The sequence below is a fragment of the Cydia splendana genome, chromosome 6, assembly GCF_910591565.1.
Source record: "Cydia splendana chromosome 6, ilCydSple1.2, whole genome shotgun sequence".
NCBI classification, from domain to species: domain Eukaryota; kingdom Metazoa; phylum Arthropoda; class Insecta; order Lepidoptera; family Tortricidae; genus Cydia; species Cydia splendana.
The window spans coordinates 23,478,335-23,714,321 of record NC_085965.1 but is presented as its reverse complement, the minus strand read 5'-3'; the positions used below and the strand labels follow the sequence as shown (position 1 = coordinate 23,714,321).

General features: G+C 38.3%; 8 protein-coding genes and 1 non-coding gene across 9 annotated transcripts; 4 read left to right on the top strand and 5 right to left on the bottom strand.

Annotated features, from left to right (window-relative positions):
- Positions 1-1,852: 1,852 nt before the first annotated feature.
- On the bottom strand, positions 1,853-62,268 carry LOC134791746 (uncharacterized). Its single transcript, XM_063762888.1, has 2 exons — positions 62,026-62,268; positions 1,853-3,351 (listed from the first exon to the last, which is right to left on the bottom strand). Exon 2 carries the CDS (start codon positions 3,348-3,350, stop codon positions 2,535-2,537), a length of 816 nt encoding a protein of 271 aa, XP_063618958.1. The 5' UTR covers position 3,351; positions 62,026-62,268; the 3' UTR covers positions 1,853-2,534.
- Positions 62,038-67,663, bottom strand: LOC134791632 (uncharacterized). Its single transcript, XM_063762681.1, has 4 exons — positions 67,542-67,663; positions 66,687-66,773; positions 63,897-65,854; positions 62,038-62,206 (listed from the first exon to the last, which is right to left on the bottom strand). The coding sequence occupies exons 1-4, from the start codon at positions 67,578-67,580 to the stop codon at positions 62,038-62,040; spliced, it is 2,253 nt and encodes a 750-aa protein (XP_063618751.1). The 5' UTR covers positions 67,581-67,663.
- A 2,713-nt stretch (positions 67,664-70,376) lies between these two features.
- On the bottom strand, positions 70,377-150,914 carry LOC134791673 (solute carrier family 23 member 2). The gene is made up of 13 exons (XM_063762759.1): positions 150,838-150,914; positions 142,645-142,767; positions 141,462-141,582; positions 126,586-126,819; positions 125,584-125,719; positions 76,675-76,795; positions 74,915-75,056; positions 73,760-73,873; positions 72,310-72,449; positions 72,083-72,230; positions 71,370-71,591; positions 70,775-70,892; positions 70,377-70,533 (listed from the first exon to the last, which is right to left on the bottom strand). Exons 1-13 carry the CDS (start codon positions 150,886-150,888, stop codon positions 70,446-70,448), a joined length of 1,758 nt encoding a protein of 585 aa, XP_063618829.1. The 5' UTR covers positions 150,889-150,914; the 3' UTR covers positions 70,377-70,445.
- Trnaa-cgc (transfer RNA alanine (anticodon CGC)) lies at positions 134,900-134,971 on the top strand. The gene has a single exon. It is a non-coding gene; the product is annotated as a tRNA-Ala (tRNA).
- Positions 150,915-158,961: 8,047 nt separating the features above from the next.
- On the bottom strand, positions 158,962-180,318 carry LOC134791720 (uncharacterized). Its single transcript, XM_063762839.1, has 7 exons — positions 180,129-180,318; positions 179,822-180,019; positions 178,474-178,580; positions 177,771-178,106; positions 177,006-177,274; positions 160,420-160,565; positions 158,962-159,643 (listed from the first exon to the last, which is right to left on the bottom strand). The coding sequence occupies exons 2-7, from the start codon at positions 179,949-179,951 to the stop codon at positions 159,444-159,446; spliced, it is 1,188 nt and encodes a 395-aa protein (XP_063618909.1). The 5' UTR covers positions 179,952-180,019; positions 180,129-180,318; the 3' UTR covers positions 158,962-159,443.
- A 4,443-nt stretch (positions 180,319-184,761) lies between these two features.
- Positions 184,762-186,316, top strand: LOC134791918 (uncharacterized). The gene has a single exon (XM_063763035.1). It carries the CDS (start codon positions 184,916-184,918, stop codon positions 186,164-186,166), a length of 1,251 nt encoding a protein of 416 aa, XP_063619105.1. The 5' UTR covers positions 184,762-184,915; the 3' UTR covers positions 186,167-186,316.
- A 3,720-nt stretch (positions 186,317-190,036) lies between these two features.
- On the top strand, positions 190,037-190,801 carry LOC134791631 (uncharacterized). Its single transcript, XM_063762680.1, has one exon. It carries the CDS (start codon positions 190,037-190,039, stop codon positions 190,799-190,801), a length of 765 nt encoding a protein of 254 aa, XP_063618750.1.
- A 17,996-nt stretch (positions 190,802-208,797) lies between these two features.
- On the bottom strand, positions 208,798-213,550 carry LOC134791705 (uncharacterized). The gene is made up of 4 exons (XM_063762811.1): positions 213,401-213,550; positions 210,730-210,824; positions 209,606-210,559; positions 208,798-209,031 (listed from the first exon to the last, which is right to left on the bottom strand). The coding sequence occupies exons 1-4, from the start codon at positions 213,537-213,539 to the stop codon at positions 208,804-208,806; spliced, it is 1,416 nt and encodes a 471-aa protein (XP_063618881.1). The 5' UTR covers positions 213,540-213,550; the 3' UTR covers positions 208,798-208,803.
- A 9,433-nt stretch (positions 213,551-222,983) lies between these two features.
- On the top strand, positions 222,984-228,748 carry LOC134791771 (autophagy protein 12-like). Its single transcript, XM_063762925.1, has 3 exons — positions 222,984-223,167; positions 223,842-223,978; positions 228,270-228,748. The coding sequence occupies exons 1-3, from the start codon at positions 223,056-223,058 to the stop codon at positions 228,390-228,392; spliced, it is 372 nt and encodes a 123-aa protein (XP_063618995.1). The 5' UTR covers positions 222,984-223,055; the 3' UTR covers positions 228,393-228,748.
- Positions 228,749-235,987: the final 7,239 nt, after the last annotated feature.

Here is a 235,987-nt window from a genome sequence, read left to right as displayed (position 1 = left end):
TACTATTGTTTGGACAGATTTTCAAGGACAAAGGTTACATAAAATAGGTATTGACAAAGTTTAAAAACAATATACTTAAAATAAATACTGAAAAACTAAAGTTTAATTAGGTACAAGGTTCAAGAAGGATAAGATCGGATAAACAAAGCAACTAGAATTTAAACACAGTGGAAAGAAAGAAACACACACATGGAAAGATTGGAAAGTGCTAAAGCTAGCAAGTTAGTTATACACCACGATATATAAATTCTACGCACCAGGAAAAAGGATTTAAGAAATACTAATAAGTGACGAAATATAGCTACATAATGTTACTATGTTCCTAAAATTAAGCGACAGGTCGTATTTTCATTATTTTGGCAAGACCCTCTAAATATTTAAAGATAAATCAATGTAACATAAATGGAAGGACCAATTTGAAATGAAGCTAAAAAGATAACGCGATAGGAAAATACCAAAAAATGCGCATTTATGTCAAGTCACTCAGAACCTCTAGTGTCAGTTTCATTCGATAGGGCGACGAGCGTTCGCGTTTGGGTTATGTCTATTTTTGTATGGGATTTTGAACAGCGCACAACTGACTCAAATGTCACTTAACGCAAACGCGGACGTCACGTCACCCTATCAAATTAAATTTACACTGGGGGTAATTCGATAGTGTGACGTGATACAATTGCGTCATAATTTGATATTTTTCTCTCACAGTACACTACAGCTATTAGTTATTTTTAGTAGTTAAATTGTGCTCATACATTACACACACCTGGTGAGACAGTTCGTTATAAGGCAATGCTATAGACAGCACTTACATTAGTTTAGAGCTAGGATCCAAAAAACTATACATGGTAAATGTGATAGTTTTTTTCAATTTGGTGTTATATTCACAACTAAGTAGGATGTGTTGGGATTTTGCCTTAAAAAATTATCACATCGACCTTTGCGAAGATTAAAAAGGACGTTGAAAATACTAGGAGAGGGAAAGTTATAAAACTAAGTATAATGTTTAAAGTTTGAGCATGGTGAAGCTAAGCTCGTGTCCTTAAGCTTATAATTAATATCAATGTTCATTATTATATCAATATATATTTGAACCCTCCGCGAAAGTAGATACAACTAGACTTCCGTCCTTTTTCGCAAAAGGCAAAGGTTTAAATATCGACGACTCGCCAGTTCGTCGCTCGCTTGCTCCTTGTCACAGCCACAACCAAATGAATTATTAAAATGCAGGATATTAACTAAATTAATTTACAAATTACAACCTTATAAATGCAGAGTGAATCACAGTAAATAAACTACAAGATCTGTTAAAACTGCTGTGAATTTTATCGCATATAGAAAAAATGCCCTAAATATTTTGGCACTTGATACGAAGACTGTATGAAATTCAAAAACGGGCTGTTATTATTTTAAACTACGTTCCAGTTAAAAGGTAAATTTTCTTTGCTTCTCAATAAAGATAATTAAAAAGGGTTAAAATTGTAATCACTAAACATGACCGCTAATCGTTTCAGTTAAAACTACTCAGATTAAGTGAAACTATACTTGACGCGGCGAATGATGATGCCTATCAATCTATCAAATAAGTTATGACAGTTCATTTTTTTATAGAGTAACTGTCAATGTCAAAGGTTTCATACCTTTTGTTGGTAATTTAACACATTTTTTATTATTTTGAAATGTAGAGTCAGACCAAGAAAAGTCTGCAGCGGATTTGATAGCCCACGCAGTGCAAGTATTATTTTAAACGTCAAACTTCTATGAAATTATGACGTATAAATAACACTGGCACTGCGAGGGCTATCAAATCCCTGCAGACTTTTTGTAGCTTAACTCTAACAAAAATACTGTAAAAACCTATTTCTTCAATTATTTTTTAAATTAGGTATATCGAAAAGCTATTTGGAGGAGCTGTCATATGGATCATCATTCGCCGCGTCAGGTATAGTTGACAGTAGAACTATACAATATCAAGAATACAAAGTATTTTGTGTAAACAGTGAAGTAATAGGCAAACAAACAGTAATTAATATCGTATAAAACCGTCAGGTATAAGTACAGTATATTAACAATCAGTCTCAAGCCAATACATACGGATCCCCATAGATAATTGATAAAATATACAATACGTTATCACCTCTTCGAATTGCAATTCGACTTAATGATCGTTTTTCCCGATAGCTTTCGACCGTTTTTTTTTTCAGTTTCCAACTGCAATTAAAGGAGGATAACGCGTTATGACTTAACACTAAAATCTACCGAGAGTTGGTCCGTCTGTTAAAATATAAAATAGAGAAGCTGTTGATCTAAGTAACGCCACTGATAGTCTGCCGCAAGCGCCGAAGCATACACCGCGGGGCGGGGCGCGGGCGCCGCGGAAGACCTCGATAGGAGCACTACCGGCGCCCCGCCTCAAAAGTCATCGGATTAAAGTAGGAATCGAGCGGCACTGAAACCCAGTTTAAGGACCAAAGTAAATTGTCAGGGTACAATCAAGTGGCACTAAGAATGCGAAGGAGCCCGGAAGGCGTGATCGTTCACATCCGCGACATGACCAAGTACCGGCCGTCGGACAGCAGCTCGCGCGTGTCGGAGGGCGAGCCGGGGCTGAGGCTCGGCGCCACCGACGGCGTCGAGTACGTGTCGCGGTTGAACTTGCCCAGTCGCTTCTCGCTCTCCGAGGCCAAGGAGCATTCCTCCTCTACTATCTGCTCGAGTGGAGACTCTCTGAGCGCGTCGCCGTTGAGGGCTAGTGCGTTGACGAAGCCGTGCGCTCGATCTGGCGGCGGCTCAGTGTAGGTCTCTGTAATGGTTTCAGGAAGGGCTTCAGCTGCGCGCGCTCGCCGTGCGTGCTTTGTCGTATGACCTCCCGTCTCCGTATCTCTCTCTAGCCGGTGACCTGACCGTGATCGCGTCAGCTGTCGCTGCACGTACTCCTCCAGCGCCTGCTCCTCGCTCTTAGTCAAGTATTTGTGCAGCACGATTAAGAATATTCCTATCCCAAGCGCGAACAATCCGGACCACACTAGCTCGTTAAACCAGTTGCCGGAGCCGATGGTGCTCCAGGACGTGACGTCATCGGGAAGTAAACCTGAGCCGATGAGGAAGAAGGCGAGGACGAGGAACACGACTCCGAGATGGAGCATGCCCACGGAGGAGACGACCTCATTCTCGCTGGTGCGGGTGTTCTTGAAGCGGCGCCGCTCGAGGCTGCCCGTGGAGCAGTGCGGCGAGGTGACGCCGGACTCAGTGGACTGCAGAGAGTAGCGGCGCTCCTTGGCGCGCTGCTGCTCGGCGCGGCGCTTGCGCTCGCGGCGGATGGCCAGCGCGGAGTGGAGGCCCACGGCGTGCATCCTGCAAGCACGGGCACGGGTGAGTGTGTGTGGCGGCCAGCGGCCGGCACCGCACCCGTGCCCGCGCCGCGCCGCCACGCACAAGATACGCCGGTTCGGCGGCACAAGCGGATAACACACGGCGCAAGGCGTCGAGCGGTTCCAAAATTTGTACTAATTTATTATATAAACCGCCTAATGGTACCGCATTCGGCGCTCCTCGAAGGCGGTTCTGTGTGTTATCCGCTTAACCCTTCTAAAATCTACAGTAGTGTGGCATAAAAATTGGAAACAAATATGTAATTTAATTATTGTATTTTTGGAGCTTAACATAACCCAAGAATATAAGATTTAGATTAAGTCACCACGCTACTGAGATTGGAAGCCTGCGATTACTAAAACTAGTTTTTGAACTTTTTTAACTGCAGACTAAAATTGCCAGCACTGGAGCGTATCTTCTGCTTTTGAAAAACATAAATTTAGTTATCTTACTGGTACTTTAAAATGCATTCCCAAAAATGTCTCGTCAAGCAAAGGCTTACGACAAGGTGCATAAATCAAGGGTGCGTGTCAGCCCGTGTCGAAGTGTAAACGGGGCGTTACGGGCGGAGTGGCCCCTGGCTATATTAAACGTAAAATCACATTGGATTGGACTTGAATAAAATATATGTAACTGACATTCCGTAGAAGATGGAAATGGGTAAGTTTTATGCCTTAATTTAGTCCTGAAGTATGAAAGAGTTATTTTACTAATTCTATATGGCCAAGTTTATTTTAACCAATTGGATAATTTAATATATGTATTTTTATACATTTATCCTCTAGCCTCCCAGACACCAAAATGTGCCAAGATAAATGCAATTTTGATATGTCAAAATAAAGAATCAAATTAGACTGGAACGGGAGACCTTTGATAGGTCTCTGGGAGGCTAGAAGTTTAACTCTTATTGTGGGTATTAAAAAAATTGGTAACCAGTTTGTCAACAATTTTTATTTATTTATTCAATGTATTTCATTTTCATAAAATATAAGTAAATATAAATAATGTATTAACATCGTTTCTGTGACTTTGGCAAATATTTAAAGCGTATTCACTCAATTTATTTTTCTTAATCTGCATTACATCTGTTTCCATTCAAGTTATAAATTAATTCAATGCACAATTTTATATTCAAAAATATTCCTAAATTTCCACGTTCCACTCTGATGAACCTGCGATATTTCATACGAATTCCATTACAATTCCTCCGGTGAGAAATGGCGGAACTTCCCAAAGTTAAAACCTGCTTCTAACTTGACATAAGAGATCTGCGCAAATTATGCGGAACGGGAGTTATGGCGCTTTGCCGTCTGGAGGTAGTAACAGATAATAATGTGCCTGACATTTGAAATTGACAGATCTACCGTTTAACTGAGCCGGTTTGTAAGAAGATATTCAGCAGGCGTAGTGTCTGCTTTATCCACGTGATGAAATAACTGTCACTTTTTAACACCGCGGGATAGAAAGTGACGGCCACCGTCTTATCACGCTGTCACGTAGACCAGAACGACCATCATATCCGTGCAGGTCAGCTATCGACTGACTGAAGCTTTTACAAGCTTTTATTTAACTCGCAATGTTTGTAATATGTATGTTTGTTCAGGTCAAATCTTGCAAGCTAAATTAGACCTACTTCCTATTATTTGATTGAGCTGAAACTTCACATACATACCTAGGTATGGTGGGTTGTTGGGTGACAGTGCTATATTAGGGTACAGTCAAGCTAATCTGATGATGGACAGTCACCTGTAATAATATGTTACACTTCGAACGCCGCAAAAATATGTGACACGCTCCTATGGCTGCTATTGTAGAGCACAAATAAGATCGTGTCAGATATTTTTGTGGCCTTTATTGTCTATTATGGCAGGTGACTGGACATAGAAGGCCATAGGAACTCTGTGATAAAACAACGCAAACTTGTGTTTGTGTTTTGTCAGAATTGTCTAGATGCGTATTAGTTGCCTGTTGAAAGAAAAGTACACCAGCGATAAAAATTTGTATCAAAGATGTAATTTTTGACATAAAGCTTATTTATTAGGTTAAGCAAGTAAAGGATCAAGTGTCAAGTTACACTACGGCTGGTCTGTCGATCTTAAAAAGCTTTCTGAACTGAGCCGCCGGAGCCAAAGGGCTCTCGACTCAAGCTCCAATGAAGAACCCTCACTTGAGATGTATCTAGAGTTCTAGAGGGCAAGATGAAGCTCATTTGATACTTTTTCGCATGGTTCATTAAATCTAAGTTCGGCAAATCGCGACTTAATTAATTTAATTATTGAAAGGAAGTCTGAAGTTTGAATCAGTTTCAGTTCTTTTTGAAGTGAAAACTTCTTTAGCGGCGCTGTGTACTTTTTGAGGTGGGGAAAAAATGTTAAACTCGAGACAGCGTAAGGCGTAACCCTCACTTTCTACCGCGTGGCAAAAATGTATGCCTGAGCCTGCTGTTTCTTTTATAGTTCGTTTTTTTTAGCATTAGAAATGAGGTAAACAATTGAAAAACACATTTTAAAAATAAGTTACGGCAAATATGTAACAATTATGAATCTAATACGATCATTTATATTCTTCTGCTTTCATAAGTAATAGTTTCTGATTTTTAAAAAGCGTTTTTCAATTAAAAGACATGTTAAGATCGCTTACCTTCTCTCAAGTTCTTTCTAATGCTAAAAAAAACGAACTATAGGTGGCGCAGGGCGCTTGCGTGACGTCACGTGTGACGGACAATGTCATTGTGTTTGATTTAAATGCCATCTAGTGAGTTTCCCTCAAACTGGTATTAATATAGCTGTAGTACTCACAGTGATGTGCTTAGGGGTAAAGTGTGTTAGTAATGCGACGAAATAACGTTAGATGGTGTTAACCTCAGTTATACATAGTGCTGCAGACATTTTGTACTAGATGGCGCTGTTATTAAAATTTTGAGTTACAATGTCGTTGAGTTTTCACTTCTGCCGGCACTCCCGGAGTGCAACCCGTTGTTTTTTTTAATACCTAGGTACTCGTAATGAAATGACATATTGGACAGGACAACCAGTGTCAAGGTTGGGATACATGGGATAGTATCAAATTTATATTAATGATTTCGCCAAATATCAAAAGTGTGCTCGTAGAGTATGACGTTGTACAGTCACCTGCAATAATATGTTACTCTTCGAAGGCCGCAAAAACATGTGACACGCTCTTATGGCTCTATAAATAAGATAGTGTCAGATATTTTTGCGGCATTTGTTGTGTCACATATATATAGCAGGTGACTGTAGGTACAGGTATTGCTTTTGGTAAAGTGATAGCAGAACTTTACAAATATTGATTAAACGCGTTTCAAAACTAATTCTTCATTAGTTGCAAATTTCACGTTAGTTCACTGCATAATCAACTATCAATATTACACTTTGAACAACACTAATGAGCAAAAATAAAATATTCTCGAGACGACTTCGCCATTCTGAAATTCAACCAAAACTTCTAAACCAATTTAAGTTTCGTTCCGAAGCGAACTTGTCATTTCATTAAGTCACCATCTTGTCATTACAAGATCATTATTCATTATAAATAAGGTCCCTAAACGCAAACTTATGCAAGCGAACTTAGTGCACGCTGCTCTAACCTTGAACGCTCAACGCCACGCCGCACGCCCCGCTGGTTGCTCGCTTTGAGGCCATACACTTAGGTACATATTGTACATAAGACGTATGTTTGATGGCTGTGAGCTTAGGCGGCGATGAATGGCGGATCATTTTCCTGCCAAGTCTAGACGCTTAAATAACACGGGTTCGGTATTTGCTATAAAGATTGGCTAGCAGCAAGAATTAAATTTGGTGAAATTTTAGTAAAGCTTCGATTATTAGAACCTAGATAAGATAGATTCTTCTTAAATGTTTTACCCCTTAAAGTTTAAAGAACTTTTTAAATAAAAAAACAACGGGTTGCACTCCAGGAGTGCCGACAGAAGTGAAAACTCAATGACTAGTCTGCAGCACTATGTATAATTGACCCATCCTCCTTTCTATTGAAAAACTTTAGTTCCGAAATTGCTGGTCAGTGAGCTTAAATTTGTAGCGTTAATTGTTTAAAATTCGAATAGAAATTGTAAAGTTACCTTGCAGACCTCGCATCCAAATATATTTGGTCATGATATTTTGAGTTTTATTCACCAGTACTAGAGTTCACTTTTATTAGTGATTTCATCAAGACGTAGCTTTATTGAATTATATTGGAGTGATATAAAGTTATGTAACTGTGAGATCCTCGTATTTCAGCCCGTACAAGATTAGAACGTTGAGCTTTATTGCTTAATATAAAAGTCCAGTTTTAAATAATTGACCTGATTATGATACGTTATGACTAAAGTTCTTTAGTGAATAACATTGTCCGTCACACATGACGTCAGCGTTACGCGTTACGCGTTACGCTGTCTCGAGTTTATCAAATTTTCCCCACCTCAAAAAGTGCTCAGCGCCGCTAAAGAAGTTTTCACTTCAATAAAAACCCGTAAAAATACAACAGCTCTATCTAGTTAGTGAGTTGAACATATCTAAGAATAGTAGTAGGTAAGTAAATAACGCATGTAGGTACTTTTCTCGAAATCGAAATGAAAAGTGTTTAACTCGAGTGAAAGGCGAGCGAAACATCTCGTCAGGCCCTGTAGACAACATGCCATCGCTAAAACGCTACGTAGCGAACGAACCGCAACTGTCACTGCCACACTAATATGGAAGATTGAGTGATAGAGAGATAAGACACAAAGCGATTGTCACCTTGGCTAGACCGCCAGGAATGAATGCCTTTCATCTCTCGATTAACAATCTACTATTAACCGTTTCCCTATACGTTTTCAAACAAAGGTATACATTCATTGCTATAAATAATAAATAAAATAAATAAAAATAAAATGCGTTTATTTTCAGACAACAAGGTCCATAGTTTTGTTAGTACGTACTTAAAATAACAAATATAAACTAAAATTACAACTGGTAATTATTTATTTTTAGATTAGTTTTATTTATTTTTAGATTTAGTTTTTAAGTTTTTAGGTTAGTTATTTTATTATGTTTAAATTACAACTTAAAATTAAAAACTAAAATTATTAATACTAAACTAATAGGCTATACCTACAGGTTGCTGCTATACATGTTTAATTCGTATGTAATTGATTTCCGTAACCCTAAAACAGACTAACCCGCCATTTGTATGCTTCTAATCTTTATTCGACTGAGCTAAAACCTTTTGCAAAAACGTCTGATCTTTTTATAAATCCGCTTGTCGTTTACGTCGTTCTGTCACCGAGAATACAATGCTGTGCAATTCATTCAAAAATACTGTTATAAATAGGAACAATATAACGGCCCGATTCGAATTTTGCGATATGTCAAATATTACGGCTAGATACGATATGGATTAGATAGGTATGTCAGTGTCAAAAGTCATGTTTTTGTACTTTTTGTATGAAGATACGCCACTTTTAACACTGACATATCTAATCCATATCGTATCTAGCCGTAATATTTGACGTATATCTTAAAGTTCGAATCGGGCGTGGACAGTTGAGACCTTTTGGGTTGCGGGCGGCTTTTGTTCAGTGAAAAATGCGGGCGGGAGTTTAATGCTCATTGTTTTCGAGTTCAAAGGGCGTTGTTTGATTTTTAGGGTTCCGTAACAAAAGGATAAAAACGGGACTCTATCACTAAGACTCCTCTGTCCGTATGTCTGTTTGTCTGTCTGTCACCAGGCTGTATCGCATGAACCGTGAGAGCTAGACAGTTGAAATGTTCACAGATGATTTATTTCTGTTGCCTCTTTGACAACAAATACTAAAAAGTACGGAACCCTCGAGTCCGATTCGCACTTGTCAGGTTTTTTGAAGGTTTTTCAGCGTTATCTGCGAAATATCTTTGCTGTAACAGATTTCGAAAGGAACTCGAAAAGAGAGATTTTTACCCAGTTACCAAAGTCTTTACGAAATTGTGGTCAGGTTTTTGGTGACACAAACGATTCTGATTTTACAATTTGTGATGGTCGTGATATTGTTTTGATACCTTGGCGATCGTTAACGCTGATTGGTGCATTAGGAATGCAATGAAACTTGGCGATTAGGTATCTCGCTTGCACTAAGTGGTCTCCGTGCTTAGAGCATTTATTAACTGGAGATGTCATCGCTGTAATTATCTTTACGAAACAGTCAGTCAGTCAGTGGCGGGGGAGGGGACGTCAAATGTATTGCTATTTCTACATGATTTGTACGTAACGTACAAATAGCCATACAAAAGTTTGCACAAGTGCAGTCCACACAAAAGTATGCACAAGTGCAAGTTTTTCGGCAGAGGGGTAAGCTCTTAAAGGCGACTCCGGTTATTAAAAGCTCTAAGTCTCCGTGAGATGCCTAGGTAGTGTCGTCCAGAGTGATTGTCTAAGTCGTGTCAATCAAAACTGTAACAAATTTCTAGATCAAAATCGGCCGCATAGTCAAATTAATTTCCTGTAAAGTTTATTGACTCTGTTCCGATTCCAGTAAGTAGGCCGATACAAGGAAGTTTAGATTGTAGAACGCTGGGGCTATCACAATGTATCACACTTATTAACAATCGCATACGGCTGAAAATTGAATCTTATTGCAAACATGTAAGGTCTATAACTGTAAATCTGCAGAGTAATAGGAGGAAACAATGTTACACTAGAAATGTTTTCGATTTGTACAGAATTACAGATACGCTTCAAAAGTATCTACCCTCTATCTACCACTCTCTAAGATCTTATAACTCTGTATAAATAGAATAGATATATTGTAGCAGATATAGTTGGTCACACCAATTTGTCAGTCAGTAAGAACCAGGAAAACTATACTCATCCTTTTCTTTTGGGTGCTAGTACTAGTGTAAGTAGGGTTGCCAGATCGAAAGGCGCTATTATCGGGAAAAAATATCACTTTTTCGGGATTTTGGGACTTAAGTCGGGAAAAAAAAAACATTCAAATTAAAGTAATTGTATTAAGAACAACGACATTTTACATTATTGGCACTACGTCAGCTGCTCTGTCCATAGACGTTTTTATATAAAAATAGTATAAATTGTTTGAGATCTTGAACAAACAAAAAACTCAACGCGGGTCGCTCGCTCGCTCGACGTTCGGAACTTGAAATTATTGTTTTATAACGTGACCCCGTTTTTCGGGACAATTTTCACTTTATCGGGAATCGGGAACACATGCTAAAAATCGGGAGAATCCCGCCAAATCCCGACCATCTGGCAACCCTAAGTGTAAGACAATGATAGTATGATTCTCTGTCTATGATTGAAATGAGACAGTCCTCTGGAAAACTATATTTTTGAACGCGAACTGTAAAAATATATTTCTATTTATTAGAGAAGTAATACTCTTTCCAGAAAAATTAAACAAACTAACTTGTTAACTGCACTTGCCATGTTAATAGCAGATGTCGCCAACCCGCGGTACTTGTTGCGTTTGGCAGAGGTTTCGAACATTTTACAAATACTGCTAGTGAAGACAGGTGTCGTCAACTGGCAATACTTGTTGCGTTTGGCTGTGGTTGCCAACATTTTATTAAATGTTTCTGGTAAGGGCAGGTGTCGGCAACCAGGTGGACGCGTTGGGCAAGTCCTGGCGAAGTGCCAACTGCAGTTGTGAGGGGTGTCAAGTAATACGATTTATGTGAAGAGTTTTTTTAATATAGCTGGCTGTCCAATTTTGGGATATATTATTTTGATCGGATTTCGATTAAAAGTATAATTTAGATATTTAATGATAAACCAATTGCCCAGGGTTGTACCTACAGATAAAACAAAAAATAGGCATATAGAAGCATATGTTTCTAAGAAAATATGTATATATGAGTCTCTTTTAATAGAACGAATATATAGTGGTGCTATTATAGTATTGTTTATCCATGAAAAGAAATATACTTACATATTACTTATAGAGAAAAAATACGATGCAATTTTTTTAGGAAAATGGTTTACAAACTGTGTAATCCCTATTGTCCTGAGTCGGCCAATTATCAGCAATCCAAATGGTTTAGTACCTGTAAAAACAGAAACAATGTAAGTATATAAGTAGTAATTAAATTAAAAAAAACCGGCCAAGTGCGAGTCGGACTCGCGTTCCAAGGGTTCCGTATATTACACAATTTTTAACAATCAGTGCCGGATTAAGATATTTTGATGCCCTAAGCATTTCTAGTGGCCCCCTCTCCCTAGGGTCATCAAGATTACATTGATTTTTTGGTAAATTGAGAGAAGTTCATTGCCGCATTACAGCTGAGAATGGAAATCAGTCACATCATTTTATCACGAAAATTGACAGTGCCGCAGCAGTAATGTTGCAACAGAGTACCTAATGCTGTTGCAGTCGCCACCCGAATGTCACCTTTATCATAGCTTAGAAAGTAATAGAAACGCGAGCGAAGCGAGCGCGGAAATTTTTCGATATATAAACGCAATATGATAGACAGTTGTACATTTTTACTTTTAGTATGGAAATCAGTCACATCATTTTATCACGAAAGTTGACAGTACTGCAGCAGTAACGTTGCAACAGAGTAATGTTGCTGAAGTCGCCACCCGAATGTCACCTTTATCACACCTTATAAAGTAATTGAAAACGCGAGCGAAGCGAGCGCGAAAATTTTTCGATATAAAAACGCAATTTTAGTTATAGTCCCAACCAGGCGCGAATCCAGGATTTCATACAGAGAAGGGATGGGACAGTTTTCTATCAGCCTAGCTTCGCATAGGGCTCGATATTTAAGGGTCTCAGCGAGGTTGTTTTCATGCATAAAATATGCAAGAAAGCAGAGAGCTTGGAATTGAATTGGCGAAGTGTGAGAAAGGCAGTAGGCCCAGCTGCGAAAGAGGAAAGCTTGGATTTGGATCCACGCCCAAGTGTAATTAAGGCAGAAGATCAACTTTGCCGTAAGGCAGAAGGTCTCGCATAAGACCTAACGCCGAACCGCAAAAGAGTGGGTTGAAATCGAATCTATGCATGTAATCACGACTCTTCTATTACTGCGACCGATTGTTTCCCAAAGAATTACGCGCCATTATTTTTGCAAATTAGCTTTTGGACAGCTAAAAAAATCGTGTGGTAAAAACGATGTGTCTGTCCCTAATTTTAAAATTTGTTCACCTTTTTCAACCTGGCATTTTGGTGCCCCCCCTGAACGTGGTGCCGTAAGCACGTGCTTGTTTTGCTTATTGGTTACAAAGTCTTTATTAATTCAACCATTAAAGTCGACGAGTACAAAAAACTTTGAGCTAGCTCTCAATTTAACATATTTTTTTAAACATTATTTTTAATTTGACCTTACAATTACTCGTAAGTAGGTAAGACCGTTAAATATTTAAAATGATTATCTTATCAGAAAATTATCACCAATTACTCTAAGAAAACTACTACTCTAAGTAATCCGGCACTGTTAACAATGTATTTTTTATGTGAAACGTGAGTGAAATCTCTTTAAAAAATCCGTAGGGGTCGGATCAAAAACTGTAATTAAGTGCGACTCACGCTTGACTGTACATTTCTAATAGGTTTTCCTGTCATCTATAGGTATAGACCTATTTTATGTATTTTTTTTTAAATTTAAGACTTAGTAGTTTCGGAGATAAGGGGGGGGAATGGTCATTTTTTGCCTATTTTCTAGAATAACTTCTAAACTGTTTATTCGAAAATTATAAAAAAAATATATTTGAGATCCTTACAATAAGCTCTTTCATTTGATATGTAACATGATATAGTTCGAAAAATTAAATTTTTTCATTTTTTCATTTACCCCCCTAAAGTTGCCCCCATGTTTAAAATTCATTTGTTTACGTTACATGTCCGTATTTGGGTCACAAACTTACATATGTGTACCAAATTTCACCTTGATTAGTCCAGTAGTTCCGGGAAAAATCGGCTGTGACAGACGGACAGACAGACAGACAGACAGACGCACGAGTGATCCTATAAGGGTTCCGTTTTTTCCTTTTGAGGTACGGAACCCTAAAAAGGCAGGAAATAATAACAATAAAATGTAAATAACGTTATTGGAAAAAACTGACACTGTATTTTATGGAATTCTTCTATTTTTCACCACTTACACTGTGGCAATTAGCTTAACTTGTAGGTAATAATAATTAACTATACTTGGTAAGAGGTCTTTAGACCCCCTACCGCAGTGAACGTGTTAAATGTCAAATTAAATTAATTAATATCTAAGTACTTACTAACTAGGTAATCTTGTAACTATATGAATATATGTCATTAAGATATTCCTGAATGGTGTAGTAGGCCTTAGATGCCAAAAAAATATATAATGCCCATAAATACCCGCCCGTCCGCCATTTGTACATTTTTGTATATACTTTGTGCAATAAAGTTTAAATAAAAAAATAAATAAAATACCCGAATAAGGTATAATAAACATACATAAGAAAGTGCCTTGTTCGAAATCCAGTTACGCATAGCAATTGACACAGATAGGTACTGTAACTCGGAGCATTACTGTAATGGAAGCCCTGTTTCCAGTCAACGCCCGCGTCCCAGTTCTTCCAGACCGTGGGCGCATTCGGATCTCAAACATCTGTTTTTGATTTGATATTGCTCGCAATAAGTCGCAGCGCGTACAGACCTATCGCTAAAAACTGCATGCTAGCGAGCTACGCGTGCTACGTGCGTATTAGCCGACGAGTTTTTGCCGCTTTATATTGAAAAGCGCTTACAACAAAATTACATAAATATGTAAATTTGAATTTGACGCCTCCATAATACTCTGACAGGTTTTAAGACGAAAGTTGAGGACCCGTAGGAAATCGCCTTTTCATACAAACGTAGTCTTCATTTTCCTCTCTATATATTAGCATTATTGAAAATATTTTGACACCATTTGTTTTAGGAGTTAGGTTAGGGGCATTTAATTGAGCCGAATTAAAACAAACCCAAACACAAAGTGGTTTAGTTACATGGTTGATTGGTACCGGTGACCGGTGAGTATTACCTTTCAGGTGCTTCATCAGACCTATATATTCTGACGGATTATAATTTAATGTTATCAAAAGCATTTGTCAATTAGCCATTTTTTAATTTAATACCTATAAAAAGTCAGGTCATTTCAAATATTTTTAATGCTATCCGGTAGTTGTTAAAACGAAATACACAGATCAAAGTTTCTCAGTCTCCGTTTACAGCACGCACACAGTACCTATATGTCGCATTTTACACGGCGCCTGCTGCACACAACGATAAAATACCTCGTCGTCGCCGTTAAAAACGTGCGGAGCCGATCACACACGTTCTGCCTCACAAGCTCTGCCGCGATACTGACATCGCGAGCGCGCGTATCGGTGAAATTAGAGTTGTTTTCAAGAAATTGCCAAAAAAATATAGTAGAATTTCATAAACACTAACATATACCAAAAGTATAAGCAAACATATTAAATATATTAAGAACGAGTCACTCACGTATGTCAAGTCGAAAATACATTTTATATAATACATATTTTAATATATTTAATATGTCTGTCTGTGTCTCACGGAAGTTTTGTTATTAAAGTACATACATATTATAAGCAAACGTTGCAGATTGCTTGAGTATAAAAATGACTTCGATATTTAGTAAATTTTCGTAGGAATTTATAGTCGTACGGTTTTAAAATGTCGGAATCCACTTGAGGGATTACCTGCCGATGAATGGCATCGTTTTCTTTTGTTGAACCAAGCCGCTAATTACGTGTGCAAAATAAAATGCCACAAGAACAAAAGATTCCATACAGTTAACAACTTTACCGCTTAAAGAATAGAGTTAGAATTACAATAGCAGGTACTCGATACCTAAAGATTCTTTTGGAATTTAGAGCCGTGGTCGCCCAGGTGTCTGTCTATGTTTCATGTTTAATTTCCAAAAGGTTCTATATCGAGTACTTGCTGTTGTAATTTAACTGTATCTTTCAACCGGTAAAGATGTTATCTGTTTAGAATCTTTTGTTGTTACTGCATTTCATCTTGCACAGGTAATTAGCGGTTTGGTTAAAAAAAAAAGATAACAATGCCATTCATCGTCAGGTTATTTCTCAAGTGGATACCGACATTTTAAAACCATCCGACTACACACATGTTTCGAAAAGAAAATTGAATTCGTTTTACTTTGATTTCGTCTTTTTCAAAGGCATATAGGAACAATATCAAACTATATTCCTAAAGTACAGGGTATTAGTAATACAACACATTCACCTTTAGCAGAGTAAACATCTCAACATTTACAAATAAGAGCTCACACGTCAGTGCTTCACGTGGTTTTTCGGAAACGGCCACCAGAAAAAAAACAGTACTAATTGAATAAGTCCTTTTTCTAATATTTAAAACGATATTCCTAAAGATAAGAAGACGATCTTACTGGAACAAGTACTCATTGTTTCTAATAATGAGCGTAAAGTCCTGAATTTCATCGAGGAATATTATCAATTTTGCAATAATTCGTCTTTTCTTGTGAGAGCGCTCTTAAATTATGTAAAAGTATTTTCCCCAATGTCTATATCCAGACAGGAAAATGGGGACTACATTTGTATGGAGAAGCGGCCGTCCCGTTTCCTCATAACAACAACATGTAAGACTGAAAGTGATTCATTGTTATGAGTCACTTTCAGGCTAACGGTAAAAGTGCAACCATGCTATGCGTTTGCGTACCGTACACGGGCTCGATTGGAATATCATTCGGTTTGGATACAGTGTCAAGTGTTTTGTTTGCGGCCGCTCTGTATAATACCCCTAGTGTACATTTGATTCGATAGCGTGACGTCACGTACGCGTGGGATTTTAAACAGCGCGCCAAGCGGGACATTTTGGAAACTCGAAAACCCATTGAGTTATTGTTACTATAGAGAAGCCCAAACAATGAAATTGTCACAATCGCAACCTGTATCGCGCGATCAAAACGTCGTAAGCAACGCTACGACGAAACATATTTCGTCGGCTAGAAGACTGGCGTCAACTAACAAACAAGTTGTGTTGCTGTTTGCGAGCGAGAAAATTCGAATATTGGCGAGAATTTTTAAATTTTAGCAGTGTTTTAAGCTGTTATTTTATATTTTAGCGCTTTGATTCACTTTAGCGGATCCGAGACCGGATCCGGTGAATTTTGCCGGATCCGGTATCTTGAAAAATGTGCCGGATCCGGCCGGATTACCGGATCCGCCGGACCGGATTGCAATCCCTAGTCGTAAGCGCCGTAAGGTTCATGATGGCGCTTACGCGTTTAGGTCGCGAGACTCACGCTCCGCTTCTATGGTTTGTCAAAACAACATCAACTCATGGCGCAAAATACTGGTTCTCTGTGCTGCCGGTTCTATACGTTAGTAATAATAATTCAATGCGTGAAACCGAGGTACATGATTATCAACTTACTTCCCTCTGCTATTATCGATTCCGCCCAGCAGTGGGTGCGTCGCGTAAATTACTCGATTGTCCGTAAACAAACAATGTATCTAGTCTGTCCATTTCCACCTATAAATACATGCAGCCCACACAGCTGATTTAATTTGAACCTTATTTCAACTACATAAGGTATATAACAAGTCAGTGTAGCTAGTAAATACCTCGGTTCGTATTTACCGCACGTACCACGTAGTTTTCATGCGGCATGTTGATTTTGCTTTGGTGATTTTATCTATAAACGAAGCTTTGTTTACGCTACCGATAAAGGAATTGTAATGTGTTTCGAGACAAACCTGAAAAACGATTTTTATTTTCATTACTTACACTGATTTAAAAGGTAGTAGGTACCTGCAGAATCAACGCCACGATCGTAAAATCAAAGACATATGTAACTTCGTATAAGACGAATAAAGTCTAAGGAAAAAACGTGCCTCGGAATTCAAGTAAAAGTCATTCTCGAATAGATGGCGCACACACCTTTAGCCTATCCTCGGCTAGATGGCGTGACGACACCGTTTCATATTTAACAATTTTAACACATAGATATCAGTGAATGACCATGCATCAAAATGATATAAAAATAATAAAATCATTTATCCATATATATACATTTTTTGATAACTTTATACGTTTTCATTTTGAGTTTTAGTCGTGTGTCGATAGATGGCAGTAAATTTACAGTGACTACAAAATTTACAATGACAGGACCCCTCTATACTATCTATTCTTTTTGGTAAAGTACTCTAAAAAGTCTTTTATCCCAGAACCCCTAGTGTAAATTTCATTCGATAACATGCATAGCGTTATCTTTAAATTCTATAATAATAGCACTTGCTTACTTAGCTTTAAATGCGAGTATCGTAACCGACAGTTAGAGCGAGCTAAGTTGGCAGCGAGTTTGATAGCCCAGACCGTGCAAGTGTTATTTTAAACGTTTAACTTCTATGAAACTATGAGGTTTAAATAACACTTGCACTGTCTGGGCTATCAAAATCGCTACCAACTTAGGTTGGTCCAACTCTAGGATCTTTTTCAAAAGCAGCGGCGACACAATAGATAGGTACACGAAGATAGTTAATTTAGATTATAAGTAAATATTAAGATTATACGTTTCAACGTAATTTTGAAATTTTATCTAAACGACATAATCCAAATGAACTTATTATGAAAGTGTCATAACATTTCCTTTGGCAAAGTTGAGACCATTATAAGGGTCGGGCGAGCGCCGGGGGGTTAACTAGCGATTTTCTTTTGAGCCCTTTCTTCCAGAAAGACTTTTTAGGGAAATGGGGCGCTTATTGCTTAACAGAGATTATTATTTGCGGGGAGTTACATTTTCTTTTGTCGATATTCAGGCGTTTTGCGTACAGGTGTGCTGATAATTTCCTAAAACTTCGGAATATCCTCAAAAAAAAAAACGGAAAAAATGGAAATTTCTATTTTTGAAAGGGAAAGTTTCAATCTTCATACAGAAAATATGAGAAGTAGTCGACATTTTCCTTTGTAGAAATTACTCTATTTTGCAAAATTTACAACGAAACATCTGATTTTGCATAGTTCGCGATATGACGATATTCGCGCGCAAAGCGAATATTAGAATTACATGACCGCGATGTCACGAAAAAATATTATGTATTATATATTATATGCCATATAAACAATTTCAACTCGCTTATTTCAGTTGAAAACGTGATTAAATGAATGTACAACATTAATTCACGGGATCGCTCATTAGGTGCTCATGTTACATAATTATAAACAGGGTGTAATATAATCGTGCACGATTTGCGCTGATGTACTAGTTAAGTGGTGGAATAATGTTGCGAGCCGTGTCGTGTGCTTATATCTTTATACTTAATGGAACATTCCAGCTTTTTATGTTTTGGGTATTACTTATAATACTAATTCATACAACTTTACGAGCCTGATTTAGTTAAATTATGTTTTATCCCTTTCTTACAAATACATAAGTCAAAATGACAGATAAAGACAAACGATTACCGTAAAACGGGGTGAACAGAAATCGCGGGGTGAATAGGAGAAATTTTGAACTTTTTCTTTCAAGTTGTTATATTTAAAAACGTACATCTCTAAAATTAGATTTTTTGGAATGCGTATAAAGTAGACTATTTATTCTCTACATTGATACCAAAATAACTTAATCAAACTGCCTAAAAGTTAGATTTGTTTGACTCTAAAGTCTAAAGTCTCGCCTGAACTTTGTTCTAGCGGTAAATGTTTTGACATTAACTAAGTAAAAGTTAGCTAACCTGGTAATATAGTATCTGTAGTACCTAAATAATAAATAATATCACTAATTTTCTCTATAATAACGCATTTTTTTTTGCAAAAAACCAATAACAAGCAAATTCACGTGATAAAGGGGTCAGTGGACACGCATATGGGGTGAACAGTTACGCCATAGGGGGTGATTAGATACAACAAAGGGGTGTAAAGACACGCCTTTGGGGGTTAAAAGACACGAAAAAATTATTTTGTGTTAAATAGCTGTTTAACAGATATATATGTCGTAGTCAGATCGTATAATCCGCCGTATTACATTACGGCTAGCCGTTATCAAAAACAGGGGCGTTTTGAAATGCGGCGGTTCGACGATTAGCCGGATTGTCATTGCGATATATCGTAATATTACTAAACAATTATGTTGTCTTTCATGTACCCAGGAAAACCCTGACTGTTTGAGTTCCGAGTTGTTTAATTGTATTAAAAAGGAATTTGATGCCTGTTTCATTCAGAAAAAGGTGCAAGGCAAGGCCAAGACTAAATTTAGCGACTGGGCTACACCGGATATTCACGAGAAAAGACGCCGGCTCTACGACTTATATGATTTAAAGGCAACTGATAAAAGACCGGAATTTCTGGAGTACGTCAAGAATTATTCTAAATCTTTTAAGATGTTGTGTGTCGCCGCTAAAGTCGATTATTTGTCGAAAAAGATCCTAAATTCCAGCGATAAAGTCAAAACTGTATGGCAAGTTATCAGCAATGAAACTGGAAAACGTAAACTGAAGGATCCGCACTACAACCTACGAATTGCTGACACTTTAGTAAGTTCTGACCGTGAAGTGGCAGATCATTTTGAGCGGTTTTTCTCGAATATCCCGGTAGAAACAACAAGATCCCTTAATTCATCGCCAGACGTCGCTGAAGAAATTTTGAAGACAAATGTGGCAGAATGTACAGAAATCTTCAAATTTTCGTATGTCTCTCCGAATATAGTTCTTAAGACTTTTAGGTCTTTAAATTTAAAGAAAACAGAAGATCTTTGGGGCCTGTCTGTCAAAGTATTAGATTCCATTATTGAGTCAATTACACCATACTTAGCTGAGATTTTCAACAGATGCATTGATGCTGGAATTTTTCCAGATATTATGAAACATAGCAAAATTATCCCTCTGTTTAAATCAGGAACAAGAACAGATCCCACGAACTTTAGACCGATTTAAATACTACCGGCATTAAGCAAAGTGTTCGAGAAACTTATTCTAATTCAACTATTGTCACATTTCAACAGAAACAAACTGCTTGATAGCAATCAATTTGGTTTCACCAAAGGTCGATCAACTACTGACGCCGGTGCGGTACTTCTAAAACACATCTTTGATGCCTGGGAAAAAGCTCAAGATGCTGTTGGAATTTTCTGTGATCTGTCAAAGGCATTTGATTGCGTTGATCACGAAAATTTAAAGAGAAAATTAAGCCGCTATGGGATAAAAGCTAGTGCCCTTGACCTGGTCTCATCGTACCTTTCGGATAGAACTCAGCGAGTAGTTATTAATGGAACTCAATCGGCGGGGTCCCCGGTAGCCCTCGGAGTGCCTCAAGGTTCAATTCTTGGTCCCTTCCTGTTTTTGGTATACATTAATGACTTACCAAAAGTTGTGCAAGATAGACATGATATAGTGTTATTTGCAGATGACACTTCCCTTATATTTAAAGTGGACAGAAAGGAAAATAGCTTCGAGAGCATTAATGACGCGCTATCAACCATAGTAAACTGGTTTACGGCAAACAATTTGCTTTTGAACGCCAAGAAAACCAAATGCATCAAGTTTACGCTACCTAACGTCAAGCAGGTAAATAACAGCAAGATTAAAATAAAAGGTGATACGCTGGAATTTGAGGATCGAACTGTTTTCCTGGGAGTCACTCTAGACTCCAAACTGCAATGGCATGCACATATAGGCACTCTAGCCGGAAAACTTAGTTCAGCAGCCTATGCAGTGAGGAGAATCAAACAGCTAACAAACGTAGAGACGGCCAGACTGGTATACTTTAGTTACTTCCATAGTGTTATGTCTTATGGAATTCTGTTGTGGGGAAAAGCGGCAGATATTCAGACAATATTTGTGCTGCAAAAACGAGCTGTACGTTCCATCTATGGACTGGGCGCTCGAGTATCCCTAAGAGAGAAATTCAAAGAAGTTAACATTCTTACCGTTGCATCTCAATACATACTAGAGAATATTATGTATGTTCGGAAAAACATCCACGAATTCAAGGTTAACAGTGATATCCATAACTATAACACTAGAAACAAACATAAGCTTGCTGTGCCCGCCCACCGCCTCCGTAAGGTTAGTACGTCTTTCGTCGGGAACTGTACACGTTTTTATAACAAAGTCCCCACTGATGTAGTGAATTTACCACTTCACAAATTTAAGTCGCACATTAAGCGCTCCTTGTTAAGTAAGGCGTACTACACTGTAAATGATTTTATAAACGATAGAGATGCCTTTAAGCAGGTAGCTTAATTTCATTAGTATAATAAGAGCTAAATAAATATTGTTTTTTTTTACATTGTGAATTAAATATGCTAGTGTCCAGTAGAATTGACACATGAGACAATGATGCTCTCGCTTGATTAAATTGTTTAATTTAATTTTAGTTTTGGACACTTGGAGACCTTATACATCTCTAAGTATTTATTTATATATTTTATTTTTATTTTTGATTGTACATACCTATATTTTTAATGTTTCTGACACTTAGAGACCTTTACATCTCTAAGTCAACTTAGGCTAGTAATTATGTGAAGCTATACTGTCTTTTTATGTAACATACGAGCACAAAATGCCGTGTCTTACTGTTACATGTTATTACTATTTTAATATTATTATAGGCCGGAAGCTTGAACATGTCATGCTCGCTTAAAAGTCTTTACTTACGGTGGCGTCGTTGATCGGGTCGCCACTTTCCCGAATGAAGGTTGAGGGAGGCGATGGCTGAGATACGCGTCATACTCGTGAACGGGTGCTGTTTGTGGAGACTGGTCTGTTTAAGCTAACACAAGCTATTATACTTAGTAACTTTATTTTTATTAATTAATTACAGTGAGACGCCTCATTCTGCTCTCGTATGTTTCTTTTCTCTTAATGAATGTATTAATTATACAGGATATTGACTCTTGGAGACCCTATACATCTCTAAGGATAACTTGATAAACTATATAATCTTATAGTTCTGACACCTAGAGACATTTACACCTCTAAATATTATAGATTTTTTTTTTGTGTTTTGTATCTGTATTTTTTATGTAATTCGACATTAAGAGACCATATACATCTCTTAGTAATTGTAATACGTTAGATTGAATTGTTAGTTTTATTTTATAAAATTGTTGATGTTATTATTTTTGCTTATATGTAAATTCAATGATGACGTGTAAAAGTGCCCTTGTGGCCTATTTGCTGAATAAATGTTGATGTTTGATGTTTGATGTTGATACGTTCTTCAATAAGGCGGCCAACGTTTAGCCGCATCGTACTACTATTTTAGATTGTAGAGTGACCAGTTCTTTCGGTCGCCTACGTAACTGGAGTTTGACAATGTTTGCAATTTAATTTATTTTTACCATGGACGGAGCGCCGCAAGCGGGGCTCCTATTTCTGGACGGTTTGCCCTTCGGGCATCTGAAGCTACCTAACGAACCTAACCTACTTACCTACCTACGCTTTTTTCCCCAAAGTGTAATGTTTTCACGGACGTCTCACTAAATCAATAGGTAGGTAGGTTAGGTTCGTTAGGTAGCTTCAGATGCCCGAAGGGCAAACCGCTCAGAAATAGGAGCCCCGCGAAGCGGGGCTCCGTCTAGTTAAGTTGCGATAGAAATGTTTTTTGAAAAGAAACAGTCCGACGAACTCCATAGATATGTATAATAAGTACATTGTGTCGCGATATACATATAATACTGTTTATCTTTATTAGCAGTGCCATTTAAATTAGTTTATTTGAACATGGCCTTAGGTATATGAACATGTAGCTTTTTGTAGTTAAAATTTCATAACTAGTTTAGATATAAGTTATTATTGTGAAATGAGAGGGAGGTGTTACGTAGGGTAGACTTACAAGTATGTCGGTAGTTGCACATTCTGAAAATAAACCAGTCTGCTATGGATCTCGATCTTTTATTCATCTAACATTGGCATTAGATTTGATGGACACCCCAGCGTTTGTCAGGCAGCGCCACGGGTGTTAAAAATGGGAACTAAAAACTGTCAAAGCGGCGGCTAATGACTCGCTGTATTACATTACGGCTAGCCGTGTTGAAGAACGTATGGCGCCGAATACATTCCGGCGGATTCTCATTCAGCCGCATTCAATCCGGCTAATCGTTAAACCGCCGCATTTCAAAACGCCCCTGTTTTTGAAAACGGCTAGCCGTAATGTAATACGGCGGATTATACGATCCGACTGCGACATATATACCATTTGCCAATAGAGTATCCACATAATAATGACCAAATTTGATGCCTATGACAGCTAAAACTTAATATTTCTATTCACCCCTTTCTTGTGTCTATCGACCCCGTTTTAAGGATATGGAGAAAACAGGTAGTTTTCTTTGATTTTCTCTGAATTGGGTAGGTAAAAATTTATTTCACAAATGCAAAATTGAAGAACTAACCAAGACTCAAAATATGATATCAAAATTATTACTTTTATCATTTGGATTATCGGCGAAAATTGTCCTTGAAGTTGAAAATCGTGTCTTTTCACCCCGTTTTACGGTATTAGCTAATTGAGGGTTGTAGCGCGTTTATGAATAGGGTGGTTATAATATATGTTATTTAGCTGACATGGTGATTAAATATCTAATACGTATACAAACGGTCACATTAATAGCATTATTAGTACCGGTTAAATTTACGATACACACGCGTTTCACCGGACCAGCTCGTTATAATTGTTTATGGTCTTCTAACGTCAAAATACATAAATTTATGGAATCACGCTACTAACAAAGAAAACGTCAAGGCCCCCGTAAATCTGATGGAAATTAGGATAAGCTGGAGATTTCCGATTGTTGGCGTTATTTGCAATACGTACGATTAAACTTATTTATATCAAGTAATCTGTGATAGATACTATTTTGTATTTAAGAAAAAACGAAAAAAATCACAGCTACAGATAAGAATAGAACTTGCGATCTTTTGGAACACCCCTGTCCGAGCTCTTAACCAACGAAGCTACCGACAGTACCGACACTTTGCCTACCAGAAGCGTGCGAAACTTTTAGATCATGAAAAATGGAATATTTCATGATTTAAAAGTTTACACGCCTTAACGCCACACCATCGCACTAACCCAAGGTTAACCGGTTAAACCTGGAGTTACCATGGTTACCAGTACAATTTGACACTGGGTTAACGATTTAGCCGGTTAACCCCGGGTGGGATGGTGCAAATGGCGCTTAGGGGGGCGCATTTTTCGTTACAGGTATTTTTGTAATGGGTACTTTTGACGAACATTAAGATCTCTTACCGCGGCCGCAGAATGGGAACATTGGAAGAAGACCCTCAACAAGTTCTCTCTTCCAATCAGGTCATGCTAAATAATATTAATCATTCACTATTTATTTATATTCCTAAATAGAAATAAATAAATCTATCTAAATCTTTATGCAGCGGAGTCTGCGTTTGGTAGTCTATGCCCCAGACTAATAACAGTAATAAGTAATAACCTATCATTTGAATTTTTGGCGCACGTGGTCAACCCCGTGCTGTGACTCGTGTAATCCAAGGGGTAAAATTGTTTGTAAAAGTTAGGATTTTGGGCTGTGTTCGTTGTCTTGTTTAATATTGTCAATGTTTTTCCATCTGTATTGGTTGGTCTTGTGTACTTAGTTTGCTCTTTGGCTAAACTTTGTTGCTTAGCTTTGCTTATTGTGTTGTATTCTGGTCATTGTGTGAAAAGTTGAAAACAATATGACAAACAGATTTGTTGCATGAATAGGTTGAAGCTAAGTTACAATTTCCTGTAGCATTGAGGGCATGGTTTTCATAAAACAGATATTTTGGGACACAGGTTTTCATAACGTTTTAAGATAGAAACTAGTTTGTCTAGCGAGGCTATTATTGTCTGTTTTAAGGTTTTAATTATAATCATATTATTTTTGTTACTATTTGATTGACATGACAGGGGAAGCCACTGAAAGGTTCGACAATTTTGACACAGTTCCGCCATTGTGTTTATGCTAATAAGGTGCAGTGTTATTTATGCATCAGAGTAATACCCGCTACCCGCTACCCCGCCAGGCCACTCTACCCTGCGTCAGAGCTTAACTGGCGCAGTGTAGGGTGTAACCGAGTTATCAACCGGTAATGAGACGCATTTGTCCTACGGGGCTCAAATAAGGCCGGGACGCAATGCGTGAGACGCACACTAACGGTCTACCGGAAAAACAACTGCTTCTTCCACAAAAATAAATATTACCACGACCTATAGTTTACGAGTATAAGGTGGTACTTTATATACAGACATGTATCTTTTTTTTAAGCTTTAAGCAGGCGTGGCTCACTCCGCGATTTCGTCGCGTCGCTACAAGTACTTGCGGCACACACCAATTTTGGTGTCTAGCCATAGTACCTAGTTGCCGCGCACTGCTATGGAACGGACGCCTGCTCGCGCTTGCGCCACCTTGCGGTCATATCTGTCGTAATAGACGCGTTTTGTTACAGAGTGAACCTTCTGTACCTAGTACTATTATTTATTCTGTGCTTTAAGTATGCATTGCAGTACGTCAAAGCATAAAATATTCAAAAACTTTTGTCACAATTTTGTAGCCTGTCTGTACAAAGTAAATCCCTGTAAAGTGTCGAACCCGAACCCTTGTCGTCAAATGCTAATACCCCATTCTATCAACCAGAATGGTCGTTTGAGGACCCTGTATAAAAGACCCTTTAAGATGCAGTAAATTGTTGCGTGAGGAGTCATCATATCGCGGCCTTTAAGGGACAGACGGCCTGATTCGAACTAAGATACGTCAAAAATTTGTTAAAAATACGATATGGATCGAATATGTCATAGTCAAAAGTGACGTTTTTGTTTGAAGAAACGTCACTTTTGACACTGACATATCCGATCTATGTCGTATCTTTAGCAAATTTTTGACGTATCTTAAAGCTCGAATCAGGCCGAGATGGCTTTGTTTATTACTTGGGAGATCGCATGACAAGAACATGTTATGTTTAAGTTGTGGATGTAAATGTCAAACAAAGGTTTTTTAACACTGGTGTATTTAGCTCAGGCGGTCTAGCATAAGTTGCGTTCTCGCGCGCGAGTCCATACTTGACGAGTCGCGCTTGATGTATGGAGTAGCGCGCGAGAACGCAACTCATGGTAAACCGCCACATGTAGCTACTGTGATTTTGGATTTAAGTTAATATAGAATATGGTTTTTGACGAAACCTGAGGTGGATCTGTATGATGACGAAGCCTGTGCTGTGGATCTGAAGGCTGCTGTTATTATTATGTTTAGGTAAATAAATTAGTTTCTCATTTTTAAAATGAATAAATATAGAATATACAGTGGAACCTGGATAAGTGCAATCTCAAGGGACCGGCCATTTTTTGTCAATTAACCAGGTTTTTCATTTAAGCAGGTCGTGTCAATTAAAGAGGTTCAAAAAATCGTTGTGTCAATTATAGAGGTTTCCATTAATAGAGGTTGCGTTCTGACAAATTTCTTTTATGGAGGTGCAAATAACCATTGAAAGTAGATTTACACGCTTACGTTCTGGGTTACTGGTCTATTATATAGCTTCTGTCTATACTTGCACTTATACACTACATTAATTACTACTTTATTTTCTTATTAATCATTTGGGTTTTAAAAAATCCCTTGAATTGTAGAAGAAAGTTTTATTAGAATGTAAAAAGCATACTTTGTTTCTGATTTAATCAAAACTATTTCACCTACTACAAGCTGTGATAGATACCCAATAAATAAATTGAATTCTGGATGAAGATATAAATAAAATGATCATTGCTATTAAAATATTGTTTCTGATGTCTACAACTACATTATTTCAATTACAGAGGTAATAAGTAAGACTCGTTTCAATAATAGAGGTAAAAAGAAGAGCAAAAATAACGGATTTTTTTAGCACAGTGTCAATTATAGAGGTCTTAGTTACGATGTGGTCAATTACAGAGGCAAAATTACGAAAAGCACTAAAATCTAAATTGCAATTATAGAGGTTCCAAAATTTCAATTATAGAGGCCTTTTGGTTTCAAGGGACCGGGACCGGACTTTGGGTTGCAATTATTGAGGTTTTCCATTTATCCAGGTGCCAATTAACCAGGTTTCACTGTATATACGTGTATGTGAGGTGTGCAATAAAGAGTATTGTATTGTATTGTATTGTATAAGTTAATATTCCGAAAAATGCCGCAAGCATCATGGGCACCTTCGCACCATATACGACAGGGAGCGGTTTGTTTTTATACATTTAGTACGAGTCTTCTCTGTCCGCACAGACTCTATAAACAACGTAACACGGACAACATTTGGCATTCCATTCTGCCACAAACATGATCTATGATCGTTTAAAAAGCTATAAAACATGCGGGCCATTAGGATTAAACCATTCACTCATTCGTTCATTCACTCTCATATTTGGGTCACCCAAATAAATATGTTTATCTCTCTATGTTTTGTTGTCGGAAACCCAAATGATGACGCGAAAATACTTTACGGCTTTAAATCGTTCGAATGTAGACCTCAAGTGGTTGTTGTAAGGTTCACGGATTGAGTTTAACGTACGGAAGCGAGTTACTGGCCAATTCGAGTTTTAGTTATTCGATCTGCTTCCGATATGATACTGATCGGTCAGTGTCAAAAGTGACGTTTCTTCAAACAAAAACGTCACTTTTGACACTGTCGGATCAGTATCATATCGGAAGCAGATCGAATAACTGAAACTCGAATTGGGCTATGAGTTTAATACCCGTACGGAAGCGGGTTAAATGCATGATACATTGATCTCGTGTGGACTGGAGTGTGGTGTGGGAATTAAGCATTTCGTTTAAGGCGCAATGAAAAATAACACCATTCGTTTCATGTTTTTGATACCGAGCGAGCAATTTGAACACATTTTGTAATTTTGGTTATAATTATTGGGTATCTTTCATTGGCAGTAAAGTCTGTACCTAAAGATTTTTCTGACAAAATTTAAATAACGATATCTAGTGTAAACTTAGTATGTGTCTCTTTATTTAGCCGATGCCGCCGTGCCGCGAGCACTTGAGCCTGAGAAGTGAGGAGTGGACCCCCGACGGGCCTGAAACATGTCGCCAATACCTACCAAAAATACAAGTGACTCTGTGCTCTAAATAATTTTAAATTACTTGTAAGTATATGAAGAAATTACGGAAATTACGATACATAGAGACCAGTTTTCATTACTCATGAGATGAACTTTGCCTGCTATAAATTTCACATCTAAATCCTATTTTAAACCCTTATCAGATCACGAAACACTTCCTATCTTTTTACTGATGGTGTCCAAAACGTATCTAAAAACGACGGTGATCAAATATTTTTGCAATCAGGCAGAATTTTCAGACTGAGACTCGATACAAATCAATAGTAACTTGATGCAATGCTCGCAGTGCGATGCTTGTGCGGTCCGGTGGACCATTAGGGTTGCCATTGCCAGTAACGAGGCGGCTAACGAAGCTTCACATAGGGTTGTCACCGTAGGGATGTTTTCCAACCTTTAACGCTTAAATATGCTCGGAGATTATAAAAGATCACGTGGTCTACAGGCACCTGCAATAATATGTTACACAACGAAGGCCGCAAAAATATCTGACACGGTCTTATTTGTAGAGCCATAAAAGCGTGTCACATATTATAGCGGCCTTTCGAAGAGTAACATATTTTTGCAGGCGACTGTACATGAAACATGGTTTAACTTTCTAGGGGCAAGAGAAACAGTATGAGGACCCCCTAAAACTGTTCCCGTTGCCCCATCTGCCCTTACCTAAAACAGCAACTTTAACTGTGCGACCAATCCCGAATTCACACCAACGCTGCGTTTCTGCCCGTTGATGCGTTGGCAACGCATCTCACAACGTGCAACGCTCACCACCTTTAGCAATATCGAATAAGAATAAGTGAGGAATTACGTAGAGTTCACACTATTTTCTTGCAATACTTCTACTATGGCATTTACTATGAAAACCAAATACCTAGTGCATAAGTGTAAAAAATACACTATACTATAACGAAATAAGTAAACAGCTTTACGAGAACTTATTTGTAAAAAAAAAACTTTAGATATAATATAAACTTAATAATAATACGTCATACCCGCCATTAAACTTATTATTATAAAGTAAGGAAACTCAAAACTAAACAGTGTATTGACTGAGCTCTCTAAGCTTCTATGTATGTACATACGTAAAACTAGTACACACACACAGGCCACTCTGCATGTGCGGCGCCACAAAGGGATAAAAGGCTTGTAAAAACTTTTGCTTTAGCTTTTTGGTGTGTTTTTTGTCCCAACGTGCTGCAATATGAACATTGCGAGTCGTGACCTATGCTATGCTATTGTTCTTAGTTGCGTATTTGTTGGTACAAGTATTAAAGTGTGCACATATTAGTAATTACTACAATTTAATTTTTACAATAGCTATAATAGCTTTATTTTAGTCTTTACATTAGAAATATGTACCTACCTATTTTATAATTAACTTTAAAAGAATTTTAGGGTAAAACATTAATTGTTACTTTTAAATCTTAAAATTTTGTAATATGTACAGTCTGGTCTACCAATTTTGTGAGTAGAAAAGGCCGTCTAACTTAAAAAATCGTTTTCGTATTCGTACCTACACGAAAGATTAAATCCATTCAAATTTGAAATTATTTCTCTCGCCTGTTTTTACTGACAAATGATTTGCCAGACTATTTAACTATGCGTTTAGGTCGTTAGGTATTATAAACCCTTACTTAGCCTTGTATCATATTTAAACTAGAGATGCACCGGATATCCGGTTACTATCCGGTATCCGGCCTATCCGGCCCTCTTTTTACTATCCGGCCGGATACCGGATAGTGACCTACTATCCGGCCGGATACCGGATAGTAATTTTGCTTGATTTTGGAGCCAACAAATTGGATTTAAGAACAGTGACGGTCATAATCGTACTCGTTTATTATTTTAAAACATTTTAAACATTCCGCACTCATTTTCGAACCTAGAAATGAGTCCACGCGAACTTTCACTACGAAACAGATCAAAGTCTGCACAATGCGCACCTGAGAAACCGAAATGTAGGTATAATTTCGCCGGCCGAATATTCGGCGGCCGGATACCGGATATCCGGCCGATGATCAGGCCGAATATCCGGTATCCGGTATCCGGCCAAACAACTATCCGTTGCATCTCTAATTTAAACAGCTTACCTACCTAAAGTATAGCGAAAAAATCAGCTACGAAAAGCATAGATAAAACAAGCCTCTTCATCCCCACAATTCTCAAACTTACGCCCAAAACGTAGAAAACATGCCTTGTGTCAACCCTAAGATTAAATTCATAGAGGCGTTAACCCGGTGGTGATGTACGAATAAAGAACCCGGATAAAGGACCCGGGTATAAGGTTGGGTATGATAATTCACTTGTCCAGCTATTTGTATAGGAACTAATGTAGTTTGCTAAAATATGTACCATCACGTTCCGCGATGGTTATGCCATTTAGGGGACTAGCCAAATTGGTGGTTCAATACTCGTACTTGCGCTATGGAATGTCCAATTTAGCAAGAACCCTAAATGGCTTAACATTTCCGTGGGGTGACTGTACATTACTTCTATTGTATTCGGTTACCGCGACAGAAAATAATTTAAATGTAATAATAAAATTACAGGTCTATTCGGATTTCGAGATAATCACAAGATCTTGAGACGATTTAGAGATCAACTAGATCTACATTAGATATCGACTAGATGCGACTTGGATATCTAAGTCATAACTTGTCGAAATCGTTCAAGAGGACCTCCAGAATCGCGGAAACGTCAATTTTGACATATCTATCTTACAAATTTAATATCTTTAAATTATCCGTATCGTAACTTGTTGAAGTCTAGTAGAAATCTAATTCATTTTCCGAATCGAGCCGTTAGTTTATTGTAAATTTGATACTATAACAACTGTGCCGAGGATGGCTGGTTGTTCATCGTCATCTTCCTCGCGTTGTCCCGGAATTTAGCCGAGGATGGCTGGTTGTAATGGTAAACAAAAATTTTGAGATACAGGTCAATTCAAACGTACCTACACTGATAACAGAATTACATCTAAATTATGTCATTCAAATATCGTGTATTTCGCTTGTACGTTGTTATATGTATGTATTATACGTACGTTATACGTCCAAACGCACGATAACTAAATGACATCATTCAGATATCATTCTCAAGTCACATGGACCGAAGTCAGATCTCGCGGGCTAGGCTGTATCGTCAAATCTAACAAAAGCCATCGATTTTCACATAAATTATGTAAAAGAATGTATAATGATTAAGTAGAAAATTATGCTGGCACTTGTAACATGAGAAAGTGTCGCTGCGTCCGGAACTGCGCGCATTTCCCCGTGCTATCGGCGTCCGGCACGTCCGGTCCGGGATCTGGTCCGTCCGTTACGGCGTCCGGTAAGTCAGTGCGGCGCCCGATGCCGTCCGGTTTACCAGTCGCGTGACGAGAGGGTGTAACTCAAACTTCAAGAGTTATCTGGTTTTTTATGTCACAGATCACAGAATAAATTTTACAGTACATGGTCCTATTTTCCCGCACTAGTGCGTAAAATAGCACTTTTCGTGCGTATGTCAAAAGTTTAAAGGGCCATATGTACTGTAAAAGTTATACGATACACGTGCGAATAGGTAATTCGCAACTCGTGTCGATTTAAAACACTCCCTTCGGTCGTGTTTTAATTTATCGCCACTCGTTTCGTATTTCCTCTTTTCCGCACTTGTATCGTAAATAACTATTTCATCACACTTGCTCGAAAAAGATCTTATTTCATGCAGGTGTACTGAAGGACAAAGGCCTATAATGTTCCCGCGGGAGCTATAGATTCTGAAAAAAAAGCTATAACTCACGAGTGAGTTATGGCTTTTTTTTTAATTATGTCATTAATTTATACGAAAAAAGTCGTTTTAAATGAGTTTTACATTGAAAATACTGACGTTTATAAATTATTTTTTATGTGTATATTTAAAAATATTTAATTTGATTAATTTAATAGCCGTTTATATAATTTTTTACACAATTTTCGATTATGGCTGAATCCGGGTGGGTCTGTGCCTTCGAACCCTAACCTGCCAAAACAAGCCAATATGGCGGACGAATGTTTGAAATGTCACCGTATTTAAGAATGATTTCGTTTAAAATTTAGTTTTTTCTTCGCAAGTGTGATGAAAAACATTGTATGTAACTCCGAGGGTAAGCATATTGTAAACTCGAGTCTTTAACTCCCTCCTGCCTGCGGCTGTCGGGAGTTATAGACCTCGTTTACAAAATCTCGCTTACCCCCCTCGTTGCACAATGTACTTTTAATAAGACTTTCCAGACTCACCAAAAGGTTTCATCCTTTTGGTGAGTCTGGAAAGTCTTATATTTTAGTAAACCCTTTATTTTTTTTGATCGATATGCAACTTGCAGTGGAACTGTAATTTGTCTGCCACAAAGTTATTGAAAACGAAAGAACCTGATTGACAGCCTAGTTGTACGGACAGACAATACATTTCTTTCAGAAATACGATGTTTCAGGCAGACACATATTTATTTAAATTCTCTTTTTGCGTCGGTGATCATAAAATGATTCTAAAGGCGTTGGTGCGGTATTTCATAAAATGAACAACGTCAATCATTTTAACAAGGAAATTGACAGTGTCCACGCCTAGGCCACGGCAATAATGTCGCAACAGTAATGCAACTACAGTTGCCATTCGAAAAGTGTAAATTGACACGAGGTGCTACACCGTGAGCCCAACCGTTGAACGACTGCCATTAGTATCCATTCGACAGGTGCACACATTTCGAGCTACTGGGCCGGCATATCCTCTAAAATCTATAAATATGACACAAAACACCGACTAACATTAGCATCCAATAAAGCTCTTATAACACCGATAAAGAGTTCATTATCGATTAACCCACAAGCTTAGTAAAGTTGGTGAATGGTGACCGAACACTGCGCGTCTTTCAACATCGCACGGATGAGTTACCGCCAATAGAGTATTTGAACAGCCGATTTATGCCAAAATATAACATAAGTACGTTAAAACTGTTAATGTGATTTTAATCTTATAGTTTAGGGATCAGAGTCGCTATTTGAATGAGTATTATAACACAAATATACAACGTTATTTCGGTATCCGCGAAAACAATAATGTTTACAGATTGAACTTTATAACCTGTCACTCAGCGATTGTGTAAATCTTGCGTGGGTTATATTTATATTTAAAATTAAAGTGTTGTCGGAAAATGGACTGTAAAGCGTTGTCTTAAGGTTACTAATAATCAAGATGTATTATCAGTTAGCAAGACTGGGCTCGGGAAGAGTAAGACAGCTTAAAGAAAACTTATAAGTGTGATGAAAACTGACTTTATTATGTGTGTGAAATGTTGCATTTGTTGATTGTATAATTTATGCCGTTGTAAATGCTTTACTATAGAAATAAACTTGACTAAGCACGATACTTGCACAACGTTTAATAACGTATTATGCGTATAATATTGTATTATGCGGGTAAGCGTATTAAACTTGATTGTAGCGGGTTCTATTGTCAATTATTTGTCATCCTGTCCTGGCCGGCTATATTAGGTAGGTCAGGTTAGCTAGGTTAGGTTAGGCTAGTTATATTAAGTACGGTATTCTGTGGTATGGCATGTGATGAATGATGAGGGTATCGGGCCGGTTATTTTAAAACTTGTTGCGAAATATATTACATAGTCAGCTAATCGCCGCACTATGTGTTCCGTCGACGGTGTACAGGTTTACTGTTAAGATATATCGGCAGTCATAAATCATGACAGTTTGGGTTCATGGCATTCGGCATTTACAAATTGATTACATTTTCACATCAGCCGCTAGAGTCAGACCAAGAATAGTCTGCAGCGGATTTGATAGCCCACGCAGTGCAAGTGTTATTTTAAACGTCATACTTCTATGAAATTATGATGTATAAATGACACTTGCACTGCGTGGGCTATCAAATCCGCTGTAGACTTTTTTTGGTCCGACTCTATGCGTTTTGTTTGTACTTTTAGGTAGTTACATATATTGAATCGTATGAAAACATTATTATCTTAAAAAATAAAACTGATTCATAGAACGAAATTGTTTCGATAGGTAATAAATTCACCTACCTAAGTATAGCTCGTTTTTATTTATTTTAATTATTAAAAATTATAATTTATTACGTCTCGCGATACGAGTGCATATCACCTGGCGAAGAATTGCAGAGAATCGTATGTAATTTAAGAAAATTAAAGGCACTTCTTCTATTTCTATTTTATCTATATTATATCTCGATTTCTTAAAAATTGCATGATATTTTTTTTAACCTTATTGCACAATACATGAAGAGTACAAATGGCGGATTTTCGGCGGATATTTCTAATTGTAGAGAAGGGAAGTATACATACCTAATAATAACACACGGATGGACGGCTGAGCTGGTATGAGAATGTCACCGGGAGGTAATGTATAATTCCGTCCCAGCCGAAGCCCTAAGCCTAAGCGATGGCTCAAATGTGGCAGGGCGTAAAGGCTTTAGGGACATTATTTAGACGGGTATGTATACTGAAAACTGGAGGTAAATAGATAATAAATTATAATATGTCGATTACCAGAATAATATCATATGATAACTATTTACACAGCTGATGTTAGAGCACGCGTTGATCTAGTTAAGATATTGCCTGTTTCGCCGTAGGTTATTGCTATATCAGTCACATCTGTACTTATAGATATATACTGGGTCAAGCAGATCTTGTCAGTAGAAAAAGGCGGTACATTTTAAAAATGTAGGCGCGAAAGGATATCGTCCCATAGAAAATTTGAATATCGCGCCTTTTTCTAATGACAAGATTTGCTTGACCATCTATAATTGTTAATTAGTTTAAATTTACCTGCCTCACCAGCCGCTTCCCGCAAAAAAACTACATTAGCATTTACAGTCACCTGCAATAATATGTTACTCTTCGAAGGCCGCAATAATATGTGACACGCTCTTATGGCTCTACAAATAACACCGAGTCAGATATTTTTGCGGTCTTCGTTGTATAATATATTATTGCAGGTGACTGTACCGACTTAGGTTATTCAGCATCAATAGTATGAAACTACTTAACTATAGTCAATAACTATCTAATTTCTATTCATCATTCACTAACAGCTTTTTAAAAAACACAGGCTTTTTAAAAATATGTTGACATAGCCTATTTTTAAAATTAGATTTCTTATTACCATACTTTTTTACAGCAGGGTGTAATTTACATAAAATACTTATTTGATCCATTTACCAGAGGCCTATTATGCTGGTAGGGGAGCCCAAGAGGGGATTTTTGTGTTTACTCGAGCGCGTCAGATTAAGATATGAATGATATCTTGCTACCCCGTGTAGTCTACCTTTACCCCTTTAGCCATCTATGTTGAGCCCTTGGTTGGTGGGGGGTTCAACAAATTGTTAAGCAGATTGTGGATTTGGTCATATTAGTCCAAATTAACGCTATAATTGTGCTAATACTAAATCTGATAATTATTTACACGCATTTCCTTAATCTGACGGTTACAATGTAAAAATTAGGCGTCAAACTTGTGTTCGTCAGATTAAGAAAATGCCTACAAATCAGTGTTATATTAAGTCATAGAAAAAATATTCCAATAGGTCTGTGTAACGCTCGAGTAAATCCCGATTTAGCATCGTGGGCTCCCCTACTATGCTTCTAGGGTGTTAATTTCACAGATAGAAGCGCTATAGTCCGAAGCGACAAACAAACAAAAACGACAGAGGCGACAAACCGTTTTGTTCGCGATAAAAGCCTCACAAGTGTTAATCGAGTAGTAATCGACTCCGTCACGTCTGCCCCGCTAATCGCACATCCTATAAACTACTCATATAAATACTTTTACTAGAAATATTCGGATATCGCTAGAACGGTCCGGGCCGAGGCATTCGACACTTCGTTTTTATGACAGGTGATCGATGATCACGTGATGCTTTCTATAGACAGTTAACTGAGTGATAATTAATTCAGTTTTCTCGCCCACAACTAAAATAAAAAAAAAACAACGGGTTGCACTCCGGGAGTGCCGACAGAAGTGAAAACTCAATGACTAGTCCAAAATGTCTGCAGCACTATACCCATCCTCCTTTCTATTGAAAAACTTTAGTTCCGAGATTGCTTGCAGTGAGCTTGTTTAAAATTCGAAATTCAAATTTGTAGCGTTAATTGTTTAAAATTCGAGTAGAAATTGTAAAGTTACCTTGCAGACATCGCATCTAAATATATTTGGTCATGATATTTTGAGTTTTATTCACCAGTACTAGAGTTCACTTTTATTAGCGATTTCTTCAAGATGTAGCTTTATTGAATTATATTTGAGTGTTATAAAGTTAGAATGTAACTGTGAGATCCTCGTATTTCAACCCGTACAAGATTAGAACCTTTTTCATGTAATGTCATTGAGTTTATCTTTATTGATTTAAATGCCATCTAAATGAGTGGCCATCTAAACGTTACTGTCACGTGATCGCGTTACGCTGTTTCAAGTTTTTTTTTTTTTCCCCACCTCAAAAAGTGCCCAGCTCCGCTAAAGAAGTTTTCACTTCAAAAACTTTTTGACGATTTTTGGTGTAATCCTTGCCACAACTAAAATAAAAAAAAAACAACGGGTTGCACTCCGGGAGTGCCGACAGAAGTGAAAACTCAATGACTAGTCCAAAATGTCTGCAGCACTATACCCATCCTCCTTTCTATTGAAAAACTTTAGTTCCGAGATTGCTTGCAGTGAGCTTGTTTAAAATTCGAAATTCAAATTTGTAGCGTTAATTGTTTAAAATTCGAGTAGAAATTGTAAAGTTACCTTGCAGACATCGCATCTAAATATATTTGGTCATGATATTTTGAGTTTTATTCACCAGTACTAGAGTTCACTTTTATTAGCGATTTCTTCAAGATGTAGCTTTATTGAATTATATTTGAGTGTTATAAAGTTAGAATGTAACTGTGAGATCCTCGTATTTCAACCCGTACAAGATTAGAACCTTTTTCATGTAATGTCATTGAGTTTATCTTTATTGATTTAAATGCCATCTAAATGAGTGGCCATCTAAACGTTACTGTCACGTGATCGCGTTACGCTGTTTCAAGTTTTTTTTTTTTTCCCCACCTCAAAAAGTGCCCAGCTCCGCTAAAGAAGTTTTCACTTCAAAAACTTTTTGACGATTTTTGGTGTAATCCTTGCTGTCACTAATATTTTAAGCTGTCTGATTTGGAGCGCCACGGAATTTTATTCTTAAGTACGTATAGGTATTAGGTATACTTTGTCGAGGTGAGTTTTTATATTCAAGAAATACTTGCACTTGCAACTAATACAGCGACGGATCCCGACCTTTTCCATAAAGATGGTTTATGTTCCTTATGGTGACAAACACTATTACTTTAACTTAAGGACAATTCATGCGTCCCATGTGCATCACAAAACATACCCTTGTCGCTCGAGTAACGTCTCTTAGTCATCATTATAAAGAGATGGCGTTTGCATAGTTAATATAACATAGATACGATTGTTTTACTAAAATGATAAATCGGAACAAATTGGGACAATTTTACTGTCATTTCTGTAAAACGGTTTACTTTAATGTACAGCCAAATAAAAGGTTGAGCTTTTTATTTCATTATTTTAGACTTATAATAACTTATAGTAAAAAGCATTTGAAACGACATTCAATAGGTAACTTTCATCGCATAATTTTCAATTCTGGATTTTGAATGTGCGGATTTAAATTTTATAATATTTATTTACCATAAAACCTTGTTTAATGTCAGAAACCACGAAATCGAATCAACTAGTGTTATTGGAGCGAGTTTTCAATGTGTGGGCGCAGAGCGCGCCAACGTTGAAACCATTCACAAAACATTTCTCTTGTAACTAGGTATTATGATTTATTTACTAGTATAATTTGATCTCCAGTTTAGTAACAGCTATACTGTTTAGTATCTCTATAAAAACCTATAGCTACATATGCTATCTCATTTTTGAAATGGCGCGTATACTAGCCGCCGACATTTAAAAAGATGAACAAACTGCCAAACTACCAGTGTCATCGTATATTCTTTTAAAGAAACAGCAGCATACTTATACAAAAGTGCAATTCTATTCTAATAAAACATTCTATCGCAGAATTAGAAACAAGGAACGATTAGCAGATTCCGGGGACCAGCAGCACAGAATAATTAACACCACAGCAGCAAAAAATAGTAGACCAATTAAACTATCTCAATCTGGATTAGCACAGCAATGTTCACATTTCTAAAATTACAGTGTGCTAGCTTTACGCCACCGATAAGATACCTCTATAATATAATAATTAGGAAGAGTAAACTGATAGAGTCTGTGTGGAAAGAGAAGACTCGTGGAATGTATGGGACCCAATACATTACACGACTCTTTTCGCACAGACTCTAGCAAAAATACACTCATTCGTATATACGTAAAAATTCAGAGGTAAATTGTACTGATCGTTTTGCACAAAGGACTGTAAAAACATACTGTGGGTAAGGACTTTATGAATAACATTGAACGTTTGGCATTTACCAACAATTAAACAATTCTGAACAAAGTAGTTTTCGTAAAGGTTGAGGGCGTTGAATGTTTATGTAGGTCGTAATTTTCATCGTCTTGCTCTAATAAATTATACATCTGATTTTTTGTTAAATAAATTTTACCTTTCATGCCATTGCTTGTGGGTTAATTCAAATTAATATATAGTAATAAAAAAAACAAAAGGGCATAGCTATGATTGATATAAACATCAAATTGTGTCAACAGTTTATATATAAACTATTTAGTAAATATATTTATGCGGCCGTGATTTTGAACGGATGCGTTCATAGAGGGTTTAAGATACCTATGTGTTTAAATAAATACTTATTTAACTTATTGTAACTACAACTATGTTTATATTATTTGCTGAAGATGCAGAGTAGCGCCAGTACCTAAATGATTACAACGTCTTTTTATAACTCATTAAATAAACAATACAAACTAACTCGTAAATTAAACTTGAAACAACCATTTTCATTTCGTCGTCGAACGGCGTACGCCTGGGTTACAACGGAAGAACAGCGCTGGCTTTGCCAGCTACATGCTGACTTGTGACCCTTTTATGGCATTTTTCACTGAATTTTATATGTACATTGTATATTTGTCAACATGTTTTTGTCATCTGTGTTTGTTTGTCATAAATAAATGTATTTCTATTCTATTCAACGAAACACTATCACCGGCTGTAAATATGTCCGCACACATGCTGCCTATTACGAATATTTACTACAAGCAATTTGTGAAATGGTTCGCCAAAACGTATTGTACTCCAATACCGTAATTGCAAAGATCGTGCTATAAAAGGGCGTATGAATCTAAGAAATACAAGAGGTTTGTGGCGTTCTGTCGTGGAGAGTACTTTTGTCAATTCTTCATCAGACTAATGGCACTCACTGCCCTATTTCCTAGCCCTTTAAGGTATGGCCACACTAGTGCACTTTAATTTTCGTCTTGCGTCACTATCGTCAACTCGCGTCAATTTTTGTCAACTTTCAACTTTTCTTGATAAAAGCATGTCGTATTGAATGCTATGGCATACTGTATGCTATGGTGTATTGTTGTTTGGTCATATAAAATTCTCAAATTCTCGCGGGTGTAGCCAAACAAAACTTCATGTCTAGGATAGGATTGCTATCGTTATCACCATACCTCATAAAACAAAGTCCCTCGCCGCGTCTGTCTGTTTGTGTGTATGTATGTTCGCGGTAAACTCAAAAACTGAACGGATTTTCATGCGGTTTTCACCAATCAATAGAGTGATTCTTGAGGAAGATTTAGGTGTACAATTTGTTAAGGTTTTGTGTAACCCGTGCGAAGTCGGAGTAGGTCACTAGTAACCGAATAGAACTTAACAAACATAAAAGTAACAGTTACATATGTTATGAGGATTATGCTACTTTTCTTCACCGAAGACATATTAATTAAGGCTGGAGAAATACCTACCTACATTATTTATGCAGGTGATAAAGTGTGTATGCGTATGCGTAAACCTAGCTCTCTCGGATAGGTGTAACGTCTTACAGACTTAAGGTAAACGTACTGGTGCTCGACGCGGTCCCAGTACATGTCATCTTGAAACTTAAGTCATTGTCAATAGAGGTGACATCAGCAAGGTGTCATCTATTGGGCATTAGCATGTCTAGCACTAGTACGTTTACATTAGATACGGTTTAGTAAATAGGTCAAGCGTTATTCGAGCCGAGTATGCCAAACTATTACCGATGTACTTATCAAGATCTACACTAACACTCTATTAGGACATAAGTAGAACAAAAGTGGTGTTCTAAAAACCTTAAAAATCTGGTTTAGCGTAATATTTTACATAATTACAGTTTGACAATTACGGGAAAACTAATATCATAAGAGCAGCTAAATACTTTTATTATCTACACAATCAAAAAGCCTCTATGGTGCGTTCAAAAACCGCAAAATACCCAAAACATTAAAGGGAACTGTTTTGCTACAACAAATTTCTTATCTGCGATAATGTTATTATTTATTGCATACATCAATAACAATTTTTTTTGACATACAAATTTCGTACAACTCTGCAAAACAAAGCAACGACTATTTGACGACCGGTCTGGCCTAGTGGGTAGTGACCCTGCCTATGAAGCCGATGGCCCCGGGTTCGAATCCCGGTAAGGGCATTTATTTGTGTGATGACGCAGATATTTGTACCTGAGCCATGGTTGTTTTCTATGTAAGTATATAAGTATTTATATATTATATATATCGTAGTCTAAGAACCCACAACACAAGTCTTCATGAGCTTACCGTGGGGCTTACTCAATTTGTGTAAAAATTATCAAACTACACAACGGAACTTAATCGCGTTTTAAGATTTACCTCCGACGTTTCGAGGACGGCGTTGTCCCCGTGGTCTCGAAGTTGTGTAGTTTGATAATGTTTAATAATCGTGAAAGTTTAAATCAGTGTTGTGTAAAAATGTCCTATAATATTTATTTATATAAAAAAAACAACGGGTTGCACTCCGGGAGTGCCGGCAGAAGTGAAAACTCAATGACATTGTAACAGTTTTTCGATCAGGTCACGTGTCCGTCTTACGTCTTACGAATCTTACGGTCACGTGACCTGTCGCGAGTTTAACATTTTTTCCCCATCACAAAAAGTGCACAGCGCCGCTAAAGAAGTTTTCACTTCAAAAAAAGAAAGAATTGAATAGGGTCTTTATTAACTATTACGTGCATGGGCGCGAGCGTGGCTTGCAAATTTAAATTTGGTTTTGAAATTCCGGCAACATGCAACACAGTAGAGCGCGGGGCATAGTCAAGATGACAATCGTTCGCAGAGAAACGAAACAATACGCTAATATCGGTCTCTATCGCACTAACATCATTGACATATAAGTATCTAAGGACGGGCCTTACGGGCACTAAGAATGATGTTAGTTCAGCGGTGTCACTCACGAATTACTTACTTAAGTATATAGCCAATCATGCATCTAACGCAACTAGTTGCGACCAATCGTGCACGTGATGCGAACTCATTCAACCAATCGCGTTGTGGCGTTAGACTGCACGATTGGCTCGAATTCGCGTATGTGACGCCGCTGAACAGGCCCCATTCTTTTTGCCCATTAGATATATGTCAATGACTAACATAAACGAGAGATACAGAGACAATAGCGTTTCGTTTAAGCTTGGGCCGAGTTTGGAAAGCTGGCGGTTGAAGATCTTCAAGTGCGTATGTATATAAAAACATAAATATATTATTATGGTCTCTGTATGACAACATCGCTGAACTTTATGCCAAAGCACAATAAGTCAAAACCAACGTTAGTCTAAGAGCCAGATTAATATCAAAAAACCTCATTTTTATAACTGAAGTTTAGCGATTATCAAGCTTACCGTGTTAACAGCAAACAATACAGTTATAGCTCACCCAAATACACGCCATCACTCGGTCAAGAAAAACATACATACATTTCAATACTCATACAATTATGCACCTTGTTCATTCCCAGTAAAGTTCACTTTTGAACTATTTTTAAAATGCACGTTTGACTGTCATCGGCGGTAGACCGGTAAACGGGTAAACAGTTCTTAAAATAGAAGTCCAGTCAAGTTTAGTAAGTTTATATTTGAGCGGTTTAACGTCACAATACGAAAGTCGGCGAACTTTTACAAACGTGTTTCATTAATTAAACGCTAGGTTACTTGAAAATAACGACTTAGCTTTGTTTGATCTCTTTATAAATATAAACATATTTAATAGATACCTCTTACAGTTTAATTATTGTGCCACAAAGGTCGGGATTTTTTGTGTATCAGACCTATTTGCTAGTTATTTTTGACGTAGGTACTTAAAAAATAAGAAAAATAAACAAAGTCTCTTTTTTTGTTATATACTCTGGCAAACACAACTTGTCAGTAAGAACCAGGTACTAGTGTAAGACAAAATCAGTATGATTCTCTCTGTCTATGTTTGAAATGAAACAGTCCTGGGACAAAGTATATGTAACTTCTTCCTCGCGTTATCCCGGCATTTTTGCCACGGCTCATGGGAGCCTGGGGTCCGCTTGACAACTAATCCCATGATTTGACGTAGGCACTAGTTTTTACGAAAGCGACTGCCATCTGACCTTCCAACCCAGAGGGTAAACTAGGCCTTATTTGGGATTAGTTCGGTTTCCTCACGATGTTTTCCTTCACCGAAAAGCGACTGGTAAATATGAAATGATATTTCGTACATAAGTTCCGAAAAACTCATTGGTACGAGCCGGGATTTGAACCCGCGACCTCCAGATTGCAAGTCGCACGCTCTGACCGCTAGGCCACCAGCGCTTCCAGCAGCGGACAAAGTATATGTAACTACTACATATTATCTTTTCAATTACCATTTAATGATCCATTGAACATAGTTTTCTTTGTGATTAATCATTACGCGATGGATTTATCTAAAATACCCAAATAGAAATATTATCTGACACATATGCTTTGTCAAAGTCAAATAACAGATGAGGATAGATATTCCTAACAACGGATCCCGGACCACAACTACTTGTCCGAGATAAGCGGCTTAGAGCTTGAGCCGGACGGTTCAGGGTACTCTAAGCCGGGTACAGTCAACAGAGCTAGTAAAGTCTGCAGAATGAATTATTGTACAATTCGTCACTGTACCGACTGATGTTCATATGTACAGTTACTGAAAAGTATGGAAATACAAGCAAGCTACCTTATAGGATAGTGTCACAGAATAACTAATAGTACTACCGTACAGAAAATTCACTCCTTCACAAAAGTCAGATTTAGGTATAAAATTATACCTATACTCGCCGCCTGCAAGCAAAATGAAACTTATAAACGCGCACGAACCGTGAACTTCTTTGCGCGCCGCAGTTTTATGACCGAGCTGTGAGTGTCAGCACACTCAGCACGGGGTTGTCACTTGAAGTTAGTGTAGTGTCAAGTAACAAACGCTAATTGAAATTGCAATAATGTATTGAAATATATCAGGGGTCTCCAAACCCCGACCCGCGGGCCAAATCCGGCCCGCGATGCGTTCCAATCCGGCCCGCCGACACCCAAAGCGAGTGCCCACTGTCCGGGCCGCGGGAGCCAAGCTCCAGGGGTTCAGCATTCATTGAGAGTGGAACTGTTCCTAACAGCAGCAACCAGACACCCTCCCCCGCCGCAAAAACCAACGGTGGCCCGCGCGAATGTTCCTGAGGCGCAATATGGCCCTCAGCTAAAAAAGTTTGGAGACCCCCTGAAATATATGATCACGTGACTTTTCGTTGCATCTGTCATCCCGATCATTTAACTATTATTACTACGTATAGAATCGCCGCAGAGAACCAGTATTTTGCGCCATGAGTTGTTGCCGGCTGACAACAAACTATGGAAGCGGAGCGTGAATCTCGCAACCTCAACGCGTAATCGCCATGAATTTCATGGCGCTTACGACGTTTTGGTCGCGTGGTTCACGCCCTGCTCCCCTCGCCTTATTTTACACCATGCATGAAATAAAGCACCAGATAATTATTAGAAAAACACAGATAGGACTTATTTTTAAACACAAGTTATATTTAATAAATCGGATAGAAATATAAAAAGTAGGTTAACCGTGACGTCACGATGTAATGTTCCAAATAAATTCCATATAAGCAAAACGTTTTGACAGTTCTAAAAAAGTAACGGATTAGACTATACTCTAAATCATAATTAGATTCCAAAAAAAGTAAGACAATGTTGCCACTTTTTACCAGCGCGTCTTGTATTTATGTAAAAATAAGTAAATAAAAGTACTTTTTTAAATCGTAGGCGTAAAATTACCAATAAATAAATTATCTTAGCGTATTTATTTATAAAAAGGAATTTACTATTTTACAAACAAATTATTGCAGTGGCAACATTTTTTGGAATCTAATTATGATTTAGAGTTTAGTAGGAAAATACCCTATTTCATTGCTTGGTATGGCTTCTCTATATGAAGTAATTAATAACTCAATTATCCCTATACATTTTATATTTCGGTCGGCGTTTGACGATGTACGATTGTCACCTTGTCTAGGCCCCCAACTGCACAAGTTATATTTAATAAATCGGATAGAAATATAAAAAGTAGGTTAACCGTGACGTCACGATGTAATGTTCCAAATAAATTCCATATAAGCAAAACGTTTTGACAGTTCTAAAAAAGTAACGGATTAGACTATACTCTAAATCATAATTAGATTCCAAAAAAAGTAAGACAATGTTGCCACTTTTTACCAGCGCGTCTTGTATTTATGTAAAAATAAGTAAATAAAAGTACTTTTTTAAATCGTAGGCGTAAAATTACCAATAAATAAATTATCTTAGCGTATTTATTTATAAAAAGGAATTTACTATTTTACAAACAAATTATTGCAGTGGCAACATTTTTTGGAATCTAATTATGATTTAGAGTTTAGTAGGAAAATACCCTATTTCATTGCTTGGTATGGCTTCTCTATATGAAGTAATTAATAACTCAATTATCCCTATACATTTTATATTTCGGTCGGCGTTTGACGATGTACGATTGTCACCTTGTCTAGGCCCCCAACTGCACTTTGTCAACTCGATTTGCTAAGTACTACGAAATTATGAGAATGAATTCAATGATGTCATAAGTTCATAATAAGTTGTTGATTTTAAAATTGTTGAAAGCACAGATATGTTTGGATTTTCTTCAGTACCGTAGACCGGGGTGACTTTGGAGAATTTGGGGTTACCCCGTTCTACCGTAGGTATGTCCACGAATTGTATGTAACCCTATTGTTTATCTGTATGTCGATACCGATTGATGTAGGTACGCCAGGATCGACAATAGTCGGTCACGGGCTAATTATAGGTGTCCCTCCCACGTGTACACGTCTCGCTGGTCGCGTCAGGCCTGCCTTTAGCCTAGGCACATAGGGCTCACGCACAGAATATCTAATATGAGGCTAACGTTTAACGCTACTTAACACGAAACGAACGATATCTTCACTAACGAAATTGATCCTTAATTGGTCTTAAATAAATTTAATTTATTATAGGTAGCGACTTTACTGCAGGAGCGTTGACGCGGGCGATGCCACTGCCATTACTGTCCCGATTAGAACGTTCCATTCGTCACTCATTTATAAAGAGATTGAATTAAATTTGGGGCAGTAACGCTGCAACAACCTGACACTGCTGCAGTCTCAACCTGCATTTACCAGTTAGCTTACTTTAATTATTTTCTAACTGTGAAGCTACTTACAATAAGGATGGCCATCTTGTAGATACTGCGATAACTGTGATGAAATTGAAGCTTACCTGTGAATAAACAGAAACAATATACTCGTAAGTATTCTTTCAAATGAAAATGGGAATAATAATTAAAAAGCGAAAGATCACAAATTATTACTTTGCTCAATGATCAAGAACATCAAACCCACTGCGTTTTCCGAACGCTTGACTAAAGAAAATAGATGACGAAAGTCAGTCACTGCCACACTATAGTCGGATACAGAAACTACGTGGATCACGCACAATAACTGTATTTTACAGTACATATATATGGTCCTATTTTCCCGCACTAGTGCGTACGTGCTATGTCAAAAGTTTAAAGGGCCATATGTACTTTAAAACGTTGTATGATACACGTGCGAATAGGTAATTCGCAACTCGTGTCGATTTAAAACACTCCCTTCAGTCGTGTTTTAATTTATCGCCACTCGTTTCGAATTTCCTCTTTTCCGCACTTGTATCGTAAATAACTATTTTATTGGAGTATGCAGTAAAGAGAATTTTATCTATCTATCGTCTGCTGCCGATTGTACTTCCACTGTTTTAGTTTCCTTGAAGTTTAACGTCTCCCTTTATTGTTGCAACTTTTTTTATGGCCCGTGGTTTAATATTTGTTTTACAGCGTCCACAAACCTGACCCCATCTGTGTACGTCTGTATTGTTTTACGACCCACTTTATGTTTATTTCCTGTATTTAAACATCACAAGAATCTGGTTCAGGAATACTTGGACAAAGCATTAAATATGAATGAGTTATTTTAGTTGGACTACCAGTTTGGCACTGACATACAACGCTATCGAGAACTTACTTTCCTTTCATCTCGCTCGTGCTCGCATATTAGTGCGAGCGACATGTGTAGAAAGTAAATTACGTAGACGTTAGCGAATGTCAGTTTTGACACTGTCAGTGACTCATGGTACGGGTACAGGACTGTAGTGTAGTGTAGGTACTTATACTTTCTCATGTTAGTGTGTTTTCATCCACGTGGCCGTCAAGTGTAGTCGTTATGTTGTTTACGTCGAGGACGGAGTTCCAGTGTTTGTTTGAGTTGCAGGTACATTTGAACGGTGTTTACCGTTCGACTTTGTGTTGCCAACGAGTGCTGAGGGCCTACCGCGAACCACCGTTGACATGTTGCCTCTCTATTCCACTTGTAAATTCGTACGTAAGTGTGACAGGGAGGCAACACGTTGAACGTGCTTCGCGGTAGGCCCTCTGCTAAATAAGACTTAAAAACATATTTAACCGTCACCGTCAAAATACTCCAATGTGGCTTTATAAGTGTCGTTGTCAACCTGAACCTAGTGTAAATTAAATTCGATATCGTGACGAGCGTTCGCGTTTGCGTTGTCTATTTGTGTATGGGATTTTATCCGCGCGCCAAGCGGGACGTTTTGGAAACTCAAAATCCCATACAAAATGACAGATAACGCAAATGTGTGCATCACGTCACGCTATCGACTGAAATGTACTCTAGAGCCTAATATGCGAGTACGAGCGAGATGCATAGAAAGTAAATTACGTAGACGTGAGCGTATATGTCAATGTAAAAACTGATGGTAGACGTATAGGGGTATGTACGGTTACCATCAGTTTGTCACTGACATAAACGCCGTCGAGAACGTAATTTACTTTCTATAATCGTAATTCGTAATTTTCTTTTCGTTTGCACTAATATGCGAGTGCGAGCGAGATGTATAGAAAGTAAATTACGTTCTCGACGGCGTTTATGTCAGTGACAAACTGATGGTAGCCGTACTGATGTGGGTCGACAAATATAACGGACGGCGGGCGATACGCACCGGAAATTGGCCTGCCGAATTATAGGTGTGAATGGTATGATACAACGTTTGCCGGTTAGGGTAGGGTGGAACGTGGCAGATTGCGACGGTTGTTCAGTTTGGTATTTGTTGTTTTGTTAGTACCTAACTTTGAACGGTAGATAGAAGTGTTTCGAAAACAGTCGAAGTCTTTGGGACACAATATGTGCTAACATATAAAAATAAATAACGTTTGCTCGTGATTTACCATAAGTACTAGAAATGTATATGACCCAAATAGGTTAAGTTATTGGCATAAAAAAGAGCGTAGCTCGCCATCAAACTTCATAGTTTGGCGAGTTTTATGTAATTTATAAAATGTATTTTACTTTAATATGAATTTAAAAAAATTGTCTTTTTGTAGCATATTGTAAGAAATTCTAGGTACTTAGGCACAACATTTTACAAGTGGTACATTAGTCCTCAAAAGTAAGGATCTCTTCTGTGGACGATACAATAAAAGTTTAACTCGCGTAAGTACATCATGTTTTCTCATTTGAGTCTCAAGTACCGTGAATTACCTACTTACTAAAAATATGTCTCGTCTGTAAGGGCGCAGCGTGAATTTACCATTTGATTGGCTTAAACTTTGCGATGTCTTCAGGAAAGACGCAAACAAGTTAAACATAGGGTACAGAGTAAGCTGCGAACTTGCATGGAGAAATTATAAATAAATTCTTTGATAAAAAGTCGCCATGCACTTTTGCGGTTGATGGTACAATAAAATGTGTACGACCCAACTTTTCTCGGAAAACACAGCCTCGTATATTGGTTGTTTCAATCGAACGGACACTTAGGTCGGTCGTAAAATGTGAAAATTACCTCTTTGCCGGAACGGCCGCCATTTTGGAGAAATACGCTCTCGGCCCTCTACCGGATTTTATTTAGAGATATTGCAAAAACTATTGTGGTGTGTTGTGTTCCACGTGAGCTGAATATGAAGTTACTTTAGACAGCAAACCCAAAATCTGCAACGATGTTTCATTGTAAACTTCACCGTAAAGTTATAAATATAACGACAATGAAATACCTACAAGTTTACAACTAGGTAGTAACAGACGGCCTTATCGCCAAAAAGAGATCCCTTCCAGACAACTTTTGGGTAGTAGGAAACTAAGCAATTACAACATTAAAAGGGCCTATATTCATATAATTCAACAAACTATTCGTGCGACTTGAATTTAGCTTGTGTTGTATCATTATATGGCTCTTCTACACGATGACCCAGCGCTGGACCAGCGAGGCGGCCATACGATGGTTGAGAACACACACTACGGAATGGGCCACGTGTAGTGTAGATGCGTACTCATCATCGCTGGCCCACAACCTTCGCCATCCCGCCGCGCCATAAGCCATCCGACACCACTACCCTCTTACACGCTGCCCCATCTTAGTGGGCCAGTATGGTGGCATTGATGGCCCATCGTCTAGAGGAGTCATTATTGTTTAAGGGCTATGTAGGCAGTTTTCACAAAGCGTGAACAAAGTTCGCCACATTGTATGTTGTTATTTTCTTGATTGCATTGCCTATAAAAGTTCAAAGATAGCAGATTTAATCTGTGATAACATTTAAAACAGCCGTAAACGCGACGTGACCTTTCTCGCATTGTCTTCGGTTTGTTATTTCGGATCAGCATTTGTTTGCTTACGCGCATTGGCACAGTCGATAATACTAAGCCAATGTTTAACAGCTAATCATGCTATCCCTCTCAGATTGTATGAATCGCATGACTCCTTCTCTTTAACGTCGATTAACGTAGCAATTTTTGTACATATTCCACCCACAATCTATTTTGAAGTAACTAAAGGTAATATTCCAATGGTGACTGTAGCTGTATTTTCCATGATAAAATAAATGAGCCGTTCGGCGCCACACTACTGTCACGATTAGAACGTTTAATCCGTCACTAATTTTATCTAGGATATTGACAGTTAGGTTATAACCTAGCCTAACTGTCAGCCTAGCCTATAGGCCCCGTGCATGAACTATAGGGGGCAGCATAGGAGCCGTCAGATTTTTGGCGCGAGGCGTAAATGTGTCGTTTATGCTTCCAATGTAGCCCAGAAGATGGCTGAACCTACTATATGTATGCACAAGGAAACGTACTGACGAGAACGGGAGATGGTAGCACTTGCTTTGGCAATGTACATGTGCACATATGTTTCCGATTCAGGCCACAAGATGGTAGACCATCCAACGCGCACGGTCCCTATAGCGGTCGTGTCCACGCCGCCGCAGGAATGCCGCATAGTAATGTTACTGTCTGCAGCACCGGCAGCAACTGTGCCATCCGAATGTCACCTTATTCTAAATTCACAAACACAACCACTGCTCCTGGGTTTCAAGAGGTTAAATTAGACCTTACACATTTGGAACAGAATTTAATGCATACAAGTACATTAAATGTACTTGCATTAAATTGATTGACTGAATGAATTGGGGTCACGACTCACGATAACATTAAATTTTAATGTTATCGTGAGTCGTGACCCCAATTCATTGAACTCTCTAAATCAAGTACTACGTCTTTCAGCCATCGTTTACCTTGTGAAACAGTTTCGTAAACAATGTTTTCACTTTGATCGTGTACGTTACGTTTTATTACGGTTTACGTATTGTAGCGGTTTGTGCGTTGTGAAAGACTTAACTTTATATAGCCTACGACGTTAAAACCTGCTTTTTAGGGTAAAAACGGGACCCTATTACTAAGACTCCAATGTCCGTCTGTCCGTCTGTCTGTCTATTTGTCTGTCACCAGGCTGTATCTCATGAATCGTGATAGCTAGACAGATGATGTATTTCTGTTGCCGCTATAACAACAAATACTAAAAAGCAAGGAACCGTCGGTGGGCGAGTCCGACTCGCACTTGTTAGTATATACTAAGCTATATTATTGCACAAGAGTAAAGATATCCCTTCATTTGAACCTACCAGATGGCATAAGCCCAGGGTATTCCTAAGTAGGTAGTTGTAATACTTGTAATGTATGAAATTATATGTCAGATGTAAAATGGTCTATAAGGCATGCGACGTAAGCGTTGTGAATTTCACGTCCGGTGTGGTTAGGCCTTTATTTTGTGATGATTGAGCTTTATGAATCAGGGTCAGAAATCCAACCATGGCAGACCAAGTAACGGATACCTATACAGTGCAAACTTTGATCGTTTTAGTTATTTTTCCGACGGGGTTACTGGTGCTGGTGACGTTCGAAATATGAAAATCTTTTATTGGTTTAGTATTGGTAAATTACTCTAGTATTGTAACTCGCAACGCAGCTCACTTGCACCAATACATACGAGTTAGTAATAAACTAAATGCATAGCAATAATGTTAAATTGACATCAATTTGTAAGTTTGCAGCATAATGCGAAACAATTACTGAAGTCAAATTCTCAACAAAAAACTGAGGTCATAGACGGCAAGTTGTTAATAATTCTTCATACCAATATTATATTTGTTTTGAAAATGATCTATTTATAATAGTATTGATTGAAATGTATACTTTTAGCTGTTTACTCAGAAACACACCTTTCAGCCAGTACCTGCCGATAGTTCAATAAAACTAATAAAAGTGCTAAAGTTGCCACAGAGTAATCAAAAACCTATCGGCAATTAAATTACAGCCGGTCGGCGAAGGTCGATGGACCGGAGTTAGCTATACTGTGGTATAGTGCTACATAGTGGCTATGTGAAAAACTCCGCTCTTTGACTTTTGGCTAGAGCTTTATAATGAAAGAAGCGATCGATAAGGGCAAACAGCAAGTGAATAATGGATAGGTAAATTGATCACGTTTAGTAAGTATTGTATTTATTACCAATAATTACTAATGTTTAGGTATACTGTTTAAAAGTTTAATCTAGTCTTCTAAAAGTTTAATGTCTAGCTCACTAATGTAACCTATATCTTACAAGTTTGATATATCAGTTAGTGTAAGTTCGTTGTTTAATAAACAATCATTTATTTTAAAATATAAACTACCTATTCGTAAATCTTAGATATGACTGGTACTCGTACTGTTACTAATCTGTTGCGGTTAGTACGTGAGATTTGATTTGATTTTCTTCCATAGATGTGGATTGCCAAAACATGGTGTTTACTTTTTTAGAAGCAGATTTCTAAAATGTATATGCTTCATCTCTCAGCCCAGTTTTATAGTTTCGCTTCCTAGTTCTTTTTGCAAAGGTTTAGCAGACAGACAGATTGATTTTCGCATTTATAGTAGGTATTATATTATTATGAATGTATTATATGTCCATGTCGTCCATGACGTTGTAATGTGATGTGATAGATGGTGTGTACTCGTACTGGGTATGATTACAAGTAGTTGCCTAAGTGTTTATTCATGTAGTACTTAGTGCAATAGCTGTATCTAGTTTATTATGTATGTATTTATTTATAACAGTAGTAACAATAGTGGTTTCCCAAACAACGGAGTGGTGGGACAATGATTAAAACTACCTACGGAATTGATATTATCTAATACCTTTAAAAGAGCAATTCTTGTTTATTTATATATTTTGGGGATCTCGGAAACGGCTCTAACGATGAAATTTGCTATATGGGGGTTTTCGGGGGCGGGCGATAAATCGATCTAGCTAGGTTTTATCTCTGGGAAAACGCGCATTTTTGAGTGTTTATATGTTGTCCGTGCAAAGCTCGGTCTTGCAGATATTAGAATATGATATCGAGGCATGAAATTATAAAACTGCTGGCATCAGTAATATAATATGACTTACAAAGTGTTCAATCCAGTGTCAAATTTCCGAATTCAAAATAAGTAAAAAATACATAAACAGCCTTAAGTAATATAATATAAAACCCGCAAGACTAATGAATAGCGTAGTTGTATTTATTAACACTGAATTCAAGTGCTTATATTTCAATACCTACGCTGTTGCTCCATTAAAGGAACCGTACTAGTTCTCGACATGCTAATGCCCAATAGATGACACCCTGCTGTCACATCTATGTTTACCTTAAATAATTATGGATCCTACAATACCTGTTCTCGTGTAATTAGTACTTAATTACTATTTCAAGCAAACTTTATTTCATAGATTGTCACAATATCTCAGTGAGTCCCGCATCGCAATTAAAAACGTCACGAAATTGGACACATGACCCAAACATGTCCAGCAAATAATCGCTAATCGCTTTGACATGTTTCCGCCCCCCTTGTTAAGTAATGAGCGTTTTTACGGCCCGGATAATCATTGCTGGATACCAATGTTTACTGCCCACTTGATTGACGAGTTTGATAGCTGTAGCACTCGTAAAAATATAATAAAAGCGCAAATATTGCGTGCAAATAAATTAAGTACGGAGAACTCATTTCAAGAGCCAGCTCTTGAAAATGAGCCAACAACACATCCTAAATAACTTTGTGTTAATATGGATACTAAAATTCGATGCTACATAGATTGACTTGTGCTATGGGTTAATATTGAGCGACAACTTAAAATATAAGTTTTTAGATTTAGTGTAAGTAGTTGTATTATTCATTTATTTTACTATAATATTAAGTGTTACAAATAAACTTTACATTCCTATATAAAACTACTTAAAATAAAATTAAAAACTAAAGTAGAATTAATTTTGTAAGTATTAAGGTTAAAGTTAATTTTAAGTTTTTAATCTATGTATTTTGTCTGACATGTGTTTGTATTTAATTTATTAGTAATTAGGTAGGTACCTACTATAAAATAAATCAACTAAAATACAGGACTAAATGATTTGTGGATGTATTTATGCAAAATTGTAGTATTTCATTATCCATCTGGCTGCTTAATTTCATTTGACAATTTACTATAAAACAATTTGCATCGAATTATTTTCAATTGATTTCATTTGCATGGAAAATTATGTTACTCATTCAGACTCATTTGATCGCTAACCACGATACGGTAATACATTTACAATGCACGTATTGACTACATGCAATATGCAGATTACATGTCTAGCCGGCAAACGTTTCATTACTGGCGCGCCAGAAAACCGATCATAAATGGTGGGTATGGAATATTTAAGTGTTTGGCTGCATAGTAAAGGATGACTCACCGACCGGGCCGGGGCCGGGCCGGCGCTGCGTTTTCTATGTAAAGCGCCACGTGATCACCGATCAGCCGTCATAGAAAATGACATATATGTCAGACGCCTCGGTCTAGCGTGAATCATCCTTAAATTGAAGGCATATTACGTTATAGAACCTAAAAATTTTAATACTAATATTCTGTCTATATTATTTTAGTATGAAGTATGAAAAAAAAATAGATATAAATGATACATTATCCGCCAAAATGCGCATTTGTTCGCAAAATGCGCATTTGTTCGCAAAATGCGCAGTTCGAAAAACAACGGATCTACTAAACTAAGGGCCTTTATACGTGCATTGGTTCATTATTACTTTACTACACTGAGGTTGCATTTAACTTATTGTCACAATAAGTTAAAAATAATGAACACGCATAACGACATTTCTCAAATATTATTAGGCCTACTAAAAAAATATATTAAGTACCTACTTCGAACTCTCATAGGGAAGAATATGATAAAACGATAAAAATGTATTGCGTCGTAGGTCCCTGCGTAGCGGCGTAGACCGTCTACGGCGACTACGGCGTAGCATCCCGGCGTCCGGCTGGCTCTGGCCTTGGACCTCTTGCGCCCTAATACAATGCATGTACAATAATGTACAGTCACGCTCCGTGATTGTTATACCCGGGTATAAAGTACCGTGAAACGGGGTGAGTAGGTTTCGCGGGGAGAAGTGGGTTATGAATGGGGAGAGAAGGTTTGAGAGGGGGGTGAGAGAGATTTTAAGGCTACTGCTACAAAAATAATGTATTCCAATTTAAAATGGAGCTATAGTAATACGCATAATAAAAAAAAATCGATCCAACAATCTTCCAAAATCACCTTTGTATGAAAACCCCTCTCACCCCAAATACGAGGCACTACGGGGTGAGGTGGGTTTTCCTCTTTATCGTCAATGTTATGAAATGGAACTACCCAAAATAAAATAAATACTAAAATACAAACGCCCGGAACACTTATTATATACACCATTCAGTTTTCATGTGTAAAAATAAAATGTTTTCGAGGTTTGAATTTCAGTTTTGACCCTACTCACCCCATTTTACGGTAAAATGTAATATTTTTCCAATGCCCTACGAATAATGCGTTTTTCACGACGACATAATTCACGGGTAATTAAGTAAACGCGTCCAGTTTATAGCGACGAGATAGCAACGGACAGACAGACAGTAATAGAATATAGATGACGCCATTAGAGTGGCCTGTTTATTACCTACGTATATTAGAGTACATTATTCTAATTGAAACTTTTATTAAGGATATTTTATGTGATGATTAAAATGGGAAAAACCCTCATGGTTTGAAATTGGCTTATTATTTAGATTGAAAAAAAATCTGAGTAGTAAAAGATACGGCACAATTATAACTAAACATAAAAGGCGCCTTTTTGAAACATGCTCAGTAAATATAAATATTCTTAATGCGCCAAAAACTACTGTTGCTAGAAAGCTGTGAAATCACACAACATTAAGTGATGACATTTAATAAATATATAATACCTATAGGTACATAGTGCCAGTCTAAATATTATATACAAATTATACAACCTAAGTTTCATAATAAAAAGAAGTCAACTCAGTTAATAAAAGTTCAAATGACACTCCAAGTAGTTGAAGTAGTACACTCGATACCCTAACATAAGTGTCCACTTTTCTATACAATTAGTATGGCGACGTGGGTACTTAAGTTGGGGCACCGACCGTACTATAAATAAGTTTTTGGCAAAAATTTCATTTTTGGTACAAGCTTTTATCGCTGACTGTACTTTTCTTCCCACAGACAACTAATGCTCATCGAGACAATTCTAAAAACCCCAAACACAATTAGGTTTCGTTGTTTTATCACAGAGTTCCTATGGCCACCTCCGGTCTCCATCATCAGATCAGCTCGATGACACCATAATATTGCATTGTCACCCGACTTACATATGTATGCAAAATTTCAGCTCAATCGGAAACCGGGAAGTGGATCAAATTTAACTTGCAAGATTTGATTACAGACAGACAGACAACGGTCAGGTGAAAGTAAATAAAAGCTTGTAAAAAACCCATTGACATCTAAATTATTTACAGATGTGGTGCATAGTTGTTTTCCATCGTATTTTCTCGGAAACGTTCGTATTTGTCATGCTACTTCAGTCAAGCTTTTTGTAACGAGACTGACTGAAATAGCAAGACTCGTTCGTACTCTTCCGTGAAAAAACGATGGAAAATAATTAAGCACTACATGTAAGTGGCTTAAGTCCCGCAATGTCCGACATGCTTAAAACGACAGTAGCCCCTCCAGTACTATCTCCAAACTCGATTACAACCGAAACCTCTGATAACTGATAAAAGCCTTTATCACCTCGATATCTAACATAATACGCATATTATAACCTTTAAGTCGATGCTACAAGAGCTGTATTCCCTTGTTTCGGATGCATATATAGAACATAAACATTTGACAAAAGTACAAATCGTTTGGTTTGACTCACTCGATAAGCTTCTGACATTTTAGTGCGGATTAAGTTGATGCGATGACAGTAAATGAGGGTATTTTTAAAGGATTATGGCATAAATATAGGTTAGATAACAGTTATGAATAAATACATAACATTAAATGGTAAAATAACTTGATGAAGTGATATTATAAGGTATTTTTTTTTCTGTTTGGTCCTATGGTTGACTGGTAGAGAATGCCACTAGGCATTAAGTCCGTCTTTTGTACTTTTTTAAAGTTTAAAATAAATAAATGAATGAATATTATAGGACTCTCATTAATCGACTAGTGCCAGAGATAACTCATTGAGCTTTGTGGTGTAGTAAGACGACGAATTATAATAAATGGACGGATAGACCTAACACAGGACCAAATATTTTAGATAAACACACAAATAAATGCCCGTGCATTGCATTTGCATTGCCCTGATTGGTTTATTTAATAGATGTCAAGACATTTTTATTAAGAGTAATTTCTTAATTATTTACAAACATGATCGTTTAATCTTGTACCTTGGTATGTATATTCGGTAATTAAATATATGTTATAGTTAAGGTGTGTTTTGTCCCTGAGGCAAATTCAAACCAACCTACATCAAAAACCGGACAAATGCGAGTCAGACTCGCGCACAGAGGGTTCCGTACTTTTTAGTATTTGTTGTTGTAGCGGCAACAGAAATACGTCATCTGTGAAAATTTCACCTGTCTACCTATCACGGTTCATAAAATACAGCCTGGTGACAGACAGACGTACACACAGACAGACCCTTTGGGTACGGAATCTTAAAAGCCATCAAAATGATATCTAATTGACGTCAGTAACCCTTGCGTCTCGCTCGCGCCAATACATGTACGGACATAACGTAGGTAGTAATAACTTGCTAAAAATAAAAACCCCCTAAGGAAGAGCCGGTAAACACCGTATTAATCGGTCCTTACCGGACGGTGTTTACCGGCTCTTTCTGCTGCCCTTGCAGCCGGTAAAAGCCGTAACCGATACCGTATCCAGTTCCGGTACTTGATGACCGGCTCCGTCAACTAACACGCAACAATACGGCAGCCGAGCAGAACAGCCGTAAGAGCCATTGGCAACCTACTCAAGTGTTTACCGTATTTTTGGGGAACAAATTCCAAATTCAAACTGATTTTCATATGATTAAAAAACTTTATAAAGCCCTTCTTGTATATGTAATTGTACCGTTTACAAAAGAATTTAGTCGTTTGGTACAAAATTACTTTTTTTTTCTTGCGAAAACTTACTGGTGCATTATTGAAACAGTGGAAAATAGGCAAAGTTACTGTCTTTTCCGTTGATAATTGCATTGTTATCGTTGTCGCATTGCTGTCGTGATTAGAACGTTCAATTATCGAAACCCATGTTATTAACGAAATATACAGTGACACCGCCCACGTGAATGCCACAGCAGCAACGTCGCAACAACAACGCTGGCGCTACTGCAGTCACAATCCGAATGCAACCTTAAGTATAATTGGAAACCTTATTATTGCAGAAAGCTGGAATGTTTAATGGCAGTAAATGATGTTATTACGGCTGTTACTATTAGGTTCGTTAAACTGTTTACAAACAGTTACCGTTTGCCAAAAGGAGAGTAATGTACTTTAGAAGTTTTAGAACAAGGACTTACTCATTGTCTTAAAATATGCAACGGTTGAAAAACAAACTTACAGTCGCCATCAGATATACCGAAGCAGGCGAGGTTACCAAAAATATCTCAACATGGACTTGAAAGACTTGCAGGCTAATTCGAACATGCGCCTGACCTCTAACCGATATTTGAATCATATCAGTTACCGGTCATTCACGCGGGCGTCTTATTAGTTATTCTGTGTCGCGGCCCGATTCGAACTTTAAGATACGTCAATTAATAGATCTAGATTAGATATGTCAGTGTCAAATGTGACGTTTCTTCAAAAAAAACGTCACTTTTGACACTGACACATCTAATCCATATCGTTTCTAGATCTATTAATGGACGTATCTTAAAGTTCGAATCGGGCAGTCACTCGCGCTAATACGGACAAGTCAGAGCGAACTTGGCCCTGTAGACAACATGCCACTCGCTAACGCTACGTAGCGAACGAAACGCAACTGTCACTGTCACACTAATATGAAATGAACGAGTGATAGAGAGACACAAAGCGATTCGATGGCGAAGCGCAAGCGATCGTCAGCTTGGCTAGGCCGCCTGGATGCGCGAAAGACAGCTAATACTGATATGATTCTTGCTAATGACATCTTGACAATAGATGCGTGTCTACTTACATATTTGTAAGCACATAGGCAGCTTCAATATGGCTGATGATTTATGTTCATGTGAGTTTTTGTAATTACAATAATATTATGAGGGCATTTAGCCAAGAACCCAATAGAAAAAGTTTTAATTGCCGCCAACAGTCTGGGTAAGTAGTTTGCTTACTTTCCTTTGATATTCAAACCATATCAAAGGAAAGTAGGTATAAACTAGTTATCCAGATGAACGCATTTTTAAGTAGTATCTATCTATGGCTGAGGTAAATGAAGCTATAATTTGTAGCACTTTCAAAATAACTGGCTAAGCAAAATTTAAAATAATATCTCGTAATATATCTCATATCAATCGGCAGCAGGTACAAACTAACTAAACATTGACTGTTTATTACTATGGATGATAATAATGATTATTATGGATGAAATGTGCTTAAATAATGTAAATAATTCAGTATATTTTATTGAATGTAGTTAGTGCATACAAACTTAATATACATAACTAGAAAAAAACATAATTAAATAACTAACCTACAAAACTTAAAAACTAAATCTAAAAATAAATAAAACTAAACTTAAAATAAAAAATTACAAAATATCCCCCTGCGGAATGGTGCCGTAGATGCTGGCAGCATTTCCTCGCTGTATCGCAATACTTATTCTTTGTGCGAGGAAGCTGCCAGATCTACGGTCACCAGTGGCGTCAGCTATCCTTTTTGATAGATAATGTAAATTACTTTTTATTTAGTGTATGTACCATACGAGTATAAATAAAAAGAATATCAAAAAGTTTAGTAAACATCAAAAAATCCGTAAACCATCCACAAGAAGCATAACGATGTTGTTAAAAACTGTTTCTTTCCCATTAATGGTTATAAATACAACAAGTAACGGGTAATTTACCATCCTTTCTTGCCTTCCCACCATAATGGGTCGGTAACGAGCATTGCAATTTATAAATTTGCTGAAACGTCGGCACTTTCGCCTTTACGAGTTTTGCCGCGGTATCGAAAAATATCCTAAATTCACTGCGGGCCCATTAGCATATTAGATTTTGTATCGTTTCTGAGATGGTATTCGAATATTGAAGTGAAAATATCATAACAATAAATAGTACAAAGATCACAAAGATTTACGCTTAAATTAATGAGCTGAAATAACTTATTTCGTATCTTTTATACCTACTGGGGTACTGGGGTGGGTTTTTTTTAATATGGGACAATTTTACAAAAATCGACCTAGCCCCACAGTAAGCTTAGGCTTAGGTAAGTTGAGGATACTAGACCCCTTTCTGTATGACTAGACAACGATATATATAATATATAGTAATAGATAAATAGTTAAATAGATATAATATATCCAGGAACAAATATGTGTGTTGAACACAGGATTTGAATCCGGGACCTCCTGCTTCGTAGGCAGGGTACTACCGACTGGGCTAGGAGGCTAGGAAATAGAAATCAAAATAAGGCGGCTACTTATAATATATAAACCGACCTATGTACAGTCAACACCAATAGTAGCGTATGAAACAACGCACCAGCCACTCTCAGACACATGACTCTTATTGATGATGATGATGATTAGAGAATGGTAGTTTGATGCTGACTGTACCTATACTCTGTATCTATAGGTATTTAAATAAAAGTAAACAAAATCTACCCTCAAATGGCTCCTTAAGCCAGTTGAGGGTAGATGAAAACATTACATGATCAAAATAATGTAGGTTGAAGTCAGGTCGATCAGTGACTGATCCAAGTAGGTATTTGGTCGGTTAACCAATAAAATAAATGTTATAACTACCCGAAAATGTACAAATTGTTTATTTACTTTTTTTTTATACCTAAAGATACAGACTATACAATCATACTAATCTAGTGTAATTCGCGTCATTATATTTACAGTTCTGTCAAGTATGGGGGCACCACACCTACTGTACCGAACCGACCATGGTATAATAATATACTCCGCCTGGTACTCTATTCCCGTCTTTTCTAGGTCACCTAACTGACACAAGCCTACGTCATCATGCGACAGCGCTATATGATAATATGCGATAGCGCTATATATAGCGGCCATGTTATTGTGACGTAGGCCTGTGTCACTCTGGGAATAGAAGACCATGTTTTATTAGACCATGGAACCGACGGTTGTTCGAGTAGTTACTATTTGGAATGAATCACGGTATGTATCTTGTTCGTTAGTAGATATTCTGGTATTCGTCGGGACAAATGCGCTGAGTCAAGAAGTATTTACTTTGTATTTGCTGTCAAATAAATCCGCGATGCTGATGCAATCTTAATCCATCTCGATTTTCCTCTATCCGCCCAGACATCAGAACTTGCCAAGAAAAATGCAATTTTGATTTGTCAAAATAAAGATTTAAAATAGAATGGAAAGGGAGACCTTTTTATAGGCCTCTGGGCGGCTTGAGGATTGGCCGCGTAAATATAAATTAAATATTCAATATGATAAAAGAAATAGTATTGATTGACACCTTACCTATTAGCCCTATATTGTCGTGTGTCGGTGGTATGTATTGGTTATGTATTATGATATTATATTAGTATGTATTAGGCACTATTATTTACCGGTATACATAAGTATATTATTTTTATTTTATTAACCCACTTTCAAAAAAGAGTAAATTTTTCATTAGTAAAACAGCACAATGCTTACAATGTACGCATGACTGTTTAAGTTATATTACCCTTTTGTTTTGAATGACAAAGAACTTCAATTTATTGTGAAATATTGTGTTAACTTAAGTTACTTTAAGATTTAAAAATGTTATTAACCTTACAGACATATACTACACGGTGTATAAAATTAACGCACTCGAAAATTTGTCTTAAAGAAGAATAGCCATTTTAAACCGTACGTGATCCGTATAAGAAAATAGCTCGGGGTTTTTATATCTGCAATCGATGTAACAGACGTACAAACTTCAAGTAGGTACATCAACTGCGTACTTATTGTTAAATTTATCCAGCATCCATTCTAAGCATTCAAATCGATCGTCTTCAAGGAAAAGAGCTCACTAAAACCCAAACCGAAACTACCCACATCAACAAAAGTTTGTTTACAAATCGCCTTCCAAACTCACCGATCGCCGTTTTGTTAAAATATCCAACATAATCGAACAAAACACAAAATATATTCACCTGATGTTGTGTTTAGAGCAGGGTGCCTGGCACCTGCATATCTAGACGCGCGTCGCCGGGCGCGGTGCGGTCGGGACTGCCTCGCCCCGGTCGATAGTGCCCGCACAACAGGTTGCGTGCGCCGCGACGTAAACACTGTGCCCGGGCAGACGCCTCGTGGCGCTGCTGCCCTGGTATGCACCTGGACAGGGTGGAGGAAACTCGCCTTATTTTCAGGGAGTTAGGAGGGTTTTGGCGGATTTTTAAGTGGCGGCGGGCAATTGGGAAGCGGAGTTTTGGCGGGCATATTGTCGAGACTCGAGACAACTTTTAAGTGTCCACTTGTGTTCAGCTTTGGCATATAATAATATTTGGCAGATAAAATTGGGATACTAATAAAATTTATTAGTATGTTGGTATGCACCTGGACAAGGTGTGGAAAATTCGTCTTATTTTCAGGAAATGATCAGTAGACAGTGATTTAGTGCGACATTACTCGTAACGTAACCAACCGAGCGCCCAGTTCTTTTAATCGATTTTGTTACATCTGTAATATTTATAATATCTACAGTTTAAAACATACAGGCGTATTCGAAGTTTGGTTGTCCGATCTCTTTCCGACATGATGCTGATTTGTCGGTGTCAAAAGTGACGTTTTTGGTTGAAAAAATGTCACTGTTGACACTAACAGGTCAGTATCACGCCTGATACCTAATTGGGTAAATAATCAAACAAGTATCTTAGCATTAGATCCGAACTAGGCGGAACTCATCGTAAATTAATCGAATATTACAGTTTTCAGCATTTCAATGTTCAAGTCGATCTGGCTCACGGTTATTGCATGACTGCCCAAAAAGGACGCGTTAGTCGAAACTCGAATCTAATTTTTGTATGCGAGTTTTTTCTACATCCTTTACATGTCTAGAAAACTCTAATATAAAGTGATGATTGTGCCTTTTTATTTTCTTTCCATTTTCCAATGTATATCTGCTGTTGCCTATCCTTATTTTGTAGGTACAGTTAAGTGATTTTACTTACTTTCTTAAAATATAATTAATCTCGCAGTACCATGTGTAGAAATTAAATAACCTTTTAAAGATGTTTGCACACTTTGCCACGTGATTAAAAAGCCTTGTGGTATTTTATTGCTGTAGTTAGTTATGTCTATTCCATAGGTACATTGTTGCTACCTAATTCTAGTTGTATTGTTAATTCTAATCCCTTTGTCACTTTGTTTTAAGTATACTGATTGGTGCAAACAATCATTTAGCTTATTCTTCTATTTTCTGATTTTTGTCAATAGGTCTAATTTACGTTCATTTGTGATTTTTTTATGCCGTACCTACGATTAAATAAATTCAACAACACAAGTATATCAATAGGTATTTAATTTATTCTTCTTCATTTGTAAAAAATAACACAATATTACACTTTACATCATTTTAGGTTAGGAGCTCACTTGAATCTATTTGATACCTAAATAATGTTTAGATACTAATACTTATACCGCTTTTATACCATTACATTATATACTTACATTATATAGCTGGTCAAGCAGATCTTGTCAGTAAAAAAAGGCGGCAAATTTGAAAAATGTAGGCGCGAAGGGATATCGTCACATAGAAACTTTGATTTCGCGCCTTTTTCTACTGACAAGATTTGCTTGACCATCTATAACTATTGTACTGATTGTAGCTGTTCTCCAAATAAATAATAAATAATTAATGTCAACAAATCAAAAACATAAAAATTTATGATCTTTATAATGTTGTTACTTTACATACAGATCCCTACAAAATGTCGTATACTGCGTCTTAACCTTTTTTGTAAGTCTTAACCTTAACACTTTGTAACCTTCTAGAGAAAGTATATTTATAACTAATATTTATTACTCTTCCTCCTCTGTAGTAGATTGTTCGGTCGTAGTAGATGAATCAGTGGTAGATTGTCCTTCCGTAGTAGAACCTTCATCCGTGGTAGAATCTTCGCTGGCAGTGGATTCCGTTGTAGAATCAGGGTCTATGGTTGAAGTTGGCTCTGTGGTAGAACTATCTTCTTCGGTAGTAGATGAATCTTCATTGGTAGTAGTAGATTCATCTGTGGCAGAATTAGTTTCAATAGTAGAAACTGGTTCTGTGGTAGAACTATTTTCTTCGGTAGTAGACGAACCTTCAGTGCTAGAAGTAGATTCATCTGTGGCAGAATCTGTTTCTATCGTAGAAGCTGGCTCTGTGGTAGAATTATTTTCTTCAGTAGTAGATGAACCTTCAGTGGTAGAAGAAGATTCATCTGTGGCAGAATCTGTTTCTATAATAGAAGTTGGCTCTGTGGTAGAACTATTTTCTTCGGTAGTAGACGAACCTTCAGTGCTAGCAGTTGATTCATCTTTGGCAGAATCAGTTTCTATCGTAGAAGCAGGCTCTGTGGTAGAACTATCTTCTTCGGTAGTAGATGAATCTTCAGTGGTAGAAGTAGATTCATCTGTGGCAGAATCAGTTTCTTTCGTAGTAGTTGGCTCTGTGGTAGAATTATCTTCTTCAGTAGTAGACGAACCTTCAGTTGTAGAAGAGGATTCGTCTGTAGTTGAATCAGGCTCTACGGTAGAACTTGAATCAGTCGTTAATGATTCTTCAGTGGTAGAAGTAGATTCGTCTGTGGCAGTATCTGGTTCTATGGTAGAACTAGGGTCAGTTGTAGAAGAGTCTTCAGTGGTAGAAGTACCTGCTTCTGTAGTAGAAGTGGATTCATCGGTAGCAGAATCTGGCTCTATGGTAGAACTTGAGACAGTTGTAGAAGATCCTTCAGTGGTAGAAGTAGATTCTTCAGAACTAGAAGCAGGTTCTGTTGTAGAATTTAATTCTGTTGTTGAAGGTTCTTCAGTGGTAGAAGTAGATTCATCTGTGCTAGAATCTGGCTCTATCGTAGAACTTGAGTCAGTTGTAGAAGATCCTTCAGTGGTAGATTCATCTGTGCTAGAATCTGGCTCTACGGTAGAACTTGAATCTGTTGTGGATGAACCTTCTGTGGTAGAAGACTCGTCTGTAGTAGAATTAGATTCGTCTGTGGTAGAAGTAGATTCATCAGTAGTAGAATCAGGCTCTATGGTAGAACTAGCATCAGTTGTAGAAGATCCTTCACTGGTAGATGTAGCTTCGTCTCTGCCAGACGAGTCTTCAGTGGTAGAAGTAGATTCATCTGTAGTAGAATCAGGCTCTATAGTGGAACTAGATTCTGTGGTAGACGAAACATCATCCGATGTTGATCCTTCAGTGGTACCTACGTCTTCTTCAGTGGTAGAAGATTCATCAGTAGTAGAAGTAGCTTCAGTAGTACTTGCAGGATCCAAGGTAGGATCGGCAGACGTGGTTTCAGTAGTAGATGTAGCATCAGTGGTATCTGCCTCTGTAGTACTTGCAGGGCCTAAAGTGGATGTAGGTTCATTTGTAGTTGAACCTTCAGTAGTACTTGCAGGGTCCAAGGTAGACGAAGGTTCATCGGTAGACGAGTCTTCAGTAGTGGGTATAGATGCATCAGTAGTACCTGCCGGATCTACGGTAGACGTAGGTTCATCTGTCGTATGTTCTTCAGTAGTACTTACAGGATCTATTGTAGACGGAGGCTCATTTGTCGTTGAACCTTCTGTGGTATTTGCAGGGTCTAAAGTGGCAGGAATCTCAGTACTATTAGTAGGTGGGCTTGTAGATGGTCGTTCAGTAGCACATTCTGTGCTAGGGTGCTTGACGCAGCGGCCTTTAGAGCAGTACCGGTGGCCAGGTAACCAGCAAGAGCTGAGGATGGCGCCGCGAGGCGTGCAGATCAGACGAGTGTGGCAATCCTGGCAGCGGACTCCCTGTGAAGGTCAATATCTTTTGTTTAATTAAGAAGTTAATAAGGATTTTGTGCAATAAGAAGTTGCACAAAATTGAACCCTATCACTTTAAAGTAATGTTCAAAATCATGTGTGTAAGTATAGGTAATCTTTGGAAGGGTTAGTTTACGTCATCACCATATAATTATTCGTCTAGTTATATCAGTTTTTGTAACAATATTTTGGAATTTTTAAGGAGTCCGGATTTTACTAAGGCGCGCTTGCGCGCAGGGTTAGCCAACTAACTCGGAGTTAACCGTTTATACCTAGAGGGTTAAACTGTACTGTATACACGGTTAACTCCGAGTTAGAGACCCTGGAACGCGAAAGTAGCCCTTAAAAGTTGTACTATACATTTGGATATTTTTAAAAATCGAACTATAACAATTTTATAAGCATTTGAGTGACTGGTCATACATATTTGCCTGGTGGGCCTAAATGGTTACTGACTGTGACCCACAGATAGTGCAGGCCGTGCTGTACGCACACCAAAGAGGAGATGGCGGGAAGACTGGACACATTCCACATGGAATTGTGGGACAATATTAACGACAGAGTCGAATGGATAAAACGGGGGTAGGCGACTGTCCAACATTAAAGGGTGCACACCGGCTGCGTGTGCGTGACGTGCACGTGTGCGTGCGGCGTTGTAGTATACAGAATAATACAGATCCTTATGAGAGACGGCACACCGCTTGCGTGACGTGTGCGTGTGCGGCTCCAACATTTTAACGCACGCGCAAGTGCACGTCACACACACGCAAGCACAGGCCTTAAAACAAGCTAACAAAAATATGATGCAATGAATAATTACCCTGAAGTCACATTCGATGCGGTGTTTGCAAAAAGGGCCTCTACAGTCCTTGCTGTCCTTGGCCAGAACCGCCGTCGCCAGCAGTAACTGAAATTAATCTGAACGATCAGCAACATGATAAAATAAAACTAGTTATCATATTAACCGTGATTCAATGTTTTTCTGTAGGTACCGTAAAACGGGGTGAGTAGGTTTCGCGGGGAGAGTTGGGTTATGAATGGGGAGAGGTTTGAGAGGGGGATGAGAAGGGATTTTAAGGCTACTGCTACAAAAATAATGTATTCCAATTTAAAATGGGGCTATAGTAATACGCATAATAAAAAAAAATCGATCCAACAATCTTCCAAAATCACCTTTGTATGAAAAACCCTCTCACCCCAAATACGAGGCACTACGGGGTGAGGTGGGTTTTCCTCTTTATCGTCAAAGTTATGAAATGGAACTACCCAAAATAAAATACAAACTAAAATACAAACGTCCGAACCACTTATTATATACACCATTCAGTTTTCACATGTAAAAATAAAATTTTATCGAGGTTTGAAAGTCAAATTTCACCCAACTCACCCCATTTTACGGTATCAATTTCATTTTCATAAAAGCTTTTCCTATTATAAATGATTTTTTTTACTAAAAGGTCCAATATTGTTTTTTTACTAAAATGTCTTGAATATTTTATAAGACCGTAACGGTTTAAAGAGCAGTAACGCAAAAATTAATTAAGTTTATAAAGTTTTTTTTAGTTTATGACTGTTGACAACATCTAACTCTGTACTTACTTTATTGTATTTTTATCAATCATGTCTTAAATCTTAACACGATTAATTTAATCGATTAATTAAAGATTTAACTCACCGCTGCAACTCCAAAAATAGCCAATTTTTCAGGAGCCATTGTTCCACATGTACCCACCACAACCCTGTATTCAAGTAACGAGACCCAATACCACAAACAATAACATTAAATACCTGTTATTTATCAGAAATACCCGTTCTCGAGATAACCGAACAGGTAATACCAGCTAACGCCATTCGCGTAACTTCTAAAGTGGTACTCCGAGACTAACCAATATAAGCGTCTTCTTCGTAACGTAATAGTTATTAAGGATAGAGAGGTCTCACTAGGCTGGTTGTGGTTAAGTGATGCGGTTGTATGGCGATGGAAACAGGAATCCTGAAGTGCTGAAAAATCTGTAACGGCTTGCGTTCGTGACGTGTTTCCTGGAATTATCGACACTTTAAAATAATCACTGATAAACGCTGAATCGGGTTTATTAATGGATTTCAGGTGCTTATTAATAGAGTCGAGTGCCTACGTGGGGAATTAGTAGGTAAAACTAGTGAAAGCGACATCATCCTTTGAGTGAAACCACATTTTCTTAAGAGCCCTCTTCCAGTCCTTATTTAGACGGTGCGAGAATTAACAACGATATTTGTTACTGATGAGGATGACAGCTAATTGGGCATATCTTTAACGAGTTCATTTGCAACAAAGTCGGTTACTAGTCAAAATTTGAAGACAAAACGTTTCAACTTTTAAATACCTTGACTATTGTTCCGTGACGGGTAAAGACATAATTATTATACTTTTGACTTACCTACATAACACACACATCGGCATCATGCAGCCACGCCTTCCGCCCGTAGTCCGAGTCCGTAAATGACCATAATAACTTATCAACTGCCTCAGTTAAACGTTAAACCTTTAGTAAAGTGATAAATACATTTGTACCATCGGCCACACTGTTAACTGACAGTTCGTAAACCTTATTACAAAAGGCGTAAGGCCCAGCGATGGACAGTTATGAATGTTGCTGTTTGTATAGTCGCAGCATGTTTATATCGCATCGCTACGTGACTTCATAAACAGCCAAATTCCATTTGGGAGTCCCAATTATGAATAATATGAAATGAATATGTTCAACATGTCAATGTCCCACCCTAATCGCAGTATTAAAATGCCTATGGGGAATATGTACCTAGTTGGATTGAAATTTATAATTAATTTGGTGGAAGTTAGATATTTCACTGTAAATTATACAAAAAAACGCGTTAAAGTTCTGTGGGGAAATATCCAAATGTAACTTTTTTGTAATAAACAGACATCGCGGCGTCGTCAATTTTATACGAAATTCTGTACAAATGTTGAAAAGAGATAAGTATAATTGCATACAGAATTTCAGCTGAAGTTTTTATTAATATACTCGTATATGTCTCTAAAAATTGTTTTAAACAATACCTATAAACTATACGATTTTTTAAATTATGTAAATAATAATATATTAGCATTATTTTTTATATAAAAAAAAATGAACGCATAATCTACGACATAAACAATGAAATACGACATAATTAGCTGGGAGCGACCAGCACTTGAGAGACTCACTCGATCGCTGACACATGGTTGATGAGGAGAATAGATCACCTCCGATAGATCCTACTAAATATATAATTACATTACCTGAATATACGCATGCCACGCAAGTGAATGAATTTGAAAAACATTTTTTAAAAATTTCAATATTCGTTTTTTGTTCCAAACCATGGAAAACACAACGGTATGGCTCAGTTGCGGCGTTTACTAATGTGGCAGAATCGATAGAAATTTGTTATTTTGTATAATACGGACATGAATGGCTCACTCACACATTTGAAATGAAATGAAATGAAATCACTTTATTGCCAAAACATGATAGGTTGATGGTAGAAAAAACAATAGGAATACAAACAATATATAAATTATATGTTATATTTGTAATTATATGTTATATGTTATTTCGTAATTACTTTAAATAAAATATAGAACTGCACCGCATTTTTGTATTATTTTATACTCATTTTGTATTAGAAACCAATTAGAAACAAGTGAAACAGAAACAGATTGGTCAAGAATTTAAATTACACATAAGTACTTGTAAAGCGCGAGTCGATGAGGCATGAGGCAATATGCGCCATCTAGTGGATAAAATATTTTATGCAATAACGACAATGTTGATTAATCGGGCAATACGCCAATGTAACGTCACCTCTAGGCACTCGAACTGTGATACAACAGGGTACTTGTGACGTTCCACGGGTGAAGGTACCTTATGGCGGTTGGCGCTTACACCATTATTAACGACTATACTAATGCGGTGCTATGCGACTTAAGCGCCGACCGCCATAAGGTACCTTTACCCGTGGAACGTCACAATTAAATTACGTAGTCTGAAAAGAACGGCGGTTTGGACATACATACTTAGACTACTTACATATACATATGTCTGTAAGTCAGTTTCAACTCTGTTTAACTTTTCATATATTAATACGTATTGTATTGTATACAACTCCAATTTTATTATTGTGAGTAAATTAAAATATAATTATGGAATCACTAGTCTTATATCGACCGGGATATGAACCGTGATTACCTTTTAAAAGTATTGTAATAAAATATACTGAACGAGCTTTAAGTATAAAAATAATTTATTCAGAACGTAATTACACTTAATATATTAAGTACCTAATATACTTAAATTTTAAAATACAAAAATAGTTCAATAATATATTTATAAAAGTAAAACCGTGAAATAGTTTTTTGTACAACTGCGCTTATTTTAGTTTCCATTTAATTGGACAGTGGAACCCTTAAAAACACACTGAGATTAATATCCAATCAATATCTAATTTTAACTCTGAACACTCCACTCTGTAGGTCTGTACCACTCTCGCCGCTTAGGTACGCCTTTTGGTCGGCGTTGTAATTTGTCTCTTTTCCCCATTAGCTGTCCTTTTTCCTCGTCAGGAGTGCTGTGAACTTGCCAGCTTCGTACGACGGCATGAACGGGAGATATGATGTCCATTTCCATCTGCAATTTAAAAAAAACATCCCTCATGTACTAAATTTGCTTTAAAACCAAACTTTAGGTGCATCTTACTACTAAAGGGGCCCACTGATTAACAGTCCGCCGGACGGTATCGGCCTGTCAGTTGTTCGGAACTGTCAACATTTTGTTCTAACTGACAGGCCGATACCGTCCGGCGGACTATTAATCAGTGGGCCCCTTTAGTACCTACTTCGAATCCATTAGGGATCTGGAAATACCTGACCTGCGTATGAGTGACATCCCGACGGGGAAATCGTAAGTGTCACCTCCTTGCGTCGCGCCGGCGGCTTCTAGCGCCATTTCTTTCGCCCACGCTGCTAAGCCGCGCTCCTCGTCCGTGCCTAGATGTATAAAAACATCACTTTGTTCAATGTTGTATTATAATATACTTTCAGGACATATGGTCCTATTTTCCCGCACTAGTGCGTAAAATAGCACTTTTCGTGCATATGTCTAAAGTTTAAAGGGCCATATGTACTGTAAAATGATGTACGATACACGTGCGAATAGGTAATTCGCAACTCTTACCGATTTAAAACACTCCCTTCGGTCGTGTTTTAATTTATCACAACTCGTTTCTAATTTCCTCTTTTCCGCGCTTGTATCGTAAATAACTATTTTGATTCATATGATATTCCAAGTAGTTCTTGGAGGACGATCATACATCATCAAAAGCCAGGCGAAAAGAAAAAAAAATCGGGATGATATTTGCTACAGAAACTCACTTGACTATTTCCATACATTATTTAAGTTTCGATTGGCATTTTCTATCAACGATTATCATCTTGGCTAGGATTTGTTTTGAGTAAACATTTCACCTGGTATCAAATTATCAAGTAAGCATCCCAAGACTCCTCCAACGAGAATGGACGTGGACAGCAGCACTTGCAGCACAGCATCCAGGGCCTCCACCCCAGTTTGTATCACCCCGCTGTGCGCAGCCATCCAGCGCGTCAGCACCAGTGGGAAGAACAGGCTGAAGCCGATGATGTACAGGTTCCGAGAGCTGTTCAGGTCCACGTATTGGAGGGCTGATAGACCTGGGGATATATAGTGCTATTGTGAGAAAATTTATCCAATGGAGGCAGATAAACCTTCGTGTATCGCATAAACAAGGTAACTTTAACCAATAAAACATGCTCTGGTCATGAGCCCCGCTCGTCCTCCATACCCGGGCACTCGTTATGCGGTGAACACCCCTCTCGCTTCCTCAGGAGAGCTTTATATCATCTTTGGAGAATATAACAAATTACGTATAAATAATTACCTAAAAAGACTTTTAGGTCGTTACTGACATAACAACGCAAAACAGTCTTCCCACAATGGTGCCACATGGGGATGGTGACATAATGATGAACACTGCTCCAAGCTTCCCAACCACTCTTTGCAGCACCATCAGACCTGGAATAGAACTCACCGAATGCCGAGATCATGCCAAAGATGACACAGAACTGTCCCCACCGTGACTGCCAGCCCGTGGGCTTTGGCAAGCTTGCCCTGCAGCATCAGCTAGGGCTGGAATAAAACTCACCGAATGCGGAGATCATGCCAAACATTACACAGAACAATCCCCCCACCACGGGCTGTGGTATGATGATGAACACCGCTCCGAGCTTCCCAACCACGCCTTGCAGCACCATCAGGCCTGCTGCCCACTGCACCACGCGCCGTGATCCAACCTGTTACAAATAACACATTTAATTCTGTGCTTGAGCTATCATTCAGTTACCATCCATAACCGTTTTGATACCTGAATACCTTAGTGACACCAATGGCCCCCACGTTCTCTCCAAAAGTATTGGTCCCATTGCCGGACCCCCAAAGCCCAGCGAGTACTGTACCCAGACCCTCGGTGCCTAGACCTCGGTTGATGGCGTGGAGAGGAGGTGGTGGAGCCGCTAAAAGTAAACACGTTTACATAAAAACAAATTAATTGTTTACTAGAGCAATACAATCATTATCATTATCATGATGAGAAGATAATAGTATTTTATACAATCGTGATATAATAGAGTACCGTGTTTAGGCAACGAAGCTTGCTGAGTTGCCTAAGTATGGTACGAGATTGAAAAGCTTGATTATATCACTATTGTATACCTATACAATACTTTTTCTATGAGTCTACAAAAATATTTTAAACTAGTAGAATCATACAAATAAACCAAACCAAAAGTATACAGCTAAGATACGCGAGCAGCCGCGATACCTTCATACTGGTACGCGCCCCGGCCGCCGCGTTGGTCAACGACACCTTCTCGTAACTCATGAGGCCCTAGCTGGTACTTGCTCCGCGCTAAATTCAATTTTTAGACAGTTGTTTTCTCGATTTTGGCCACTAGCCTATGGAGACTAACAAGCAACACTAAGTGGTTTTCGTAGTCTATGGATGTTGCTATATTAAGGGTGTCACATGCGCGTTTCTGACTTATGAACCAATTGTTTCTACTACACAACCTAAAATAAATAATTAATTTGAGCTATGGTTTTGTTTCGTCCTCTTGATCGCGGCGAGCTGTGATTGGTCAATTTCATTATAGTTGACTAAACTGTATCGAAATGAATATTATAGTTGAGTTGGGAGCCCATACATTAAAAATACCCAATTGCAGATTGGTACAAGAAATCTTAATTCAAGAATTACAGTCGACGAGTAGAACAACATAATTTTGATCAATGTAGCAAATTTATAGTGTAATTTTCATCTTGAAATAAAGAAATCTAATCTAATCTAAAAGTTTTAAGGGGCGTAGTGGTGGATCATTTGATGTCATTAAAAATGTCTACCGGTCAGCGGCCGGGCGTCTAACCAGTAGTCGGAAAAACGTGTCGTTTGGAGGAAAATCTTGGTGCATACATCGAACTATTATTACTACGTATAGAACCGGCATCGGCACCAGTATTTTGCGCCATGATTTGTTGTTGTTTTGACAACAAACCATAGAAGCGGAGCTTGAATCTAGCGACCTAAACGGGTAAGCGCCACGGATGTTACGGCGCTTACGACGTTTTGGACTTTTGGTAGCGTGGTACAGGTTGTGATTGCGACAATTTCATTGTTTGGTATGGCTTCTGTATAGTAATAATAACTTAATGGGTGCATACGATTGCGCCCTTAAAGAGGGAACGAGGAAGGCTTTTGAAGGAAGACAATCTTTATTTTCGCACGCACGGGAATTAACACAAAAATAAAAGCAATTTGGAAACTTACCACACATTCTGGCCGTGGTGGGGTAGTAGCTAATGGATTCGACTGTGCATGCTAGCACGCCGGCCAGCATGCCTAGCACGCCTGCTACGCTCACCGTCGGTGCTCCCCATTGGCCTGAGAACACTGACTTATTTAATTATTTACTTAGGTACCTAACGACGATTTATTGACAACTTTTACGCGGGCAAAGCATGAATCTAGTATAACTGGATCAGGCATGAGGGGTGGGGGAAATGACCGAACGGGATAGTCTTATGTATCTTTCAGTAGGAGTATGTAGCAGTAAAGCGCTGTTATTGTTTGTCCTTGTCACAGTCTCACATTTTTTTATTCCCCACCTTAGCGTGCGTGGTAGGTGCGTGCGTAAATTTAGTATGAATTATGGTGGGCAACAAATAAGCTCGACCAATCATAGTGTCGCATTGCGTATGTTCTGTCCCTCACGGACGCACGCGTATAGCACATATCTATAGGATCCTACCATATATAGGTACTATCCAGTTCAAATTGATTTGACAATGTCGTGGTGAAGCAGAATTTACGAAGTAGGTAGGTATGTAGCCTTAGTATTATCTTGGTACTTGGTGCTTGGTCAGTATCAAACTCGTGGTAGCCGTAATTTTATATAAGTGCCATGGAGGTTTTAGTTTTGAAAAATTTTAAACATTTTTTAATTACTGTAGCCGTACGTTTTCACGGCAAAAGGAGCAAATTAACGAGCAATGCTTACCCTAGCGTTAGTGTGGAAGAGGCTTGAAATGTACGAACTGCCGTGCAGTTAGGTACTACGCATATACCAGCTAAGGGCCACCCCACACTAGCGCCTCCCGACCGGGCCCGGGCCCTAAGGGCCTCCCGGGTGACCCACTGGCTGAGCTTCCGTCAGCGTCAAGATCAGGCACAGGAGCATGAGCTATCTTTATCTGCAGTCGGCAACGTACATAGAGGGAATGAGAGATATTCCACCACCTCCTCATAGTCTTCGCGGGAGACGTGTTGGGTACTTATTTGCTGTTTCGGTTCATTTCCCCATACTACTCTTCTTATCTCCCTACAAATAGTTCCTATAGCGTCCGTCTTCCCCCGTTCTGAACATGCCTCTACTATACTCTCTGTTTTCGTGTTTTCCAAGGGGAGAGCGTTTGAGTCGTTTACCTGGGTAAGGTACTCGGAACCAGGGCGCGTCTTCAATGATGACCAGCTTGAGATCCGTGCGCGCCGGGTGACCCGCCGGTAAGGCTTCAGTCAGTGTCAGAATCAGGCACACGAACCACATGATGGCTATCGTCAGGAGAACCTAGAAACACATGTAAATAAGAGGTAATGTAAAGAGCATATGAATACCACTGCAACCGGCGGTAACTTATCGCCTAGAAATATTCTTATTGGCACACTCAATTTTCTTGTTGAAAATAAAACTTAAGTAGTTAAACAATTACCATGTTATAAAACACAAGTTTCTACCGGCGTCTTCGTCTGCGTAGAATGATGCTTTCCGTGATAGAACTTATCTTATGTCCTTCCCCACGACTCAAACTATCTCCTTACTAAATATGATCTAAATCGGTTCAGTGGTATAACCATACAGACAGACCAACTGACAGACAGGGTTACTTTCGCATTTACAATATTAATTAGTAAGGATGGGTGAGGGCATTAATGTTGAATATAATATAATTGGTTACTTATTTGAAACTTATACATAGAGTCTGTTCGGAAAGAGATGAGTAGTGGAATGTATTGGGCCAAATACATTTCACGACTCTTCTCTTTCCGCACAGACTCTACTCGTACCAAAATACGAACGTCACAAAGCCGTCTAGCGTTGCTGTTTCATCTTACATACCATCGCCATCGCCCACTCTTAACTGTCCATCCATGGACCTTATTCCTTTTGTAATAAGGTCCACGATGGACAGGAGTGTTACTGTTTGTACTATAATGGACTTATCCACTAACAGCGAACGTGCTCAGCGAACCGCGACTCGGATTCTGTGAACATTCCCTCGTGTACCAAGCGCTTCGGAACCAACATATGTGTGACCCTGACATGAATAGCAACTAAGAGGAACGGTATATCACATTATACTGGTTTTCGATTTGGTAAGATATGTGTGAAACTAGATTCTGCTATAGAGTGCAAAGCCTGGTAAAGTGATATTTAAATGACTATCGTTTGTATGTCATATGCAGCTAATAAGCGCAGTTGATGAATTTGGAGTTTGTAATATCATGCGGCTTTCTGTGCTCACTATAAGTACTAAATAAATATGGAATGTATTTTCTGAAGCTTGACCTAACCGACTAATGGATGGCTCACACTAAACCGGGCCGGGCCCGGGCCGAGGCGTCCGACATGTTATTTTCTATGACGGCTGATCGGTGATCACGTGGTGCTTTCCATAGAAAACGAAGCGCCAGAAACTCCGGCCCGGCCTAGCGTGAGTCATCCTTATTTAACTGGACCGAGCAGCTGGTAGCTTGAATATAACGTAATAAAAACAGGTACATTTAAGTACCTTAGTACCTATTTCTGTCATCTATAGCTATAGAATAGAATGGAATGGAACGGAACGGAACGGAACGGAACGGAACGGAACGGAACGGAACGGAACGGAACGGAACGGAACGGAACGGAACGGAACGGAATGGAACGGAACGGAATATAATAGTATTTATTCGTAAGCACAAACAATCGAGACAATACATCATAAAAAAATAAACACAAAATAAGATTAAAGTGCCACGAAATGCCCGTTTATAATGACTTACCGGGAACAGCTTGAAGAGCGGGAACCACTGGACCGAGCAGCCGGTAGACCGTTTCCATGACAGCGTGGGGACCCTCACGCCGCCCATACATTGCGAGAATACCGTCAGCAACGTGAACGTTCTGGAACAACATTATAGCTTACCGGGAACAGCTTGAAGAGCGGGAACCACTGGACCGAGCAGCCGGTAGACCGTTTCCAGGACAGCGTGGGGACACTCACGCCGCCCATACACTGCGAGAATACCGTCAGCAACGTGAACGTTCTGGAACAACAATTTTTAGACAACTAGTAGGTAACCACGCATCAAAAGTCAAATACCTATAAGTAAGAAATATAGTCTGCCAAACCACTATATCAACAGAAAAAGACGCTTTTTTTTCGAATTTGTAAAAGCGCCTATACTTTTTTATAGACAAAATTCTTAGTCATATTTAATTTGGATATCTACCATTTAATTTTTTGGGCGCAATCAAGTTCACGACTATTAGAATAGGGTTATTACCAGATTTCAGGAATTTACCTGACGTGTCAGGAATTTTAGCCGTTTGTCAGGAATGCGGCCGGAATACGAAAATGTCAGGAATTTTAGTGAATTAGCAGACTTTTCTAATTATGTACCTAAAAGGTACAGTATTTCAATGACGATGACGTTCCTTTATCAAACATTGATTTTGTAAGGGTGGTATTCCATTTGTCAAATATCTTGGTCTAATTTCATTGCGTCTCACTCTCTCATGAAGCAAAATGTGAGACAAAATACACATTGGACAAAGAAATTGGACAGGTGGAATACCACCCTAAGACAGTGCGAATTCTGTACGTAGTGTATAATCTGTGGAAGTGCTGCATGAAACCCGACCGCCAAAGAAAGGCGTAGAATGAGAATGCTTCTATGATCGACCTTGATGTGAAGTAGACCGAAAATTCCGCAGCAAACCATACGCCTGCAATCACTGCAGCGTCTTGTTTATTTTTTTCGTACTAGCGTCAAATATAGGTACCTATAGTCAGCATCAAAAGAAGTATATCAGCATATTGTAAAAAGTAACAGTGGACCGATGCCTTTGATGTATGCGTAAATGCCGACACCGCACAAGAACACAGTAGGGTTGTCACTGACTTTTACACACCAACACAAACATACCAACCATTTCAAATAAGACACGCTAGCCCTGTAAGTAGTACCGAGATACTAACAATGGCGATGTATGCAGCTCGGGTGCGCGCAACCCATCTCTCGCCCCTCACAATCCGTACGATTGCCCTGTCTAGACGGATGTGTTGAATGACTGTATTGTTTTACAGACTTGGTATCAGATTACGCGTCTAACGGCTCGATTCGGAAAATGAATTAGATTTCTACTAGACTTCAACAAGTTACGATACGGATAATTTAAAGATATTTGTAAGATAGATATGTCAAATTTGACGTATCCGCGATTCTGGAGGTCCTCTTGAACGATTTCGACAAGTTATGACTTAAATATCCAAGTCACATCTAGTCGATATCTAATGTAGATCTAGTTGATCTCTAAATCGTCTCAAGATCTTGTGATTATCTCGAAATCCGAATAGGCCTGTAAGTACCTACTAGTGTAAAGCAAATCTATATGTAGAAGAATTACACGGTGGAAGATACGTTTAAACGCGAATTGTACGCATATGTCTATTTGATGATGTGTTCGTGAATCACAGATAGGTACTTTTGGGGTGTTGTTTTGTTTTACAATATAAAAAAATCGGTACCTACCTAACTTTCGTTTTGTCGAATAGTAGAGAGGAAATAAAGGAGATAAGAGGACACTTTAATTAAATTGACAACTCATTGAATCATCGAAAGGTCTGTATTTACGACAATGATATTTTCACATTGAAAAGGGAAAATTTTACAAAATTACACTCCAAACTACACAGTCCTATACACAACGTAAATCCCTTTGTATTCGCCTCAGAACCCTCTCCTAATAGTCCTAATCTCTAATGGAACAAAACATTATGAAAGGATTATGCTCCCCTATTCACCAGTTTGATCCTAGTTAGTATGTTAGGCAATATACCTACTGCAAATAAAATGTAACATATTTTGTTGACTATAAAATATTTTAAAATCAACAAAAACAGATTAAAAGGATGTCACAGAATGCGTTCTCATTTTATTTTAGTATACCTACAGGTGCGTTGGGATAAGATTGAAAGGGTTTTTCATGAGGGGTAATAAAGATGAAACGTCTTCGGTGCCACGTTTGCGACGTGGCACCGACGTCTTGTTAGATTAAATTTAGTTTTTATTTAGTTTTATTTCTAGATTTAGTTAATTTATGTTCTTCATTGAACCATTCATTTACTTATAATGTTGGATAGGTACGTATAGCTCATAAAGTAATCAGAGGTCATAAAGTACTGGTTTGCCGTAGGTTGTTTTGTGAACTGTCTCCAATTAGTTTACAACGAAACTTTACGCTGTAACTGCAATTTAAGTAATGAAATTACAGGATGAATTTTCACACGAAGCAAGGTTTTTGCGCCGTTCTATTTAGTACTTTTTAAAGCTTGATGCTTTTATGGAAATGTGTAAGGTGTGTACCTAATATTTCGAGCTTAAATTAAATTATAGTTAAGTTTTATATTGTTAATATAAAGTTGTTACTTATACAGCATATGTATTCATAATAGTTTTTTTTAAATTTACTTTTAATGACCAGTTTATTTATTATGTTTGTTATATAAATTGTAATTTGTATATTGTTAATGTGAAGTTGTTATGTACTAATAAATAATTTCCTAGATTAATTAGTGCCTTATGCTGGATAAATTTCCGTGGTTTTGTCAACACGGGCTTTTTTCATACTGTCTCCTATATAATAGTTACGAATATGTACTTACATTTCTGCACTAGGTACAAAATCGTTCGCGTAGTCAGGTGAAATGTAGTTTTCGATATAAGTGCGAGAAGTATGTCATTTTGCACGAGTACCGAGGTCAAGACTCGGGACGAGTGAAGTGAAATTGACACTTCCGCACGTGTGTCGAACAACGTCTTTTAAATACAATTGCGAAAAAACTACAATGAAATAAAAAACAGAGTAGTTAAAAGAGACAGTTTTATTTATTTTTTAGTCTAATTACGAAAATAATACCATTGTAATATCAGGCACCACAAAGTTGGTGCCTGATATTTTTCAGATAATTCAAGAAAGTACGCCAACAATACGTTTTCCGAGAATGATACGATTTGCTTTTCTCGTTTCCAGTTGACGAAATTTTCATAGGCAGCAATGTATAATGCTTTCGATTTTTCCGGTAATATACTGTCACTTGCAACGGATGCCTTTGCTTTGATACCTGGTGGCGTTAAATTAACTCCAAAGTCGTCGGAATTACTCATTTTTACTTCGAGCAATACCGGCTTCCGACACATCGGAAGGGAGGGGCCCAAGCGATATCTCACCGTACAAATCTTTCTGCCATTTTTCGCGGGGGGAAAGGTGCACACAGTCGCACTTCTCACACACTTACATACAAAATCCAATCTGTAATGACGACACAAATACATAGAAAACGACACACGTCAAAGACAAATCTTGCAAACCTCGATCTCTTTTTGTGTACGGACGAGTGACAAGTGTCACAACACGCACACTAACACATTTTCGTTGAAGTATGTTATTGTATTCTGAGAGATGAGAAGTCGGATTTGTCGCTCGACCGATCCGCAATTTGTACTGAGCGAGCAAAATCGATAAATCCAACAATTACATGAGACTAAAATATAATAATTGTGTTTGAATGTAATTAAACGTATGATATGTAAAAAAAAATATTACATGTGAAATATAACACTTTCATTTTGTAAATTTGATGTCCCCCGACCTCTTTTTATAACAAAAAACCGAGCAAACAGGCATTTTTGTGCAGCAGTGTTCACGCGCGCGTCTGGACTCGGTCTAGTGAAAAATCCAAGTGCAACTAGTTTTATTACCCGCGCTAGATTAGATTGACGCGCTAATCTTGTACCTCGGCAGAGGGGAAATAGTGCGAATGCCGCCTCCCTTCCGTGTTGCTCGAAGCATTTTTATTTAATAACTTATGATACGTTCGTGGCAATTACAAACATAAATCACTTAAATGTTGAATAGATAAGGCGGGAAGGGAATAAAAAAGTTTTACTTTTAGTTGCCATTTTTTTTTTCAATGTGGATTCTGTTGTCAGCATTATGCCAATTGAAGAGAAATTGTATTATTATTTCAGAACATAAGTATAATTATGTAAAAAACATGAATCTTTTTTTATTTCTTTATATTGATATATATCTAATTAATTACTTTTATATTCTTAAGTGCAGTGTACGAAAGACAGCTTCATTTAACCGCGCGTTGTTCAAGTAATACTATTGGGTCTCGAATAATACTCCTTTATACCCAATCGCGCGTTGTTCAGGTGGGTCATTTATAAGCGGGTCTCGCATAGTACTCATTTATTTAAAAAGTATCAATCAGATTACTTTTTAGCACTAGTGTAAAAAAATCAAACTTTACGCACGATTTGCATCTACATAAACTAAACTTTTTGAGCAATAATAGTATTAAAAAAGAATTTTATAAAGCCGTTTAAGGAGGGCATTATTTTTCCGAAGATGGCCCCTGTCGTGCAAAACAGATGAAATATTGCTTTGTCCTTCTTTCACGACAGTTATTATCTTCTAAAACCAGTTCTTTCAGCGTAAATAACCTCCTTCGCCGCAGTCGGATAAGATGGATCGGGAAATTACAGAACGCCAAACAATCGAGGCATTTTGTCAAGCAATTACAGACTTTCTACGCTTGACTTAAGGACCATAACAGGTGTCTTATAGTCGTGTTTTGTAAAAGACATCGGACGGTCATCCGTCATAAAGCTTTTCCAAAGTAAAATAACGTAAGTCACGCAATTTTCTTATTAAATATAGTCTTTTGTCAAAGAGCATCAATCATATATGAAAGCGGTCAGAGATGCAGGCAGTCCGGTGGTCAACTTTCTTAATATTGTGGTATTGGAATAACGTATTATTATGTTCCGTTGACGTGTATTTTACGAGTATGTATCACTAAATACGCCTTCTATTTCAACACTTTAAACTCTCGCGTTTTGTACACATACATATTTTAATGTCATTAATTAACGGTCTAACGCGATTAAATTTCATTAGAGTGTAGAAATGTCAAAGGAGAGATAAAATACTTCCCCCTTACTCTTCCCTTTATTTATATAATATTTCGTACGAACAGCATTATGTAGGATACGGTTATTCAGTTAGGGGAAGCGTGCGCAAGAATTTTAAGAAGATTAAGTATCATACAGCCCAAGTAACAATTTGTGGTACTATAGTGGTCAATAGAACGTTTCCTAAATACCACCTAAGGTCCTATAAAAGACCTAAGAAGGTTGTATAAAGCCGAAATGGCGTATCTTTAGTGCCATTCAGTGATATAGTAGACCTGTAGCAGTGTCAGCCGTGACGTTTTAGGTCTATAAAAGTGATGTAATGCATGACTCTTGTGCTAATTTGTTGTAAGAAACGCCATTATAGTGTTAATTTATACTATAGTAGCATTTGAGATTCCATTATAGTGCTTGTTTTATACTATAGTAGTATTTGAAATTCTATTATAGTGCTTTTTTATACTATTGTAGAATTCATAGTTCCTTTACTACTTGTTGTGTGTTTACTTCACAAAAACGGTACTAAGTAAAATGGTGATAAATAAAGACGTTATATTAATATGCGCCATTTAGATGTCGAATAATTCGGTCTTTAGTGCAAAAAGTATATGGGACGGAAGTTTTACCGTTAGAATAGTATTAGGTTAATGAGGAATTTTAAATGCCCCCTCGATTTATTTATGTTTTTAATAAAATAATTTAATAAAATATTATGATATTCACCATAGTTACTACTATACAGCCAAGAAGTAAATCCGACGCTTTTATAGGCTAACTATAGAACTTAGGACGAAATATTCACCGCCATCATGATTAAAATTAGGGTTCCAAAAGAATTTTGCTGTGACCCAGTTGCACCTACAAACTCTTTAGAAAGATATAGGATTTTTTTTTAATTTAGATGTAGTCATTACTGTTGTTTCCTTTTTCAATGAGATTGGTAAAAAAAATGTGCTAATAATGGATGTCGATAAATATCTAAACCGTCACGATTTTATGCTTGTATTAAATCATTGATGATAAATCTCACCTACAATCACTAATATCACTGGGGTCTTTTTTATCAATTCATTAAAATATAAAAATATTTTGTACGGAACCACATTATGTGGCTTAGGCCTGAACTTATATAAGCAAGATATAAGTAGCCATTACAGATCAAATTGATCATTTACAAGTAGTCGTTTTCTACCTTTATGTATCTAACTCGGTTTATAAAAGACATAAAAACTCAGCTATAACGCTGTTGTCTTTTAAAAGAAAAAACAAAACCACTATACAACAGTTTTGTGATATAAAAGAGTCATTGTGACGTTTACAGCGATGAGATATAATAGGGATTTTAAAACTACTAAAGCGCTTTTTAACGCTATAAATATGTCCCAAAAACGCTACTATAGAGCAAAACAGTTCTATAATAGTGTTCATATGACTACTAAAGTATTATGTACTATAGCAGTGATCTCTAAAGCCACTATATCCTATAATCGTTGTATAGTTGGGTTTTTGTCACTGTTTAAACACAAAACTATAGCGGCTTGCAGGGAACCTTAATAGCGCAAACTACTAAAGTATTATGTACTATAGCAGTGATCTCTAAAGCCACTATATCCTAAAATCGTTGTATAGTTGGGTTTTTCTCACTGTTAAAACACAAAACTATAGCGGCTTGCAGGGAACCTTAATAGCGCAAACTACTAAAGTATTATGTACTATAGCAGACATCTCTAAAGCCACTATATCCTAAAATCGTTGTATAGTTGGGTTTTTGTCACTATTAAAACACAAAACTATAGCGGCTTGGCAGGGAACCTTAATAGCGCAAATTAGTTGCATAAAAGTGATTCCAAATACTATTATACAGTAATATTGCTCTATAGTGATTATATTTGAACCTGTTATAGTACACGCCTGTAACGGCTCTATAAAATGATGATGTAAACCTTTACATCAATTGCTTATAGAATATATTAGCTGTATAAGCCTATAGAGCAAAAACGTGTTGCCAAGCGCTTTTATACGACAGGTGGTCATCTCTGAAACCTTAATACGACGTCTATATGTCACCGTTAAATTGTAAAAAGCGTTAGTTTATAATCTAACTAGGGAGATTGTAAACTGTCGAAATATTGTGTACCATAACATACTGCTTACAATTTAACGCTTTATTTTTCGGTAGATTATAATCTATCGAAGTGAAACCGTCATATTGTGAACTGGCGTACGAAGGAACGCGCCTCGAACGCTGATTGGTTGAACGTCGTGAGCCGCGCGCCGCCATATTTTAGTGTTAATAAATACATAGATCTGTTGTCGAATGTAAACAGTGTTTTGATTACTTTAAATTGATTTCGTGTTGGAAATTACTAAATACCAACTTTAAAATTAGTTACATGATATGTTGCAGAACTAAAATTAATCTCTGATTAACCAAAGAAGTGCAGTTTAAATGATAATAAAGAGGGGAAATATTGCTGCGTTTCTGATTTTTTATTTTACGTATTGTTACGTTTATGAGTCCATATAGTCTTGTTGTAGCGGTGGTGGCCAAGTGGAAATGACGTCCGACTTACAATCTGGAGGTCGGGGGTTCAAATCCTGGCTCGTACGAATGAGTTTTTCAGAACTTATGTACGAGTACTAAATATCATTTGATATTTACCACTAGCTTTTCGGTGAAGGAAAACATCGCGAGGAAATGGTAGGTATATGTTAAGTCACCAATCCGCATTGGGCTAGCGTGGGGACTATAGCCATAAGAGGAGGCCTGTGCCCCGCAGTGGGACGTTTATTTATCATCCTTCGTAGGCTAGGTGATTTATAATATGAATATAAGTAAAAGTAAAATATAAAAACACTTACAAAACAATAAAAAATACATATAATCACATTATAAAAACCTAACCTAGGATGCCGCCAGCAGCGGGGCAAGGTCCAAACTGCCGGTGGTCAGGGCTGCAGAGAGAGGAACCGGCGGACTATCCGCGCCGTGTCCAAGATCACCGCCTTCTGAATCTGACCCTTGATCCAACCACCTAGTGAGGGTCTCTCAAGATTTTCGTCGAGACTCTTCGCTATTAGACCGTTCACTGAAATTATTATTTGTAGCTCGGTTTTAATACTCTCGGGTCTTTCGAGCTCGGTCATTTATAAGGTGTGCGTGGGGATATAGATCTAACACGTAGAGGCCATTTGGAGAGGTTTGATGTCATGTAGAACGCCTGCTGAAACCCATTCACGGGTACATCAATAGATACCCTTGAACCGGTTTCAGCAGGCATTTGAAGCTATTGTAGAGAATATGGACATAGTACTGGTCTATGGTTTAAGGTTGGGTGGAAAAAAGACTGGGCTATTGCAAAGGAGGCCGGACACCTGCCATAACATTGCTCGCACAAGTTATCGAGGCAGGGGATGACTCGCCACTCGTTAGATGGAAACCTGATGCGCCGTCGTAAAGACGGCCAGGCGCAACACCGGCGTGAGTGGCTCAGGGGTGCCGTGAGGTGTGCTGCGCTTTTCCGAAGTTACTCGGGGCGTTATGCCCTTTAGCACTTCCACCCCTGGAGCATATAGCTCTGACGACTCCCCTCTGGACGGCTAATGAAGGCAAGCCAGAGCTGAGAGTCCTGGTCCTGGGTCCCCTTGAGGTCCACTCCGACCGACGAAGACACGCCGGAGACGGAGACCCTGACCGACTCTCTTATTATTATTGTATATTTTTTTCCTTTCACGAGAAATTGACGTTTCTGATTTTATTATTTTGTTACTATTTTTTCTTACATAGTGTCAGAATTATTGATTCTCTACTTAATAATAAATACATACTTGATAACACAATATTTGAAGCGTATTTGATTTATATGACTGATACCCGTGTTTGATTCTTAACTCTATGGACACAGAACAGCCTACCGCAAGACCGACCAATCAGCGCACGAGGTGCGTTTCGTCGTGTGTCGGTTCACAATTTTACGGTTTCTCATCGATAGATTATAATCTACCGAAAAACAATCCGTAAAATTGTAATCACTAAGTTACGGTACACAATCTTTCGACAGTTTACAATCTCGCTAGGTAGATTATAATCTAACGACTTTTACAATTTTACGGTGACATATACAAGCTTTTAGCGATAAAAACTAAAATTATAGGACTAAAATGTTACTTGGGAGGTAAATTATGACCGAAATCTGATATTAGGTAAATTAGCGTAGCGTCGGCATTTTCCCGTTCCACTTATTCTGGTACTAAAGACGTTATTATGCTTTTAAACTATTTAAACATTCATAATATATTAATGTTATACAACAGTTATAGGTACCTTCCTTTCAACATTTAGAGAAAAGGTAAACAATCTTGACGTCACGTCTTTTTATTGAAAATACTTTTGAAATAGTACATTGTGTATTAAGGGCGGGAAATAAGAAATTACGAACGAGTGTCAATTTTAAGCCCGACGCGAAGCGAGGGCTTAAAATGTTCACGAGTTCGGAATTTCTTTACCGCCCGTGGCACACACAATGTTTTTCATCACACTTGTAAGGAAAAAAAGGAGAATTAATAAAAACAAACTTCTGTATAAAACACTTTTCCGCCCTAGGGCGAAAATTTCAATTTCCCGCCCGCAAGCCCTACGTGTAAATAAGTGTTTTTCATCACACTTGCTCGGAAAAGATTTTTTCCGCCCTAGGGCGAAAAATTCAATTTCCCGCCCGCAAGCCCTACGTGTAAATACATCTTTTCCGAGCAAGTGTGATGAAAAAATAATTACAGCATATATGTAACAATTAATGCAATGCAAGGACATATATTTACATTATTTTGGTTTCATAAGTAATAAATAGTTACCATTTTTAAAGCGTTTTTCAATAAAAAGATACGTAAGATTGTTTACACTTTTTCTAACGCTAAAAAAACGAGGTATAATGACACAAAAGAAAATATTAAAGACGTATTTCCCATTTATCTGCTTGGAAAGCTAGGAAAGTTTGCAAATCTACGATTCGTACGGCAGTCAGAGATTAAAATCAATCCAAATTACTCATAGATCCGAGGAGGAGTGGGGCGGAGCAATTATGAGCGTTTAATTAACGAGTGCGAGCTAGATGTCTGTGGAGATTGGTGGCCGCCGAGCCGAGTTTCAAATGCCACTTGAGTTAAAACGAACGACGCAACTGGATCTCGTAGTTGGATTTTTATGTGAAAAACTACTTAAAAGAGAAAACTTTTGGGGCATGATAACCGCCCACACATCGAAACTTGCCACGACAAATGCAATTTTGATTTGGAGACCCTTTTATAGGCCTCTGAGCGGCTCGAGGTTATGATATAAAACTGACACTTCGTTTTTACACGTAGGTAGAGTTAGGTAGGTACCACTTTTATGTAGGTATGCCCCAGGGGGCCATGCCTTCCGAATCATGTTTTTACTGTTTTTACATAGAAAAAGCGGCCAAGTGCGAGTCGGACTCGCCCATGAAGGGTTCCGTAGCAGCAAGTAACATAATAAAATTGCGGTTTACGATTTGTGACGTATTAAAAAAAACTACTTACTAGATCTCGTTCAAACCAATTTTCGGTGGAAGTTTGCATGGCAATGTACATCACATATTTTGTTTAGTTTTATCATTATCTTATCTTAGAAGTTACAGGGGGGGGCACACGTTTTACCACTTTGGAAGTGTCTCTCGCGCAAACTATTCAGTTTAGAAAAAAATTATATTAGAAACCTCAATATCATTTTTGAAGACTTATCCATAGAAACCCCACACGTATGGGTTTGATTTTTGAGTTTCAGTTCTAAGTACCTACTTAGAACCCATACCTATACAAATTTTGGGGAACCCCCAAAATTTATTGTTTTTTTTTTCTATTTTTGTGTGAAAATCTTAATGCGGTTCACAGAATACATCTACTTACCAAGTTTCAACAGTATAGTTCTTATAGTTTCGGAAAAAAGTGGCTGTGACATACGGACTGACGGACAGACAGACAGACATGACGAATCCATAAGGGTTCCGTTTGTTGCCATTTGGCTACGGAACCCTAAAAATGCGTTTTGTTTCTACGGCGCAGCAGCAATATTGCAGCGCGACATTACTGCCAACTGCATTGCTGCCGCAAATGTCAATAATCCGGGCAGCCACATCGATTTTGACATTTGCGGTAGTAATGCAGTCGGCATTAATGTTGCGCTGCAATACTGCTGCAGTAATGCTGGTATAGTCTGAATCTAAACGGCACCTTTAGCATGTTTCATGCTGCTTTTCAATTCCTTGTAAATGGTGACGTTATATTCTTTCTATGAATTTTGTTTTTAGAAATGGACAATGTCACCGTTTCTTATATGACTCACGCTGAATCAAGTTATTTTATAAGTATTATACTTAACTACTGTAACTTATCTGACTCACAGAATGACCTTTTACTAGTAAAGTGCGGCGTTGGTCACTTTCCAATGAGAATGAATTCTTTTGATTAGTACATATAGATATGCATTTTTAACCCCCGAGTCCCCGACGCAAAAAGAGGCTACATATGTTTGTAGCCAATGTCTGAGGTATATCTGTTTGTGTCCATTTATTTAGTGCGATATGCGTATCAACCTTCACAGTACCTACCTAAGTAAAATATGACAAAATCATTTTTTTTTTTTTTTATTATTTAAATACATTTACACGGCATTACAGCATATGCCAATACACCGCATAATTAAACTAATTACGTATTACAAACACAATAAATATATATAAAGTAAAATACAGGTAAACATTAAAAGTCAAATGCAAGTGCTGGAAAGCCTTTCATCCATCATCTCACAAAACCTCAGACACTCCCGGCACACATTCGCCCATCTCCACGCAAACAAGTCACACTCTGGTGCTGATGTCAGGAGTGCGTTGAGCAGCGATAACGCGCGGAGGAGTGGCGAGTTTCTGTGCGATACTGTGCGCGCCGCCGGCACGGCCAACAGTGGACGCGTTCGCGGCCTCAAACAGACTCGAGGAATATCCGGGACGTACAACCTCACGACTCGAGCTATCAGTTCCGGGCAGTCCGAGTCACCGCGCAGTATACGACAAACAGTAGTCAGTAAGATGTTGTTACGCCTTACCTCTAGAGAATTATATCCAAGGCAGCCTAGTATGAATTTTGTTGGGTACAAAAAAGGGTAGTACCCATATCTTTTTTTGTACACAAATCTCAGAAAGGCCTTTTGGATTTTCTCTAGAAGTAGGGCGTAAGAAGACTCGTACGGGTTCCAAATAATAGATGAGGCCTCAAGCTTGCTCCTCACTAAGGCGTTGAAAACCATCGCAATGGCCCCAGTGTCACGGAAATCCTTGACATTGCGGATCACGAAGCCTAGTTTACGAAAACATCCTTTGGCGAGGGTCTGCATATGCTCATGAAAAGTGAGGCGCTCATCAAAAACCACCCCAAGATCTTTGACAGAGAAAACTCTATCAATAGTCTCGGTCCCCAGTGTGTACTGAACATGTAGAGGAGTGGAGGAACGACTGAAAGTACATACACAACACTTCGCTGTGTTAAAAAGAAGCTTGTTTGCAATACTCCAGTTGACCACCGAAGTAATATCGTCTTGCAAAGAGGCACAGTCTCCGCTACTCTTAACATCATATATAAGTTTCAAGTCGTCGGCATATAGTAAACATTTTGCAGACTTGACGACCGATTCCAAGTCGTTAATCATTATCCCAAATAAGAAAGGACCCAATATCGAGCCCTGACTTACGCCAGATCTGGTATGGTACGGAGCTGAAATAAAACACCCATGTCGAACGTACTGCCTTCGATCGCGTAGATAACTGGCAAAAAAAACTAATAATTTTGGCGAGAAGCCTAGAGCATTCAGCTTGCTCATCAACACGTCGTTGTCTACGCGATCGAAAGCCTTTTTAAAATCGAAATACACGACATCGACCTGATTACCCCTGTCGAGATACTCAGAGATAGTGTCTGTTAATATTAGGAGGTTGGTGTTAACAGAGCGATTTGCTCTGAAACCATGCTGGGAGTTGGACAAAAAGGGTTTTAACTGAACTGCTAATATTTTATGGACGATAGACTCAAATAACTTCGCCAATGTTGACAGTACAGCTATAGGTCTGTAACTGTCAACACTGTCAGTGTCACTAGTCTTCGGGATAGGCGTAACCCTTGTTGTCTTCCACAGCTTCGGATATGTTCCAGTCGAGAGTGCTAAATTATACATAAAATGAATAGGAACTTTTAGCTGGTCTATGCATCCTTTGAGTATATACGCTGGAATATTGTCAGGTCCAATAGAACTACTAGCTTTCAGTCTCTTTATACCAGCAATAACCTCCTGAATAGATATGTTTGTAATATTAATACATTGCGCCGAACCGATCTGGTTGCAATTTTGAAGCGAGTCTACATCTAGTCGAGGGCAATCACACAAAAATACGCTAGAAAAAAACTTAGAGAAAGCTTCAGCTGCTTCGACTCCAGTAAATCGCTGCCCTTCCAATACGACTTCATTAGCAAATCCACCCCTGGACTTAAGAGTATTAACATGCTGCCAGAACGAGCGAGGGTCACTTTTCACCTTACTCTGAACTTGATCGACGTAGCTATCATACGCCGAGGCAATTCTTTGTTTAATATTTTTCCTAAGCTGGGCAAACTTGTTGTATGCATCTAAATTGTTGGTAGCCTTCCAGGTCCGGTGAACACTAGCTTTCCGCGCTATGTCAGCAATTAGGTCAGCTGTGTACCATACTGGATAGCGTCTACCAGTCTTGTTTGCGCGAACCTTTCTAGGTATACAGATGTCAAAAAAACTATAAATTACCCTATAAAAGACGTCTACTGCAGTATCAACATCTTTAGCCTCAAGAACTTCTTGCCAATTCTCTGCAGACACTAATTTATACAACGATTCATAGTTTCCTTTTTTAAAATCCCAGTCTTGCCGGGAATCTAAATTACTAGCACTAATACGCTCCGAAGTCGGTCGCAGCGTAACTTCACTTAAAGGGACCAATATCTCTAACGGCGGGTGATATGCATCCCGTTTAGGTACCAATCCACCGCCTGCGATTTCAGAGACACTTACATTACGGATACGCTCTGACACCAGCACAACGTCTAATTTACCGCCATACGCATTCGTCACTTCGTTCATCTCATACAAGCCACACAAAATCATCCTATATAGCGTCCTATTTCTCATGTCTGACGTATCCGCTTGGCTTCCCCCGTGTACCGTGTACCCAACGCGTAAACATTGTGTTTCTCTAGGGGTCATCCATTAATTACATCACATGTTTAGGGGGAGGGAGCGGGTCAAGAAAATGTGACATGTTGTGACAAGGAGGAGGAGGAGTCACAAACTTCATCAGTATAACCGAAAATGTATTTAAATTATTTTATACGCTAATATACATTTAAATAACAAGTTTTTGAAACGATAATCGTTTTTATTCGTTTAGTTTTATTTCTTAATCAGTTTTCGGTTATAAAATTACTAATATTTCTTTTGTCAAAAATATTTTGATATAATATTAAATGAATAATTGCCGATTTCGTTGAAGAAATGCGACGTCACACCAGGGGGGAGGGGTTTGCCAAATGTGACCAAGTGTGACAAGGAGGAGGGGAGGGGTAAAAAAACCTCGAAATTCGTGTGACGTAATTAATGGATGACCCCCTACGGCTGCGTGACACGCGATACTCGCAGCTCCGAGATAATGTACTCCGAGAACTGGGACAAGCATACACCGGTAACACTCCGTCCAGATATGCTAACGTTGCACCGACGAATAGGACAAAGTGAGGGAGTGTCATTGCAAACGTCTTAAATAGGGAGTATTACTGCAATGTTCTGCCGCCAGAGTGTAGCACTAGCGCCTCTAGTAAACCATAGAGTAACTTAATACATACTGTGCCTTAACCTCGTGAGGCCCAATGTATATTACAATGTACACTCCGTTGCAATGCAATGTAATTAGGACCTTACATGAACCAAATAAAGTAGGATATCTTTGGTTTAATTGTTTATAAAACAATAGTAGTTTGTGTTACAAGGGATCAAAACGATATATTTCCGTCAAGGGCGTACATTGAATCCTGAATGAAGCGATGGATTCTACAATAGAATCCCGAACGTAGTGAGGGATTATAAAGTAGAATCCTGAGCGTAATGAGGGATTCAAGTGTTAACGCCCAAGACGAAATAATTTTGATACCGTGTGACACATACTGCTTTTCACATCAACTATGAGGAAATTGTTATGTTCCGAAATATGTATTATTTGACCAAAACAAAATAGTATGCAAGAAAGAAAAAATCGTGTCCTAGAACAGAAAAGTACAACTTTGATCCCTCCTAGCAGGGAAGAAAAGTGCCACATTGATCCCTCCTAGCGGGGAAGAAAAAGCCCTATTTCGAATAGGTGATGTGAAAACGAAATTCTCCCGCTATACTACATATACAACAAGGTTCAAACTAAAAATTATATTTTTTTGTATGTTGAGCCTGGCCTTACGAGGTTAAACTGTTTTTTGACAAGTTTTCACAGACAACAAAATATGACATTGGTGCATCAAGGCGGTTTGTTAACAAGGGCCTACCGGGAAACGCGAAAATCGAAATTTAGTTATCTGCCTCTTTATCGCTCGAATATGCAAGAGTGATAGAGAGGTTAGATATCAAAATTTCGATTTTTCTCGTTTCGCGGTAGACCCCCAGATTGTGATGGATTGTGGTAGTTAGTAACGCCCCCTACGCAGTTTCGTGTAATATTCCCTATTCATAAAAAAATCACATTTGTGTCGTTTTCAAGCAAGAGGTACCACGTTGTCGCTTACCATTAGGACGAAATTTGCTTGTATCTTTATACCAATAACTTGTTAAAGCGTCCTTATGGCAAGCGACAAAGAGGTACCTTTTGCTTGAAAATGACACATTTACACCGTAATGTATATATATGTAGGTGAAGTGTTCACGGAGAGCATTGTTTTAAAGGCCTGTTCCAACCTTTGGCATGGATCGAAGTAAAGCGCGGAGTGCTACAATTTTAAATAACTACTCCCAAAAGAAATCCTCGAATCCGAGCGGAAACGGGCGGTTTTACTGCCGTGCCGTGGATCGCTCCGGTTCCGGACTGTCGGGGAACAATATCGATTCTTTATAGAAGACAAGTTTTCGAAGAGAGATACATCATGAATTTCCACCTATAGCCTCCTGAGGCCCCCGGTAAAAAAATGTACATAACTTTTAGTGAATAACAAAAAGTTCCAAATTCAAAAACAAAACTACTGCTTCTGCGTCTCAGGAGGGTTATTTTGTGGACTCAAGAAAAGACGCACTTTCAACCCTTCTGGAGTTGCAGGTGCACATAGGCTATGGTAATTGGTTACCATCAGGCGTTCTGCTCGTTTGGCTTTATGAAGGTTTTGCTATTTAAGTTTTATTGTATTACAATGAATCTTTCATTTAGTATAAGTACGAAATACATTTATTCATTAAGTAAAGGAAATCCAGCAAATAAAGTACTAAATTACATTCTCAGTTGGATTTAAGCCAAAGTATTTCCATGAAATGGAATATTAACTGACTACTGGCATTTATATAATAAAAGTACAATATCTAACAAAGCATGCTCACCATTTTAAGACAATTAGAACTTTATCGCTTTGTGTCAAGATCGAAAATCGTATGGTCAATTGTAAAATAAACTTGTATTGCTATAACTCACATGTATACTTGCTATATTCTCATCGCCTACGAAGCGCGGGGAAATCCAAATTTTCATACCGACCAATATATCTTTGAGCTCTGAATCTATGCGAGATCTATATAAGAGAATGCTTATATTGGTGGTCTGAAAGTTCATCGCTAGGACTCTGTAAGCATTTCTAATGACATAGATGCAGCTGAGATCAATATAGCAGACTTGTTGCACGGGAGAGGTCGCCAACCGTTGCTAGGCAACGCGCTCCTACTACCTGCCTCTGGGGCCCTGGTACCTTGCGGTTTCACTCCCTTGGAAATGGGGGAAAAATTCGCATTTTTAGGAACACCCTGGATTTGACGCTTGGAATGTATGGTGCCCTGGTGGTTTGCGGTTAGGAAAGTTCACTGCTGCGGTCAGTTCAGTATGGTTGCCCGGTAATTTAATTAGACGAGATCAAGAAATTAATCATTTTAGTACGAAAAGTGGGCTAAGAAGAACATAGTTTATTTTGTTTCTTAGTAGCTGAAAAATATCAAAACCATACTCAAATCCCTTTTTAGGGTTCCGTACCTCAAAAGGAAAAACGGAACCCTTATAGGATCACTCGTGCGTAGGGAATGCAATCTCGCACCAAGATTGGCGATTCGAGACCTCGCACGAAAAATCTGAATCGAGATAGGGTGATTCGAGATCTCGACCGTTACACTTTCGAGATCGAGATTAATCTCGACGAGATCGAGATTTGACAAAGTAACTAAAAATGTGTTATTTTGAGCAAAATCTCTAAGAATTTCGTATATACTACTTATTTAGAGTAGGTACGTCATGTTTATGTATTTTGAAGAGCAACAACAACAACAAAACTACTTAAAAAAAATGTATGCTCTAATTTGCATGTAATTATGAAAAAGTGGTAATAATTATTTTTAATTTTACAAAACTGTAAGCCGAGGCAGTAACATATGCTCAGTTGATATTTAAGACAAGCACTCAGCAACTTATAATAAAATGTAGGGTAAGCGAGCAAAAACGGTGACTGAATATATGTATATAGACATCGCTCTCCATACAAAAATGCCTTCCAAAAATGATCCCAGCCACACTGACACTGACAGCTATTCCTTCTCTATGAATATGTCCCACCAGCTTTTAATTATATCCAATAAACAATTTCCCGCTGTTAAAAAAAAGTTATGATTGGTCAATATAAGTTTTGATTGGCTATAATAACATTCTATGCGTCAAACCATGGTCAAACCTCTAGCGCGATTTGCGAGGCGTTACAATATTTTGGCGTTGTCAAACCTTATAAGGATGATACGAACCATGAGGGAACCAATTCATATAATTATTATTTTGACGCGTATTTATTGTTAAGATTACGCATGTCTATACTTTATAGAGTCTATGTGGTACAGTGTTGCCAGGGCTCTGGAGTCCTAAGTTACGGTTCGTTTCCCTAAAAGTCACGTTTTTGCTGCTTAAGTCACATTTTAATATTATTGTATTGTATGGGTAATAGGTATAGCTGGTCAAGCAAATCTTGTCAGTAGAAAAAGGCGCGAAATTCAAATTTTTCGCCAATCTGATCAAATTGCCCGATCGAATCGACGTGCGGACGCAAACGCCAATTTGGCTCGCCGAATTAAACCGCCGATTATGACCGATATTACCGATAAAATGGAGTGTGGATGCAAGAATTCCAATTTGTGACGCCAGTATTTTAGTTTTGAAGCAAATTTCCAATTTAGGGGGCTCTAATATCACCATAAATCTAAAATTGGTGATAAAATTGGAAATTGCCACCAATTTCATTTCTGATCAAATCGTTCGATTTGATCACTTCTGTCCATACAGTCCTGTAAGTTCCTTTTATTATTTCTTGTTTTTTTTTTCTCCCTGAAAATAATCAATTCTTGTGGATAAAATGCAGCTTTCTTATCAGTTTTCGAACAATAACGAGAGCCTTTAAGCAGTATCCAGACGGGATGACCAAATCGACTGATTTGATCAGAAATGAAATTGGCGTCAATCTCCAATTTAAGGCGTATCCAGATTAGTCAACTTTTCGCCAATCTGATTAAATTGCCCGATCGAATCGGGAGGTGTGGACACAAAAATACTAATCTTCGAAGCTAGTATCTATGGAATGCTAGGATCTGTACGTGCGTTTGTTTATGGTACTAAAATTGGTGATTAAATTGTGTACGTGTGAACGCTAGATGAGATTGGCGCCAATTATTTTCCTGATCAATTCGACCGATTTGATCAGGCCTGGATACCACCACGGAGAAGAAGTAGAGGCAGGGCTCCAACCCGGTGGTCTGATGCCATACGCGACGCTACGGGCGTCAACATCCAGGGGGCAATACAGCTGGCCCAAGACAGGGGGGTTTGGAGAGCGGTGGTGAAAAACTGCACTCCTGATGGTCACGACCCTCAGCCTTGAGGAACCGACAAAGAAGAAGAAAGGATACCACTTAAATCACCAATTTTAGATTTGTGATATTAGAGCCCTCTAAATTGAACAAATGCCCCAGAACGAAAATACTGGCGTCACAAATTGGTATTCTTGCGTCCGCAACTCCGCACCTCATTGTATCGGCCATTATCGGCGGTTGAATTCGGCGAGCCAAATTGGCGTTTACATCCGCACGTCCTGATTCGATCGGGCAATTTAATCAGATTGGCGAAAAATGTACTAGTCTGGATACGCCTTTACCAACTGGTGTAGTGAAAATGAAATAGCCAAACGCAGATTGTTTTTGCAGTCACAGACAAAGAAATATTGAATTGAACTTTTGGTTGACGATATATTCCAGACATTTACGTTGATACGAAATCTTAATAAAAAACAATTATTAATCAAAGTTAACCTATCTATCGAATCGTAAACAAATGCGGAAAAAACACTGTTATCTTCACAGGCATATTAATAAAAGCGCGAAGCGTGAAATCGCCGGACCTAGTGAAAGCCCACCCTGTGAGCCTTGTTCTGGGGATTATTATGCTGCTTTCAAATATAAAGACGATGTTCTTCTTGACAGGTTTATAATTAATATTCGTTTTACAAAGCAAGTTTCTCATTTAGCCGCCATACTTCACAAGTTGCCAGGCAAAAGCTAAGAGTCACAGATAACATATATCAGCCCTACGCACTGTCATTAGAACTAATATTACAATCATCGTACGTTGGTACACTGTATTAGCCATATTGTTTTATTAAGCCGTTACGTTGTTAAGCTTGGAATAATACTATATAATATAAACTAGTACAGAATATAAAATGCTAATATTCGGCCAATCCTGGAGTACAACGCGTCTCTGCGTTTTAAAGAGTTAAACATAAGTAATCCACATTATACATACTTAATGCACACCAGAACAATAGAATCAATATTACTCAACTTAAGAACTATATCACTACAGGCATTCCTCAAATGCCTGCAACGACTCACTCTTATAAACTACATCAATACATGCCTTCACATGTTATTGACTCACTGTTTCTTACAAACTACATCAATGCATGCTTTTACATGTCATTGACTCACTGTTACATCAATACATACATTCACATGTTATTGACTCACTGTTACTTATAAACGACATCAATACATGGATTCAGATGCACATGCCATTGACTCACTGTTACTCATTTAATACATCGATACATGGGTTCACATGTTAATGACTCACTGATACTTAAGAGCGCTATTACATTTCGGCGTTGAGCGAGTTTAGGTATTTTACGCGCTGCGGCAGGCCGTGCGAGCTCAGTATGCCGATCCCTTCTACCACACTCGCACTACAATGATGGATTAAACATTCTTGATCCTTCGCGAAGCATATTGAAATCAACCATAACAACACTAACTGTACTTAACTTTTAAAGTTCTAAAACTGTTATTTGGTAAGTACGAAAATACTAAATGCAGTGCAAATGTACATAGGGGCTGTTCATAAATTACGTCATCTATTTTTGACGATTTTTGACCTTCCCCACCCCTCAAATCATCCAAAAATCAAGCTTCGGATGAATCTGTTTCCTCCTACGTCATGTTACCATCATCCGATGTCCAGACCCCCCCCCCCCCCCCCACTCCTCCCATTTGAAACGACGTAATTTATGAATAGCCCCATACTCGTACTTATGAAGGTATATTACTCGAAAGAAATTATAGGTACCTACTCGCTTATTTACATGTTTCGTCATTGCATTTGGTACCTATAGGTTGTAAAGTTTGTATCAACGAGGGTTTAAAAACGAACTGGTACTGAGGATCTGATGATGATTAAGGTGGTCACGGATACCAATCAACCATGTAGTAACATGATTAGGCTCGTTTGATTCGTCTCAACAAGATCTTTGACACTGAAGATACACAGGGTCTGATGATGGAGCTGGAAGGTGGCCACGGGTACCAGTCTATCATGTAACTAAACAACTTCGTGTTTGGGCTCGTTTGATTCGTCTCAACAAGATCTTTGACACTAGGTGATACTCAGAGTCTGATGATGGAGCTGGAAGGTGGTCACCGGTACCAATCAACCATGCAACTAAACCACTTCGTGTTTAGGCTCGTTTTATTCGTTTCAACAAGATCTTTGACACAAGATAGTACTCAGGATCTGATGTTGGAGCCGGAAGGTGGTCACCGGTACCAATCAACCATGCAACTAAACCACTTCGTGTTTAGGCACGTTTTATTCATCTCAACAAGATCTTTGACACAAGGTAGTACTCAGGGTCTGATGATGGAGCGCGAAGGTGGCGACGGGTACCTGTCTATCATCATCAGCTCCATCATCAGACCCTGAGTAGTATCTTGTGTCAAACATCTTATTGCGACGAATCAAACGAGCCCAAACACGAAGTAGTTCAGTTACATGGTAGACTGGTACCCGTGGCCACAGTCCAGCTCCATCATCAGACTCTGAGTACTAACTTGTGTCAAAGATCTTGTTGCGACACTTGCGACGAATCGAACGAAGCCAAACACGAAGTGGTTTAGTTGCATGGTTGATTGGTACCGGTGACCACCTTCCGGATCCATCATCAGACCCTCAGTACTACCTTGTGTCAAACATCTTGTTGCGACAAATCGAACGAAGCCAAACACGAAGTGGTTTAGTTGCATGGTTGATTGGTACCGGTCACCACCTTCCGGATCCATCATCAGACCCTCAGTACTACCTTGTGTCAAAGATCTTGTTGCGACAAATCAAACGAGCCCAAACACGAAGTGGTTCAGTTACATGGTAGACTGGTACCCGTGGCCACCTTCCAGCTCCATCATCAGATCCTGAGTACTATCTTGTGTCCAAGGTCTTGTTGAGACGAATCAAACGAGGCCTAAACACGAAGTGGTTTAGTTGCATGGTTGATTGGTACCAGTGACCACCTTCCGGCTCCAACATCAGACCCTGAGTACTATCTTGTGTCAAAGATCTTATAGAAACGAATAAAACGAGCCTAAACACGAAGTGGTTTAGTGGCATGGTTGATTGGTACCGGTGACCACCTGCCGGCTCCATCATCAGACCCTGAGTACTATCTTGTGTCAAAGATCTTGTTGAGACGAATCAAACGAGCCTAAACACGAAGTGGTTTAGTTGCATGGTTGATTGGTACCGGTGACCACCTTCCGGCTCCATCATCAGACCCTGAGTATTATCTTGTGCCAAAGATCTTGTTGAGACGAATCAAACGAGCCCAAACACGAAGTGGTTTAGTTGCATGGTTGATTGGTACCGGTGACCACCTTCCGGCTCCATCATCAGACCCTGAGTACTATCTTAAGTCAAAGATCTTGTTGAGACGAATAAAACGAGCCTAAACACGAAGTGGTTTAGTTGCATTGTTGATTGGTACTGGTGACCACCTTCCGGCTCCATCATCAGACCCTGAGTACTATCTTAAGTCAAAGATCTTGTTGAGCCGAATCAAACGAGCCCAAACACGAAGTGGTTTAGTTGCATGGTTGATTGGTACCGGTGACCACCTTCCGGCTCCATCATCAGACCCTGAGTACTATCTTGTGTCAAAGATCTTGTTGAGATGAATAAAACGAGCCTAAACACGAAGTGGTTTAGTTGCATGGTTGATTGGTACCGGTGACCACCTTCCGGCTCCATCATCAGACCCTGAGTACTATCTTGAGTCAAATAAATACATATAGAATGTCAGGTCGTTTCAAATATTTTTAATCCTGTCCGGTAGTTTATTAAACTGTACCATTATAAATTATAATACTATAAAAACAGTGCTAGGATCAAAGTCTCTCGTTGCGGTTTACACGCACACAGTATAGCGTTTTACACGGCGCCCGCCGCACACAATGATAAAAAACCTCGTCGTCGCCGTTGAAAATGTGCGGAGCCGACCGACACACGTCCTGCCTCTACAAGCTCTGCCGCGGCACTGAGCTGGCGCAGCGCGCGTCATCGGTAATATAGAGTAGTTTTCAAAAAATTGCCAAAAAATTATAGTAGAATTTCATAAACACTAATGTATACCAACAGTATAAGCAAACGTTGCAGATTGCTTGAGTATGAAAATGACTTCGATATTAAGTAGATTTTCGTAGGAATTGACACTTGTTTCGGAGAGAAAATCGAGTTCGTTTTACTTTGATTTTCTCTTTCTCAAAGGTATGTAGGAAAAATATAGTTTGATATGCCTAAAGTACAGGGTATTAGTAATACAAAATAGCCAGGTTTAGCAGAGTAAAATTCTCAACATTTCCAAATAAGAGCTCGCCATTCAGTGCTTCACGGGGTTTTTCGGAAACGACCATCAGAAAAAAAATCATTACTAATTTAATAAGTCCTTTTTCTAATATTTACAACGATATTTATAAAGATAAGAAGACGCTTTTACTGGAACAAGTACTCATTGTTTCTAATAATGAGCGCAAAGTCCTGAATTTCGTCGACTAGTATCATCAATTTTGCATTATTTCGACTTTTCTTGTAAGAGCGCTCTTAATACATGGATTCACATGTCATTGACTCACTTTAAATCACTTAATGCATCATTACATGGACTCACTGTTACTCACTGAATACATCAATACATGGGTTCACTTGTCATTGACTCACTGATACTTAATAAATGGACTCACATGTCATTGACTCACTTTAAATCAATACATCATTACAAGGACTCACTGTTACTCATATAATACATCAATACATGGGTTCACTAGTCATTGACTTACTGATACTTAATACATCATTATATGGATTCACATGTCATTCACTGTTAATCACTTAATGCATCATTACGTAGACTCACTGTTACTCATTTAATACAAAATACATGGATTCACATTTATCATTGACTCACTGTTATTTGTTACATCAATACATGGACTAACATGTCATTGTCTCACTTAATAGATCAATACATGGACTTACATGTCATTGACTCAGTTACTCATTTACTATATCAATACATGGACTCATGTCAGTTACTCACTGTTACTCATTTTATACAAAAATACATGGATTTACATATCATTGGTTCACTATTATTCATTTACTACATCATTGCAGCTCTCCACCTGCAATGCCTCACTGTTAATGTATGTACCATATATAGCTCACTCAAATTTAATAATTGCATGTCTTTTATACTGAATCACTCTTTATTGTTTGACATATTACCAAATTGCTATATTATTCTTTATAAATTCGCTCTTATAACTCCTGTGTTACAAATTATTATACAATACCTTTTTCTCTTTAACGTCACAAAATGTATTATTCTTTAAAAATTCGCTCTTATAATAATTACTCTTGTGTTACAAATTATTATACAATACGTTTTCTCTTTAAGGTCACAAAATGTATTATTCTTTAAAAATTCGCTCTTATAATAATTACTCTTGTGTTACAAATTATTATACAATACGTTTTCTCATTAAGGTCACAAAATGTATCATTCTTTAAAAATTCGCTCTTATAATAATTACTCTTGTGTTACAAATTATTATACAATACGTTTTCTCTTTAAGGTCACAAAATGTATTATTCTTTAAAAATTCGCTCTTATAATTACTCCTGTTGTTACAAATTATTATACAATAAGTACTTCTCTTTAAGGTCACAAAATTCTCTAACTCACTTTTTTTTTTTAATGATCATGGATAAGTACCTATATATAAAATAAATAAATATTAGGGAACATCTTCACTGGTCAGGTACTTAACTATCTCTTAATAATATAAGTTTCTCTGTTTCACTTCATAACCAGTTGTATTGAATTGAATATATCTTTCACAATTTCATTATATTCATATTACTGTTACTCTTGTAGTGATCTCATCACAATTTCAACACAAAGATAAATAGGTAATATTTTAAACAGTCACATGCATAATTTAAGTTTTTAAGTCTCTTGACTCTCTTGTATTCCAAATTCCAAGTTATTATCACAAATATTAGTTTGCTAAGCATTTCAATTTTGCAACAGCTATGAATACTACTTTATTTTAAATTATGATTAATAAACATCAAATTGATCATGATCACACCTTTTCACTAGGCTTGTGCCTGCTCATTCACTACAGAGAGTGCTCTGCTCTCGGTCAAAAGAACTATTTCGGTCTTTTAGTTCCTATAGTTAATGACTGACTCAAGCTTACTTTTCACATATATCATCATTATCTTTTATTTAATAACATCTTTAACATTATTAACATATATCAATTGTTGTGATAGTAAACATATTTACCCTCTGCTTTCACTCTGAATCACTATGTATGTATACTAGTATACTTATCTCCCACAAAAAAAAAATATTTTAAGCCTTAACACCTTGTTTATTAGTTTAGTACCCTCTCTATTAAGTTCTACATCAACTTGTACCGGACATAAAATTATATCATTGCGCAACTCTAGGTATGAAATCATATTTACTAACTGTGCTGCAAATGGCAATTCAACCATTTATTACTTTAAGGGTCTAGCAAAGTTTATATATTCCTAAATCATCCTAAAGGACACATACACATAGAGTACACAACAGTCAGTGTTTTAATAATTTGTAGAGTATAATTTACTTTCATAAGGCGCTAACTGACTGCCACTAAAGTGCCTGCAATAGCTTGTGAGCCCAATGAATAGGCTACATTCCTACTAGTCAAATCAGCTTCTTTTTTTTAGAACTGTCAAAACGATTTTTTTAATATGGAATTTATATGAAAACAAATATAGTGACGTCACGGTAAACTCATCTACTTTTTATATTTCAATCCGATTTATGAAATACAAATTGTGTTTAAAAAATAGCTGTTATCTATGTTTTTCTAATAATTATCTGGTGCTTTATTTCATGCACGGTTTGAAATAATTTATTTTAAGTACAGGAAACATCCCTGTTGTACATAATCCATCAGGGGTAACCGTGTACAACACTGCAGTCTATACATAAACATTACAGGACTTGAACAGGAAAACATTTTTACTAATTTCATACAAACATAAGTCATCAATAATTTTAACGACATTCTATAACATACTACACTTACAGTAATAAATAAAACTTAAATTATCATTCTGACATTGTCTACTTCTATGGTCACTACTTTCCTACCTACATGATTAACTAACAAATTGCATAAACCCCACAATAAAGTTATTAAGGTGACATGGACTGACCGGGTCCATGAGTAAATTTCAAACATCAGTTCTCTCTCTCTTTCTCTCAGGATGCTTGGTAGCTCAGGCTTTCAAAATCAACTTATGCCTGGTATTGTACCCTGCTAATATAAATTTACTTGAAATTATTACCTATTTTTTTTTTATATATGTTACCTGAACCAGCCTTTTTACTGAATATCTTTTTTTCGCTAGGTGGCTCTGCTACCGCCATCATCCAAAATTACGTCTCGCATTTTTACTTTGATATAAAAAAAACTACAATGTTTCGATCAAGAAATATCAACGTCAGTGAATTATTATCAAACAAACTTTATGCACAAGTGTTATTATAGTGAATCCCGTGATATTTGTGGTATAAACTTGCCGAAACTTGTGATTTCTGAACCAAAGCAGGGGTGCGAAACTCCTGACTTCGGTCAAACTCGGCTCCGCTCGGCTCAGCATTGCTCCGAGCAATTATTAGGGTTGGCACCACTTGACTTCCTTTTGCGTGCACGACCACAGATAAGATAATCACTTGATTTTTGACAACCCTCAATAGCCGAAAGGGATAGTGCCATATATTAGAAAGGGACGGCATGATTCGACCCTGAAACGCTGTCAAACTTCGGTTTTGTAGGAAGTTTCCTTTCTGTTTTGACATTTAAGTGCTTACTTTTCACCCCATTATAAAATTCCATTCATGCACAGACTACCCTATTTCCAACTCCTGTAACTGTGATTCAATACAGAATACTGATGTAATAAAATATCTTGGTCTATTAGTAGATGAAAAACTGAATTTCAAAAACCACATTCACTAACTCTCTGCTAGAATAAGAAAATCCATATTTATTTTTAAAAAGCTTCGTAACACTGCCGATGATTCTGTGCTTAAATTAGTTTACACCGCGCTCTGTCGGTCTGTGATTAGCTACTGCATCACAGTTCACAGTTTGGGGAAGTGCGGCAAAAGACCTCTATGCTGGAAATTGAAAGGGCTCAACACTCTGTTTTAAAATTGATGCTTAAAAAAACCCTTTTGATTTCCAACCATAGATCTCTACGCCGAAGCCAAGGTCTTAACTGTATGTCAGCTATTTTTAATGAAAATCTCTTTACACACACACAAATTCTCAAAATTGTTGCCTTGCTATAGTTCTTTAATTAATAAACGCATCTTTAACTTACCAATTCCAGAAGTCCGTTCCGCCTTTGGGAAACTTTTTGGGGAAAGAGTCAGAGTGACTACTTACAACGCTTTGCTTAAACACTGCAACCTTAAATATTTACCATTATAGAAGCTAAAATAATCTTATTTAAATTTTTACATTCACTTACTTATGCCGAGACAGAAGATATTGTAGTTAAAATACTTTAAGTTTAGTTTCCATACCTTGCAATAAGATTGTATATTTTCTCTTACTTGTATTTAAGTGAAATTGAAATCGTTTATTGCATATCACATAGCAGCTTCGTGCTTCTCTTTAAGTTTGTTATTTGTAATTGTAACTTTATTGTGTAACTAGTTCAATAATTTTAACTGTAACTGGTTCCCCTCGATACAGGCGTAGCCTTGTGTGGAGACCTGGAGACCCCTGACATATTCTGTTGTGTGTTTTTATTGATAATAAAATTTATTCTTATTCTTATTTTTATCTCACTTATTACCTAATGCCATTTTATCATGATAATAATTTTCTATGCCGTGTGAAAATATCTGATGGCAGGCCTCGCTACCATCTATGTGAATGAGATGAATGACTATTACAACAATCCATATCCAGAGACCTACTACTCACTTGTCTATATTATGGTGCATACTGATATTTGATATAGTACTGCCTTGCCTTGCACTTGACTTTTCCTTACTTTTTCTGTCACACTTTCTACTACAACCATGGAATCTTCCCATTTTTCACTTTTACTGTTTAAACTGACAATATGAAAACAAATCCACATACACATAACATGATAGTTACAACCAGTAATTCAGAGTGAAATTCAAAAGTAACAATTATGTACCAGAATTTCCTTAAAACTGATTTCCATTCACAATCAATACGCTCACGAGAAGCCAAACACATACTATTAATCGCTTGGTACTATTACAGCTATTGGAGTTACTGTAAGCATTTCAATAACAAAAAAAAAGAAATTACGCACACGAACAAAAGATAAACACATGAAACATGCTCTTGTTAGTACATTCACGACACAAAACACGCTATGTTATCTTATTCTTTTATTATGTGGACGTCAGTAAGTAGTGTAAAGTTTGTTCAAATAGGTTAGTTTTCCTTAAACGGATATCACTTTCTCCAACTCCCAGATTTGTTAGTGAATAATCACTTCTCTGACTGCCAAAACACGGTGAAAACAGATGAAAATAATTGGAATTATCAGACCTCTGGCTCCCAATTTATAGAAATAGCGTCTTTTCCAACTAGCGGGCGTCGGTTTCAAAGCAAGCTGCTCCAACATATCCCGGCTTCTGAATTGAAAGCCCACCCTGTGAGCCTTGTTCTGGGGATTATTATGCTGCTTTCAAATATAAAGACGATGTTCTTCTTGACAGGTTTATAATTAATATTCGTTTTACAAAGCAAGTTTCTCATTTAGCCGCCATACTTCACAAGTTGCCAGGCAAAAGCTAAGAGTCACAGATAACATATATCAGCCCTACGCACTGTCATTAGAACTAATATTACAATCATCGTACGTTGGTACACTGTATTAGCCATATTGTTTTATTAAGCCGTTACGTTGTTAAGCTTGGAATAATACTATATAATATAAACTAGTACAGAATATAAAATGCTAATACTAGTCACACAGTCAGTGCGAAAGAAAAGTTTTGAATGTTTACACTGTTTACATTGTTCACCGCTCGCGCGACTGCAAGACCGTGCAAGTGCAACTAGTGCAAGCAACGGTTCATTTAATGGCGTCTGTACTCAACTTGCGGCATTTATTATTCATTAAACTTAATCAAAAGAAAATAAAAAAGTATATGCGTAAATAATTTACCCCCGGATAAAAATAACACAGTAATGGTTTTTGAGCACTCATAAATCTCAAAATAACTGATGTAGTGCAATGATTAAGGTACAGACTAAAAGAAATGAATCATTACACTAAAAAAACAACTACTAGGTATACTATCAAACTAAATAACACTTTCATGTCTGTACACGACGCGCGTTTAGATTAATAAGATGTAATTAGATAATAAAATAATTAAGATATAATTTAGATAAGCCAAAGTTTGTGAATAATAAAATATCCTCCTATTGTGTTTCATTACGTAACTCTGCATAACGGGAGGGGCAAAGTGTGGGTCGCCGGCGGCGACACACACTTTGCGCCTTTCAAATAAGAATGTGATAATAGGCTAATTAGGAAAAAAGTCTAATTAGAAAAATAAGTTAGGTAGAATAGCATAAGAAATAAAACTTGTAAATTAATAAATATTTAAATAAAGAAAGCATGAGGGCCGAGGAAAAGAGAGGTATCATATTAGAAAGAGAGGTATCATATTAGAAAGAGAGGTATCTTATTAGAAAGAGATAGGAAGTCTGCGCGCATGCGCCGATCTCTCTCGATCCGCGCATGCGCGCCACGCGGGTAGCGGGGGACGAGGTACATAAAATAGGCAGTAATAAAAGCCGGTACGTCGCCCCGCTCAGCGTCAGTCCAGAGCCAGCAGCCGACTAGGAAACAACTAAAAGGAAAAGAAGAAACCTCTCCAACCTCGACCCTCCTGCATCTGAAGAAGCCAGCTGCGTTGTTTTATTGCTCCATCCTCTGCCGCCTACGAGAATTTCTACAGTCCACTCTCCCCCCCCCTGCGCACCCCGCTGCGATGTATGAAGATAGGGCCTAACACTCACATTGTTTGGTCCTCGTCGAAGCCGGATCTCTGAAGCAAGAACACAGCAAGATGGTAGTAACAAGAAACAACCACAACAAGGAAGATGAAGAGTCGTCAGAAAATACCGCAAAATCTCCGAGCTCCGAGGAAACCGGCACCACGTCAGGCACCGGCACCACGTCGGGCACCGGCACTACGTCGGGCACCGGCACTACGTCGGGCACAGGCACTACGTCGGGCACAGGCGCAACGTCGGACTCAGCGAAGACGTTGGACACAGCTGCATCGTCGGGTACGGGCGCCATCAGGAAGACGCGTCCCACACCAGAGGACCTACCCGGGCCGAGCAACGCCGTCCACCCCGCTGACACGTCGGGCATTAAGGCCACACCTGCGGCCAGCCTCGCCGCCACGATCGTCGAGCGCAACCCCGTCGAACTGATGCCGCCACCGAGACCGCCGACGAAGCCCGCTCGGTCACACCGATCCAAGGCCTCCAGCAAGAGACTCCTCGCGGAGTTGGAGGCCAAGGAGAGGTTAGCCGAGCTAGAACTGAAGCGCGTGCAAGCGGAAACCGAGCTAGCGAGAATACGTCAAGAAAGAATAGACCTGGCGTCATCAAGAGAGGAGTCAGAAGAGGAAGAGGACCTCGCTCCACAGCGCATCGCTGACTGGTTCAATCGCCGACCCGAACGAGCGACAACATTAGAAGAGGCCGCCCATATAGAAGAAACGCAAGAGCCCGCCGCGCGCACTACTAGACGACGCGCGCGACCGGAAACATACGAAGATGCTCGTGCGATGGACGTGTCGTCGCTAACCGCCGCCCTCACAGAAGCCATTCAAGCCAGCAAGTCTTACAAGAAGTACATACCTGACCTGCCGACGTTTAGTGGCCTGTGTACCGAGTGGCTACAATTTAAGGCCGCGTACAACGAGTCCGCGCCCAGTTTCTCCGCAAGTGAAAACGTCGCCCGTATAAGAAGAAGTCTAAAAGGTGTCGCCTGGGAGGCCGTCAGCGCCCTCCTCATCAGCCAGCCGCATCCAGAAGACGTCATCAAAGCACTAGAAAGAAGATACGGAAGGCCAGACGCACTACTTGTCAACGAACTGGAGAAGCTAAAGGGACTGCCGCGCCTCACCGACAACCCACGTGACCTGTGCATATTCGCCAGCCGGATCGCTAACACAGTGACGACTATCGAGATATTGAAGAAGCCGCAGTATCTCTACAACCCCGAGTTACTGCGGTCGATAGTTGACAAGTTATCGCCGATAATTCGCAACAAGTGGTACGACTACGCAGCTACAAGAGAAGAGACGCCCGAACTTAAGAAGATTGCCGACTTTTTGAATAATGAAGCCGACAAGTGCACGCCTTACGCTCCGCCTGAAAATACAACGGAACATAAAGAAGTAAGAAGTGCAAGAAAGAAGCCCGAGCGAACCTACGCCGCCGCAGTCGAAATCAATAAGAAGCCAAAAGAAGAGAAGCCGGCGTGCCCGTTATGTGAGCACGCTACGCACCAATTGCCGTCGTGCCCGCAGTTTATGAAGATCGACACGAACGAGCGCTGGGAAGTGGCCAAGAAGAACAACATTTGCTACCGATGCCTCGTCAGCAAGCATCGACGCTTCGCCTGCCGCGCCAAGCCTTGTGGCCAGCAGGGCTGCCCCATGAAACATCATCGCCTACTACACCACGAGAAGTCGCCACCCGCGGCCGCCGCTGCAGCCGCTGCCGAGCCACCCTCACCACGCAAGCCAGAAGAAGTCGTGGCCTCGGCAGTAAACCAGATCGCCTGCGCGACAGCACAAACAAGACGCGCCTACCTGAAGATAGTACCAGTCACACTACGCGGCCCGCGGGCGGAAGCAGACACTTTCGCTCTACTAGATGAAGGCAGCACCGTGACAATTATCGACTCGGCGCTGGCGGACACACTCGGGCTCAACGGCCCCACCGAACCAATGTGGGTGCAGGGCATAGGCGGGAAAGAGATGGAGCACAATCAGAGCAGGAGGGTCGAGGTCTACATACGCAACAAGTACGGCGGGCAGGAGCAGCGCATACCAAACGCGCACACCGTCGGCAGTCTGGGCTTCACCACACAATCCATAGGTGCGAGCGAGATAGATGGCTGCACACATCTCAGAGGACTCAAGCACAAGTTAACCTACCAAGGCGCAACCCCACAAATACTCATCGGTCAAGACAACTGGGAGCTAATCGTGTCGCGGGAAATAAGAAAAGGACGGCGCGATCAACTCGTCGCTTCAAGAACCCTACTAGGATGGGTACTTCACGGCTGCCGCACCACTAGAGCGGAGCCGATCGCGTACTGCTGTGCGCACCTCACGCGGGCCAAGTCGAACGAAAACATAGAAGAAACAATGAAGAAATATTTCGCTCTCGAGTCCCTATCAATCGAGCCGAGGCGACCGAGCAGCGATCCCGAACAACAAGCGCTTCGCATATTAGAAGAAAAGAGCCGCCGCTTACCCGACGGCAGGTTCGAGACGGGGCTACTGTGGCGCAACCAAGAAGAAAGAATACCCAACAATCGCAACGACGCACTGAAGCGGCTACACACGCTCGAGAGGAAGCTGGATCGAGACGCAAACCTGAAACAACAATACACCGAGCGCGTCAACAATCTACTCACCTCAAGCTACGCCGAGCGCGCGGCCACGCCACCAAGCGGCAGGACGTGGTACCTACCTCACTTCGCCGTCTGCAACCCAGAGAAGCCGAAGATAAGACTGGTCCATGATGCTGCGGCCACCTCACACGGCCGCAGCCTCAACGACATGCTGCACACGGGTCCAGATTTCCTGCAATCACTACCCGGCGTCATCATGAAGTTTCGTCAACACAGCATCGCAGTCTCAGCTGATCTGAAAGAGATGTTCATGCAGATCAAGATACGCGAAGAGGACAGGGACGCACTCCGCTTCCTATGGAGGGGCGATCGCCGCGAGGGAGAGCCAGAAGAATACCGCATGACTTCAGTTATATTCGGCGCGTCGTCATCGCCGTGCACCGCTCTATACATCAAAAATAGAAACGCACGAGAGCACGCGACACAGTACCCGGAGGCTGCGCGAGCAATAGAGCGCAACCACTACATGGACGACTATCTCCAGAGCTTCAACACAATAGAAGAGGCAAGACAAGTGACAAGAGACGTCGATCATGTACACCAACAAGCCAAGTTTCAGCTGCGTGGGTGGGCTACGAACGAATATGAAGCAATAAGAGACGTCGTCGGCAGCGAAGAGCGAGAGGGAAACACTGTCCCTATCGGCGGGAGCGAGATAGAAAAAACGCTCGGCCTGCTGTGGGACACAAACGAAGATAGCATCCGGTTTCGCCTCAACACTAGAAGAGCTCAGCCCGAGGTGGTCAATGACCTCCGGCCTCCGGCGAAGAGAGAAGCCCTAAGCATCATAATGTCAATATTTGACCCGCTCGGCCTGATTTCACCTATCACTACGCCGGCCAAGCGAATAATGCAAGACACGTGGCAACATAACACGAGCTGGGACGAAGCTATACCCGAAAATCTGCGGGAGCGCTGGAGCGAGTGGCTACAACAACTGCGAGACCTAGGTACCCTAAAAATACCTAGATGCTACGACGCAACGCCTGCCGCCGTGCGCGAGCTACACACTTTCGTCGACGCTAGTGAAGAAGCATACGCCGCCGCCGTGTACTGGAGGATGACGCGAGCCGACGGGTCAGTCAAAATAGCCCTGGCCGCCGCCAAGAGTCGCGTCACACCTAGGAAGCCTATCTCCATACCTAGACTGGAGCTGCAGGCGGCCGTCCTAGGCGTACGGCTAGCAAGAACAGTGATAGAAGAGCACGACTTCGAGATCGCTTCAAAAATATACTGGAGCGACTCTCGCACGGCGCTAGCATGGATACGCGCCGAGCCCCGTACATTCAAGACGTTCGTGGCCCACAGACTCGCCGAGATAGAAGATCACACTAAGAAAAACGAGTGGAGATGGGTACCGACAGCACACAACGTAGCCGACGACGCGACCCGCGCCACACCAGCTGACTTCGATACGAGCCACAGATGGTTCGTTGGCCCGTCATTCCTGTACAATGAAGAATCGACTTGGCCCCGTGAGAATAAAGTCGAAGTTCCCGTGACCGGTGAAGAAAAAGAGACGTGTGCTGCGACAGCCGCCGTGCCTGAAAATAAACACGCGGCCATACCTAAGTTCGAGCGCTTCTCAAAGTGGACGCGACTACTACGTGCGACCGCACGTGTGCTACAGTTCATCGACCTCGTGCGCCCTCGACCCCGTGACCCCGCCCGGCCCGCGACACAACTTATCGCGGCGGCCAGGCGCAAACGAACGCGCGCAAACGAGACACAAGACGGCGCCTGGAACAAGCGTGCCACTCACACACGCACACCTGTCAAGATCGCCGCTACGCCGCCACAAGAAGATAAGAAGTACTTAGTGTTAGAAGCCAAATACCTAAGTGCCGCCGAGAAACTACTAGTACGCGCCTCACAAGAAGATAGCTACGAAAAAGAGAGAGGGCGCATAGCAAGCGGCCGCGCGCCAGACAAGGACGACCGACTGGCCAAGCTGAGTGTCTATATGGACGGCGATCACATTATACGTCTGCGGGGCAGAATAGCGGCCGGCGACTTACAAGAAGAGACAGTGCGACCTATAGTGCTACACGGGAAACATCACTATACAAAGTTATATGTTTCTCACGTTCACGAACAGTTACATCACGGCGGCACCGAAATAGTGGTTAACGATCTGCGACAGCGTGTGCATATAGTGAAAATAAGACCGACAGTGAAACAAGTGATCGCCCAGTGCCCAAAGTGTCGCCTGCGTCGCGCCAAGCCCGCGGCGCCATCTACGGGTGACCTGCCAGCGGCGCGCCTAGCACATCACGTTAGGCCCTTCACATACACGGGTCTGGACTACTACGGGCCGCAAGAAGTTACAGTGGGCCGTCATAGAGAGAAAAGGTACGTCGCACTGTTCACCTGTATGACGTCGAGGGCCGTACACCTGGAGATGGTTGCCTCACTGAGCACCGACTCCGCCATCAACGCACTGCGCCGCTTTATCGCTCGGCGCGGGTGCCCTACCGAACTGTGGAGTGACAACGGGACTGCCTTCAGAGGTGCACACCGAGAGCTGGCGGAAGCAATGAGAGACGCCGCCCACGCACGCCGCATCAATTGGCGTTTCCTTCCCCCCGCCGCCCCATTCATGGCGGGCGTGTGGGAACGTATGGTGCGCACCGTCAAAGAAGCAATGAAGGCTACGCTGCACGAGAAGTACCCGAGCGACGAGACCCTGCAGACCCTACTGGCGGAGGCGGAGGCAACCGTCAACTCAAGACCGCTGACCTACGTGGCCGTGAATCCAGAGGACCCGCCGGCCTTGACCCCGAACATGATCCTGCTGGGGCCGGACTGCTACTCACCTGCACCCGGCACCTTCGAGGAGAGCGACACCAACGCGCGACAACACTGGAAGCGCGCCCAGCAGCTCGCCGACACCTTCTGGCAGCGCTGGGTTCGCGAGTACGCGCCGCTACTCCAACACCGGCGGGAGCCCTACGACGGAGGAGTCGCCCCGGCCGTCGGAGACGTCGTCATCATCTGCGACTCCAACCTCCCCCGTAACACATGGCCACGGGGGATAGTGACGCAGACGTACCCGGGCAAGGATGGCGTGGTTCGAGTCGTGGACGTCTCTACGAGCAAGGGACACGTGCTGAGGAGGCCGACAAAGAAGATCGTCGTGCTACCAGTAGGTTCGCGAAGCGACGGCGGGAGAAATGTACACGACGCGCGTTTAGATTAATAAGATGTAATTAGATAATAAAATAATTAAGATATAATTTAGATAAGCCAAAGTTTGTGAATAATAAAATATCCTCCTATTGTGTTTCATTACGTAACTCTGCATAACGGGAGGGGCAAAGTGTGGGTCGCCGGCGGCGACACACACTTTGCGCCTTTCAAATAAGAATGTGATAATAGGCTAATTAGGAAAAAAGTCTAATTAGAAAAATAAGTTAGGTAGAATAGCATAAGAAATAAAACTTGTAAATTAATAAATATTTAAATAAAGAAAGCATGAGGGCCGAGGAAAAGAGAGGTATCATATTAGAAAGAGAGGTATCATATTAGAAAGAGAGGTATCTTATTAGAAAGAGATAGGAAGTCTGCGCGCATGCGCCGATCTCTCTCGATCCGCGCATGCGCGCCACGCGGGTAGCGGGGGACGAGGTACATAAAATAGGCAGTAATAAAAGCCGGTACGTCGCCCCGCTCAGCGTCAGTCCAGAGCCAGCAGCCGACTAGGAAACAACTAAAAGGAAAAGAAGAAACCTCTCCAACCTCGACCCTCCTGCATCTGAAGAAGCCAGCTGCGTTGTTTTATTGCTCCATCCTCTGCCGCCTACGAGAATTTCTACAGTCCACTCTCCCCCCCCCTGCGCACCCCGCTGCGATGTATGAAGATAGGGCCTAACACTCACAATGTCAAGGTAACAAGTCTCATTTTGCCACGACTATTATAATAAACATGATGGTGGATGTAACGTCAAAGTAAAGTAGCTAACACACTATCGCACCGCACCAAGGTCATTGTGGGACGCACCTATAATGGGTGCGTCCCACAATGACCTTGGTGCGGTGCGATAGTGTGTTAGCTACTTTTAACAGTGCAAGTGTCAACTTGGGTGCATTCACTGCGTTCCTAAATAATACGAATCGCAGAACTAAACTTGTACAAAATTCGACTAGCTTAAAAAGTCACAAAAATTGCCTCATGATCGAAAGTCACGCACATGTCACACGAGAAGGCGAAAAGTCACGAAAAATGTGACTTTTGTGACCATCTGGCAACACTGATGTGGTAGTGATGGGTAGGACATCAATTTAAAATGAGTTTGTATGAGTACCTCATTTTCTAAAATGAGGTGTTACAATGTCTTACTTCAAATGAGGTGAGGTACTAGTTTATATTCAGCGTCGACTATTCCATTAACTCCAACGGCGACAAAAATATTTAATGTATATACATATTTATGTATTCATCACTTCCTTTATAAATAAATAAGTAGTAATATTTAATTGGAGTGCAATTCTGGAGGTTAAGAATAGAACTTTTAGGAGAAAGATAATTTTAGAATCAAACTAAGAACATAAAGTACCTAACTTAATTTGCTGCTTTTATGAAACTTGTTCTAATGTAGCTCTTTTTTATTGTTAGATTGTTTAGACCTCCTCCTTGCTACTTGATATAATTTTAAGTATAATAATCACTAGCGACCCGCCCCGGCTTCGCACGGGTTAGCAAATTATACACCTAAAGCTTCCTCAAGAATCACTCTTTTGATAGGTGAAAACCACATGAAAATCCGTCCAGTAGTTTTTAAGTCTATCGCGAACATACAAACAAACCCACAAACAGACAGACGCGGCGGGGGACTTTGTTTTATAATATGTAGTGATATATTTCATAAGTACCTATTAACCATAAAACTACCACATTTTTAACAAACTAAGGAGAACAAATTCAATATTTTCACTAGTCATTATTATATAGAAGTGACTAACTTACCACCTCAGATAATTTAACAGTAATATCATCAATATGATAATAAACAAAGCACCATTCGCGCCTGCCGCACCGGCTACATTTACACTTCATTTTTTCATGCAAAAGGCACCAAGGAAGATCCGCGGGTATATTTACTGGCAAAAACTATGTCCATATTTTGTTATGATTATAAGAATTATCACTAGGTATTAGGTATTAGAGAACTAAAATTAACTAGGTAGTGAACGAAGTACGAACAAAATAAATATAAATATGTCATAATCATAACTTGACAGTTCGAAGTCGTTTACAAAGAATGTTAATAAAAAGTATTGCAAATTCAAATCGGTATAATTTACATCTACATTTTTATTTTACCTATGAAAATTATACTTACTTTTTATTTAATAAACTTGAAACTTATTGAAATTATCATAAATTGTGTACGCTACCGTATTATATTTCAATAATATTTAAGTTACTTAAGGGATTTCTGTTTCTAAGCAAGCTTCGTAAATGCCCGCCTGGTATACAGAGGGCGTACCGCGAACCAAGTTCGTCATGTTGCCTCCCTGTCACACTTACGTACGAATTTACAAGTGCGACAGAGAAGCAACACGTCGAAATTCGTTTTGAGACTGATTTCTCGCGCCATTTTGACACGTAAGTTAGGATCAAAAAGGCGTAAGATGTATGAAAGCTTGCAGCGCTTACGCTTGTTGTCTTTCGTGTTTAATTCGTACGGCGCGTGTCTGTCTCACTCCCTCTTTGGGTATTTCTAATTCATTGTTTCATTTTGAAAGGATTGAGGTGTTCATGTCACAGAGAGGCGGTGAGCGGTACAAACTCAATGCTTTTCTCGGTGGACCTTTTGTCGTTGCAATAAGGTTTGTAGTTCGGCAGTTGACAGTGTGGACCATTACGTCCATTACTCGTTTCTTCATTTGAGTTTTGAGTGTCGGCGAGCGGGCGAGCACCTCGAGCGCCTCGCGCGATCCAGGGACTCTCTTGCGAGGTTATGAGGAGCGTATGAGTTTTGAAGGTCGCGAGTGAAATTGAAAGGATAAGAGTTTTTTTAAATTTGAAGTGTGTGAATGATTTGTGTGGCAAGAGGTGTTTGTGATGCGCGCGAGTAAATGAGTAAAATGAATAGAGGAGTGATGTAAGACATTTTTGCGGTATGAAGTACTGCGACAAATTAACAAAATGAGTGGTACAAATGAGGTGCCTCACGAGTGAGCGACTCAACACTACTATGTGGAAAGAGAAGAGTCGTGAAATGTATGGGATCCAATACATTCTACGACTATTCTCTTTCCCCACAGACTCTATGTGTATATCGTTCCATTCAAAAGTTGAAATATAATATTAATGTGTAGTATGTATTTTGGAACAGTGTCGTCAGTAGGTACATACATACAGACTTTTATAAAATGCCGTTTCCCAATTTTCTTTAAAACACTTTTCGGTAGGTAGATGTCGTTAAAATGATATACAAAATCGTCACTTCCGTGGCATCAGGTATTGCTGTGTGTTGCTTGTGACAAATAAGAAGATTCATTATAGTATTGGCACTATATTAGTAAATATATATTTACATCCGGTGTCCTCACGTGCCCTCAATGTGCGTGGGGGTTCACCTCGAAGATCGGCTACGTCAGCCATCTTCGGGTCACGAGCGCCGAGCAAACTAGGAGTCGTAGTGGTCGCCATGGCCGAAATCGGCCGGAAGGATCGTCATCATCACATTATTGACAAGGTTCTAGCTAATCTAGCTAACAGCGCTTAGTAATCTTTATTTTACATAAAAACAAATAATCAGAGTTGCTTGTTGCTTTAAACTAAATTGAATAGCCGACTTGCTAATACATATGTTGCATAACGCTATCCCCATTCTGCAACCCGGTATCAAAAAGGCATAAGTCATTATGAAACTAGTATAGAGTTACGACATTTGGGTTAGCGTATTAGTCTATAACAGTCTGTTAATTTTAATATCATGTTCAGGAATTACACTCACATAAACCGCGGACTGCCTATTGTTGCAAAAAGATCTAGATAATTTCGTCCAATATTGCTCTAATAATCATTTGTTTTTAAACACAGAAAAATGTTTTGTTATAAGTTTTAATCGAAAACACAATCCGATAGTATATAATTACAATTTATCTGGTAATAACATAGCACGAGTCTCTTCCATTAAGGATTTAGGTGTCACTATGGACTCGCAACTAAACTTTAATGAGCATATTGATAACTTATGTAAACGTGCATATAAAAGGTTAGGAATGATCCTTCCTGTCGGACAGCCCTTCAAGCGGCCAAATACTTATAAATTATTATTTTATTCTTTTGTTAGGAGTATCCTCGAATTCGGGAGTGTAATTTGGACACCTCAGTATCAAGTCCATATTGACCGTTTGGAGAGAATTCAAAACATTTTCTTAAAATCGTTAAGTTATAGAACAGGCACTTATTTTGTAAATTCTACCTTGGCTGCAAAACATTTTCGTGTACCTTCCCTTTTTAACCTTGGGCGTTATGTTTTTGTTTAAAATTCTTAAAACTATTATTAATTGTCCTAATCTCCTAAGATTAGTTACTTTCAGTTGTCCGCATCACCCCTTACGCCCTCGATCGCTGTTTTATATTAGTTTTTCTGTCAAGAACTATTCCAGGCATACCTTTTTCAGACGAGTTCCTAGTTACTATAATAAACGTCTCTCCGAAATAGATTGCTTTCAAAATTCGATGTCTAGTCTAAAAACCATAGTTAAACGTAAGTTGTTTTAGTACCTAAGTACTGATAGCAGTTTTTTCTCTCTGATATTAATATGCAGTAGTTATAATTGTATTTACACAGTTAACATAATTTATAATTAATGAACCTCCAGGTTTTTTTTATTGTATCTTTTGTTGCAGTACATCTTTTGTATTGTATTTTTGATATGTTTATATGACTGTTTGGTTTTCTCAATAAATAAAAAAAAAAAACAATGAATCCCATCCTTTTTCTAGTGTTTTATTGAATTGTTGCGGCATCATTTTACCGCACGAGAAGGCATTTTATGTGGCTTTCTGAATTAATATTTTTATATGGGCTGACATGTTATGACACAGAAGGCCGCTGTCGTACTAAAGCTGTCAAATTCCGCCCGGCACAGTCGATTCGTTTCCGGCACAGTCGCCGTGGGGTCATTTTTGAGCTCAAGTCAGTCTTCTATAGTTATACTAGTTCGTTGAGCAAAAATCATAAATAATTGTGACTGTGTACGTTAAGTTCGTCCGATTTTTCCGCACAGAGCGCGCCACAGTGCTTTTATTGTCAGCTAAAGCCGGCCGCATACAATAGCACTGTCTGAATAACATGAACCTAAGGTCAAAAAGATTAATCAAAACAAAGTATTTCACACGGATCAATCTTTCAATCTCGTTCGAGATCTCGTAAATATTATACCGAGATTGCTAAAATCGAGATTTCTTGTCAACGAGATTGAATCTCGAAAATTGGTGCGAGATCTTGAAATTGCGAGATCGAGATTGCATCCCCTACTCGTGCGTCTGTCTGTCTGTCCGTCTGTCACAGCCTTTTTTCGAAAACTAATGGACCAATTACTGGTTTTTTTGGAGTGATAGTTGTTACTCACTGTCAAACTTGGAAGCACGATTTTGTTAGACGTTACCTCATCAGCAGTCAACTCCACTCCTACCTATTTGCGCATCCTATTACACCCTTCTGCAGCTATCGATCCCCATCACAACCCGTTCTGTAAATAATATTGCAGGGGAAAACACAATTACCCGAGATAGGCGTCCCGGGCGTCTCATCTGGGCCCGGGACCGCTTTAATCGCGAGTAATAGGCCTTTTAAACACGTTATTTGCGTAGGATAATAGCGGTTTTTGCCTACAAGCTGAATTCCGATATCTAGATGGTCAAAGGCGGTATACTGCATTACAATTTGGACTACACTAGATTTTATAAAACTAAAGTGTTTGCAGGAGGGGGTCAGAGCCTCTACCATCAGTTTTAACATTGACATAACGCTCACGTCTACGTAATTTACTTTCTGTACATCTCGCTTCCACTATTGCTCGCATATGCGAGTACGAGCGAGATGCATAGAAAGTAAGTTACGTAAACGTGAGCGTTATGTCAATGTCAAAACTGGTGGTAGCCGTACTGATATCTCTGCAGCTTACCAGGCAAGTTTGTAGTGGTAGGTTACGTAATCGCTGGCAGAATAAGCTAGTTGGAAATAGGTATTTAAACATTTTAAACCATTATTCACACAACCGGCCTCGTGGTCAGTCTTGTCAAAATGCGTGCTTATTTCGACCGGACCGGATAAAACGGTAATTTGTCATAAGGTGTTAACGCTAACCGGATAGGCTTTACCGGCATTAAGCACCTTGTGACCCGGTTATAAGTTTCGGGAGCAACAAGTCTGCCAAAGACTAGCCATCCGAGACGAGAAACTACTCGGAAAAAAACGTAAAATAATGAAATTTAATCGCGTTAGACCCGATAATGACATTAATTATGTGTACCTTTACAAAACCCGAGAGTGGCATTTAAGGATTCGTCAAAAATTGATTAAGTACCTATGTAAATATATACATATTGTAATTAACTTTGGCTAAACTTGACATCATCATCTTCTAGCCGCGCGAGTTTTTCGAACTACCCGCGTCCCGTTTAACAATTTAATAAAAAGGAAGTACTTATATAAACTGAAATAGATAGATGTCATATACTATTACTAAGGATAAGGAAACAGTGACCAAATACTCCGGTAGCCGAGGCCGGAATCGAACCGGCGTCTTCTGCAGCTTACGCTGCTAACGCCCTGACCACTAGACCACCACTGGGTGGTCACGGTGGCCACGGCGGTATCCGTCCCAAATTTTCAGTATATGCAATCTTTGAAAGGCTAGAGGCGCCTTTAAAAAAACACACAAAAACAAAACAAATTTACCTACTAATAAATAACTCCAAAAACAGAACTTTAAAATATACTTCAGTACCTATGACCTAACTATAATATTTATCCGTACCATACCTATAATAGTGAGACATGACAATGACACACCTCGCAGTGTGAGTGAAAAACAGTGTCGAGTTTCGTAAATAAATACCATTTTCCACTTTACAAATTGTTGCCACGCTTGCACTGTGATTTTCGGTACCGTAGGTGCAGGCACTATCTAGTTACCTACTATTAATCTCTTTTGCATCTTTATTTTTGCCAAAAAATGTTTTCAGGCGAATGCGTGAATACGCACTACGATTGAAATTTGTAGCGGAGAGAATTAAGTAGTTATTGACTTCCAATACAATACTGCTCATCTCATCAAAAAAACATTCCATCTCACCCCAACATACCTTAGGTAGTTTCTTTAACAGTATCTTCCTTAATTGACCGAAGCGAAGCGAAGGTCTACGTTTTGACTCGGGCATTTTGCTTTCGTATGTCCGGATGTTCTCCTCTACAGGTCGCAATTCTTAACCGATTCTCATGAAATTTTGTGACCAGATTCTATGACTAAATAAAATTTTTTTGTCAATCCGGTTTTAGGAAATTTTAAAAAATGGCGGAGTCGTGATACCTGTCGCCTAAACAAATAGTCGTATCGATATCATAAGAGTTTTTTCTTTTTGATATATGTTTATAGATTAAATGGCCAAAAATTCAGAAAATTTGTATCTCTGGTTTCGGCGGTATTTAGATATTTAGTTTTTACTTGAGAATGAGTAGCTAAATTTCGTCAGCTTTAGTAAGAACTATCATGGCGCATTTTGCAAACGTTCGCTTTTTTGTTTGCATAGGGAGGTCCCTGGTTCCATCCCCAGTAATTGTATGCTGCTACATAACTTTTTGTATTTTTTTATACTTAAATTTCGTATCAATTGTTGTTTTTTATTTTATTTTTTTATTTTGAAAAAATTAAAAAAATCGTATTTGGTATTTATCAAGCGCGGGCTAAGCGCATTCGTTTATTTTTTGCAAGAGATGATGGCTTTTTGCGCTTTAAAGAAAAATTGATTCTTGAATATACGGCGCCATACCTTTGGCCTATGCTCGTCTAGATGGCGACACCATTTTATATTTAACAATTTTTACTCATATCAGTAAAAGAACATGGGTCAAAATCATATGGCGTTCTAAAAATAAAAAAAATCATTTATCCATACATATATACATTTATTGATTTTTTTTTTTCATTTTCATTTTAATCCTGTATCGAAAGATGGCAGTAAATTTACTGTGACTACAAAATTTAGTATGACAATAACCCTCTACTACATATAGGGACCGTGCGCGTTGGAGGGTCTGCCATCTTGTGGCCTGAATCGGAAACATGTATATTGCCAAAACAAGTTCTACCATCTACCGTTCTTGTAGGTACGTTTCCTTATGCATAGTAGGTTCTGTCATCTTGTGGACTACATCGGAAGCATAAACGTCACATTTACGCCTCACGCCAAAAATCTGACGGCTCCTATGCTACCCCCTATAGTTCACGCGCGCCCACTATAGGGACCGTGCGCGTTGGAGGGCCTGCCATCTTGTGGCCTGAATCGGAAACATATGTGCACATGTACATTGCCAAAGCAAGTGCTACCATCTACCGTTCTCGTAAGTACGTTTCCTTGTGCATAGTAGGTTCTGCCATCTCGTGGGCTACATCGGAATCATAAACTACATATCTACGCTTCGCGCCAAAGATCTGACGGCTCCTGTGCTGCCACCTATACACTTTATTCTCTTTAGATTAGATATTTAAATTCTTACTCGAGAATAAGTAACCAAATTTCGTCAGCTCATCTAAATGCTATCATAGCGCAGTTGGAAAGACGCTTACAAGCAAGGATATGGGATAGGTACCCGGTTCGATCCCCAGTAAATGCAAATTTTTTTATTTATGTTTTGCACTTAATCATCATATTGCTGATTGATCAAGCGAGCGCGAAGCGCGAGGTAAGCGTATTCGTTTGAGTTTTTGTTTGAAATTTTTTTTAGCGATTTTAGTTCAAGGGCATGACTGTTCCAGGAGTCAATTTCCACTTACGTTTATAGCATGGGCGGTCACCATCCATAAATCGCAGGGGTTAACATTGCCTAGGGTAGTGGTCGACCTTGGGCTCAGGGAACTAGCTGTAGGTTGCTCGTACGTTGCGCTTTCCCGGGCTCAAAGTCTCACTAACAATAATGTTAGTTAGACTTTGAGCCTTTTAATTTGGATCGCCTCGCTAAAATGGCCCATAATTTCCGCAAATCATTTTTTCTTCGAGGCAATTACTCCGTTTTCATTTTTTCCCAGTGGAATTTCTTCGCTTTATTTAATTTTTCGTGTACATTTTTTCATAAACTAAATTTTCCTTTTCTCAATTTATTCCCTTTTCTTTTTAATCCCAGTAGTTAAAATAACCAGTAGGTTTTTTTTTCACTAACTAAATATTCTCTATCTCCATATTTTCTCTTTTTTTAATGCTAGTGGTAAAAATAACCAGGTTTTTTTTCAAATAGGTAGGTTAGGGTTATTTTTTTTGATGACCCTAAAAACAAAACTGCTCCCAGAGATAGGTAGGTTAGGGTTATTTTTTTTGATGACCCTAAAAACGAAACTGCTCCCAGAGATAGGTAGGTTAGGGTTATTTTTTTTTGATGACCCTAAAAACGAATCTGCTCCCAGAGATAGGTAGGTTAGAGTTATTGGCTGACAGCGTTTGGTTTTTTACTTGTAGTTTTGTAGATTATGTTTTAATTTTAGTGTTTTTGATATTTGTTGTATGTGAAATACCTACAAGTAACAAATATAATTACTACACTATTAACATACAGTAACAAGAAAATATTATCCTAGATATTTAAAAGAACGAAACCTATAAGGAAAATATTAATTTAAAAATATTAAAAATAGGCGATTGCGGAAGAAAACCATTGGGAAAATATGGGAACGGAGTAATTGCTACCGAGAATGAATGATTTCGGGAAATTATGGGCAACGCAAAATATGAGAACGGAGTAATTGCCTCGAAGAAAAAATGATTTTCGGAAATTATGGGCCACACTCGCGCACGAAGCTTCTTAGTTGCAGTTTACAGGTTAATTCAAAGGTAATGTTGGTTTCCTAACATAAGTAGAGTTAGACCAAGAAAAGTCTGCAGAGATTTTGACACTGGCACAAATAACATTGGAACTGCGTGTGCTGTCAAAATCTCTGCAGACTTTTCTTGGTCTAACTCTATCCACTTTTCTATACAATTAGTATGGCGACGTGTATACTTAAGGGGCATCGACCGTACACTGACATCGGGATGATATTTTTATCATGTTATTTAGTAGTCATCGTGCGTCTCGCTTGCGCCAATACATGTACGGACAAGAACGAGTGAAATGCACGATAACTAAATGACATCAGTTAGATTGATGTCTTTCTGATATCAGTGTAAGTTTGAATTGGCCTGTTAGCCAAAAATTGTTTCGTATGTCCATATGTTCTACTCTACAGGTCGCATATCTAAACCAATTCCCGAATTTTGTAAGCAATTGATAGTTAAGTTTTTATGGTCAAATTAGATTCTCTAAATTCTTCAAAACAACGGAACCATACATTTATTCAGTTTTAAACTCTGCTCGCGAGGTCTACAGCTCACAGAGCCACTAGTTAAATGATAGACTAGAGACAATATTGTGTTCACCCAAAAACAGTCTTTCCTATGTCTACTCTATGCCTGCTACCTTCGTGATCGCCACGTCATATCTTATCATTAATCTACGTCGGTCGTTATAACTAAACGTTGATGAAGCCTCCTTCATCAACCTTTAGTTATAAACCTTTTTTGGCGTGTTAGGTTAACTCAGGTCTTAGTTAATACAGCTAAGTGATTATCACTACACTTTATAAAACGAAGTCTCCCGCCGCGTCTGTCTGTACGTTCGCGATAAACTCAAAAACTACTGAACGGATTTTCATGCGCTTTTCACTTGTCAACAGAGTGATTATTGAGAAAGGTTTAGCTATATCATTTGTTAAGGTTTTGTGTAACCCTAGCTGATTTGTTAGTGCACGACACCTTGCACTTTGAGACTATGCGCTGAAACTTGGCACAGTTGATTCTTAGCTGGTCATGAGTGGATACAGACCGGGAGCCGTCGAGAGCCACCTCTCATTTAGTGGGGGGAGGGGGGGAGTTCGACGCTGCCGCGCTTCACTTGCAGCAACATTTCTCTAAAACTATAGCTATTAGCTATGCCAAGTTTCAGCGCATAGTCTCAAAGTGCAAGGTCCCCATACAACGGTGTGCACTAACAAACCAGCTACCCGTGCAGGGCGGGTCAAGTAACAACGAAGGCCGCAAAAATATCTGACACGTTCTTATATGTAACACAATAAGACCGCGCCATTGTTGTTGTGTAACATTATTGCAGGTGACTGTACTCGTACCCATAGTACAAGTTTTGCTTAGTTTGGGGCTAGCTAGGTTGATCTGTGTAAGATAAAAGGTAGAGTATAGAACCACGAAATAGTTTGTTGCCATACATTTGAAGCAAATATGATCGTACTATGTAATTTTGTTATTCGCGCGTCAAATCTTCGTTACCTGTAATAGTTATTTACGATGGGTCTCTATTGTTTCCCAAATAGTTTTAAGTCATAATGTATTGTTTGTCCGAATTTTCGTTAGTCATAATTGGTTTTTCTCAGAAACGCGTAACTTTTTAGGATTGCCATAAAACAAACCTAACCTAACCTATCTATAGAATAACCTTAGGAAAATCCTGAAAAGTTAACGGTTTCAGTTTTATGACTAACGATAATATGACAAACAATACATTATGACTTAAAACTTTATGGGAAACAAAAGGACCCCATTTACGATACAAGTGCGGAAAAGATGAAATTCGAAACGAGTGGCGATAAATTAAAACACTCCCTTCGGTCGTGTTTTAAATCGACACGAGTTGCGTACAACGTTTTACAGTACATATATGGCCCTTTAAACTTTTGACATACGCACGAAAAGTGCTATTATACGCACTAGTGCGTGAAAATAGGACCATATGTACTGTAAAATAATATTTTTGTCGGCCACTTTTGGCGCAAAGGACATTTGCAAAGTACCTATTTGGACAATACAACAGTTGGCTTCGCGCCAGGAAAACAATTATGGCAGAAATGACTGCCAGTTGCCAGATCACATCTGAATATTGCTGCAGGGACTTGGCCCACAAAAATGGAACCTGTTGGTCTCTCAGAAAGTGAGAAACTTGTTTTATATCAAAGGAATAATTTAAACCGGCGTCATCTCTGTATAATTTGCGTCTTAAACATAATTATTTGTTCCCTAGTTCCACAAGTGAGACGTGTCGTTATAGATTCAACCGTACACCACAGCGACTAAATAGATCAGTCTGAATCACTCTGAATCCGTCTCGAACTCGCAAACTATTCTAACGTAGGAGTAACACTTGGCGGTTGTCGGGTAGTTAAATTAGTGGGTTGCTGGAGACGGATTCACGTTCATGTTCAATTATGCACATGTATTGGCACTGGTGGCATTCAATGTTAGCTGGAGTAACTAAAAGTACTTGATTCATGAATTAAATTGTAACTAAAATATAACATTTTGTGCCAATGCTACCAGCATTATCTTCTATTGGTTAGTACCACCATCAGCGCTACCGTCCGGATGGACAATACTACCAACCCCACCACCATCAAACATGTAATGTAACTTACCCAGCAGCGATACCCCACTGGCTAGACACTGCTTCCGCTGCGTGGTCGAACAGCGTCAGTCCTACCAGCGCTACTGATGGTGCGATGGTCAGAGCTATTACAAATTGGTTGAGGGCTCACCCAGCAGCGATTCCCCACTGGCCAGACGCGGCTTCCGCTGCGTGGTCGAATAGCGTCAGCCCTACCATCGCTACTGCTATTGGTGCGATGGTCAGAGCTATTACAAACTGGTTGAGGACTCACCCAGCAGCGATACCCCACTGGCCAGACGCAGCGTCCGCTGCGTGGTCGAACAGCGTCAGTCCTACCAGCGCTACTGTTGGTGCGATTGTTAGGGGCGTCACGAACTTCAACATGGAGCCGATCACACCAAAATATCCTGAAGCAATGCTTTTAAGGTTAATCCAGAACTAAGTTCATTTAATTTTGCACTACAGTAAATTAGTACCGTAAAACGGGGTGAGTAGGTTTCGCGGGGAGAGGTGGGTTATGAATGGGGAGAGAAGGTTTGAGAGGGGGGTGAGAAGGGATTTTAAGGCTACTGCTACAAAAATAATGTATTCCAATTTAAAATGGAGCTATAGTAATACGCATAATAAAAAATAATTGATCCAACAATCCTCCAAAATCACCTTTGTATGAAAACCCCTCTCACCCCAAATACGAGGCACTACGGAGTGAGGTGGGTTTTCCTCTTTATCGTCAATGTTATGAAATGGAACAACCCAAAATAAAATTAAAACTAAAATACAAACGTCCGGAACACTTATTATATACACCATTCAGTTTTCATATGTAAAAATAAAATGTTATCGAGGTTTGAATTTCAGTTTTGACCCTACTCACCCCATTTTACGGTACCTCATTCTTGAACTCATTTGTAGTCATTTACGAGTACATTTGAATCTGAACCAGCATTATCTATTGCAGCATACCCGACTAAACTACTATCTCTCCGCTTCTCTAATAAAATAAAAAATCCCACCCTCAGCACTAAGACAGAAAGTTCCCAATCGCACGAATTTACTTAATCATGAATCTAAATCTGCACTCGCACACTCGCACTCCTCAACTCGCACATTCTAGTGGTCCTCAAGTTCCTCAACTGTTCTCCGTTCCTCATCCGTGATGACTTTTCTAACTCCTCAGTGGGAAGACCGTGCATGCCGGCAGCACTTATAATAGCAAGAAGTCAACGCGATAATAGCAGACTTTAGTATAGTTTGGACTAAAATATCAACGTACCAAGAAAAACCTGGAATAGCGCCGACACAGCAATAGCCCCACTCAGCTCGCACATCCTGGTAGTCCACACGGTTCTCCTCTCCTCATCAGTCATGGCTTGTAATTCCTCAGTAGGAGGACAGCGCCACGCCGGCAAGCCCAGAATAGCCAGGGTGGGGACGAGGAAGGAGATTGTGCCGCCCTGCACGATGGGCAGGCGGCAGCCGAACGTCGCCTGCAGCCAGGTTATGAGGCCTAGAAGGAACGCAAGTAAATAAATAAAAACCGGTGTTCTTAAACTGGAATTATGAAGCCCTTGAGGTCTTCCACATCCCCTAGCGTTTGTACTACCTATAACGAGGTCCTACAGAATATTTAAACTAACTAAAACCCCTCTGGAAGCCTCTATAAAAAAAATCATACATATTTTCATAACGGAACTTGACTTCTACACACCGTGTCGCCTGTCAAGTTGATGCAGAGTTAGTTAGACTATGTAGCACTCGTAAATGTAATAATGTCAAGATCAAGTCAACTACGGGGAAATACGGCCAGCCTGCTGGGCACACTGCCTGCTGGCGGCGACTTAGAAGTTATTTTTTATTTGTAGGGTTTTTATACGTAATGTATACTTTTAGAGTAAGTAAGCTGATGAGCCTGTGTTGTGGATATAAAATTATAGTCTTTGAATAAAACTTTTAATTACCTATTCACTACAGGTACTATTAATTATACTTACCTACATATGTATATCGTCGCCTGTTGCCCATAGTACAAGCTTTGCTTAAAAATAAATTATAAATATGTATGAATAAGTGGAAAAAATCACTCTCTCGCCCGAGTTTTAAGCTTAATAGCATCGTTGGCAGGCGTTTCTGCTTAATACTTTATTAATTAAGCTTTGCTAAGTTTAGGGCTGGATCGATCTGTATAATACCTATTGTCCTTTGTTTATTTAAGATGTTAAAGAATTGCACCCACGCATAAAAAGGGTTAGGTAATAAATTAATGTGGGCTGTCTTGTTCACGCTAGGTATTACAACTATGTATTAAAAGTACAGTTGATCATGTTGATATTCTAAAGCTAAATACATTTTCGACTGTCTCTAATATTTCATGACACATTCATCGTTTCCTAGAATCGACGACAGCATGTCTAGACATGCGGCTCGATTCGGGAAATGAATTAGAGATTCACTAGATATGAAATAGTAAAGATATGTGACGTTCCACGGCAAAAGGTACCTTATGGCGGCTGGCGCCGCGATTCGGGAAATGAATTAGAAATTCACTAGATATGAAATAGTAAAATCAAATCAAATCAAAAATATACTTTATTCATGTAGGCCTAGCAACAAGCTCTTATGAATCGTAATTAATCTTAATCTAATTATCAGAGCAATTTATTGATGTTAATATTATTCCATAATAAAATTGGATTATTATACATATCAAATTTAACACTAAGAATTTCACAAAAGAATCGTCAAACATTAAAAAGATTGTATAAAAAAATACTAGTCTAGAATTTCTAGAATAAAATCTAAATGTCAAAAAAAAGCATAAGTAACAAAAGAAGTAGATAGTATTACATCGGAATATCCATTTCCTCATCAATAATCAAATGTACCTAATAAATAAATAATCATTTCGAATAACAATTAATCCCACGTTGTAATATCATTCATGTAGTCTTGTGTGGTATAATAAGCTTTAGAAATAAGTTTACGCTTTACATAATTCTTAAATTTATTAATAGATAATTCAGTAATATGGTTTGGAAGTTTATTATAAAATCTTACACAATTACCCATGAATGATTTTTTAATTTTATGGAGCCGAGTGAAGGGCACTGCGAGCTTATGTTTATTTCTAGTATTAATATTATGAATTTCACAATTTTTCCTAAAATTTACAATATTTTTATGTACATACAGAATATTCTCATAAATGTATTGACAGTGCACTGTCATTATGTCAATTTCCTTAAATTTATCTCTAAGTGAGTCTCTATGGTTCATTTTGTATATTGCTCGAATAGCCCTCTTCTGCAGAACAAAAATGGTATTTATCTCTGAAGCACCGCCCCACAGTAAAATACCATATGCCATAATGCTATGGAAGTAACTAAAATATACTAATCGAGCTGTTTTCACGTCAGTTAACTGACGGATTTTGCTCACTGCAAAAGCTGCAGAGCTCAGTCTATTCGAAAGAGTAGCAATATGGGGACCCCACTGGAGTTTAGAATCTAAAGTTATACCAAGAAAAACTGTACTATCAACTAATTCCAATTCCTCATCCTTCACAATGACACTTGTTTGCACATGCCTTACGTTACTACTAGTGACAAACTTAATACATTTAGTCTTTTTCTCATTTAACAATAAATTATTAACATTGAACCAATTTACTACTTTTGAAATGGCATTGTTTACATCATTGTAAGCTTGTTGCTGTCGTTTGACTTTGAAAATAAGTGAGGTGTCGTCTGCAAACAATACTATATCATGGTGGGTCTTAACAAGGAATGGCAAGTCATTTATGTAGATAAGGAACAGGAAAGGCCCCAATATTGACCCCTGTGGTACACCCATAGAGACCAATGACCCAGGTGATCGCTGTCCATTCACATCGACCCTTTGTATTCTACCATTTAAGTAGGACTTAAGTAAATTCAGTGCCGATCCTCTAACTCCGTAATAATGAAGTTTCCTGATTAATGTTTCATGACAAACACAGTCGAAGGCCTTAGATAAATCACAGAAGACACCTAAAGCATCTCGTGACTCCTCCCAGGCATCGAAAATATGCTTAATTAGCTCAACACCGGCATCGGTTGTTGAGCGACCCCGTGTAAAACCAAACTGCTTATTATGCATCAAATTATTAACGTTAAAATGTCGTACTAATTGAGAAAGAACTAATTTTTCAAAAATCTTGCTAAATGTTGGTAGCACAGATATCGGTCTAAAGTTAGTGGGGTCAGAGCTGCTACCAGATTTAAATAAAGGAATTACTTTACTATGTTTCATTAGATCAGGAAACTCGCCGCAATCAACACTGTTGTTAAATATAACTACCAAGTCAGGCGCTACAATTTCAACTAAGGATTTGACAGCATGGACAGAGACTCCCCAGAGGTCATTAGTTTTTTTGACATTAATTGATTTAAACGCCTTTATTACATCTGAGGTACAAACATGTTCAAAATGAAGGTCTCCACAACACACTGGAGCGTTTTGTTTTAATAATGTAACAGCAGATGAGGGTGATGAATTTAAATCCTTAGTTGTGGATACTGGTACCTCGGTGAAAAATTTTTCAAATTCTGTAGCTACTTCTAAATTGGAATCTATAATTTTGTTATCAATGTTTAGTTTAAGCTCTTTAATTGTGTGTTTAGAGCGACCAGTCTCCACATTTATAACTTTCCAGGTTGCTTTAACAATGTCGGAACTACTTTTTATTTTCTGACTTAGATAATTTCGCTTAGCTATATGACAATCTACTTTAAACTTCTTCGAATACTCCTTCACATGTTCTTTAAATTCATCACTCTGATTAAACCGCCGTTCCTCATATAAGGCATACAGTTCACGTCTTCTTTGATGTAAGTCCGCAGTAGCCCACTCACTAAAAACTGATGCACCACTAACTACGACCGATTTTGAGGTGAATATCGCATTATAATGATCCATAAAAGTGTGAAAGAATGAATTATACATACTATTAGGACTCATATCGGAAGACAAAAAGGGTAGCGCCTGAACTAAACTTAGCTTCATTCTTTCCACGCGGTCCGAGGTTACTGGTACAAAAGTTATTTGTTTTCTCATGGTATTTTTCCTTAATGCCTCAAATACCATTAATTGACCTAAGTGGTCTGATTCTAAATTGCTGATAACTTTTTTAGCAATAGGAAAAATATCTGTGAAAATATTATCTATACAGGTTGCACTAGTAGCAGTCACTCTAGTGGGCTCCATAAACATGTGGTTGAGATTACAAGATTTAAAAAGATTCAATAATCTACAAGACATTGTTGAATTTTCCATAATATTTACATTAAAGTCGCCGCATATAAGCAATTTCTTACTAGAAGATGATATTTTAAGTAGGGCAGATTCCATTATGTTTTCAAATAATTCAAAATTACTTAATGGCGGCCTATACACACAGACAACAATAAATTGCTCTAATTCTACTGCACTTAGTTCTATAGTCCGTTCAACAGACATGGATACAATGTCCTTACGTTCCTTAAATTTTAACTGACTATTTAATATAATTAATGACCCACCATGTATGGAACTAAGTCTGGTGAACGAACTTCCCGCCTGGTGATTATTAAATTGGGGCATTAATTCATTATTATTTAACCAATGTTCAGTAAGACATAAAATATCAATATTAAAATCATTCAAAAAAAGTTCTATCTGTAAATTTTTTCCTCTAATACATTGAATATTTTGATGCACCAGGTGGATATACTTTCCATGTTTGCAGTATTTTTCATTATATTTATTTAAAACTAAATTGCCAGAGACAGAATCTTTTGTCTTAACACCTAGTTTAAATCTATTAAATCATTGGTTATGACTGGAACCAATTCCATGTTCATACTGGGCTGCTCAATAGGAGCAGAATTGTCTGCCAAATTCTTGGCAGAAATGTCAAGTAAATATGATAGCGATAAAGCTATTTGTCTTTTGTAATAATTTGAAAGGCAACACTTGCCTTTAGTCAAAAACACCATAGGCATATGGTATTTACTAACAAAATTGTTAGTGTCAATTATGCTAAACTTACTACTATATGTACAAAGATTATATAGAGATATATTTAACTTATGTCTAGTGGTATTTTCTGCCTCTGACATTTGCTCACAATAGGGGAATGTGAAAAAAATAATTTCATGCACTGCAAGCGAGTTTAACTGTTCAAAGTATTTAATTAAATTATTTTTGTTCACATTACCCCTATTCCCCATAAGAATAAGCAGTGTTGTCTTAGAATTAATATTACTGTCATTTAAAATTTGTTTTAAGATATTTTCAAAGCTACTGTGAGGCAGACAATTGCTGATTGTACTAAGTCCCTTTAGGTAAAAGCTTAAAAATGAGCTCATATTGCTTCCAATTTCATCAGAATACATAATAACATTAGGTTTAGGTGTGCTTTGTTGTGTAGTGTGGAAGGAGCTATTATCATTTACATGCTGTTGTGGTAAACCGTCACACAGGCTTAGGTCGAGTAAACTGGTCGACGAATGTTCAGTCACTGCACATGACTGGGCATTGGTCAGTGACTCAAACCGTTCTGAATTAAGCTTAATCTGGGATATTAAATCATCCATGGCCAAAGAATATTCATTAATCACCTTTTTAGAACTCTCATTTATTTTTTCTAAGGATTCTATGGAATCCTCCAAACTCTGAATTTTTAATTTTAAAGTCTGTGTGTCGGTTTCATATTGCAATTGACTATTTTCTAACTGGGCAGAATATAAATCTAACTTATCCACTAAATTAACATTAATTTTACAAAATCTCAATTTTTTAAAAAACAATTTATTTATTTTTGACAAGTTTCGGTTTTTTTTTATTAGTCTATTTAATTTAATATATTTCTTTAGTTATATTATCTTTACTATATCGTATCTAGTTAATCTCTAATTCATTTCCCGAATCGCGCCGATGGTCTGATGTCTAGACTAGAGGAACTTTTAACTTATAATACTGATGCGCCGTCGGAAATTTCAACGTAAAAAAATCGAAGAACTTTGAATATTTATTTATGATTATAATTAGGTACTCGTAATTCATTTTCCTTTATGGGTCCAATCGTCCAATGCCGCAGGCGGAGGTTTTGCAAGGAATATTATTTTTATAACTTATTTTTATTTTCATCTATTTTATCAGTATGTTTTAGTTTTTATTTTATTATAAGTTATTAGTTTAACTTTCCAATTCTTTAGAAAATTTACGCACCTTACAAAATTGTAGGTACATATTACCTACACGAAGTACGGGCTTAGTTCAGGGTCTGGTAATTTCTGTATTCCCATTTGTCCCTGCCCCACGTGACCGCCGCCATACATGAGGCGGGAACAAATGGGAATGACGTATATGAAAACGCCTATTCCCATGTGTGCCCGGCGGCGGGGACACATGAGAATACACCGATAATTTGAGTGTTTGTTTTCGTCATTCGACTCATTTTGTTGAGAATCAAATCAGTTTACTACTATTATACATATTCTTATAAGAGTTATTAAGACCTCGATGATATATAGAATGTTTTAGAAACAATGACATCAAATCAAATCGAATCGAAGATCATAAGACACACACAAGATATAATGATAACAATTTCTACCGCACTTTGGTTTACAATAGGTATAACTATCAACAAACGAAAAACGTGATTTATAACAACAGCCTGGGATTATTTTTGAATATTGAGCCTAGTGAAAAGTATTCAGTATGTTTTTTGTAGCCAATTGTATGTAGATTATTTATGTTGTAGAACATTTTCTGCTATGAGCTACCGTTTACGAGTAATTTACGAAAAACTAAAAATAAATGAACCTCAGATTTGATTATAAATAACATTATTTCTTTGATAACTTTTTAAATATTGATCCTTGCGAAAAGTGTACTATATCTTTTTTGTAGGAAATTTTGTGTAGATTATTTACGTTTCAGAACATTTTTTGCTATTGGCCACTCTTTACGAATTATATACGAAAATATAAAAAAAACAGATCACAGAATTGATTATAACTAACTTTCCGGCTTTAATATCTTTTTACTATTGATCCTAGCGAAAAAGTGTACGGAATCTTTCTTGTTGGCAATTTTATGTAGATTACTTATGTGTCAGAACATTTTTTACTATGAGCCACCGTTTACGAGTTATTTACGAAAAACTAAAAAAAGGGACCTTTAAACCCCCCTCCACTCGTTAGCACAACCCCCATCCACAAGTACTTTCAGTATGTTGTGTAAGGCACTTTTACCTACAACTGTGCGAAAATTCGCTTATACACGAATTATTTCCCCTGTGTGGCTGTTTTTGGTCTTCATTTGGTGGCCTATTAACAGACGCATTTTGTTAGAGAGTGAGTCTTCTGTACCTAGTACTATTATTTATTCTGTGTCGAAGACAAACAACATAGAGGTGCTTACAGAAAGTGCACTATGAAGTCAAACTAACGAATATGATTGTTATAGGCTTTTTATAAAACGTACAGTCAAATAATTTAATTTCCTATCCATTTTGTACTTTGTCATAGTAGGTCTCTAGCGACTTGCATATTGATTGTCACTGTGACTGTGAAATTAAATTCTGTAACCCAGCCTGCACAGCCAAGATGTCAATTGTTTATTAAATTACGCTCCGTAGCGAACGAAACGCTTATGTCTCTGTCGCGCTAATATAGAAGAGTTATAGAGAGAGATTACCGTTTCGTTCGCTACGGCGTAAACGATTGCCATCTTGGCTAGGCACCCAGATTATCTTTTCAGCAACTTGGTGCCACAGTTTTCGTAGCTAATAAGATCCAAGTCAAACTAAAGCATCGTAAAGAGTCAGACCGAGCTAAGTCTGCATGCCATTTTCAATGACACAATGTAGCCACGTCGTCATTAATGTCAAATTTCTATAAAAGTATGTCCCCACTTTTTTCAGTTAAGGGGCTGTCCGAGGTTTTCATCGATTTTAGACAATTTTTGAATCGTATCTCCTTTTTTTGCACTATAGATAGAATTATAAGACAAACGGTTATCGGTTTTTCAATCTTTTATCTCCGGTTTTGTCCACCGGATTTTGAAAGAAATGAATACTAATTTTACTAAGAAATTTTTAAACATTGTCTAAAAAAACACTTTTTTCGTATCTAGTTTGCAGTGAAGGATCTTACATGTACAAATTTAGGTAGATATTTGGGTTCGTCTTTGACGTCTCGAAAAACGTGTCCAGGGTTTTCATTTTACACTAATTAACACAAAAGTTATGGCCAGAAAACCAGTTTTTTAGCCTAAAATTGTTCAACTTTGATGCCAAATATCTCAAAGACAATGAACTTTGAAGTAAATATGGGATACTATATTGCTTAAAGCCGTTGCGGTTAATATAATAAGCTACAAAAAACATTAGAACATTAAGGGATTCAGATCGAAGGTCATTGGCGTGGGGTAGCTCCTTAAATTCGGTGCAAAGTTAGCTTAGACGGATTGTAAAGTCTGTAAGTAGACTATCTGTAAATTATTGTCTGTGGCACGATTGTGGCAACGCAGTGTAGTGGCAAATTTCGCTGGCTCTGATAACCGGGGGTGTAACTCAGTGGTAGAGTGTCTGCTTCGCATGCTGAAAGTCCTGGGTTCAAATCCCAGCACCTCCAACCTGTCTGTTACTTTAATTTTTTTTACAGTACAGCTATAATAAGCACATTACGTAACCACGTCAAAAATTTAAAGGGCCATGTAGGTACTACGTTGTACGATAAATTTAGACGTAAATTTATTTATTTCATGATATGAAATTACAATAAGTATAAATTATTTTACACTAATCTGTTCTTCCTCGCGTTATCCCGGCATTTTGCCACGGCTCATGGGAGCCTGGGGTCCGCTTGACAACTAATCCCATGATTTGACGTAAGCCCTAGTTTTTACGAATGCGACTGCCATCTGACCTTCCAACCCAGAGGGGAAACTATGCCTTATTGGGATTAGTCCGGTTTCCTCACGATGTTTTTTCTTCACCGAAAAGCGACTGGCAAATATCAAATGATATTTCGTACATAAGTTCCGAAAAACTCATTGGTACGAGCTGGGGTTTGAACCCGCGACCTCCGGATTGAAAGTCGCACGCTCTTACCAAAGACCAAAGACAAAATTTACACTAATCTATACGAATTTATATTATCATAGTTTATAATATGATCGATACACGTGCGAATACGTAATTCGCAACTCGTGTCGATTTAATTCGAATTTCCTATTTTTCGCAGTTGTATCGTAAAATTCGTAAATAACTAGATATGTATTTGGCAATTGTGCTTAAATTGCAAAAGAAGCTACTTGTGTCGATATGCACTATGCACAGTTATTGATAGTTGCTTTAATGATTTGAAATTTTAGAATGTAAAGGTTTGGCTTTAAACTTTACAGACTTAATGCCAAACGGTTAACCAAAGTGCAAAGTCAACCGTAGAGCCAAATAGAGACATACATGTACTACAAATGATGCAAGAGAAAAGTTATCTCGAGTTAAGTAGGTTGGTAATGAATATGGGCAAGAAAATGATAACATTGATAACGGGGTTTAATATTTTTCCTCACTTTACATAGGTAATATTTGTAAAGTCAATCATCATATTGCAACCTGAGTATATACACTATAATATATACCAACACAATACATCATCATATACATAACAGGTGCGACGAGGAAATATTACACATATGGGCATCCAAATCTAATATGACAATAAGTATAGTAAGTATTGAAATCTAGCGCCTGATGGAAAGTTATGAGCAAAGTTGCTCCGATGTGAGTCCAGTCCTCCTACACAGGCGCTACGATATTTGTAGTAAGTATAGGTTGGTATAGGCCCGAATGAATTAACTTACATATGTTTTATTTAAAATATACGACTTATATGTTTCCTGATAAAAAATAGCACTCAATGAATATTACTTTATTTATAATCACAACGTGACACTTATTGACACGACGTCTTAACTGTCAAAAGTGTAACTACCTACTATTCTTTTTTTTTATTTTACTCCTGTGACAGGATCCATCCTGTAATTTTTACATTATAGTAATGAATAGTTTTATTCATCAATATCTAGGAAAAGTGAATCTAATCTAGAATTTAATACATTAATCTCCTTACACTTATCTTTGTTATGAGAGCAAACTATTAATTGAATTGCTTCCTGGTGATTACTATTGTGACTACAAAGGTAATGATCACTTACTCAAGTATGTTAGTATAAATATAATAATCCATACTAATATTATAAAGGCGAAAGTGTGTCTGTCTATCTGTCTGTCTGTTACCCCATACAACCATTTCCAGTCGCCGTTACGACGCGGTGTTGACACATCTTGTGTCGACACCGTCTGTTTCGGTCACAATTCCAGTCGCAGAGTCGTCGCCGTGTCGACACAGTTACCAGAAATGGGGAAGGGTCGACACATGACACAAAGTGACATAAAGTGTGGTCGCCGTGTGCACACATTGTTTCGGGTTTGCGACTACTTTAAGTATGCCAAAATCATTCGTTCATTCGTTCATTTTGTTCCTGTCAAATGGAAACTGTCAGAAGGAAAAATACTTAAATAAAAATAAGTGACATTAATACGCCATCTCTAAAACGGATTACAAGACGTAATTATATATTGTTTGCATTTATATTACAATATGACTTAAATTATTATGGGGAATTAAACTGCTCGAGTGGTTTGATAAACTAAGCGTAATATAATCAACGCGCCACCACATTGTTTTAGTTTAGCCGGAAATGAAATTGTTTACTTCTCAGTGCCTGTGTTCATAAGTATATTATTTGAAGCATTTTTAGTACTTCGATGCGTATACTATACTTAAATAACAGAAATAACGCTTTACATACTACGAAACTTGTTAATTATGATGTATAAATATGGTTCAAGGCTGAGAAATATTGCAGTCACAAAGTAGTTGCAATGTTTCGACTTTGTGTCGACTCTGTGTTGACACATGACACGCGCTGTCAAAAGTAATAACAAAGTTACTGGTATGTTACTGGATTTGCAAAATGGCTCCTTGTGTTGATTTGTTTTCAGATATTCTCAAAGTGTAAAAATGCCGTGGTCAGAGATGGGCATTAATCGATTAACTGTTTATTCGACTAATTGATGGAATAAAAAAAGTTAATTCTCAAATTTTAATCGCGATTAGTTTAGTCGACCTAACATAGATTGAAATTGAATTAATCTGAATACTAATCGAATAAATTATCGATTAAATCTCGATTGAAAGTTGACAGGGGGCCATTTTTGTACGTAAAAATAATAGAAATGTCTTGCATGCAGATGGTAGCAAAACACTTTGTCATAAAAGTCGAGATGGGTGTCGATATATAGGTTTTAGGGAGTGCCGATTTCGAAAATAATGACCATTTTGGAATCCGAAATGGCGGCCATGCACTGTGTCATAAAAGTCGTCATGGATGTCGTTTTATACGTTTTAGGGGCCCCAATTTTGAAAATGATAACCATTTTGGAATCCAAAATGGCGGCCATGCACTATGCCATAAAAGTCGTCATGGGTGTCGTTTTATAGGTTTTAGGGGGCGCAGATTTCGAAAATGATAACCATTTTGGATTCCAAGATGGCGGCCATGCACTATGTCATAAAAGTCGTCATGGATGTCGTTTTATAGGTTTTAGGGGGCCCCGATTTAGAAAATGATGACCATTTTGAAATCCAAAATGGCGGCCATGCACTATATCATAAAAGTCGTCATGGGTGTCGTTTTATAGGTTTTGGGGGGCGCAGATTTCGAAAATGATAACATTTTCAATTTAAAAATGGCGGCAATGCACTATGTCATAAAAGTCGTCATGGATATCGTTTTATAGGTTTTAGGGGGCGCAGATTTCGAAAATGATGACTATTTTGGATTCCAAGATGGCGGCCATGCACTATGTCATAAAAGTCGTCATGGATGTCGTTTTATAGGTTTTAGGGGGCGCAGATTTCGAAAATGATGACTATTTTGGATTCCACTTTTATGACAAAATACGTAGCCGCCATCTTGGATTATAAAATGATCATCGTTTTCGAATTCTCCACTCCCTAAAACCTATAAATCGACATCCGTGACGACGCAAGTTATCTTTATTTTCAGATCTAACAAATTGCTACAGAATACAAAGGACAAAAAAGAAGCGAGGAGGTAATGAAACAAGCAAAAATACAGATGAAGAGATGAAGAGAATTGGGTGATTCTTAAATTGTGTCCAGATTTTTTTTGTCATAAAAGTTTATATTTTTCACATATTACTAAATCTATGGCAAAAGTTATAATATTGCAATGGATTCCATCGCATGTAGGTATAAGTGGCAATGAGACAGCTGATGCATTAGCAAAACAGGCATGCAGCGATGGCATTGAATTTCACTTGAAACATTATATGGGGGCAATAATGACTGTTTACATTTAGTCAAATTAAAGTGTCGCGAATTGTGGAAGGAATATTTCGACGAGAGATCTAGGGACAAAGGTATTTGGTATAAGACAATACAGCCACAACCCTTTAATTCTCCTTGGATTGATAATAGTGTGTTGTGTAGGCAGGATCTAGTTTTATTATTGAGATTGCGCTCTGGACACATTCCATTGAATAAGTTCGCCTACCTCATGCGTAAAGTGAATTCGGAATTATGCACCTTATGTAATCGCGTCGAGGATGTGTATCATATTTTAATGGAGTGTGTCCGAAATGAGCGACTTAGAAGACAGATATTTCATGACAATGACAGTTCCATTGGGTTATGTAATACCTACCTTTCGAACCCCATGTCTGAGGTTGTTGAAAAGGTACTAAATATTGTTAAGTGCGGTCTGAGGGACAGAAATGTGTGATGTAATTAAACTAGATGTAGCTATTTACTTTCTTTTAACTTTGTTAATTAAGTCTGTTTTTTATGGGGTGACATATTCGTTCAATCGAAAAAGCCCCTTAATAAAGGAAAAAAAAAAAAGTTCCGTGACATTTCGACCTTGTAATTTTTTAAGTAAATGTTTTTGTTTATCTATGAGGATCTCACTAGAATAGTATAATCAAGGTATGTTTATATTTGATGAATGAAATAGTAACGCAAAAAAAAAAAATATTTGTGTCTTATATTCCTGCCGAAGACTTTTATTTTACCTTTTCCTTCTACACAAGTTTGGCCAAGTAATAAGAATTTAGGGCACTCAATTTTATTTTGACTTCTACAACAGTAAAGCTACGAGGCCATGTTTTGGTATCGTTTTCGTATAAATTCGCAGTACCAAATTTAGTTAAGGTATCACATTGACACCATTCCCAAGTAAAAACATATAAACTTATTAAAATACTTTCTTTTAAACTCCTCTTCACGCTTAAACTGCTGAACAGTTTTAATTTAAATTTGGTACACATATATTTTGAGTCCCGAGACAGGATATAATAAGTTATCTCAAAAATCACCCTTTAAAGGTGTGAAATGAGGTGTAGGGGGGAATTTAGAATTGACTTCTTGAAGTTAATACTGTTTAAGTTTAGGTTTGAAGTCATGTTTTTTCATCATTTTTAACTAAATCAAAGATGTAGACCATCCCAAATTTCATATAAATCGGTTCAGCGGTTATTGATTTCCCGTACAAATTTCCACGCCACTTTTCACACCTTCAAAAGATGATTTTGGTTATAAGATCTATCCTATGTCCTGTTCCGGGACGCAAACTATTTCTATACCAAATTTCAACGAAATCGGTTCAGCGGTTAAGCGTCAAGAAGAGTTTCAAAAAAACCGGCCAAGTGCGAGTCGGACTCGCGTATTAAGGGTTCCGTACATTAAGTCCGACTCGCGCTTGACTGCACATTTCTAATAGGTTTTCCTGTCATCTATAGGTAAAGAACTATTTTGTGTATTCAGACGGACATACATACAGACGCACGAGTGATCCTATAAGGGTTCCGTTTTTTCCTTTTGAGGTACGGAACCCTAAAAAGATTTATTTTTATTTTGTGGAATGGTGTCAATGTGATATCTTAAATGGATTCAGCACCCCAGATTTATACGAAAACGATACCAAACACGGCCTAGCACCTTCACTGATATAGATATATCAAGATAAAATTGAGAGCCCTAAATAAACTTTCAAGAGCGGATATCTCAAAAACTATTCAACATATCGAAAAAATTGACGGAATAAACTTGTAACAAATTAAATTAACTTTCATTTTGTATAAGTGACCATGTCGCTGAGATGCATAGTTTCCGAGATATAATCGAAAAACGGGAAAATGGGACCTTCAAAGCCCGCTCTCTCCCCCCCCGCTCAAGGGCTACGGCCGGGGACTTTTGATATGTTCACCTCCTAACTTGTCAAACCGAGTTACGGAGTCAAAAATTGTGTTCCGAGCATTTCCCTCTACAACTTTTGGAGCATTCGTTGCCTGACCTAAGTAGCTTATTGAATTTCTTTAAAAACTTTTCTGTAAAAGGTTGACGGGTGTTGGGTGTTTATATAGTTTCGGTCGATTATTATCATTTGCATTGCCCATGATGACTTACTAGAATTACGAGCACACGAGACACTAATAGTAGTTTGACAAACCTTGGTTTTCAAGAGGTATTTTATATTGACATTTGCTGTCACAAATTTGCTGTCAGATTTAGTCGCAAACCGCACGCAAAGTGCACACAAATGTGTCGACACCTTGTTACGGAAAAGTGTAGACACGGCGACGACACTTTGTTTCGAAACAATTCTAGACACATTGTGTGGACTCTGTTACGACACATCTGACATTTAGTTACCACTTTGTGATTCTGCGACTGGAATGGTTATATGGGACCAGTGTTACCGCTTAAGCCGCTGAAGCGATTAGTTGAAATTTGGTATAGAGATAGTTTGAGTCCCGGGGAAGGACATTATAATCATAACCATAATCATTTATTTGCACATAAAAAGGGTTTTACATAAATGTGTTATAGAGTTACATGTCCAAGCCTTTTTAGCTGTTGTATAGGAAAGTTTTTATGTCGGAAATCATCCAGGATCAATCAGCATTATCGTGGCGCTACACCTACTTTCGCGAAGTCGCGGGCAAAAGCTAGTAATAAAATATTGGCTAACCTGTGACAAAAATCATAGTGGAGATGATGTTGGATCGATCAGGGTCCGTATCTTGCATGCACAGCGCGGGACAAAGGATGAAGGGGATCGCCACGATGGCTCCGATCATCGTCAAGTAGTGCTGGAACAAGTCATTTGGTTTATAAGACCCGCCGTGGGGTGGACGCTGACGCTGACGCTGATGTGGACCAGCGTCTTTTGAGCGTTGGCGTCTAGACAATGCTACGGAAAAAGGCCTTGCTGCATAGTTGCGTCAACGTTGCGTCGAGCAGCAGCCGTAGAGTTGACTAGACGCTGACGCTCGAGAGACGCTAGTGTCACACCACACTAGCGTCCCTAACTAGGTGGCCCTAAGGGGGCAAAGTTGTTGTTTAACTCCTTGTGTTGATAGCCGAGCAAGCGAATGATTCCATAATTGAAGCACGAGCTTAACGAGAGGTTAGAAAAGTGGAATCTTGAGCGTTGCGAGGGTTTCAAAGCACGAGGGTAAAACAAACTTTGCTACTGAATATGTTCTAGTCACACGGGAGTTTTATAGTTAAGATAACCAACATAATAAATATATATAATATAATATAACGAAACCCAACGCGTGCTTCGTATGACTACGCGGCATCCTCAGGAGATATTAGGTACGGGACAAACTTAATATTAAGAGTCGTATACCTATTGTTGAATTCGTGCCGAAACAGTTCCAAAGTTATAATAAGCTGGTTTCCGAATATTAATTGTAGTAGGTACTGACCTAGTTTCTTTATAACGTCACTCATCTATAAAACCCCTCTCCGCTCAGTGTTCCTTTAATATAATATATATAATGAATGACTTCGTTCATTAATAGAATCATTAAAGAGCCGGTTTTACTCAACCAAGTTTTTAATGAAGCGAGAATAGTACTTTCGGTGGTTTATTACCCTGACCCCTGGCCCAAAAGTTGATGAATAATGTTACCCTCATTTTAATTTTATTTAGCTCGTACCTAAGTGATTCGAGCTTATGCCGATGAGTCAAAAAGGTTTCGAAAATGGGCGCCTTATCGACAAATGCCGCTCAAAAATTAAACAAGTACCTAACTGTATTTTTGTGACACACTCTTTTATTGCTGACTGTACTTCTTCTCATTTGCAAGACAGTATCTTGCTTCTGATGGCCTGGTAGTGGTCCTCATAATTATAAAGCCTACCTGCAAAGCCATGAAGATGCACAGATACCAGGCGGGTACGTCGTCGATGCCGTAGGTGACGTTGCCCTCGCGCGCCTCGCTCTCCTGCTTGCCTGGTACATCCTCAGCTTCTGGTTCACTAAACTAATAAAAAAAATGATTTTAGCACATGTATACACGTAAGTTATAGTTAGGTATTTATGATACAAGTGCGAATAATAGGAAATTCGCAACGAGTAGCGAATTTTAAAACACGACCGAAGGGAGTTTACATCAGACACATCATTTTATCACGAAAATTGATAGTGCTGCAGCAGTAACATTGCAACAGAATAATGCTGCTGCAGTCGCTACCCGAATGTCACCTTTATCATATCTTAGACAGTAATTGATGCGATCCGATAATCGACGATGGCGGAGAAATCCAAAATCCAAACCACCGTATACTATAGGTAATAGTTAGTAATCAATGAAATATGCCGCACGCCTGTTCTTATTTTAATTCTATGAATGTTAATATTCTGAACTTTTCGGGGGGGGGGGGGGGTTTGAACCCCCAAACCCCCCCCCCTGGCTACGCCCGTGGTTTACACTGACACGTGTACTGTAATAGGCACTAGGCAGACTAATAGGCACTATGTACTTACTAAAAAACGACTTACTATGTAAAGTATGTAAGTACAAATATGTCCATACTAAGCTAACCCGTTTCCAGTGCTCACAAGTGTGAGCCGCACAAGACATTTGCGAGTAGTCTCAACAAGGTTATGGCTATCATGGCCTACGGCGGTCCCTTCCGATACTTGTTAGAGGTAAGAATTATCAATGTGGTGCTAACTATCAACAAATTGAGGGTTATTGGAATAAACCATATCTGTCACAAACTAGTCAGAGTCTCAGAGTCAAGCGGGCAAGGCGTTCAAAATAATCTGGACACGCTATAATGCAGCTTACTTGGTTGGTATGCGGTTTATTTTCGTGTTTCAATTATCCGGGTTTCAGTTATTATTATGTTTCATATTAAGTAATATTACTTAACGGCCCAATTCGAGCAATGCTGGAGTTTAATTAAAGTTAGGGAAACTTTCATTAAACTTTTAAAACTATGCCCCAAAAATGCTGATGCCTACTACAATACTTATCCGCTAAGTAGGTACCACTTACAGTTTAACTTGAATAATTGCAACTACATATAACTTGATATAACTTACATTTACTTCCATTTCACAACGGTCACAACACTTTTATTTTTACCACCAAAAAGTTAGATAAGTACCTATCGACCTTATGTGTATTATAACATTATTTAGTAACTGCACTACTCTACACGGGCTCAATAAACTAAAGAGATTTTCGGGTTCTGACACAAAAAAAGTGTTATATTTTGATTTAGGGGCTGTCCATAAATTACGTCATCGATTTTTGACGATTTTGGACCCCCCCCCCCCTATAATCATCCAAAAATCATGCATAAAATGACCCCATTTCCTCCTACTTCATGCTACCGTCATCCGATGTCCAGACCCCCCCCCCCTAATTTGAAATGACGTAATTTATGAATAGCCCCTTATCACTAAAGTAAACGTATACCTAGTCACTAGTGGGCCTAGACGCAATCTAAGAAAAGTAAGAAATAAATAAATAAACAAAAGAATATCGAGACGCTACACCATACACCATATTAATTGTGTGCTGAACATGAGTATATCAAAACACAACTGAAGCTACTCAAATACTATCATCGAGCAATTAAAGTGTAATATAAGGATGATTCATACTTCACACAAAGAAGAAAAACGTTCGAATGGAATCGCCATTCGCACCAAATGTCACTTACAATTTTACAAGCTACTCACATGATTGATATTTTTCAGTGACCTAAAACTACAGTTGCCAATAGCATGTAAGTGGTTATAAAAACGAATATTTTTACGCCATTAAAATTTCGGTAAAATAAAGTACGCTGAGACACATCTAAGTATTGGTTCGATTTCAATCAGCGCAGCAAAATTAATAAATAAAAATTCTGCTGATACGGAGCTGATTGTCTTATTGAATTAACCGATCATCCGGTTCGAAGGACCAATAAATTATAACCGATGTTGTCGCCATGTCGCCCAGAAGCCTATAAAAAAGTCTCCCATTCCATTCTATTTTGAACGTGTATTTTGACAAATCAAAATTGTCTTTGTCTTCGCAAGTTTTGATATAACGGCTACAGTATAATAAGGTGTACAGTCAGCTGCAATAATATGCTACTCTTCGAAGGCCGCAAAAATATGTGACACGCTCTTATGGCTCTACAAATAAGATCGTCTCAGACAGTTTTTCAGCCTTCGTTGTGTAACATATTATTGCAGGTGACTGGACCTTAATTTACGTTTCAACGCGGCGCGCTACGTGTGAATAGTCCTTTAGAACATACCAGACAGTTTTAGCTTAGTGTGCATGATTGCTCCCGGCGAGGAATATTCTCATATTCTGCATACTATTACAAGTAATTTGAACTGTCAAGCATGGCGCTGTGTGGCCATTGTAGTGTGATTGACTGATTACTGTGGCGTGATTGATAATTGCTGTAGTACTCATATTCTTATTACCTACATCTGATGGAATGTATCATTTACATTATCTAAATGGTATATTCAGTAATATCATTAATTTTCAAAGATGTAGCTTGTTGATCAAACGGAACGTAAGTAGTCGTAATGTTGGCGTATGCGTGTCTGTAGGTACGGACTACTACGGACTTAGGGTTGCCAGATCGAAAAGTGCTTTTATCGGGAAAAAATATATTTTTTTCGGGATTTTGGTACTTAAGTCGGGAAAAAAAAACATTCAAATTAAAGTAATTGAATTAAAAACAACGATATTTTACATTATGGGCACTACGCTCGACGTGGGTCGCTCGCTTGTTCGACGATGGTTATGAAATTATTGGTTTATAACATGAAGCTGTTTTTCGGGATAATTTTCACTTTGTCGGGAATCGGGAACACATGCTAAAAATCGGGAGAATCCCGCCAAATCCCGACCATCTGGCAACCCTAACTACGGTCCATGTATAATTATGACCATTATACCCAATAAGTACCCAAAAGTAAGTAAGTAGTATCGTATCAAATCAAGTATCAATATCGCTAAACCCTATCGCTAAACGCTATCGTTCTCTTTGTACAGTTTCAAGTGGAATCCCGCCATGGTCTATACAGGGTGATTCATGAGACGTGAGCAGGACTAATCCTGCACACTCAGTAACTGATAATTGATCGATCACCGTCGTATTTAGGTGAAACAGCCAGATTTTTTCCTATTTTTTAACTTTTTGTGAGGGCAAATTTAATCCTCTACAATCATGGTCACCCTACAAGACCTAATTAATAAGCATAAAACCTCTTTCATTTTTGATTACGAAGAAAATAAACTGTCAAATTTGAGTGAGATACGAGTTTTTAAAAGTAACCAGACCGCGATGACAGTGGTGACATTCAATTTGACACAGAATATCGGTAGTTTAGTATTCTAATTTTAGGGTGACCACGAATACAGAATACAGAATACAGATCTTTATTGGTAAAAGCAGATTTTACAGCCCATATAACCATTCCAGTCGCAGAATCACAAAGTGGTAACTAAATGTCAGATGTGTCGTAACAGAGTCCACACAATGTGTCTAGAATTGTTTCGAAACAAAGTGTCGTCGCCGTGTCTACACTTTTCCGTAACAAGGTGTCGACACATTTGTGTGCACTTTGCGTGCGGTTTGCGACTAAATCTGACAGCAAATTTGTGACAGCAAATGTCATTATAAAATACCTCTTGAAAACCAAGGTTTGTCAAACTACTATTAGTGTCTCGTGTGCTCGTAATTCTAGTAAGTCATCATGGGCAATGCAAATGATAATAATCGACCGAAACCATATAAACAGCCAACACCCGTCAACCTTTTACAGAAAAGTTTTTAAAGAAATGCAATAAGCTACTTAGGTCAGGCAACGAATGCTCCAAAAGTTGTAGAGGGAAATGCTCGGAACACAATTTTTGACTCCGTAACTCGGTTTGACAAGTTAGGAGGTGAACATAATATCAAAAGTCCCCGGCCGTAGCCCTTGAGCGGGGGGGAGAGAGGGGGCTTTGAAGGTCCTATTTTCCGGTTTTTCGATTATATCTCGGAAACTATGCATCTCAGCGACATGGCCACTTATACAAAATGAAAGTTAATTTAATTTGTTACAAGTTTATTCAGTCAATTTTTTCGATATGTTGAATAGTTTTTGAGATATCCGCACTTGAAAGTTTATTTAGGCCTCTCAATTTTATCTTGATATATCTATATCAGTGAAGGTGCTAGGCCGTGTTTGGTATCGTTTTCGTATAAATCTGGGGTGCTGAATCCATTTAAGGTATCACATTGACACCATTCCACAAAATAAAAAAAAATATTTTTAGGGTTCCGTACCTCAAAAGGAAAAAACGGAACCCTTATAGGATCACTCGTGCGACTGTATGTATGTCCGTCTGAATACACAAAATAGTTCTTTACCTATAGATGACAGGAAAACCTATTAGAAATGTGCAGTCAAGCGCGAGTCGGACTTAATGTACGGAACCCTTAATACGCGAGTCCGACTCGCACTTGGCCGGTTTTTTTGAAACTCTTCTTGACGCTTAACCGCTGAACCGATTTCGTTGAAATTTGGTATAGAAATAGTTTGCGTCCCGGAACAGGACATAGGATAGATCTTATAACCAAAATCATCTTTTGAAGGTGTGAAAAGTGGCGTGGAAATTTGTACGGGAAATCAATAACCGCTGAACCGATTTATATGAAATTTGGGACGGTCTACATCTTTGATTTAGTTAAAAATGATGAAAAAACATGACTTCAAACCTAAACTTAAACAGTATTAACTTCAAGAAGTCAATTCTGAATTCCCCCTACACCTCATTTCACACCTTTAAAGGATGATTTTTGAGATAACTTATTATATCCTGTCTCGGGACTCAAAATATATGTGTACCAAATTTAAATTAAAACTGTTCAGCAGTTTAAGCGTGAAGAGGAGTTTAAAAGAAAGTATTTTAATAAGTTTATATGTTTTTACTTCGGAATGGTGTCAATGTGATACCTTAACTAAATTTGGTACTGCGAATTTATACGAAAACGATACCAAACATGGCCTCGTAGCTTTACTGTTGTAGAAGTCAAAATAAAATTGAGAGCCCTCAATTCTTATTACTTGGCCAAACTTGTGTAGAAGGAAAAGGTAAAATAAAAGTCTTCGGCAGGAATATAAGACACAAATAAATTTTTTTTTTGCGTTACTATTTCATTCATCAAATATAAACATACCTTGATTATACTATTCTAGTGAGATCCTCATAGATAAACAAAAACATTTACTTAAAATATTACAAGGTCGAAATGTCACGGAACTTGTGAGAGTAATATGTGAAAAATATAAATTTTTATGACAAAAAAAATCTGGACACAATTTAAGAATCACCCAATTGCGTCGAGGAATCATCTGTATTTTTGCTTGTTTCATTACCTCCTCGCTTCTTTTTTGTCCTTTGTATTCTGTAGCAATTTGTTAGATCTGAAAATAAAGATAACTTGCGTCGTCACGGATGTCGATTTATAGGTTTTAGGGAGTGCAGAATTCGAAAACGATGATCATTTGATCGATGATGATTCGATGATTATTTTGTCATAGAAGTGGAATCCAAAATAGTCATCATTTTCGAAATCTGCGCCCCCTAAAACCTATAAAACGACATCCATGACGACTTTTATGACATAGTGCATGGCCGCCATCTTGGAATCCAAAATAGTCATCATTTTCGAAATCTGCGCCCCCTAAAACCTATAAAACGATATCCATGACGACTTTTATGACATAGTGCATGGCCGCCATCTTGGAATCCAAAATGGTTATCATTTTCGAAATCTGCGCCCCCTAAAACCTATAAAACGACACCCATGACGACTTTTATGGCATAGTGCATGGCCGCCATTTTGGATTCCAAAATGGTCATCATTTTCAAAATTGAGGCCCCCTAAAACGTATAAAACGACATCCATGACGACTTTTATGACACAGTGCATGGCCGCCATTTCGGATTCCAAAATGGTCATTATTTTCGAAATCGGCACTCCCTAAAACCTATATATCGACACCCATCTCGACTTTTATGACAAAGTGTTTTGCTACCATCTGCATGCAAGACATTTCTATTATTTTTACGTACAAAAATGGCCCCCTGTCAACTTTCAATCGAGATTTAATCGATAATTTATTCGATTAATATTCAGATTAATTCAATTTCAATCTATGTTAGGTCGACTAAACTAATCGCGATTAAAATTTGAGAATTAACTTTTTTTATTCCATTAATTAGTCGAATAAACAGTTAATCGATTAATGCCCATCTCTGACCACGGCATTTTTACACTTTGAGAATATCTGAAAACAAATCAACACAAGGAGCCATTTTGCAAATCCAGTAACATACCAGTAACTTTGTTATTACTTTTGACAGCGCGTGTCATGTGTCAACACAGAGTCGACACAAAGTCGAAACATTGCAACTACTTTGTGACTGCAATATTTCTCAGCCTTAAACCATATTTATACATCATAATTAACAAGTTTCGTAGTATGTAAAGCGTTATTTCTGTTATTTAAGTATAGTATACGCATCGAAGTACTAAAAATGCTTCAAATAATATAGTTATGAACACAGGCACTGAGAAGTAAACAATTTCATTTCCGGCTAAACTAAAACAATGTGGTGGCGCGTTGATTATATCACACTTAGTTTATCAAATCACTCGAGCACTTTAATTCCCCATAATAATTTAAGTCATATTGTAATATAAATGCAAACAATATATAATTACGTCTTGTAATCCGTTTTAGAGATGGCGTATTAATGTCACTTATTTTTATTTAAGTATTTTTCCATCTGACAGTTTCCATTTGACAGGAACAAAATGAACGAATGAACGAATGATTTTGGCATAAAGTAGTCGCAAACCCGAAACAATGTGTGCACACGGCGACCACACTTTATGTCACTTTGTGTCATGTGTCGACCCTTCCCCATTTCTGGTAACTGTGTCGACACGGCGACGACTCTGCGACTGGAATTGTGACCGAAACAGACGGTGTCGACACAAGATGTGTCAACACCGCGTCGTAACGGCGACTGGAAATGGTTGTATGGGAGGTCACATTTTATACATATTTACAAAAAAATATGTTAGTAGGTACACACATATAATATGTTCTTTAATTAAATTAATTATTACATACCATTTTTTTAAACAAAAACATTAATTTACTTATTACGTTTAACATTAATACAATTTTAATTATGGTGCAGTAGTCAACGACCTCATCGAATATTTATAAATTCGTCAATGCTGTAGAATGCTTTTTCTATAAGCAGCAGTTTAAGTTTAGTTTTAAATACTTGGTCACTATTTAAGTTAAGTATATCTGAGGGTAACGAATTGTAAATAGTTGGTCCTATGACGCTGAGTGACCGTCGTGATTTGGCGAGTCGGCGCCTCGGGGCAAGTAGCCGGGGACGTCGCTCACTACTAGAACGGTTATAGTTCTGTATGTTTTGCCTAACGTACACACACGCGGCCAGTATGTATACACAGGGTAGGGTAAGGATTTTATGTTTCTTAAACAACTGTTGTGCCGGATGGTCCACCGGCTTTCCATCAATTACACGAATGGCGCGTTTTTGCATTTTGAACGCCCTGTCCCTATCAGCAGCAGTGGCCCACAGTTCCACTCCCTGAACTAAAATCGAGTGAAAGTAACCATAGTAAGCCATCTTTAGGTTCTCGATTGATAAACTGCCGGCTAACCGGGACAGAGCATAACATGCTGAGGCCAGTCTGTCACAGGTCATTGAAATATGAGACGCCCACGTCAGCCCAGAGTCGATCATGAATCCCAAGTACTTAGCAGTATCAACTTGTGGTATTATTGTGTCATTTAGTACTATATTACGCATGTCGTAAATAAATTAATAACTTTTTTTTTCAACACGACTAGAAAATTAACGTTAACCTCACTAATACTGATACGAAAGTGTTGCTTATAATCTACGAAATGCGCAGTATTAGTCCTGCTCACGTCTCCTGAATCCCCCTGTATACATATAATGGGGTATAACAATCCTCCAACTTACCATATCCCTCACTATGTTCTCCAAGCCCAAGTGTACGTTGTGGTGCGGCATAGTACAACTGCAATGAAGCGAGGGCTGAAAATATAACGTTTATCTATTTGTGGGATGTATTCAGTAATGTAAGTTGGTTGATTCTGGGCAGCTACGCTACACGTAAACGGTTTTAGAAGACCTTCTATAATAATAATCTAGGTATAAATATTTCTGAGTCTAACCTGCTCCATTTCTATCCATGAATAGAAGTCTCTTAGGAAAAACCTAAAAGCCATAAAGGAACTGTTTGAATAGATTAAGTATGAAAAAAATTAATGGTTAATTTTATAATATTTTTCTTGTTTCCATCTTTCCACCCTTGTGCAGTAAGTAGCCGATTTTTCTAAGCGGTTCAAAATGATATTATGTAGGTGACATTTTGATCCCTTCGCCTGATCTATCTACATACCTACCTATTACTTTTCATTGTGTCAGCAAAACCTGGTACCTACACTTTTTGTTTAAAATTAATATTTTTTATTTTATTTATTTATGATTAGGTTAATTATAATAAGTAGGTACCAACCTTAATATTGTGCAGCACATTCAAAAAAAATTACACGACTATATTTCACTGGCACTAATACTAAATCACTTTGAATTGTAACACAGATAGATTTTATCAAAATTTATTTATTTATAGGACTCTTAAGTAGTTTTTCTCAGAGGGACCGACTGCGTGAAGTGAGGCACTATATTGATATGAAAGAACAAGATCAGTAGGTATAAGCAGGTATAAAAGTATACGTAGACTTAACAATATTTAAGACAAATGGAGACTGTGTTTTATTTAGGTACCAGTTTTACGTTCACGTCTTGTTTAAGAGCGAGTACCCCCGCGTTTGTGTATTAATTAGCACAAGATTACTTGTAGCTTGTCAATATTGATGTTTGATGTTTATCGTAGTCATATAGCAATACTATCGTCTTAACTAATTGATAAATATGTAGTACAGTCAACTGTCAAAATATGGGTGCACAGATCATCTCAAAAATATGTCCCTTAGCTCTTAAGTCAGCGAATTAAGAACTATGGGACATATTTTTGAATAAGTTGGCTACACCCATATTTTTACAGTTGACTGTACCTAATACTAGTCTCCGACAGCGCCAATACCCGCGAAGGAGACGAAAAGTTTCAACGCCATTTTCTTGAGAGATGAATTCCAAATACTTAGTTCAAAGTAGTTGTTTATCCCCTCCTGCTAAAATTGATACCCAAACAAGCGAAATATTCCAAAGCTGAATAGTCCAAAAAAGCGGAATCTTGAGCGTTGCGAGGACTTCAACGCACGAACTAGCTAGGGTTATCACTACACCTTCTAAAACAAAGTCCCCCGCAGCGTCTGTATGTTTGTGTGTTTGTATGTTCGCGATAAACTCAAAAACTACTAATACTAATAGAGTGATTCTTGGGGAAGGTTTAGATATAATCTGTTAACCCGTGCGAAGCCGGGGCGGGTCGCTAATCGATTATATTTTCACAAGAAAACACTTGACATTGAAATATTATTAGCTACAAATAACTATTTAAAAGTTAGGTACGTTAAAAACCAGTTAAGTACTTAATTTTCATTATCGGTTTGGTCATAAACAAACCGCCAGTCACGAGTAGTATATTGGTTGCAATAATGGCTAGTAATAAAACATACAGTCAGCAGCATAAGTTTTTAAGTGGGCGAGGTGTTCAAAACACACTTTTACTCTTAAGAGAATGAGAGCGTCTTGGTCAATTTACATATCTCACCCGCTTAGCTACTTCTGTTACTGACTGTACACCTTTTGCCGCTAAACGAGGGACCGGGGGCCTAGCCAGGGGCCAGGATGAAATCGTACAGTCAACTGTAAAAATACGGCCGGTGCACATCATCTAATCATCTCAAAAATATGTCCCATAGCTCTTATGTCAGCGAATTAAGAACTATGGGACATATTTTTGAATAAGTTGGCTACACCCATATTTTTACAGTTGACTGTACTTCGGCAATATATTTATTTCTATACCTACAAAGTTACGAAGAAACTTATTTTTGATTAATTTTCGCATTCCATTCATCTTTGTCATACTCGTTGTTAAACACATGAGCTTGTCTCTTTCTCTTTCGGTGAGCTCGTTAGCACGTGCACATTTCCCGCTTGCCCAGGTGCGACTAAAGGCAACTTGTACAATTTGTCACAAGATAAACGCTTCCATTTTGGAACGCCTATAACATATCTTGAATTAATAATAAATCATTGCATTGCGTCCGAAGACTCGAAGGGTTTAAGTAAAAATAATAACAAGTTTAAGAAAATCATACATGTATTAAATATATAGTAGTTTGTGTCACAAGGTATCAGAATCATATATTTCCGTCAAGGGCGTACATTGAATCCTGAGCGTAATGAGGGATTCAAGTGTTAACGCCCAAGACGAAATAATTTTGATACCGTGTGACGGTTTCCCTTTATCTTGCATAATATCGATTGTCCGAAATACACTTCGCATAGCAGGTTTCGCAGAAACATTTTTAACCGAATGATACTTTTGCATAATTGTATAATTAGCATAACTGTCATGTCGCATAACATTCATTTGGCAGAATTTTGAATAGCAGAATACCAATATCGTCGATTTTACATACGCAGAATTGTATGTAGCATAAATTACATTCCACCGAATTTCTTATGGCATATTGCTCATATTGCAGACTTGAATTTCGCAGAATGTTAAGCAGCAGAATAAAAGTTCTGCCGAAATTGTTACCGCATAATAATGTCGCTGACTGAACCTACACAAAAGGAATTGCTGCTAGAACTACAGGTTAGGTTAGAACTGCGACCCCTACATAAAAGGAATCGCTGCCAGGACTATAGGTTAGGTTAGGTTAGAACTGCGACCCCTACACAAAAGGAACTGCTTCCAGAAGTGTAGGTTAGGTTAGGTTAGAACTGCGACCCCTACACAAAAGGACCTGCTTCCAGAACAGTAGGTTAGGTTAGGTTAGAACTGCGACCCCTACTCAAAAGAAACTGCTTCCAGAATTGTAGGTTAGCTTAGGTTAGAACTGCACCCCTACATAAAAGGAATGGCTGCCAGGACTATAGGTTAGGTTAGAACTGCGACCCCTACATAAAAGAAATTGTTGCCAGAACTATAGGTTAGGTTAGAACTGCGACCCCTACACAAAAGGAACTGCTTCCAGAAGTGCAGGTTAGGTTAGGTTAGAACTGCGACCCCTACATAAAAGGAACTGCTTCCAGAAGTGTAGGTTAGGTTAGGTTAGAACTGCGACCTCTACACAAAAGGAACTGCTTCCAGAACTGTAGGTTAGGTTAGGTTAGAACTGCGACCCCTACACAAAAGGAATTGCTGCCAGAAGTGTAGGTTAGGTTAGGTTAGAACTGCGACCCCAGCTCAATAGGAACTGTTGTGTAGGTGTTCATTGGTGGAGTAGGGTATGGAAAATATTATTCTCATCAACACTATGCCAATGAATTATTCTGCCTAAGGAAATTGTGCGAAAAGACAGTATGCCAAGTAAATATTATGCGACGCAATTTTTGGCAAAACAATTATTCGATTATAGGATTATTCTTCAAATTGACATTATGCCATTGCATTATTCAGCTTTACAAAATTGTGCGGAACAACAGTATGCCATGAAACTTATGCAAAAAGTAATTCTGCGAAATGATGATTCTGCCAAGGGTTGCTATGCGAAAGTAAAATATGACAATAAATTTTATGCAACATATTAGTAATCCCCGTGTGACACGTACTGCTTTTCACATCAACTATGAGGAAAATAAAAAATCTTAGTGTTGACACAATTATTATGTTGTTTCAAAATACATTACAGTTTGTTATTTAAAATAATCTCTCTCTTGTATCTAACACTACAGCTTTGCTGCAACAATACACTAGAGAGCAAAGAAAACGTCCATGCACAGTGACCCGTATTCGGTGTCTGAGTGTGTACTCATCATAGAAAGTGGTGGCAAGATACAATATCACATTTTTTTGAGTAAAGGTCCACACAAAGTCTAAATACTTGACAGCCGTTCAAATGCAGTCCTACATCTTAATGTATAGTTCGTTTTTTTTAGCATTAGAAAGAACTTGAAAGAAGGTAAGCGATCTTGACATGACTTTTCATTGAAAAACGCTTTTTAAAAATCAATAACAATTACCTACTTATGAAAGCAGAAGAATATAAATGATCGTATTAGATTCATAAATGTTACATATTTGCCGTAACTTATTTTTTAAATGTGTTTTTCAATTAAAAGACACATCAAGATTGTTTACCTTATTTCTAATGCTAAAAAAACGAAATATAGGATCATACAATACAATACAATACTCTTCATTGCACACCTCACATACTCGTAGTTTACAATAAATGTGCATCAGTAACATAAACAAAGACAATAGAGGTAACAACAGGCGGTCTTATCGCTTAACAGCGATCTCTTCCAGACAACCTTTGGGTATCATTACAAAAATCACAGAGAATAAACACCTTCATACATATCACAATTTAATTCTTATACAAGCATCTTGCAGTTGTAAGAATCAACAATCAACAAAAGAAAACACATTCGACACCTGACCCGGTTTATAAAAGCATATGTTAGGGAGACCGAGGTGAGTTGTGACAGAGGAGAGTTGTGACATAGTGGATTTTTTGGAATATATTAACTAGTAACTAGGTCGCAATAGCGCGCGTTTGTTAGTTCAAGTTCTAGACACGCGGTAGCGTGCCCAGCCAAGTTCAAAGAAAAAGGAACTGGCGACGCAGCAACCGTGTGTAATATTACACGAACCATTTCGGGCCACTTTTGACCCCTTCACAACTTGAAACCAAGGTAGACTATTAGGTGTATATAGAGGAAAAAATCTGAAAACTGGAAATTATTGATATTTCGAGGGGAAAAAAATTTTATACTTATAGACCAAAAACCTAACCCACTTCTAGATCACTTAGAAACTTGATATTTGGCATCAAGGTAGACTATTAGGTGTATATAGAGGGAAAAATCTGAAAACTGGAAATTATTGAGATTTAGATGGAAAAAATAATAATTAATACTTATAGACCAAAAATCTAACCCACTTCTAGATCACTTAGAAATTTGATATTTGGCATCAAGGTAGACTATTAGGTGTATATAGAGGGAAAAATCTGAAAACTGGAAATTATTGATATTTCGATGGAAAAAATATAATTAATACTTATAGACCAAAAACCTAACCCACTTCTAGATGACTTAGAAACTTGTTATTTGGCATCAAGGTAGACTATTAGGTGTATATAGAGGGAAAAATCTGAAAACTTGAAATTATTGATAATTCGATGGAAAAAAAATAATTAATACTTATAGACCAAAAACCTAACCCCTCTTCTAGATCACTTAGAAACTTGATATTTGGCATCAAGGTAGACTATTAGGTGTATATAGAGGGAAAAATCTGAAAACTGGAAATTATTTATATTTTGATGGAAAAAAGAAAATAAATACTTATAGACCAAAAACCTAACCCACTTCTAGATGACTTAGAAACTTGATATTTGGCATCAAGGTAGACTATTAGTTGTATATAGAGGGAAAAATCTTAAAACTGGAAATTATTGATATTTCGATGGAAAAAAAATAATGTATACTTATAGACCAAAAACCTAAACCCTCTTCAAGATCACTTAGAAACTTGATATTTGGCATCAAAGTAGACTATTAGGTGTATATAGAGGGAAAAATCTGAAAACTGGAAATTATTGATATTTCGATAAAAAAAAAATTAATACTTATAGACCAATAACCTAACCCACTTCTAGATGACTTAGAAAGTTGATATTTAGCATCAAGGTAGACTATTAGGTTTGTATAGAGGGAAAAATCTGTAAACGGGAAATTATTGATATTTAGATGTAAAAAAAATAATTAGGTAATACTAATAGACCAAAAACCTAACCCACTTCTAGATCACTTAGAAACTTGATATTTGGCATGAAGGTAGACTATTAGGCGTATAAAAAAGAAAAAAATCTGAAAACTGAAAGTTTTTAACAATTGACAGCACGTTAGCGAGGGTCTCCTTTTCAGCTTAGGCAAACTGCTTTTATGATGAATACCTACTATAGTAATTTCTGTACAAAAAGTAATGATATCCCAACAAAAACATAAATGTGAAATGAGAGCCAAGTTCAATATTAAGAATATGTGTCGTTGTTGACTCGCTGACAAAAGAATTGAGATCTATATGGGTGCCAAGTTCTGTGTTGTGTAGAAAATCCTGAAATTATAAAGGATTTGTCTTGGCTAGTTTTTACGTATAGTCTACTTTTCTAAAATTTGGTTTTGGTAAAAACTAGCCAAGTCAAATCCTTTATAATTTCAGGATTTTCTACACAACACAGAACTTGGCACCCATATAGATCTCAATTCTTTTGTCAGCGAGTCAACAACGACACATATTCTTAATATTGAACTTGGCTCTCATTTCACATTTATGTTTTTGTTGGGATACGAGTTTACGAGCTAACAAACGCACACTGTTGCGACCTAGTTTCTAGTAAATAGATTCCAAAAAATCGACGATGTCGAACCCTGTTACCATTGTTTTCATTTAAAAAAGTAGGTACCTACAACATAAATCTGAAAAAAAAACCAATCTCTTCTTAAAACCATTATAAAAATCAATTAGACAAGTATATTAATGGTGAAACATTTCTAGAGACTGAGCTGAAAGGATAGTGTTATCTAAGTGATCTACAATCGAGTTATTGTAATCGTAAATCTGGATTAAAAAGTAAAACAATATCATTAAAATGAAATATTGAAATATTTTTATATCAGTGACAACCCTACAAAGTTATTTACATACTGAATTGACACATGTCACATGTCATGTCATTCAATAGGATCTACTTGCTAGGGTTGAAACACATAGAATTTTGCACTAATTTTTAACAAACTGTATCTCAAAAAAGGGTTAGAAATATTAATGTTCTTAAATCTAATACTCGTTCATGATAACTATCTCTCTATTACTGGCATATTGCTGGATACAGGCCATATCAGTTGTCATAACTGCCTGCCTGCTTATTAAATAATACATAAATATCTCCTTTTACTTTTTTATATAACCGGGTGGTTGATAAAAATGAATTAATTGACACCTCATTTACTAAAACCAGCTCAGTAGTTGCTGGGAAATACAAAAAGCACACATACATTACATACATAGACTGCTAAAAATTACAACCCTTTCTGCAGTCGGGTAAAATCTTAAAAAGTAGTAGAAAAATATAAAAAATATAGTATTACATCTCCAATAAGATAGTGGGAATAATACTTTTCATCCGTTCCCATTGGAGATAACCTTATCTTTCGTAATTCCTATATTTTTTTACTCCAAGGAAATTATTTATATTTATTCCCAATATTTACACGTATTATACGATGTTGCATTGAAATTATGTAAGCGAATACAAAGGTATTAACATCGAAATACTATAATTTGTTTTATTTCATCATCTTCCTAGCATTGTCCCGGCATTTTGGCTCACTTTGGGAGCCTGGGGTCCGCTCGGCGACCTATTGTACTTCTATTTATCATTTTGAATAAATAGGAGTATACAATCCCCACCCCAAATATAAGGGTAATTTTTAGCAGCACCACATCACGGTATCCCTGCTACCATAGGTATACAATAAGCACATACATACATAGATAGATAACGAGATAAATATACCATCATCGTCTGGGTCAGAAATGAGTGGTGGGGGGGAAATGACAATGAAAATGATGGGTAACAATAATTAACCCGACCAAATTACGTAGGTTGTGTTTGGTATGACGTCGTCGCATTGCGTATGTTCTGTTTCTGTCCCTCAAGAGCGTATGGCATATCTATAGGAAATATACTCAATTTATGCCCCACATAAATGTGTCTATAAAACAATAGTCATTCGACGAAGCCGTCGTCGCAGGGCAATCGTGCGGGGTGCGAGGGGTGGGTCGCGCGCACCCGAGCTGCATACATCGTCATTGTTAGTAGCTCGGTACTACTTACAACCTAGCGTGTCTTATTTGAAATGTTTGTATTATGAATATATCTATGATTGCTCTAATTATGGTGGTGCCTCTTTAACTTTGCTCACCCGTTACCATCAATATGTCGTCTCTTTGACTCCCCCAATCCAAGTGAACGAGTCTGAACAACCGTCCGTTTAACTCCCGCTTACCCCTAACACTTGCTAACTCAAGTGTTGCCAGGTAAGTCATTAAACATTACCCATTACCCAGATATTAAATTCAGGTATTTTAAGAATGTTGCCAAGTGAAATTCATATTTGCTTACACTTTTTGATATAATTACTAAAACATCATGACATTTTGGCAAAAAAAAAACATTTTTGGTACAAGGTTTTACCGCTGGCTGTACTTTTCTTTCCAAATCGCGACAATTCTAAAAACCCAAACACAATTACATAGTTTGTGTTGTTTTATTACAGAGTTCCCATGGCAACCTCCTGTCTCCGTCATCAGATCAGCTCCATGGAGAAATGACCACTCCTGTTCGCTCTTAAGTATTCTCGGCTCGAAGAGCCGCAATTGTTACATCAAACAGCAGCATGGTGCTCGCGCGCCGCGCTTGCCCGACCCCTGAACTACACTCAGAAGTATTTTCTTTTGGGTCCGGAGCGGCCATCACTTTGCAGACGATACAGGTGTCTCTGGGATATAGGTCGTGGCGGCTGCTCGGGAGCAGTACTTTAGCTATACCTGGAAAATGGGAATTAGTAGTTTAGGACAGGTTAAACAAATCGATTTAAACCCTAAAATGTTTAGAAGATTCTGTCGAAATAATATGTTATTTCAATTCACTCTAATCAAAATAAACCGGTAAATTACTTAACACCATATAATATTCGAGGTAAATATAATAGTATTTTATACAATCATGATATAATAATCATGATGTCCTGTTGGTCGTCCTCAATACCGTTGGGCAGATAGAGTGGAGGCAGATCTCCGTGAGCTCGGCGTCGGCGAAAGCTGGCGGGATACCGCTCTGGACCGATCAAAGTGGCGTGCTCTTGTGTTGGAGGCCAAGACTCATTTTGGGTCACCGCGCCAACCAAGTAAGTAAGTAAGTATGATATAATAGAGAGTCGAGTACCGTGTTTAAACCACAAAGCTGCTGAAGGGCCTAAGTAAGGTACAATATTCAAAAGTTTGATTATAATTGTATACAATACAAATTCTACTATACAGAAGGCAGATAAGACAAGACAGAGAGGTTGTAAGGGCGACAACGCACTTACAACCCCTCGGGTGTTGCGGGTGTCCATGGGCGACGGTAATTGCTTACCATCAGGCGATTGGTCTGCTCGTTTGCCTCCTATATTATTACAACCTAATTAATTAAACAAAATTAGGTAAGTTACTGTAAAAGAGGCTGTTTGATGTCTTTTGGTTAAATTCATTATAGTTTACTAAAGTGTTTTGGAGTACAATCGACGAGTAGAAAAAATATTAAATAAAAAATTGTAATTTACCTTCAGCTTCATCCTCGTCGGCTTCATTGATCGATGTGGTTGTGTTTTCATTTCCACCTGTACCCGGGTCTGCCGGCCTCATGGTTTCTAACGCCTCGCATTGGCGCGCGATCTCGGCCGCCAGCTCCGCCGCTACTTCTTGCTTTCTGGAATTATCCATTGGCATGTTAAACATTTTTTTATGATATAGGATATAAACGAGCAGACGAATCGCCTGATCAACACCAACACCAGAGGTGTTGTAAGTGCGTTGCCGGCCTTTAGAGGGGAAGTACACTCTTTTCAAAAAGGTTTGAAGGTCGGGTATTTAAAAAAAAACGATTTATTTTCCCTAAAAACGGCAAAAATCATTTCCTCATGGGTGATGTAAAAAGCATTGTTTCACATGGAAGCCAAACTATTTCCACCTTGGGAGAATACTTAAATCCCGCACTACCCTACCTCTCTACCTACCTCCTACTACCTACTCACCTCTACCTGAGGATTAAAATATACGCCCACGCCATAAATATGTAATTTGCTCCCATGTGACACAATCTATTTATTTATTTTAATCTTTGGCTATGGCTATGGCTGGAGGAGACTGTCGGAAGCCTTGAGGGCACAAATGCCCTCAAAAAAGACCGATAGGAGAAGGAACTCTGAGTGCAAACCGAGTGTGGCGGTACACTTTGAAGCAGCAGCCCTGCTGGCCGTCTAGGATACTATGGGCTAATAACCTGTATATCCGAATCCAAACAATTATTACTGAAACTCAAAGAAGGAATACGCGGACCGATTTAAACAAACTGACCTATGGCACGAAATTAAGGACTCTGATTGGCTGTTGGAATGTTCGCACAATGCGTGAGGAAAGTAGAGGACACCAGGTGGTCAAATATATGCGAGACTATAAGTTGGATATACTGGGCATTTCGGAAACAAGATGGAAGGATTTTGGAGAGCAGCAGATTGAATACTACACCCTATTATTACCGCACGTACCACGTAGTTTTCATGCGGCATGTTGATTTTGCTTTGGTGATTTTATCTATAAACGAAGCTTTGTTTACGCTACCGATAAAGGAATTGTAATGTGTTTCGAGACAAACCTGAAAAACGAATACTCAGGGCAGGTGGAGAAGCATGAGTATGGTGTGGGAATCTTGCTTACCAGGAAGGCCCGTACTAGTTTGCTTGATTGGAAACCTGTGTCGAACAGAATTATCACAGCTCGCTTCAAAACTAATGTCAGAAATATTACTATAGTGCAATGTTACGCACCAACCAACTCGGCAAATTTGACTCACAAAGAAGTTTTTTATAACCAGCTTAGCGCTTCAATGCGAAATATTCCAAAGGGCGACATTATGATTTGTTTAGGCGACTACAATGCTCAGGTAGGAAGTGAAAATCAAGGCATAGAACCGTGGATAGAGAAGCATGCATTGGGCAATAGAACCGAAAATGGAAACATGCTTGTAGACTTCTGCTGTGAATACGACCTAGTGCTTGGAGGCTCCGTTTTTCCGCATAAGGACTGTCACAAAGTGTCTTGGATTTCACCAGACAGAAAAACGGAAAATCAGATAGACCATGTCATGTTAAGTAGGAAATGGAGACACTCACTACTGGATGTCCGCAACCGAAGGGGAGCCGATGTGAACAGTGACCACCATCTCATTGTTGCCAAAATAAGCTTGAAGATAGCAAAGGTTCATAGTTCAGTCTGTGCGCAAGCGCGGTTCGCAGCGGGTGCGCGTGACGTTGTTTATTACGTAAAAATGTCGAGTTTCAAAGTATTAAAATGCGCGAGTTGCAACATTGTAGTTAGCGAGTTGCTGGCATTCGTACAGCATAAAAGTGAAGTGATGGACAATGAAAATATCATACGGATATGTGCTACGGCTTTTACACCCGAGGAAATTGTGAACGCGAAGTCGTTACTTTTTGAATCCGTTACTGTGAACAAAAGAAAGATATCGCGTCGAAACCAGGGGAAGTCGCAGAGGGATCTCGAGGACATCATTACGTTGTTCAAAGAAACTGACCCTGAGCTTATTCCGACGTTCGTAGCGAAAGATTTACATAAATTACCACCAGTAACGTTCGATCCACAGACCAACCCCTATAGACCGAGCTTATAGGACGACTCGCAGTCACCGCCCGTATGGTGTATAGGTCAAATATAAGATTGTTCGCGCGCCGCTCCGATCAGTTGCGCCCAAGGTTACGACCTGTTAGCAGTGTGCACGAGTCTAAGAAAATAAATCGTAAACTATTGAATTCATTGGGAAATCATGGGATATTGCAGCGTAAAATGGTGTGGCAAGTCATCTAAGACATCTACATACGAAACAGATGGAAAAACATCCCACAGGAAAGTCAAATTCATTATTTCATTGAATAACGTTTCTTGTCCGCGGGGTTCATTTTATACTGGTCAGAAGCAGAGGCGAAGTATGTCCGTCCCTTTTCGTCAACTTAAAAATGCAATGCGCTATCCCTTTCCCTTTCGACTAGTGATGTGACGATGATGGTTTTCAGTTGCGGAAACTTCGTGCTTCGTCATACCGTATTGTACCATTTTAGACATAATATATAGGTAACATGTTGTGTAAGTTTTTTTAGAATCCTCTAGGCCAGCGGAGCAGTTAGGCCGCATGTCACGAGGTGGACCTGATCATGAACTTCAAAGAAGTACCTACGAGGGAACTCGGTGTTGGTTTGTGATAGACATATGTTGTATGGGTTATTTAGAATCCTCTAGGTGAGCAGTTAGGCCTAATGTCACGAGATGGACCTGATGATGAACTCCAAAGAAGTGCGAGGGAACTCGGTGTTGGTTTGTGATAGACATAGGTTGTATGGGTTTTTTAGAATCCTCTAGGTAAGCAGTTAGGTCTCATGTCACGAGATGGACCTGATGATGAACTTCAAAGAAGTGCGAGGGAACTCGGTGTTGGTTTGTGATAGACATATGTTGTATGGGTTTTTTAGAATCCTCTAGGTGAGCAGTTAGGTCTCATGTCACGAGATGGACCTGATGATGAACTTCAAAGAAGTTCGAGGGAACTCGGTGTTGGTCTGTGATAGACATATGTTGTATGGGTTTTTTAGAATCCTCTAGGTGAGCAGTTAGATCTCATGTCACGAGATGGACCTGATGATGAACTTCAAAGAAAGTTCGAGGGAACTCGGTGTTGGTTTGTGATAGACATATGTTGTATGGTTTTTTTAGAATCCTCTAGGTGAGCAGTGTGTATCGATCATAGATAATAACTTTATTTTCATAAACCTGAGTGTTGCCACCCTTACATACTAAGTATTCAGTCACACATCTTCCTTTTTCTTTAACAAAAAGTAAGTTTTTACATCACTAGTTATCGGTTATTATTGACAACGGTTACATCTCTAGTTGACGTTTCTTATGAGTGACAGTGACATTGACACATTTATAAAATCTAACCTAAAAAGTAATACGTAACTTATGTTTTTGATTAGTTAACAATTATAGTACGTACAAAAAAAATGAAACATTAAGCTGTTACATAGCATTGGAATAACTGATCAACTCAACCATTCCAGTTTGGGAGGAGTTATGCGAGACGAAGATTTACAACAGGCTTATTAACAAAATTGATAATTCTGTGTTTTATGACAATAAAGATTATCAAATTAATATCAATTGTGTTATTTACTTCCACTAATTATTGATTGTCCTTTTTCACAAATACAGTAGGTACACGACACTATCACTGTTTGTCTTTGATTTTAACTTAAAATATTAAAATAATAAAGTTCACATTTAACAGTCTTTACACAAACACTTTTTTGTAGGCTTCACATGCCGTCCAGATCTGGTAGTGATGGTTTCTTTTTCTGGTGAAGTCTCCAGGCTTGTGGATGATGATGATTCAGGGGTAATAAAAGGGGTTGATAGTGGTGATCCTTCATCAGTTTCAAGGTTGGGCTGATGTATGGGAGAGTTTACTGTGATCTCTTCTGTCGGTGTATTAGGTCTCATTTCAGGTGATGATAACATTAGATGTTGGTCTTCTGTTGGTGGCGAGTAGTTCGTAGTCTCTGTTTGTTCGGAAGTTGTCTCTAGGCTTGGTGAAGATGGCAGGTATTGTGAAGGTGGTGTGAGAGTAGAGGTGCTCTGTGCCTTTGTAGTAGCTTGATCGGGTAATTCAATTATGGCTTTTCTGTTCTTCCTCATTACTCTTCCTTTTTCTGTCAATATATTGTAGCTTCGAGGTTCTTCTCTTTTCTCAGTGACTGTTCCATGTACTTGTTCATTTGGTAGAAAGACTCTTTTTCCAGTTTCCAATTCAGGTAGTGCTTTCACTCTGTGTCTCTTGTCATAGTTTTCTTTAGCTTTTTCTCTTCTTTTTAGTAACTGTTCTCTGAAGTGTTCTATATTTTGTACTTTTGGCTTCAGTGCTGAATATGTTGTTGGTATATTTGTATTCAGAAGTCTCGACATAGCAATTTGTGATGGAGCAACTCCTAGTTTATTGGGTGTTGTTCTATAGTGTAGTAGTCCGAGTAAGGGATCTTCTGGATTTTTATCAAATATTGCCTTGATTATCTTTACACCTATCTCGGCGGCTCCATTACTCTGGGGGAAATGGGGGCTTGAAGTGATATGTGTAAATTCCCAGTCTGTTGCAAATTGTTTGAACTGCTTTGAGGCAAATTGAGGGCCATTATCTGATCTTAAGATGTGGGGTATGCCATGTCTTGCCATAATGCATTTTAGGTGTTTGATTATTGCCATAGAAGTGGTAGATGTGAGTGATACTACTTCAGGGTAGTTTGACAGTGTATCCCTTACAACCAGGTATTCTTTTCCTTTGTAGGTACATAGATCAGCTGCTATGACTTCAAATGGGTTTTCAGGTATTTCTCCAGGTATGAGAGGTTCAGGCCTTTGTGTGGTCAGTTTAGCGCAGAACTCACATTTTTGTGACCATAGGGTGATGTCATGTTCCCATGTAGGCCACCATACTGCATATTTGGCTCTCATTTGGCTCTTGACAGCTGTAACATGTCCAGTATGAAGTTTTTCAATTGTGGTTTGTCTCAGTTTTGTAGGTATGAATATTTTCAGTCCACATGTGATTAATTCATTAGTTAGAACGAGGTCTTCTTTATGTTTCCAAAATGGTTTTAATTCTTCTTCAATGCTTTTATAGCTGGGCCATCCATTCATTATATAGATGTATAGTTTCTTGCATATCTCATCTTCTTGTTGTGCTTCTTTTATTTTTTGTAGACGTTCGTCTGAGAAAGGCATAGCTTTCTGGATGCTCAGAAATGTTGATTGCTCAAGCATGTCGCTCTTCTCGAGAATGTCTTTGTCCTCTTCTGTAGTTGGAAGCGGAGCTCTGGATAGCATGTCAGCTGTGTACATAAGCTTTCCGGGGACATGTTCTACTTTGTATTCAAATGGGGTCATTCGCATTCGAAACCTTTGCAGCCTAGTGGGCAAGTCTGCAATGGGCTTCGACCCTAGTATAGCGAGTAGTGGTTTGTGGTCAGTCCTTAAATGGAACATTGGCAGACCTTGTAGATAGAGTTTGAAGCGTTCACATGCCATGGTCGATGCGCATGCTTCCTTTTCAATCATAGCATATCGCTGTTGTGTGGGTGTGAAAGCCGATGACCAGAAATGTACCGGTTTCCAGATATCTCCGTGTTTCTGTTCTATCACGGCACCCATGCCATACTGCGATGCATCTGCCGAGACCCTAGTTTCCAGGCTTGAGTCATAGTGAGCTAGCTGGGGAGCTGAAGTAAGCAACTTTTTGATCTCTTGAAATGCAGTAGTGTGTTCAGCATTCCATTCCCTTGTAGAGTCTTTTTTTAGTAGATCACGGAGAGGTTTTGTCAGATCTGCTATGTTTGGTAGGAATCTGAGGTGTTGATTCATTGCTCCCATGAAGCTTCTTAGTGCAGTGAGGTCCTTGGGTATTGGTAGATCAATTATAGCCTTTATTTTATCTTGAATAGGTTGTACTCCATTGCTTGTTATCTTGTAACCTAAGAATATACATTCATTTGTTCTGAAGATACATTTCTTCTTATTTAGGGTCACTCCTCCTTTCTGTAAAGCTTTGAGTACTTGTCTGAGGTTCTCATCATGTTTTTTTATAGTTTTTCCGTGAATTAAAGTGTCATCAACATGATTTATGCAACCTTTAATGCCTGCTAGTATCGTGGCCATTTTCCGTTGAAAAATCTCACTTGATGAGTTCATACCCATTGGCATTCTGTTGAATCTATATCTTCCAAAGGGGGTGATAAAAGTAGTTAGATCTTTTGAATTCTCAGTAAGTTCAACTTGGAAATAGCTTTTTACAGCATCAATTTTTGAAAAATATTTGGATCCCGCAAGTTGTGCCAAGCATTCTTCTACAGTTGGTAAAGGATGATATTCTCTCATGACGCTTTTGTTTAGTTCTGTGTAGTCAACTGTGACACGCACACTAGTAGTGTCATTTTTGTCAGGGACAGGTACCATGGGAGCGCACCATTTGGTTGGGTGTGTGACAGGTTCTATCACTTTCATATCTTGAAGACTCCGCAGTGCCTTTTCCACCTTAGGTCTTATTGGGATGGAAATATGCCTTGGAGCAGTTACTGCGTACGGCCTGGTACTCTGTTTCAATTGTATGTTGTACCCTCCCTTCATGACTCCTAATCCTGCAAATAGGTCCGGAAACTCATCTTCAGGCATTGTCCCGCCGGAGATTTGCATAATTTCAGTCTTTTCATGCCATTTAACAATATTGAAAGTGTCACACTCGGTTAATCCTAGTAGTGGTGTGTATTGGTCTTGCAGCACATAGACGTCTGTGACTAAGGTTTTGTTTTGCCATGTCAATTTGACATTAGGGCATACACCTCTTGAAGGCAATATCACTCTACATGGTCCTAGTAATTTCTCCTTGACTTCTGTTGGCTTTGGTAGTTTTAGCTTGACTCTCAGTTCGGGGCTTATGACGGTTTCCGATGAACCAGTATCGACTTTGAACTTGACTTTTTGGCCATCATTTACTAATATTGTAGCATATTTAGTTTTTGAGCGGGCTGATCGTGGTGCTGAGTTTACAGAATCAATAATTTTCTCCGAGCTTTCTATGCTTCCAAAGAAAAATTCATCTTCATCTTCTATCACCTCATTAACAGTCTTTTGTTCCTTTTTGTCTTCTTTCTTTTTCTTACAGACAACTAGCCAGTGCCCTTTTAGTCCGCATCCTTTACAGGTGGAGTTTGTTGCTTCACAATCTGCAAACTTGTGTTTGGGCGAACGCCCGCACTTTCTGCAGTAATCAGTAGTTCCGGCTTGCTTTATCGGTTTCTTCACGCTCATTCTTTTACTAACGTAGTGTACTTCGGGGGCTTGGTTGGGATTGACTTTGAGTGTGGCCATGTTGGCCTCCACGACTTCGGCGTGTCGAACCCTGTTTATGACGGTTTCGAGTTTCGGCTCCTCTTCTAGGTTTTGAAGTGCCTTTGAGAGTTCCGTATCTCTCATACCAGCGACAATTCTGTCACGTATAAGTTCGTCTTCGAGAGTTCCAAACTCGCATTTTTTTGCAATGTTGTGCAAGTCTGTGATGAAATCGTCTATGGACTCGTCTTCCTTTTGCACGCGTTGATTAAACCTGGCTCTGCTATACATCTTGGTTTTGCGCGCTGTATAATATGATTCGAATTTGCCTTTGACGATGTCATAAGATTTCATGTCACTTTCAGTCAGTTTCATTGATGCGATGACGTTGTTGGCCTGGCCACCCATGATGTACAGCAACGAATTCACCTGAGTTTCGCTCGGTAGCATCTTTAAGCGTGTGGTTTCTCGGTATTGTTCAAATCGAGTTATCCAGTTTTGCCAGTCGACCGCTTTGAAGCTGAATTGTTGGGGCGGCGGCGTGGTCATGCCGGGCAGGAAGTTGATAGCTTGAGCACCTAATGATGTCGTTGCGGCAGGTTGAGACGCAAGTTGTGTCTGCAGCTGCTGTATTAGCAACATTTGGTCATCTATTTGCTTCTTTAGCTCTTCCATGATGGTTTTTATAATTATTTTTCACTTTTAGAAAATTAACCACCGCTGTCACCATGTGTATCGATCATAGATAATAACTTTATTTTCATAAACCTGAGTGTTGCCACCCTTACATACTAAGTATTCAGTCACACAAGCAGTTAGGTCTCATGTCACGAGATGGACCTGATGATGAACTTCAAAGAAGCGCGAGAGAACTCGGAGTTGATTTGTAATAGGCATATATTATTGGTCCATTTGAATATGTTTTCAATATAACCTTCAATGACCTTAATAAAACGGACAAAAGAAAATAATTGTATGAGATTTTGGCGACACTTTTTTCTCGTATCGAAAGAGATTGCGATTCTGAGTGGAAATAATATAAAAAATCTAAACTTTAAAATTCATGTTCTGGGTACTTTAAACAGAAATGCCCTAACATGTTAAGTAAAAATTTCAGGTACATTGTTAAATTACTTAATGAAATATTAAATTAATCAATATAATTATTAAGTAAGTTTACTCTAAGTATACTACTTGTAACAATTTTACCACAATAAATTTCGATATCACTGGTAGCAGTACCCACTACCTGTAATGAACATGTCCCATCCCTACGCTTGCACGTGTCAGCGCGCCATGTTTGAAACGACCAATCGCAATGCCGTGAGCGCCCCTCCCGCACCTCACAGTTTGGTGATTTGCGTCTCGAACAAAATGGCCAATATTAGGTTTCTAGAGGCGGTGTTCTGTGCGTTCGATCATATTGATGTTACAAGATTGCTCAAAGACTTACTCATTATGCAGTCAGATTTAAAAACAATAAAGGAGTCATATGTGACGTCGTCTCAGTTGGAAGAGGTCAAGAACTCTTTTTACGAGGGAAGGTACGCTTCGTTAATTGGTGGCCAAAATGTAAACAAAAAACGCGGTGCATTCATGTTAAACGATATGGACAGCGGGCCGATCGGGCTGATTCAGTGTGGTGATTCCGTATCAGGTGTGGAAGCTAGCTCGCCGCCGGCGCATCAGCAGTTTCGCGAACTAAGTGCTGAGAAGCATATGTCGTCTCACTCGCTCGCACTGCAACACAATAAGACACCCATCTCACCTGCACCCGATGACGAGACTAGAGGCGCAGGCGCATACGAGCCATGTGCGAGGAAAAGTAATAAAATAGTCGACATCGAAACGGACCGCGCGGATCGAATCTTAGTAGCCCCGCCTTCATATGTTATGAAAACAACAAGTCCTGCACCGTTAAAGTCAAGTCATTTTGCTGATGTTGTTAAAAATGGGACTTGGGAGGAAAACAAACCGGATGCTGAATGGATGTTAGTGCAAAGGAAGAAATTGCGAAATCAATTTATTGGAAATACTGGCAAGGCGAGCCCTAGTGAGAAATTTAAAGCCGCTATAACCAAAGTACCGCTATTTATTTCAAATGTACATCGAGATACAACCAGCGAGGATATAGCGGAATACATTAGAAACAAAACAAGTGAAGTCGTAAAACTTGAAAAGGTGGTAATGAAGCGAGACAAAGGGTATGATGCCTACAAATTTTTTGTAAACAAAACCAAGTTAAATGTGTTTTTGAATACACTGTGCTTGGACACACTGTGGCCGGACGGAATAAAATTCCGTAAATATGTTTATTTCAAAAGCAGTAACCCGAATAGCCGGGAGACTGCTCGCGATAGTAAAGTGAGAAGAAGTCCCACCTCAATTCATACCTAGTACAATGCGTGGAGATAACATGTGTAGACTTTTGTCCTTTAATTGTAAGTCTATAAAGAGATCTGTCGACTTTATTAAGACGTGCTGTGAGACATATGATATCATCGCCTTGCAGGAGACGTGGCTTCTACCCCACGACCTACCATACTTGGGGAGTATACATAAAGGATTTGGGCATGCAGGAACGTCGGCGGTGGACACTGCAGCGGGAATCCTGCGCGGGCGACCCCACGGCGGTGTCGCACTCTTGTGGCGAAAGGATATCTGTCAATCAGTGTCGATAATTGAGTGTGATAGTCCGCGCTTAGTGGGTATTAAAGTGACCACAAGTGATCGACAGTTACTGATTATGAGTGTGTATATGCCTGTAGACATTAGTGAGAATTTACTGGAATTTACACAGTGTCTTGGAGAAATTTGTGCCGTAGTTGAAACAGCTGGTGTAGAATCTGTGATAATCTTGGGTGATTTTAATGCGCATCCTGGTGAGAACTTTGGTAAGGAACTTTTAGAATTTTGTTTAGAAAATGGTTTTACTTGTGCTGATATTGTGAAGTTAGGTTTACACTCTGACAGTTACACGTATCTTAGTGAGGCGCACGGACCTAGACGGTGGTTAGATCACTGTTTAGTATCGGAGTTGGTGTTGAAATCGGTCATTAATATTAGAATAAATAATGATGTATTTTGGTCTGATCATTTTCCGATGGAAATAGAAATTAACATAAACATTGTACGATGTAAAGTAAACATAGGTAATAGACCGCGAAATTGTGTAATATGGGGTGAGAGGAGTTCAGAACAGGTGAGTGAGTATCATGACGCCTGTAACAACAGGTTGCGTGATATTGACCTTCCTGAGGAGCTCAGAGAGTGTTGTAATAGAAACTGTGATAATGTGGGACATCATGTGATTATAAATCACCTGTATAGTAGGATTGTAAGTATTTTAGTGGAAGCGTCTGTATTGAGCTGTAAAAAGTCTGTAAAGCGGAAAGGAGGATATATCACAGGATGGAACAAACATGTGAGTGCGGTGCATAGGGAGGCAAGATTGAAATTTCTGGAGTGGGTAGATTGTGGTAAACCCAAGTTTGGAAGTATATACCGTGACATGTGTGATAGCAGGCGCAGGTTTAAGTGTAGGTTAAAATGGTGTCAAAACCACCAAGACCAAATTAAAATGGATGTTTTGGCCTCCCATCGCTCAAATGGCGACTTTAAGTCATTCTGGAAGCACACTAATTCCCTTAACGTAAGACCTAGCCTGCCAGTGAGTGTTAATGGATGTAATGAGCCATCGGAAATAGCAAAGTTATTCAGAGATAAGTTCAAAGTGGAGTCCCCGCTGGGTACCACAGTACAGTCATGCAATGCTGAGTCCGGTGCTGAGTTCACCGTGTTCACATGTAAGGAAGTATCCGATGTGATCCGTCATATGACGCGAGGAAAGTCACCGGGACACGATGGACTTAGCATCGAGCATCTGCAGGCCGCTGGAGTACACTTACCCAGAGTGTTAACTATGCTATTTTCGTTGTTTATTGGTCATACCTATTTGCCGGATGAGATGTTGAGGACAATTGTCGTACCAATAGTTAAAAATAAAACCGGGGACGTGTCAGACGCAGGTAACTATAGGCCCATCTCATTAGCTACAATAATAGCTAAAGTACTTGACGGGGTGCTTGACTTGCGACTTGGTAGATACCTAAATTTACACGATGCACAGTTTGGTTTTAGAGCAGGATTATCTACTGAGACCGCCATTTTAAGTCTAAAGCACACCGTCAAGTATTACACTGACAGGAGCACGCCTGTATATGCGTGCTTCCTCGATCTGTCTAAAGCTTTTGACATGGTGTCCTATGGTATCCTGTGGGATAAACTATCATCATGTAAGGTCCCGCGTGAAGTGGTAGATATTTTTAAATATTGGTACGGCAACCAGACCAATACGGTTAGATGGGGGGTAGCACAGTCGGAGGCATATAAGTTGAAATGCGGGGTGAGGCAGGGGGGTCTAACCTCACCGAAGCTTTTCAACTTGTATGTTAACGGGCTGATAGAGGAGCTCAGCAGAATGCCGGTGGGGTGTTATATCGACGGCGTCAGCGTGAACAACATAAGCTACGCCGACGATATGGTGCTGCTGTCCCCCTCTGTCAGTGCACTCAGGAAAATGCTGGGTGTCTGTGAGGCCTACGCAGAAAATCACGGTCTTATATACAACTCCAAAAAGAGCGAAGTCCTAGTTTTCAGGTCAAACAAAATGAACCCTAAGCATGTGCCTTCTATAGCTTTGAAAGGTAATGACCTACAGAGGGTTTCACATTTTAAGTACCTAGGACACTATGTGACGGAGGACCTCAAGGACGATCTCGATTTGGAGAGGGAACGAAGGGCATTAGCGGTCAGAAGCAATATGTTGGCTCGTAGGTTTGCCCGTTGCTCAAAACAAGTTAAAATCACCCTTTTTAAGGCGTTCTGCCAAGTATTCTACACGGGTAGCCTATGGGTCAACTACTAGGGCTTCCAATACCGGGATCCCGGGATCCCGAAATACCGGGATCCCGTCTGATTTAACGCATTTTTCAATCCCGGTATTTTCAAAAACAAGGAAAATGTGCTGATTATAACGGTTAAAATCCATTAAAATTATTAAATTCGGCTGTATCAAGAAGATTACTAGCCCATTTAATTAAAGAAGATCATTTAATTGAAACAAGATCAGTGCATATGCGTTAGATACATATTTGGTGATGAATTCTGATGTTCAGAATATGATATTAATATAATTAGTTCTTAAAATTATGCCAATAAGTAAATACCGTATCATTAATTATGGGGACAACTTTACTTAGCCGTTTTTTTGTATTATAATTTTATTTCAAAATTACACATGTGTTTAATTAGAGCTTTCTTCTAGCTGAGCTTATTCTTGTAGCTGTCTCTGTCATTTCGCTTGCAACAGAAATTGAAGGGATTCCAAAACGTGGGGTGTAAAAACGGTTTTATGTAAAAATAAAAATTCACCACATTTATTCCGCAGCTGCTCAATTGAGCAATCATGAAGAGGACACTTAGATAACATGTTCTGGCAGCTTATTAACCTTTTGTTACTTTAAATCGTACCAAAGAGTCGGTGAAATAGTCTCAAATTCAGCTCGATAGGCTTGTCCAGACTATACATATTTGCTATACGGTATTAAAAGCATCATAAAGTCCCTAAAATAAAAAAATATGTCATACCTTCTTAAATCAGATATAGCTTAACACACACCACACACACTTAAAAATACCCTCACATCATACTCTAAGAACATAGTAATACAAAATAATACACATGCCAACAGTTAGACCAGGTTTTATCTGTCCCTATAATTAACGATACGGTCTTTAGAAAGAAATAAGCAAGGAATTGTAGTATGACACTTTAAACTCTCGGGTTTTGTACACATATTTAATTAAAGGTAAAAACAATGAAATTATATCGCGGTAGACCCGTTTGTGTAATTGAATTGTAGTATGGCAAACGATTTTTTGGTGGCAAATTTGAATATAGTTGGCTGGTTTATTAGGTTGAACTAAAATGTAACTGGTGAAGTCAACAAGGCGGATAAAATGATTGCCAACCTGGAGGGTGACATGATAATTATTACAGTTGGCGATTATTGTTTAATATCCTAAGCCCTAGGCTAAGGACATACATATCCGGTGTTATAGTGAGCCTTATTTTAATAAAACTCAAAAAATTTAAGCGATTCATAGTCAATACCGGGATCCCGGGATCCCGGTATTGATAAAGACAGTTTCGGTATTAATACCGGTATTGAAAGAGGTCCGGTATTTGGAAGCCCTATCAACTACACGCTGAAAGCCTATAATGCCCTTCGTATCCAGTATAATGATGCCTTCAGAGTCCTGTTGAGGTTGCCACGGTTCTGTAGCGCGTCAGGAATGTTTGCCGAGGCGCGTACCGACGACTTTTATGCGATCAGGCGAAAGCGGGTCGCATCCCTGCTAAACCGCATCCGACGCAGCGACAACAGGATACTGAAGGTAATCGCTGACAGACCAGATAGTTCCATCCTGTGCACTTGGGTCAAAATTATTAATTAAAAAGATATATTTAATATTTTTTAGGACATTTGTTTATTTCTATTTGTACTTTTGACATGAAATCATTATTTATATGAATAACAATATTGTGACATCGTTCAATTCAATTCTAGACAATTTTATTTTACTTATTATTTATTATACATATATCCATTATCCATGATTCCAATTAATTTTAATTTTATTATAAATCTTGATCTCATTGTCAAAATATTGTGTTAATGATTAATTTTAATGTACTTACTAACATCTAGCTGTAATGTATTATGGTACTAACAATATTGTATGAAATTTTTATATTCTGAAATAAAGATATTTTTTTTTTTTTTTATAGCAAGACAACCACATCATCTCGGCGATATGATATCTCTAGGCTACATAATGTGGAAACGAGACAATAATTTAGCGCAGAAGTTCACAGCCAATACCACTCCCAGCAAGCTAAAGGCCCATCAGTTGAGAATCACTGGGAACTATTTAGAAGCACAATTCACAAGTGTTGCGACACGTTTCTGGGATACAAGAGCTCTGACAGGAAAGACTGGATTTCTGACGAAACCTGGGACAAAATAGGACACCGGAAGTCAATTAAAGAACGCCTTAACGCTGCAGAAGACCAAAGCACCAAAGAATCACTAGCATATGAGTACTTCCTGTGTGAGAGCGAAGTTAAACGTAGCGCAAAGAGGGACAAGCGGAGAAGAGCGGCATTTATAGCCCGAAGAGCAGAGATGGCGGCCAGTACCGGGAACACTAAAGAGTTATATCGTGCAGGCAGGGAGCTATGCAACAAGAAACCAACAACGCGGCCGATTGCTTACAAGTTGCTTACAACGCTGGAAGATCAGATGCGAAGGTGGCATGAGCATTTTACCGAAGTCTTCCACACCTTGAGCGACGATAATGAAGAGGAAGAAACAGTCGGTACAGCGGAAGTTTTAGATATCAATAGCGACCCTCCAGATATCAACGAAATTACGAGTGCAATAAAAAACTTGAAGAGTGGCAAGGCGCCAGGCAACGATAGTATCCCGGTTGAAGCATTGAAGGCTAACCCGGATGCAATGGCTGGTTTATTGCACCCTCTAATGACAGCCATTTGGGAAACGGGGCGAGTACCTGAAAGCTGGAAAGAGGGGATTATAATCAAGTTGCCCAAGAAAGGAGACCTGTCGCACTGCTCGAACTGGCGAGGGATAAACTTGTTGCCGGTCTGCTCTAAGGTGTTATGCAAAGTTTTGCTTCGAATAATGACGGGTGCTGTTGACTGCAGGCTCAGGGATGAGCAGAGCGGTTTCAGAGCAGGACGATCGTGCACGGACCAGATTAACGTCTTGCGGATGATACTGGAACAATGCAATGAAATGCAAAATGAACTTTTTGCTCTGTTCGTAGATTTTGAGAAGGCATTCGACAGGGTAAAGTGGTCTAGCATATGGCGAATACTGAAGGTAAGGGGAATACCAGTCAAGGTAATAGAGATCATAAAATGCCTGTATGAGGGATCTACCTGCCGAGTATTGCACAAGGCAGTGCTGTCAGACCCGATTCCTGTCACTGCTGGAGTCAAACAGGGTTGCTTGCTGTCGCCGCTGCTGTTCCTGATTGTGTTGGACGATGTGATGCGCAGGGTAACAAGCCCAGGAGAAAGGGGTTTGCCATGGGTAAATGGTAATACCCTTGAAGACATTGACTTCGCAGATGACCTGTGCTTACTCGCAACATCGCGGGAGCACATGCAATTTAAAACTGATGACCTTGCCAATGCAGCTGCGAAGGAAGGCCTGCGCATTAACAGTGCGAAAACCAAGGACATGCGCCTAGACACCAAAAACAAAACACCCATTCATGTGAATGGAGAGCCGGTAGAACAGGTGGATAAGTTCACGTACCTGGGAATATGAATATGAATATGAAGTGTTGTGGATCCACTTGGGGGAGCAGAAGCGGCTATCGGATCGCGCATTAATAAAGCTCGTGCCGCATATGCGCAGTTGAAGCCCGTGTGGATGTCTACAATCATCACTCGCCGTACAAAAGTTAGGATTTTTAACTCCAACATCAAGTCGGTCCTCCTTTATGGATGTGAGACATGGCCCGTGAAAAACACCATAACAAATAGACTCCAGGTGTTTGTAAATAAATGCTTGCGGAGGATTCTGGGAATCTATTGGCTACGGACCATTTCTAATATAAGGTTATGGGAGCTGACTGGCCAAAATCCTATCGACAAGGAACTTCTCCTTAGGAAATGGCGCTGGATAGGTCACGTGTTGCGAAGACCAGACAATCACCTGTCCAAACAAGGTCTGACGTGGCAAACCTCTGGAAAAAGAAAACCCGGTCGTCCACGTACCACCTGGAGGCGCACAGTCAACAAAGAGGTGGCATCCGCTGGCCTCAACTGGAAGAAACTTGAAGAGACAGCGCAGGATCGACAACAGTGGAGAACCCTTCTGAGAGCCCTATGTCCCTGATGAGGGATAACAGGATACCATCATCACCATCATCATCAATCTTTATTGCATAATACATGAAGGTACAAATGGCGGACTTAATGCCTTAAGGCATTCTCTACTAGTCAACCAGTGGGTTAAACCAGAAAGATTAAGAAGGTGCATTGTCTTTAAAGGAAATGAATTTGTAAACAAGAGTATATATGAATATAAACTATGTTATTATCTACCTGAGCTCTTCTTTCCTAGTATCAATCTCCTTCATGGCCCGCTCAGCCCGGCCCCACACATCCTCCTGCACCAGATCCCGGACGCGACTTCTGTTCACAGCCTTCCTGTAGTACTCTTCGGCCCAGAGAGACGGAGTGTACTGCCCGTTTGGGGACTTTGTGCTTCCTTGCTTTGGTGGAGACTTTATACTTCCTTGCCTGGCTGGAGATTTTACACTGTCATTGGAGTGGACCGGTGACTTGTCTTTTATGCTGCTACTTTTCTCCTCCTTGAAATAGAGAAAGGAAACATGTAAAATGCAGAGAAAGTAGTTTTAATAACATAACTGCTGAAGCAGAAATAAATGCAAATGTATTTTAACTATACGATATATATCGTCCACGATTTACGGTTACCATAAGTTAAAGCCCTCATAAAAAAAAAAACTTATTATTCCAAAACATTCCGTGGCCACTAGCATAACTCGCCGGCATATACTGTAGCTACAGCATAACCTTCCCTTTCATCTGTTCAACTCTCAACTCCAAAGTTTTAGCTAGTTTCTAGTGGTTAGCTGAGGTTTCTAAAAAAACCCTGACACTCACAAAGTCCCTCGCAATCCTGAGAAAGGGCCGAAAATCCTGACATGCCACGGGAAATCCTGACGTAAGGCAAACTAAATTTGTAGATTCCTAAAGTAGGCTTTTGTCTTGTGTGCTAAACAAGTACAAAAATAAAAAAAAAATATACCATCATGAAAATCTACACAACTTAAAAGAATTTACCGAAGACTTCCTCTTAAACATAGATGTGATATCTTGCGACTGCAACCAATTCGTAACTTTATTCACTGAATCCTTCCTTCTCTCTCTAATCTCCTCGTCTTCCTTACTCGGCTTTATGAAGTCCTCCGGCTTGACTAGTTTAACAGGCTCTTGAGATAGAGTTAAAGCCATTATTGACGCTATGGCGACGTTGCGAGTTCGCCGAGGCTGGTTAGGCGGCTTATTTTCCTTGTTGTTGTTGGTTTTTGAAATGAAGTGGGGCGTGTGGGGATTTAGTTTTCTGATCTCTATGGGACCGGAGAAACACTCTTCATTGGGAGGATCTTCCCCTTGCATCTGTATGGATTAATTTACGTTTCATTAATTTATTCTTTATTTTGTCTGTGACTTTGTTTGCGTAGGATCATGATAATGATTTTAATCAATAATGATCTTATGTCCTAAAATCTTATATTCCTTGGGCCTCAAATTACCACCATAAGAAATTTCATTAAAAACAGTTTAGTGGTTTAAGAGTGAAGACAGACTGACAAGTTGACAACTACTTTCACATTTATAATATGTATAATTTAAAACTTATTAATAATATATCAATGGCAGACTTAAACTTTTGTCTATTTGTTTAGAATCCTGATTTTTCAGTTACCTTTCTGCATTTTTATAAGATATTTTTATTTGCATATAAAATATGACAAGTTCTCACCAGTTCCAGCATAGTCTTTATCTGGTACAAGTCCGGGCCTGAGCTGAAATCTCCAGTGCCTCCCGGGTCCAAAGACGTCCAGTGCCGGTAATATTCCTCCTCTGTCTCTGAAATCAACATGTTTAAACATTATAAATTTCAGTATTTAAATATTTGTATCAAAGTCTAGTCAAAGGTCCCACTTTGTTGCTTACCATACGGACAAGATGTGTTGTATGTCTATACATATAACCTGTCAAAGCATGCTTATGGCAAGCAGAAAAGCGGGACTTTTTGCTTGGAATCAACAAATTTTATTGGGACACAAGGTATTTACGCACAGCATGAAGTAATGTCTTCACCATTAATTTGATATTCCCTGCTATAACAAGTTTGTGCCAATTTTTTTTAAATCTCTGAATCTGGATGATAGCTTGTATGTGATATTTTATGCAAATAAAAGTTTCAAGACCTTGCGGTTCATCTTTACTATTTCAAACACAAAGCAACCAATGTACACTGTAATATTTATTAAATAGGAACTAAATAAGCATCTTTGTATCATTTAGGCAATGCAGAATCCCGGTTGGTAATCACCAATAAGCAACACATATGTTCAATGGCGGATTTGCCCTAAGGCCAAGTAGGCCCGGGCCTAGGGTGGCAAGATATTAGTGGCAGCAAATTGTGACAATAAATTCACTGTTGATAACAAGAAATAACTCAAAATGTAGTAAATAAAAATTAAATAGAGGGAAAGAGAGGAAGAGGAAGACCGAGACAACATTATTTCAACCAAATAAAAGAAAAGGTTCAGGTCGTGTCATACCAGAAGGTTAAGGAGTTGGCAGAGGACCGGACGAGTTGGAGATTGCTCCACCAACAACAGCACAGCTCTTAAATATAAAGAGAGAGAGAGAGATGAGAAAGAGGCGGCTACAGGATCTAGGGCCTAGGGCGGCAGACTGCAAATCCGCCACTACATTATTATGTTACAGCATTATGCTGTGTTGGGTCCATTTCATTGTGTTGTTAATGTTGTTTGTCCACTTTTGTTGTCTGTACATGTTCATACATGTTTATGACTATCGCTATTTTACTGACTAAAGCAGTTGCTTAGGGCACCATCTTTAATCCTTAAACTGGCAACGAGACTCAGAAGGCAAATTATGATATTATCCTTGAGTCTATTAGCATTTTTTTTTTATATATTCATCAGTACTATTGAGCTTCGAGGAGACTTAAACTCACGACTTTCCAGGTTTTTATGCCAAATTAAGGGATAACTAAGGGACTAAAGTCAGCACTGGTTGAGTTTCCTCTTCGTTTAGACAGTGTTCCAGAAATATACACATGATATAGTTCTTACCTTCTGTAATGTTGTGGGCTGGTGGATTCGCGCCGGCGACTGCAGAGTCGATCCCGCCCGGCACCCAACGACCTTGGGCAAACGACAAGTCGCGCAGGATTGCGGACTCATCGGTCCATTTAGACCCCATCGCTGCTAGTGGCAAAGCCGGTTGCGATTTAATCTATAATTAAAATGATGCCAGACCCCAAAGGCAGCCTAAAACAAAGCCGCGAAGAGGTTATTTCTGATTTTCGATGAGATTTCACAAGAAAAAGTTTAAAAAAGAAAGGTAGTCGATTTAAAATTGGTATAGAGAAATGGCTACCTCTTGTGTCGGTGCTTTTCACAAAGTACTTCAATTTAAAATTATCAATGAACCATTTTAGACCACACACTGAAATAACCCCAGCCGAGACGGCCAATTAAAATTATTACAACACAAACATGAAATAATTTAACAATTCCAATAAAAACTAATTTATTTTTAATTTTGTGCTGAGAGAGATGGTGTTGTTTTTTTTTCATAACGGAAAGCGAACGTCATTAAACGTCAACGGTCAATGTCATGATAACCATAGACAATACAACTCTGTTATACCGTTTATACACGAGCGTGCTGACATGAATTCAAAATAGGGTGGTGATATACGACCAGGGGGGGGAACAGTCCCTTAGCCTAAGCGCGCACCACGATTTTAGTTTTTGCGACACGATTTTAGAATCGCGCTGTAATATATCGCAGAAAATTCACTGCGCGCACTGCGATGAAAAAGTCACGGTTTGTTCATTCTCAACATGGATTTCGTACCAGTCGTTTGTCATGAAACGTTGTCTTTAATATGTGATCGCTGTATGACTTTGAGTATTTATACCACAAAGGTGATCTCCTTCTATTTTCATAATTAAATGGTCAACATCTAGCGTCTTCAGCAGCAGGTTCCGACATGTTGACGCTTGGAGAGGAGCAGGTCCGGGTGCGATTTTATTATCGCATTGCGCGCGGGGCCATACAACTCCGTATGCCGCAATTCACTTTGCGACAATCGCGTCGCGAGCAGTCGCGGAAAAATGTGACAAATCACAATTTTAAAATCGCTGCGATTTTTTTGTCGCATATGCGCGCACTGCCATATAAACACATACGTTACATTTCTGCGACTAAATTATCGCGCGACAAAAAGTCGTGGTGCGCGCTTGGCCTTAGAACGCCAATTATTCGAAAAATAGCGACATCTTTATGATAAAACCACGGACCTAGAGAGTAAACCAGATAGTGTACATTAGCCAAAAAGTGTGTCCACATGAGAAGTTAAGGTGGGCCGTTGCATCTCTTTCTAATTAGGGTGACCATAAGTCATATGTACTTATGTGGGATATTAGGATAACATTGAATATATAGTTTGGCCAGGATCTTTTCTTATTCATGCATGGTTATATCAGTTATAAAGAATCATAACAGAAGAATTGCAATTCGACTATGGGTCGTTCTCGCATTTCGTGCAAATCGGTGTTTTAGGAAAGTTACCAAAAATGTGGTGGCGTTTTCGAATATCTGTTAATGCAAGGTTGTAACATAGGGCCTAAAGTATATGTCTCTCCAATGAACAATTCTGAAAAGGTAGGTATTTTCTTTATATGTACAATTAACACCCAATTTTTTCATTCATCTCTACATGTAACGCGTGAAGGTATAACTTTGACCTACATTTTAACCTTAAGATACTAAAAATAGGAAACTCGTTGTTTGTTCAATAAACGACTAATATAGTTATGTTTTAAATCGTATAATATTAAAAGCTAGAAATTAATAATAAAAACTATACAGCCTTATAAGTGATGGTTCAAGTAATTTCTTCATTACCGACGCGAGAAATGGATTAGGTATATTTTGCTGTATAGCAAGGGTATATAGCGCCTACCGCCGATGCAACACATTGTTCGTCAGTCAGTTGGTCGAGTGCTCTCGTAGCGGACGCTCTTATGTCGCTGTTAGCGAAAATATATACGATCTTTCGTGTCGGGAAGGAGTGTGGTTCTCGTCAGTCTTCATCGCCATCGCGTGATTTATACAGTAAGTACCAAGTGTACACATGAAGTGTTTTTGTGTTGCCTTTCAGATGGTTTATTCTGCAAAGTTAAGGTCTGATGCCAACTGATGTAGGCGACAAAAACTTCCAAAACTTCATTCATATCGGTTTCATTCACTTCTTTTCCTTCCAATTTTACTGGGGAAGGTAATGAACGACTTAAGAAGGTAATGCTAATAATATACGAGGCAGTGCATTTTATGGAAAGAGGCTTCGTTATAATAAATATTACGTTGTTATAAACATTTAAAACTGTATGTGATAATAGGGGAGCCCAACCGGGGAGTTTTTGGATTTACTCGAGCGCAGTAGAATGACATAAACTTGCCGCTCTGTTACCTCTACTTGGGTCATGTCTTGAGTACTTCTGTGATACATAAGTTTTGAATGTGTGGGGTTCGTCTGATAAATATTAATCTTAAGAAAGAGTATATTACAACAAATCTGACAAACCTACTTGTCAGATTGTTATAATATACTCTTTTTAAGTACCTATGTGGTTAACCTTATCGGACACTACGAAGCATTTTAAACATTTTTGAATTAATTGATTTACGAGTAATTTCATCGTAATTGCGTAATAAGTTGCTTAAACTCAGCTTTGTAGCTAATGTAACGATTTAAAATAGACTGATAAAAGACTGATTCAAACTTAGTTTAGTTTCTGAATAAAACAATAATTATGTTTGTTACTTAATCTTAAGAGAAAGTGTTGTATAAAACTATTAAATAACCACATATTTAATTACCACATATAAAAGACCGTCTTTCCGTGACCACAGCTGGTGCAACTCAGCTGAAACGTCGGAATTAAAGGTAAAAACAATGAAATTATATCGCGGTAGACCCGTTTGTGTAATTAAATATGTGTACAAAACGCGAGAGTTTAAAGTGTTATATTAAATAACCAATAAAGATCGGCTGTAACAAAATACTTCTTATTTAGAAGTATATATTTTTCTTTAGGAGACTTTTTATGCTATCTTTTCAATATTTCATAGTTTTATGCAAGTATATTGTGTATTTTCCAAATATCAAACATTAATCGACGTAGGTAGTATTGTTTTAAGTATTTTTCTGATCTATAATTTGGGTAAATATTTGCAAAACACGCCATTAAAATAATTGCTATACGAGTAATTTAATCGAAATTGTGTAGGTAGTAAGCTAATTAATAATAATGTAACATTTAAAAATAATAGACTGATCAAAGGCTGATTAAGACATAGTTTTATTTATGAATAAAAGAATAATTATGTTTGTTACTTAATCTTATAACAGAAAGTGTTGTATAAAACTATTAAATAACAAATAAAGATCGGCTGTAACAAAATACTTCTTTTTCAGAAGTATATATACTTATATATTTTTTTTGTGAGACGTTTTATGCCATCTTTTTATTATTTCATAGTTTTATACAGGTATATTGTGTATTTTCCAAATGTCAGACATTAATCGGCGTAGGTAGTATTGTTTTAAGTATTTTTCTGATCTATAATTTAGGTAAATATTTGCAAAACTCGCCATTAAAATAATTGATATGCAAGAGATGATAATTATGTAACAGTTTAAAATAACAAACTGATCAAAGACTGATTAATACTTTGTGTAGTTTCTAAATAAAAAAAATATTTGTTATTTTAATCTTATAATGGAAAAAGTTGTATAGAACTATGTAACACAATGGTCGGTTACTTACAACAAAATAATTTTGGTTCTTAAGAGGTTTAGAATATTAACATTTTAAAAAGAGTTTTTACTCAATTTTAGACATTTATTTAGCTATGGTTAATATTCATCCACTTAAAACTATTTTCTAAAATATTGATATTCAGAGAGGAAATTTTTTGTGTTTCGTAATGTTGTAATTCGGTTTTTCGTACATCGTCCACTATCCTCTATACAATAAACCCTTCTTTGAAGACGTTTTATGACAACTTTTCATGATTACATTTGTTACATAGTTTTGTAAAACTATTTTGTATATATTAACTCATATTTATAGGGTCTATCGTGAATTTATTTTATTACCAGCAAAATGTCAAAACAGAGATTTGTGCAACTACACGACGAAAAGTGTATGAAAAAGTTTAGACATCAAATTTTCAAACCACCCACTACACATAATGTTAATTATTGTATTGTTTGTTTACCCCAAACTTTTTCATACACTTTTCGTCGGGTAGTTGCACAAATCCCTGTTTTGACATTTTGCTGGGACATCAGTTAGCCGCGACCATGACCAGTGAAACTTGAATCGAAACGTCGGTAAATAAAGGTAATAAAATAAATCGCTATAGACCCGTCTATGAATGTGAGTTAATATGTTTTTTCTATGCTAATTTTTGAAAATTTGAAAACTATGTCTTATGGGATGTGGTGCGCAGATGATCAAACCGATTTGACAAACACTTGGGGTTGACAATCCCGACTTATAATGATAAGTAAATGGTCAATGTACCATCTAGCATGAACATTATAAGTCGGGATTGTAAACCCCAAGTGTATGTCAAGTCGGTTTGATCATCTGCGCAGTGCTTAAGACACATGTTTTTAATATTGTTGATTTTAATTAGTGTTAACTTTCTTGAAATAAAGTTTTTTATGTCCGATTTCATAAGTTTTTTTCATTACCATCCACTGATAAAATTACCATCTCGGCCGATTTCATTACCAGCGCGTAGTTCATTACCAGTAGCCTTATAAAATGAAAAGTAATAAGGTTACAAAGGTGCCTTTAGCAGAAAAGTGTTAATAAATGAATCCACACATTGACGAAACCCAAAAGTTTACCATTTAAAAGAAAAATTACAAATCGAGAGAATATCACCGATTTGCACGAAATGAGAGAACGACCCCTATCGATGCGAACAGACGTGTTGAAATTATAATTAAATAATATACAAATTAAAATCGTGTGCAATATGCATTGACCTCGATATTGACAAACTGTGTCATGCGATGTTCTTTGCTTGTGTAGTGCAAGTAGTTATGACGTCAAAGTGTTTAAACAACTTTATTCATTATGAGTGCTAATAACAGTCCGTTTGGCAGAAGTTCCAAAATTCAGCGTTCCCCGCCATCAACACCAGTGCCACCGAATACCGGAAATGAAAATGCACAACCAACGAGCTCAAAAGACCAGACCAGTCTTGACCCGGTACCAACATCAGAGATCCAGAACTGGATGAGCACCATAGATAAATCTCTTAGTGAAATCTGCAGCATATCGACGGAAGGCAAATTGAACTCCGACCAAAAACTCAGGATCCACAATCTTTGCCGAAAGGTTTCCCACGGTTCCGCAAACTTGGCAGTTCTTTACCAAGGCCTTAAAGCAAAGGCACTCGTTAACCACTGCACTCTTCAGACGCTTCAAGAAAAACAAGACCTATCAGACAGTTTCCGAGCCCTCAAGGACAGTATCGATAACACTAACAGACCGGCCACACACGCACTTTCTTTTGCCGATATGGTGAAAACCAGTAACAAAAACGAAATTCGTCCTAATAATTTGAGCTTAGTCGCAATTTATCCTAAAGATCAGTCGAAGTCAAGCGAGGAAACGAAAAACCTAGTACAAAAAATTATTAATCCTGAAGAAATGAAACTACACGTAAGAGCGCTGCGTAAAGTTAAAAATGGCGGTGTTATCATCAGCACTGATACTAAGGACGACATAGAAAAATTGAAATTGACATTTAAAAACACATCCCCGAATCTCACCATCGATGAACCCTTCAAGCGCAGGCCCAGAGTTGTAATAGTAGGCGTACCATCGGCTCTACGGGAACAAGAGGTCTACAGTTGTTTATATGAACAGAATATAGCCGACAAGTTTCCAGACCTAACTCGGGAAAATTTCTTAGCGTCTATCAAATTAAGCCATAAGTCGGGTAAGAAAGATGCAGAGTCCTGTAACTACGTGTTAGAAGTTCCAGCCTATATACGACGAGCTCTCATATCTCAGAACCGAGCTTTCATCAACTGGTCATCGTGTCCTGTCAGAGACTTCACAACTGTTACAAAGTGTTTCAAGTGCCATTTTTACGGCCATGCTGCCAAAACATGCAAGCAATCAGAGCCCACCTGTGGACATTGCAGTAATTTAGGGCACTCGGACAAGGATTGCCCGTTTAAAGCAGAATATCCCAAATGCGCATCATGCAGTCTCTTTAAAAAACCCAATGGTCATATAACTGGAGACCCTGACTGTCCCGTCAGGAAAATGGCCGAACGACGGTACATAAACTCGATTGATTATGGGGAGGGCTAATATTTATACATGCTACTTAAAAGATTATCTGTTAATTTTAATTGTTTGTCTAAGTATACCTAACTAGTTGGTTTGTAGTTATTATCATTTGCTATACACGTATAGATCGATAATGTTTTTCATACTTAAGTATTTATGTTTGTATAGAATTGTCATCAATAAGTGCTTTATTTACCCAACAATAGGTACCTTATGTGTAATTTGCCCTACTAACCGTAAACCTATCAAAATGCAATTCTTGCCTCGTAACTATTTTTAAGGTAAACTAATAACAACGTAATAATAAAATAAACACGATCGACCTACTTTATAGAATTATTAGACACTGACACAGCAATACTTAGTGTAAGATAATTCAATACCTATTCACTTCGAGCAACACGGAAGGGAGGTGGCATTCGCACTATTTCCCCTCTGCCGAGGTACAAGATTAGCGCGTCAATCTAATCTAGCGCGGGTAATAAAACTAGTTGCACTTGGATTTTTCACTAGACCGAGTCCAGACGCGCGCGTGAACACTGCTGCACAAAAATGCCTGTTTGCTCGGTTTTATGTTATAAAAAGAGATCGGGGACATCAAATTTACAAAGAGAAAGTGTTACATTTCACATGTAATATTTTTTTTTACATATCATACGTTTAATTACATTCAAACACAATTATTATATTTTAGTCTCATGTAATTGTTGGATTTATCGATTTTGCTCGCTCAGTACAAATTGCGGATCGGTCGAGCGACAAATCCGACTTCTCATCTCTCAGAATACAATAACATACTTCAACGAAAATGTGTTAGTGTGCGTGTTGTGACACTTGTCACTCGTCCGTACACAAAAAGAGATCGAGGTTTGCAAGATTTGTCTTTGACGTGTGTCATTTTCTATGTATTTGTGTCGTCGTTACAGATTGGATTTTGTATGTAAGTGTGTGAGAAGTGCGACTGTGTGCACCTTTCCCCCCGCGAAAAATGGCAGAAAGATTTGTACGGTGAGATATCGCTTGGGCCCCTCCCTTCCGATGTGTCGGAAGCCGGTGTTGCTCGAAGCCTATTCATGTTTCTATGTTCATGATTTTAATTTGTTTTATTGTTCTTTAAATTAGTATATTATCTCTTTGCCTGAGATACAGGATTATATTCCTAGTTCAGGCGCACGTTACAATGTACGTAAAATGTAAAAGTTCACGCATAATGTAACATTAGCAATAAGGTTTTCTCAATAAATTATTCTTATTCTTATTCTTATACTGTATTTTCGCTGTACTAGTATTATGGCCTAAAAAGGGATGGATATAGTTTTTTTTTCTCTTCTGTATAACGCTTCACACAACCTTAGGTACTTAATTTAGTCGTCCTAAAAACTGTTATTAATAGGCGTAGATGCTGGACCACGAACATGGTCGATCCGCAGGAAGGTGGCCCGCCGTAACGTCTGTCAAGAATACAGGTATGAGTGAGGGAGATAGAGAGACAGATATGCTGACAGAACCAGAGGGTCTACCGCGAACCGCGTTCGACGTGTCGCCCCTCTGTCACACTTACGTACGAAAGTGCTACAAAGAGGCAACACGTCGAAAGCGGCTCGGGGTAGGCTCTCAGGACACCCCTACTGTCCTGAGAGCTTTTTACAGTCTTTGCCGCGTTAGGTCCCAGGTCCTTCATAGCCGCCCCTTTCTCAGCACCCATCATATAGACTGCCGCTTAAAATATCTGGCCGCCCTAGGCCCGGGCCTACTCGGCCTTAGGACAAATCCGCCACTGCCACAGGGTCGCGTGGGACCGCTACGCCCGTTTGCTATAGTTTTTAACTAGGACGCTTGTCACTGGAGCATAGACACCGAAGTTTGCATCGTTTGACGAGCATCTTTCTCTGTCTCTGTAATTATTCCTTTATAGGAGTAAAAGAGAAAGATGCCCGCAATTTGCGAACTTCGGTGTTCACGGTGGTAGGCCATCTGTGCGAAAAGAGAAGAGTCGTGAAATGTAAAGAAACGAGTGATGTGCATTTCCCAGTAAATTTTCCAAAGACGGTAAATTCCCAGTAACGTTTCTGGTATCGTCCCAAAAGTCAGTAAATTACCATAAAGTTCTATTTTTCTTTTATTATCAATGTGTTTTTTTATTATTATAACAATGTATAAATGTGTCTGTAGTGTTTAAGGACTTTGGATTTCAATTTTGGCAATTATTTATTTGTATTGGCTCTCATTTCACCAATTTAAACATGCCGAAATAAATACATACCTATTCATATAAACATACTTTTAAGTACGTAATAAGAATTGTGTAACACTGATTCTCATCGTGCCGACATCATGGTCACATTGGTCACCCTAATGAGTTTGACAATGTTGACTTGCATTTTTATCGCAAAATGTAATAATTGTGGCTTCCTTGTGAAACAATATTCCACAATTAGAAATTCTTTCACTCCTACAACATTTATTCACCATTTTTAAGAAATTTTTCGTTCACGTGTTTTGATAACATGTCATCACACGTTAAAGATACCAATTAATATTCAAAGTTACTACAATGTCTACCGTATCAAAATTAACGTTTTTTTTGTTGTGCACATGCTTGGTTAAATCAGTTAATAATATTGACATCATAATTATTTAACAATTTCTTAAAAGATATCAGAACCTTACTCTAAATAAAGCACTTAAATAATATAAGAAGGTATTTAACTTTAGTAGTATATTGATATAAATACTACCACAATGGTATATTTTTAACATTGGCAACATTTTTTTTTTTTTTTTTTTTAACATGTGCGAGTGAGACACCGCGACCCACCTTTGCTATATCAAGTGGACCGTTTTCTCTAGTCTGGTAAGAACGTCTTTCTGGCTCGGTGATAAGGTTAAATTTAGTATGGCAAAAAAAGTGACAGTTCACTCCATCTTATAACTGCATGGATAAAACACGAATCTGCTTTTTTTTATGTGGCACCCCAGCACCCGTTGGCAACACTGTTACTCTGTTAAAGTGATAACACACTACTGCATCAAGGTCGCGATACGGTGCGATAGTGTGTAACGGCCTTTATCACCCGTTCTTAGATTTAAAACTTGTGCAATGTGCATACCCGCTCACTTCACCCATTTCCAGGAATGAGCTGAAGCAGACTGTTGGAACTGTCACGTACTCGGCGCATGAGGGCGGCAGTGCGTTTACGGATTATCGCAATGAACGCGTCCACTATAGCCTCCGCAAAGATCCCCGAGGCGCTACAGTAACGTGGCAGTCCCATCAGCATGCGGCAACCATTATTGTATTGGACACGCAAGGCATTGAGGGTCTTTTTTTGTGTAATTTGTCAATAGGCTGCACGCGTAAAAGGACTGGCAAAAAGCCTTAAAAAGGGTATTTTCGACATCCCTGTCACACCGTGCAAACCTACGTGACAGCATGTTACACCTTACTGACAATGCCCTGCGCTCCCTTTCTATGTCAGCATCATCCTGGAGGTCTTCGGTGACCCAGTGCCCGAGGTACCTACTTGAACCGTGAAACTCTATTTAGAGGAACACCACATGTATATTTATATACAACAGGAACTGACGTATACTCCTTTTGTCTGCCTTGAAAACGAGTAGTTCGCTCTTCTTGGTGTTGTACATCAGGCCATGCCATGGGTCACCGCATATTCTTCTACGCATCGTAAAAAACCTAGCAGGCCGACCTCTTCGCAGGTCGTATTACCTACCCCGGAAGTTCACACTGTGGAAACTATTACAGACACCCCTTTAAATATAACACAGCAAATTCAAGAAGGTTTTAAGCTGACAATGGAGACCTATGTTATGTCGGCGCTAACTGATTTTTCTAATAAGTTTTTTATTCGGCTCGACAAACTCACAGCTACAATGGAATCAATCTCTTCGCGTTTGACTTCGTTCGATGAACGCATCACGTCCTTGGAAACGCGCTTCAGTGACAATATCGACACAAATCAAAACAATGAGTTAGTGATCGAAGTGGAAAAACTGAAGTGTCAAATAAATGAGCGCGATCAGGAGTTACTCATCAATGACCTTGAGATCACAGGGATTCCTGAGACAACAAATGAGAATAAACTACACCTGATAACACTTATAGGTCAAAAGGTCGGAGTGGCTGTATCGGAGCATGACGTGATGAGTGTAACCCGGGTCGGTGTTCGTCGTGCGGTCCCAGCTCAGACAATACAAAGTGGAGCGAACTCCCCAGACGAGTCCAGCAGCCTGTGCGAGGCGACCCCCCACGTGAGGGGCGCGCAGGTACCAGGAGCGGCAGCCCCCCCCCCTGAAAGCGGCAGTACTTCGAGCGTTACTATGACGTCGCGGCCTCTGGTCGTGCGGTTCGTGCGGCGTGATCAGCGGGACCAGCTGCTCCGAGCAGCTCGCGTCCGACGTGTCATCGATACGACGGGCCTCGGCTTCACCGGTAAACCGAGTCGAGTCTACATTAACGAGCGTCTCACAGCTGCAAACCGGCAACTGTTTTATAAAACTCGAATGGAAGCCCGGCGCCTGCAGTGGCGAGCCCCCTGGACGACTCGTGGTAACATCTTTGTTCGACGCGATGCTGAACATTCCGCGATAAAAATCAGGTCTGAAGCCGACATAGGTAGGGTTTTTAGGAACGAATAAGTTTGCACCTTATGTATTACTTAATGCTTTATTAATGCACTTCGTATTCTTTTGTATAGTTGTAATGCTCATGTGTGTAAATTATAATTTATTTGTTAGGCTTCTCAATGAGTTCATTAAAAAAAACACTGTTTCTAAGTTACTACTCATTGTAACGATGATAAACACATGTCAACAAGAATATTGTCAAATGTTACCTAAACGATCTGCCGCGATGTGTGTTTATATTGTTATCGCTCGTCAACTTGTTTTTAGTATTAATTTTCGACCTTGTGACTATGAATTAGTACGCACTAGGCTTGTAAACATGTCTACGTATAAAAAACCGATAATACTCCTATCTATACCTACTTACCTGCTTATATATAACGAAATAAATATGTATTTGTATACACTGCATGCTATTTATTATTTTATACTTTTGAATAATTACCAAAATAATAACTTTCAGAGGCAAATTTCAGCCCGGCAACATTTTTTATCGCCCAATAGTTTATACTTCCCCAGATTAGCATCTATTGAACGCCGCCATATGACGATCCTCAAACAGCTGCTTATAAATAGTTTGTTTTGCCAGCTAGTGTTCTCGCATGTTATTAAATATGTCATTAAAAATAAAAACTTAAAATTGGGTTTATTGAATGCCGGCTCGCTAGGAACACGCCATAATGAGTTTTTAGTAGCCCTTAACCGTCACCCTGTGGACATCTTAGCTATAAATGAGACATGGTTACGTATTGGTGAGGAACTGCGTGCCCCGGCTCCGCCCGGTTTCCGTCTGCGTCACTCGCCGCGACCGGCCGGTCAGCGCTCACGCGGCGGTGGTGTTGGATTTTATATAAGTGAACATATACGCCCGCGCGTACTTACGACGCCGTCGTCGGCCCCCTGCGTTGAGCAAATGTGGCTTGGCCTTAATCTTAATGGCAGCAAGATTGCTATAGGGACCGCGTATCGGCCCCCATGGCAGAGTGTTGATGTTTTTCTTGATGCACTAACTGAGTCAATATGTTCACTATCAACATATGAACATGTCGTATTGCTAGGCGATTTCAACATTAATACCTTACGCGCTCATGATCCGAACACAATCAAGTTATCAGATTTCTTACGCACACTACAACTATCACAATTTGTTAATGGACCTACCCATTTTACTGATCACTCAGAAACGCAGATAGATCTAATATGTTCAAATACAAAAATAGGACATGTAGCGGTCAACTATATTCCTGACCTCAGTCACCATGCGTTTATCACCTGTGAGCTTAACATTAGAAAAAATAAGCCGGTTCCAAGGTGGTTAGTGTACAGACCGTTTAAGGATATTGATATGCAAAGGTTTAACGCTGACCTTGAATCTATAAACTGGGAATGCATGGTGTGTGACAACGTCGGCGATACCCTTTTCCATTTCAATATGTCCATTTTACAGCTTTTTGAACTCCACGCGCCTTTTAAAAAAATTCTAATAAAAAAGAGACTTCATCCTTGGATCACTCCTACAGTCAGGGAGATGATGCGGCTCCGTGATGTAGCGCACGCAAGATTTCGCCGTACTGGGCTTGACTCTCATAAAAAATACTACAAGGATTTAAAAAACATAGTTAACACAGCCATTTTCACCGAAAAATCAGCCTTTTATCAAACATATATTACAAGTAATCAAAATAATCCCAAAGTTCTGTGGCAAAATATCAAAAGTAACATCGCCGATTTTAAAAAACGTAATGAATTGCCTCCTAACTTTAATAATCCAGATCAGATTAACAGCCACTTTCTTAATTTACCTACGAGAAGAGGTGTCACCCTAACCAGTTTAATGTATTATGAGTTCCATAGATTTGGTTCTGCGAAGTTCATGTTAAAACCAGTAGATGAAAGCACCGTTTTGAGGATCATTAAATCCTTTACAAGCAATGCAGTAGGCACTGACAACATCACGCTGGATATGGTTGAACTTACCTTGCCTAGAACCCTATTTATCATCACAAGCATCATCAACCAATCAATCTGTACTGGTGTTTTCCCAGATGACTGGAAATCGGCGATAGTTAGGCCTATACCCAAAACACCTCAACCTACTAACTTAAAGGACCTCAGGCCTATTAGCATTCTGTGTTTCGTGTCGAAAATTCTAGAAAAAGTGGTATGTCGGCAATTAACAGATTTTTTAGAAGCAAATAACATATTACCAAATAAGCAGTCTGGATTTCGGAAAGGGCGCAGCACAGCCACGGCACTCCTGGACGTGATCGATGACATACTAACAGCGCAGGATAAAGGAGAGGCATCTATCCTAGTCCTCCTAGACTTTTCCCGTGCCTTCGACACTATAAATATTTCGCTATTGCTGTCTAAACTTGCTTACTATGGTTTCGACGTCGGAACCGTAAAATGGTTTGATAGCTATCTCTCTGGTCGTTCGCAGAAAATTGGGCTTCGTAATTATTCTGGACTAACAGACTACTCTTTAAATGAATCTGTAAATTGCGGAGTCCCTCAGGGGTCGATCCTGGGTCCCGTTTTGTTTATTTTGTACGTGGCAGACATTGCGAGTTGTATAAAGAACTGTCACTATCACATGTATGCAGATGACCTACAAATTTATAAAACGTTCCATCCCCGGGAGACACAAACTGCTGTGGAGCTGTTGAATCAGGATCTTGATCGTATCGACATTTGGTCTGGACAGTGTGACTTAGTCCTTAACCCCAACAAGTCAAAGTTTCTAGTGCTTGGCACTAAAGGCCAAGTTGACAAAGTCACCAGCTTTGATATTAATGTTATGCTCGGGAGGGAACGCCTCGAACGAGTCTCTGCAGCACGTAACCTTGGCCTACTCTTAGACGAGGGCTTGCGTTTTGAACAAAATGTACTCGATGTCGCTAAAAACTGCTACTATAGATTGAAAGTACTATACCAGGTTCGTCAATATCTCAGTGTCGACCTTAGAATAAAACTATGCGACACTTTAATATTATCCAAACTCAACTATGTCGATACTGTGATTAATGGTTGCTTACTGGCTCGTTCGAAGGCACTCCTTCAACGCATCCAGAATGCTTGTGCCCGTTTCTGTTTCCCCATCCCTCCACGTACTCATGTCACCCCTTATCTTAACAGTGGTAAGATTTTGAAAATGGAAGCACGTCGATCGTTGCATTTTGCGACCCTACTTTTCGGTGTAGTAAAATTTCAGCAGCCCCAATACCTTTTTAACAAGTTGTCGTTCTCCTCCCGCCCAATGAGAGATGCCATTCGACTTCTCTGTCCGAGGCACGGCGGTTGTGCAGCGTTTCGTGGCAGTTTTCGCTATTCTGCCACGAAATGCTGGAACAACATACCCCCTCCAATACGTAACTCAAAAACATTACACACTTTTAAACTTAAATTTAAACAATATCTTTTCAGCTTGCAACTGCCGTGTTCTTAGCGTTCCATGCATCTTAGTTAAATCATTTCATAGGTATATTTTACTTACTTCCGGCGTGATATTGTGCATAATGTATATTTTTTGTTGGTTAAAACCGTCGATCGTTGCCTTTTCTATAAACCGATTTACAACGACCAACTCACAAATTTTATATTATTTTAATTCTTTATTTATTCGAGTTCCCTTTTTTATGTATATATGATCCACTATATTTAATATTATACTAAATACATGCCTTGCCTGACTTCTTTTATATATATTTACATATTCCCAACCCACTCACTTCCATATCAAATTTCAATTTTTTTTTTCTTTTCCTTTTTCTTCATGTATAAGTTTCTAATTTGTGTTAAATATTAAGTACCGAATCACATTTTGACACTGCCTTTACTGTTCTGAGCTATCTTCTTGCCCTGGGCTCCACGGAAGACCAGCGCTATAGCATATATATTATGTTAGAGCATATGCTGAGTGGTGTCCATTTGTAGCCTCTATAGCAGCATCAATACTACGATTATTATTGCATGTTAGTTAAGCTAATAATAGTTTAAACTGTTTAGTGTATAAGATCCTCTTTTTTAAATTTATATGTGTGGTGCTGTATGTAGATGGTTTTTGCAATAAACGTTTTTCTATTCTATTCTATTCTATTCTATTCCTCACAGATCTTTAACAGAATAAGTTATGTTTTGTGACTAATTGAGACGGTGCGAAAATTCGCATGTATATTTCGTATATTGACTAGGCCGTTGACTTTGGAGCTTTATGATAACAGCTTCCTGTATATGTAAATGTAACCACAGATGTAACTAAAATACTGTGTGTGTATTTGTAATATAATGTTACGTGTACTGAATATGAGTAAAATAAACGTCTTTGAGTTTAAGTTTGTCTTTGAATTATATATTGCACTTTTTTCCTTGACTGAGTGTATTCATTTTTTCACCTGATTTTCTTGCAATTAGCTGAAAAAATGGAATAATCTCATTGTAGTTCACTGTACAGAAGCTTCAAATCTATACCATAGGATTTACCGCGAGAAACGAAAATTGAATTGTCGTTATTTGCCTCTTAATCGCTATTTCGCGTGCACATAGCACATAACACAGAGGCAAATAACGACATTTCAATTTTCGTTTTTCGCGGTAAATCTTATGGTATAGTTTTTATTGGTATGCATGTGTGCACTGTGCACGCACACATACGTAAAGGTTTGTAACAAAAATCCGCTAGGAGCGTTAGTGTCGACGTTTTTTGACATTTACTCGCGAGTTGGCTCTCTTTTACTATACATACTTATTATACTCTTTGCCCACATCACTGAAACCCGAAGCACAAAGTTACCACGCTTACTCACATTTCCGAACAGGTTTACACTCGCGACTGTGGGGTAGCGACGCGCGCACCCCTGTAGAGACCGGGCTACACCTTCTACACTGAGCTTAGTTGTGATAAGATATGGATGGTATTGCCAGTTAGGTTGATGGTTTTTCCCGGATTTTAATGAGTTGCCTTGTTAATTAGAGGCAAAAAGAATAGATAGTATAGAGGGGTCCTGTCATTGTAAATTTTGTAGTCACAGTAAATTTACTGCCATCTATCGACACACGACTAAAACACAAAATGAAAACGTATAAAGTTATCAAAAAATTTATATATATGGATAAATGATTTTATTATTTTTATATCAGTTTAATCCATGTTCATTCACTGATATCTATGTGTTAAAATTGTTAAATATGAAACGGTGTCGTCACGCCATCTAGCCGAGGATAGGCTAAAGGTGTGTGCGCCATCTATTCGAGAATGACTTTTACTTGAATTCCGAGGCACGTTTTTTCCTTAGATTTTATTCGTCTTATACGAAGTTACATATGTCTTTGCATCTACTTGTTAGAGGTATATGATTCTTAAATTTGAGGACAACTTCTGACATATATTTATACTAAGATTAATATAAAAATATATTGGTTTGTGACGATCACAAAACATGTACGAAGTTACAAACATGTACAGACAATAAAAACAGAGAAATAACAAAAAAAACCCGGGCAAGTGCGAGTCGGACTCGCGCACGAAGGGTTCCGTACCATAATGCAAAAAAAAACAAAAAAAAAAGCAAAAAAAACGGTCACCCATCCAAGTACTGACCACTCCCGACGTTGCTTAACTTTGGTCAAAAATCACGTTTGTTGTATGGGAGCCCCATTTAAATCTTTATTTTATTCTGTTTTTAGTATTTGTTGTTAGGGGTCATCCATTAATTACGTCACACGAATTTCTAGGTTTTTTGACCCCTCCCCCCCCCCCCCCTTGTCACATTTGGTCACATTTGGCAAACCCCTCCCCCCTAGTGTGACGTCACATTTTTTCTACGAAATAGCCAAATCGAATTAAGGCGTGCTTTTCCCTTACGAGCTAAGCGAACCAGTTTTTTGAATCCATCGGAAATATAAGAAACAATGTTTTAAAATTGTGAAAAAAATATATCTTATACTTAAGGATCTGGCAGATATGTTTTGGATCTCAAAAACATGATTAGATAAACTTTGCTCGATAGAAAAAAAATCCAAAGTTACGCCTTTTTTTAACAATAAATCAATCTCAGAGCTACAATACAAACTTTTTTGACTTGTTTTTTACATAAATGTATAGGTAATAAGATAATCTAGATGATTTGGATCACTTTGTCTCGGTAACATCATTAAAATCATTTCTATGTTTCAATACCTACTAAATCCGCAACCGCCATCACTCGCGAACGCACTTACGCCCTCTTCAGTCGCGCGGCAGCGCTTGTAGAGGACGGACCTGCGTCAGTATGTTCCGCGCGGTCACGTGATTTTACCATTTACAAACAATGGGAAACAAAGCATATGAAACGTAAGAAAAAATCACTAAGTGCTATAAAAACACACTTTCTGATAACAGAAGCATCTAATACTTTACGAGGTGCTTGAAAGCGCCTAGCTTTCCTACATCAACAGTTAAAATATTTCAGTATTTTCACTAGGTCAGCAACCAATTTCAATGTAGGTAAATAATATTATATTCCTAGATAATATAATTGTGAGTATGTAAGTATGATATATTTACAGTATTTCACCTTTACTGATATACCTACGTCCGATCTGCAAAATGATTACATTCCTTCGTGCTCTTTGACTCCTTTGAAAATCAGAAATTATTTATTTGGATTGATACAGTATGGGGATGTTACAATACATGTATAGTGTTACGCTTTTAGTATGAGGGTGCCGAAGGCGCCCGGCTTTGGATCGCATGCAACGCGCCACGCCCGTCAAGCGTGCAAATTCATCATCATAATCATAAATTTAAATAAATATAAAATGTCAAATTGAAGTAATTGAAAAAATTACCCTAATAGGCATATCGCAATACAATTATTTAAGAACTAAATACATATCACTAATTTTAATATTTGACCACGATCGACATGAATTAAATATAATTGAGAGTTCAAGGTGCCTACAGGCAGTTCATCTTGCGCTTGGTTGTATTAGTCTTGTTCGAGAAACTGAACACGGTGAAAAATAGAGATAATACTCCTAAAAATACGTGTGATACCTCATTAGATTCGTCATAATGCCTAGAAAAATGCATTCGAAGCGTGTAGTAGCACACACAAAATATCAAAAGTTATATGCAAAAAAAGGGGGAAAAAGTAGAGATCTTTAATTTCCCCAATATCTCAAAAAGTATTCATATTACGGTGCGAGATGGGTGGGGGGTGCTCGACCAAATGTCATAGAGGGCCCCAAGACAAAACAAACTGCATTTAAACATTTTCAAAATGGCCGACTTTATTTTTTATTTTTTTCAAGTTGGTCCGAGCCCGCTGAGATTTGGCATGGCGAAAGATAGAGGCCTCTAGATTCCTATGAAAATAAAATTTTTTGGAAAAAATCTAAGATTGCGGAAATAATGGTCATTTTAATTTTGTATGGCAACTTTTAAACGGTGCGAGATGGGTGGGGGGTGCTCGACCAAATGTCATAGAGAGCCCCAAGACAAAACAAACTGCATTTAAAAATTTTCAAACAGGCCGACTTTTTTTTTAATTTTTTTCAAGTTGGTCCGAGCGCGCTGAGATTTGACATGCGGCGAGCTTGGGGGCCCAAAATTACCATGTGAAAAAAATTTTTTGGAAAAATCCAAAATGGCGGCGGACACGGGCCAAATTCAAATTTCCAAGTAGGTTAGGCGAGCCCGAAGGGCGAGCTTCAGGCTGGGAGGCCGAAGGCCGACCCCGCGGAGGGCCGTCAGGCCCGGAGCTTTATCTCGAATGTCCAAGCATCCTCCCCCCCCAGTAATTTTGGGCGAGGCCGAAGGCCGAGCTGCGGGAATGACGAACAAAGCAAAATCCTATACAAAAAGTGTGTTAAGCGAGCCCGAAGGGCGAGCTTCAGGCAGGGAGGCCAAAGGCCGACCCCAGTGGATGGCCGAAGGCCCGGAGCCTCCACCCCGACTCCCAAAACGCGAGGCCGAAGGCCGAGCTGCGTGAATGCAGTTCCTCCAAACGTCCTACAAAGTCAACTTTCTTGATAAGCGGAGCCGGCGGGCCGAAGGCCCGACGGCGAAGCGTCAAGGCTCGCGAAGGCCGAAGGCCGAGCTCCGCGTTGGGCCGAAGGCCCGAAGCGTCACACGTGAGGAGGAAGTTGGAGCTGAAACACGACCCAATAGGAAAAGTTACGATTTCCCAAGCACGCGAGGCCGAAGGCCGAGCTGCGGGAATGAAGTTCTCGCATGCGGATCTTTTCTTTCTATCAAAAGTACAACTTTATTTATTTCTCCCTTTGGAAAACAAACTACTACACAACAATAACAACAGCAGGAATGGACTGCTACCAACAATGTGGGTTAGGTTAGGTTAGAACTGCGACCCTCACAGGAACAGACTGCTACCAGAAAAGTGTGTTAGGTTAGGTTAGAAATGCGACCCTCACAGAAACGGACTGCTACCAGAAAAGTGGGTTACGTTAGGTTAGAACTGCGACCCTCACAGGAACGGACTGCTACCAGAAAAGTGGGTTAGGTTAGGTTAGAAATGTGACCCTCACAGAAACGGACTGCTACCAGAAAAGTGGGTTAGGTTAGGTTAGAACTGCGACCCTCACAGGAACGAACTGCTACCAGAAAAGTGGGTTAGGTTAGGTTAGAACTGAGAACCCGATAGAAACGGACTGCTACCAGAAAAGTGGGTTAGGTTAATAGTTACAACAGCACAAACAACAGCAACAACAACACGTCAATAACAGCACCAACAGCAAACAACACGCGTACCGCGGGGCCCTCGGGCCCCGCGCTCAGGGCAAAATCTAGTTAATATTATTAAAGAGGAGGATATTTCCAATACAACATTATATACTTGCAGGACTGTATCTCCATTATTTATACTTTTTATTCAACGCTGAACACAGTCCTCCACGCCTCATTTTCGGCGTGAAAAAGCGATTACGTAACATTCAATATAATTTTAAAGGTGTATAAAAAAAAATATAAAAAAAAACATTTAGTAAACTTTACTAAATCAGATTATTTGTGAAGGGTGCGGAATACGGGGTGTGATTACAGGGAGTTCAAAATAAGGCGGGTATAAGACAATTTTTTTTAATACATATTTTGTGTTATTCAGTCAGTTACGTGGTCTTTCACTATCGGCCTCATCTGAGAATTCAAAGTCGCTCAACGAGCTATGGAGAGGGCTATGCTCGGAGTTTCTCTGCGTGATCAAATCAGAAATGAGGAGATCCGTAGACGAACTAAAGTCACCGACATATACTGTGTGCATATTTATTTGCGTTATTTGACATCTGTCACTCACAACAGCAATACAACGTAAAATGTCTCGCACATCGAAATCACAAAGGAAAACAATTGCACTACGAACGTTTACATTCTACGTCTTTTTTTTAATTTTAGGGCTAGCCGGACACCACCTTTATGAATCGGTAGTCGTCTAAGTAAATCGATATGAATTTTTCATTTTTCTTTTAATAAAAATAAGGAAAAGGTGGATAATCAACTGTAAATATGGATATATTTATCGTCACCTAACAGACAACAAATTTGACACAGAAATAACATAAATAAACTTTAAAATAGATCCCCAGTTAGTTTAGATTTTGACGATGGGTGCGACCTACTCGGTCGGTTATTAAATGCCTTGCGCGAAAACCATATAATTCTAGCTTTATTTAAATCGCAAATAAAAATTCATTATACGTCACAATTCGATACCTCAGTCTACGTGCCATCCAATCGTAATCGCTTGCTGTGACTATCGATTTGGGTTAGTTACATCTCTATACAGGATGGCCAGTAATTAATGGACAACCTTATAACCATCGACAGGGCAGCTTAGGCTGGTCCAGAAAATGCACTTATAGGTCTAGTAAAAGTTTCGTGGTTTTCGAGATAATCGCATTTTTGTCTTTTTTACTAGTTAGCACCATACTTCACTTTAAACACCATCTAGGCCATATCTTTATTTGTAGAAATGTAAATAGCATGTGCGATACCATTTTAGAATCAGTATTAGACAAACTATTTTGAAGAAAGTTGGCCACTCTGTTCTCCATACATTTTTTTTTCACCACAAGCGACCAGACTTCTTGAAAATGTTATATATATATATATATATATATATATATATATATATGGGCAGGCCACATTGCGCGCAGAGAAGATGGCCGATGATGTCGAAAAGTGCTCGAGTGGAGACCACGACTAGCAAGCGCAGCGTAGGACGTCCACCCACAAGATGGACAGACGACCTTGTTAAGGCCGTCGGAAGACGCTGGATGCGGGTCGCTTCCGACCGGAATGGAGGTCCAAGGGGAAGGCCTATGTTCAGCAGTGGACGTCTTATGGCTGAGATGATGATGATGAGTCAGTTACAACTTAATTAAAAAAAAATATATATAATGTACTTAATAAAATGTAGGTACCATCGGTGCGCGAGTTTGACTCGCACTTAATTGAATTATTTTCTTAAAAACATTGTTTCGTTAAAATTGTGTGATCATTAAAATAGGTATAAAGTCGATAGGTATTGTAAACAATAATTTATTAAGTTAGGCAACAAAAGTAATGGAAATTGTGATAATGAGACCCACCAAAAACATTTTCATGTAAAATGTTGCCAAGAAGAAACCATAAGGCTTGCACTGACAAAAAGTTATCAGAAATTTACTTTGAAACTGTTTTTTTTTTGTTTTTACAGCTTATAAATAAGTACTACTGATCAGTAACAACGTTTTAATTTCACGGCAGCGTTATTGAGTTAAAGGAATCTGTAAAGTAAAATTATTGATTAAGGTTAATAACCTTTATAAATAGAACCCTTAATTGACCGTCTCCTTTAAAATTGTTACTTTCCTTTAGGTACTTTAACTCGAACACGCTGCCATGAAATTAAAACGTTCTTTACTGATCAATAATAAGTACACATGTCTATATAAAAATAATAATTCTACATGAAATGATCAGAAATACGTAATGCAAAAAATACATACGTACATATACAATAAAAACTCTAAAACGTGACCATTTCCCGGTCTAGTTAAAATACTGCCATCATAAGATCATTATACTGTGACCCATCTGCTATGTTTACCGTGCGCGACGCGCGCTCACGATCTCGGCGAGCGGGTCGCGGGACGCGCGGGCGGGGCTTCACGGTTTGCCGCGCACCTCACCCCCTCAGATTCGTTGATGAGTCGAATCATATCGCCTTAAGTAAGTACCTAAGTATTATTAATATTTTATCAAAATATTTGTGACGATATAAATATTAGTAATTTTATAACCCAAAACTGCTTAGGAAAGAAAATTAAAAGAATAAAAACGATTATCGTTTTAAAAACTTGTTATTTAAATGTACAGCGAATAAAATAATTAAAAAAAAAATTCGGTTACTGATGAAGTTAAAGTGACGTCACAAAGTTTGTGTCTCCCCCCTCCCCCATGTCACAATATGTCACATTTTCTTGACCCCCTCCCTCCCCCTAAACATGTGACGTAATTAATGGATGACCCCTTATAGCGGCAACAGAAATACATCATCTGTGAAAATTCCAACTGTCTAGCTATCACGGTTCGTGAGATACAGCCTGGTGACAGACGGACGGACGGACGGACGGACAGCGAAGTCTTAGTAATAGGGTCCCGTTTTACCCTTTGGGTACGGAACCCTAATTATATCATGAAAATAACTTCAGAAAAAATACAACATGAAATTCGCAAAAAAATTACAAGAAAATATCTGACGATCAAAACATAAATAAGCAACTTTTATCATCTTTTGTAAAAGATGAAAAACTAAAACATACCTAAACCCGAAATTCGGGGGCGAAAAATTGATCTAGCTAGGTCTTATCACTGGGAAAACGCGCAATTTTGAGTTTTTATATGTTTTCCGAGCAAAGCTCGGTCTCCCAGATATTTATATGAATAAAACAACATCACATAGAGGGCATAACACTTTATTACCGCCTCGTACATTAATTAGAACACCTTTACACGTCAATTTTAAAAACTATGGCGCTTTAAACAGGCAAATATATACGACGAAATATTAAAAGTTAAAAATACAACTAACTTAAGTTTCTACCTACTCAAAAAATAATCATCATTTGACATCAAAGTTACGAATACTCAAAAATAAATGAGCCTTACCAAGAGTCACTGACAGTGTCAATTTACGTAGACGTTAGCGTATAATTATTATACGCTTAACGTCTACGTAACTTACTTTCTATGCATCTCGCTCGTACTGACATATTAGTGCGAGCGAGATCTATAGTAAGCAAATTACCTAGACGTTAGCGTATATGTTAGTGTTGAGTTGACACAATAACTCGCGGTACACGGGTATACTGAACGATAGGTATAATCTACAGTAACTTCGAATGTGGGATAATTTTGAAAATCGCATTTCATATTTAGGAAACGCTTTGCTACCATAATGCTTACCAATTCTTATATCTTTTCACCTCAGCAGCTCGAACAAGAGTACTTTGCTTCTTAAAAACAGTGAGCAAAATGCGATTTTGCTCACTGAGTCATTTTGTCTCACTCAGTGAGCAAAATGCGATTTTGCTCACTGAGTGAGACAAAATGAGTGAGCAAAATCGCATTTTGCTCACTGAGTGAGACAAAATGAGTGAGCAAAATCGCATTTTGCTCACTGAGAGACAAAATGTCATTCAAGTGACCTTTATAGTCAAATGTCATTTCAACATGCGGGGCCTAATACAAGTTCGATATACTTGGGTTCTATTATCTCTGCTCCTCTAGGTATGCTCTCACTGCTTAGGGTGAAAAATTTTGTGTACTACACGAGATCAAAGTTATTTACATCTCGTGCGCTTTTGAATCCCTTACTTTGCTCAAGATTCTAAATTAGATTCACTCGCTACGCTCGTGAATCTATTATAGAATCTTTCGCTTGCACGGGACTCAAAATAAGCACTCGAAGAAATATCAAACTTTGATCTCTTGTTGTACAAATAACTATTTTTACTGTTACTATAAGTACAGTAGAAAGTGCTGTTAGATAGGTAGTTACGTATTTGCAATTTTCAGAATTGCATCCTATAAACCAGCGGTCGGCAAACTTTTAGCAGCCAAGGGCCACATAGTAGTTAAGGAAGTTGACGCGGGCCGCACTTTTGTTAATATGTGTGACTTTATCAGACATTTTTGTTTGACAATATTACATACAAAATAGCCAAGGCGCCTCTAGGGCCGCAAGTGACAGATTCGCGAGCCCGGGCCGCAGGTTGCCGACCGCTGCTATAAATAATCAGCAAAACTATTAGCTTAGCACTACTGTATACAAATTTGTTCACCATCGGATATATGGGAGGGGCAGTGGCGGATTTGCAGTGTTGGCCGCCGTAGGCCCTAGGCCCTGTAGGAACTACTAGCCACCCCTTCTCAGCACCCATCTATAGACTGCAGTCTTGCTGCCACCCCTAATATCTTGCCGCTCTAGGCCCGGGCCTATTGGGCCTTAGGGCAAATCCGCCACTGCGGAGGGGCCAAAGTGTTCACAAATATCTGAACCTAGCTTCTATTATCGTTAAAGTGCTTGATCAGATATTTTTGAACACATTGACTATACCTATGAATGTGAATAAAAATGTAACCAAAACATTCCAAGAGATGATCATTATGAAATTACGTAGACGTTAGCGTATATGTCAGATTTGACACTGTCTGTGACTCGTGGTACGGGTACTAAAATATTAAATACAGTTTTCTTAATATTATCCTATAATTAACATTAAAAACTAGCATTCATTCATGTAATTCATTAACCCTTTAAACGCAAAGAGCTTTTTTTAACGCACAAGGGTCGCACAAATGTCCATTTTAATAAACAGTATCATTACTTCATTAGTATCTGGGCTACACAAAACAGTAAACAAAGCAACAAACGATGTTAGCATGTGCGTGCCCTTTTTTGAAAATAATAATCGGCCAAGAGCATGCCGGGTCATGCTCAGTGTAGGGTTTCATAGTTACCATTCTGTCAAAATAGGCCAAACGGGGGCTATTAGTAAGTATGATTTACATACAAGCATGAGGGAGTACCTTTGCAGCGCTTTGTACGTCTTTTTACTAAGAAAATAAGATTTTTTGCAATAACTCAAAACCGGCCGACCGATCATGTTCGCTATAGTTTTCAAAGTATTTATTAAGCTCTTGTTTCACGATTTTTTTTTCATAATTTTTGGACCCATGGTTCAATAGTTAGAGGACAAATATTTATTTTCTTTCGGGCGATTATATTCGAAAATATTAACTAAGTATATCAAAAAATGATTTTTGGAGACCCTTATTCATTTTGAAAGACCTATCCAACGATACTCCACACTATTGGGACTAGGGCATGCAGTACCGGTTCCGGTACCAAGAATTTCATTTCCCGGTTCTGGGCATGGCTGGAACCGGGATTCCCGGTTCTTCCCGGTTCTCAATGCATATTAAGATTATACTTAAGAAATTGTTTGTGTTAGTGTACAATCTTTATGAATGACTTATTTTCATATAAATTATTACATACGTATTGATAAATGACTTATTTTATCAAAAAATCTAGCGTTCCAACCTATTTTACGAAACCAACCTGCATACGGCCCTCTACAGTTTGAGACTTTGCCTATGCTCGCTCACATTTTTGTAAATCTTCCGCTACGCCCCTTTGGAAATTCCCAATACCTAATCACTACAAGTCAATATTATTGCACGCGCTTTCATCGCAAAACCTTGGCTAGAGCCACCAGCCCTGCGAATCGCTGGTTTACCTCCGCCTGATGGGCATGGCATTACGAGTTACACGGGAGGCCCCGTAGTCGATGCACTCAGCACTATGACCACGGATTTTTTTCATATAAAACCAACTTCCTAGAAAGAAAGATGAATATTCGAATATACCTAATATCCTACTTACTCGAGCCAAAACGTAATATCGATTGGAATACCTACTTTACCAGGTTAATTTGTCGGGTTATTTGGGTCCCCGTTTCATAGCAACATTATTAAATGTGATTTAATGTCCCGAGCTAAAGTACTAGTATTAAAATGGGAATAAATACGCATATTGATGAGAACCGGGAAGTACCGGTACCGGGTCTTCAGTACCGGTTCTTTCGTCACAATGAAATTCCCGGGAATTCCCGGGAATTTGAGAACCGGGAATTCCCGGGAGCATGCCCTAATTGGGACAAAGCAAAAAATTAATAAAACAAAAACATTTTGTTTTGGAGGTACCCTTAAAAAAATATTTTTATAGATTTGCATGATTGCATGATTTATATATCCATGCCAAATTGCAGCTTTCTAGCACTAGCGATCACGGAGCCTCGGACAGACAGACAGATATGGCGAAACTATAAGGGTTTCTAGGTGACTATGAAACCCTAAAAATGGCGGTCAAAAGTTTTACAATTACATGTCCGATCATTCGAACCTACTAGCGCTTCGGAAAAGACCGTACTTTCCGAGAAGAAACGCCGCAAGAAACTCGGCAGTCCTACGAACACACATACACACACTCTTATTCTTAATTTACTCTTATAATAAACACATTATTTTGATAGATATACCAGGTATATACATTATGATTAGAGATGCCACGAATATTCGGCAACTATTCGGTAATCGGCCTATTCAGCCACTTTGCCGAATATTCTGTATTATCATATATTATACAGTGTTAATTTATTCCCACAAATTCCAGTTCGAGAAAAAAATATAACTTAAAACAGTTGAAGGGTGGCGGAACAAAAAACTCATTGTATAATCGATGACCATTTTTAACCTTTGTTGTAACGAGTTAAGGTCTACTATAGAATAGCAAAGTATGCAGTCAATAGTTCAGGAATTTTAAGGACCTCGTGTCGAGTTGCAACAGTAAAGTTGTTGAAATATATACGAGTGCCAGATGTTTTTAAATTGGGTGCTTTTACGTGCCACTCAATTTTGGGTTTTGCCATGACCATTATCGCTCTTTGTTTTGCCTAATAAAAAAAATATTGACTTATAACTCTAATGATTATGAGATTTATGAGAATAGACCAACTATAGCTTCAGATTCAGGCTAAAATACTTGAATACATGCTTGAATTTGTGTCAGAGTCAAAATAAGAAAAGTCTGCAGAGATTTTGACGGCACACGCAGTGCATGTGTTATTTATTTATAGGTACGGCACAATTTCCTAGAAGTTTGACGTTTAAATTAAAGTAACAGTGTGCGTAGCAGTCTCAGTCAAACTACTATTACCTGTTTATATAAAATCACCGAGTTATCTATAATTTCTACGGAGTATTTAATTAAAATAATTGTTCAATTATATATCTAACCGATCTTACCATGAAGGTTGCGTCATCAAAAAATACAACATGTAAGTATATTCGAATTCTGTACGAAATATTACTATTATTACATTTAATGTTTTTGTAGAATAATGTCTCGGGGTCGAAAAGTGCTCGAGTGGAGACCACGGACAAGCAAGCGCAGCGTAGGACGTCCACCCACAAGATGGACAGACGACCTTGTTAAGGCCGCCGGAGGACGCTGGATGCGGTTCGCTTCCAACCGGCACGTATGGAGGTCCAATGGGGAGGCCTATGTTCAGCAGTGGACGTCTTATGGCTGAGATGATGATGATGATGAATGTCTCGGAACTGGTTTTTTTTTTCATACAAAATATACCGGCATTATTACGTTCTTTTTCGTTCTTTCGTTGATTCAGTGCGTAAAGAGCATAAAACAATTAAAAATATTGGGCTATATCGGGTTTTAAAAAAACCGGTTCCATTCCGAGCCTTGGAATAATGCATTTAAAATGAAAACCTAATTAATTAAAAATTATAAAATATCAAATACAAAAGTATTGTTAAAATAAAATTTTGCTACTATTTGTATAATAATAAATCCATATTTTTCGATTTCGTCGTTTCATTGCGCAAAAGTCATTCACTTAGTACCTAGAAACAAACATTGAAGATTTAGTCAAATATTTCTTATGTGATTATACGTATATTTATTTTCACCACACCAGCTCGGAAAGGCTTACTTTGCACTTCAAAAACGGATAGCAAAGTTGCACTTTGCTATCAGTAATTCACATGTGAGGCAAAGTAATCAAATGCAAATTTTGAGTTGTTTTCTTATGTTTGCTGGTAGAATTGACTTTTAAATTATGATTTTGGATGGTAAATATTTAATAGCATTCATTTGAAAATGATTTGGTTTGATTTTGTTTGATGTTTTACATTTAATATTTGCTTCGGCTTGGTGTGGTGAAAATTTTTGTGTTTCACTCGGGGGAAAATTTTGTTTAACCCTCGTGCTTTGAAACCCTCGCAACGCTCAAGATTCCATTTTTCGAACCACTCGCTACGCTCGTGGTTCAATTTTGGAATCTTTCGCTTGCTCGGGTATCAATATTAGCACGAGCGGTTAAACAACAACTTTGCCCCCTTGTAAAACAAAGAACTATTTGACTGTCCGATCACAAAAGGAGTCATTATCATTAGAAACGATTTTTGTTTTCGATTTGAATAATTTTTTAAATAAATTTTGACTTATTTGACTGATTCTTAGAGATCCTGATTCTAGGCGGGATAAATACAAAATCATAACTTGTCTCGAAAACAATGCATGTAAGTTTAGCTTGAGTTACAAAAATACCATACCTTTTTGTAACTTGGTGGAAGTAAAATTGCGTTTTTATTGTACAGATTTACAAAATAGGAAACTATCAATCCACCAAAATTTAATAAAAAATAAATAAATCGACAACAAAGTTATAATCGGCCCAATCCATATTTAAAAATTGTTTATAATAAACTAACCTCAGTTAGGCTAGGCTTCTTGGTAGAGTTGGGTTTGCAATAGTGCCGCCAACCCACCACGCAAAAAAGGCGCAATAACATGACGTCGGGTTGCGGAAACCAAGTCCGCGAGAACCTATAACTGACCTCAAAATAACCTTACACTGTAAATTGTAAGTAAAAAACTTACCTCATATTAACCAGCGTTCTGTCTAGCCAGCATCTTCTGTCTTACAACTTCATCTCGTTCCCTTAGCTGCCTTTCTAGCCGGGTCCCTAAGTCTTCGTTCAAAGACACCTGTTGTTGCGCGTTAGTCTCGTATTTCTTTAAAAGTTCGCTGGCGTAGTCCGACGGCTTGAAGGACTTGGTTTCGCGGTCTTTGGTGGGTTCTGTGGCACTTGTTGACGTGTTGCGAGATGTGACCTGGGGGAATGGTGGGTTGTGAATGTGAGTTTGGTTAGTAGGCAATTCCCGATGGGTGGCGAAACAGTTAGCGTCAAAAGTAACTGAACACCCTCTCTAACATGCTCTAATAATTAACAACAAGATTTTCCCTGTAGGTATGTAGAACAATTACACTGTGACAGATAAGTACTTTAGAAAGGGAACTGTACAGCTATATCCCTATTTAAAAAACCGGGCAAGTGAGTCGGACTCGCCCACCGAGGGTTCCGTACTTTTTAGTATTTGTTGTTATAGCGGCAACAGAAATACATCATCTGTGAAAATTTCAACTATCTGACTATCACGGTTCATGAGATACAGCCTGGTGACAGACGGACGGACGGACGGACGGACAGCGGAGTTTTAGTAATAGGGTCCCGTTTTACCCTTTGGGTACGGAACCCCAAAAAAGATATATTATTACATACCTAAATTCTACGAATTCAGGAATCGAACCCGGTCAAATATTTATCATTTACATTTAGTTTCTCTGAGTTTTCTGATATTTTAGACATATTGGCATAAAAATATTAATTATCTTGATAATACTTACGCTCGAAGCCGTCTTCTTTTTAAACGTGATACAATCCTTTAACACCAAAGGCTCCTGCAACTGTGGCTTAGGCTTTGGACACTCCATACTGTTAAACCACCCATTTACTTTCGATATTGAATCCTGATCTATATTATTAACATTAGTTTCGCTGCTTGATGTCGATGGCATTTCCTTTACTTCACTAAGTTCATTTTCAATTTGTTTTTCAACAGTTGGAGGCTTCTCAAAATATTCCGGCTTTATAAGCTTCACTGGTTTTTCATCAGCAACAACACCGAGTTTAAGCAAAGTCGCTATAGCAACGTTTTTCTGCCTTTTGGTTTTTAGTGAATTATCAGCCGATGATGCTATGATTGTGGATTTTACTTTCTCTTGTAGCTCTTTTATTTCTTCTGATTTAGGTTTTTCTATTTGTCTTTTTGGAAGACCGTTTGCAAGTAAATTTACTTTTGGTGTTTTTATTTGTTCTTCCCGACTAGTTTGAGATTCAGGTTGCACAGTCTTTATATTTGCGTTAGATGTTTCATTGCGTTCTGGAACATCTTTTATACTTTTGCTCTTAAACATATTGATATTATTAAATGTTGGTAGTTCTTTTTTTGTTTCGCAAGTAGTTGCATTTATTTTATCTTCTTGTGAATCTTTAACACTTTTGCTCTTAAACATATTATTATTAAACATTGGTAGTCCATTCTGTTTTGTTCCGTTAACATTTGATTGAGATGTAGCTATGTTTTCATTAGCTATCTTTCTATTAGCTTTAGATCTCTGAAAATTATTATTTTTCTTTGGAGAATACTTTGGAACATTTCTATTATAGTTAAAGCCACTGCCTGGAACATACTCTCCGGCGTGAGGGTTTAGCTTACTTATTCTAATTTCATCTGTTGTTCTATTTCGGAATAGAGTCATTGGCTCGTTATTATCTCTTGTATCGTCCAAATCGCTCACCTAGAACAATTATTTCATTAGTAGCCCAAAAAACAGATAGTTATTTATATCAACACATTTGACAAACACACAATTGGGACACAAATATGCCAAAGTAAGTATTTGCACAAAAATAAGCGAACCAACGTTGTAAAATGGTGTTGAAAACTGCTTCTTTGAAAGTCCCTTACCATTTGGATCATGGTCGAGATGCCGGCCAGGTCTGGGCCCGTGCCGTCGTCTCCAGACGCTCTGTGGCCTCCAAAGAAGTAGCTCATCTCATCCTCTGCAAAGATATATCTGTTTAGTATCGCCTTCACACTAACTGCGTCTGTCTGCTGTGTCTCGCTCCAACCTATGGTTGCCGCCGCCGCCGGTCGCGCAATGTCGTGACCGGGCCGTTTAGTAAGGGCTCATTTAGTTAGACGGCATAATACATCAATATGATATGACATGCAGTTTTGGGGCTGCAACTGGCAGGCCATAAACATAGGACTAAACAGGCCTAAACATTTAGAATTAACACAAACAACTGCAAATAGTAATATTTATTTACTTATTTAATCTTTATTGCACAAAAGAAAACCTTATAGTACAAAAGGCGGACTTAATGCCATAAGGCATAATATCTAAGCACTGAACAAATGGAATTATTCCTTTGGAGCTTTCTACTGTGTTGCTTACAGATTTCTTAAAATAAAAATAAATGTGACGTTCCACGGGAAAAGGTACCTTATGAGGGTTTCTAGTTTCGGAGATATTAAATGTTTTGTAAAGAGGTGAAAAAATGCTCAATTTTTTTTTATTGTGTGATCTGAAACCTTAATGCGTAACGTTTGTTTACCTGTTTTTATTTTTGTTATAAGTTAGTTATAAGCCTAGTAATGTCGTCTCAGAGTTTAGTAGAAAAGGTACCTTATGGAAAAAAGATTGAAAATTCCCAAAAAAACTAGTCAATACGGGAAAAGAAGTTTGGTAGAGAACTGTATTAGCATTCTGCAAAACTAATTTGATAATTTCAGTTCTGGTTGGGGCGCCTCGCAAATATTATAACCGTACATAGACCGACATCACAAATCCAAGTAGACTGCTATTATACCAAAGTTACTCTCGTCAAGTCTTTCTTAACTAGAATAATCTTCATTTGGTTTGGTCGCATGCAGTAAATCAGCCATTGGTTTGCTGAAAAATGCCAATACCCGACGCATTACCTTATGGAATATCTGAGGTCATTGAACCTCAATGCCGCTTATCTTCAATAGCAACCGAAATATATTATTGATAAGAAATAGACGATTTATACCATCTTAACCCCAAAATATTATTAGTTTATCCTAACTGTTCCATCATCATCATGCCTCATCATGTAACTTGACCACAAGGTACCTTTTCATTACATACAAATTATTGGTCTTTTTTAAGATTATTATGACGAAGAACTAATTAAATTGGGGGCAGTTTAATGTAAATTAATATTTTCTATTCATAAAAGATAAACTATAATATGATTGATATTTTGTAGTGATGTATTATTAGATTTATTTCCATAAGGTACCTTTTCGTAAATGTATGGAGCAAATACTGTTATTGTTATGTAAGTTTAAAGTGGCATAAGGGGTTAAATATAGTATTTAGTTGGGGTTTTAGGATTTATTTCATTTGAATGACAGAATTTCTTTCATATGTGCTCAGAAAAATTGATTGTGTGTCACATTAAAAGTAAAAATATTCAATTTTGTGATTTTATATGAAAAAGTCAGAAAATACATTTTCACCTCTAAATCGGTATTGTTTTTTGCTTAAACTGTCTGTCAGTGTCGTTTTCTAATAGATAAAATTTAAATCTTGAGAGCTCATTGCAATCAATCGTGAAAATGAAATAAAACTTTATTTTCAAGAGATTGGTTAGTATACACATAAATCAGTCGATATCAAAAGTTTCTATTTGCATTACAGAACAAGTCGCAATATTTTTTTAATCTCAGATATATAAGGCATTATTATTTGTAGTCAACTATGTAACTTACTTCAGGAACATAGTTTTTTAGGCGGCTAAACTTAAAACTTCTCTATCGTAAAGTTGCTCATTTCACAACATTATTTTCAAAAAATCATATCTCTGTAACTACGCAACCTAGAAGGTTGATCTTTTGTGGTATCGATAGGTTATTTATTGTAGATTACTGGGGTATGCATAACTCCATACCCGCCATAAGGTACCTTTGACCGTGGGACGTCACAAATAATGTACCCTACATACAATATATACATATACGTCCCACTGCTGGGCACAGCCCTCTCAAGCATGAGAGAGTTTGGACTTCAAACTTTTTTTAAATAAACAATCTAATTAATGTAGCCTGTATTATTTGGTAAAACCATTCTGATGAATGAATATTAAAATTAAATACGACAGTCGCTAGGTCGCTACCAGACCAGGTACTAATTCTATAATGGCAATTTTATAAAATAGTTATATATTCGCATGGCCGACTATATTACATTCCCATTTTATAAAATACATATTATGTCAATTATAAGCCTCAGATTACAAGTTGTTATATTTACAGTTTTACTTGGCTTGGGCATACTTTATAACAATGTGTAACTTTAAATAAATATCACTGGTACTTTCTTTGTTATTAATTAAATTGGAAATAAAATCCCTTCTACAAATTATATCATTGTGTGCATAGATAGAATGTTTCAATTAAAAAAGAAATTTAGGTTAGAAATACCCTAATCGACACGTCCTATTCATCTATGTCTAGACTTCTAAAGGGTAGAGATACATTGTATTTTTGTAATTATATGTTTAAACCACGCATTTGTACCGCTATTTCCAGAACATTCTGAACTTACCATTGGGCATTTCATGGCGGATAGGCGGAGGCCGTTCCCCGGCCACTACATGTTGGTCCAGGTCCTCAATCCCTGTCCGACGCCCATTCACCTCGCCAATGTCCCTCAGGAGATCTGCCTTTGTCTGCCAGCCGCTCATTTTGGCACTTTCTGTTCACATAAAGAGAAAAATAGTAAGATAAATACTACACTACAAATACTGTATACTCGGTACCTTTAGGTGTTTAAATAAAAGTAAACAAACAATTTGTACATTTCTGGGTCCCTATTTATAACATTTATTGGTTAACTGACCAAATACCATACCACCTGGATCCAATTCCATCCATCACTGAAACACCTGACTTTGTCCTACATTATTTGATAATTGAAATGTTTTCATCCACCCTCAACTGGCATAAGGAGTCATTTGAGGGTAAATTTTGTTTACTTTTATTTAAATACCTAAAGAATAAAGATACAGAGTATAGATGCTCACTGTAAATATGTGTTGCTAATTCTGCATTTTACTATCAAAATATTTATACAAAATGACACACAGATGAGAGACTGCGTAAACACATTTTTTAACCCGTTAGCATCCCGCTGGTATAAAATTGGTTGTCAAGAGGTTTATAATTGTATAGCCATATTGCAACAAGTTGTGACAAGAATAAAAAGTTTTTGTCAAGAAAAGTTCATCATGCAGACTAATGATTATGAAATCAATTTCAACACACGATAACGATACATTTTTTGCTGTTTTGGCAGAATTATGGTTTATACGTCATAGAACCATAATGAGGATAAACGGACGCAGGGACCGCAGGGTAGGACAAGGTACTCACTGTACAGATGAAATCCACTTAAGCGTAAAATAAAACACTTAATCTCATTCGGTAAGAAATGACTAGAATGTTAACACATCATTGTTTATAAAATAATAGATTAAAACGAAACGAAATAATACAAACTTTCAACAGAACTATGATCAAAGAGCATCAGTGTTGCCAGGGCTCTGGAGTCGTAAGTTACGTTTCGTTTCCCTAAAAGTCACATTTTTGCCGCGTAAGTCACATTTTTATATTATTGTGTTGTATGGGTCGGTAAATCGATTTTGTTAGAAGATATTCAGAAAATAATATATTTCACAAAAAATCTACTAACCTTATATGATTTTTTTTTTGAAAGCACACACATTTTCATACTTAATGCTATTTGTGATCGATTTCATGAATTGTAAGTTCCTTTTATTATTATTTCTTGATCTTTTTCTTCCTGAAAACGAAATAAAATGTACCTGTATAAAATATAAATAGCGACAATAAGTAATCATAAAGTCAGTCAAACAAATTCGTCAGTAGAAAAGGGCGCAAAATTCTAATTTTATATGGCACGATAAACCCTTCGCGCCTACATTTTTTAAATTTGTCGCTTTTTCGTACTGACTGAAATGGCTTGACAGACTATAGTAAAGTTGAATCTACCAACCTTATGCTGCTTATGTGATTACTTGATTAGGCATCGACTCTTGGAGCCTAGTACGAAAATCAGTATTTGATATGACCGAATTTGGTAGCATCTGCAAGTAAAATAAAATATGTATCAAGTATCAATGAGAAATATTTATTGTATTTGAAATAATAGAGAGATGAGAGGAGAGAGATGTGATATTATATTAAACAAATCCCAAGGTTACTGGATGTATTATTCATACTTTATGGTTAATATTTTTCATGAACAGATAATAATAAAACAAATTACTATAATTAAAAAAAATACTAACCTAAAATAGTTATTAATTTTAAATCGCATTAATCGCTCATCTTCAAATTGAGGATCATTTCATTTTTTTAATCAGTCTTTATCTGAAATACATAAAATATATATTTTTAAATTATGCTCAAATTAATTATTATGTATAACGAAGATTGAATATACTATAAACCACCTATAAACGTAGTAGGAAATGTAGGAATAGAACATTGTGTTGCGTTCCATTTCGCCCTATCTTCTTAACGGTCCGTTCTGTTAGTTCCTCAAGCTATAGTTGTTCAAGCAGATCTTGTCAGTAGAAAAAGGCGGCAAATTTGAAAAATGTAGTAAGGGATATCGTCTCATAGAAAATTTGAATTTCGCGTTTTTTTTATACTGACAAGATTTACTTTACTATCTATACATATAACACCAACACCATGCAGTTTGTAAATAATATATGTATAAACAAACAAAGTTAGCATATTAAGTTAATGTAAATTAGCATTTTACCAACCTTTAAAAGATAATGTTTGAGTTTTTAATACAATTTAATGTTTTTACGGAGAAGAGACTTGGGAGGTTCATATTTAATAGCGCTTTTGATATGTTGCTTGGTGGCCATCAGCGCCGCAATTGTATCTGTATTAAGCCGGTTACGAATATCCGTTTTGATGAGTTTGAGCTGACTGAAAACTCTCTCGACGCAAGCGTTAGAAAAAGGCAAGACAAGCAAAAGGGAGAGAGCTTTCTTTAAATTTGGATACATAGGTTCACCTCCCACATTTTCGATTTTAAAAACAGCTTTCCAATAGTCTTCTGCGTCTAAATTTGGTAATAAATCTAATTCCCTGTGATCTAATAAAGCATGTGGGCGCCATTCTGTGTGAAGTTCTTGTTCATTTATTACGTCTTTCAGCACTGGGTATCTATTTAATACGTCAGTCAAGTCTTTAACTCTAAAAGACTGAGCCTCTCTAGGATCCAAAATCGATACAATATTAAAAACCGGATCTGTAAAATCAAAGCGTTGTTTAATTTGGTGTATGACCTCTATGTAAAAAGCCAAACAGTTCTTTTTTAAATTTCCTATATCCGTTATTATTTCTTGGGAGGGATTGTCGTTTTCCAATTCTTTAATAGATGTTGTTGCCAGAACTCCAAGATACATCTTTTCTATAGGCAAAAAGTTCCTTGGATTGGAATAATCCAATGTTAGCGCCGGCGTGGTTTTCACATAGTGGAATTGTAAAAAGTTTGATGCCATAGTTTTTATAAGTTTTTCAATTTCGGGCTTCACAGAATGTAGCAGTGGTTTCTCGGATTGAAACAATTTGTTAAAATCATTTAATAGTTCCAAGGTGTAGGACATAAATTCCAAGTATATTTTTACTATTTTGCTATTCAGAGTTTCTAAAATGCTTTCTGTGGTTTTACTTGGCTCTTCAAAAACTTCCATTCGGAAGTATTCTTTTAATACATCAAATTGTGACAGGGTCCTGTCCACACAAGCTTTGAGCGAGAGCCATCTGGTGTTAGATGGTGACAAGATTTTATGACAATCAACTTCAAAAAACATTTGGAATTCCTGTAATTTCAGTTGTCTTTTTGTGCTTCGGCTAAAATGTGCCGCAATATTTTTAAGCATGTCCTCTACCGAGCGTGGAAGCTTTAGGGAAGCCTTTGATGCGACAAGGTGAATCATGTGGCAGCTGCATTTAACACATGTTATTTCAGGCACATGCTGTTTTAAGTGGGAAAACACGGAATTGTATTCTCCAACCATGCTATTTGTCGTGTCGCTGGCGAATCCTATGAAATTTGTGAGTGGTATTGCATGCGATTTTAACCAGTCTAATAATGCTTGACACAAATCTTCCGCTTTACCGGAACCAACTTCGTATATATCTAAGAAGGAAGTTTGGACTTTGGTTCCATCATGATATATAATTGATAGCGCACATTGTTTTTTTATGGTGTTGTCCGTAGTCTCGTCCATAATTATGCTGAAAAAATTGCCTGGTTCTTTTATTACTTTTAATATTTCATATGTACAATGGGCGGGGGCAATTAATTTTGTCAACATATTTGTTGCCTTGGTTCGACCTAAGGTGACTTTTTGAGCTATAGTCGAATCCGGGTAGATGTTTGCCATAAAAGGTACCAAATCATCCACTAAGGATATAGGTAAGTTATGTTCCGCCACAAATGCGCAAATTTTTACTTCTGCCCTTTTAATTGCGTCATCTTCTGTATTTGGAATAATTATTTTGTCTATTGGTTTGTGCGAAGCCACGGTCCTCATATTAGTGGCATGTTTCCCTGATTTCATATGTTTGTCGAGGGAACCCTTATGGTTAATAAATCTTTCGTCACACACTTTGCAATATGCGCATGCGCTCGATTCATTCGGAAAGGTTTTTTTTACAAGCCAATTTCGATAGCACATTTGTGAGCCACTTGTCGTTGAATTCTTTACTTCCTTTAGTGTCTTTAGATTTTGTTTTCTTAGCAGGTGGTGGTCCATCGTCATCATCATCATCATCAGATGCTTCGGAAAAATGTGTCATAGATTCAACGGATATTTTTTCATTTTTGGAAACGTTTGGAACAGCTTTCGAAGTAGACGCTACAGGTTTAACATACGCAGATGTCGTCACATTGGCTACAAAGGTTGTAGATGTAAGAACAGCAGAAGATGCGGTAGTGGTGGTCAAAGAGGTTGTAGTATTAGTAACTGTCGCAGTGGTAACAGAAGGGTTAGTAACGGATTTGGACTTTTCGCCTTTTGTTAAAAATCTATCCATCTTGGTAAAAACACAACCTAACTTTGTTATATTAGGTCAAACATGCATGCAACATGCATCGCGTGCTGCAAATAACAAAGAAAAAACATATATCACTCTGTTGTACAATGTACAGCGTACACTTAAGTTGCAAACCACCAAAAACCACCAGAAAATTGAAAATCAGGCATTCTAAATTTTTTTCAAAAAAGATGTTTTTAAATACACTTGCATATTATGTACATTATATTGCAAATAAAGGCTGCAGTGTGTAAAGATGAAGCGAATATTCACTAGACATTCAGCATCCAAGGCAACCTCCTTTTTCACCCCCTTTCTACTCCCAATTAAAGCATTATAGAGTCAGACCAAGAATAGTCTGCAGCGGATTTGATAGCCCACGCAGTGAAGCTGTTATTTTAAACGTCAAACTTCTATGAAATTATGACGTATAAATGACACTTGCACTGCGTGGGCTATCAAATCCGCTGCAGACTTTTTTTGTTCCGACTCTACTTCTCCTCTGACTACCACAACCACAACAAAATTTGCACCAATCCCAATACTTAATGATTACCAAATATATTGTCCATCTCTGTGTGATTATATTACTTTACTCCACATTTAAAATCTTAGTATTTAATCTAGAAGAAATACAGTTCGAAATTGATCCCTTTGTTTCACATAAGTTGCAAAGATTTATTCAATAACAAAACTAACAAACTATTATTGAAATTAACTATTAACTGAATAAATTAAAACTAATAAAATAAATAAATATATAACTTACCCACCTATCTTAGGTCCCCCAGATCTATTTTAAATGTATAATAAAAAACAGATCTATTTTACATGTATAATAATTAGAACTTCAGACTTATTATTATCAATACAAATTACTAAGATTGAATAAGTAGGTACATAAATTTAATTACACAGCGATGGACAAAAAATATGGTAATCATTTGGTATTGGGATTGGTGCAAATTTTGTTCTGGTAGGTAGGGTTTCAGTTCAGATGTGATAGGTACATGAAGATGAGAATAACAGTTTATTGATTTGTTTAGTTATCCTTATTAATGCTACCTACTTACCAATTAGCTATGGGCAACCAATCCTGGAAATAAGCCTCCTCCATGAACTGCCACAGGGAACGGTCTCTAGCCCAGCACACTGCAGTCACCACCCCGTGCGAGGTCTCCTGTCCACCTGATTTGTAGTTAAGTTGGTCAGTTAAACTAAGAGAGTAATGAAATTTATCTACATATATGTATTCCTTTTGCTGAGTGCTAATAGTGCTATATAAAAAATAAAACTAGCCTTCAGAGTCACCTATAATACAATCTAGGAAAATACTCAATAATCGGGGAAGGTATGAAATAAATTAGATAAAAAACAATTCAATTATTGGGGATATTCTTACAAAACCCATCCAAGACCCAAAATTAGCATAGCTAGTTCTATAAGTGCTAGGTGATGATATATACAGGGTGGAAAGGCACGACGATCCTTTCCGGAAATGGGAGATAGTTTAGCCTAAGCTCTATATTTTCTCCATAGAAACTATGTTAATATGGGCAACCGTTTCTAAATTATGACCTTTTAAACATCCACGCAAAAAACTACTTTGTTCTAACCCTAACAGGTGACAGGGTCAATGAACTTACTTGTAAACAATCAGTATTCGACAGGAAATTATGCTAATTTGTTGCCATCTAACCATTTTTAGGTCTGCTTACCGCACGGTAAGAATCATTGCAGGATTTTCGCTTTCTTAGTGGTTCCACTTGTTCAATACTTGAATGAAATAGTTATGTTATTCCTTAATATTAATAATACTAACCACAACATTGTTTACAACGAAAGTTCAAATGGTGACATTGACAACCACTCAAAAGTACGCAATCGTCTTATAAATATCTCTGGTTTCCTTGACTGATAAAAAGGTTTTAGTTTCTTAACACGTTTCACAAAATTATTTTCGAATAATTGGAAACTATTTAAAATAATAAAAAATTACATGTAGGTTGTGTTAGTTGCACCAAATTAACTTGCAAAAATGAAATACTAAGAATAAATCAAGAATAAATACTTCTTCAATACCAAACTAACAAACCTTCTTGCGTGGTAGGAAATAGACAAGACGTCTGATGTTTGAAATTAAATTTTCATTGAACTATACTTATTGAATGTCATATTCTTCAAATAAAAATGTTAGATGCTCGTGGCTATTTAAATTTGTGGGGCTGTGTAAAAGATATGGTGTACCAAACCAAACGGAATGTGAAACTGCGGACGAAATGAGACAAAGGCTAATTGGTGCTTTCTGCGGAGGATAAATGACGAAGAGCATACACTATATCGCATGTGCATCGACATACTCGGGTACGGGCTGCGGCGGCGTTGTAATACACGGAGGTACATTTGAACACCGTATGTGAAAAGAAGATAGTATTAAATATTGGAAAAAAGTAATTATCTAAGAAAGTAATAAAATTGTTTGTAATATTTTTGCATGCATTTGATTTATTTGACATTTATGCGTCATTCATACATCATTGCGATACTGTCAACGATCGGAAAAAAGTGTAAAGTCCCGAGCTTTCCCGACGGAGATCCTTAATCTAGCCGTCATGTGCACATGCTATAGGGTTATCACCACAGTTAAAAAGTAGTATTTTTGCAATTTTTATTTTTTACTCAATTAACGATTCTTACCATTACCAATAGTCTCTGTATCACTTAAACGACCTAATACTTCCGGGAAGGATCGTCGTGCCTTTCCACCCTGTATATATACTTAATACATACTGAGATACATAAACATTAATTACTCAGAAACAAATATTTGTAATAAATGCACAAAAATATGCTACAAAAATACTGGAATTTAAACTAAGGTCCTCCAGTTTGGTAGACTTTATTTTTGCACTGATTGTTTGTAGTTTAGAATAATAAATTATATCATCGAACACAAAAATAATCAATTTTACAGCAAACATAAGAAAACAACTCAAATTTGCATTTGATTACTTTGCCTCACATATGGATAAAATGCAACTTTCTTATCAGTTTTGAAACCATCAAGAGAGCCTTTACCAGCTGGTGTGGTGAAAATGAAATAGCCGACCACATATTTTTTTTTCCAGAGAAAGAAAAATTGTATTGAACCTACGGTCGACGATATATTCCAAACATTTAAGTTGATAAGAAATCTTAATAAAAACAATTATTAATCAAAGTTTACGTAAGTACTTACCTATCTATAGAAACGTAAACGAATTCGGAAAAAACACCGTTAGTTATCTTCACAGGTAAATAAAACGCGAACCGTAAAATCGCCGGAATCAGAAAATTGAAAGAAAAGTTTTAAAAGTTTACACTGTTTACCTTGTTCTTGATTGTAAGTGCCAGCAACGGTTCATTTGATAGCGTCTGTACTCAACTTGCGATATTCATAACATTCATTATTCATTTAACTTAATCAAAAGAAAATAAACAAGTAAATAATTTACCCCCGGATAAAATAATACAGTAATGGTTTTTGTGCACTCAAAAATCTCAAAATAACTAATGCAATGCAATGAGTATCATAGATACAGACGAAAAGAAATGAATCATTACACTAAAAAAAAAATTATTACTATCAAACTAAATGACACCGTCATATTAAGGTAACAAGTCTCATTTTGCCACGACTATTATAGTAAACATGATGACGGATGTAACGTCAAAGGTGTCAACTGTCAGTGCAAGTGTCAACTTGGGTGCGTTCACGTTCACTGCGTTCCTAAATAATACGAATTGCAGAACTAAACTTGTCCAAAATTCGGCTAGCTTAAAAAGTCACAAAAATTGCCCCAAGTTCAAAAGTCACGCACATGTCACACGAGAAGGCGAAAATTCACGAAAAATGTGACTTTTGTGACCATCTGGCAACGCTGAAGAGCATATAATCACTACGTCCTGATTGACAATGACATAAGCATAGATTTATAAGTTTATGGACATACATTACTTACTCTATATAATAACAAAGACACAACTGCACTGACTGCACTGCAACGACTGACACTGATACTTGCAAGTTGCAACCAACTTGCACCTGCTGCATACTGCTGACTTGACTGAGTGACTGACTGTAAATTTATGCATGGTATAATAATATACTCCGCCTGGTACTCCATTCCGAGATTCGCGTATGACCTAACTGACACGCGCCTACGTCATCATGCTGTTTACAGGTTCTCAAACTTTGAAATGTGGGAGAATTTTAACCAACGGTGAAAATTATTTTAACGGCATTAATTTTAAGTTATTCATGTAGAAACATAGTAAAATAAAACAAATCTAATGTATTAAATTAAACTTTATTTATCTATACAAGACAAACGTTTAAAAAACTAATTCACAGTTACACATTAATTACCAAGCTTACGACGTGAAAAGTTTGGAAAACACTGCGACTGCTGACACTGAGCGAGAAGGAAATAACAATTAACACGCGTTCGACAAGGATGACGGTCAGGGCATGAAGTTATCTAGATCCGAATTGTCAAATGTCCATAGCGCTATCCTGTGTTGCCAGTAGTATAAACAGAATTACCCGAAAGTCTGAAATTTCTTTCTTGAATCGGAAGATATTGCTAACGAGTAATTAAAAATGACGTGTTATTGTAAAATTTAAGCTAAAATACATATTGATGAAAATTATAAAATTATAAAGAAATATTTTAACTTATTAACCATAGGTATAATGTACCCATGTAACATGTTATGTTGAAATAAAGTGGCAATGTTATTGTGACGTAATCGCGTGTCACTCTGGGAATGGAAGACCATGTTTTATTAGACCATGAATTTATGTTAAAATGAAATGACAAAGGAAAGTGAAGTGGGGGCGGTGCGGTGCGTTTATTACGACTTTTACTGACACCTTTAAATAGTTTGAGACATTGAATAAGCCGTCCATTTTAATCAAACTCTGTTCATGTATGATAAACTGTCAATGTCAAATCGATACTCGAATCGACGACGACTCGATAGATAGATATTTTTGTGAACTTGTGAAGTCAACACAAATTACTCGTATTACATACAATATATTTTTCAAATTTGTAGTGTTATTTATAACAATGAGTGATGAAAAATCAGAGGATAACACGGCGAGTTTATCTAGCGCAACGGAAACTTTGAAAATAGAAGATAAAGATAATGGCGACGCCGTGAAATCTGATAAAGTGAAAAGTAAAAATGTTTACTGTAATTTTTCTATTTGCGCCCATTAGGTCCATCAGGCTAATTAATTTAGACTACCTAACATCGCTTCTATACGATACTTTAAAAGATTATTGCCTAGTTTGATAAAATTTTACCAATGACACAATGTAAAGTTGGGGTTATCACAACTGATAAAGTGATAAACATAGTTTAGTTGCAATTTACGTCTTGTTTCTATTACACCTAGAATGGTGCTTGTTTCCAGCTAATACTGGCCAGAATACGTAATAGACCCAATATTTTCTCCTTGCGGTCCTTTGATTGAGTATTTTCATCCATCTCCAACTTAAAATTTTATAAAGGAACAAGAATCCTAAAAACTGACTATTTATTCAACGCCCTCCTGTCTTAGTTGGACCCCTTCGAAGCAGGATGTGGATTTGAATCCCTGTAAGGGCTACAGACAACGAGAAATGGAAAGGAGGCTTTTACCCTCAAGGGATTGCACATTGTGAAAATATAACAAAAGAAAAGTCAATTTTATAACGGACGTGCGAGAAATAAAGCTTAAATAATAATAATAAGGGCATTTGTGTGTTTAACACAAATATTTGTTGCCGAGTTATGGATGTTGTCCATGTACATAAGTATATGCGAATTTATCTATATTAAAGTTACCATTTATTTATTTAATTTTCCAGTTGACATTTTATTGAAGGCAACGGGCAACGCTCCGATCATGAAGAAGAAAAAGTGGGCCGTGGATGCAGAGAAGCCCATCGGCTGGATCATGGAGTTTGTCAAGAAGTACCTGAAGCTGGAACCCGACGAGAGACTTGTATGTCTTATCTTCTTTTACAAGCTTTTATTGAACTTGCAATGTACCTATGTAACTATGTATGAGTTGCGTCGCTTAACTTCAAACTCAGGTAAATCCATCTGTCGGATTATGCGATTTTGCTACTAAGAAAAGGTAATAGGAGAGAGAGGGTTGAATGGATTTACCCGAGGTTGAAGTTAAGAGACATGTATGTTTGTATGGGTCAGACATTGCATGTTAATTTTGACTCACTTCCCGGCTTCCAATGAAGCTGAAAGTTTGCATACAAGTGTAAATTGGATGACAATGCAATATTATGGTACCATCAACCTGATCTGATGATGAAGACAGGAGGCGGCCATAGGAACTCTGTGATAAAAAATATCAAAACCTAACTGTGTTTGGGGTTTTTATAATTGTCTCAGTGAGTATTAGTTGCCTGTGGAAAAAAAAGTAGTCAGCGATAAAAGCTTGTACAGTCAACTGTAAAAATATGGGTGTAGACAACTTACTCAAAAATATGTCCCATAGCAGGCGTGGCTCACTCTGCGATTTCGTCGCTTTGCAACAAGTAGCTAAAAGTACATCCCTTCCACACCAATTTTGGTGGCTAGCCATAAGCCGCGCGTGGCGCTGTCGCCAGCTAGCGGCCATATCTGTCCTGATCGTAACAGACGCGTTTTGTTAGAGAGCGAGTCTTCTGTACCTAGTACTATTATTTATTCTGTGCCCATAGTTCTTAATTCACTGACGAGTTACGGGACATATTTTTGAGATGATTTGTACACCCATATTTTTACAGTTGACTGTACCAAAAATGAAACTTTTGCCAAAAACTTATTCAGAATCAGAATCAGAATCAGAACTTTTATTGATAAAATATAAGTATTTTACACGTCAACACATTATTTCTGTTACAGCACACATTATTATTTCATACATTAAAACATTTACAGAACATAATTATTAACTATTTTAGGTCAAATTATTTTAACTTACATACTACTTTTAATTCAAATTATATCCATTTATTTATTATTATTATTATCCATTTAATTTAAAATTATTAATTTTAATTATCGATTTAAGTCAATTATTAGTATTTTTTTTTTATTAAGTTTAAAATAAAAATAAAATAAATAAATAACAATCTTAACATTAACAACTTATATTTAATTCTTTGGTGGTATATCATCATTATACCTTATATTAGTGTTAGGCTTTGGCAAGTAATCAGATGGTTCCAGATGGCTGAAAGAAGTCTTTTACTGAATATAGTGCATCCGTAATTAACTTTGCCTTTAGTTTATTTTCGAACGACCTACCACTATTTGCATTTCTAATATCATCCGGTATTGCGTTATACACCTTTGGACCAATTGAGTGTAGCAGTTTTTTGGACTTTGCCAGTCTAGTCGGGGGTGGTCGCAATTTATGTCGCTGCCTTGTATTGCGATTGTGAGCGTCACCGTATGTTGCGAATTGGTCTAAATGCGTTCGTACATATTTTGCGATTTCCAGGATATACAGACTTGGTAGCGTTAGTATCTTGTACTCCTGGAACAAGTTTCTTACGTCGCTGTCCCACGGAACTCCCGCCACAACTCGCATCGCTCGTCTTTGTAACCTGAACGGTCTTTCTCGCTCTGCAGCATTACCCCAGAGGTCAACGCCATAAGCAAGAAGTGAATGAAAGTAGCCGTAGTAGGCTTTTTTCACATTATCGGTGTTAAGGCTAGGACGCAATCTACTCAGTGCGAAACATGCAGATGAGAGCCGGCTGCACAGTGTATCAATGTGAGAACTCCATGTGAGACCAGAATCTATTATTAGACCGAGATATTTCACCTCATCCACCTGTGGAACCGGCTGCCCATTACAGACAATGTTTAGATTGTGATCCTGCCTGCCACGGAGCCCAAATCGGATGATGTTGGTTTTTTCGACATTTAATGTCATTCCATTGGCCGTGAACCATGACGCAACTTGATCCATGACCATATTGGTTTTTGCCACGAGCTGCGCATGGGTGTCGGCGGCTACGATTACGCACCCATCATCCGCGAATAATACGAACTCGGCCTGGTCACTTGCGGTTGTGAAATCGTTCATGAGTATCAAGAACAGGTTATTACCCATACTCGAACCCTGTGGTACGGAACGCTCACCCAGATCCAGCAGATCCGACCTGGCACCGCATACGGATGTCAGCTGCTGCCTGTTGGAGAGGAATGACACAATCGTGTCGTAAAAGCTACCTGTAACGCCGTAGTGGTCAAGTTTGGCTAGCAACAGAGAATGACTCACCAACTCGAAGGCGCGTGACAGGTCACAGAATATAGCTGCGACCTGCCTCCGCCCCTCCAGGTGTTTCATCACCCTCTCCACGACGTCTCTGGCTGCGTCTATCGTCGAGCGGCCATGTTGGTACGCGTATTGCTGCTTATTTAATAACTCATTTCTTCTAAAAAATGACATGAGTCTTTCACCTAATAGCCCTTCACAAATTTTGGAAAATATGGGTATTAGCGAAATAGGTCTGAAATTCTTTAGGGATTGCATCTCCCCTTTACCCTTATATATAGGTTGAACTTTGACCCTTTTTAGATTGGATGGATATTTGCCGGCATTAACACACTTGTTAACCAAGTTACACAGTATTTCAATGATAAAACTTGGTAACAAGTCGAATAGGTGAGTGGACATATCATTGATGTCTTTTGAATCCTTTCGTTTAATGTTTTTTACCATTTTTTCTACGTCATTTAACGAAAAAGGAGTATGAATTATATAACTTAAGTGTTTATTTATATATCGAGTTAAAAAATCAAGCGCAGCCGGCTTGTTGACATTTGCATTTGCACATTTAATTGAGTCAACGTAAAACCGGTTTAGTTCAGTTGCAGTTTCGGCCGCCTGCTGATCGACGGACGCTCCCGTGGCTTTGCTTATCAGTACTTGAAGGGCGTTCCGCTTGTCCTCGCGTCTGCCTGTTTCGGATGAGATTATTTGCCAGGATGTTTTGCAAATGTTAGTGCTGTTCGCAATAGACTGATTAAGGAAATCTTTTCGTGCCTGATATAGTGCGTTCGTGAACTGGTTTTCGAGTTCGGATATCACGTTAATCGTTTTGTTTACGTCAGATGTGTTACCGCTAGACAAAGTTAATTTTTCTTTATGAAGGTTATTCCGGATGTTTTTGACCTGGTTACTTACCCAAGATTTGTTTACATTTTTTGTTGGATATTTTTTAAGTGGAAAGTGAGTGTCGTAGAAGTGTGTTATTTTTTGCAAAATCAAATCTAAAGTGTGACTTGGGCAGCTTTGTTTATACAGTAGCGAGTTCCAGTCATGATTGCACAAACTGTAAGTAAATTCGTATTTATTTTTCTCCGAGAACAGTCTCTTCCAGATTACATTATTACATTGTAGTGTTTTTTCAATAATAACACGCACAATCACACACAGATGGTCAGATAGGTTCATGTTTAGTGGTTCGTCACATTGGACGAGATTTTTCGATATATTGGTGTAGGCGTGGTCAATACATGTCTTTGTAGTGTTACAAATGCGAGTAGGGGATGATGAAAGACATCGTAATCCAACAGATTTTAAGAGATCAATTAAAGTTTTTTTTTCGCGCGTATTTGTCAAGATATCGATGTTGAAATCGCCAACTATTATTATTTTATGTTGTTTAAATAAGGGAGATTCTAGTAGTTTGCTAAAATTACTAATAAATTCTTGAAAATTATTGCTCTCGCCTGGTTGAGATGCTATTTAATTATCATAGCAATTTGTGCCACCTGTAAACCTCTTCCTTATCGTAAGATCGTAACCTCATAGACCGTAGTAGATCGTAGCCTCGTAACTTAAGGAAAACAAAAAATTTAGCTCTAGTTAAGTCCCACTTCAGTCACTTTAATAAAAGCATAAATAATAACGCCATTATGGTATACAACAAATTAAACGATGAGATAAAAGATTGTAGCGATATAAACACCTTTGACAGAAGACTTAAGCAATATTTTTTAAGCAGACCTTATTATACAATCGATGAATATTTTGCTAATGCACTAGATTAGACATACTAGAATTATTTACTGAATTATTATAATAATTTTATGTGAACTTATTTTAAATGTAAATACTGTTTTAATGTATATTTGCATGTATACTTGTATACTTATAGCAAATAAATTATATGACTATGACTATAGCTGAGGGATGTGACGGTTGTGGGCACTCTTCACCAGTGATCTCCAAGCTGCTCTGGCTGTAAACCTAAACGGTAATATTCCTTTTTCAGTTCCTGTATGTGAACCAGACATTTGCCCCGTCTCCGGACCAGATGGTGAAGAACCTGTACGAGTGTTTCGGCACAGACGGTAAACTGGTGCTGCACTACTGCAAGAGCCAGGCGTGGGGCTGAATGGAAATACGTCAATATGGTTGCCTTATAACTTATAACCACCGTAGGCTTGAGTTTCACGGAACCGCCGCCAAAAACCCGCTCTCAAATAATTGAAGTTTACGTTCTCATTTTAAAACGACATGCTGACAAACTGAACTGAAATTCTCTCTCTCTCTCTAGCCCTTCTCTACCCTTCGGGTGTAGGCCTCCTTCATTTTATGCCATTCGTCACGGGTCTGTGCGACCTGGAGCCACTTCTTTCCCGCAGTCCTTTTGATGTCGTCGTCCCAACGCATCTCTATGAAATTATGACGTATAAATAGCGTACTGCGTATGCTATCAAAATCGTTGCAGTTTTTTCTTGGTCCAATTAACTTCGAAAATTAAGCTAGGGACACACTTATCCCACTTACGCAACGTCTGGCAATGCATTATGAAATCTGAACCCTGAAATATGCTTAGAACTCGGAGTAAATATCTATGGAGCCGCCATTAACAGGCGTTCCCCTCTGAAAAAGTCCGCGGCCGCCGGTCAAGGAGGTTATATAAAACTAGTTGCCACACGTCATACGCCATTCAGCAAACGTCAGTCTAAGCGGAATGATAGGAGCCGAAAATGCCGAATTGCAGCGTTTTCTCATGCAAAATGAGATCGGAATCGTCTAGTCTACAAAAAGAACACGTTTCTTATCATATGTAAGTACTACTACATCTAAATATTATCAAATAGTGCATTAATTTTGCAAATAACTAAAAAACATTGTCAATCTGACAGTGATACCAGTGACATGGTATTAGATCTAATTTAGGGTAATTCTAAAGAAGACCTTCTAAATATTAATTAGGTACGTGTAGAATTTCTAATAGGGAATATTATGCGAAACTCTGCGTAGGGGTCGCGACTACCACAATCCATCACAATCTGGGGGTCCGCCGCGGAACAAGAAAATTTAAATTTCGTTATCTAACCTCTCTATCACTATTGCATATTTGAGCGATAAAGAGAAAAGAGAAAATTTACTAGCTAGCTTAGTGCTACACTCTGGCGGCAGAACATTGCAGTAATACGCCCTATTTGCGTTGCTTTTTATTATATAATTTATGTAACACATTTGTTTTATATAACACCTTAGTTTCATATCAACCTAATCTATTTAATCAAATAAATAGATCTATAAGAATAAAGAAAAGGGGGACGGGGGATCAAAAGTTAGTCGAAAACATCTCGCGTGATTTGTGCACAACCCCTAAATAACGTAAAATTACCGATAGACTATTTTTTTTTGAAAATTAATTTTTCCTTTAGTTTCTACATATAGCCGGTCAAGCAGATCTTGTCAGTAGAAAAAGGCGGCAAATTTGAAAAATGTAGGCGGGAAGGGATATCGTCCCATAAAAAATTTGAATTTCTCGCCTTTTTTACTGACAAGATTTGCTTGACCAGCTATATATTTTTATTTAACATGTCAAATATTTTATTAATTTAAGGTATTTACGGCTGTCACTTTCCATAAATAGGCACTTTTAATTTATTACTCTGGTATCACCGTACCAATATTAGAGTCTGGCTAGCCAAAAATTGTTGACAGATATTTCGTTGTTGTATCACCAATTGTCTATGATTTAAAAAAAAAGCTAAAAGTCAGTTGTCAATTTATGTCATTAATTCAAATTGTTTGCGGTTTATAAGGGGTTTTCTTTATGCGAGTGCGGTCTTGACGAAGGAACGACGGAACACATTTTCTTTTCTTGCAACAGACTTAACCACTCTTTATATGATGTTTTACCGAAAAATATTCCGCGGCCTATCAATTTTCAAACGCTTCTGGTTCTCATGGATCCTCCCATCACTGGAATTATTCTTAAACACATACAAGAAAATAATATAAAACTTTAACGGCTTTACTTGCTCTACTCTTTCTATAATACTTGTCATCTTATATCTATTGCCCATCTCTTATTTTTCTCCTTATGTTGGCATGCTGCCTAACTGTCAAAACTATCGCCTTTCCCGCTCTTTTTCTAATAAACTGTACATATGTCATGTGTTGTCTGTGATGCCCATAACAATAAATGTTTTTGTATTAGGTTCCCAGCACAATTCCTATCACCAAATCAAAATTATTCACCGAACATTCTTATCGTGCGTAGTACGTCTTAAAACGTCGTCATTGGCAAAATCCCTCCTGCCAATACACACAAGAGGGGAAAGCCATAATAAAAAAAAATAAAAAAAAAATAAGGGGTTTATTTTAAATTACATTAATAATGTCTATACTGAGTGTGGTTCGCAAACTTTTATTTAAGCTCGTAAATAATTACGACAATGTGCGAAGTCGACGTGTAGCGTTGTATAACGAAAAACTGCAATGTTTACAACTCCTAAACAAATGTAAACAAATTAGGAGGTTGGTGCTCTATAAATATTTTGATACTTAGCATTTAGCATGATTTAGCATATTTGGCATAGTACTTATGTATTTTTTTGGCGATGGATTAATATTACGGTATTATAGAGCTAGGTCTTATTTACACTACATTTCATTTTTCGCCTTGTTACAATGGTATATGGTGAGAAAGTGTTAACATATGTGTTTATCGTTGACTATACTTTACATAGTGGTAGAAATTAGGTGAGCTGACTTTGAGTGCACGTCAACGTATATTTAACTTATATCCTTAGGTAGCTTACGTGTGCACAGAAAATCAAAAATATTTTCTAGTATCAAAACTATATTTCCTACTACACAAAGTGTGACCAGCCCAAGATTTTTTGAATATCCCGCCAAACATTTGTGTAATATTTCAGTAGCCAGACTCTAGTGATGGGACACCATAAAAACCAATATCGGTAAAATCGATATAAACATAATGAATAATATACAGATGGTCAAGCAAATCTTGTCAGTAGCAAAAGGTGGCAAATTTAAAAATAAAGTCGATTTCGCACCTTTTTCTACAAGATTTGCTTGATCAACTTTATTATTATTTTATTATTACTTAGTAAGAGGGGAGTGGACGGGGTCTGAAATAAACAAACATTAGGAGAATCAATATTTCCATCTTTTTTTACGCCGCACACCCAGGGCTTGGAAACCATTTTATTTTTCAAACCGGTTTCGTTCATTCACCAGGGAACGAAAATGATATCGTTTCTGTTTAAGGTTACTGGTTAAATAACTGTTCTATTGAGATACTTATTTATGCCAAATTCGTTCGCCTTCCGATTTTGTGGAACGAAATTAACCGGTTAAATTGAAAATATCGAAGCGAGATAGAATGGTAAGTATTGTTATCACTTTCACGTATGACAATGAGTTTAACCGAGAGTCTCTGAAAGCCAAGAGTAACCGGTATTATATCGTTCCATGCGAACCGGTTAGATGAAAGAACGTAATTTCTTAATTCGGTTTCGATCAATTTAACTGGTTTCCACCAAGATATCTCTTGGCTTATGCCTAAGAATAAGAATATGAATAAGAATCTTTTATGATCATTTCATGATCAGGCTAGTGACTACCAGCCATATCGTTAAAACCTCATCGTTTGACGATATGCCTGCCGACGTTTAGGCACATAAGTAGAGTGAGATGTTCCTAGGCAGATCATTAAACGCCGGCATTTTATGATCTGCCTAGCGAACACCAGCCATATCGTACAAATCTCAAGGAGTGATATTCCTAGGCAGATGATGATCTGCCTAGTGACCACCAGCCATATCGTGCTAACTTCAAGGTGTGATATTCCTAAGCAGATCATGAAACGCCGGCATGTCATGATCTGACTAGTGACCACCAGCCATACCGTGCAAACCTCAACATTTAGGCATATCGAATAAGTAGGATTTCCTAAATTTTAGCAAATGATAACCATTGAAATGGCTTGACAGCCTACTTATAGTACCTACGTGTTTGGGTAGCGTATGATTTTAGTACCTACCTAGTACCTACGCATGCTGCTCAAAATGCCACATAGAATGCAGTAATAGCAGTGGCAAAAAATGCAAAAGGCAGATTATTAAATGGCGGCGCGGCGTTTCATGATATGCCTAGGAATATCTCGATATGCCCGATTTTACGATCTACCGCCCGATATCCCTTAAATGACATCCTATGGCCGCGTTCCATCTCTGTCATCAGATCTGCATGCTCGATAGTATATTGCATTGCTTTCAGAAGTAAACCAACATGTAAAATATTAACTAATGAACTGATAATAAAAAATCATTCTATATCAGCTTGCAAGATTTGCCCTAAACAAATTGACAAACTATTAGAAATAACATCTAAACAATACAAAAAATGAAAGTTAGTAAAATGCTGGTACAAAGACTTGATATTGTATTATAATGAAAGTCATTTATTTGATAATATAAAACAAATACATACTGTATTATTATTATAATTGATAAAATCAGAAATTAAAATTCATTGTCAATAAAATATCGACAATATTATCGGCGCGTCCCTCGCACTATCTAGCGGGCTCAGCACGGTTCCATTTTTATCGACTATCACTATGCGCGTCCCTTTCGCACTTACATACTTGTTAGAACGTGACAGGCATGGTGACAAGGGATAAAAACGCGACCGTGCTAAGCCGCTAGGTTTACTTAGAACTGACGTCATCTCGTTCACGGACAGGGTTGTCTGTGTTTGTTCTTGTAGGTACTTGTGTGAATATAGTTTTTGCTAGTGTTTGATAATTTTATCGTGTGCGTGTGTAGCGAAGCATGCTAAAAATGCATTAGTGTTAACATTATTTGTGTGCGTTACCTCGTCCCCCGCGCCAAAAACGACAGAATTTTTCAGATAGAAATTAGTGCGCGTCTCCACTCCATAGATATTTACTCCGAGGCTTAGAAACATAAAGCCTGGCCGTAATATGATCATTGTCAAGAGGGTGCTGTTATTCTCATGTATACGGTGACAGTTCAGTTTATTATGAAAAAATTCGTTCCAATGAAATTCCGCAACATGGCGCGTGATCATATATTCCGTCAGGCTTTACTTGTCACACGCAATGCAACGCATGACAAGTATGTTTCTAAGCATACAAATTTCAGGGTTCAGTGGGTATGTTGGATAAGTGTGTCCCTGCTTTTTCGGTGACGTCGGCACAGCTCATAAAATGTAATAACCGCTTAAAGCTTAAAACCCATAGGTAATATAATAAGATATCCATAATTAAAGTGAGGTTTAGACTAGCAATAACTTGTATGCAATTTTCATTACATTTCGGTATTTGATAAAACTTTTGAATGCTGTTTGCTTTAGTAGTCGACAATGTAAATTGCATGCAAGTCTAGTCTAGTCCTCGCTTTAAGGCGCCTGTACACAATGTGCCAACGCCGGCCATTAGAGGGAGCAAGTGATATTGCTATCTCATTCTACCGCATAGCTGCGTCCCTTGGAGTGGCCAGCGCTGGCCCATTGTGTACAGGGGCCTTTAGAATTAACATAATTATTTATCAGTATCACCTATAATTTCGATTCAAATCTTAAATATCTGATGGATGAGTGATATATAAGTTGTAAATATTATTCTTTAAGCTATTTTATATGTGATATGTAACTTAGTCACTATTGTAAGTATATATTTAATCAACACATCTGTATTTTATTTGTTACTTTAGAAATCATATCGCGGTACAGTACAAGTGGGGTCATTTTTAGGGTGCCGCAGTCAACTGGGAACCCTTAAAGTAGTTATTCCAGTTCGTTGCATATTCTTAAAAAGACTGACGATTTGACTGCACTGATTAGTAATAGTACATTATTGTCGAGGCTCGGAAGTAGCTACTTGCAGGCTGAGGATTCGTATTAAACGGACGACCTTGGGAGTCCGTTTAATTGAATCCGAAGCCAGCAAGTAGCCTTCCAGCCGAGTCATATACAGGGTGGAAAGGCACGACGATCCTTCCCGGAAGTATTAGGTCGTTTAAGTGATACAGAGACTATTGGTAATGGTAAGAATCGTTAATTGAGTAAAAAATAAAAATTGCAAAAATACTACTTTTTAACTGTGGTGATAACCCTATAGCATGTGCACATGACGGCTAGATTAAGGATCTCCGTCGGGAAAGCTCGGGACTTTACACTTTTTTCCGATCGTTGACAGTATCGCAATGATGTATGAATGACGCATAAATGTCAAATAAATCAAATGCATGCAAAAATATTACAAACAATTTTATTACTTTCTTAGATAATTACTTTTTTCCAATATTTAATACTATCTTCTTTTCACATACGGTGTTCAAATGTACCTCCGTGTATTACAACGCCGCCGCAGCCCGTACCCGAGTATGTCGATGCACATGCGATATAGTGTATGCTCTTCGTCATTTATCCTCCGCAGAAAGCACCAATTAGCCTTTGTCTCATTTCGTCCGCAGTTTCACATTCCGTTTGGTTTGGTACACCATATCTTTTACACAGCCCCACAAATTTAAATAGCCACGAGCATCTAACATTTTTATTTGAAGAATATGACATTCAATAAGTATAGTTCAATGAAAATTTAATTTCAAACATCAGACGTCTTGTCTATTTCCTACCACGCAAGAAGGTTTGTTAGTTTGGTATTGAAGAAGTATTTATTCTTGATTTATTCTTAGTATTTCATTTTTGCAAGTTCATTTGGTGCAACTAACACAACCTACTTGTTATTTTTAATTATTTTAGATAGTTTCCAATTATTCGAAAATAATTTTGTGAAACGTGTTAAGAAACTAAAACCTTTTTATCAGTCAAGGAAACCAGAGATATTTATAAGACGATTGCGTACTTTTGAGTGGTTGTCAATGTCACCATTTGAACTGTCGTTGTAAACAATGTTGTGGTTAGTATTATTAATATTAAGGAATAACATAACTATTTCATTCAAGTATTGAACAAGTGGAACCACTAAGAAAGCGAAAATCCTGCAATGATTCTTACCGTGCTGTAAGCAGACCTAAAAATGGTTAGATGGCAACAAATTAGCATAATTTCCTGTCGAATACTGATTGTTTACAAGTAAGTTCATTGACCCTGTCACCTGTTAGGGTTAGAACAAAGTAGTTTTTTGCGTGGATGTTTAAAAGGTCATAATTTAGAAACGGTTGCCCATATTAACATAGTTTCTATGGAGAAAATATAGAGCTTAGGCTAAACTATCTCCCATTTCCGGAAAGGATCGTCGTGCCTTTCCACCCTGTATAGTGCTTTTCTCAAAAATGGTGCGAGAAATATACATATTTTAGAAATATTTTACAGAAGCAACGTTCTTACGTATATATTTTCACAGAAAAAAAGTAGAAACAATTGAAAAAATTAGCTTTGCCTCAAAGTCGACTTTGCCGTTCATTTTTGGGAAAAGTTTTTTAAAGGTAAGATAATAATATAGATGTATGATGTATAGCTGCGGGCTCAGCACGGTTCCATTTTTATCGACTATCACTATGCGCGTCCCTTTCGCACTTACATACTTGTTAGAACGTGACAGGCATGGTGACAAGGGATAAAAACGCGACCGTGCTAAGCCGCCTGGTCAAGCAAATCTTGTCAGTAAAAAAAGGCGCGAAATTCAAATTTTCTATGGGACGATATCCCCTCGCGCCTATGTTTTTC

Coding starts and splice junctions, on each gene's coding strand:
- LOC134791746 (XM_063762888.1), bottom strand. CDS start 3,350: ATGCACGCCGTGGGCCTCCACTCCGCGCTGGCCATCCGCCGCGAGCGC.
- LOC134791632 (XM_063762681.1), bottom strand. CDS start 67,580: ATGGCTCCTGAAAAATTGGCTATTTTTGGAGTTGCAGCG. Junction 66,774..67,541: donor CTATTTTTGGAGTTGCAGCG/GTGAGTTAAATC, acceptor GATTAATTTCAG/TTACTGCTGGCGACGGCGGT. Junction 65,855..66,686: donor GCATCGAATGTGACTTCAGG/GTAATTATTCAT, acceptor TGACCTTCACAG/GGAGTCCGCTGCCAGGATTG.
- LOC134791673 (XM_063762759.1), bottom strand. CDS start 150,888: ATGCCGCACCACAACGTACACTTGGGCTTGGAGAACATAGTGAGGGAT. Junction 126,820..141,461: donor CACTATGATTTTTGTCACAG/GTTAGCCAATAT, acceptor CGTTCCTTCTAG/GCCTCATAACCTGGCTGCAG. Junction 75,057..76,674: donor CGCTCTTCAAGCTGTTCCCG/GTAAGCTATAAT, acceptor ATGTGTTTCTAG/GTTCTCCTGACGATAGCCAT.
- LOC134791720 (XM_063762839.1), bottom strand. CDS start 179,951: ATGGGGTCTAAATGGACCGATGAGTCCGCAATCCTGCGCGACTTGTCG. Junction 178,107..178,473: donor TAAAGACTATGCTGGAACTG/GTGAGAACTTGT, acceptor TAATCCATACAG/ATGCAAGGGGAAGATCCTCC. Junction 159,644..160,419: donor CGACGAGGATGAAGCTGAAG/GTAAATTACAAT, acceptor CCCATTTTCCAG/GTATAGCTAAAGTACTGCTC.
- LOC134791918 (XM_063763035.1), top strand. CDS start 184,916: ATGAGTGCTAATAACAGTCCGTTTGGCAGAAGTTCCAAAATTCAGCGT.
- LOC134791631 (XM_063762680.1), top strand. CDS start 190,037: ATGGAATCAATCTCTTCGCGTTTGACTTCGTTCGATGAACGCATCACG.
- LOC134791705 (XM_063762811.1), bottom strand. CDS start 213,539: ATGAGCGGCTGGCAGACAAAGGCAGATCTCCTGAGGGACATTGGCGAG. Junction 210,825..213,400: donor CCGCCATGAAATGCCCAATG/GTAAGTTCAGAA, acceptor ATATCTTTGCAG/AGGATGAGATGAGCTACTTC. Junction 209,032..209,605: donor AAAAGAAGACGGCTTCGAGC/GTAAGTATTATC, acceptor CCATTCCCCCAG/GTCACATCTCGCAACACGTC.
- LOC134791771 (XM_063762925.1), top strand. CDS start 223,056: ATGAGTGATGAAAAATCAGAGGATAACACGGCGAGTTTATCTAGCGCA. Junction 223,168..223,841: donor GAAATCTGATAAAGTGAAAA/GTAAAAATGTTT, acceptor TTAATTTTCCAG/TTGACATTTTATTGAAGGCA. Junction 223,979..228,269: donor TGGAACCCGACGAGAGACTT/GTATGTCTTATC, acceptor TTCCTTTTTCAG/TTCCTGTATGTGAACCAGAC.